This window comes from Mustela erminea, chromosome 16 (assembly GCF_009829155.1).
Source record: "Mustela erminea isolate mMusErm1 chromosome 16, mMusErm1.Pri, whole genome shotgun sequence".
NCBI classification, from domain to species: Eukaryota; Metazoa; Chordata; class Mammalia; order Carnivora; family Mustelidae; genus Mustela; species Mustela erminea.
Genome location: NC_045629.1, coordinates 66714411 through 67002768, shown reverse-complemented (window position 1 = coordinate 67002768; position 288358 = coordinate 66714411).

Here is a 288358-nt window from a genome sequence, read left to right as displayed (position 1 = left end):
TTGCATTCCCACCAACAGTGTAAGAGGTTTCCCCTTTCTCTACATCCTCTCCAACACTTATTGTTTACAGTCCTGTTAATTTTGGCCATTCTAACTGGTGTAAGGTGGTATCTCAATGTGGTTTTGATTTGAATCTCCCTGATGGCTAATGATGATGAACATTTTTCATGTGTCTGTTAGCCATTTGTATGTCTTCTTTGGAGAAGTGTCTGCTCCTGTGTTCTGCCCATTTTTTGATGGGATTATCTGTTTTTTGAGTGTTGTGTTTATATTTATATTATATATTGTGTTTATGAGTGTTGTGTATATCTTTATAGATCTTGGATATCAGCTCTTTGTCTGATTTGTGAATATCTTCTCCCATTCCATGGGTTGCCTCTTTGTTTTGTTGACTGTTTCCTTTGCTGTGTAGAAACTTTTGATCTTGATGAAGTCCTGAAAGTTCATTTTCGCTTTTGTTTCCTTTGCCTTTGGAGACATTTCTTGAAAGAAGTTGCTGTGGCCGATATCAAAGAGGTTACTTCCTATATTCTTCTCTAGGATTTTGATAGATTTATGCCTCACACTGAGGTCTTTAATCCATTTCAAGTTTATCTTTGTGTGTAGTGTAAAGGAATGGTCAAGTTTCATTCTTCTAAACATAGCTGTCCAATTTTCCCAGCACGATTTATTGAAGAGACTTTCTTTTTTCCACTGTATGTTTTTGTTGAAGATTATTTGACCATAGAGTTGAGGGTCCATATCTGGGCTCTCTACTCTGTTCCACTGGTCTATGTGTCTGTTTTTGTGCCAGTACCATGGTGATCACAGCTTTGTAGTAAAGCTTGAAATCAGGCAATGTGATGCCTGCAGTTTTGTTTTTCTTTTTCAACATTTCCTTAGCAATTCAGGGTCTCTTCTGGTTCCACACAAATTTTAGGATTATTTGTTCCAGCTCTTTGGAAAATGCTGGTGGAATTTTGATCAGGATGACATTGAAAGTATAGATTGCTCTAGGCAGTATAGACATTTTAACAATATTTATTCTTCTGATCCACTTGGAAGCTAAAATCCACCCTGCTTAAGAATATTTGGATCAACCAGGAAATCAAAGAAGAACTTAAACAATTCATGGAAACCAGTGAGAATGAAGACACATGGATCCAAAACCTATGCGGGATGACAAAGGCGGCCCTAATTGGGAAATACATAGCCATCCAAGCCTCACTCACAAAAATTTAAAAATTCAGAATACACTAGTTTTCTTCACACCTTAAAGAACTGGAAAATCAGCAACAGATTAAGCCAACCCCACATACAAGAAGGGAAATAATCAAGATTAGAGCAGAGATCAGTGAGATAGAAACTAGAGATACAGTAGAACACATCAATGAAACTAGAAGCTGGTTTTTTGAAAGAATCAATAAGATTGATAAACAACTGTCCAAAGTAATAAAAAAATAAAGAGAGAGGACCCAAATTAATAAAATTATGAATGAAAAGGGAGAGATCATGACTAACACTAAGGAAATAGAAACAATCATCAGAAATTATTATCAACAGTTATATGCCAATAAGTTAAGCAACCAAACAAAATGGATGCATTCCTGGAAACCTATAAACCTCCAAAACTGAATTAGGAAGAAATTGACAACCTGAATAGATTAATATCTAGTAACGAGATTGAAGCAGTGATCAAAAACCTCCCAAAAAACAAGAGCTCAGGACCTGACAGATTCCCTCTAGAATTCTACCAAATATTCAAAGAAGAAATAATACCCACCTGCCTGAAGCTCTTTCAAAAGATAGAAACAGAAGGAAAACTTCCAGACTCTTTCTATGAAGCCAGCATTACCTGATCCCCAAACCAGGCAAAGACCCCACCAAAAAGGAGAATTTCAGACCAATATCCCTGATGAATATGGATGCCAAGATTCTCAACAAGATCCTAGCTAATAGGATCCAACAGAACATTAAAAAGATTATCCACCATGACCAGGTGGGATTTATCCATGGGATGCAAGGGTGGTTCAACAGTTGCAAATCAATCAGTGTGATAGAACGAATCAGTAAGAGAAGAGAGAAGAACCACATGGTCCTCTCAATTGATGCAGAAAAAGCAGTTAACAAGATATAGTATCCGTTCCTGACTAAAACAATTCAAAGTATAGGGATAGAGGGAACGTTCCTCAACTTTATAAAATCTGTCCATGAAAAACTCACAGAGAATGTCATCCTCAATGGGTAAAAGCTGACAGCCTTCCCTTTGAGATCAGGAAAAATCCTCAACTCTTAATGGTAAGAACAACTACTATTGTCTGAAAAACCACTTAAAGGGTTCGTGAAGATTAACGTGACCCCCAACACCCCCATTCTGGATTCGGTAATTCTCTTTGGTTCTCCCTACAAAAGTTTTATCCCTGTCACTGCTTTCTTCAAAATTGTCTCAGCTAATTCCCTCAGACTGTTTCCCCATGCTCCTGTAGGTTTCTGCTGGTTGGCTACCTTCCTACCATCCTGTTCTTCCCCATTCTCCTCCCTGAATGAAACCTAGATTGTCTTACTGTGACCCATCCTGTCCATCCTTCCCTAGGAATGCAAAGCAGTGCAACTTGCTTTCGATCTACTGTTCTGTTGTTCTTCATTCATCTCCTGTTTGATAGGCCAACAGTCACATTTGCCAATGTATACATTTACCTCAAACACTCGAGAAAGAAGGAAACCTCACAAGCCTGAAATCCAAAGATAGATACTATTGTGGAGGAGGCCATTTTTCAAAACATGGCTTGGTCCAACCAAAGTGCATGCAGGAGCTCACATGCGGGGACTAATTATCTATAGATAGGCTTATCAACCCTGTCCAAATGGGAATAGGCATTTAAGGGTATTCAGAGCTAGGAGACTTACTGGCTTCCACTCCAGATACATTGGATAAACAAATTCTGCTCCAACCAGTTCCAACTCAATTCCAGCCACAAGATTAAAGCCTAAATGGCTCATGGGTACCTCTGTCTGAATCACTAGTGGACAGACTCTCCTTGGAGTATATGTATATTTAAGTTGGTTTTGAAGGGTATTTTCTGTACTTTCATATTGGACGCGCACCATTTGACCCAACTGCAGACTGATATATTTCCTGATAAACTGGTTGGTTTCTACATGTAGGCTTTAATATAGATATGCATAGGGCATTGGAAAATCGATGTAGTTCTTCTTCTTTTTTTTTTGTTTCCATATTTGATATGGATTTGTTTTAAAATGTTTTCAGTGAGGCAATGTAGATATTAATAGAGCTTCACTTTATTGGCCTTCCTTGAAAAAAGGATGAACATTTATGTAATTTATACACCACGTGATTCAGATAAATATACAGAACATATTTGTATTTGTATTATTTTGAATTTTATATATAATGTTGTTTTTGGAAAAATATCCCCTTCAGAATGTATGATGATGGCTGTGTGTGTGTGTGTGTGTGTGTGTGTGTGTGTGTTTTCAAAGAAAGTCTTTATCTACTACTGAAAAGCAAAATGAGAATTTTAAAAATATTTTTCATAGTACTAATTAAGGTCTCCACTGAATAGGGAAGAAAAGAGAAATAACGATTATATAAATGCAGCCGAACACACTAGTAGAAATTTCCTTCCATTCCATATTAATACACATATATATTTTCATGATAAAATGCCTGTTCTGCTTCTAAAACCTGAAGGTTAGCAATACCTGAACACTTGCCAAATGACGAAAAATTATAGGCTCTTTTCTGGTAATAAGCATCAGTACCTAACGGGATGTTTTTATGTGTTGGAAATATGAAGATCAGACTTTGAGAAACTCAAGCTCTTTTGTCTCTACCTGTGGTGATTAGTTTGAGCAGCCTTTCAGAAGACACGTGGCTTGTGAGAAGACAGATGTAATTTCACTCTTCACTCTGGGCAGTTTACCTGTGTGTGGATGGCTGGATATGTCATAGTTTATAGATTGCTACATGTCACACACAATTAAGCAAGGAAGGGGTGCCTGGGTAGCTTAGTCGTTAAGCGTCTGCCTTCGGCTCAGGTCATGATCCCAGGGTCCTGGGATCGAGCCCCGTATCAGGCTCTCCCTGCTTCAAGGGAAGCCTGTTCCTCTTCTACTACTCCCCCTGTTTGTGTTCCTTCTTTCACTGTCTCTCTCTCTGTCAAATAAATAAATAAAATATTTAAAAATTAAAAAAATAAATAAATAAACAAGGAAATTGGCTTCTGCTGTGTTTAAAAAGAGATTGTGGCTGCCTACCCCTGATCTCTAGACTGTCCCTTCTCTTAGCATGGGAAGAGTATGGGTCCTTATATATTGAGAACTCTATCTTAGATTTGAAGATGAAAAACTGGTGGGGTGCCTGGGTGGCTCAGTGGGTTAAGCTTCTGTATTAAGTGTCTGACTTCAGCTCAGGTCATGATCTCAGGGTCCTGGGATGGAGCCCAGTGTCTCGGGTTTCCCTGCTCAGTGGGGAGTCTGCTTCTCCCTCTCCCCCTGCTCCCTGTCCCCTTGCCTGTGCTCTCTCTCTCACTGAAATAAATAAATAAAATCTTAAAAAAATAAGTAAAGATGAAAACCTAGCAAAGCTATTCTGATAAAATAAAGGCAGTGTGATGCAGGTATTAAATGTGTGGACTTCAGTACTGCATATGTTTTGTGTTCACCCCTGATTCTGTCCCTTGTAACTATGGGACAAGGAAAGTGAGTTTTCTATGCTTTGGTTTCCTCAACAGTAAAGTGGGGATAATAATAATACTGCCTCACAGGGATCTTGTTAGTGTTCAGAGGACAGGGCCTGGCAAATGGTAAGAATAGCCAACAGCAAGCACAGTTGTTAATGTTGTTCCCTCTTTTCCTTTTAATCTGATCTTGATTGAGCATACCTCCTCTCAAAAGAGTGAGTGAGGAAAGTCACTTCAGTTGCTGGTCTATTGTTCTTACTCTTAGTTCTTAATGGCCCAGAATAATCTTTAGGTGCAACTTTACATAAACTTCCCCCCTTTTTTTTCTAAATGCTTCCTGCATTTCACTTCTAAATGCTTTTTTTCACTTCTAAATGTTTCCTGCAACTGGCAGCCAGTACCAAGCAGAAATGAACAAATATTTTACAAAGGGAAGAAACAGTGGCACTTCAGAATACTGTTTCCAGTTGTAGGTGCAGAAGTGCAAATCACAACTTTCATGTGGATTTCATGAAAATTTAAAAGACCAAATATACGAGGGAAAAAAACCTACATTTTCTTTCCTTATTAATCCTGAAGAGTACTGCACTTGCCTTTATTCTCATTGCTTATTTCCTTATTATTTCCTGTGTATTTCAGGGCTTGAAGAAATAGATTCTGCAAGTATTCAAATGTAGTTCATTGGCCATCAAAATCATATTCATCTTCGAGACTATGAACCTTGTAACTAAATATGCAGTTCATCCAGAGTTGTGCAACTGATGACAAACTTGAATCCTCCTTGTAACAATCAGGATTCAGATGCGGGAAGAAGGAAACACTTTCACTGTTGTAAGTAGTAAAGGATTTAATCGCAGTCACAACTAATACGTATGGAGTACATCCTGTGTCCCAGGCTCTGCAAGGAGTGTGTTGTGTACGCCCACCGATTCAGTCCTCACTACAGCCCTGGTAGTAAGTGACTTCCCCATTTTTCAGAGGAAAACCCCAAAGTTCAGAGAGTGGCCCAAAGTAAGAGGGCTACTGATTAGCTAAGTCAGGATTACAACCCGACTATTCTGGTCCTGGCGTGTACCTGCCAATGACTGTGCTCTACTCTACAAAGAATAAGGTATTTTCCAAATTCCTGAAAGGACCGGAAACGCTGTGCCTCCAGCACTGATTTCTAGGATAACACCGCAGAACTGACTTGCCAAGGAGATGGCTAGCTCTAGTCCAGGCAGGAGCTGCAGAGTTGGAAATGATGCCTTCTTCTGGGATAACCATACCCTTTGTCAAGATACAAGTAACCACCTCTAGAATTAGCTCCAGGGTGATGCTGGGTCTACTCCATTGCACAAGCGAAATGAGTGCCTTGCATCCTGCCGCCTCTCTCCGTACTTAATCCCGTTTGGAATTCAGTTTCACTGCCAATCACTGCACCCAACTGGCAGAAATGAAATCACATCTGGAAGCCAGCTTTGCAGCCTCTGAGCCTGGAAAACACACCCAATGAGGATGGAAAAGATGTTAAGCAAGCCAATCTCAAGTATCATGCAAACCCTTTAATGGAAGAATCTCTCCTTTGCTTCAGCATTTTCTCCCTGTTTAGTTGATGTGTTAGTTCAAGTCAAACAAAGTGAATGCTTATCAAACAGAAAGAGGGAAATTTTAGGGACGATGGAAATAAGATGTTTTGTTTCCAGCTACCTTTTTTTCATGTTTCCGTGGCACATAACAGATGAAGATCCTCCAGTCCTGCTAAAAGGGACAGTTTATATTTTCCGTGAAGAAAAAAACAGGTGGTGGTAGTGGGGAGAAGGATATCACACTGATGCACTTTAATTTTTTTTCTCCAAGTGGGTGGGAGAATTAATACGGTAAGTAACAATAGAACGTGAGTGAGTGGGAAATGAGCTTATCTAGCAATTAGATGTGATGTGTCTCTAACTTCGGTCAAAAATGGCACTCTCAAATAATGTTTTTCCATTTGTTCTTTCTCCTCACATCAGGATGAAGTCATTTCCTATATATGGAAGAAGAATTACCTTTCCTAGACTCCCTCTTCCGCATATGTTCCTTTCAGCAAGCCACTTATATCTTATTTCCCTCTCACCGTCAAAGAGCCCTGTGTTTCGTGATGAGTTCTGAATGGCAAGGACACCTTTCGAATCAGAGACATCCTTTCTGGAGCAAAGTGGGACTCTCTTCTTGGCTCTCCTTGCACACGGCCCTCCCCCTGGTGCCCTAGGCACACACAGTCTCAGGGAACAGGCAGCTAGAATTGTGACTCCAGAAGAAAGCCGGAGGGATGACACAAGAAATGGGAGTGGTTGTCCCGGAAAATGCCCAGACCGTCCAAGCCTCTTCATGAGGCTCAGCACTCAGCTCCTTACTCATTCCTGGAGTTCGAGCTGGCTGGCTGGAAACCAGTACCCATTTCTCATCCACATACCTCCGACCGGTACCATGGTTCACTTTCTCCAGTGTAGTGATACAGAAGAAACCTTTACTTTTGCTTGGTCTCATCTCCAGAATCCTTATGGGTTATTGTATTTATTTATTTATTTATTTATTTATTTATTTATTTACGTAATCTCTACACCCAACATGGAGCTTGAACTCAGAACCCCGAGACTGAGAGTTGCACACTATACTAACTGAACCAGCCAGGCATCCTTCCAGAATCCTTATGAATATCTCCTCCAAACACTTCCTAAACTTAACATGTCCAAAACGTAATTTATGGTTTTCTAATACTCTTGAGCCTGTTCCTTATCTCATACCCTTGTGGCGACAGAGGGTCTGCTCTAGATCTGGCTGTGGAACCAGAAGCACGAGACTCATCCTCAACCTCTTTGACTTCGCCCACAGTCACAGTCAGTCCACAGCATGTCCTGTGGATTTCACCTCTTCTTTATCTCTCCTATATTTGCATTTTCCTTCTTGACCTCAAACAAAACAGCCTTCCGAACTGTGATTCTTTTCCGCGTAAACTTCAGTAGATTCTCAGTGGTTCTCTGCATGTTCTCACCTCGACCCCCTCTACAATCTATTCGTCACCCACCAGCTCGAGCAGCCTTTCCACGCAGCATAAATCTGATCAATCATGTCCTTTGCCTTAAAGTCGTCATCAGTGTCTTCCCATTGCTTGTCGGGAAATGGGGAGGCTTTGGCTCCTGCTAAAACTGGAACAGTCCTATGTGACTGAATTACACTGGCCACCACCTAGTGTCATCTACTGTCCAGACCTACTGCCACGGTCTCCCTGTCACTGACCCTCTCTAGCCACAGAAATTTCCTTCCATTTTATATGCTTCCTATACTCACCCATAACACAGGGTCTGAACTCATCCTGTTTCTTCTGCCTGGAATCTTCTTTGCTCCCACCGGACTCAATCTTCTTTTACCTTTCCCCAGATGTGAGTCTTATTTTCTCAGAGAAGCTATCAGGAAGGTCAGTCCTTCTGATGTGTGCTCACGGCCCCGTAGCTTTCTTGATAAAATATGCTATCATAGCTGGACTCTGGGGTTTGCTTGTTTGCTTACTTAATTTATAGCTCTGTCCCCTAGACAATCACCCTTCTAAGGGCAAGGACTAGGCTTTCTCTAGCGCTGTCACTGTTTTTGGCATATGGCGGGAATTCAATAAATTGTTTTGAATGAATGAATGAATGTTAAATGGAGTCTTGGAAATGTGCAGGGTTAGATTTTATACTTCTCATACCTCCCAGCCTGTGCCAGATCTAAAGCTGTCCATGGAAAACAGAGTAGATTCAGGTGCTTTTGGCCATCATTATCCCAATTGTCGGAGAGAATTTAGAAGAATCAGTGCAATGACCGATTACAAAGACCACGTTATAATAAGAGCAAACACTGGCGCTGTTCTTTGGTTATATCTGTTCAATGCCAGACATCTGCAAGGAAACATTAAAATTTAGCTCCCCATAAAGTTCTAAGTTTTGAAGTATTTGGCATTATGGAGACAGTTATTTCCTGGGTTTTGCAAATTACATAAACCTAATATTCTCCAATATCTGTGAACATTTCTCCTGCCTAAAACGTTCAGTGCCCATTTTGTTATTGGCTTTACATTTGTCCTGTGGTTCTGAGACAATTGGTTTAGTACCCATTTTACACGCCAGGTACTGGCTTGAAATCTGATTCTCACAAGAGCCCAGCAAAATGCTGTTCCTATTTTGCATATGAGAAAATGGAGGATTGGGATTATACAGATAGCAAGAGTCATGGTCGTAACGCTTTGAAATTCCAAGACATTTTTTAAAAAAGATTTTGTTTGTTTGTTTGTTTGTTTGTTTAAGAAAGAGCACGAGCAGGGAGAGAGGCTGAGGGAAGCCCAGATGGGGAGGGAGAAGCAAAATCCCCGGTGAGTGGGGAGCCAGACATAGGACTCAATCCCAGGATACCAGGATCAAGACCTGAGGTGAAGGCAGACACTTAACTGAATGAGCCATCCAGGCACTCCTAGTTTATTCCAAGACTTATGTCACTGTCTTCTGTTTCAGACCACCTCTCATTTCCAACTTACTTTTTGGGAAGAGAGGAAAATAAAATAGAGAAAAATAATTCTAATTCAAGAAAAGGAGGTATTCTCAACCCCAATCATTGCATTCTCTGGCTCAGAGGGTTCACATGGGACCTGGAGTTTGTTGTCCAGTATTTTCTTAATTACCAAGCTGTAAGTTCCAAAAGGGCAAGGAACCATCACTATCTTGAACAAAAAGGAGTTCTCAGCACCGAGAATATAAAAATATTTCCTCTGAAGCTCTCAGGAGTAAGTGATGAAAATATCTCAGTTACAACTAGAAAGCCATTTCACTTGCTCTCAAGACATCTCCATTGAATTATTGGTATCCAAGAACAAATCTGTGAGACCTGAAATATAAGAGCTGAAAAAATAAGAGCTGAAACTTCTTTCCTGATGATGATTTACTGAGAACTCCACTTTCTTTCAAGAGAAGGACCAGTCAGGAAACCCAGGTTTTAGCCATAGCACTGACAATAACTTTTTAAAAATAGATATTTATTTATTTTGGGGAGGCACAGAGAGAGAGCGAGCATGGGAGGGAGGGGCAGAGGGAGAGAATCTCAAGCGATTCTATGCTAAGTGGGGAGCCAAGATGCGAGGCTCCATCTCACGTCCCTGAGGTCATCACCTGATCCAAAACCAAGAGTTGGGCACTTGATCGACTGAGCCACCCAGTCACCCCAGTGCTGATAACTCTTTGATTAGCAGGACATCAGACATGGTCTAGTCAGACTCTTTTAAGTTACAAGGGAGGAGAATGAGTTTCAGAAGAGAAGTCATTCTTAAGCTCACACAGCAAGTCCTACCATTACCACCAAGCCTTTTTTAGCATTAAAATAGTTTCTCCAGCAAATAGTTGGTGGGATGCACACCCTTAGCTTCCTCACTCACTCTGACCCCCATTCCCCAAGAAGCAGACCATGTAGGCCACCAGATGTGCTTCCTGTATTCTCAGTTCCCACAAGTTCTTCCTTCACAAAGGACTAAATCTATGAAGGAGAATAAACTGCCCCAGGCTTGGAGGCCACAAATATTTGTTAAAAAACCAAGGGTCCAACTGGATGTGCCTATGGAACAGAATCCATTCAACAAGGGCCAAGTGAACCCACTGGTAATTTTTATGACCTATGTCTCACTTTTCATCTTCTTCTAGACCCCAGAAAATATGTCTTAGTAACATTTGCAAGTGTTGCCACCCCTGAAACCAGGAGAAGCCACAGTTTTAACTCCTTTGGCAAAAAGCTCCCACCAAGACCCAGGGACCTACTTCCAGCTCTCTGGAAGGCTCTCTTCCCCTGAATTGAATGTACTGGCCTCCTGCACACAAAAGCTTGAAACATTACAGATGTGCCTAGCCAGGAAGGTGTCCCAAAGACAAGTTCCAGCTTTTGATGACAGTGACGGAGGATCCGGAATGCATCACAGTGACAACCACTTTCAAAACTCCACTTCTTAAGTGGGAGTCAAAGTTCAGGCCCCCCTGCATTACCTGAGCATTTTGTAATCTGACAACCTCACAAGTCAGGCACATGATTTGGAGATTGTATTAACTGCCCAGGGTGATGTTTTGCTATGAACTCATTTACCTATAGTCCCAAACTCTATCTACTTACAGAGTGGCTGTTTCATTTATTGAAGTGGTTCTCGACAGGGGGGATGGTATCTTGTTGGGGACATTCAGTAAAGCCCACAGATATTTCTGGTTATCACACTTTGGTCGGGGGGGACAGTAAAGGTGCTTCTGACATTCAGTGACTAGAAGCCAGGGATGCTGCTGTACCTAACACAGGGACAGCACTGCCTCCTACAGCAAAGAACTATCTGGCTCAGAATGTCCACACTGATAGTACTGAGAAACCCTGACATAGAATTCACCAGACAGACAATAAGTAGACCAGATAACTTGAGGGATTTCATCCCATTCAAAAGGCCTATGGGAAAGTCCTTGTTCCAGATATAATCATATGAACAAGGTTTTTTTTTTTTTTTTTTTTTCTTAATCTGTCTCCCTCAGTTTTCTCATGTGTGAAATAGAAATAAGAGTGATATACCCCTGGCACATGGAAAGCTCTCTATAAATATTATCAGGTATTATTATTGATCCAAACAACTTTTTCCTGTTCTCCTTTTATTGTTTATAGACAACAACAATGAAAAAGTATCATTTGATCTCATGTTATATAAGTTTTAGATATATTATCTCCTACCCATTCTTTGAGTGAGAATAGGAAATTGAGGTACAAAGATACTAAATGACTTACCCTAATTTGCAGAATTAAAGTGTGGCCCAGTCAGGGTTTGAACCTGTTTGTACATGAAAGCCTGCTCTCTCATTCAGTCTATGGGGTAAGCAGATCCATGTTTCTTAGGTCTCCTTCTACAGAGACACCTGGGCTGGTTTGTATGTTTCTCTTGTGGGTCGGTGGGTGCTGTGTGTTGTCACATGTACCTTCCCATGCTCTGTGTATTATAAATTCTGAAGTGTCACACCATTCTGGGAGGTGGTGAAGAGCTTGAGCCTTCAGAATCCTGGCTGTTTCTTGTTTGATCAGAGATAGTTAAAACAGCAATGAAACTGGATTTACATGTTTGAAAGGGTGCTCTGGTAGCATTCAATGATTAACTGTATGAAGGATAAGTAAGGCAGATTGGATAGTAAAAAGGAGAGGAGTGTCAAAGACAAAGGGTACCTCTGCCACCAAGGCCATTAGGTAAGCAAGGTGCCACCAAACCTTGTGGAAATCATATGTGAATAAACATGGACTGCTTTAGCAGCACAACTGACAGTTTATTTTGTTAACAACTGACTTAAGGCCAGTGTCCTGTTTTCTTAAAAGACTGATGTTAACGCTTCTGCCCCACTGTGAAGAAGAGAAAGAAAAGCCACAAACTAGAAGAAAATATTTGCAAATCATATATCGCAAAAAGGATCTATATCCAGGATGTTTTAAAAAAAAAGTAAAGCGAGAGAGAGCACAAGCAGGAGGAGGGAGAGGGATGAGCAGACTCCCTGCTGAACACAGAACCCAATGTGGGGCTTGATCCCATAACCCTGAGTTCATGACCCGAGCCAAAATCAAGAGTCAGACACCCAACAGACCGAGCCACCCAGGCATCCCCTATATCCAGGATTTTAAAGAAACTTTTGAAATCCTATATTAAAAATACGCGCCCCCCCACCATGGGCAGAAGGATTGAACAGGAACTTTGCCACAAATATTCAAATGGAAATAAGCACCTGTGAAGACATTCACCTACATTAGTTATTAGAGAAATGCACACTTAAAACACAACACTGCACACCTACTAGAATGGCTAAAATAAAAGCACTGACCATACTAAGTGCTGATGAGGCTACGGGAGAACTTGAAATCGTATGCACTGCATGTGGGAATGTAAAATGGTACAACCACTTTGGAAAAGAGTTTGACAGTTTCTTAAAAACTCAATGTACACCTCCCACATGATCCAGCTGTTCCATTCCTAGGAATTTATCAAAAAGGAATAAAAGCATATGTCTATACAAAGATACTTACATGAATATATGTAACAGTTTATTTTGTAATAACCCAAACCTGGAAACAATCCAAATGCCCCTGAGTGAATGGGAAAACAAATTGTGGTAGATGTATAAAATGTAATAGTGCTCAACTATAAAAATGAATGGGTTGTTTACATATGCAACAACATGGGTAAATCTCCAAATAAGGAAGCCAAGAAAGAAGCCAAACAGAGAGTACATACTATAGAATTCCATTTCTATAAAATTCTAGAAAATGCCAACCAATCTGTAGTGACTAAAAGCAGATCAGTGATTCCTAGAGAGAAGAAAGAGGGAGGAATTCTCAAAGGTCACAGGAAATTTTGGCGGGTGATCAATAGATTTGTCGTCTTGATTGTGATGATAAGCTCATGGGGGCAGACATTTGTCAAAATATATCAGATGGTACATTTGAAACATGTGTAGTTTAGCGGATGTTATTTATACCTCCATAAAGCAGTTAAAAAGAAATCTGTTCTTGTCAACTCTTAAATTATAACTTTTCACATACACACGTTTTTAATGTAATATGTATCAACATATAGATTGCCTATCTCTGATATGCAAAATGAGTCATTTTTTCTCCTTTTAATTTATTAAAAGATGAAACTTCTCTGAGTCAAAATTTTCGTAAGAGAGACTTCAGTGTCTCTTGGAATACTATTGGCAAAGATTGTGGGTACACATTTGTTGGATTTAACTTGACATCTTGTTGAAATCTGTTTAGATCTCAGGAGTAACACAAAATTCAGACATTTTCTTATTAATTTTAACCAGATACAAAAAGCCTGGAGAACAGATCATGGCATAACTTCATGAAGTAGAAACCAACAACATAAAACATCCCTGTGCAGCTATGGGACAGTGGCTGGTACCCTCACTCCTCACAGTGTCTCAGTAGGGTCACATATTTGCTAAAGTAAGAGACACTAATTATTTACAAAAAATGCTATCAAACAACCTTGTGGATTAACTAAGAATATTTTCAACTTAATTAGAATTATAACATCAATATCCAGTGCAAGGGATACAAACTGGATTTGTAAAACTGAAAATATGATCAAGAAAAAAAATATATGTAAGTCGTTTCCAATTTTACTAAGCAATTTTCCAATTACTAATAATGTATATTTACTAATATGTATTACTAATATTAATATATTGTTATATATAAATACTGAACTAATATTTATATATAACACATGAACATCAATATTATTATTGATGTTTAATAGTAATACAATAGGTTTATTATATCTTATAACTACATTATTATTATATACTTTATACATTATGAATGTTAGTAAAAATAAAAATTATCACATTAACTATATGCTAATGATGATGATGATGATGATTACAGTCATAATCGTTACCATCCATCATTACCAGTTATAGGATGATATTATCCCTTTCATTTTATAAATGAGAAACCATGGCTCAGAAAGATTACACATCTCTTCCCAAATATCAATTAGTAAGTGGTGGAGTTGGGATGAGGACCCAAGTAGTCTGATTCTAGAGCCCATGCCTTGATCTTCCATATGGAGCTAATGTGTTTCTTTGTCATCTCCATATTTAAATATGAATTTAAATATGCTGAATACAAAGGAAAATTTTTAAAGTAATTCAGCATGTTAATGCCAAGTACCCCGTTTTTTGTTTGTTTGTTTGTTTACCTTGATCAGAGGGGAAAACTGAGTTTCGCATTTGTCAGGGAAGGTGATATTAACTGTTGAGCACACAATCTTGGTGGCTTAGCACAACAAATGTTTCGTTTTTACTCACATTATAGACCAGATCATGTTGGATCCAGGGGAGCTGCTTACGCAGTTAGAGATGTGAGATCCTTCCATTCAGTGGTTCCTCTCATCTCCTGTGTCTTTAGATTGGCCCTTGTATGCTCTACATCTGATTGGTCAATGACAGAAGGAAGAAAACAAAAAAAAATCCCCTGGGCCTTTATTATGGACCTCTCCCAAATGTGACATGTATCTCTCCTGCCCAGAAATCAGTCCCATGGCTTCGCCTGACTTCAAGGTAGGTGGGAGCTGTGGCTTGTGTTTCTAGAAAGAAAATGAAGCAGGGTTTGGTGACCCTGTAACAATGTCTCTGCCACAAGTTCCTGTTGTATTTTCACATGATTGAAGGACACACAGCTGACATTAAGAAGGACCAGAGCAATTAGTTTCAAACTGTGCTCTGAGGATCACTGAATCAGAACTTTTGGGGTAAGAGATGGTAATCCACGTTTTTAAATTAGCATCCTGTAGGATTCACCATGCACACAAACATGGAGAACCACCAGGCTATGAGTTATCAAGATCTGTGCCAGCGAGAACATGGCTAAGGAGTGAAATCGTCCATGCCAATCATGAACATGGGGTGTGTTCCCACCCCAAATGACAGTCAGTTAAGGCAAGCAGAAGACAACTGTCCCGGTTTGAAGTCTCTGCCAGATCACTACTTCAGGGTTCGGAGTAGGATGAGATAAGAGAAAGGGCTAGAGCTAAAAATTTAAGGAGGCTCTCTATTAAGTTCACGGAAGTGTAGAATCAGCATATGAAACATTATAAGAACCTTTCAGGAACCAAGGATGTTAGTCTTCTTAAATTTTGTGGCCTAGGTCATACACGCCTATGCCATTCACCTGACTCTTATCTTCAGTTAATGAATCACTCATTCATGCATGTACCATGTATTAATTCAGCACATATCCATTTGTCTATCTACCTGTCATTTATCATCTGTCTATCATCTCTATCATCTATCTGACTGTCAATCCATCTATCCATCTATCTATCAACAGGCAGTGTGATCTGAAACTGTACACATGTTTAAAGTATCACATACATCATTATCAGTTCCTGTGGTTCTATTTATAATGCCACTTGAAGATAATATGCAAATATCTTTGGAGAATCTTCTAAGTACCTTTAATTTCTAGTGAGGCGATGAGTCAGACAAAAATACAAGTAAGTATATAGATTAATATATATAGATTAATCAATATAGTATATAGATATATAGATTAATCAATAATTAATAGATTTTATTGTATATAGATTAATCAATAATTATAGGAAGTGCTAAATACTGAGTGTTTGGTGCTGAGATAGAAAGTAAGGGTTGGGATCTCGTTTAGATAGTGTGGTCATGAAAGTCTTTTTTGAGAAGTTTGAGACATATAAGTGAAGACCCAAAGCATGAGAAAATTAAAACTGGATGAAAAGCATGGACGAGAATGTCTAGAAGGTAAGATGTGGGTAATTGAAGGCACAGAGGTAGAAATCTGGACAAGTCAGATGGGCAGAGCTTGGTGAATAAAACTCAAAGTCACAACAGATGTGGTTAGAAAGTTTGGAGGGAAGGGCAAATTATGAAGGACTTTGAAGACCATTGCCAGGTCTTTCAGTTTTATTTCAGATGCAAAGGAAAGTTACAGGAAGGCGTTAGGCCAGAGAGTGGTGTGGTGCAATTCATTGTTCAAAGAAGAGCATTTCTCTTGCCCATCATCAAGTTAGTGACTCAGCTTCCCTAAACTTGTTCCTAGGAATTTTTTAAGGACTTTGGTGCTCACACCCACATGGTTGTTTTTTCTTTTCGTTACCTTGGTTAGACTACACTCTGTCGCAGGAGTCTTGCACGAGTCATTCCTGAGAGTTCCACACATCTATGTGAGAAGTCAGGTTCCCCTGTTATCTATGTGTTGATTGCTTGGGACAGGAGCAGCCTGAAAGGATGTGGTCTGGGGGTGTGGGGGTCAGTGATTCAGATTAGAGATAGTCGATGAGGTCACTGGATTTGGAAGAGATCAGAATGATTCCTATTACCTGGCTTAACCCATGCACGTTGGTGGAAACAGTAGGGAGCAGGGATAGTGGGAGCTGAGTGAATGGTTTAAAGGGAGCTCACCATACCACACAGAGACACGATCAAGGCACAGTCGTCCTAGAACTGGATGACAGAAGGTACAGTGGTGCCCGTACCTCTGTATGGTGATATATCACCTGTATAGCAATAATCACTATAAACATTCCCCAACGAGCCACAAAAATGATATTTTTGTTAACTCCCTGACACTCCTATAATTCTTTTTTTCTACATTTCTTGGCTACATGGTCCTTGATCACCACCTAGTCATAGGACATTTTTGTGATTTTTACAGTAGAATAGAAAGATAGCTCAGCCTTTGCTCTATTATAACAGATTAAAATTTCCTTTTTATTATCAATAGCATGTATAAAACATGAAACTTTAGTAATAAACATACCCGTTCTTTGTAGTATCTTTTGGAATTATGTCCTTATAAACACAGAATTAATGATAAATTCCATTATGGGTGATTTACATGTACAAGACAAAAAGCATATGGAACATTTATAATTATCTATGTTACATCATCATGTATGTTTCTGACAGTGGAGGGCTTCCATTTTCTCTAGGCTTTGATGAAACCCAAGTTCTCTGCTTGCAATTTTGCATTAAAAAAAAATGGTAGGGGTGCCTGATTGGCTCAGTGCGTTAAAGCCTCTGCCTTCGGCTGGGGTCATGATCCCAGGGTTCTGGGATAGAGCTCCGCATCGGGCTCTCTGCTCAGTGGGGAGCCTACTTCCCCCCTCTCTCTGCCTGCCTCTCTGCCTACTTGTGATCTCTGTCTGACTTGTGATCTTTGTCTGTGAAATAAATAAATAAAATCTTTTAAAAATATGGTAGAATTTTCCAGAATTGACTCTTGGGTCCTACATTTCAAACTTGTTTCTTTTTTCCCTCTAGCCATATAATTCTAGTTCTGCATGCCAGACGAACCATTAATATCACATCAAATCATCTGGCCTGGAACTCCATATCACAATGTTGTGCCAGCAGTTGGGGGAGCAGAAGTATTTCTAGAAGCCATTTCTATACTGGGTGCTAGAAATATATTAATCATAACACAAAAATACCTATAAACCACATACTAAATCCAAGCTAAAGAATCCTCCAATTCAACTTTCCCTCAGCTGGATCCTCCAAATACCCTTAGCCATTCCAACACCATTAGACACAGGGCTAAATATGACAGAGGGGTAGAAGAAAGAGACAGTGGTCTTGACTGATTGCAGTTTAAATATATGCTGTGAATATTATAAAATATAGAACAATGGGAACACATTGCCAGGACCCCTTATAATGTCCTGGAGTACATCTGCCTCCGGGTAAGAGGGGAAGGTTATTTGCTCTCATTCTGTATTTAAAAAAAAAAAAAAAAAAAAAATTTCCAGTCCTAGGAAGTCTTCAGCAAAACATCATTTTGGAATCTCCAGAATGTCACAACATTGGGTGAGTTGGGAAATAGAACTCTTGATACAGTTAGCAACATTTCTCAGAAGTCACAATGAACAGCCTGATGTACCAGTCTAAAGTGGTGACGTCATTGACAGGGCACCTTAGTGTGGATGAGGGTTGCAGACTGGAGGAAGGTGGGCGACTACCATGGAAAAGCATGAGTCATGAGAAGTTTATAGGCAAGGATAAGACTTCCCCATCTGGGAGGGGATGCTGCCCCAGAAATTATTGAGGAGCGTGCCTTTGTCTTGAACCATGAAATATATATTATGTCTATTAATATATACTATCACTAAATTTACATGAGAAATTGAGTAATGCCAACTTCATTTCTAAATCCCAGAGCCAATCTACATCATGTACTAAATGGATTTGGATAACGATGAGTACTAGGATATTTTATGCACAATATCCGCGATGTGATCTTTGCTGTAACCCAGATGCTATGCTCTGAATCCAGCCACCTCCTGGGAGGCAACTATGCACCTGTCCAATGTTGGCTTTGGCCAAATATCAAACTAAAACCTAAACAGAAGATGAGCAGTTTTATATATGACCCAGCCCTCATGCTCAGACCTCAGAACTACAAGAACGACTGCTCAACCAATTTTGTAGTTATGGTGCCCAAGAAGAAATGTGTGGCCAAAAGTGTCCCATTTGAATCTCTGGAAAACAGACTAAGTACAGCCCTTACCCCAAAACTCCTCTCTTTTCTATTCTCTTATCACCTACCAATAAGACTTGGTTCTGGCCCACCCTCTGTTTTTTGTTTTTGTTTTTGTTTTTGTTTTTGTTTTTAAGATTTTGTTTATTTATTTGACAGACATCCCAAGTAGGCAGAGAGGCAGCCTGCCACGGGACTCAATCCCAGGACCCTGAGATCATGACCTGAGAGAAGGCAGAGGCTCACACTGAGCTACCCAGATGCCCCCACCCTCTGTTCTTAAAATGCAATGTACTACATGCTTTGAAAGTGATTCTTTCAAAATTGCATCCCAATTAAATTTGCATGGATTGCTCCTTTATTATTTACCAATCTTTCCACTCCAACCCTATGCATTTTGTCACAGACTAGCCCTGTTTTCTTTAGCCACTGGCCATTTCACTAGGCTAATAAACAAAGATCAACTTATATATACACAGAAGGCACCTCCCCCTGACCCTAGAAATACTAATAGAGAATAAAGAGGAAAATAAAGGTGGAAAAAAATCAAAGCAAGGATTTTTTTTCCCCTTGGGCAGGATTTGGACTCATATGTTCTTTCCTACCAGTCTTGGGAATGTAGTATGGGTCAGTTACTTTATCTGTTTTATATTATTTGATCGTTAGGCCAACCTGCTAAATAAGCATTATTATTATATCCAATTCAAATATACAAAAACTAATGCTCAGTGACATTAAGAAAAAAAAAATTACCGAGCAGGTTAGTAATGATGGAGCTGGGCTTCTAACTCAGAACCCCTCCCTCTAGGACGCCATACATGCTGCAGACTCTGGGTTGTTCTTCAGAGAGAACTCAGTCCTGTTCAGTGTTAGGATTGTTTGTTTTTTGTGTTAGCCAAGGGCAGGAAAAATATTTTGAAGGAATTTCAACTAAAAGGCAGGTATATAAATAAATAATGTGCCTATCTCCTTCTGAGCCATATACTGCCAGCACCAAGGTTTGTTCATTCCCATTTCTTTCAAAAGCAGAAGAGACATGTGACATAATAAAATTTCTCTAAAATACACAATTTTAAGCTACCGTTTATTTCTTAAGGACTTACTGAGTACACTCTGCATTTTAGAGTTGCTTGCTTCTCCTAACGACCCTATGAAATAAATACGGTCCTTTATCCAGAGGAAAGAATTGAGGTCTAAAAGTTAAATGGTTTGTGCAAGGTAGCCAGGGGAAGGATGATAAAGTGAATTAATGCCGGGGCGCCTGGGTGGTTCAGTGGGTTAAGCCTCTGCCTTCGGCTCAGGTCATGATCTCAGGGTTCTGGGATTGAGCCCCACATCGGGCTCTCTGCTTGGTGGGGAGCCTGCTGCTCCTTTCCCCTCTGCTTGCCTCTCTGCCTACTTGTGATATCTCTCCCTGTCAAATAAATAAATAAAATCTTTTTTAAAAAAGTGAATTAATGTCTGTCTGACCTCAAAATTCATTCTCTGAAGTATTACATTAAATTTTCTTACAATCATTAGAGGGACTCAGGCGTGTTTTTCATTACTCATTTTATACCAGCTTAGAAATCAAACATTTCTCTTCTGTACTCACCTCAGAAGCATTGCCTCATGCCCTATAGCCCGAGCATGGTCTTTGGAGCCAGAATGCCCACGTTGAACTCCCAGTGATACCGCTTGGTAATGTGTGAATCTGGGCAACTTAATCTCTCTGCCTCAGTTTCGTCATCTGCAAAATGGATATAGTCCTGCTGCCTACATTCTAAGTTATCATGAGGATTACATGACTTTAATATGTGGAAAGCAGTCCAAAGAGTGTAGGATGCTTATTAAAAACTCTGCTCATGTTTGTATGGAGGAATATATGATGCGTAGTAAGTACTAGGTCAATATTTGCACAGGAGAATATATGAGACACAGTGTTTGCCCTCACCGATTCTTGGCATGCTGCACTCCAGCAGGGGCCTCAGTGATGGCTCAGGTTTTGTGTAGGTACCTGCTACAGTTGCAGCGTCCATCTCTCATTTTCTGTTCTGGATTCTTCCCTGACACTAGCGTGTAACTCTCCAGTGGCACCCCCCAGGCATCGTATGTAGAGGTGTGAGTGAATTGTCTCCCTGTGTGCCAGCCTCTGACCAATATGAAATGAGAGGTGCTGAATAAATGCCTAGCTCTCCCATCTCTCAGGAGACCATTCAGAGGATCTTCGGTGTGTGTGTGTGTGGTGGGTGGAAGATTTGGAGATGGAAATCGATGGAGTCCTGAGGAATAAGTGATTGGAGCTTCTGGGACTTCATAACAGGAGACAAATTTCCAAGCCTGCCCTCTGGGAGTCCATTATTCTTGGTGCCAACATGTTTCCCTCTCCATCTCATGTATAACATGGTGCTAAGTAAAGCAGAACAGCAGAGAAATAAAATCCATTGGATTGCATATCCCACAGATGGGATCTTGTTTTCCTTGGCCTAATACGACCTAAGTAATTTGCCTCCAGTAAGAAATTGACTCAATTCAAGAAGTACAGTTCAATGCATGAGAAACCTGCAGGCATGAGTTCCATATTCATGTCTACGTTTAATCAGTTTTATGACCCTAGGAAAGATACTAAACCACTGTAAGTCTCAACTCTCTTTTTGAGAGCTATCACTTGATGATTTCTAGAATCTTTCCTATAAAATTAAAATTCTGATTCCCAATGCCTTTGACAGTTACTAACATTGTACGAATTACTTGGAACATATGATGAAAATAGATTCAAGATTGTTAAACATCTTATAATCTATCTTACTTGAAATAGATGTGATAAGACTTTTATTCATGTATTTGCAAATAATTTAAACATTTAAAATAAATCTATCATACTTAAAATGTAAAAATAATCTAACCAGGGGCTCCTGGGTGGCTCAGTCAGTTAAGCACCTGACTCTTAGTTTTGGCTCAGGTCGTGATCTTCAGATCGTGGGTTGGAGTCCCATGTGGGGCTCCACACTCGGTGGGGAATTTGTTTCTCTCCCTCTGCCCCCTCCTCCTGCTCATGCTTCTCTCTCTCAAATAAATAAATAAATGTTAAAAAAATCATGTAACCATTACTCACATGGTGGGGAGGCCACAGTATGAAAAATACTTTCTAAAATTGCATCCCTGCAATTTGATGGTCACAACATTCTTATTGTATTAATACTATTAGTAAATCCCATTTGGGGCAAAAGAAGTTAAGTTCAAAAAGGTTATTCAAGGGGCGCTTGGGTGGCTCAGTGGGTTAAGCCGCTGCCTTCGGCTCAGGTCATGATCTCAGAGTCCTGGGATCGAGTCCCGCATCGGGCTCTCTGCTCAGCGGAGAGCCTGCTTCCCTCTCTCTCTCTCTCTGCCTGCCTCTCCATCTACTTGTGATTTCTCTCTGTCAAATAAATAAATAAAATCTTAAAAAAAAAAAAAAGGTTATTCAATTTCTTTTCAGCTATATGGCAACTAGTTAGTGGACACAAAGTTTTCCATTAAGGATCTAATCTTTTTGAAAACTAGTTTCCCACTAGGATCAAAAATAAACAAAACCAAAAATAAGCAATGAATGTGAGAGATAAAATTTGTTCAATCAGATAAATAAAAGAAGACAAATATTAACACGATGAGGATTTCTTCTGGTTTTGTAGAAATACCCCTTATTCCTGCCTATATAGTAAAATCCTTGAGGTAACAGATAAGTGGCTTATGTAATGCTTTGTGTTCTCCTTCCGGGCTTGAATACTGTAAGTGCTAAATAATAAATCACCCGATAGATGAATGATTGAGTGATTAATTAGGACTGAGAATTAGGGAAAAAATTTATTCCTCCAGGGTTTCCTTCTTGACTTGCCAGTCTCAGGTAAGGCAAAATGTTTCTCTGCTCTACTAATACCAGATTATTACAACATTTGTTATGGAATACTGGAATTCTCTGTACGTGGCTCTCTTGCTCACCCATGACCTATATGAAAGGAAGGTCTGATGTTTAACCATTCATTTGTCATGTGCCCCTAGGATGTGGTAAGTAAAGGAAACATGTGTTGAATCAACAAATGAATAAAAGACAGAAGGAATTAGGAAGAGAGAGAACAATTTGGTAATTTGGGATTTATTAATCTGTGGTGTTATTTGAAGGTGGACAGAGTAATGGGATCAGAAACACAGGAATCAGACACTCGGGGATGTTCACAGTTGGGACAGGAATGGAGAAAGGAGGCATAACAGAAATGTCACTGTAGATCAAGTGGAAGAACCAGAAAAATGTGAGATCACGCAAATAAAGAAAGTGGCAAACCACTCTCATGGTCTTTCCATTACGATGTATTTATTGGGCCTTATATAAAGTTTATATTTAGCCAGGATACTCAGAGTACCACTAAAAGTTGGTATTCAACATCAGTTTGAGCTTGTATACACATGGCCGCAACCTCACAGAACATAAAGCAAGTGAGGCTCTGGTAACATGTTACCTTTGAGTCTGGAATTTCTAATCCTTGCTGTGTGGGCTGAAGCAAATTAGTCTGAATGTGTCTCAGTTTTGTTTGTATGGCAAAAACATCACCATCTCCCATCATTGGGCTGCTTTATGCAATCACTAATAAAACATTATGATAAAGCCCTCTGCAAATATGAAGTGCTATTGAAATGTCGAGTAATACACTGGACATCTTTGTATTCCATCAGACACATCCCGAGAGACATTTCCTTCCTTCCAGAACATGTACACTCAATGAAGTGTCCATCTGGCAAGTTAGACTCTGCCAAGAGTGGAAAGGCAAATTATTATAAGGTAAACAGCTGAGTGCTGGTGTGTAAAGGTGGTAAAGACTTGTAGCCCTGCTTGCACATGGGTTAAGAATAGGGATTAAGATGCCCCAGAATGTGCAATGTACTTGATATTTTCCCTAGGGAGAATGAAGGCAGGGAAAATTTCTGGCTACCTGGGCCCCTTTGCCTTCCCTCTGAAAACATTACACTTGGCTAATGGAGCTGTAACTTTGTTTTGATTTCCTGAGTGGTCTTGAGTTACCTAATATCTGGCTGGCTTCCCTAAATGGTTGCTTCTTAGATCTCTCCAGTAAAATCATACTTAAACCATTTTCATTAGGAACCGAGTACTACATGATCATAAAGTACCTCATGAAATGCCTTGATTAGCAGAGATCAAAGGCTGAGCTTCATTAGTTTTGCTTTCTTTCCCCTCCTACTTTGCCTTTGCGCTCAACTGTATTAACCTGACTAGCTTCACTCTCCAGAGTTTTGCACAATCTGGAAAAGATAACTTCTCCTGAGAAGTCTGGCTTTTCATTGGAGCACATGGCTTGCAGGTTTTCTTGGCCCAAGGCACAGTCAACAAACTGTCTATTCAGCCAATTCTGTGGAGAGAACCAGCCCATACTCAGCAAGTAGCACCACTGTGGTTGTTGCTGCCTTACTCCCAGAGTTGAGAAGGACTGGGATTAACACCATGGCCAGAGGTGAGGAGCCTATGAGCCTGGCTTTCCTCACCAACCCGAGTCCTTTCAAACACACTCAAGAGTCATATAGTTAACAAAACTATCCGCCATAATGTGGTGGTGGGGGGTACTCCTCATTAGGAATCAACTCTTCGAGTTTCAAGTTTCTCACATGTAAATTGGGGGTGTTGACTTCACAGCCCCGTTGTTAAGATGAAAATGAGATAATGTTTACAGAACACCTACCAGAGCCTAGCACACAGAAAGCCCGCCATAAGTGATGACATCGACGCATGCCAAGTCAATGCAGCCTTGCAGTTCTATAAAGGAGAAGGACTAATGCAGAATTGTAACATGCTAACTATTTCTGGGAAGTGTTTCCAACTGTTCAGCCACAGCAGCCTCCAATTTTCTTTTGGATTAATATCCCAGTAAAGAATGGAAGATGTTTCCTTGGATTAGCTCTTTGGAGCCAGGCAAACCTCAAACCTTCCCACAAGCACATGGAAGAGGATGTCTACTCTTGGTCTAAGAACAAGAGACACACTGAACAATCTGGTTTTCTGTTTTATGAGGTTGAGTGATGAACTAAAGACAAGGTAAGCTTTTTTTCTGTGTAGAAAACCTGTGGTAAAATTCGGCCATTTTCAAGACGGAAAATGCAGACTCGTCCTGAGATTTTGGTTGAAGTCTCATTTGACAATGTCAATTTGTTTTTCCTCCATCTCTTCCTTTCTTAATGAATTTTCTGTATTATGATAGTGTAATTTAAAAATGCAGTTATAATTTTTACATTACCAACAATTATCACTAGCAATTAGCAATTCTCAGAGTGTTTACATTGTGCTGATCACTACAAAAAGAAAGAATCAATGAAACAAGATGGGATTGGGAGGGAGACAAGCCATAAGTGACTCTTAATCTCACAAAACAAACTGAGGGTTGCTGGGGGGAGGGGGGTTGTGAGAAGGGGGGTGGGGTTATGGACATTGGGGAGGGTATGTGCTTTGGTGAGTGCTGTGAAGTGTGTAAACCTGGCAATTCACAGACCTGTACCCCTGGGGATAAAAATATATGTTTATAAAAAATAAAAAATTTTAAAAAAAGGAAAGATATCTATTTAGACTTAGTTTTATTCAAGTAATAAAAGCTAACTACTCAAGTGCTGTTCTCTGGTTCAATCCCCCTCCAGGTTTTTCCCACATTTATGTTTGCATCATCCCTAAAAATTAGGTCTGATCCTCAACTCCCATATTATAGATGAAGAAATTAACCTCAGGGAATTAAATATCTCCCCCAAGGTGTTACACCTACTTGATAGCAAAAGCGGGTTTTAGCTTGTATCTGTCTGAATCCAGAGCTCAAGTTCTTGCCTGCTCTACCTAATTACCTCTCAACTACATTTTTTTCATAATCCCAGAGTTTTTCTTTCCAACAGTCACGCTAAGAACTGAGAAGGGGTGAGAGTACATAAAGCAAAGTATTAGTCTGAGCTCCCCTCCTAAGAAAAGTTCACTTCTCGAGAAAGACCTGGTAAGTGGTGTATCCCATCCTTTGCCTCTAACCCCTCCCTACCTTACACTAGATTTTAATTCTAATTTACTGCTAAATGTGATTTAAGTGATCCCTGTTGTGCTTGATACCCTGTAGATGAGGGGATGATTTTCATTTTACTGGTTGGCTGGATGAATGAATCCTTTCTGTACTGCTTTCACCTCCCATCCCCACTGTGTCAAAGATGCTTGTAGATTTATGAGGCCAGCATCACCTTGATCCCAAAACCAGACAAGGATCCCATCAAAAAAGAGAGCTATAGACCAATATCCTTGATGAACACAGATGCGAAAATTCTCACCAAAATACTAGCCAATAGGATTCAACAGTACATTAAAAGGATTATTCACCACGACCAAGTGGGATTTATTCCAGGGCTGCAAGGTTGGTTCAACATCTGCAAATCAGTCAATGTGATACAACACATCAATAAAAGAAAGAACAAGAACCATATGATACTCTCAAGAGATGCTGAAATGCATTTGACAAAGTATAGCATCCCTTCCTGATCAAAACTCTTCAAAATGTGGGGATAGAGGGCACATACCTCAATATCATCAAAGCCATCTATGAAAAACCCACCGCAAATATCATTCTCAATGGAGAAAAACTGAAAGCTTTTCTGCCAAGGTCAGGAACACGGCAGGGATGTCCATTATCACCACTGCTATTCAACATAGTACTAGAGGTCCTAGCCTCCGCAATCAGACAACAAAAGGAAATTAAAGGCATCCAAATCGGCAAAGAAGAAGTCAAATTATCACTCTTCACAGATGATATGATACTATATGTGGAAAACCCAAAATACTCCACTCCAAAACTGCTAGAACTTGTACAGGAATTCAGTAAAGTGTCAGGATATAAAATCAATGCACAGAAATCAGTTGCATTTCTCTACACCAACAACAAGACAGAAGAAAGAGAAATTAAGAAGTCAATCCCATTTACCATTGCACCCCAAACCATAACATACCTAGGAATAAACCTAACCAAAGAGGCACAGAATCTATACTCAGAAAACTATAAAGTACTCATGAAAGAAATTGAGGAAGACACAAAGAAATGGAAAAATGTTCCATGCTCCTGGATTGGAAGAATAAATATTGTGAAAATGTCTATGCTACCTAAAGCAATCTACACATTTAATGCAATTCCTATCAAAGTACCATCCATCTTTTTCAAAGAAATGGAACAAATAATTCTAAAATTTACATGGAACCAGAAAAGATCTCGAATAGCCAAAGAGATATTGAAAAAGAAAGCCAAAGTTGGTGGCATCACAATTCTGGACTTCAAGCTCTATTACAAAGCTGTCATCATCAAGACAGCATGGTACTGGCACAAAAACAGACACATAGATCAATGGAACAGAGTAGAGAGCCCAGAAATAGACCCTCAACTCTATGGTCAGCTAATCTTCGACAAAGCAGGAAAGAATGTCCAATGGAAAAAAGACAGCCTCTTCAATTAATGGTGTTGGGAATATTGGACAGCCACATGCAGAAAAATGAAATTGGACCATTTCCTTACACCACACACAAAAATAGACTCAAAATGGATGAAGGACCTCAATGTGAGAAAGGAATCCATCAAAATCCTTGAGGAGAACACAGGCAGCAATCTCTTCGACCTCAGCTGCAGCAACATCTTCCTAGGAACATCGCCAAAGGCAAGGGAAGCAAGGGCAAAAATGAACTATTGGGATTTCATCAAGATCAAAAGCTTTTGCACAGCAAAGGAAACAATTAACAAAATCAAAAGACAACTGACAGAATGGGAGAAGATATTTGTAAATGACATATCAGATAAAGGACTAGCGTCCAAAATCTATAAAGAACTTAGCAAACTCAACACCTAAAGAACAAATAATCCAATCAAGAAATGGGCAGAGGACATGAACAGATATTTCTGCAAAGAAGACATCCAGATGGCCAACAGACACATGAAAAAGTGCTCCATATCACTCGGCATCAGGGAAATACAAATCAAAACTACAATGAGATATCACCTCACACCAGTCAGAGTGGCTAAAATCAACAAGTCAGGAAATGACAGATGCTGGCGAGGATGCGGAGAAAGGGGAACCCTCCTACACTGTTGGTGGGAATGCAAGCTGGTGCAACCACTCTGGAAAACAGCATGGAGGTTCCTCAAAATGTTGAAAATAGAACTGCCCTATGACCCAGCAATTGCACTACTGGGTGTTTACTCTAAAGATACAAACATAGTGATCCAAAGGGGCACGTGCACCTGAATGTTTATAACAGCAATGTCAACAATAGCCAAACTATGGAAAGAACCTAGATGTCCATCAATAGATGAATGGATAAAGAAGATGTATATATACACAATGGAATACTATGCAGCCATCAAAAGAAATGAAATCTTGCCATTTGCGACAACATGGATGGAACTAGAGCGTATCATGTTCAGCGAAATAAGTCAAGTGGAGGAAGACAACTATCATATGATCGCCCTGATATGAGGAAGTGGTGATGCAACATGGGGGCTTAAGTGGGTAGGAGAAGAATCAATGAAACAAGATGGGACTGGGAGGGAGACAAACCATAAGTGACTCTTAATCTCACAAAACAAACTGAGGGTTGCTGGGGGGTGGGGGGTTGTGAGAAGGGGGGTGGGGTTATGGACATTGGGGAGGGTATATGCTTTGGTGAGTGCTGTGAAGTGTGTAAACCTGGCAATTCACAGACCTGTACCCCTGGGGATAAAAATATTTGTTTAAAAAAATAAAAAATTTAAAAAAAAAAAGATGCTTGTAGAGAAGCTGAATAGGAATCTTACCCCCACTCCTCCAATTTTCACTTCCTCAGAACATACCCAGTGGGGCATCATTGAAGATCCATACTTTCTGGAACACACCCTATGAGAAACTCCAATGGAGAGAACTAAAGTTCACAGATGTCAATTGATGCTTTTACCCTTGGATTTCAAGACTTTCCATATGAAGATGTGGCTTGAGCTTGGATCCCATTTATAAAGTGTAAAACCTGTATATTTAAAACATACTGACAAAACACTAAATGTTGCAATTATTAAGGATCATAGAATATTTTCTGAGGACAATTTTTATATTATATCATATGAAATAGTTATTTATCAATGTGGCCAATAGATTCTGCAGTCTTGAGGACAGGATGAGATTCATAATTACCTTTGAATATTCAGCTTTGTGTAGTGGCCAGCACAGGGAGGCCCGTCAGATACCAGATGATTCCCTAGTTGAATGAGTACATGAATGAAGTTCATCAATGAATGAATCACCCATCTTAAGGATTACTGTGCTATTTTTATGTGTCGATTCAACTGGGCCATGAAGCGCCCAGATATTTGTTTAAAAACTCTTTTGTATTTCAGAGTCCATAGTCTCTCATGATTGTACGTGTTTGTGAAGGTGTTTCTGGAGGAGATTAGCATTTGAGTCATTTTTATTCCCCAAACAAATGGGCCTCATCCAATTCACTGAAGTCTGAATTGAAGAATAAATGTTGAGTAGAACATTTTCTCTCTCTGCTGGACTGTGTTCAAGCTGAGAACATGAGTCTTCTCTTGTAGTTCAAGTAATAAAAGCTAACACTCATACTCAAACTCAGACTAGAATTTAAACATTGGCCTTCTTGGTTCTTGGGCTCTTGAAACTATACTCACACATATGAACAGCTAGCCTGGGTCTGGACATACCAGTCTCCATAATCACATGAGCAATCCCTAGAAATAAATCTTCCTCTGTCTCTCTTGGTCTCTCTTGGTCTCTCTGTCTCTGTCTCTGTCTCTCTCTATATATATATTTTACACACATATACATACATAAACATATGCAGTTGACCTTTGAATAACATGGATTTGAACTTCACAGATTCACTTATATGTGGGTTTCTTTCAGAGTTGACAGCAAAAGCCACAAGGCATTTATTTACAACTGCCTGCCCAAGTTTTCACAGGTTCGAATTAAAGGCAACTGGCCCAGAGACTCACCTGCTGTTCTCTGAGTATCCACGGAGGCCAGCCAAAGTTTCTAGCAGCCTTCAGGGCCAGGACTAGGCTGGGCTGCACGTCATTCTCTGTGCAGGATGGAGTGGGCCAGTGAGCAACCCAAGAGCATCTGAATTCTCAGAGTTCCAGGGTCGCTGGCTTTGGGCCCTTCCTGGGCTGGCAAGGACCCTCCTCCCAGCATGAGGCTTCCAGAGGCCAGGTAGCCATGTAAGTCAGCGGCTGCTGCTAGCCACTAGCCACTGGCCAGGGGCACACCTCCACATAAGAGGCTGCTTTATGTACTATGCCTCCCAGCCACTACTACCTCCTGTGGGCCTGCTTGTGCCTGCTGCTGAAGATCCAGGCCCCCAGGCAGCAGAACATCACAATCCTAGGGCCAGGCCAGCTGCCTCCACAGTCCCTGGTCTGCTGGGGCACTCTAAGCAGACTTATTTTTCAAAAAAAAGAAAAAAATACACACACGGAGTATTATAAGTATATTTTTCCTTTCCACTGTGATTTTCTTAATAACATTTGTCTAGCTTACTTTATTGTCAGAATACAGTCTAATACATATAACATAAACGAAATGTGTTTATATATTGTTTATGTTATTTTTAAGGCTCCCAGGCAATGGAAATTTACTAATAGTTGAGCTTTTAAGGAGTCAAAAGTTATACACAGATTTGCAATTGCAGGAGAGTGAGTGTTGGTACCCCTGACCCCCGCATTGTTCAAGGGTCAGCTATATAAGCATAGGATAGTTACCTATAACACCATGCTGTGCGTTAGATTTCCAGAACTCATTCATCTTGCATAACTGAAATCTTGTACTCTTTGACCAACATCTTTTCACTTCCTCTTCCTCACAGCCCCTGGCTACCACCATTCTACTCTCTGCTTCTGTGAGTTTGACTATTTTAGATTTTCCAGGTAAGAGGTATCATATAGCATTTGTCTTTCTGTGTCTAGCTGATTTCACTTAGCCTTATGACATCCACGTTCCTCCATGTAGCTACAAATGGCAGGATTTTCATATGGTCTATCGATCTCACTTCTGACTGTATATCTGAAGGATCTGATATCAGGATCCTGAGAGATATCTGAGCTCCCATATTTGCTGCAGCACTATTCATATTTGCCAAGACACAGAATCAACCTAAATGTCTATTTGTGAATGAGGGCATTAAAGAATGTGGTATATACATTAAATGGAATATTACTCAGCACTAAACAAGTTTCCTTTTTAAATGAAATCATTTTGTTAAATGTGTTGCTTCCTGTTTGAATAAGGTCACCATGTAAATTGTTAGGCACAGTGTCTGACATGCAGTAGACATTGAGAAAGAGTGACTTAGCCTTCCTTGTGACACTAGTAGAGATTGTCTTTGGAACTGTTCCCAGCTTTTCCCCAAATGTGCTTCTAGCAGTTTGGGGGAGGGACAGTCATGGAACTTGGATTGTGTCAGGAGAGAGCTCAGAAACTAATTCTGGAAAGCTGCATATGAATATATATAACACAATTTTTTAAAAGATTTTATTTATTCATTTGACAGAAAGAGATCACAAGTAGGCAGAGAGGTGGGGGGTGGGGTGCAGGGGGCAGGCTCCCCGCTGAGCAGAGAGCCTGATGTGGGGCTCGATCCAGGACCCCGAGATCATGACCTGAGCTGAAAGCAGAGGCTTAACCCACTGAGCCACCCAGGTGCCCCATATGTAACACACAAATTTCTGTAAGAAACCGTGGTGGCTGTTCTAATGGCACTGTAACAAGTGGCTTAGCTTCAGCTCTAGAGCCAGATGACCTAGATCCATGTTCTGATAACCATGTGATTTTGTACAAATTGCTTGATTTTTCTATGTCCATTTTCCTTGCCTGTGAAAACAAATAATATTGGCCTATACTTCACAGGACTGTTTTAGCAGTAAGAGTTAATATAGGCTCAGAACTTAAAGCATTTCTTTTTTTTTTTTTTAATAATTTTATTTATTTATTTGACAGACAGAGATCACAAGTAGACAGAGAGGCAGGCAGAGAGAGAGAGGAGGAAGCAGGCTCCCTGCTGAGCAGAGAGCCCGATGCGGGGCTCAATCCCAGGACCCTGAGATCCTGACTTGAGCCGAAGGCAGAGGCTTAACCCACTGAGCCACCCAGGCGCCCCGACTTTCAGCATTTCTGACACATAGAAAGAACTGAATTTGCATTTGTGATAATTATAACGAATACCTTTTAGAAAGAAAGAAGTTAAGGCTTAGAAAAGTCAAGCAAGTTACCTAAGATGACACAGCCATGGAGCAGAAGAACTGAGGCTTGAACCCAATTCTATCTAATATAAAACCTGTATTCTTTCCCATTATTTTGGTGTTTCTCAAATTTGAGTGATGGATAGACCGTCTTCAAAAGAAACAGAAGTTCTGCATAATGTCATTGTTGATTTAGATTATTTTTGTTATAATGTTGCTAAAATATTTCTAATTTGAAACCTGGATGTAACTTCTTGAGCCTATAAATCATTTAAACTATGAAATTTAAACACATTTACTAATTAAATGCAAACAAAAGTTGCAACCCAGTAAAATTCAATTTAGTAACATTTATTTAATGTGATGGCTGTTGTTGTTTTCTTGAAATTAAAACCACTCACAAAGGAACATGGTACTCACTGCTAAGGTTCAAGTTATTTTGCGGTCATCATGCCCATACATCTGTGTGCTGTGAGATCAGTCATTTTTTCCACCACTGTTCTCTGTTCCAACTACTGTGAAACCATAACATGATGTCATTTGGCCTTCACTTGGCAGAAATGCACCATTTACATAGTAATTCTGCCTCCATTTTTTTTCACTCTAGTCCAGGATGAAGTAGAACAACGTGGGTACAACAAACTAAAAAAAACCATTATCGAATATGCGGACAATTCTTGGTTGTGAGGTTGCCATCAGATGTCAAAAATATGTTTATGTACATATTTGTAGATTGCCATTGATGTGAAATTCCCAAGTCAAAATAAATCTCATGGACTTTTGGGAATATGCTCTAGGATCCCCAGAGGACAAAAGATCTTAGTTTAGGAAGTTCTGAGCTGTTCTCTTTTGGTCTTCTTCCTCTCTCCTCCCGTCTAGAAGGAGCATTCATTTATGCCACAAATGATTTAGAATAATGTTTGAATCATGCTAACGTAGTGATGACTAGAAGGTAGGAAGAAGCAACAGTGAATTACTTTGTCAAGTTTGTGTACAATTGAAAGTGACAAAGATATTTTTTCTGAAGATGTAGAATTAATGATATCAGAGAGGGATGACTTTTATTTATGGCTGGTTTTGGTGCTTGAGAAAAGGAGTCACGATCATGGCTGACTATTATTTTACTCCTTTTAAAGGGACAATCAGTGACTAATGCTTATCTGGCATGTTATCATCTAAAAAGGGCTTTCTCCAGCTCGATTATCTTCCATCTCCAACCACACCCAGATGAAGAAATTTCTCAAAGCAATAATCATGAACCAGGGAGTTGATATTTAAACCAGGTGTCCTAAATTTGAACTTCCCTACTTGCTGCGGTACCACGCCACCTCCTACAAAGAATACTGCTGCAACCATTCTCTTCTGGACACAAAGGGGAGAGACGACATCATATATTGTACATTATGCATGAGTTTCTCCCTTTTCAGAGGAAAGGAAGCTTGAACTTTCACTGAAGTCATAACAAAATGTTAAGGGCATGGATCTCTGGACTTACATTGAATCTTTAACACTTACAGGCTCTGAGACTATGGAAAAGTTATGTAAATCCTCTGAGCCACAGTATCCTCATCTGAAAAATAAGAAGGCCATTCCCTTTTCATGGGTTTATTTTAAAGATTAACCAAGAAAATAGATATTAAGAGCTGGACGCAATACCTGTGCATAGCACTAATAATACATAATGTATAATCCTTACCCTTGGCCAGACACTCCTTACATGCTTCATATATTAACTCAGTCCTCATATAACAACCCTTTGAGTTAGATTATTTTATTCCCATTAGACAGATGGAGAAATTAAGGGACAGACAGATTAAGTGAGTTGTCTAAGCTCACCTATTTGGTGAGTGTTGGAGGTGGGATTTGAACCTAGACTTCCGAACCCAAAATCTGGGTCCCAGAGTTTGTGCTAATTGGAAGGCTATCCGTGACTTCTCCAAGTTTGCTAGCTTTTAGTATTTTAACTAGAGAAAAGGATGCCCTTTTTCTACTCTCCCATCCTGTCGTCTATCCCTATTTCCATGGCCACTGTTGAGATCTTTTCAAGATCCTTCCTGAAATACTGCAACATTACTTTTAATGAAAAAAAAAATCTTTTTCCCAGTTATAGTCTTAGCTCTGTGTAATCCATTTTCCACATTGCAGCTAAGCACCAGGTTTAATGCGACCGTTCCTCTTCCTCATTATAACCTCTCTAAAGTTAATCATTACCCTTAAAATATTGTCATGCTCTGAGCCCTAATTTCCTTTCCAATCTCATCCCCTTCCATCTCCTCCCATTTGACATTCTAGGAATCCAAACAGTTTGCAGTTTCATGAAAATGCCTTTCGCTTTTAGCGTATCTGAAACATTTTTCCTATAAACTTGACCACATTTCTACGAATGGCTAAATTCTTTATATCCCTTGAAACTCATTTTAAGTATCGTCTTGTATCTTCTGATATCCTTACTTGTACTTCCTGTATTCTAGATGTGATTATATTCACATTCACTAAGCAAGGGAGTATTCTAATTCTCAAAAAATAGGGCACCCCCAAATAGTACTATCAATTACTATGCAGAATTGTGACATCATGAAGAGTTTTATTTCAGAGTCACTTTGGGAAGATACTAAATAGCAACTGAACCAAATATTATCACCAGATTTCCTGCTGGAACAATCACAAGGTTGAGTGAATCCAGCTCTGGTCATGTTCATGTATCAAGAAATCTTTGTATGACACTTTGTGATCCTCAAAGCTCAGAACATGTTTTCCCAAGACCTTCCCACCTTTTCTTTCTTCTTCCCAATTCTCATTCCCTTGTTGTTAAGTTCATGTTTGTCAAGAAAAAATTGGCCTCAATCTATCTCATTTGTTTACACTTGACTCACCAAAAATGTTTGTAAAGATGTCTGACGTCCAAGAAGCTTCTTGAGCCTCTTGGTGGTTCTTTAAGACCTTATTTTTCTGAGAACTGAGACTGTTTCTGGCCAAATCCCAAAAAATGGGAACTTCAAGTAACTCAAGACTATTAAAGGGATCAAAATATATGCATGAACATGCTGGCATGTGCTCTCTTGTCCTTAAGTTATATATCCAAGCACAAGGAAGGTTTTCAATTTCTCCCTGAAGGTAAATTTCAGGAAACAGGTTGTTGCACAACATGACCTAAGGAACCCTTCTTAAACTATTACACAGTTCCCTGGGCCCTACTGGGATTTCTTTGTCCTTGATGTCTCTAAATTTCAAAAATCAGAAGGTACCAGCTCCCAGACAACAGCTAATCTAAGGATTTCTTTCAGAATGACCTTTGGCTTACTGCCAGCTAAGGTAGAGCAGGGTCCTTCCTGCCAAATCACCTGGACTCTTGTTTCCTGGCTATACCAGGTAGTCTCGCCCAGTCTGTGGAAGAGCAAGCAAGCCTAAGAAAAGATAATGCAATCCATGTGTACCAGCATAAATGTCTCTGTTTTTTGCCACATGGCCGTAAGTCATTTACTCAAAGGTTCCAAATTATATTTCAAAAGTTCAACAAATAGTTCATTGTACAACAGACTTAGGCACTTAATTAGAAACCGCAATACTTTGCTCATTGTATGTAATATTAAATGGCCCTTTCCTTCCATTATCCAAATGTTGTAGGTAATTTATCATGGAAGTTGTCTTGTGCAGCACACTATGAAAGTATTGCAACTATATACAAGTTTCACAATTATAGCCTCATTTGAGAAAAGGGTTTTCAAAAACCCTTTCTTAATAGTTCTTTCTGGTCGCTTTTTCTAATCCCTCCTAAACCACAGGATGTCCCAACTTTAAAACTTACCACAACAGCAACAAAGCTCCCATCTAGTTACTAAACACTCTTGGAGGCTTCCTTTTTGGAATTCATTTTCGGTTCTTTGCCATTGCAAGTCACCAGAGGAAAATCATCTTATTGTTTCAAAGCCAGAGAGCAGAAATTGAATTCAATCACCTCCTTGGATGTGTTGACACCATGACATCCTGATTTATCATTCCTAAACCTTATGACCCTCTTGCACCAGTCAGTAACCCTTAGAGGAAGGATGATACGGCCATCAAGTCCTTGCCTCTATGTATCTGAATGAGAACTAGAAACTTACTTACCTAATGCCAAACAGCTGGATATGTGAATGCATCCTAATGTTTCCCTTCTTTAGTCCATTTTCAGCCAGATGTTCGGCATCACAGAGACAACACCTAATGTTTCTAAAAAGAGTTTCAAAAATATTATGACTCTTCAGATTGGGAAGATGGGAAAACAAAGACCAAGCAAGATATAATTGAAATCTATACAATTACGAAGGATTTAAATAAGTTCGCTGTAACTCATTCATGAGATCTCAGAATACTAGAAACATCCTTTGAAATCTGAGAGACTTTAAGCAACAAACAAAAGGACAACTGAGTTGAGAATAAACATATGGAACTTGTTACCCCAGAGGTAGGTAATGAAGATACACATACTAATTCAAAAATATTTACATACATTCGCAGACGATCAACAAAGTTATTACGTCAACAAAAATATTTGGGGTACATCATGAACTTTTGGATATTGGTGTTATGGAGGATAATTCTGACTTTTAGCATGTATTCCTTGGAGTAACTCTCTGTATCCATACACTGGATTGGTTGAAAGCCAGTCTGGCAATTGTTACTTCCATGGTGGCTGCTTATAATTATTTGTTGAATGAATATTAATATGTATAGTGCTTGAAAGCACTAAGCTTGAAAGTACATAAACTCTTACATATGCATTCTCATTTTGTCCTTATTTTAATGCTTTCATATTGAAAAGGAGCAAAATTCCCAAGAGAACTGAGATGGAGGTAGCTGGGTGGGGGGTGTGTGTGGAAAATGATTATGGTGGAATAATTATAGCTTTGAGCTCTGGAGTCAGAACCGTCTAGAACCCCAGCTCTACAAAAAACAGTTTTTATCACTTCAGACAAATTATTTAAACTTAAAACTTTAATTTCCTTGTAGGTAAAATGAAAATAATGAAAAGTCTACCTCCTACGGTTTATGTGAGAATTAACGAGATATCCCATATAATGTGTATTGTCTAGTAAATATTCAATAAATAAAAGCTATTTTAGAGATAAGAAAGTTTATTTGCGAAGATATTAAGTAGTCTAATTATCCTGCAAAACATGGCTTTTTAATTATAATGCTAAAAATCAAACAGAATTTTTTGGAATCTGAACCCTGTTTTCCTCCCATGTGCCTGGCATAAGCTATTTGGCCCAAGACAAAAGACTGGCCTGGGTTGTCCAAGAGGAACCCTGGCATCTTGTGTCTAGATGAGCTTTCCATACAATGACAAACATGAACTCTATAACTCATTTAGTATTGTATATTTTAAATGGATTCCTGTTTGCTTTCTGATAAAAAATATCCAACTTATTTTTGATTGATGACAGTCAACCATATGTTTGAATTTGTGAGCTTACCACAATCACCCTGGCAACGTTTGCTGTATATTAAATAGATGCTATCTGTAGTTTTAAGTAACATCAAATATTTGCATTTATAGAAGATGTCTTATGGTTAGAAGAGGATTAGACAAAATGATCTGAAGGAGACATTGCAGAAGTGATCCCTAACATCCATTCCTCCATGGAGGCCAACATTGCAGAACGAGTTTAGCATGAAAATCAATTAATGCTCTTTCCAAGATGCCTTGCAAAATAAGCCAGCTAGTGTGTTTGGATAGTAGAAAAAAAAAGATCCTTTATAATATCCTTTTTAGTAAAATACAATCACCAAAAATATTTCATCGACACCATGTTTATTTGTACTTAAGGGTAGAATGCGTTTAGCCACCGTTGAATTCGTATTTCTCTTACTCTACATAAAATGAATCAGGATATTGTACAGTATGGGGCACACTGATCTATTGATCACACAATCAGTTGAGATGCTTATCTTATTTTCAGTAGCCAACTCCTTCTCCAGCACCACAAACACCACGTGGAACATGTGCCTAGTGACGCATACCCAAAGAGTACATAACATGTAGACCAGAGGTGGGAATTGTGTCCGTTAATCCTTGATTGGTAACTATCACCCCCAAAACATTTTGGCTTACACAACAAAATGTATTATTCCTGACAGTTCTGTGAGTTGGCTGAGCAGTTCCAGTCCAGGCCCACTTAGCTCGGCTGGGGCTGGGTGGTCAGGATGGCATTACTCACAAGTCTGGTTGTTGGTTCAGTGTCAGTGGGGTGACAGGCCACATGTCTCTCATTATCCCACAGCCTCGCCCAGATTTATTCACATGGTGATGGCTGCAGGATTCCCAAGAGCAGGAGGCAGAAAGTCCCGATAAACAAGTGATTTTCAAGCCTTTATTTGTGTCATATTGTTGATTGTCTCATTGGACAAACAGGTCATGAAGGCAAGCTCAGCCCGAGGTGTGGTTAAACAGACTTTGACTCAGTGGAAAGAGTTGCAAAGTCTCATGGCAAAGACTGTCATATGAAGAGGCAGGAGGAGCTGAGGTGGAACCTCCCCATGAGCGCAGACTATAGATGACACCATCCTGTGAGAATTCTCTACTAGAAGTTGCTCTGCGTTTTACAACCACTCTTTGTTACATCCTCTCAAAAACGTTGGAGGCAAGTTCAATGATAAAGATAGACATTTAAACAAATTAGTCGTGGGACTTGGGTCCAGCCACTTACTATTACATCATTAGATAGGATTACAACAGCGTCTATGTCATGACATTGCTCAGAGAAATAAATGCGATGGTTTTGTGTAAATTATTTAGCGCAAGCTCAAATTATTAGCTTTTAAACTTTTAATATACATTTAAAAATGCTCTCTGGGAGCTTTCCATATTCCTATGAATCACCATAGAATATTCCTAAGAATTTGTTCAGGTAACATTATTGAGCCAAATTGCCTATACTTTATTCTAGTTTTTATCTCTTTAATTTTTTTTTTATTATTTTAGTATAGTTGACGCAGAATGTTACATTTCTAGTTTTAACTTGAGGTAAATTACTTAGTGTTTTGGGTCCTATGTTGCTTTTCTCACTTGTGAGATAAGCATAAAAATAGTCATATCTGCCTCATAAGATTGCTATGAAAATTGCATATAAATACCTAGAGAAATGTCTGTCACATCATAAATACACAACAAATGATGATTATTAGTATGTCAGGGCATTGGACTAGGCACTATATGTGTGTGTGCATACACACACAGATAAAAATATTTATTAAAAATGTCATTATGTATATTACAGCCTATTTGAAGAGCCAGACATTTAAAAAGTTAACACATCAATAAATTATAGTTGCAAATCATGATTAGTACCATGATAGATAATATTATGAAAAGTAACCTAAAGATGAACTCCTATCATGGAATGGTGACAGGTCTCCCCAGTAAAGTACTATTTCAGCTAAGAATTCAACAATCCAAGAAGTTTGAGATTTTCCAGAAAAGAAAAATTAAAGGCAGGGAGATAAAGAAATTTGCTCAAGGTGGTACAGGGAGACGTGGATAACCCAGAAAATCTCCCTACAGTAACACCACCACTCTAAATGTTATTGGCCCTGGGGACGAATGTTGCTGAACTCTCAGTGAGCTTGATAGCATCTTAAAATATTAAACTCTACTCATCTGTGGGTTGCCCTCCTATTTACCTTATTCAGCTTATGGAAAATTTAACCTGAATGCTGAAAAAAGCTAACCTGTGGCCTTTGAAATTAAAAGGTAGGAATTCTGTGCTTTGTTGTGGTCCATCCTTCTGCCACGTAAAATCTTAAAATACTCTTCATCTTAAAAGTCAAGGCTTGTCACACTGCATACAACTGTAAGCCGCAGCTATATACTGTCTGTTCTATCAGAGATACAATTTACATAGAAAGGCACAAATAGGAATTAAGAAAGTAAGTGGAGATAAATATATCATGCAAAGAGTAAGCGTAAGAAAGCAGAGTTCTTTTTATCAGGTACATTTTAAGGCAAGGAGTATCACCAAATTAAAATACAGACATCCCACAATGATAACAAAGTCAGTTAATCAGAGACTATAAATATGTGCATTTAATACCAAAGTTCCAATGCTGACAGAAAGAAAAGGAGAATAGACAATCCTATAATCACAGTTAAAGGTTCTATTACCTCTTTATCAGTCATTGAGAGAGTAACAGAACAAAAAAAGGAATCGGAAAAGATAGAGATAAGATAAATGACATTAATTGTGGCCCTAACTGATAATTAGGCAAGAATAAACTCAGTAACTGTCAAATACAGGTTTTTTTTTTTTTCACTTGTTCTTGGTATACTCACCAAGATCTAGAAAAAGATGTTTCAAAATGATACTTCAAAAATGGTACCGTGCACTTTGACCTTTGAGTCCCGATTAAAAAAACAAAAGCATGATTTCTTTACACATGAAATTAAATAAGAAGTTATTAATAATAATACATCCAGGAAATAATCCCAAACATGTGGATAGCATAAGCACATTTATCAAGAGCCCATTGTGAAAAAAGAAATCACATATAACTCCCGTCTAATTACGAGGAAAATATCAGCCAAATCCCAGCTGAAAGAAATTCTATAAAATGCTGAACCTGTCTTTCTCAGAGCTGTCAAGGTTATCAAAATAAGGAAAGTCTGAGAAACTGTCGCAGCCAATAGGATCCCTAAATGTATTGTGATATCCTTTGGGGTCCTAGAACAGAAAAACTGTGCTACGTAAAATCTAAGGAGATGTGAATAAAGTTTGGACTTTAGCTAATCATAACTGTACTAAATGGTTCCTTAATTGTACATAACTTACCAACTAATGTAGATGTTGATAATGGGGAAGCAAACTGTGGGGTACATGGGAACTCTCTGTATTAGCTTCTCAATTTTTTTGTAAGTCAAAAATCTTTCTGGATAATCTTTGCCATTCTAACTGGAATAAGGTGGTATCTCAATGTGTTTAATGTTTTTTTTTTTTTAATTTTATTTATTCATTTCACAGAGAGAGAGAGATCACAAGTAGGCAAAGCAGCAGGCAGAGAGAGAGGAGGAAGCAGGCTCCCTGCTGAGCAGAGAGCTCAATGCGGGGCTGGATCCCAGGACCCTGAGATGATGACCTGAGCCAAAGGCAGAGGCCTAACCCACTGAGCCACCCAGGCACCCCTCGATGCGGTTTTGATTTGAATTTCCCTGATGGCTAATAATGATGAGTACTTTCTCATGTGTCTGCTAACCATTTGTATGTCTTCATTGTAGAAGTGTCTGTTCATGTCTTCTGCCCATTTTTTGGCGTGATTATATGTTCTTTGGGTGTTGAGTTTGAGGAGCTCTTTATAGATCTCAGATATTAGTCCTTTGTCTATAGTGTCATTTGCATGAAGCACTGGGTGTAGTACATAAACAAAGAATCTTGGAACACTGAAAATATAAAATAAAATAAAAAAAATAAAACAAAACTCTTCTGGAATGTCAGTTTATTAAAAAGAGAAATGAGAAAATAGTTTTAACACAATGATGCAAACAGGTATCAAAATTTGTGGGATACAGCTAAAGCAGTGCTCAGCAAGAAATGGATAGTCTTACATGCTTCTGGTAAAAACGAAAAAAGAACTCAACCAGAAGACCTAAGATTACACCTTAAAAAAGTCGGAAACAACAGGAAGAGTAACCCCAAAATAAGAAGAATGAAGGAAGTTATAAAGACAATAGCAGAAATCAGTGGAAAAGAAAACATGTGTAATAGAGAAAATGAACAAAGCCAACTCGACTCTCACACCTTGTTGTTGGGAATATAAAGTGGTACAACCACTTCGGGGGAAAATCTGGCTCTTTCTATTGGTGTAAAGAACACATCTACCCCATGACCCAGACACTATACTCCGAAGTAGTTGATCAAGAAAAATAAAAATAAGTATTCACAAAAAGACTTGTACAAAAATGCTCATAGTGGGGGTGCCTGGGTGGTTCAGTGGGTTAAGCCTCTGCCTTCAGCTCGGGTCATGATCCTAGGGTCCTGGGATCAAGCCCCACATTGGGCTCTCTGCTCCGTGGGGAGCCTGCTTCCCTCTCCTTCTCTGCCTGGTCTCTGCTTACTTGTGATCTCCCTCTCTGTCAAATAAATAAATAAGATATTTTTAAAAAATATTCATAGCAACTTGACTTATTATAGCCCCAAGTTGGAAACAGCTCAACTGCCCATCAATAGAATAAATAAATGTGATCAATAACAAAAAAAGAATGAATTCCCAATATACTCAATGTGTATTTCCATATACTACCTCTTTTGATGTCCATAACTCTGTGACGTATCGTTATTCCCCCTTACTCTAGATTTGAGAAATCTGAGGCACAGAGATGATAGTTTTCCTAAAGGCAGATCACTAGTGAGGGACAGACCTAGGACTCAAACCCTGACGGGATCCCAAATGCTTAGCTCTTATGCAATGTATTATGCTTCCCTGTGTTCATCTAAAACAATCAGGTCCTTGGAGTGATGTGTAGTACAAAACGGTTTTCTTGGAAAACTGTGTAAAATACATGTATGCACACCATGCTCTTAAGCAAGAATAGATGTAGGGGGAAGATGATTCTGTAGAATAGAGTCTTACCAGCTACCAGATGCCTAGACCTAGTCAGACAAGAGAAGGTTGAAGAAAGATTGAAATATTGCCAGTTCTAACATGGCTGCTACAACTAGTAGAATGACTGGGGGAAGCATCCTTGTTGACAGATGGTTAGATGAGGTCTCAGGAGATGTAGATTCTTACCCCTGCTTTTCAACAAGGTAGCTGAGAACTAGGGTAGGTTAGAACTAGGGTAGGTTACATCACCCTCTCTGAACTTCATCAATCAATGAAGGAGGGAGAACCTGAGCCTAAGCCTTCTGTTAAATTAGGAGATTCTATGTCTCTCTTCCTAACAGATGAAATCCTAGTTCTACTTTCTCTTTATTATTGCTCATTTCTAGTAATTGATCCATAATAACTTAGCATCTCTAAGAACATAATTTACATAGAATAAAAATTATTTGCAATTCAATGTCCAAAAAGACATTCTCCTATTGGGAGGATTGTAATCATGGCAAGGAGATGCTTATGATAGAGTAGAAATAAGAAGTGGCTTCTTGGGGTTAAGATCAACAGAGTACAAATCCCAGTTTAGAGTTTTCTAGCCACATGAACCTGAGAAATGCATTTCCTGTCTCTGTTTTCTCATCTGTACAGTGGGAATGTAAGCTCACATATCTCAATGACTTGCTGCCTGCTCTGTCTGGGCAGCCATTGCTGGAACCTGTCCCTAACACATCCTTTCCCAAAATAAGTCTGACTTGCTGCCAAGAAGAACCCCTTAGTAGCCACCCCTCCCTGCTTTAAGTTGCAAGGGCTAGGGGAAACTAGATGAACTCTGGCTTTATTAATACCCTGGATATAATGAGGTAGGTTTGTTTAAAGCAGTGAGATATACTATAAACTCAGCAAGGAAAACCAGTCTCCACTTGTAGCATCACATCTTTGGGAATTAAAAAAATAATTTTAATTTTAAAATATAAAAGGAATAAGAAATGGAAAGCTGGATATCCCTCTCCAATTTCAAGATCAAGTAGGAAATTCAGTTTATAGGTAGGTTCAAAAAAGGACTCCTATCTTCTTCGGACTACTGATACAATTTAGCTCACAGCCCCTCTTCTACTACAATTTGTTTGTTCTTCTGTTTAGTGCTTATCTTTGTGGAAGTCCTCAGGGACATCCCTCCCGGTTTCCCTTCCTCCTTCTTTCCCTCCCTCTCTGCCTCTCCTCTTCCTCTTTCTTCAACTGTAGTTTGAACCTTTGAAAGGCAGACCTAGTATTTGGTTCCCTGTTTTGTGTCGTGCCACTTAGCATGGATTCTGTCATAGGATAGGTGTTCCATTACTGTTTGCTTGTTTAAATTGATCATTATAAACAAACTCCTTGCAGCTGGTATGGACCAGTGCCTTTTCCGTTGGAAGCTCTTCCTGAAAAACACAAGGAGCATGGGGAAATGAGAACACAGTAAGTCATCTAACCTAAAAGGTTGTGAAGCCCCATGACACACCCAGAATGCAACAGTCCAAATATGAATTCAGTCCTTGGCTTATTTTTCTTTTCTTTGTTGGCTTTAATACTGACTTTGAGTCATGGGGCCAGACTGTGATACAAACAGGACAATTTTTTATTGTTCTTGCATTTACTTTCATATTCCACACTGAAATCCAGAAATGCTTTATCAATAGATCAATAACAACAACAACAGTGGGGTAGTATGATAAAAAATTAAAACAAATATATAAATACATAAATAAACAATAGTACTTAAAAAATAAAATGCTCCAGGCACATCAGAGTCTTCTAATAGATTCACTGAGACCCACATCCTGACATCCGTTCTCTTACCCTTAAGTTTATATAGCACAAAAGGGAGAATGGTCATGATGAAAGTTGGATAGAGGGTTTTAGTATTAGTGGCCTAAGGATGAATCAAGAAACTTAAACATTTTAAAATAGAATTAAATTTTGCAACGGATACATACATACACACGTGTGTACGTATTTATCCCTACAGGGGATAGTGGCAGTGGTCATAGATATTAGTAATATCTATTAGTATAATAATAAAACTACATATTGGACATATATTGTCTGTTGAGCATTACATACAAGATTGTGTATTATTTATACTTCAAATGAATTTATGAGATAGAAAATTGAGGACGTTAAATAAATTGTCAAAGCTGTACATGTATTAAATAGCATGGCTAGTATTCACACCCAGATAACTCCAACTTCAGAGCCCCATCTTAATCACCACAATGTGTTTGGTATATTTAGTAGCTATAATAACGCTTTACCCAAAGTATTGTAAAATCTGATACAAAATTTAGGAAATTCCATATATACGTGAATTATAATTACTTCTTATTTTTTTAAAGATTTGTTTATTTGAGAGAGAGAGAGAGGGCACTTGAGCAGAGGGAAGGGGCAAAGGGAGAGAATCTCAAGCAGACTCCCAGCTGAGCTGAAGGTAGAGCCCAATGCAGGGCTGGATCCTGGGAACCTGGGATCCTGACTTGAACTAAAATCAAGAGTCCAATGCTTAATTGACTGAGTCACCCTGGCATTCTAATTACATATTTTTTTAACTTATTTTTTAATTAAATTCAATTAGCAACGTATAGCACATCATTAGTTTCAGATGTAGAGTTCAGTAATTCATCAGTTGCATATAACACCCAGTGCTCATCACATCGCATGCCCTCCTTAATGCCCATCACCCACTTGCCCCATCCCCCCACCTGCCTCCCCTCTAGCAACCCTCATTTTTCCTACAGTTAAGTCTCTCATGGATTGTCTCTCTCTCTCTCATTCCTTCCCATTCTGTTTCCCCTCCCTTCCTCTACAATCCTCTGTGCTTTTCCTTTTATTTCACATATGAGTGAAACCATGTGATAATTTCTCTGCTTGATTTATTTCGCTCAGCATAATACCCTTCAGTTCCATTCATGTTGATGCAAGTGGTAAGTATTCATCCTTTCTGATGGCTGAGTAATATTCCGGTGTGTGTGTGTGTGTATCTTCTTTACCCATCTTTTGATGGACATCTCAGCTCTTTAGCTCTTTCCATAGATTGGCTATTTTGGACATTGCTGCTATAAACATTGGGGTACATGTGCCCCTTTGGATCATTACATTTGTATCTTTGGGGTAAAAGAGGAGAGATTATAACCAACAACAAAGAAATACAAACAATTTTAAGAACATATCATGAGCAACTATATGCCAACAAATTAGGCAATCTGGAGGAAATGGATGCATTCCCGGAAACTTACAAACTATCAAAACTGAAACAGGAAGAAACAGAAAACCTGTACAGACCCATAACCAGCAAGGAAATTGAAGCAGTAATCAAAAATCTCCCACAAACAAGAGTCCAAGGCTGGAAGGCTTCCCAGAAGAGTTCTACCAAATATTTAAAGAACTAATACTTATCTTCTGAAGCTGTTTCAAAAAAAATAAAAATGAAAGGAAAACTTCCAAACTTGTTCTATGAGGCCAACATTATCTTGATCCCAAAAGCAGACAAAGACCCCACCAAAAAGGAGGACTACAGACCACTATCCCTGATGAACATGAAATTCTCACCAAGACACTAGCCAATAGGATCCAACAGTACATTGAAAGTATTACTCACTACGACCAAGTGGGATTTATTCCTGGGCTGCAAGGGTGGTTTGACATTTGCAAATCAATTAACATGAAAGATCACATTAGTAAAAGAAAGGACAGGAACCATACGATCCTCTCAATAGATGCAGAAAAAGCCTCTGACACAATACAGCATCCTTTCTCGATTAAAACTCTCCACAGTGTAGGAATAGAGGGAAGATACCTCAATATCATAAAAGCCATATACAAAAAGCCCACAGCAAATATCATTCTCAGTGGGGAAAAACTGAGAGCTTTTCCCCTAAGGTCAGGAACATGACAGCGATGCCCAGCCTCACCACTGTTGTTCACCGCAGTACTAGAAGTCCTGGCCTCAGCGATCAGACAACAAAAAGAAATAAAAGGCATTGAAATTGGCAAAGAAGTCAAGCTCTCACTCTTCATAGAGGGCATGATACTTTGTGTAGAAAACTCAAAAGATGCCACCCCAAAATTGCTAGAACTCATACAGGCATTCAGCAATGTGGCAAGATATAAAATCAATGCACAGAAGCCAGTTGTATTTCTATACACTAACAATGGGACAGAAGAAAGAGAAATTAAGGAGTTAATCTCATTTACAATTGCCCTCCAAACCATAAGACCCCCTAGGAATAAACCTAACCAAAGAGGTAAAGGATCTGTACCCTAAAAACTACAGAACACTTATGAAAGAAATTGAGGGAGACACAAAGAAATGGAACAACATTCCATGCTCATGGATGGGAAGAACAAATATTGTTAAAATGTCCATCTATAAACATTGGGGTACAGATGGCCCTTCTTTTCACTACATCTGTATAATAAGTCAAGCAGAGAGAGTCAATATCATATGGTTTCACTTATTTGTGGAGCATAACAAATAGCATGGAGGACAAGGGGAGTTAGAGAGGAGAGGGGAGTTGGGGGAAATTGGAGGGGGAGGTGAATCATGAGAGACTATGGACTCTGAAAAACAATCTGAGGGGTTTGAAGGGGCGGGGGATGGGAGATTGGGGTACCAGGTGGTGGGTATTATAGAGGGCACAGATTGCATGGAGCACTGGGTGTGGTGAAAATATAATGATTACTGTTATGCTGAAAATAAAAAAATTTAATTAAAAAAAATGTCTATCTACACGTTCAATGCAATCCCTATCAAAATATTGCCGAGATTTTTCACAGTGCTGGAACAAACAATCCTAAAATTTTTATGGAAACAGAAGGACCTGAATAGCCAGAGGAATGTTGAAAAAGAAAGCCTTTACTTACTTATTTTTTAATGACACACTGCGTAGACATTAAAACATGGGGCATCTTCTTTTTCTTACATAAATTTGCCAATGGATGGTAGTCAAAAACTGAAGCAACCTTGATTTTAGTACGTGGGCAGAAGTGGTCTTGCTGGCCCATGCTGAAATCCCCATGCTTCCCTGCACTCCCACCCCTGAACTTTTCACATAAAAATAATTCACCTACACTAATAGGCAGAGCCAGATTAAGACTTCAGAAAATGTAAGCACTGAGAGATTATGATAAACAATAAAAAGAAAATAGTAGTAACCTAGAAAACTAAAACATGCAGGCAAAACCATGCAGTTCTATCTTCTGTCTAAAACTTTAAAGATGAACCTATCCTAAAAACTCTTATCATCTGTAGGTTCCTGAAGAGTGGCTTCGGGGAATGCCCAAGATGTTCCATTAGTTTGAACTAAGAAAATAACTTCTGCTTGTATTTATTTGTGAACATAAGTCAAATTTTTTTTACAAATATTTAACACATAGATGGACAAAGGAGGCTCTATTCAGGCCACCTAGCAGATGGTCACCTACTACTCAAGAGATGTCCAGAGGGAAGAGTGGAAGTCTCAAAATATGGAGGGATTGGCTGTGGAACTTTCATTTTCTTGTGTATATATATATACATATATACATATATATGTATGTATATACAAAATATAAATTTAAATATATATATACATATTTATATATAGATATAGATATTTATATCTATATATAAATATAGATATATATAAATTTATATTTTTTATATATTGAAATAATTTATAGTTTACCTTTACCGCTTAAGTGAATTTATAAATTATATCAAATAGTGTTTAAAAATCTAATACTAATGAAATGAGCAAATGGCTTAAAATATTCCTATTAAGACATTGAAATTGAAGCTGGTATTAATAAGGTATGCACAGTAGCATGTGACATGGACAAAGAGACTAACCCATTCTCCCAGAACAGGCTTTTTAATCCCCGTGCTTTGAAATAAAAATAAGATGTTAACCTGAATATTTAACATTATTTGGGAGACTATGCCAACTACGGATTTGTATCCATTTCAATTAATTTTGAAGCACCTCTTGAGGGCGTGTTGTGCCCTGAGAGTGTGTAAGTCAGTACCAGCATGACGCCATCATTAGCAAGATGTAGGCCTTTGATTTTTCTAACAAAGCTTTAAGATACTTGGAATGAAAGCAGGCATTTTTCAAAATTTCTCTCAAGGTGAAATAAACGCTTAGGGAACACTATTGAGATTCTTTATTAGCAAAAAGCTGAAATCATTAAAGTACCAGCTATTTGCTTGCTGCAGATAAACGCCTGCAGGATGTGATAGACAACAGGGTTAGAAGGAGAAATGCAGTCCTTTTTCAGGCAAGAGTTTTAAGGCTCATAAAACAAAAACATCATTTTCAAATTCTCTTCTCCTATTCAAATCTATATGTCTTTATGAAGCAACTTTTTTAGTAATTATAAGCCCTGAAAGCCAGTTATGAAATAAATTCAATTTAGAACGAGATCTTTGGATTTCTGTAATATGGTGTATTAAACCAATGTTTTATAAACTATTAAGCTTGTTAATTTGTTTTGCTCTTACTAAATTAATCAACTGCATTAATAGTAACAATAAGGCATACTGTTATCACAGAAACAATGCTAGGTGTTCAGTCCATCATTCTTTTTCTGGACACAGGTAAAGACTTCATTTCCCAGCCTTGCTCACTGTAAGATCAGGTCATTGGACTGAATTCTAGCCAAAGATATATAAGTTGAAGGGTCGAGCACTAACTTCTGAGCCTGGCCCTTAAAACTTCTAGTGCAATCCTTTAGATCTTATTTCCCATTTTCGAAGTGATTGTGGGCTGCATATTTCAGTGTTGTAATAAGAACTTAGCCTGAAGTCACATGAGAGAAAATTATCCCAGAAAGCATACTGACATTGGACTCTAATATAAGCCAGAAGTAAAATGTATTATGAGAAGCCAGTGAAAGGTCACTGCCCTTACTACAGGGAAGACAGTACTAATCAGATTAATGTAATTGCTAATAATATTTTAATGACAGCAAAATGTTTTTGTACTCTTATTAAACATAATAAAAATTGTAAAATTTTGTTTCATCTTGATGTAATAGTTTTAAATGCCCATTTTTGTACATCTTGTACTATATAGGTTGTATTTCCAAATGTGTACATGTACTTGGGTTGCGTGATGTTTTTTCTTGATGAAGAAGCAATCACAGCCATTTAGAGGTAGTTCGCCTGAGATACATGGTTAGTTAATAAATTGTCATCATGAGCTACTTAACTATTTAATTTATGCCCCATGCTCTAACAGGATACCCTCAGACTTGTTATTTTCATGAATCTAACCCATATATCTAGGTCCTAAAAGACAAAAAATGAATGTTCGTTGCATCATATTTCCATCCATCTCTTCTAATCTTCACCCAATTGTAGTTGATAGAGATTGCCATTCCCAAGAAATGATTTCATAAACTACAGAGTGTCAGTACCAAGGGATTAAACCAGCTGGTATGCATGGCTGAAGATAGAACACTCTAAAACACTCCTGTCCTTGAAGTTGTGTAGTGTATAAAAGTGTTATATCTGAGAAATAAAAACAGAAGAAATAATTCAATTTTACATGGAAATTTTTTTTAAAAAAGTAAATGTGAATTTTCATCCGGGAGACAGGTGTTTCTCTCCACATCCATTCATGAACAGATGTACACACACACATATGGATGCACACCCTCACACACGTATTGGGTGTTTATTTTATTGAATCAGAGCTGTTTTTATCCAAGAGACTCGTTTATTACTTGAACTGATTGAGGTAAAATTGAAATGAACCTTAGCTGCAAGGAAAAAATGAGGGTCTTGGGTCTCATTTTCCTGAGTTAAATCAAGATCACATGCTTCTTCTTTCCACGGTTTGATAGAAAATTTTTGTCCTTTTCCAGGTACCAAAGCCAAAGAGTCAAATTTCTAGCTCTTAACATCTATGCATCTTTCAAGAAGAGCTGCTAAGCTCACAGAGAGTGCCCGAGGTCTCGCTTCAGAATGTATCCATTTTGAAAAGTTGGTGGCTCTTAAAAGTCTAGGATTAAAAACAGTAGGAAGACTGGCCTTTGAAATCTTTGAAACTGTTGACAGCTATAAGCTCCCTGGGACTTTCTGGTCACAATAACATCTACTGAGTGCACTTTGGCCACGTCTCACTAGAAGTTCTCACCCTATCATCTGATCAAAAGTTCGACCTTTTAGGTCAGTTTGTGAGAGTTTCAAATATTCTTTTAAAAAGGCAAGGCCAACATTTCAACAGAACTAAAGCTAGATGAAAGTGTTCAGGGCAAGTGATGGCTCCCTGTCAATTTCAAGGAAAGTCTTCCAACAGTAGTGCTTTGCCTCATTATGTTTTCAAAACAGTGCTATGGTCTGAGTATTTGTGTTTCCCCCAGATTCCTAGGTGTAAGCCCTCATTCCCAGTGAGATAATATTTGGAAGTGGACCCTTTGGGAGGCAATTAGGTTGTTAGGATGGAAAGCTCATGAATGGGACGAGTACCCTTGTAAGAAGAGCCATGAGAGATGGAGATGGTTTGTCATGTAAGGACGTAGCAAGAAGGCAGCCATCTGCAAACCGGGAAGAGGGCTCTCACCAGACATATTGAATCTACTAGCTCCTGGATCTTGAACTCCCCAGGCTCCAGAAATAAATGATTATTGTTTAAGTCACCCAATCTATGGTATTTTGTTATAGCAGCTAAGACAAATGACAGCCAATCAACCAAGCACTCTTAATATAGCAAGCTACTTAGATACAAAATTTGTGTTAGAAATGTTGGAAGTTGATATCACAGGGCTATGAAAGCAATTTTGCAACTGTCTGTCATCTTTAGTTCTTAGGGATGACTCAGTTTGTATCAATAATTATGGCAAGAGGAACTGTATATTTCCTCTCATCTCTCTTGGTCAGTGGAGTTGACGATTCATTAAAGAGATGACATTTTGGGGGATGTCATCTATTATTAGTCAATGTAGAAATCTTTGTTATGTTTAATGTAACTCAAGGCAGAGAAGGGGCAAATGCTCTCCTGGCATAATAAGGTCATGGTTATTCATTCATAAGAATTAGTAACAAGATTTTCACGGCAGAGTGCATATGACTTTTTTATGTCCCTGGATTATTTGGGAGAATTTATGTTGCTTCAGAAGGAAGTGGCAAGATGTGTTTGATTTTAGGTACTCAATAAAATACTAGACATAACCCCAAGTGCATGTTCTTGCCATCTCATCTTTGCTCCTATATAAGTAAGCAGGAGCAGAAAACCACTAAAAAGAGTCCATTCCTGAACCTTATGGAACAGCTTTTATTAGACCAGGGAGGGAGAGCCAAGAAAGCCACTGACGTCTAAGTCTGCAGCATTTACAAGAATGAGAATGGGTTAACATGGATGAGATTTTATTTTTTGAATCAATAAACCCCCCCTGTCCCCCTGACCCACACAACAGATAAAAAAGAGGAAGATGTGGTTAAAGGAGAGGGTACTTCTGCATATCAGGTGGAATGGTACAAGTGAATGTCCCTGAAGTACACCATAGTCACAGTAACCACTCTGAGAGGGTTGTAGAAACAGAACAGTATCTCTGAAAAGACAGGCAAAGAAAGGATGGCTACATGGATTCCATCGTGCAATTTCACTTTTCTACCTTGAAGGTTTGTTTGACTGGTTAAAAAAAAGAAAAAAAAATTATGGTAGGGATTTTCGTTTCTTTGAGATTCCATAACAGAATACCAGACATTGGGTGAATTAAACAATGGGAATTTATTTTCATACAGTTCTAGAGGCTAGAGTCCAAGATCAAGGTGCCTGCAAGGTTAATTTCTTTCTTTTTTTTTTTAAGCTTGTATTTTATTTTATTTATTTATTTCTTATAAACATACAATGTATTATTAACCCCAGGGGTACAGGTCTGTGAATCACCAGGTTTACACACTTCACAGTACTCACCTTAGCACATACCCTCCCCAATATCCATAATCCTACCATCCTCTCCTACCCCTCTCCCCCTGGCAACCCTCAGTTTGTTTTCTGAGATTAAGAGTCTCTTATGGTTTGTCCCCCTCCCAATCCCATCTTGTTTCATTTAATCTTTTCCTACTCCCCAAACCCCCACACTGCATCTCAACTTCCTCATATCAGGGAGATCATAGGATAGTTGTCTTTCTCCAATTGACTTATTTCGCTAAGCATAATACCCTCTAGTTCCATCCACGTCGTCGCAAATGGCAAGATTTCATTTCTTTTGATGGCTGCATAGTATTCCATTGTATATATATATCACAAGGTTAATTTCTGGCGAGACATTTCTTCCAGTCTTGTAGAAGCTTGCCTTCCTACGGGGTGCTCACCTGCACGTGCCCAGAGAGAGCAGTCCTGGGTTTCACTTCCTCTTCTTACAAGGACACCAGTCCTATGGGATTAGAGTCCCACCCTCGTGACTTCCCTTGATTACCTCTTTAGATGCTCCAGACTCTAAAGTGTTAGGGTGTCCACATAGGAATTTTGATGGTTAGGGTGTCAATATACGAAATTTGAGGGGATACAATTCACTCCATAACAGTATGTTTAAAAAAAAGTGTTGGGCGCCTGGGTGGCTCAGTGGGTTAAGCCGCTGCCTTCGGCTCAGGTCATGATCTCAGGGTCCTGGGATCGAGTCCCGCATCGGGCTCTCTGCTCAGCAGGGAGCCTGCTTCCCTCTCTCTCTCTCTCTCTCTCTCTGCCTGCCTCTCTGTCTACTTGTGATTTCTCTCTGTCAAATAAATAAATAAATAAAATCTTTAAAAAAATAAAAAAATAAAAAAAAATTTAAAAAAGTGTTTAAAAAAATTATGTCATGTTTAAAAAAAATAATTAAAACCTTATGGGATAAAAGAGAAGACTAACAAATGAAGCCAGAGGTTAATTTGCTATAAATAAATGTATCTGGGAAGGTCCTAACCAATTACATTGACTCAAGTTAACTCTGCACCTCCCAATGGCCAAGGCAGAGAAGTCAACAATATCAGTCAGGGAGCCCGCAATAAATCCATACTTGCTACTCAAGGGAAACCAAGCTTTTCTTTTCTTTTCTTTTCTTTTTTAAAGATTTATTTATTTATTTGACAGACAGAGATCACAAGTAGGCAGAGAGGCAGACAGAGAGAGAGGAGGAAGCAGGCTCCCTGCTGAGCAGAGAGCCTGATGTGCGGCTGGATCCCAGGAGCCTGGGATCATGACCTGAGCCGAAAGCAGAGGCTTTAACTCACTGAGCAACCCAGGCGCCCCAAACCAAGCTTTTCTTAGACTTAACTCCTGAAAGATATTTCCCCCATTTCAATTATACCTGAAGCGTTCAAGCAAAAGCTAGTTTAATAACATTGTGTCTTACTCCATCCCTCACTGCGGGCTATGGGAATAAAAGCAAATCAAACATCTGGTAGAAGTATTTCTATGAAAGTTCCACACAGTATGTGTCAAACCCATAGCTATTAGGTGACACTCTTAATAAGCTAACAGCTTGCCAATTGTTATTTATGTATCTAAAACAAGCACTAGTGAGTAGTATAAAATTAATTTCCATTTTCTGCCCTTTGTTTGTTAAAAAGGTACACTCTGTAACTATAGTTTTAACCAAAAGGAAAAAAAAGAATTCAAACAATATAGATACAATGAAGCTTTTTCCTTCTATGTCTTTTCTCCATCCAAAGGATCAACATAGTTTTTATTTTACAAATTTGGGAGGGCAGTGTGAAAACTTCAGGGCATCCTGTGATTGACTTAAACTGCATCCAAGTTGCTTGGGGCGGCATAGAAGGGTGAAAAAGTAAACACGTGGGTAAAATAATTTATCACAAAAAGACTTCAGCATCGGAAGGCATGACTATATGGCTCAGCAGCCCCGTTGATAAATTAGAAGTTCCAAGTTCCTGAGCTTAACACGGATGAATCTTATAATTGAAGGGAGATTATTCAGGTAGCTTCTCTAATTATTTTTATATATTGCATATTTATTTTGTACAGGTCTACTAATATAACTCCCCTAATTAAAGTTTTTGCTTGTGGAAAAAAAAAAAAAAAAAAAAAAAAAAGTTCCTGAGCTTAAAGATTGGTTTCTAAAAAGGAAATAACTATTCTGTGTCAGTTTAATACACCTCAAGTGAAAATGTTATGTTAATCACCACGTGTTGTTCGAACTTCGGTACCTAGTAGTTACTGACCTAGATGGTGATGTTATGCTCAAAGGAGTCTTGTGGATGTAACCCAGGGACCCCAGGACGCTCTTTCTAACTTGAGCATTCCACCACCTCACTTGCAAAAGCGTTCCCTTTCCCTGCCCATGAATCACCAACAGGGGAAAAAATAATCTGGGGGCACTAGCTCCAAGAGGCAAGATTCAAATATACGTTTTTGTTAGTGACCTTGTGCTTCTGAGCCCTTTAAAAAAGTTGCCCTCTTTTTATTCAGTTAGTAACTATCACTTCAAAATGCAGAGAAAACCTCCTCCATAGACAGATCATGGGAAATGTACACAGGGTGTTGGGAGGAGAGTGTGTGTTTTTCAAGGTAGCGGAAGGCCCTGATCCTAGATCTCGGACTCCAGGCTTTCAGGCTCTCCTCAGTCCAGTTCCCCACTGTCTCCGCTCTTCTCTGCTCTACCTAAGTGAAAAACCAGTTAGGAGTTGGCCTGTTCAACTTATTATCTCTAGAACACACGGTAAGTGCTTTTTATAGTTGTAACCTTCTCTGAAATGTTGGTATTAAAAATGCTTTTGCCACCACTTTCTGGACCATTTCAATATTTTATTATTTAATTGATGCATGTTTTCATCTTATTGGAGGAGAATGAAGCTCCTTTGGGACAGTCCTTTATCTCACACTTGTCGAAACTCGCTATAGAGACTAGACACGGGCTCCTGCCCATGAAGATCGGAAGTCAGGGATGGGATATATTCTAATACATTCTAATCCTCACTCTGTTAGTCCAATCATTAGCTATGAGGTTTCTGGCCCTTTATTTAACCCTCCCAAGATATCATTCTATTCCAAGAAGACGCGGGTGTGTGTGAAAGAGTGGAGTTAGCTGACTAGTGAGTAAGAGATTTAGAACAAACAGCTGAGCCCATCCACATAGATTTGAGGTTTTAGGGTTCTTGGCCTTGTTTGCAGACACCTTTCTTCAGAGGTGTTCAGCTTTCAATACCTTTAAGAAAATGCACAGAGAGGATCAAGGGAAGAATCACCTTTAAGCTGAGTGCAAAACCCAAAGCTCACTTTGATATCCCTGGCTTATTCCGCTATTGGGTAGACTTATGTTCTTGGGCAAAGATGACTGTTTTTCCTGGCTCTCCTCCTCAAATATGCAGACAAATCCTCGATGGCAGCAACACCTAGAGAAGAGTTTATAGCCAACTCTGTTAAAGGGAAGTTGGTAATAAGAGTGTGGTTCGCTGATGCCAGATGGCATGGTTGTTCTAATATTGGGGGGAGAAAGTTCAGCAATCTGCGTTGCTGTTGATGACCATGAGTGATTTCATTCTTTCTTGACTCCTAGTTGTTTGTTGCAATGGTTAGCTTGGGTTTTGACCAGGGTAATTTTGAAAAAAAAAAAAAAATAATGAATAGTAGTGTTTGTTTATTTGTTTGTATGCTTAAGACCTGCCTCTATAGACCTGGCATTACCCAGCTTCCAACACACAAAAGAGGGAGCCTGTTAAATACGCCGAAGGGGCCACTGGAAAAGATGCAAAAATATTAAAATGAAAAATAAAAAGATGGAGAAAAGGGCAAAAGGGTGTCTCTCTCTCTCTCTTTTTTTTTTAAGATTTTATTTATTTATTTGACAGAGATCACAAGTAGGCAGAGAGGCAGGCAGAGAGAGAGAGAGAAGAGGAAGCAGGCTCCCTGCTGAACAGAGAGCCCGATGCGGGCCTCGATCCTAGGACCTTGAGATCATGACCTGAGTTGAAGGCAGAGCCTTTAACCCACTGAGCCACCCAGGCACCCCAAAAGTTTTATTTATTTGTTTGTCAGAGAGAGAGAGAGAGAGAGCAAGCATAAGCACGGGAGCAGCAGGCTGAACAGACAGAACAGGCAGAGGGAAAAGCAGGCTCCCCACTGAGCAAGAAGCCCAGTATGGGGTTTGACCCCAGGACTCCCGGGATCATGACCTGAGTCAAAGGCAGACACTTAACCAATTGAGCCACCCAGGTACCCCAAAAGTGTGTATTTTATGTTTGAACTGGCACAACTAACTGATTATTAGTGATCACTGTGTGAAAAACCTTGGTTTGTATTTTTGGGGGCCAGTCCTGGTCTTCTAGTCTTGGTCTTGAAGATCCTCCCCTCCCCCACTATCATCACAGCTGTTGTTGCCTGTTGTAACTGTGAGGGTTCTGCAATAGGAGGTTTAATGTCTTATGGTAGCTTAAGATTGAATTTGTTTCTTTCTGTGACTATTACGTTGTCATGGCAAAACTCTTGTGTAATACGAGAACCATAATTTCCATTTCACAAAGAAAATAATGATTCTTCAAGCTGACTTAAAGAGCTCAACAATCAAAATGAACAGCAAAGAAACCACACATATCTCTCGAATGTATTTGATTCATGTAAGACCCAAGGAAGGGGCCATTAATCAGTGTCCTAGGTTAGAACATGCTCCTATCACGGAAGCATTTGTTCATTATTCCATATCGCTGGTTCTTTTCACAACATGGAGATCTTGCCATTAAGAAATTCAGAACTTTCACCAGGATTAATGGAAAGACAGATTCCTTTAGGCCCTGGTTTGGAAACTCCTTAGTGAACCTGAATTTTTGGAATTTCCACAGCTTAAAGCAACTGTTATAAGACACTTAGTGCACTCCTTGATATTCAACCTGCTTTGCTTCCTGGATTATAGCGAAATTAATGTTTTAGGTGACAAATTACCTTATTTGGAATTAACAGATATTTTTGCCAAAAGGACTGATTACAGATGTAAAACAAACCAAAACAATAAAAGGAAAACATTGCTTTTTATTATGTGCCGAATAACATGGTTCAAATGGACTTTATACTCCCTTTTGGCATATACAGGCTCAAAAAGATAGATCTGTTTTCTGAACAACAATTAATTTTTTCCTCTACAATTCTGTGGGTGGAAGGATGATTCTACTGGTCTTACCTGGACTTTCTTGGGCCATGGCAATCAGATGACGGTGGATTGACTGGCTGGGTTCCAAGCTGGTTCCATTCATGTATCTGGGAGATGGTGCCGTCGGTCGGTCAGCCGGGGCATGCTGGTTCTTCTCATCTGGAGGACCTCACAGATGGCTGAGGACCTCACAGATGGCTGCTCTCCTCCTTTTCGTCCTTTGCCTCACTTCCTTTCCTTTTCCATTTTGCAGACCTTAGTCCTCAGGGTGCTTGTGATATGTTTAGCTTCTCTAGTCCATTTGTCACATGAAGGATGTGGACACCTCATGCCTTTGCGTTCTTCTGTCACACTTACTAGAGTCTTGCTGGTTTCTTAGCTAGTTGTTTTTTTGTGTTTTTGTTTTGTTTTGTTTTTGTTTTTGTTTTTTTCTCTTGCCACTTATTTTTACAGCTTCAATCACCTCTGGGACAAGTTTGTATTTCTGGTCTGTGTCTATTCATTCTTTGGAGTGAATCTGCAAAACAGAAAATCACGGCAAATTTTCCGTAACTCAGTACTGAATTTGCACAGTCCTGATTTATGTACTAGGATTCTCTGTGAAGGACTTTTTTTTACTTCTATGCCTTTTAAAGTCTTCTCTTTTATTTTATTTTTTTTAAAGATTTTATTTATTTATTTGACAGACAGAGATCACAAGTAGGCAGAGAAGCAGGCAGAGAGAGAGGAGGAAGCAGGCTTCCCTCTGAGCAGAGAGCCGGTTGCGATGCGGGGTTCGACCCTAGGACTCTGGGATCATGACCTGAGCTGAAGGCAGAGGCTTTAACCCACTGAGCCACCCAGGTGCCCCTTCTCTTTTATTTTCTATTCTCCCTTCTTTTTTAAATATCAAATATGTCTCTCTACTTCGTTTTAAGATATGTACTACTGGAAGTCAACTAAAAACATCCTACAGTTTCACTGTCCTTTTTCTATATTTTTCCTCTCTCAATAGGGAAATTAGATGCAATGGTTCCCTCCAAAAAAAGCACAACTGGATCCAAGTGAGCACAGCCTCTTAAATCTCCTGGCAAGGAATCACACTCTCTGCTGCTGGTCATTTAAGCACTTTGACACCCACCTGGGACTATTGTCACAGGTATTTATTCTATACTCGGCTCAACGTCTGGGGGTCTATACATGGTGTCCAGTACACATGTAATCAACATACTGAGAAACAAATGGGAAGCACCAAGCAGAAACAATCTGAAAGTGTATTATGTCTATCATCATGAAAGCCACATTCCTAATTATTTTGGCTTAGGAAGAGTAAGCGTTGCAGAGCTCTTAAAAAAAGATCATGTCCCAGAATAGCAAATATTATGAAAACCTCAAATCATCAAATAATGAATAGAACTTTTAAGCACTGTACAAAGGTCTTCTTATTTTGAGTAGGATTGTTCCTAACCATAATAAAGACAATATGAATGAATATTGCCTCTTCGAATTTACTGTAGTTCGATGTGACTCATGTGATTATTTTACCTTGAAGACCTTTACTGCTGTTTATTTTAAATTTTTTTATTGGATGAGCTCTATTCATTATCTCTTGAATAAAATTTATTTTCCAGTTCTCAGTGCAAAATTTTATTTGCCTTAGGGGCGCCTGGGTGGTTCAGTGAGTTAAAGCCTCTGCCTTCAGCTCAGGGCATGATCCTAGGGTCCTGGGTCTGCTCATCAGGAAGCCTGCTTCTTCCTCTCTCTCTCTCTCTCTCTGCCTGTCTCTCTGCCTACTTGTGATCTCTGTCAAATAAATAGATAAATAAATAGATAAATAAATAAATAAATAAATAAATAAATAAATTTTTACTTGCCTTAATTCATGGTTAAAATGACATGGGGAATTAAATATAGTATCCTTTCCTTCAAGGTCAGACTAAATTGAGGACCAATAGAAGGGAGGAATTAAGAAACCTGATATCATTTTGGTCTATTCCTTGAAAATAGCAAAAGGATTTCATCTGTTTGTAGAACACTCCAGGTAGTTACTGCTACTTATGTTTTTAGCATTTCCATTAGCTTTTCCCAAGAAGAACTCTGCGATCTTAGAACGATTTTCATATTTTACAAGACAAAAAATAGATAAATAAATCAAATGTGTTGGAAAAAGAAAATGGATAATTGCTCAGAGTATAAGAGAAAAAATTGAAATAAGCAAGACTAAAGAGTTTGAAACCCAGTTGAGTAGTGATTGAGGTTGGACACTGCCTTGTGGGGGCAGGCTTGCGGCTCTAAGAGCAGATTCAGTCTTGAGGGTCATTTAGCCTCTGAATTGAAAACAAAACCCTTTGGTCTCCTGGTGGGTTCACTGAAACTTTCCACACTGGACTACACTGCCTCTCTGGAATTTATGGGACACTACCATCCTCAGCACTGGCACACTCCTGTCCGAAGCTGTTTCTATGTCCTTAGGTTTGGTGGGTGGTCAGTATTATGCATAGAGAGAAACAGAAGTTCCACTGGCGTCAAGTAACCTGTAGAGTGTCAAACTATATTTCGGGGGGCTGATCTAGAAACTCAGGGCCCATCTCCTTACCCAGATATTCCTGAGAAAAAGTGATTCTTATTTATTTTGGAATTAATTTTGAGAGTAAATAGATGTAAAAGAACTATGTTCAACATTTACAAGGGATTACAAAACACAGCAGTGATGACTTTGCAAATTATTTCTCTAATTTAAAACGTGTGGGGATTTCACATTTGAAAAGGCCATTATTAATATTTTTCTCCAAGTTTTTGAAAGTTCTGGAGGACCGATACACTCACATGGGTTAATTTCCCTATGATGATCATCATTTCTCTGATATCTGCTCTGGTCTATAGAGGGTAGAGTTAAGGAGAAGACATGCTTCTTATCCTACAAGAAAATTGGAAAGATCTTAGCTTTGAGATGTAATGTTTCCAGATGGTTGAAATCGAAAGCAGACTTCCTCTCCTTGCCTGTTCAGCCAAAGTTTTATGCAGCAGTAAATAAGCTCTTATTTGCTTGTGGCGCATTTTATGGCAGGATACAGAAGGATTGAGGTGACTGATTTTGGGTGGAATGATGCCCTTCACCATACATTCAGAAGGGTAGTTACTGCTTCAGACTTAAACCAGGAGTACATAGCTCACAATTTTAACTTCAAGAGTACTACAGAATTCTGTTGATTCTTTTATTTTTATTGGCTTTTCCCATAAGACTTTTCTAGAACTTGCAGAATACTTTTAATTTCTATTTTCTCAGGCCAAGGCAGAAAAGCACAATGATGTTTCTTGCCCTTAAGCTTTAAATATTAAACGTATTTTCGTGTACATAAAAGGTCAGTACATTAATTTTTATTTCATATACAACAATAAACAATTTTAGAAAAAATAATATCCTTAGAAATCTACATTAGACTTTGTAAATGTCAATTTTCTCATTGATGGGTGTGTGACCATAAAGGGAACAGTTGACAGATAGGTTGGAAAGTTGGTTATTTAGTTTACAAATGTAATTTCAACTTGTTTTCTGACTCATAATCTCTATTCCCCTTTTTCGGTAGAAAATTGTGGTAGAAATGGTAGAAACCATTTCAGCCATGATCTTTGCTGGATGTTTCTGGGCCTTCCCCCAATATATTGAGCAAAGGGAATATGTACTGATTATGTAAAGAAATTAATAGAACCAGCTTGTCAAACACCTGTACTGTCTGTGAAGTCTGGTTCTAGAATATGACAAAATTTAATTATTATGTGATATATTATATGTTCAACCCCACCCATTCTATCTATAAGTTTAAAAAAAAAAAAGAATCCAATGTTGTTGCAGAATCATCTTGATACTTTTTAAAAAAATCTCTATGCCTGCTGAAAGTGAGTAATTGTTTTCCTCATCTTCAAATGTGTGGATGATGGGGATATCTGGGCTGTGAATTTCCCAAGATCTGCAGAATTCAGGTGCTTAATTTAGCAAGAACTTAGCATGTGCTGAGAATGGTGGTTGGAAAGAATATTGATTATACGCACTATGATATAGTTATAAATATGCTCTTCCGCAGGCAAGTGTGGGGGAAACAAGCCTGGGACTACCCACTTGGGAGAGAGGGTAGAACATGTGAGCCTCTCTGGTTCATTTCTGTGCACACGTGCTGAATGTTAAAGGTGGACCGGACACTGCCCTTGGCACCTGCTATGGTCTACATGTTTGTGTCTCCCCAAAATCACATGTCCCTAGCCCCTAAGCTAATGATATTTAGGAGTAGGACCTTCAAGAGCTGATCAGTTTGTCAGGGTGGAGCCCTCATAAATGGGATTAGGTTCCTTGGAAAGGAAGCCCCAGAGAGTTTCTCTCCTCTTCCACTACACGAGGACGCAGTGAAAAAATGCCATGGATGAACAAGGAAGTGGATCCTCATCAGATACCGAATCTGCTGGGGCCTTGATCTTGGGCTTCTCAGCCTCCAGAATTGTGAGACGTAAATTTCTGTCATTTACTGTTTTTGTTTGTTTGTTTGTTTGTTTGTTTGTTTAAGGAAGCTCTAGGCCCAAAATGGGGCTTGAACTCAACCTGGAGACCGAGATTCACATACTCTACAATTGGAGCCAGCCCAGTGCCCCCTAAATTTCTTTCATTTAAGTGGATGGTATGGTATTTTCTTATAACAGCCCGAACAGACCGAGACAGCATTTTTATTCAGTGATGAAAACAAAAAAAATGGAAAAACACAGTACCTGATCAAGGAATGAACGCTTTCCTTGATTTGTTTGTAGATCATCTTAACTTGTGTCTGGGTAGGGTTTCTTGAAAGTAGTACGAACCAGGAGAGAAAAGATGGAACACAGGCATAGAATGACTAAACACAGGGCATGCATAAGCGACTAGAGACTGGAAACAATTTTAATTACTGCAGAAATCTGGAGGCAAAGAATATAAGAAGGAACTGGTATCATCATAAATAATCTCTTTTTCTCTTTCCTTGTGAGACAATATGTATGATTATGGCAACAAATGTGGCTGGTTCACTCTGATAGCCCCAGCATTTAGCAAATGCCTGAGACTATGTTATTAACAATCATTTATTGATGTGTGAGTACATGACCTGAATAAAAACAGTGTGATCAGTTCAGAGCAAGGGATAGATTTTTAAAATATTCAATACGTAAAAATACTGGGACTTGCCAGTCAAAATGAAAAACAACATCTGGGTGCCTGTATTAATTAGAGCATACGCTCTCCAGGACAAGGCATAGTAGAGTGTTAAGGATGTAAACTCAGGAATGATCTTAGCTCAAATCCTGGCACCCTGACTTCCCAGACACGTGCTCCCGGGCAAGTGATTTAATCCATGTGTGCCTTGGTTTGCTTATATGCAGAATATAGTACATACTTCATCATGCGGTCATGAGACTTACAGGAGTTAATTCCCATAACGTACTTAGAACAAAGCCTGGCAGACAGCATATGTTCAATGAAAAGCTCAGATGAAAATCTCATTAGGTCATTAGCAAGGACTGTTTCATTGCAGAGAGGTGACTTGGCTTTTCAATTTCAGCAATACCTCTTTCAATCCTCGCTCTTTCTCTGATGGGTGTCATTGTCTTTATTTAACAAATGGCAAGTCAGAGGCCCCGAATTAAGTGAGGTGCTAAAATCACACAGATTGTTGGCACCAGAGCTGGGTTCCGAGCTGGGGCGCAATTCCGCCATAGGGCTTTCTATTGAATCTCTCTAAGGGAGAGCTCACAGCTGGTTGTATATGGTGGCAGAGAGCTTAAAAGTCCAATTTCAACTACTTAAAAGAAAATATGTTTGGGCAAACAGCATCAGACTCTTTCGGTCAGTACAGATGTGCCTAGTCTTAGCAGATGCCAACACCAAAAGCTTTAGGGAAGTTCTTCAACCATGTGATTTTTGTTATAGTCCATTAAAGATCTGTCTTCTGTAAATTGAGCTAAAATATTTTTATGCCTAAAATGAATTTTCTTTGACTATGAGCTCTACCTTGACCTGAGATTCTGGCAGAAGTCTTTTGCATCTACTTCTATCTTCCTCAACTAGGAGAGTTTTGTGTTCATCACGTACTCCTCTTTACGTGGCTTCTTTTGTGGAGCCTTCGCAAAAGCATAAGTAAGATACTGGAGAAATAAAAATGGAGGTAAAGAGAGTGGGGGCTGTAGGGGTCATCACAATTGAGTTTTGGGAGAGATGAAAAACATTTAATAAAACAAGGACCCCGAAACTTAGGAATGCCTTGGAGGACCTGCCCGCGCGCAGGGAAGAGTGGAGTCAGAGTGGAGAGAGCCCTATAGGGATGGGGCCCCGCGCACTGTGGCCCAGTAAGGAAGTGAAATTGCTAACAGGAATTTGCGGGCTCAGCCCTGGCCACTGGATTAAATCCAGGTCCTCCAAATCCTTTTCTGTCAAAAGTTACTTTGAATTTCCAGGAGGAATAAAGAAAGGATTTAAATAGGGTGCCAAGGATGAGTCAAAACTTCATAAAATGTCTGAAATGAATTGAATATATGGACAAGGAATCTAGTCCTAGAAAATAAATAGGTCCCTTGGGAGAGTCCTCTCTTGTGGTCTATGGACAGGGCCAATCCCTGAGGGTTTATTATCTGTCTGCTGGAGAAGGATAGACACGGAGAACAAGTTTTAAGCAACTTGTCCAGTAGTTTGGAAATAATGTTATGTTTCTTTCATGTGATCGTAAAAAATGGCTGTAACATATGCCTTTGGTTTCTTGTGTTGCTTTTATTTTGTTTCATCTTATATATTTACATGCCTTTTTATTTTACATTTCTAGTGATTCATTCTTTATTTTATTTTACAAAAAGATCAGTCAAGGATGGATTGGGAAAGGAAAAAAAAATTGACATCTACCATAGATAGTGGGAAGTACTTTCTTAGATTTAATATTTTTTTCCAATAAAGTAGAGCAAATTTACAATCACCACATTAAAACTGTGGGGGAAGATAATAAAAAAAGTTTCTGACAAGCAAGAGAAGGTAATTTTACATTGTCCAGTATTCCTATTTTAAGATATACAAAATATCGTTGATAATCATATTAGGTAATCTGTTGAATTTATCCTTTTTATATAAAATTTGTACTATAAGTGCTTTGATAAATGAATTTGTACCTATATTTCCTAATAATAGCTTAATATCACCTAAGTTTTATTTTATTTTTATTTTTTAAAGATTTTATTTATATATTTGACACAGAGAAAAAAGCAGCAGAGGGAGGGGGAGAAGCAAACTCCCAGCTGAGCAGGGAGACCCATATGGGACTCAATCCCAGGACCCTGGGATCATGACCTGAGCTGAAGGCAGAGGCTTTAACCCAGGTGCCCTCACAGAAGTTTTAACAGCAATTTCTTTGCAAGAAAACTTTTTTGAAGCTATAGTCTTCAGCTGAGAGGACTATACAACATTTTATATTTCCAGTCTGCACATCTTCTTGAGGTTAGAATTCCCGTATATTAATGACCTACAAGGTTCACACTAAATCCTTTTGTTTTTCCTGAATTTTCTTGCTTCAAAGATACAATAGGTAATGTTGACACTGGAGTGCAATTTTTTCCATCTTTTCCAATGTTCTCCGTTCCTATAGACATTTCTATTTTGCTTCTTGCTAGAAGCTATGAGGGAAGGAAGCATGGTGTTCAGGGATTTATTTTTTAGAAAAAGACATCCCTGTGCTGGTACACCTAGGGGATGTGTCCGCCAACACACGTCCCTGTAGATCATGCTCCTGGAAAGGGGAAGCCTGGGTTGAGCCTGATTCCTGTGTGACCATCTTCCCTGAGTCTGTAGCCCTCAGGTGACTGCCACAGAAGTCTGAGCAACCAAAGACCAAAGGCCCAAGTGAGGCCCGAGGGCGTCTGTGGGGGAAGTGGTGGACAGAGTGGTCTGGGGTGTTCATAAACCCACAGGTCATTGAGGTAAGGGACTGAGCTCAGTAGGGGTGGTGGTGCACGAAAAAGGGCCATGCCCTTATAACTTTAGGTACAGAGCTGATTGTCCAGAATTGATTGGAGATGTCTGAAAACAAGACTTCAGAATTCTTGACAGACTAAACATTGCTACAACCTCTTCTAGAGGACAGCTGGAAATACCAATAAATGTCTTAAACTCACATCTCCACTTTGAGGACTTTGTCCCACACATCTACGTTAAATCACGTACAAGAAGGCATCTTTCTTCAGTGAGTCATTTATTTAAAGAATGATTGGATATTTCCTTTGTTTCAGATACTAATTTAGGTGTTAGGGATAAAGAGTGAACAAAATACATACACACCTACATAAAGTCCTTGGGCTTAGATCAAGCAAAGTATAAATAAATAAACTGAGAGGCACTTGGGTGGGTCAGTCATTAAGCAGCTGCCATCAGCTCAGGTCATGATCCCGGGGTCCTGGGATTGAGCCCATTGGGCTCCCTGCTCATCGGGAAGCCTACTTCTCCCTCTCCCACTCCCCCTGCTTGTGTTCCCTCCCTCTGTGTGTCTGTCTCTGTCAAATAAATAAATAAAATCTTTATAAGTAAATTAAACAAACAAATAAATAAACTGAGATAGATAAAATTAGATAAATTTATAATAATATAAGGAGGATAAGAGTGGGAATTGGTAGACTAAATGGAGACATATGTGTATAACCTATACATTCACATAGACATATAGTTACATTATGATAATGCTATCCATATGTGTTCCTTAAAATAATGCTATAATAGCAAAATAACGGAAACAACTAAAATGTCTGTTAATATGGAATTCATTGAAAAAACTGTAGTATGGATAGGTAAATAATGTTTACACATAGCTGTTAAAAAGTGAAGTAAGGCTTTAAAAAAAAGATTTTATTTATTTATTTGACAGAGAGAAGAGAAAAAGCACAGCAAGAAGGGGGAGCTGCAGAGGAAGATGGAGAAACAGACTCCCCACTGAGCAGGGACCCTGAGGTGGGGCTCGATCCCAGGATCCTGGGATCATGACCTGAGCAGAAGGCAAATGCTTAACTGACTGAGCACTCAGGTGCCCCATAAAATGAAGTAAGGTTTTATGCATGTGCTGATGAGGTAATATCTCCCATAGGAATAGCCCCCACAAAATATAATATATTATATATTACAATAATATAATTCATTTATTTAAAATAAACAAAAGAATATATTGGTATATGTATAAATGTAGACACACACGAGTGTGTACCTGTGTTTGTGTATCTGCATGAAAAATTTCTAGATAGCTAGAGCAAGAAGAGCCAATAGTGGCTTCTCTGGCCAAATGGAGAAGGAAGTATGTTACTCATTAAATATCTTTTTATCCTGTTTTCTCTTTTTACCATGTGTATTTTGTATTTATTACTTTTCAAATGGTTGTTTTAAAACGCCCAGATTGGGTTAAAAAGGAAGTGTTGTGGTGTAGACCGAGAGCAGTGGAATTCCAGCTGGTATAGGCGCTATGTCTACGGGAAAAAAACCGCTCCTTCTGGGTGAGGGAAGTGTGAACAAGGGAGGAGAAAAATCCAGGCTGTTGGTGCAGATGAAACTCCAGTGAATACATTTCCAGAGACACACCTAAAGTGGGGAGACGCAGCTGAATTAGTTTTGAAATAGGAGCTGCATCCAACTGAGAATAAATTAAAAGCATCCAAGGTTCCAGGTTGGGAAGCAGAATCATGGCAATGAGAAGCTATGGCTTGATGATAGCCATGTTTGATGGATTGAAGGGGTGTGACGTTGCCTTCTCAAAGAATAGAGACAGAAGTTCAGGGTCCGAGGTGCTAGGGGCTAGACTGGGTGAAGCACTGGTGGAAGGAAGGTGTGTGGTCAAAGAGCTTCTAGAGTCAAGAGTCCTGCTACAGGCAGCATCCAGAGAGACCCTCTGAGTAGACAACAAGCAGGAGGAAAGGCAGAGAGAATGAGATTCCAGGACAGAGCTCCACTTTTGGAAGAGAGGCTAGAAGGCAGATCTGGAGAGGTCTTGGGAACCTCTAAGACCTTTGCTCCAGGCCCTCTGCTGGTACTCAGGACCACCTCTCCCCAATTTCCGATTCAGCACCAGCAGAGGAGCTCAAGGCACCTTCCACCTCCTGCATCACAGTTGTGCTATGTCCTCTTCTTGGAGCTCATCAGGTCAAAAGCAGACCAGCCCTTAGGTGCCACTTTAGAGGAATCGAGGCACCTCTACTAGGAGAAAATTTGGTATGAGATAAAGAATTCGGTATGATAAAGAAATTTGGTATGAGATGAAGAAGTCAGACTTCTAGGGGTCAATAGTCACTTCCTGGTTTGAGACGTAGGGCAAGTAATCTATCCTCTCTAAACCTCAGTTTCTTCATCTGCAAAATGGAATAATAATAGTACCTACTTCATAGGGTATTATTGTTAACATTAAATGAGATAATGTAGATCACGTGCCTGGCATGTGGTAAGTGCTCAGTACAGGATGATTGATGATAATGATGGTGAGGATATAACAGCATTGCACAGGCCAGGCCATGAACGTGTGCATGACATTACTGCATTCGACCTCAGCTTCAAGGTGAAGTTTATTCGTTTCTACCCCTTAGTGATCTGGCAGGAGCAGAAAGTGCTAGAAGTATGGATGAGGGTCAAGAAGAGGAAGCCAGCTGGACTTCTTGCAACTTAGCCATCTAGCTAGTGCAATGAGCCATAGAACTATTATTCTTAGCTCTTCCCTCTCCACCCCTCCCTGCATGCTCTTGTATCCCCAGGCTGGGAAACATCTGTTAAATAATCATTCTCATGAATATGGGGACTTATCTGTAGTTTCATGCATTGTATCCTTATCATCCACAGCTATACAGAGCCCCAAACTTGCTGTGGGTCTTATCATAATTAATCTTACTAATTAGGTTTTCTACTTCCTTTGTTTCCTGCTTCCCATTCCTTCAGAACTGACACTGGGAATTTAATACTAGAAAGTTGCAGCTGTGTTCATAAGCCATAGATCTCCAGTTACGGAAGGGACTTCCACAGCCCCATGAGTTCAGTAATCTAACTTTCATGTACATTAATCCTTACTCTGTACTGGAGGTGACTCAAATTTTCTGTCCATTTGAGTGTTCAGTGAATGCTCTCTTGGTTTGGTGTGAAGGTTTTGGGGTTGGGGTATTTTCTCATGGTGCTTGGGAGTTAGGACAAATTTCCTAGAAAGTTTCAATTAATAGTACATTAATTTTCTATTGCTATTTTAAGAAATTGCCATGCACTTAGAGGCTTAAAACATTGTAAATTTATTATTTCAGTTTCTGAAGGTCAAATTCTGGGCAAAGCAAGGAAGGGTTGGCTAATTCTCTGCCTAGAGTCTCACAAGACTGATACTGAGATATCAGCAGGACTCTGCTACTTTCTGGAAGGTTTGAGGTAAACCCACTTCAAACCCATTTAGGGAGTTGGAAGCACTCAGCTTCATGTGGTTGTAGGACTGAAGTCCCCATTTTCTTGTTAACTGCCAGCAAAGGGATTCATTCTTGTCTCCGAGAAGCTACTTACATTCTTTGACTTCTGGCCCTTTATCACCGTCTTCAAAGCCCCCAGTGGTAAATGAAGTCAAACTTCAAACCTCTCTGACCTCCTCTTCTGCCACATCTCTCTGCCTGGTCTTCAGTTTCACAGCTCAAAAACTTGACTTTTGCCAGTTCTTAGTATAATTCAGGTCCAACAAGCTAGCAAGACCAAAACAGGGACATAAGCAGGTTTCAACTCCAACTTAGTACTAATGGCTGCCACGCATGCTATCCAGGGAAAAATACTGAGTCTCTAATGAAGTTGGGCAAGACCTCAGCTGTAACAAACCTTGGTGACACCATCTAAGTGTACTTGCGTAGATCTACAGGTGGTGCACAGAGAAAGTCTTGGCGTGCGTGTCATATGCAGTACTAATAAAGCAGCTAACATAAATGTTTGTTTTCTGAGTTTCTTTCAGTATTAGAGCTCCTCAGAAAGTGAAATCACAGTAGGAAGTTTGCTCCAGTGATGTTGGTCAACTCTAACTGTTCTCTTCTATCTGACGTTGGACCGTTGACCTTGACACACTCAGTCTCGTTGTTTATGCTATGGTGCTAGAAGGCTAATACAACCAACTCAGCAAAGCTGTATGTTGATGTCTTGACTGAACTTTGGTGTTCCCAGGCCCCATTCTTGAAGTTAGACCTGCATTGTAGGCTCTCCATTTCTCTCATTTCTCCCGAATTGTACGCCCTTCTCTAAAAGACCTGGCTCCTGTTCTTTGAATTCTCTGGGTCTTCAGATATGTTGTTCAGTCATTTATAATGCCACATTTCCATTTGTTAAAATTCCTTCAAGAACCAATCTCAAATGTCATCTGTTCAGGAAAACTGGTATAAATCATCATAATAATAGTTAATATATTTAAGATAAAAAGTAGGTCAGACACCAATACCTTTACATAGGCTATAGAAATTAATTCTTCCAATTAGTCTATAAGATATTATTATCCCCACTTTTAAAATGAAAAAACAGACTCATAATGATTAACTCATTTCCTAAAGTGAGTCCATTTATTAAGAGCAAAGCCACATTGCAAACCCGTCTGGGTTCAAATGTGAGTCCCTTGTTCTTAGTTTGTGTTGTGATGCTAAAATGCTCTACGTCTGCGAATCCTTATGTTTAAATTGAGTCTTTCCTTCGTGACCTGTTCCAAGATCACTGTCTGCACAAACTTTTCATAATTTCCCTAAGTAGATCACCCTGAGATTTGAAACATCCTCTTTTTTTCTCTACTCCTGAGACCCTTGTCATTTTTCTTCTTGTATTACCTTGTATTATCTTCCCTTACTCTCTATTTTTTTGACAGGCTGCCTGTGACCTAACCACCCCCCCAAAGGCTGTGCCCAGGTCTCCTTAACTCTGTCTCATTTAAAGGACCCAGCATTCTGCCCCATAAATGTCTGATAAATAACCAAAGAATTGATCAACACTCCTCTGAGTGGAATTTTAGAGAGCCTGACATAAGAATGATTCTGCTGATATTAGGGCAGTGTAAGAAAAGATGACTAAGTAAAGCATGTGTTAGTTACCTTTAATCCCCTTAATTGAGGCTTTAGCTTCAAGTTAAATTCCAAAATGATTAAAAGTGCATTACTGATCTCACACACCATTCCGGCTGTACGTCAATGCTTACCCACTGGGAGTATCAACCTTCCAAGGGGTAGAGCTAATGTTTGAGGGAGGAGCACCACCAGTCAGCAGTGCCAGAAGACTTAGGCCTTGGGGATCTGCATAAAACAACCCGCCCCTTTCTTCACACAGCGATGTTACCACTTGTTAATCAGTCAACAACTACTCTCTGTGATAGAATTTCTTCTCTGGATTTACACAGCTCATAAAGACAGAACTGTCAGTGGACTTTTCCTTTGCTAAACACTGTCTATTTCCATGAAAGTATTTATTTATTTATTTATTAAAAGATTTTATTTATTTATTTGACAGACAGAGATCACAAGTAGACAGAGAGGTAGGCAGAGAGAGAGAGGAGGAAACAGGATCCCTGCTGAGCAGAGAGTCTGATGCGGGGCTTGATCCAAGGACCCTGGGATCGTGACCTGAGCCAAAGGCAGAGGCTTCAACCCACTGAGCCATCCAGGTGCCCCAAAAGTGTTTATTTAGCTTTGGGGACAGGAAATTACTGCAATCCTAAAGATGGGGAGATAGGGTGTCACTGCGAATTACTTTTCATTATTTGAGGCAAGATTGAGAAAACAATATGCTTCTATATATTATTTCAAAACCTTTTGATACTAAATATCTAGATATATCTTTCTCTCTCTATCATCTAAATCTCCAATGGTCTGTATAATTCTTTCTATATATGCATGGTAATTTATGAGATCTTCCTAAACCCTGTCCAAATAAGAGAAGACTCAGCTGAAAGTGACTGAAGAAACTGTGATCTCACATAGCAACACAGTCAATATGTAGAGTCAGTTAATTCAGCAGTTTCATAGAATGACGAAGGACCCAGGCTGCTAATATCTCTGTGCTTTGCCATTCTTATCATGGAAAGACTTGGTCCTCAGCTTGTCCACTCAAGATCTCAAAGTGAATGCTACAGCTTCTAGTTTCTTATTATCATACAATCAAGTCAGGAGGAAGGGAGGAAGAGGGTGGTGTTGCATCACTGTTAGTTGGTGGAGCAATTTGTCTGGTTAATTTCAATAAAGAATGAAATCTGGCATGCTAACTAGTTATGCAACCCAAGAGCCAGCGGTGTCCTCCAACTTTTTAGAGGGACAAGTGGCATTCAGCCACCCAAGATTGAGCAATATCAGGTCTGTGATGCCCTTAGATGTCCAGGGCTGCACGCAACAGTGACTGGTCAACATGTGCCTACCCTCCCCTGGCAGGCCCAGGTAATCCAGTAAACCTCATGTGTGACGGGGATCCCGGATTGACTGAATGAATATAAAATATTATCAAAATTTTTTACTAGTGTCTAATATATTACAAATAATACAAATGTAGTCATGCTTAGAAGGGAAGGAAGTCTCTGGTTTAACATGCATGCCTGAGGGCAAATCAGTACTTTCAACACACTGATGGAGAGTGTATTTATTTAGTTACGGTTCCAATGTTTTAGAAAACACTAAATTGCCAAAGCCAGTTACTATATTTTCTAAACATTTTAATTCTAGATAGAAGTCTTCACTCCTAAGCAGGCTGTTTTGACAGGTACTTTTTAAGGTCTTAGTACTCATGGTAATAATATTTTGCTAGGTTGGTTTATAAAAATGAGTACACATTTAACTTGCTTTAAGTTTATAATACATTAAAGTCAAATAAATGCTATGTCACTTTAAATAAATATTGCAGATTCATTTTATTTTGTTTTAAAAAACTCATGTTGTTTTTTAATGGCCATGAATATTTTCTAGCAATCTGTGGCTAGAGACTTTCACTACTTATTAGCCAAGACAAATAATTGCTGTGATTGGAAGATTAATCAAGATTCACCTCCAGGAGCAAAGAGGATTTCTGTCTCCCCTAAAGTAAATAAGTCCTGCTTCTTTTAACATAAAAACTGGGGGAGTAAGCTGCAACCTCTGCCATATATACATCATTCATTGATTTTTTTTATAAACTCTACCCCCAGCATGGGGCTTGAACTCACAACCCCGAGATGAAGGGTCACAGGCTTTGCTGACACAGTCAGCCAGGTCCCCCATAGACATCATTCATTTTTATTCCTCACAATGGCACAGTATGGAAAGTCTTTCTGATAGGCACTGTTGATGCCCACCAACACGTGTGCTCCTCCTCTGGTTAGCCAGAGATAAGCATGAAATTCCATGCCTACCGAGACCAGGTCATGTGACTAATTTTGCACAGTGAAATTTGTTTATGATGGATGTTACTTCTGAGCAAAGAGCATTTAATTACTACACTAATTGCTAATGCTCCCAGCCTTCCTTGGCCATGTGTAGTAGCTGTTGTGAGTCAGTGAGAGATAAACCTTCAATGTTTAAAGCCAATGAAGCTGTGCTTTTACAGCATATCAGCTAAATTCAAATGCTAGAACTAGTCAAGTAAGGTTACCTCCATTTTTCTTCTTTTTCTGAGGGTGCTAGAAATGGTGTAACTTACTCATTTCTAATGGTGTAACTTACTCATTTCTACCATCTAGTCCATCCCTCTTTTTAACTTAGAACTACTTACCTTTCTTTTCAGTAATGACAGTAAAAGTAATCATATTCATTTAAGGGGCAAGTGACAGCTACAGACACCAGATTCCATAAATATTTGTTAAATGCCTATTATGTTGTAAGAACATTATGTCTCCATACACGTTGTTACATTTTAACCTCACACACACAAAAAAATCTGTGGAGAGGGAAATATTGAAAAAAAAATCATTGCACAAAAGAAGACTTTAATCCATTGGGTGGTTGAATAAATTCTTCAAGACTGCTCAGCTAGCAAATGGTAGAAACGAAACACAAATGCAGCTTGTTTGGCTGTAATCTGGTATTCTTTTCACAACGTTATACTACAGGCTTAGAGATTTAGTTCAAACAAGGACAGCAGGTCCAAACTATATACTATTTTAAAAGACATGATGGATGAGAGTAAATGATATTAAAGTGTTCAGATGAGTATATTCAAAGCTGCAATGCAGGTACTAGTGGTACTTGAAATAATTTTCAGTGGTATCCAGCAAGGTGTTCACTAGTATTGAATTGGACTTGTGCTTCATCTCACTAAGTATAACCAAAATTCCTGGACATTCTATAAAACAAAGACAAGAAGGTTATGAGAGGTGGAGAGATGACAACCTGACTTGCAACTTGATACTCAAGGAATGGCACAATGGTGAGTTCCCTGGGTCTTCTTTTTGCCTCATAGATCCTACACTTGGCACCAAAGAAGCTGGTACTATAGACAATGTTTATGTCCTCCCAAAACCCTATGGTGAAATCTTCACTCCCAATATGATGATATCAGGAGGTGGGGTCTTTGAGAAATGGTAAGGTTGAAAGGGTGGAGCCCTCACAATGGCAAGAGCTCCCCTATCCCTTCCACAGGTGAGGACACAGTGAGAAGATGGCCATCTATCAACCCAGAAGCGGGTTCTCATCAGATACCTTGTCTGGTAGCACTTTGACCTTGGATTTCCCAACCTCCAGAATGATGAGAAGTAAGTTTATGTTGTTTATAAACCCACTCAGGCTGTGGTGTTCTTTCATGATAGCCTGACCAGACTAAAATAGTTGTAACCTGGAAATGTCCATGGATACAGACATACACACACAAAAGTTCCTCCAAAGACTTGCTCTCTCTCTCTTTTTTTTTAAAGATTTTATTTATTTATTTGACAGACAGAGATCACAAGTAGGCAGAGAGGCAGGCAGAGAGAGAGAGAGAAGAGGAAGCAGGCTCCCTGCAGAGCAGAGAGCCCGGCGTGGGGCTCGATCCCAGGACTCAGGGATCATGACCTGAGTCGAAGGCAGAGGCCTTAACCCATTGAGCCACCCAGGCGCCCTAAGACTTGCTCTCTTTAGTCAAAGAACCAGTAGAGAGACAGATGAACAAGACAGAAAAAGCTTTAAGACCATAATCCCTCTATGCTAGGCAAACACTACAGAAAAAATTCTCTAGTTCTTCCTTCACCCACATCAGCAAAGGCAAAATGAAGCACCTAGACTTTTACCCTCATGAGGCTGTGATGAGGCATCCCAGCACCTCCACCTGTGTGGTGGTAGAGATGCTGAGAAGGTAGTGTCGGTGACTGCTAGGGAACCTGACTTTTCACCCTCACGAATACTAATTAGGTTCACCTTTGCTTAGCCATCAACATGGTGTCAAATGAAGCTAGTAAACCGTCAGGACTTTCACCATCCCCCAGTGTTAATGAGGCAGCCACTACTGTGATGTCAGTCGAGTGTGTGTGCATATCTGGAATTAACATTCCCAACCAGTAATAAGGAATCCTCCTCCTTATGTGTGAAGCAGAGTGAGGAATCGGGATTTCTGACTCCACCAGGATGTAATGATGTGGCATGCCTTCTGCCTTCTGCAGTTGGGGCACCATCATGACTTGCCAGGTAAAACAGAAGATTGCAGGAGATCCAGAGGAGCACCTGGATGGCTCAGTCAGTTAACTAACTGCCTTCAGCTCATGTCAGGATCCAGAAGTCCTGGGATGGAGCCCACATCGGACTCCCTGCCCAGCAAGGAGTCTGCTTCTCCCTCTCCCCCTGCTTATGCTCTCTTTCTCTCTCTCACTCTCTCTCTTTCAAAGAAATAAATCTTTAAAGAGATCCAGACTCTCATAATATAATATAAAAATTTCCAAATTTCAATTAAAAGTTATTTAGCATACTAAGAACTAGGAAGAACTCAAGCTGACTGAAAAAAGACAATTTAGAGGTAACACAGATTATCAGAATGATGTGGCAAAGATTTGAAAGCAGCATCGTAACATTTTAATAAGCAATTATAAATATGCTTGAGATAAATTTCTAAAATTGAAATCCAAAGGAATAGACTAAATAAAGAAGAATCAAAGGTAAATATTAGAACTAAAATATACAACAACCAAAATAAGAACATCAGTGGGTGGGTTCAGCCACCAAATAGAGAGGACAGAGGAAAACAATCGAGGAACTAGAAGATAGAACAATAGAAACCACCCAACCTGAACAAAAGAGAGAAAACAGTGAAAAGAAAATGAACAGAGCCTCAGCGACCTCTGGGACTATAACAAAGAGATGCAGTATTTGCGTCACTGACGTCTCAGAAGGAAAGACTGACAGAGCACAGCTGACAAAGTACTCAGAGAAATAATGGCTGAAAGTTTTGAATTTGGCAGGAGACAAACCTATAGACTCAAGAAACAAGCTCTAAACAGGATGGGCCCAAAGAAATCATTCCTAGACACATAACGGACCCTCTGAAAACCAAATACAAAGACTTGTGAAAACAGCCAGAGAAAAATGGTACCTTTCTTCAGGGGAAAAATCAGAATGACAGCCCATTGCTCATCAGAAAACATAAAGGTCAGGAAAATGTGGCTCCATATTTTTCCAAGTGCTGAAGTATCCTAGATTCAGGGAAAATATCCTTCAGAAATGAAGGGGAAATCAAGACATTCTCAGATGAATGGGAAGTAAGGGACTTTGTCGCCAACAGACCTGCCCAAAAAGAATGATGAAGGGAAGGGGTACACGCACGTTGTTTTCTGACAATTAAAAACAAAACAAAAAACGAAATGAAACTAAAAACTTTGGAAGGAAGAAGCAACACAGTAAGCAAAAATATGTGTGAATACAATAGACTTTTTTTTTTCCCTTCTGAATTCCTAAATCATGTTTTCTAAATGACACCATTTGAAGCAAACATTATACCACTGCCTGAAGTGGTTCTGAATGTTTGCAGAGGAAATATTTAATAAAATTATCTTATGAGTGGGAGAGAGTTAAGGGAAGTAAAGCGTGCTAAGCTTTCCATACGTCACAGAAATTGGTAAAATGAGGACACAAACAGACTGTGATCCATTGTATAGCATGTAATGTGACGAAACCTAACACTCAGAGCACCCACAGAAAGGTTACTATTTTGAGAATAAAATAGGTACTCAAAAACGCTACAGATAAGTCAAAATGAAATTCTAGAAAATGTTCAAGTGACTTACAGGAAGACAGGGAAAAGAAAAGAGAGACCAAAAAAAAAAAAATAAATAAAAAAAATAAAGAAAGAAAAAAGGCAAAACAGAGAGAACAAACCAAAAACCAACGTAGTGTTGAATTACATAGTGAGAAAATCTCTCCCTTTTTAGTGCCTCTCGAACTTCTGATCAAATCAGGCAGAAGTCCCAGTCCAATGACAGGAATCTTTTCTTTTCCTTTTTTTAAATTTTATTATTTACTGGAGAGAGAGAGAGAGCATGAGAAGGGAGAGAGTCAGAGGGAGAAGCAGACTCCCTGCTGACCATGCCACCTGATGTGGGACTCGATACCAGGACTCCAGGATCATGACCTGAGCTGAAGGCAGTTGCTTAGCCAACTGAGCCACCCAGGTGCACCAGCCCTAACAGAAACCTATAGCACATCTCTGATGTTGCTTACCTTTCTTTTTCTAAAGTAGAGAGAGCCGTCTCAGACTCGATGTGGCTGGTGATGGTATTTGGGGATAGTATTTTGGCCATAACTGTATAATACTGCATTTGTTTTTGAGGAGCTTTCTTTGTGGCAAAAGATGTAAGTTTCCATATACAAGTCTTATGAAAATGTTTCTTTTCCAATTATCAGGGAGAAATGATAGATCAACCTATGGAAAAATAATAAATACATGAGGATCATATATGCAAAAAGAGCAAATATCAGGAAGATGGTATTCAAGTGAACAAAGTTTGTGAACTCATTTTGGTAAAGTGGCAAAGCCATTTCCTTGCATGTATACATTAATCAAACATTTCTGTACTAAATATTTATTATTTGTGTATATGTGTGTATGTCTGCATACACACACACACTTAAAGAAGTCCCTTTTTGTTTATTTTTTGTCGAAGTGTAGTTGACATGCTGCTTACATATTTTTGTTTTGTTTGTTTTGTTTTTTTGTTTTTTTAAATTTTTTTATTTTTTATAAACATATATTTTTATCCCCAGGGGTACAGGTCTGTGAATCACCAGGTATACACACTTCACAGCACTCACCAAAGCACATACCCTCCCCAGTGTCCATAATCCCACTCCCTTCTCCCAACCCCCTCCCCCCAGCAACCCTCAGTTTGTTTTGTGAGATTAAGAGTCACTTATGGTTTGTCTTCCTCCCAATTCCATCTTGTCTCATTGATTCTTCTTTAAGCCCGCTATAATATGAGCTCCTTTAAATCAGAAAAGATGTCAATATTGTTTCTTTAGCGCTTAACATTGTATTTGCCACGTAATGTTCTCAATAAATGTCTGGTGAATATCTGATGTAATAGATCTAAAGCGAAGTATAGAAAAATAAGAGTAAACTCGACTTCTTTGCTACACTTTGCCTAGGGGGAGCCAGGAGGATAGAAGTTGTAAATAACTTACATGCTTGAATTTCGTCTAAGCATGGGTTTCTGTATGCAGTGGGGTAGTGGGTCTAAAACAAAGGAAGATGGGAATGGGGGTATGATGGCACTTTACCAACATCAGCAGGAACAAAGATGTAAGAGAGTGCTTCCTGAATTTACAAATCTAGCTTTATTAAGCCACATGATTAACTGATAAATATCATAAATATGTGTCCATTTTTGTTATAATTTTAATCAAGCATTATATATCAGGATCTCACCAGTTTTTAAATTTGGGGGTTTTGGGCTACTTGAATGGCTGTCGGTTGAATGTCCAACTCCTGGTTTCAGTTCGGGTCATGGTCTCAGGGTTGTGGGATCAAGCCCCGTGTGGAGTCTGCTGGTCCCTCTCCCTCTGTTCCTCCCCTGCTCACACTCTCCTCTGTCTCTGTCTTTCTCTCTCTCTCAAATAAAGTCTTTAAAAAAATGGGGGGGGTGTTGAGTAGGGGGTCTCTTCTTGTAGAACACAGTTAATATTTTATGAAAAGTATTATTAGCTAGGTTGATGAAAAAGAAATTCCGTGTGTGTGTGTGTTTCTGTATATATGTGTGAATATATTGTTTATTTAAAACATTAAAGCTCCTCTTTTAATCAGGTCCTTTCTACTTATCTAATGAACTTAAAAAGTGGAGAAAAAATCTCTCAGAAGCTGAACTCTCCTTATTTCTGGAAATAACACATTTTCTCTCGTAATGTTAAATTATCTGAGGATATGAACAGTCATTCTTCACAAAGAAAACAATTATTTTGTGAGTGTGCTCTAGTGCACATGTGTGTGTAAACAGCGAAGTTGAATTTATGGCTTACGTTGTATGGCAGTACTTTCTTAACCTAACTTTGTTAATACTCTCAGACACAAACAATAACAGAGATTAATTACAAATTTTCCAGATGTGGCCTGAGCAGATACGCACTGGAAAAAGGCAAACATCTTGGAAGTTAGCATATTATCATGCTGTACAAATTACTATTAAATGTGTGAAATCAGTTGTTTTTCAAAACCTCCTGTTTGAAATAATCTTGGCAGTATTACATGATTAGCAAACTGTTTTTCGTAGATAAATTGAAAGGTGGATTTTGATCTGTTCTTGTCCAAATGATCAGCGATTTGGAAACTGGTCTCTCTTACTGAAGTGTATTCTATTGTTTGAAGATTTTGTGATTTCTTAGGGAGACAAAAGGAATAATATACTTTGGAAGAATAAAAGCTGTACTTTTGAAGAATAAAGCAAGAAGTTAACAACTTTTACATTTTACTCATTTGAGCTTACAAAGAAAAATTCCGGTTAATCTTTAAGGAGGAGATTTTGTGGTATACTATACATATTATGCAGAAAACATCACACAATGTCCTCCATAGCATATTCTGATAATTTCATATTCCCTTACTTCTAGGAACAATGACTTGTTTCATGTTTTACTCTAATGACCGTTTCAGAAGAATGAAAGACTATGTTTGTGGGAAATGACATTTCAAAACTGGGATAAAGGGAAGAGCATATTCATGAGGAAAGAATGATTCATTTTAAAGGCAGAGTTGTTTCTGATGCCCAATAAGTTAGAGATAAATGTATAGATTATTTATTCATTCAGTTAATAACTATTGAGAGCTTACCAGGTGCAAAGCTCTGTTTTATCAAAGTTACTTTGAGGAGCAACACAGAAAAAAATTCCTCCTCTAAACTTATGTTTTATAGAGAGGTGTCCCATTATGAATAGGGAAAACTATAAGATCATGTAAGGTGATAACTATAAGGTAATAAGGTAAATCACGAGATGTACTAGAAAGAAGATAAAACATAATAGCAAGTGATTAGTAGGGAAAGGAAGTTACAATTATGCTGGAAGTCAAGGAAGGATTTATGTTCCTGTGGTAGGAATTTAGATTAAGACTTGGTACCTTAGCACTCTGAATATCACAACACACACACACACACACACACACACACACACACACACTTGTTTAAAACATACATGCAAACACACAAGTCATGTTGTATCTATTATTGTAGGCACATTGTTGCCTTTGACCTTAAACACCTACCTTTGTGACTAGTGGGATTCAGGTCCCTGGAAAAGGCTTCAACTCTCTTTGTCTTTTGTCCTCCAAACAAATACAGAGGAGGTTTGGCATTGTCCACTGCTGATATTGAAGTGGACACTGTTTTGGAGTTCATTGAGAATTTGAGCAACTGACTCACTTAGGTAAGGAAAAATGCAAATTCTTCTCAGTTAAATGCATAGAGTCTCTCATAGAAAGAATCATTTCTTAGTGCAACAATAGGTTTGTTATTTTCTTGTTATTTGTTTTTAAATTTTTATTTCTGGAGGTGTTTGCAAATCAGGATAGTATTTGCAGTATATGCATATACACATGCATACATCTGTGCCTATGTAAATATACATCTATTTCATCTGTATCTATATGTCTACTTATATCTGGTAGATCTAATGTAATATGCATGATGTCTTACCTAAAATCTTTACATTGAGATATAGTCTGTAAACTTTAGAATTGAAAAAAATTGTAATTTTATTATTTACTATTTATTTAAATATATAAATTTAATATTTACTATATAAAAATTTTTATTAAAATATATTTCACTTATATTACATAAATTTAATAATTATATATTAAATTTAATGTAATAAATTTAATATTTACTTAAAACACCCAAATTTAAATATATAAATGTTTATATGAAATATATTAAAATGTTATATAATTTTTATTTCAAAACAATAGCCATACATTATCATTTGTCTTTTATCTTTCTAATTCTAATGATTTTAGTTAAAAATAACCATTTAAAAACATGACAAATAATATATTGTTTCTGATATTTATATTACAATGTTTATAACTCTGACAAAAGCATATTCAAATATTATATATTTTAAGTATGCTCAAATATGGTATACTTCAAATCAATTAAATTTTACTTTTGGTCCTTTTAATCATTATTGTGAATTCATTCCAAATTGTACAAACACACTGAGTACAACAATACAATAAATGATATTGCTAAGTAAAAGCAAGAAAATTAGATTCGTGTAATTATTATATAGTAGTTTATAAAATATGTATGCCTTTATTCTATTACTAATCTAAATAATCACCAGCCCTTCAATCAGAACACTGAGGCATGCAATAATAATGACATTATATTCAATTATCTGATATTTTGCTGACCTGCTATCACATAAACCCTATTTTTCTATCTATGTACAATATAATTTCTGTGTTATAAGGACATATTTGGAGGATATAAGATAACATAACATACTCTTGTTAGCTTGTTAGTTCAAGCTCATTTAGACGTGAAGTCTGTGGGATACCTTCAACCCAACAAATGTTAGGGTAGAACTGCCTGAAAACAGTATGTCAGCTGCACGCTGGCCTGAGAGCAATGAGAGAAAGATGCTTGGGGTGCTAGAAAAATGGCAAGAGGAGCAGTGTGACTAAAGCCTGGATTCCTGGGAAGAATAAAGAAGAGATCATATGGGAAGCTTAAACAGTGATCCAGAGCAGATATGGTCATGGTAATTGTGTAAGTGGAGGAAGATGGAATTCACATATACTTTGGAAGCATTGTTGACAGGATTGCCAAGAGATTCCACACAGGTTATGAATAAAAGAATCAAGATAATTCTTGGGTTGTTTCTTGAGTAAACAGATGATAAACTCGAATAATGCATCCATTTACTGATAGGCAATCAATAATTACTCTGAAGATTGTATTACTACAAATATGGCCAGCAACGTAAAAGTGATGACAGTAACAAGACAATGATGCCTAATGTCTGCACTTATAAAGGATTTACTTAATTGTTTCCTGTTTGATACCCATCACAATCTCGTGAGGCTACTTATTTTCTGAATTTTACAGATAAAATTATTGAAAAGGTACATTGTTTAAGTTCCTTATCCAAGAGCCCACAGGTAGGGACCTAAGAAAGGAGGAGAGAGAAAAAAGAAAGACCTAGAGCAGAGTCCTGACTCAGAATTTCCTACTAATGCCAACTTGAGCATTTATTAATCTTGAGTCTAGAAATTCTGACTTCAAGTACTATCCTTTCTACTATACTGCAGACTGCATTCCCAGGCATAAGGAGGTGACTCTCTGGTCTTTTAATTCTAAATGTCTGTGATTTGTGTGCTTTAACTTGGGTCCAAAAGGTAACAATCTCACAATCCATAAGCATGGTACATTCCTTCATTTATTTAGGTCTTTGTAGATTTCTTTCAACATTTTTTTTATAGTTTCCAGGGCTCTAATCTTGCACAAATTCTTGAAATTTTATCTCTAAGTATTTTATGCTTTTTGATGCAATTGTGAATGGCATTTTTAAAAAATTTGTTGGCTACTGCTGTTATATAGACATACATTTGACTTTGAGGGATATTTACCTTGTAAGCTGTGATATTGATAAATTTGCTTGTTTGTTACCTTTTTTGTATATTTCCAAGGGTTTTCTTCAAGACACAACAATCATTTCATCTGTGAACAAAGACAGTTGTAATTCTGTCTTTCAATCCATGTGCCTTTTATTTCTTATTCTTGTGTTGTTACACTGGTTAGGACCTATAGAATAGTTAAGTAGAAGTAGTGCAAATAGATGCCTTGCTTTTTCTCAGTCTTATAGGGGAAACCATCCCATCTCTTCTCTATTAAGTATGATATTAACTTAAGGTTTGTTTTTTTTTTTGTAGATCCTCTTTATATGATTGATAAAGCTTGTTTTTATTGACCTTTGCTCTGATATTTTATAATAAGTAGAAGAGTTTTAAAAATGCTTTTCCTTCATCCATTGAAATGGTCATCTGGTATCTTTGAGAGTCAAGTTACATTAATGGAATTTTGAATATTTAACATACTTTGCATTCCTGGAATAATTCCAATTTAACTGTGATATATTATCCTTTTAAATTATTGCTGTATTTTATATTTTTAAATATTTAGTTAAGAACATTTTCATCTATGTTCATAGGAGATATTGGTCTTAGTTTTCCTTGCTTGTAATATGCTTGTCAGATTTGGCTATCCAAATTTTTCTGGACTTATAAAATTAGTTCAAAATTGTTCCCCAGTACTCTATTTGTTGAAATAATTTATTGAATTATTGAATTTATAGAATTGGTGTTAATCCTCCTTAGGTGTTTGATAGAAAAACCAGTGAATCTCCCTGGGACCAAAGTTTTCTTTGGGGAGGAGGTTTTATTTAATAATTCAATTTTAAAAAATTGATATAGGACTACTTACATTTCCCATTTTTTTACTGTGCAGTTTAATTAGTGGTATTTTTCAAAGAATTTGTCTATTTCATCTAAGTTCTCAAATGGATCAGCATAAAGTTTCTTATACAATTCCCTTATCTTTTAATATCTATGGGATCTGTGGTGATGTCTCCTCTTTCATTGCCAACCAAGGAAATATGTGGATTGTCTCTGTTTTTTAATGCCTTATTTATTATGACTTAAGAAATTTTATTAATATTTTCAAAAAAGTAACTTTTGTCTTTCAAATTTTTCTTTATTTTTTTACTTTCTATTTTATCAATTTCTGCTACTTTTAAAAATCATATTTCTCTCTATTCTTTAGTTTGTATAATCCTATTATGTCTCTTTAAATTCAATGGGCTTTTCTTCCACAGTGTTCAATTTGCTGTAAGCTCATCCAGTGAATTATTGATTACTGACATTCTGCATTTTTTTCAGTAGATTTTTTGTAGTCAATCCTTTAATTTTTTTCAACTACATTACAGCTAAACCTAGAATATACTGTATGCCTTGTCCAAAAGAGCTAATAGATAGTTCATATTTATTTAAGCCAGAGGTAGAAATTCTGCCTGATCTCATCAATGTGTATTAGATATCAAACAAGCCATAGCTCTTTTCTAATATCACATCTTATACTCAGCTAAGGAAAAAGGCTGGGGGAATGACATTTTACCATATTTACATACTTTTGGTGTTGAGTATACACCAAAATATACTATAAAGTGAAAAGCTGAATCATTTTTTTAAAAAAAAGAACCCAAATGAAATGAAAGGATTATGTAAGGTGTTAAAATGTCCTTAGGCAGTGGTTTTTTACAAACATCTGTTTCCAATATAAGACATAGTTTAAGAAATCATTCACATGAGAACTAAGAACATTTTTTAAAGCTTTTTGTAAAAAAAATAAATAAATAAAAACTTATATATGACTCAAACATATGTAACAAACACTGCAAGTCAGTCAGACCTCAACATAAAGGGTGAGTATTCCTTAAGGAGGAGATGATCACTTTTACCACAGGGTAAAAAATGAATAATGAAATAGAAATCTATTTAGCTTGCATTCAGTGAGTATATCTCAAACTTTAATCCATTTAAGAGCCATTTAGAGTATTAATCATGCAGATTCTTGGGCATGATTGAGTGGTTCTCTAGAGACATCCAGGAACATTCACCTTTTTTTTCTTTAAATTCAATTAGCCAACACATAGTACATAGTACATTAGTTTCAGATGTAGTGCTCAATGATTCATCAGTTGCATATAACACCCAGTACTCATCACATCGTGTGCCCTCCTTAATGCCCATCACCCGCGTATCACCCCCATCCCCGAAACATTCACTTTTAATTAGCCTTCCAGGTTATTGTGTCTTCAACTTCAATCACATGTCCTCAAACCATTAATAGCAGGCAATTAATACTAGATCTCATTTCATAGTTAGAAAGACCAATGAGATAAGTAGCACCATCTTGAATTTAAAATGGATCAAACTGATGCAAGGGCCATTAAAAGATTAAAAAAAAATGTTAGCTCAAGTTTTTTTTTGTCTGTAATGACCATGGCCTTTTAGTGAACCACATACCTTGCTTTCCAGTTAGATATACAGTGTAGCTACATTTTCTTAATTTACCAGAAGTCTGGAAGTTTATCAGACCAACTTAGACCCTTACAAACTATTATTTCCTCAAAATACAATATGAGGAGTCATTCAAGTCAAACTTGACAACATCTGCTTTCACAGTGTTCCCATCATTTTCCATTATCAAGTGGAAATTTAGACTTTACATCCTAAGTATGTCTTGAGTCCTTCCACTTCTTTCCATCTGCAACACCATTATTCTGATGCAAGCTACCATCTTTTCTCTCAATAGTACTTCTAAAGTGATAATTTCAGAATGCAAATCTGATCATGCTTAAAATATTTCAATGCTTTCCCATTATTTGGGGGATAAAGAATGCAATTTTTTTTTAAGTTTTTTTTTTTTTTTTGGTTTATTTGACAGGCAGAGATCACAAGTAGGCAGAGAGGCAGGCAGAGAGAGAGAGGGAAGCAGGCTCCCCGCTGAGCAGGGAGCCCAGTATAGGGCTCGACCCTAGGACCCTGGGATCATGACCTGAGCCAAAGGCAGAGGCTTTAACCCACTGAGACACCCAGGCGTCCCAAAGAACGCAATTCTTAATGTGGCCAGCATAGCCCTGAATAGTTTGGTCTCTATTGTTTCTCTAGTTTCAACTGTATCAAGATTTCCCTCTCTCTCTACTATAGATCCTCTGGACTTTTACAGCTCCAAAATATGCCATATTCCTTTCCATCCCAGGGCCTTTGCACATACTGTCCCCACAAGCTGCAATTCTCCTCACCTTATCTTTATCTAATAATCTTTCATTTTGGGGGTCTGAACTTAGTTATTACCTCCTCTTGGAAATCTTGTGGATCTCCAAGAATAAGTCACATTACCCAGTTATAAATTTATAACACACCCCATATCTATTCTTATTAATGTCTTCATTTTATATTTATATCTGCTATCGTGCATAATATCTATCTCCCAATTAGGTTGTAGACTTTATAAAAATAGACAAAATTTAATTCTGTTTCCCATTTTCAACATTTATTCAAGTTCCTAGAACACATGAAATATTTTATGAAAAATCATGCAAATTAATTAATTAGCTTAACAGTGAATTTCTTGGCAAGAAGAACAATGTAGTTAAAGAAGTATGGTTTTGAAATGCTTATTTCTAAAAGAAATTTAAGGATTGCCTAGAAAAGTAGTATTATAAAGCCTTAATTTTTTTCATAGGAAATCACAACTAAGTCAGAATAATAGAACAAGAATTGTAAATTATAAAACATTTGTGCTAACAACATTTAAGAATTAATATATAATCTAATTTAAAATACATTTATAAGATGCTAAAGCTATCTCTAAGAATAAAATTCCTATTATTTCCTAGAAAATATCATGGTGACACACGGGAATTAGATGGAAACCAAACAAAATCATCTTTTTGTGATTCAATATTGGATGGGTTATTGGAATCTGTGACCAAAATACATCTGTGGATACAAACACAAGCTCAGCCTTATTCTTTTCTTTGAGCCAGCCAAGAACTGCTTATAAATCACTCAGAAGCACGAATAATAGGGTATGTCTTTTCTGAGGACTCACTGTTCATAATGAATTTTCCCTAGTTAGCACTTAAATATCCATGAAGCAGATTTCTGAATTTTTCTATTTTAAAAATGAAGTAACTGTCACTTTAGTTATTCTGCAGTTGACACACAGTCCAAATAAAGTATGTAAAGCATCATTTACCAAAATATCTTCTGTAGGACATGAGTAACAGGTAAGATGTTAACTGCTTTTCTTTATTTAAATAAATTAGATTTTGATTCCTGATATAATAAGTTTAAAAAGTTAACTCAGTTTTTTTATTGTGAGAATTCTCAGAAATGAGTTTAATGTTTTCATATGTATTGTGATCCTCCAAAAAAGAGTTAAATAGAACACAGAATTTCCTATATTTATTTGGCCTCTTAAAATGTTAATACAGTTCAAGAAATATTTCAAGAAACTCCCATGGTTTGTAGAGCACAGTTAGGTAAATTGTGATATTATAATGTGTGTGGTTTAAAACCATATAAACAAAGTGTCAGTATTTTCTCTCACCTCAAGTTTCACCTCCTTTTGGCATGTTTGGGAAAGGCACTGGGGGAGAAGGGATTGTTTAAATACTCAGTTTTTAAGTTGACTGTAATGTGCTAAGTTCCATAATTTTCTAAATAATTTTCTAACTTATTTTCCTTGTTTGAAGATCAGGGAGATTAAAAATACCCTGAGCTTATTGACTATTAACTAATGGTCATAAAGTTTTAGTTAAGCAAGATGAATAAATTCTGGAGACGTGCTGTCCAATACTGTTCCCATAGTCAACAATACTGTATAGTATACTTAAAATGTTAAGAGGGTAGACTCATATTATGTTCCTACTCTGATGAAATAAAATAAACAAAATAAAATAAAATAGTAAAATAAAATAAAAATTTGTGAGATCAAGATACATTTAATTTGGTATCAAAACAAGGCTTACATGACTCCAAACCCTGTGTTCTTTCTACTAAATTTAGATCTATTCATGTCAGTACCTTTCCCTGAGAAGCAATTCCACATAATGGTTAAGAACATGGGCTTTGGGTTGAGACTGCTCAGGAATAGCTATACCAACACCAACAAGATGTGTAAACTTGTTATTTACATAAACTATCCAAAAAATCAGTATTTTCATCTACACGAGGAGATGAATAATAGGCTTACCATGAAAATTAAACCAAATAACAAATATAAAAAGGTACAGTGAGCATCCCCAAATAGTCACTACTACTTGTGGTTGGAGAAATTTTCTTATGAATAGTTTTGGTACATAAACAAAATACAGAGAATTGAGAGATTTATTCCAAAAAGTCGAACAATAAATACTTAGGGGGAAAAAAGTTAAAGTATTTTATTTGCAGTTTACTTTGATCATTGTCTTTCACTAGTTGTTACCAGGGTTTTTTAACCTGAGTTAAAGAAGTTTTTATGATCAGATATGTTTTATAAAGTTCATGACTACTGAATCATAAGCAAATTTTTAACTGTTATACACAGCTGTAGACCTTGTCCCTCTGAAAGAGGTTTCAAGACTGTTTCCAGATTTTTCACTCCTGAAATTTAGTAATCTCTTGTATTTCTGTCCACATTGTTTGTTTTGATACAGGTTACATGGCAAGACCTTTTGTCCTATATAAATGAAATCATTTCATGGAGATTTTCAAGTGTTGAAATTCCCAGTTCTCTTTGTATAGCCATATAATAAACCTCAGGGACCACCTTTTGATAATTATCAGCTATACAGAAAAACATAGATGGCATTTTGCAAGTACTTTAAATGTCAGGCTGATGATCAGCCTACCCAGGCACACACACCTGTGTTCGAGAGTGATTCGATAATGCCACCATCTACCTGATCTTTGCTGAAAAAATACTAAAACTACAGAGTGAAATGCATAAATACAAGAAAGAGCTTAAGAGGAATCGTTTTTATTAAATAGTTAACAATATAATAAGACCATTTACTCTTACTGTTCATCTCCAAAGTGCATTAGCAAAGTACATTAAGAAAAAAGGGTGTGATACTCATTTTGAACTCTAATTAATGCCAGATATTGTGTTTGCCCAGAAATATCCTACACTCTTCCTTGTACCTCATGGTAAGACGAAGACTCTCAGAACCTATTCAACAGTCCCTTTGGCCAGCAGTGTTCTATTTGCTCAGCCAATGGGAGGCATTCATTTGAGATCGGGATGGCGGAAGAGAAGTAAGCCATACTTCATGGTAGGAGCTATCAGTAACCAACTGGTCCATGACAGACAGTGAATGTGGGGTTTGTTCCCTGGTTCCCTGGCTCCTTTAAAGAATCTGTTATCCCAGTGCTTCCGAAGAAAGAGACCATTGGGGGTCACTTTCACACTATCCTTGGACTTCCAGAATTCCTAAAAGTGCTCTAACCATCTGCTCTAGGAGTCTAATGCCATATACTGAGTTACATTTTTCAAAGATATCTAGAATGACTTCTATTTTCCAGAACAAATCTTGATGATTATAGATAGCATAATGAAAGTCACAACTGAAGTGAGAATAAGAGTGAGTATAGTACCACACTGGAAACCTAGAAACCTGGGTTCTTGTGTTAATTTTCCTGTTAACTTGCTGGGTGACTCATAACTATACCTTCCAGGGCTCAATTTATTCATTCATGGTTTCAGATGATGTCATGGGTGAATTTTTCCAAAATATTTAAGGAAAAGACAACATTAATCTTATACACTTATACCAGATAATTAAAAAAAAGAAGGAACATTTCCCATTGAATCTTAAAATAACATTACAAGAGATAAAAATTACAAGCTAATTTCAAGCCAATCATTATTAATCTTTACATAATTTTTGCATAAACTTAAGTCAAAGTGCTCTTAATTTTATAGTTTTAAATAAAAACTCTCAGATTGTTAATCCAAAAAGCAATAGATCATAGTCTGGGAGAAAGGCCATTTATGGAACATTATCACCTAGCTGACACTGTCATTCAGTTAATATTGTCACTCCAAAGTAAGAGTTTAAGATGGCTTGGGGGTGGGAATTTTAGGCTGTTTTGGAGACTTGATTTAACAGAGCAGGACAAATTTCAGAGGAGAGGTAGGTAAAGGAAGCCTCAACTATTGAAAATTTGTTAATCATACTTTCGCTTTAAAGAAGAATGCATCTAGGATGACTTGTATCAAACCAAAGATAATATAGAAAAACCTAGATAGTGACACTGTTTATAAACACTAAGCATTTTAAAGCTTGAAATAGATAAAACTTTGGTTTAAAACAGCATGTATAGGGGCTCCTGGGTGGCTCAGTGGGCTAAAGCCTCTGCCTTCGGCTCAGGTCATGATCCCAGGGTCCTGAGATCGAGCCCCGAGTCGGGCTCTCTGCTTGGCTGGGAGCCTACTTCCCTTCCTCTCTCTGCCTGCCTCTCTGCCTACTTGTGATCTCGTCTGTCAAATAAATAAATAAAGTCTTAAAAAAAAAAAAAAAACCAACCCAGCATGTATATTTGAATAATAGAGGAGCAAACTAAAAAATGGAAAATTCACCTATAAATCTATTCTCTCGAACAACTCTTGTTACCACCATTTCCCTGTGATATTTTTCAAACATAGTCAGGATTATTGTGCGTTATTGTAAGTGAGTAAAAAAAAAAAAAGGAAATGAGTTCAGATGTGACTTCTTCCTCTTACTATGAGTTCACAAAGTGAAGAAAGAGGTACTCACTGGTGTAAACTAGGCGAAGTCCATAGGATCAGACAGCAAAGTGAAGACAACCTAAATGCAGGGAAGGAGCGTGCACCTGTTGAATGAAAGTCAGTATGATTTTCAAGTGAGAATGAATATATTTTATTTCAGCTTTTTCAGTGTTTCAATATTCAGCTCAAACACAGCCTCCTTTAGAAAGCTCCGTAGTTCTCTTCTCCCGGGTAGAATTCCCCTTTCTTTGCACCTTCATGGTATCCTAAACAGACTTCACCATAAATTCTGTAATACTTCATTGTACTTTCTCACCCTTTCTGTATCAGTTTCAATACCATTCCAAATGCAATGACACCTGTGAAGAGGTTAAGCCTTCAGTGTACACTCCTATGATGCCCGCAATTTTGCTTCCTAGCAGTTTAACGGTGGATTTATGTACATAATTATCTATTTTATGTCCTCTCCCAGCCAGCTGATAAACTATAAGGGAAGAAACTATGTCATTACTTTTGATGGTTTTGTTCCTTTGAACGGAGCCCAGTGCCTGTCATCTAACACACATTCAAAAATGTTTGAAAAAGAGAAGAGGGAGAGAAGGAAGGAAGGAGGCTCGAAATGGAGTTTTCCACCAAAGAAGATAGTTGCGTGACAAGGTGGATGGGGGGGTGTAGAACAGAGGGGGCACATTCTTGTAAACTGTCTCTACATGGAAAAAACAAACCAACAGACAACAAAAGTAAGGAGTGACCTTATCAAAGGTATGAAATAATCCTGCATTCCTCTCCCATTCAAAACAACAACAACAAAACTGCCCTGTAGCTGCTTCTTTTTTTTTTTTAATTTTTTATTTTTTATAAACATATATTTTTATCCCCAGGGGTACAGGTCTGTGAATCGCCAGGTTTACACACTTCACAGCACTCACCAAAGCACATACCCTCCCCAATGTCCATAATCCCACCCCCTTCTCCCAAACCCCCTCCCCCCAGCAACCCTCAGTTTGTTTTGTGAGATTAAGAGTCACTTATGGTTTGTCTCCCTCCCAATCCCATCTTGTTTCATTGATTCTTCTCCTACCCACTTAAGCCCCCATGTTGCATCACCACTTCCTCATATCAGGGATGTAGCTGCTTCTTGAAGTCATCGACAGTCCTTCTATCCCATACATCCGGCCCCTGCTGACTTTGGCAGTTTTGCCCCCCACACACACATCCATCTGTCTCTGTGCAAAAAGGCTTGTTCTTTTTCTTTCAGAATAGGTCATTCATCTTTACAAAAGTTGGCCGTGCTTTTTATTTTTTAATTTTTTTTCCTTTAATTTTAATGTCTGGGATCTAATCTGCTTACTTGGACATCCACCGAGGCTGGCTCGTGGGCCGACCGAGCTGAACAATAGCTCCTGGGGTTTCCAAGCCCCACGCGCAAAGACGCGAGGCAGTCTGGGGAAGGCTGAAGCACGGATTTCATTTACCCTCAGGAAACAACACCGATATTCGCGTCTCTTTTTGCTTATAAAAGGGAGGATATAAAGGTGGTGAAAAATAGTTTTGCCAGTCTATCTTCAAATGGGTCGCTGGGAGGCTGGTAGGAATTTTCAAACATAATATAACAAAATCAAGAAACAAAAACGTTCCTTTTCATCTGCACAGAGGCTCTGTTGAAGCTGGAAATACTTGTGGGATATCAGGAATGAAAAATGTCAGCATGCACACTGCCCAGCCTGGCCTGGTTTATGGCTCCCACCTCGTGGCCGTCATTACTGTCCAGTAAAAGAGCCTCTTTGTCCCTGGAGCATTGCTTTTCAAAGACAAGAACCATCCCCAAGCATCCTCTCTCTTTCACATATAGGTCATGGCATTCCGAGAATAATGCGAGGGATGGCCCAAGGGCCAGTTCTCTCAGCCACTGGGACACAGAGATATTTAGGACTGGTTCAGCTAAGCCTTTTTGCTCCTACAAATTTCCTTCCCAAATGGAAAGTCATTTTTCAAGGAAAAAGACCTGAGTTTTTCAGTGGCTTGAAATACAAGGCTTGTAAACAAATAAGAGGCCAAAGCAGGGGGAAGGGGAAGGTAGGAGGGACACACAGGAGACCTAGAAAGAGGGACATGTCATTTAAAAGCCCTAACCTAAAGCCTGCATTAGTGGTGGGGGCGGGGCGGAGAGGTTGTGGGTGTGGGTGTGTGCTTTGAAATCCACAAGAGGAATGCCAATCCCACAATTCGGAGCTGAAATGATCCAGATCTTGAAATGAGCACATTTCCTGATGTTTTGGTAGATTGAGAAACTTGGTTTATGGAGGGAGACAAGATGGACAGGACTTTTCTACCCTCCGCCAGAAAGCTCCCTACACCTCCAGCCTCAAGTCACATCCTAGAGGGGAAAGATGAGATTCTGGCACAGCCGCAGAATGCAGTGGTCTGTTTCTTAGAGGTAAGAGCGCTGAACCCTGGCTCTCTCGAAGCGAGTCATCTTCAAGTCCAACTTAGTGGTTCACGTTTGTTAACACTGTGGCACCAAAGGGGGACAATTGCTTCTCTTTCTGGATGTCGGCTATGAACGCCAGCCAAGCCGTCTTGCTGAAGTCAGATCTAACCAGTCTTCCTGCGCCTCAAACCCACTGAAAATAAGAGTAGGTGATTTTTGCATGAGATCAGTCATGACTGAAGTGGTTGAGGTGGCATGGATATGTGATATGTAATAGAGGATATGGTCACAGCCCAAAGCGAAAACTTAAAAAATAAATTGAAGAGCCAATAAAGAGACCGTATCAGAACAAATACATACCTCCTAGACACAAGCACTAGACAGCACTGGGCTTCATTTTCATCCTGGTACCTTTAGACAGATATGTAACTTCTCTGTAACTGAATTTATATGCTTCACCTCTCCAAATATCTTGTTTTCTACTAGAAAACAGAGGCTGTCTTATATTCTTTAGTCCCTCACAATGCTTAACAAGTGAGCAAAGCTATGCACCAGCTATTGCTCTAAAATAATAGTCCCCAAACCTCATAAGCCAAGGTTTGTATCTATTTATTTATATCTAACATGTTCACATAACTTACCAATGGTAGAGCAAGTACTCGGTACTCCAGTCTAAGCACTCTTGTCTTCACAGCTTGCTCTAACCAGGAAGTCGTAATAAAACTTGGCATTTTCTTGTACTTTATTTTCCCCTATTATTTCTCTATGATGACTCTTGAAATTACAACTCACCTTCATGTGTGTAGGCGAAGGATAGAGATGTAGAAACAACTTAAGTCACATTTTCTACCTCTCACCCTAACTTTGAAAAGAACTCACTCATTCATGCATATGTGCATCGATTTATGGATGGATATGCCAAATATCTCTGTGAAGAAAGTGTGACTTATGTGTTTTTCAAGTTCAGGTGTTATAGGCTTGGGAAGAGGGGCCATGCAGGCTTATGTTAAAATGACCCTATATGGGGTTAAATGTTAACCCCATCCTTTGAATGGAGGAGCGGACTGGATCGGTAGATCTAAGATGGTGGAAGGCATTCTGGGTTTGGATGAACAGACCTGTTCTCTCGAATACCAATGAGTTTTCCCAGCAGAAGATTGCATAGATCCACTGAGAGTGGAAGAAACTAGACCATGGTTGGAGAAAGGATGTGATTCTTAGGCCCACAGGCAGGCAGAGGGTGTGTCTTGCTCTCAGAAATAGTCTCTTCCATCAAAGCACTAAACAGGGTAACTGGGGGGGGGGGTCTGGTTTGGTTCAGTGTGACTGGAAGTTCTTCTAGTTGTTGGAAGAAGTATATAGAGGCTGCTTTTAGGCAACAAGCTTGAGCAATGAAAACTTGAACAAGGCTAAAGGGCTCACAGTGACCACTGAGCTAACACAAACAGTCTCATTAAAAGAGCCACCTGTAAATAGCCATAGGTCCTAAATGACCAAAGGGCTACTTGCCACCAGCCATGGACGATTCCTAAGATTAGTGAAGAGAGAATATTCCATACGTTCCATGCTTCACCACTCCAACCTCGTGGCAGACACTCTGACCTCGTGGCAGACACTCTGACCTCTGCTGTCCTGCCTGTCCCTCCCTCACATGTATTCAGTAAAGACATGCTTATATTTATCAATTTCTAAATTTTGTGAAAAGGAATAATGAAGATAGTATCCTTTTCCTATTCCTTGAAAATAGTCAACAAATACTGTTCCATTACCATATTCCAGGTACTTTGCAAGGCCCTGGGAAGAACATATGGGACAGGTAGATATAATCCCAGTTGACAGGAAGCTTAAAGATTAATGTGTTTGATCACTAACATTATCTGGTTACTAGCAACACTTTTTTGATTATGCTATGTTTTGTTTTGTTTTACTTGCAAGGCTTTTAAATGATTTTTTGAGGAGTGCCTGGGTGGCTCAGTGGGTTAACGCCTCTGCCTTCGGCTCAGGTCATAATCTCGGGGTCGTGGGATCGAGTCCCGCATCAGGCTCTCTGCTCAGTGGGTTCCTGCTTCCCCCTCTCTTTGCCTGCCTCTCTGCCTACTTGTGATCTCTCTCTCTGTGGCAAGTAAGTAAATAAGTATTTTTTTGAAAGGGTTTTATCAAGGGTTGCTGCTATGTAAATGGAAGTAAATCTAATAATATAAAACTTATAGCATCTTTTATTTCTTCTGTCATTATAGAAAAAATGTCGTAAAACTCTTGCAAGTCTTTAGACTCTCAAACTGACCTATGACGTTCTCCTTCCCTCGGCCTATCAGTGCCTTACATTAAAGTGTTCTCAAAATTGCTTAACGAAATGTTTCTATTTATACTTGGTTTAGTAAAGTTTAATTTTAACCAAATCTAATTTTGTAAACCAAACTGAATTCTAGTTACTTTGGGCTTATTAAGTTTATTTCTAACATAATAGCACAGCTATGGTATTTGCTAAAGTAGCATAAAAAATAGAAACCTACCAGGGCACTTGAGCGGCCCAGTGGGTTAAGCCTTTGCCTTCAGCTCAGGTCGTGATCTCAGTGTCCTGGGATGGAGCCCTGCATCGGGCTCTCTGCTCTGTGGGGAGCCTGCTTCCCCCTCCTGCTCTGCCTGCCTCTCTACCTACTTGTGATCTCTCCCTCTCTCTCTGTCCAAGAAATAAATAAATAAATAAATAAATAAATAAATAAATAAAAATAAATAGAAACCTACCTAGATTTACCCTGTAAACTGTTTGTTTTACCTTGGATAATGTCTTGAAAAGAAACAGATACATAAAATGTAGGTCGTGAGATGTAAAATGTTTAATTCCTTAACATTAGCGGTGTTTTCCAGTTTTGAAAAATCTATGGTTATCATATAGGTTTAATGAGATTAGTCTAAAGTTTCTTAGACATTCTCAGTAAATCTAGTTTTTCTGTTAGTGAGACGTATGGGACACCCCGGTGTCAATACCTGGTTAATTGACGTTTTTTGTTTTTTTGTTTAATTTTTTGATTTTTATAAACATATTTGTATTCCCAGGGGTACAGGTCTGTGAATCGCCAAGTTTACACACTTCACAGTACTCACCATAGTACATACCCTCCCCAATGTCCATAACCCCACCCCCCTCCCCCCAGCAACCCTCAGTTTGTTTTGTGAGATTAAGAGTCACTTATGATTTGTCTCCCTCCCAATACCATCTTGTTTCATTTATTCTTCTCCTACCCCCTTAACCCCCCATATTGCATCTCCACTTCCTCATATCAGGGAGATCATATGATAGTTGTCTTTCTCCGATTGACTTATTTCACTAAGCATGATACCCTCTAGTTCCATCCACGTCATCACAAATGGCAAGATTTCATTTCTTTTGATGGCTGCATACTATTCCATTGTGTATATATACCACATCTTCTCTATTGATTCATCTGTTGATGGACGTCTAGGTCCTTTCCGTAGTTTGGCTATTGTAGACTTTGCTGCTATAAACATTTGGGTGCAAGTGCCCCTTTGGATCACTATGTTTGTATCTTTAGGGTAAACACCCAGTAGTGCAATTGCTGGGTCATAGGGTAGTTCTATTTTCAACATTTTGAGGAACCTCCATGCTCTTTTCCAGAGTGGTTGCACCAGCTTGCATTTCCACCAACAGTGTAGGAGGGTTCCCCTTTCTCCGCATCCTCGCCAGCATCTGTCATTTCCTGACTTGTTAATTTTAGCCATTCTGACTGGTGTGAGGTGATATCCCATTGTGGTTTTGATTTGTATTTCCCTGATGCCAAGTGATGTGGAGCACTTTTTCATGTGTCTGTTGGCCATTTGGATGTCTTCTTTGCAGAAATGTCTGTTCATGTAATTGACGTTTTTTATTGCTTTATCTCAAGCATGGAGCAGGGTGCCATGCATGACACATCTGTAACAGGTATACCATGGGTGCCCACTCCCTTCTTCATCTTCTGGTTAAAATAGAATTTGGTGATGTTATACCTGCATATATCACAATACTGTATTAAACACATTTTATTAATATTGGTACTTTAAAAATATTTTTTTGATTTTCTTTATTCTCTTTTTTTGTTTTTTCAGCTATTTTTATTTTTTTAATTTAATTTAATTTCTTTTCAGTACAACAGAATTCATTGTTTATGCACCACACCCAGTGCTCCATGCAATACGTGCTCTCCATAATAATGCCAGTTGTTTGAATATCACAAGGAACCCTGTTTTATTGGCCTGGAATAAAAAATTGGACTGGATGGGGGCACAGTCGGGGAGTGGGGGACAAGGAAGGACAGGTATTCTGTCACCTCCTCATCCGTCTCCTCTGGGTTCCACAGGAGAAGCTGACAGCCTTACTATGACGTGGGTGAATACATAATCTCCTACCCTGCCCTGGGATGTTTAGAGCTTTCGTTATGGACCGTATTACTTATTCTTTGACCTCTTCCAATCTTTCCTTCCATATTCCTACTTTGGTTCTTCTGTTCCTTCCTAAATTTCACCCTGGAGTTTGTTTCTCATTAAACTGGAGGATCTTCTCACTCAATGTGACCTTATAGCAATGCTAAAACACCAGCTATGCTCTTTCCAGAATCTGATGCTCATAGCAATTATCTCTTGACAATTATGGTTCCTAGGGAAAAATCATATTGTATGCTTTTGTATTTCCTCAATTCCATATTTTGGGGAAGGAATATGTCCTACAGGAGAGATAAGAGAAGAAGACTGAATCCAAATTTGGTTCTATCCTGAGTTAACTGGACAAAGGTTAGGCAAGTTACCTAAGTTTCTTGCATAATTTTCTCAGTGATGCTGTTTTTTTGTTTTGTTTTGTTTTGTTTTTTGTCTTCCATAATAAGATTATAAGAATTTAAGATGACATATGGCAGTGGTATTTAAAGCGTGGTCTAGGCATACATATGCATCTCTGGGACACTTTCATGAGATCCACAAGGGAAAACTATTCTATCAAGACATGATTTGTTTTCCCCTCACATTGTCATGTGAGTATACCAAGTATAAAAGGTTCATTAATCTTGTTTTAGATTACACATTGCAATTAATTGTTAAGGAAATAACGCCTGTAGAATTTTGAAATAGTATCAAAGAAGAACATCCACAATTATCTAACTAGACTAGGAAAATACTCTTCCCTTTTCCAACTATATATCTGTGTGGGACCAGATTGTTTTCATACACCAAACAAAATAACACATTGTATCAGACTGACTGTGGAAACAGATATGAGGACCCAAATCTCTTCTTTTAAACTTGGAATTTAAAAGATTTGCAAAAATGTAAAACAGTGCTACTGTTCACTGAACCTTTTTGTTGCTGTTGTTTATTTTGGAAAACACAGTAATTATTATTTAAAAGTAGACTATTTATGTTCCCATATAATGGATTTATTGCTATTTAAAAGAAATTAAGAGATAATATTCTTTAAAATCTCTTTAAAATTTTGAATGCAGTAAATATCAATCAATATAACACACATAAAAAGAAGATCTTTGGTGTCTTTAATTTTTTAAAGAATGTAAAGGAGCCCTGAACTAAAAATTATGAGAACTACTGATACAGGGAAAGAAGACATGTAATTTATCTCATACCCACATACTTATTAAACAAATATGGAAAACCTGAGCTCAGAGTTTGCTTTGGAAAGCAAGAGGAAAGTTATTTTCATTTCTTTTTTCCTTTCTTTCTTCCTTCCTTCCTCCCTCCCTCCCTCTCTCCCTTTTTCTCTTCCTTCCTTTCTTTGTTCCCTACTTTCTTGATCTTTCTATTATCTTTCTAGATCATTCTAATATCTTTCTGATATTACTTTAAGATCTAATGTCTTTATTATCTAAAGTCTTTCCATTCTTTCTAATATCTTCTCTAATGTCACCCATCTCAATTAAGAAATCGTTAAATGTAACCAAACATAGTATTTGCCTTATTGAAATCTTTTTGTGTAAAAAAGAATCCAGTATAAAAATCCATATTTAATGTCAGTAGGTCACTTGGTTGTATTTAGGAAGAAAGTAGAGACAAATCAGGATACTCTCTATTTGTCCATCTGATGTATAGTATATATCAGTAATGAGATGAAATTGCAAAACATCTGGAGGAGGAGGAAAAATGATTCATCATCGCTGTGATTTGGCCAAACTGGCCAATTTGCTGGGAGAAATAATACAGGAGGCAAAAGATTAAGGCATATTCCATTTGCTTCTCTGCTGTGAGCGCTAATCAAGTGAGTTCTGAAATAGCACGGTCCATTTGCCGAAGTCTACATCTGCGTGGGACACAGGAGTGGGTGACACCAGGGACCCGCCCTCAAGGGGCTCACAGTCTCTCGGACTAGCCAAGTAACCAAACAACTCATTCAACTCAGGCTGTTACCAGTCTTATAATCAAATTGTAAATTATGAACTAAAGACATAAAAGACTAAATAATTCTCTAAAGTAGTCTCTGTGTAGTTCTAGGATCCAGTGTCCATACTGACTAGATGCCAAGGCTACTGGAGAATATGCCCAGAAGTAGACATCTGAATGTGGCCCTTATGAGTGAGTACCATTTCTCCAGAGAGGAAATGGGGGAGACCATTTCATGCGGACACTGCGTAGTATAATAAAAAATGCACATCACTACTATTAATAACAAAAAGTAGTATTCACTGAGTCCTTGCTCTACGTCCAGGGGTATACTACGCACATCATTTGTGATTTTGCATCTAATACTCATGATGAGATAGATGGCTGCTATCATTGCCCTTCCTTCATAGACCGGAAAACAGACCTGGCAATCTAGGGAGTTCATCACAGCTAATAATTGTTTCCAGCCTAGGCTGCCCAAATCTGGCATCTGGGTCTTTCACTTCAGTGGTATACATTCTTCTAAACATGTCATTTTTTCCTATGGTCTTTTTTTCCCCTGTCCCCATTCTGACCCCCAGACCTCATCTCCCGGGTCTCACCACCAGGTCAACACCACTTCCCGGGAGCCCTCCCCAGAAAGCACCAGTTCCCTCTTCTGTTCACTGCACTTGATTGGTACATGCTGGTTGTACTTTATCCTGGCTCCCTGCGATCCTCCCACAGCCAGAGCCAGAACCAGAATGGAAGCAAAGACTGGGGAGCCCCGGTGGCAGGAGCCCGGCTGTTTGTAACTGGAAGCCAAACAAGCCACTTGGCTTTGAAGGCACAAGAAAGCCTTCATTTAGATACTAGGCGAGAAAGATCAAAGCCGAGAAGGACAAACACTCCTGTTGTCTGCGGCGGGCAGCACGTTACCAGAAGGGAGCCCCACATCCTTTACTGCAAAGCAGATGCACTACAGCTGAGAGGTTACCATAAACCAAATAAATACTGTCGCACAACCTCCCTTGAAGTCTCGTGGAAACAAAAGCATCGGGGCTTTCACCTGAAACAGAGACGGCCTTGCTCTCTCTGCAGCTGGCGCATGGCCTTCTGCCCCATACTTGCTTATCATGTCTTAGATGAACACCGAACATCTTCTAATAAAATCACCAGAAAGCCCAAAACCATTTGAGATACGTCTGAGAGAACAGAAACATGATTTCAATGAAAGTGGTCTCTGGGAAGTGACATACAATGATTTCTTTGCAAATCATGGAGGTTTCAGGTTCAGAGTAGGCAAGGAAGAGAAGCCAACCATGGCTCTCATAAATGAACACAGGAAACAGAAGGTCCTTTTCACAATTCTAGTTGAGGAACTCCCTAACTGAAAAGGGACACATAAATGCAAGGGGCTTCTACTCTATGGCAAGTAGAATTTTAGATTTTTAAAAATTATGTTAATTGCAGGATAGTTAACATCCAGTATTATATTAGTTTCATGTATACAATGCGGTAATTCAACAATTCTATACATTACTCAGTGCTCATCACGACGAGTGTGCTCTTAATCTCATTCACCTATTTCACTCGTTTCCCCCCCCACCCCGGTAGCCATCAGTAATATACATGATTGTATCAGATTGCTATCATAATCCTGTGAATTTGGAATGATTAGTTTTATAGATGGAAGAACATACTGAGTTTTTTTCCTTAAGGTCGTAGAGTAAGTGGCAGGACTACGTTGCGAACTCTTTCCTTCAAAAATACTAGATTTTAAAGTTACTTTGTAATGAATTTTTACCAGCTAGGAAGCTGAAACTCTGGCAAGGAAAATTTAGGAACATGACACAAAGCAATTAACTTTAGGAAGAAAATATTTCATCTGTTAATTTGAAGGAAAAAGAGATAGATTTAAGATCTTAGTAACTAAGCATTTGTAACAAACACAGCATATTCAACCAAAGGATTTTAATCCTCAAACTTCATTTCTAAACACAATTTTGAATGCATGCATGCTAGAGTAAAAAACTCATCCTGACTTGTCTAGGAGTGTCCCAATCAGACCTTCTGTTTTGTGCTGGAGATTTGTGGTAAGTAGGAATAGTCTAATTGCTAGTCTGTAATTGTTAGAGGTGACAGAAATTAATGAAATGAAATCCAACCATGATCGGAGTTACTAAATTAGTTATGTAGTGCATTAACAAGGGGACTTGTGTTTACAAAGTTTCCAGTGTGAGTGACATACATGACAATGTGAAGGTTGAATAGATATTAGCCAGATATTAAGGGGTGTGGGATGAGGGAGATTCCAGGCAGAGGGAGAAGCATGTGCAAAGACAGGATGGCAGAAGGAAAGGGACCTTGGTACGTAGGAACAATTAAGGAAGGTGAGGATTACGTGAGGATTACGTCAGGATAGAGCAAGGAAGAACAAAGGGCAAGAGACATTCATATGTAGGTGGAGTGACCAATTCAAAGGTTAGTAAAGTGAATTAAAGTTTGGCGTTTTACTCCAAGAATAAAGAGAAACCTTTACGAGGATTGTGAAGAGTGAAAGGAAGGAGTGGAGGTTAGGGTTGACATATTCCCATGTCTACAGTGAAAAAAAAAATCACTGCACTAATTGCAGAGTGGATGAGAAGAGAACATTCAGCAGACAATGCTGCGGACCAGAGGGGAGACAATAATGGCAGGCGGTAGGTGGTCACAGCAGAGGTTGAAAAAAAAGGGAGATAGAAGCAGGTGATTATGTACATTTCTCGATGGAAAAATTGACTGACCTTGATAATAAATTTGATGCTGAAATGAAGTAGAAAAGAATGTTGAAGGTGATGCCTATTCTTACGGCTCCTGCAAATGGATGGATGGTAGAAACTTATGTAAGGTTCAGTTTTAATGTTGGTTAAATTCTGTTAGTGTTGACATAAAGATGGTCTTTTAATAATAATATCAGAAAATGCATAGATCTTTCCCTGACAAATTTTCTGTAGTCCTCTGCTGCCACTTGTTGACATTGTGCCTTCATGGTGGAGAGATGGCCTAGGAGGCAGAAAGAGCTTACGTGCTTGAACATCAAGTATAGAACTTACAGCACAAATCACACATGGATGAAAATAAGTAAATTATAAGGGATAACTTCAAAGTTCCCTCAGGCTGAAGAGGAATCAAGAGGCAGGTCCACATGAATTAAAATTTTTTAGAACTAATTAATTTTAACCTGTTTTCTTGACTTTATGAGTAATAGGAATTATTCAAGAACAGACTAGTGGTGGCCAGGGGAGTGGGGGATGGGCAAAATAAGTGAAGGGGATTAAGGGGTACAAAGTTCCAGTGACAAAGTGAATCAATCACAGGGATAAAAAGTACAGCATTGGGAGAACAGCCCATAATATTGTAATAACACTGTATGATGACAGATGGTAACTGCACTTATCCTGATGAGAATTGTGTAATGTATAGAAATAGCTAATCACAATGTTGCACACCTGAAACTAATACAGCATTGTATGTCCACTATACTTTAATAATAAAAAAATTTTCTTTTATTAAAAGCTACTTTAAAATTATTTTTGCATCATCCCATGGTCAGATCGTCTGGAACACTTAGCTTATAATAATATTGAATTAAAAATAAGAAGCAATTATACATAAATAATACACCCTAATATATAAAATTATATATAGCATATTATATGCTTATTATATGCTAATATAATAAAATACATAATGACATATATCAAAATAATATATGTATTAATGTTTCATATATAAATGTATAATACATAGTACATGGTAATATACCATATATATTATATAAAAGAATATATAACTTTATATTATGCTTATATTAAAGTAATAAGTCATACTCCGATGTATTTTATAGTTTCACATATATTTTCACATATATTTTCTCACTGAGTCTTCACTGTGGTATAAATGTCACTGCATTTCTAATAGAAAAGAGGAAATTGCGGCTGGGATTAGGTGGTCGCGGTGAGTCTGAGAGTACAGGATGGATGATGTAATATTTCTATAACGTAGAGAGTACCGTATAGGATACAGAATATATCACCTACAATAGATTACATAATATATATTCCCATCGATTCTCTCCTGGAGTCTGCCGTGGTACAGAAGCATCGCTGTGCCCTTCTCCCAGAGGAGGAAATGAGGTGATCTCATAACGTGCCTCAGTTCACTCAGCTCAGTTACGGGGAAGATGTAGGTCTGAACCAGCTTTTTAGAAAGGCAATTCCAGGATGGTTCCAACCACATCACAGCCGCTTTAGAGAACAGGTTGACTTTTGTTGTACCTTTTTAAACCAGCTCCTGAGTTCCTGAATGGCAGAGTCTCTTATAAGAATATGCATGACATTATCTGATTAAAAATGACTCAACTGATGACATCCAGAGACAATCAAGCAAACTGACTGTGGCTCACATGTCAGGTTCTGCATGGGAATATTAAAGAGTCCAGTAAGCGTTTGTGTGGGGTATGTCCTTGGCAAGAGTCACACTCTCAGGGCTGACCTACAGCGTGTGCGCCTGGATTTCTCATGCGAGGAGCAGCCTAGCACTCTGGGCTCACAGAACTGGGACCGTCTTTGCAGAGGGAGAGCGAGGGAGCCAGTGTCCTGGCCTGAGGACAAGGCACGGCATTACTGTCCTCGGCAAGCGCAGGTCATTAAGGCTTTAATGACCTCCCAAGAGCCCACCCACCCAGAAGAACAAAGAGTCCTCCAGGTTCCCGGGACAGAGAGCAGAGGACTGGTGTGAGTGTGTGCAGGGGGTTCCTATGTGGGGGGTGGGGCTGACATCATTCTCTGACTTCATGGTTTAAGCACAGTTAACCCTGAGAGAGCTAAGATGTAAGTCAAAACATTTAGGGAATTCAGGGCCATTGCAGGGGGAAAAAATAAAAAATAAAAAATTTAACCCTGCTGCTGCTTTTTCCCATCGATGCTCACTCTTTATAGGACCAAAAAGCAAGAAAACAAAGAACAAAGGAAATACGCGCACACACACATATACACACACATATACACACACATACACACACATATATACACACATATATACACACATATTTCACACATATTTATATTTTTATGTATGGTTTTCTGCATATTTTCCTGACCTCCAAGAATGTAGATAATGCATTTCTTTGGAAAAAGAACTATCACCTAAGTAAGTTTCACTGACGGCAAAGAGGTGCTGGGGAGATGGGGTAAAAATTATCCATAAAAAAGAGAAATGACATGGAATTATTAACCTGCCTCTACTTCTGTTGGCTTCAGTCTATCTTCTCCTCTAGTGTGTACACACACACACACACTCACATACATGCATGCGCGTATATACACACGCTTACACATAGGCACAGACACTTAAATTTTTCTTTAATTAATTTCCTTTAATTTTCCTCTTCCTAAAGAGGAGAGGAGTCATTATAATCTGCCGGCCTAGTCTGTATCTGCATTTAATTTATGTGGTCTCCTTTACTGCCCCACTGAGTTTGAGGGGACAAGTTTCCCTGATACATGACAGACGTGGAGGCTGACCCGGAGGCAGATTAGTGATCTGCTCAGAGTTTCACGTGCACAAATGATCATCTGCCTCCAAAGCCATCGTACACACTGCCATCCTTCATGACACAGCTCAGGCTGGACATTTCCCCAAAGAGCAGAAGATGCCTCACTTTAAAAGAATTGTTTTGAACCACAATATGTTTTTCCTTATTTATCCCTTTCTTTTCCCTGCCTCGTGAGACTGTAGAAAGTGCATCTCTTTGGAAAATGGACTACAACCTAAAGAACGTTCACTGATGGAAAGAGCAAAAATTAACTTTTCAAAAATGTTGTTGAGAGGATTAAACAAAAAAAAAAAAAAATTTTTTTTTTTTTTTAAGAGAGAGAGAGAGCATGCAACCTGGGGTGGAAGGGGAGAGACAGAGGGAGAGGGAGAGAGAGAATCTTAAGCAGGCTCCATGCCCAGCACAGAGCCTGACGTGGGGCTCGATCCCGAGACCCTGAGATCATGACCTGGAGCCAAATTAAGAGTCAGATGCTTGGGGCGCCTGGGTGGCTCAGTGAGTTAAAGCCTCTGCCTTCGGCTCAGGTCATGATCCCAGGGTTCTGGGATCGAGCCCCACATCAGGCTCTCTGCTCAGCAGGGCTACTTGTGATCTCACTCTCTGTCAAATAAATAAATAAAATCTTATTAAAAAAAAATTTAAAAATAAAAGAGTCAGACGCTTAACCGATCCACCCAGGTGCCCTGAGGGAACAACTGTTTATAAGAAAGAGACATGACATTAGTTATCGCACCATCCTTGGTCCTTCTTCCTTCTGGGCTCTACTCAGTAGTTTGGAGGTACCGTCCTGAGACAGGCCATACCAGGATCCCCTGCGAACTTGTGATAAGAACAAATTATGAATCTTCCCAAATATGCGGAACCAGAAACCCGGGAGGTGGGGGCCAGCAATCTGTTTTAACCAGCCCTCTAGGTGATTGAGATGCGCACTAACTTTGAGAAGAACTGAACTACTCAATTCTCTGAGTGATCTTTCTAAAATACGTATCTATATTACCTCCCTGCTCAAAGTTCACGTTTGGCGCTTCAGTACTTTTGGAAAATTCTAAACTCTTTAAGTGACCTCTCTTCTGTTTCAGACACAAACCCTCATCCTAACCTCTTTGTGATTCCAGAGCTACTTACAGGCCCCTGTGTCTATACAAAGTCCAACCCTCCTGTTCCGAATGCCATTCACTCTTGGATCTGTCAGCTAGAAAACTACTTTGAGCTCATGTTAGAACATAATTGTCGCCACCTCTATGAAGATTGCTCTGAATTCACTAGGCAAACAGTGCTACCGAGTGACCTTGTTCCATATCTCCATTATATTTATTATTTTGGTAATTTTGTAGGTCTTCTTGTTGATTGAGCTCTTTGAGGGTAGAGAGCATGCCTTATACATCATTATGTCACCAGAGCCTTGCACCATCCTTACCACATAGTAGGGGATCAACAAAAAGTTACTGCATAGATCAGTTGGTAGTTGAGTCAAAGCCAAGTGCAACGCACTGAAAATTCTACCCTGGCATTTATGTTCCCGGTGACATGAAGTGCATCTAATACGATGATCAAAGGCTTTATTTCCTCAGGTATTATGGATCCTCTGTTTTCTTGTATTTCTGATTCTCTCTTATTCCTACCTTTTAAAATAAGAACTCCCTTTTTAAACAATAGCTTGGGTTTGTTATTTGCAGACAAAGGATTTGGTAACTTCCATATAAAGAGCTTGTTTCTTTCTTTCTTTTTTTTTTTCTTAAGATTTTATTTATTTATTTGACAGACAGAAAGATCACAAGTAGGCAGAGAGGCAGGCAGAGAGAGAGAGGAGGAAGCAGGTTCCCTTCTGAACAGAGAGACTGATGCAGGGCTCAATCCCAGGACCCTGAGATCATCACCTGAGTTGAGGGCAGAGGCTTAACCTACTGAGCCACCCAGGCACCCCAGAAGAGATTGTTTCTTTGAAAGAATATATATTTCCAAATATCAAATTTCTATTTTTGATGCCCCCAAGCCACACGTGATGTTCTGTTTTCTTGTTACCTACCACCAAAGTGGAACCACGAGGTTAATTACGTGAGGAATGGGAAGGGCAGGTACTGTCTGGACCACAGTTTCCTTTGTCAGCTTTGAGTTTTAAATTCTCTAGACTCTAGATTATATGAGAAGAATGACTTCATTTGTTGTTGTTGTTCTTACTGCTCTGTCTTAGCAAGTAGAAGAGTGCCTAGCACATGGTGTTTATCTAATAAATACTTGTGGAATTTATGGAATGAATAAGTGAATGAACCCTAATATTTTCGATCTCTTTAGTATGACAAAAGTAGTAATCACTGAGTAAGAAAGGATTTTCTAACACTTCTTAAAATTTCTTTTGAATCTAGCAGAAGGCAGGCTCACTCTCCACATTATGGTGCTAGGGAGAGGGGGAAGTAGATTATGAAAAGTAGGAAATAGAGAGCCCAAACCCCACCCTTTCTGATCCCAATACAGTGGGAAGTAGAAGGGGAAGAGAACAAAGGGCATCAGGTGATGAGACGTGTATCATCCTAAGCTCCCTTGCGCAGGCCAAAATTGGAGAGAGAGAAAGTAGGCTAGATAGGTTGGGGGTCTTGCCAGCAGGGGTGAGTTTTAGCTCTACTTCCTTTTGGACCCGGAAAGTCTATCTTCTCCCTTCTCCCAGCCTGGAAGGAGCTGCACTAGGCAAGATGATTCACTGTGATTATGTAAGGGGAGAATATGAGTTTAAATAAACAGAGGTATGTGAAATGTTGGGCTCCTGGTGGCATTGGGAGTTTTGGATCAATGAGTGAATTTTCATTCATTAATTTGGGTTTGGTTTTTTTGTTTTGTTTTTGTTTGTTGGTTGGTTAATTCAAATTCCCATTCGCCATGGCATTGTGTTTTAAATGACAACTCTCCCGCTGCCAATTTTTGTGTGTCATGTAGTCAGGGATTCCCGGGGGCCCCAAATGAGGGCATGCAGAATCTTGGGAATCTTGCCTGACGTATGACAGTGTACTGAAAATCAAGGTGTGGCCAAGTTTCCATGAAAGGTCGGTGAGTCCTCATCAAGGCAGAGAAAAAAAGACCCCACGTTATGGCAGCCTTATGAGAAGAAAAGTGACAGACTCCCCCAGGAATGGCACCAGTGACCCCTTGTCAGTGTCATCTGTCAGGAGAGAAGAGGGTAGTCAGCTGTCAACTCCCTTAAGGGCGTCAGTATCATTGCCTTTTGAGACAAGAGAACTTTCTTCCGGGGTAGCCCCTTGTCATGACGGCACACAGCAGGGGTACTAAGGCCTGGCTATTTCTGCCCACATGAGACCCCACTAACAGTGCATCTCTCCCTGAGAAGATGCTGTGGGACTGGCATGTGGTCTTTCTACCCGGTCTACTTCCTCCCTACTTCCCTTCTACCGGTACCACACCTGCCGTCCGAAAGCTTTCCCCCTCCAGTCCAGCTTCCTCCCCCTTTCAGTTGTCACTTGAAATCAGTCCCTTGAACTCCACTCATTTCCGCATCTGCTTCCCAAAGGTTCCAGAGAACACAACCGGGTTAGTTTGCTGTGACACTGTGTAAATCACACTCCTCCCTTAATCTCAGCTCTTTTCTTGGACAAAAAGAGAAGATGTGCCAGAACTCTGATGTATTTTGTGTTACTGAGACCACCCTAGCAGAAAAACGTTCACATTTTTAAATCAGAGTGAGAATACCTAGCTGGAATAAATTTATCTCTCTAAGTCGCCTACTTAATAAGATGGGAGCTCGCAAAGGAGATCAAACTCATCATGGAGAAGGAAAGAGGTCACTTTGTCTTTGCACGTTTGAATGGAACATGGCAGAATTTGCAACCTTGCCCATCAACTTCTGGTTGAATCAGATTTTCTGATAAATGAGGTAGGAAAACAGAGATTAGGGAGAGGAGGTAGAAGGTGATGGGTTACAGGGAGGAGGTGAGCCTCGCAAACATTTGAAATTTCAGTATCTGCCAGGGGAGGATGTCTTTGAGTTCTGAGTTCTGCCCTCTAACCTTTCATTAACTTCAGGGCTAGCTTCCTATCTTGGGAAAACACTGGCCAGGTTCATTTCAAAATCTCAGCCTTTCCTTTGTCCTGGGAAAATGACCGCACTTTATCTCCTAGCAAGTACCTGAAGAGTGGGAGTAGGAGGCGAACTTCCTGTCAGCTTCTGGAGTGTGAAGACTCTTCTTCCTCATCTACTACATCTCACAGAAGTGTAATACACCTTCCAGGAATGCTTTGCCAGGGCAGGGTTTCTGTACTCTCAAAAAGTATTAGGTTGCATCCCTCCCAGGACAAAAGGGATTCATGGCAGAAAGATCTACCAAACATACTTTAGAATCTGAGTTCTTTAACTTGCATTTCAGGGAAATTCACAAGTTTGACCTAAACTGTCTTTGTTCCCAGAGGTCATTAGGGTAAGTTCCTGCCTGTATTAAGCCCTGTCTAAATCTCACACAGACGGTAGATCTGCTTCACTACTCATCTTTCTTCGTCACAATTGTCACAGGTCTCTCTCTCTTTTTGAATTATTATTGTATTTATTTCCTCATCATTCATTTTTTCTTTCACTATATACCTCTTTATATTTTATGAGTAATTTTTCTATGTATCTTATCTCACCAATAAGACACTAAAGTTGTTAAAGAAAAAGATCACATTTTTTTCCTTTTGGAGTAAATAGCATCCATTAAATGCTTCAAAAGTAGCCGTCAGCTGATTTTGACAGTTCTCTTGGCCGCCAAACAAGTTATTTCAGGAAAATCACAGGCATCAATGATTAAGTCAGGGTCAAAGGTATATAATATTATTTGAGGTGGTATATAAATATTTTCCCATTATCCTCTTATTCTTCAAATCAAAGACATTTCCAGCTATAAGGGACAATGTATATGGAGTTGAGACAACCTGGTTATGGTTATGAATGACCATTTTGTCTCCTAGTGACTGACAATGAACTCTGAGGTGAGTCAGAGCCATCTTCTTGACCTATAGCCTTGCTACTGGTTGTAATGAAATGAGGTCTCAGTCTAAATACTGCTCTGTGTACAAGCAAAACTCATACCAAACAATGCTTAGAAAGCCAAAACACAACTATTCATGCAATTTACTCTGTTGGCTTGAGGGTATCTTAGCTTACGGTCCTTTTAGATACTGTTTTCACCAATTGCAAGAAAAGTTCACTTGAGGCAGACAGAGCAATATTCTAGAAGCAGACATAACAACATTCCAGAGCCAGGATTGTCACCGTCACAGCTGAATCAAACAACCAGAATCCCCCAGAATCCAAGGCTGGACACAGGAATCTCAGGGGATTTAGATTAGGACATCGTTTGCAAGGGTGGAGGCTACAAACCCTCCTTAAGTTCTTCTTGTCCATCCATGTGTGGGAAGTGTCTTCTGAATATTTTAGCCAAGACACACATGTTGAATATTTACATTTCTGTAATACAAATTCACTTTCACATGAGCTATTCTGGTCAACAATCTATTTTCGCCTATAAATGCCCCATTTCTGACATCCAGTATAGTCATTATCAAAGTAGCAGTGATCGATCCAAATACAAGTAAAAGAACAGAGTCGCTGCTTCGGGAGGATAAGCCTCCCGATGTCCAGGGTCCCGTTCTAGACTGTGCATCCTGGGTTAGAACATTGATTGATGATGTCCAGACTGGACATTCTGGCTGAAATACTAGAAGCATAGGGGTTACAAGCTAACCAAATAATATATATGTTTTCCTACATAGTTTCCTACATAGTGTTGACGTATTTGAACATAATTTATAGATACCATAGTCAAAATTTTAACATTTCTGCTGGAGTTTTGGGAGTTTTGTTTTGTTTTAACTGGGTAATCCAGAGACCTGATCTCAGCACCCTACTTCTACCTGCTAGGGAGACACTGTGTCTTTAAAACAATGCAACTTTAAGAAAATATTTAATTTTCCTCAATGAGCTTCCATGTAAAATTTCATCTGAAGAATAGAAATAGTTGCTGAAATCAACGTCAGGATGAATTAGTCTGCTACTCCTGTCCTGCTCTTTCTTGATGGTAAAACTGCTATCCAGAGGGCATAGAGAGAGGATCTGAGGTCTACTATTCAGTGGCAGAGATAGGCCCAGAAAAGCATTTATAGTAGGAAAAATGTTGCATAAAGACCCGTGACTTCAATCTAGTAAGAAAGTGGCCTGAGATTACACACCCATGAAGAATTCAGATGTAGGTGTTCAAGTCAGTTCATTGTGCGAATTAAAATTAGAGGTAGTAATTGAACAAAAATACAGGTGGTGGGTATTATAGAGGGCACGGATTGCATGGAGCACGGGGTGTGGTGCAAAAATAATGAATACTGTTATGCTGGAAATAAAAATAAAATAAAATAAAATTAAATTTAAAAAAAAAAAAAAAAAGAAATACGATGGTCAAGCCCCTGGAGTCTCTCTTAGGAGATGCTCTCTCCCACTTCCCACTGCGTTCTTCCATGAAGCTACAAAAGCTAAGAGCAAACCCGACTGCACTCAGTTATTATTTCCTTGAGTTAGTATTTTGAGTGCGTATTTTGGTGTAAGCAATGCTATTCTGATAATGTAACAATAAAACAAATGCAAGTAAAGTTATAGAGCTCTTTGAACCATTCACGTAACTTATTTATTTCTAGACTTCATTTTGAGTTTATCACAAGCTTTCTCAAAGTATTTTTAAACAAGTTCCTAAAAAAAGAATTGCAATGTACTCCTTTACAAGGATTATAGCATTTTTGTATGAGTGTGTGACGTTGGTAAATTTTAGCGACTCTGAGTCAGCATATTTTCATGCTGCCTGTTTGGGTTTTTTAGAAAGTATTGAAGGTGGGTATTTTGGGGACCCCTAACACATAACTGACTGTATTGTTTTGCATTTCCACCTCTGATGAAATGAATGCACAAGGGAGGTGGCGGAAGTGGGAAAAGGTCATGGGAATAACGTGGGTCCTTCTCATCACTAAATTACATCCATGTCGTAAAGAGCCTTGTTCCAAAGTGGATTGGGTTTCCTCCGAGCTACAAAGAAAGAATAAACAAACAGGAATGTTTTTTCAAAGAGAAGGAAAATAATTGCCAATCTGGACACATTTAATTGCAGCACAAATAACACAAATGAATTTACCTCAAGTCAAAAGCATATTTTAGTGATTAAAAAAAAAAAAATCAAACCTGGGCAACTGCCCAAAGTTTCCCTCTAAAGAAAGTATTCCACCAAAGTCTAAATTGTGCAAACACACCCTGTCATTATCACCAGTTGGGAACCATGGACAATTCTTAATGCCAAAGCATGACAAGGCATTTTAGCATTACACACCACCGACATGTTCCAAGCTATTTGACGAATTCAAAAAGGCCAATTTACAAAAAGTGTAGTCCATACAGTTCTTGTTTTGTTGCCATCTATTTCTTTAGGTATTTCTTGGAGCTAAATCCTGCCATTTGGGGGTGGCAGAACAAGGCAAGGTACAGACAAGTCAGAGCTCTGTCAGGGACACATATTTTGCTTTTCAAGGCTTTTGTTTGGTCAGGTCTCCCAAACCATCACCTCCTATAAATCCAGTTGATTTGAATGGTTTTACCAATTTAAAATAAATTAATATAATTCCAGGACCCCAAAAATCTGCTTTAGCTAACTAACACTCGTCCAATAAGGGGATATCTTATGTACCACTTTGCCCTGTTCTGTGAAGTTTCATCCCTCGTCGTGATGGCTAGTCTTTTGTAAGAACAAATAAAGATTCTAGTTCTTATTTCCCAGAGGTAAATATTTGGGCTATGCATCATCAAGCTTGCCTGTAGTTATAAAGAAGATGAAAATACAACAGTCTGTAGTATGTAGACTACAAAACCCCAAACTCTTCAGATTTTACTCAACTGTCCTCATAATTAGGCTCAGATATTATTATTATTATTATTATTAATATTGACTAAGTTAGATAAACAGTCCTGTCCTTGGCTTCATGTAGTCATCATTGACCTGGAATAAAGGAAAAAAGAAATTGTTCTGGGAATTTATATAAAAATCTGACTTGTTAAATAAGCTTTTCAGTTTGTCTAAATCTTGACTTTTTTCCCTTTGTCTATGCATTTTCTTTTGTGATGAGATAAAGTAATACACTTACCATCTTTTATAGAAGAAGACTCTGAAGACGAGGAAGGTTAAGCGAATTATCTGAGGTTACAGTTTTAGTTAGTGGAACCACCAAGGTCAGGATCTAGATCTGCTGATTCCCAGTCTAGGATTCTTGCTACACAACCGGATACTAAACTATACCTCATACTCCTAATCACTTCAATTTTCCATTTCATGAGAACTCTCAAAGACATGACCACATTCAACACCAGCATCATTACACAGAGAAGAAATGTCTTCTTGGATACCTAAGGTCTTTCATCCCTGCAACTCAAATAATTGCCAAGCTAAAAACACGATCATGACAGAGTCCCAGAAACATCACGTGAGACGGTCTAAAACCCGAATGCATTAGATTAGGTCTATAAAAGGGAGGAACGAGGCATGTGTGCGTTTAATGAAGACCAAAAAATGTTTCTTACCCTCAAGAAGTTCCAAGCTCGCACATTCTAATGATTGGAGTGTGGGAATCCTGGGAAGGGATGGAAAAGTGGAGAGAAAGGACAACTCATTTCCAAATCACCTCCTCCTCTTTCGTGCAACTGGGTGACTTCAGTCAATAAAGAATATCCATCTGCGGTCACTGCTTTGTCTAATAAGGTCCCTCACCTCTACGACGGGAATTACAGTGTCTATTTCAAGCACCTCATCCTTCTGTTTTGCTAAACTCTCCCTCCTATGTTTAAATGATTAACTTAATGGAGGGCAGGGTCTCTTCCGAAGACTCATCCATAACCAGAGAAGTTGTAAGAGAGAGGGCTGTCTACATCTTATGCCTTCTTTTTTGGCCTAACAAAGGAAAGGAGAAGAGGCAGGGCCCAGCTTGCTTCTTAAAGTGTGGTTTCATAGAATTGGCCTTTCCATAACAATGTGAGCTGTTCATTGAGCCTATAAAAATGCCTCGTATTAGACAGCTGTTTTGTTTTTGCTGAGCTTTGGAATTGGGGGCATGGTATTTACACTGTGTCCTATTATAAGCTAAATAGGCTCACACCCTGGAAACGGTTACTGCTTAATGAAAATAATATGCCATAACCCAGTTATATTAACATCTGACAAGAAGACCTCCCTTGTACTAAAATGTGTCTGTTCTAATAAAAGTATATGCAGATTTAAACCTATTTCTCTGGTTTTACTCCTGGGCAGTAATATGTAATTTTTCTTTATATGTTTTATCTGAACTTAAGAGGAAAAAATTCTGATTATCTTTGAAAATGTCTCCTAGTTTGGTAAGATGCATAGACCTGAGACTTTTTTTTTTTTCCTCCTGTGAAAGTGAAGAAAACTGTAAGGCAGTGAGGTCATTGCTCAGAGACAAGAACCCTTTGCTCTTCTTTGGTCCCGCTTTTATAGGTTCTTCAGGATCATCACAAATCCTTCTCACTCTTTTTCTAGTAGGGGATGTGTGACAAGGGGTCTTTCTGGAACTGAAAGGATCTGTTTACGGGAAAGATAGCAAATGCTAATGGATGTGTTCTAGGAGTTCTGCTAAACATAGCAAACATAGCCTAAGGGACAATGCGTGCAATTCTTAGATCACAGGGCAGCTGTTTAGGCTCTGAAAGCCTTGGGGAAGGCATCTCCCTGTGGCATTCCTACCTCAGAGTGGTCACGCAGGTCTCGCCATTCCAAAGGCCGACACCCTTCTCCAAAACTTTCCCTTGCCACCCCTGCTTCCCCGCCCCACCCCGTTGGCTCTGTGTTACATTTTAGCAAGCCAGGTATTATCGCTGATTTCTCGCTCCCCATTAACCCCAACATCTCCCCCTTTTTGTTTCTTTAAAGCAGAAGCAAGTAGTTCTTGAGACAGCTGGGTGATATAGATCTGCCTCACATCTCAGGCAGTGGACAGGGTTCTGAGTCCAATTTTGCAGACTATGACGAGAAGAAAAAGAGGTTTATTACAATAGCAGCTCCGAAGACTCCCCATTTTGGGGAAGAGAACCATGTTGATTGGCTTAAGCCACTGCAGATTGTTGGAAAGAGATGGCGAAGTTTCTGTATGAAGCTTACGCTTCCCCCCCTCCCGCCCTCAGTGAGGTCAGGATCTATCTGATCCTTCAGCTGCTGAAGGCAAGAGGTAAATTAGCCTGGAGTGATCCCTGAGTTTGTTTCTTTGTCTTTTCCCAATCATGTAGGGTCTGGTTCCAGGGCTTGGGGGAACACACATGGATCTGTGAGCCTGGACACACAAGTCTATCTTGCCAACAGGTTAGGGCTTCCTGTTTCTTCCCAAGATATTCAACAATAGCTTCCGCTAGTTGAAGACATCCTAATAGTTGGTTTTTTTGTTTTTTTAAAGATTTTATTTATTTATTTGACAGAGATCACAAGTAGGCAGGGAAGCAGGCAGAGAGAGAGAGGAGGAAGCGGGCTCCCCGCTGAGCAGAGACCCCGATGCGGGGCTCCATCCCAGGACTCTGGGATCATGACCTGAGCCAAAGGCAGAGGCTTTAACCCACTGAGCCATCCAGGTGTTCTTGTCCTAATAATTTTTGATCGATAATTTGTTGTAGGTGAACTTTCCTTGTGTCATTAACAGCCCGCTGACCCACAAAGGCAGCCGTCTGAGCTAAGTGAGAGAGAGAGGCAACTGCCAGATAAAGCCTGATTCAGAAAGCCAATGGATTTGGACGCTTCCCAACCTCCGGTAAGATTAACAGGGATAGTGGCGTGGTTGAAAATGGGCAAAGGGGCATCCGCCCAAGTAACGGGTTTCCAGAGCAGGGAGTTTACAACATAGACCCAACAAAAGGACACGAAGCCCCTAGGCAGCAGCAGAAGAAAGACAAGAGCATACACCATGGTAGAACTAGGGTTAGGAAGAGACCATAGCCAAGAACAAGTTTTTGGGAGAGGACGGTTTACTGGTCTATTGTAGACTGTCCTCAGCTTTCTGGGTCATCTCCTTGAGGGTGCCCCAGGTCATGAATTTGGCCTTGTGGGTACTAGGGAGGTGCACAATGGGCAGCTGCTTTTCTTCTATTTTTCAGGTGATTCCTCTGAGGGACTGGATTCTGGCCATGGTCATGTTTAAGGTTTCTAGCGGGGGAAAACTTGCCTCCACGTAAAGAGTTCTACTGGTTCCTGCTGAATGCCTGTATTTGGGTTCTTCCAAAGTACTTGGGCTCCCGTTTTTGATGGGGAGTGAAGTTTAAAATGTTTTCTTTGGCAGGAGTTTCAAAAAATCACAATTTAAATTATAAAGATTTAGAGTAAGCAATGCTTTCTGTAATTTTGTTATGGGACCCATATCTCCCCCTTTTTGCTTTGTACCATGTGTTTAAGGGTAGAACATGCTCTCAAAAATAGCCTGATTATGACTTATTTGTCTCTGAATAGCTTGCTGTAATTCATTGACAAATTCGATAAGGGGTTCTTGGGGGCCCTGATTAAAAGAGGCAAAAGAGCGTGGAGGAGAGCCCTGATGAGGAATTGGTTCCCAAGCCCATTTTGCACAAAGAGAGGATTGTTCAAAGACTTGAGGGTCCATAGGAAGTTGTCCTACATCTACGGATGGACCTCTCCCCTGAAACATATTAGTGACAACAGGAACACCTGCCAAGAGACTAAGCAGCTTGTTGTTCACATAAATCGTTATATTCCGTACTCCAGACTGAGTATGGAGGGTCCCCAAGTACTGCTTTACAGAAATGTTTTGTTTGCAAATGAGTATTTTATCACATTTCTGTAAGTCATTGCTATCTTTAGAGGAAATTTCCTTAGTCCGGAACAGCAAATATTAGAGAATCTGCAATGTTTTATTTTATTTATTCATTTATTTATTTGTTTGTTTGTTTTAAAGATTTTTAATTTATTTATTTGCCAGAGAGAGAGAGAGCACGCATAAGCAGGACAGGCAGAGGCAGAGAGAGAAGCAGGCTCCCTGCGGGGCAAGGAGCCCGATGCGGGACTTGATCCCATGACCCTGGGATCATGACCTGAGCCAAAGGCAGAGGCTTAACCGACTGAGCCACCCAGGCATCCCTGCAATGTTTTAAATAAGGTCACAAAACTGTAATAATCTTTTAGTTCATTTAGTCCCATGTTACTAATTCTTGTTTAATTTGAATTAAAGCAGCTTTAGTTAGTTCTGGGAGCTTTTACCCATTTCTGTTTTTTAGGTTTTTAAAGATGTCTTAAGTTCTTTTATCAGTTTCCTTGAAGATGAACCTCATTTTCTAAGAGAGTAAGAACAATTATAAATGATGAAAACCCAGAAATGGACATTGTTAATGATCTGATATGAGAATTCTTTATGATGTTATTGACAAGGAAACTCAGTTATTTCCCTGATGCATGAAACACTTCTACAGCCAGAATAGTGAGTATTGGTGACCTTATACCAGAAGGTAACATAACAAACAAGCTAATTATTCAACAAGACTTCGTTCATGACTTAAATCTTGGGGAAGTTTGTTAAAACCTTAAAGAGGTTTAAAGGACATGTTTGAATAGGATTAGAGATCATCAACATACTTGATAAAGTCAAAACTGGTTTTTTTGGAGATAGCTGACTTAAAATCTTGTAATACACTTACCAAATCCCTTTATTTTAATCTTAGTCTGTCCTGACTACACCTAAAATTCCTTTGCAAAGAATTTCCTTCACAAACTTTCTATGACTTTCTTTTGCATTCAGATTTTGTCCCAAGCCATCTCTTTCCAAACAACCATCTTTTTTAAAGCAAAATTAACTTCTTTCACCTTCAACAAAAATGTATTTCCATTCCTTATCTTTATCACATCTCCTACTTGTCTACATACAGTGTTCCCTTATTTCCACCAATCTTAATTACATTTAGCAGAATTTTATATTCTTAGAAATCGTAGTTTCCAGTGAAAACTAAGTAGCAACCAATTGTGAACTATTAAATGCCAGAATTCTTTAGATGGCAAATTCGTGATTCACAAATTTCACGTTTACCAACAGACTTAAACATCCTTAATTTATTTGCCATAAGTAGTCAAAAGCAGCAACTTATGTCCAATAATCAATGATTTAGCACCTTATCCTATTTGGAAAAGACCTAGATGTCCAATGAATTTAATCCCATTTGTCATCCTAACAAAATTTTAAAGTTCCAGGTTTCTAGAGACTTTGAAAGCTAGCTTAACAATTACCATGAAAACTTTGGGACAGACAATTTAACTATCATTTTATGTCATCTTTTTGTTAACCTATTGCCATAGAGAAAAAGTAAACTTATTTGGCCTTTAATAAATTTTGGTGGAATAGAAGATTCATATTCAATGCTGATAACTTCAAAGACTTGGTTGGCTACCTTAATTAAACTTGACAAGCTTAACTTAACTTTAAATGCAGAATTATGTTCCACCAAGATCCTCCCCATTGTCAATTTTTACCTGAGACACTGGTGGGGAATTCTAGAGTGAGTGATGTTGCTTCCTGATAGTGAAGGGAAAAGGAGCAATGGTGCCTAGGGCACCAAGGATGGTCTAGAAGCCAGTTAGGCAGTTATGCACCCAAGGTGGTGCAGAAAGAGAAAGGGGAGGTGAAAACAGAAGAGGCAAAGTGCTGCCAGAAGGCAGAGAAAGGGTTTTTGGTTCTAGAATTCATCACCTCCAAAAGAGGAGCAAATGTTATGTTTTCTGGCTAACAAGGGGGAATAGGCAGTCCATGTCAGGCCAGAGAAGATAGGGAATTTCTCCAAAATAAAGGGAGTTTCCGCCGCTCCTTTGGAATGTTTGTTAAAGTTCCAGTCCCAAGGTAGACTACCCACAGTTGGCTCCAATTATAGCCATTGACCCGGGACATGAGTGAGGGAGAAGCCCCCACATCTATTAAAAACAGTGAAAGAGAGAGAGAGAGTCAAGAGTCCCCTTTGTCTGGGATGGCCTGTGTTTCCTCCAGTAACTTGGAGGAGGAGGCCTGTTCAGATCATTATCCATCCAGTATGTCAGGAGGGAGTTAACTAGCCAAACATGTTTGGGCAAACCCTTAGTTTGGGGTCCTGGTATAGAGCAATGAAGGCCTAGGTATGAGAAATGAGTACCCTGGTTCATTTACCTTTTCCTACTACAGAGATCTAACTGATAGATCTCACTAAGGCCATTCAGTGTTACAGATCAGTCCTTTCCTAAATTTTGCAATCTTAATTGTTTCCAGTGGGTTAAAAGGCCCCCCAAGTGTTCGGGGGGTTGTCCCACATGGCATATATCAGAGGTTCCTGGTGTCAAAGCAAGCTGAGGCACCCCTGAACAAAATCGCTATGACCACCACCACTAGTATAGGCCCCTGTAGGAGGGAAGCCTGCCTTCCCCTCTGCTTCCCCGTGAAAATCTAGGCTACAGTGGGTGCCAGTGTATGGACTGAAATACCATGCCTTGAAGGTTGTGCCATGAAGATCATAGCTTATTTTACTTTGCCTTGAAGGACCCACCATTTTTAACCCATGGAAGACACTAGATGTTTTACAAGGAGAAATTACCCAATTTTGTAGCTTAAGTAGTTAGTAGAGGACAATGATGGAAAACAATAAATGTAGAAATCTATCATGGTCTAAGCAACATTCCAACCACGTAGTTGTTACAGTCAGCTTCCCTAGGAAATGGTCCTCTGTTAAGAATTGCTTTCCAGATGTAGCCCCCAATAAGGATCAGCTAAGTACAGGGTGAAGAGGGGGAAGGTGGTGGAATGTCCTCGTTAGCGGGAGGAGGGACCTCTTCCTCTTTATTGAGACTAACTTGAGAAGTTAAAGAGCTAATCTGGGGAGTCGAAGGAGTCCTAGGTTCCTTTTCTTTTTCTTTAAAGACGTCTGAACTGTCCTCAGTATGTAAAGGGAATAGGGCAGACCTGACTTGACCCCACACGGTAGGGGAGGCAAGGGACACCTTTTTACCTTGTTTATGGCAATGTTTCAAGTTCTTTCGCATACTTCTAAATCTGAAGTTCCTTGGTCAGGGAACCATGGGTCTGTTCAAGAACAACTTGTAACAAACCCTGAACTCTGTTACAGAGGCTCCGCTCATCTTAAGGAATGGTTTCTCATTTATAGTAGCACTATGAGCCTTTAAAAGTTGCTTTGCAACCGTAATATATTTTCTCTGTTTGAGAGAGAGGCTTTCCCCATATCTGGAGTTCTTAGAGAAATTTTGATTCTGTAAAAATACCCAAGCCTGACATTTTCCCAAACTTTGCCAACTTACTGCGCACAGACTTATCATTTTTCAAGAGGTTCTATATGGTGTCCGTTGCAGGAGGATCATGTCGGGGTCACCACTTCCTGGGAATGGCCAGCAATCCCTGTATGGATGGATGAAAAATCACTCCTAAGCTTGCTGTGAAAGAGAGGAGAAGGCAAGGGGGTCAGTGCTCAGAGACAAAGACCAGCCGTGAGACTTGAGAGGCAGACAGACCCAAGAGGATTTGAGCTGTGTCAGTAAGTTTCTGTATCGTCTTGTAAAATCTGCTTAACTTCTTTAAGGCTCAATTTTCTCATTTTAGAAGTAGAATAAATGCACCTAACACATGGTGTCCTTATGAAATTCCAAGACAATATGGAGGACGTAGTCCCATGCCCGAAAAAGAGCAGGTATTCATTCAGTGCAGTATCATGGTTAACAGTATAGGTTTGGGAGTCAGTCTGAGTTCACACCTTTGGTCCATCACTTTGGTGGCGAGGTCTTTGCTCTTATAAATTAGGCATAATAGTAATAGCCATTGGATAGGTTTATTTAGAAAGATTAAGTAAGATAATATACATATGGCATTTAGAATAAAATCTGGTACATAATAAGCGTTCCACTCATTAATTCAACAGTATCTTTTTTTTAAGGTTTTATTTATTTATTTGAGAGAGTGTGTGAGCATGGGGTAGGGGTGGGAGAAGTAGACTCCCTGCTGAGCACGGAGCTCTATGTGATGTGAGACTTGATCCCAGGATCCCTGGATCATAACCTGAGCCAAAAGCAGATGCTTAACCATCAGACACTTAACCCACTGAGCCACCCAAGTTCCCCAACAAGTATTTTTATTGAGCACCTACTACATGCCAGATAATTTTCTTTTTTAAGGGCTGAAGGGTCAAATGGTGAGAGATAAGTGGTCAAGAATACATAGCCTTGTGAGCCAAATTTCCCAGAAGGAAATATGATAAACAAAATAAATAAGATCACTATTATTTTTTAAAAGTGAAAAAAAATTTCAAGGAGATTTTCAAAGAGCAGGGAAATGGGAATAGGGTTGTAATTTCAGATAGTCAGGAGACACTCTTAAAAAGAGTAAAGACCTAAATGTTAACAGTTGTTATTATTATTTTATTTCTTATTCAGTAATCTCAAAAAATTTAGTCAGAAATTAGACAAGAAAAAAAAAGAAATTAGACAAGAAACTAGACAAGAAAACATTCAAAGTGGAAGGCAATTAATTTAGAAAATCAGGTGCTTACAAAACCTTTAAAGGATATGAATAAGTGAAATTTAAGCAAAGCTACTGCTTTCTTGCAAGAAATTAAGATATTGCTGAAATTCCTGGAGACACTGTCAATGATCTGTGCTACTTGTGGCATTAAAATGGTAATTCTTTGGGGACATCATTAAAGCCACCGGCAAAACCTCAGCTTTGTCTATTAGTAAAGCTCACATGCCACCTGTCTCTGGGGAAGGAGTTATTTAATTTCTATAGATTTTCTGCCTTCAAAATCTCACATATATGTATCTCATGAAAGGGCTGAAGCCAGAATATTGATGGCAATGAATTCTGGGAAATGTAGCTCCTGGACTTCAGCTTGTGATGACAAAGGATGGCATACAATGGAGTCTGGGTAGTTATCTCTCAAAAAGAAAGAAAAGAAAAGAAAGAAGCAAGGATATTTACCATGAAGCACATATGCTAAATTCTTTACATTCATTTATTCCCCACAAACTATTTATTATTATTATTTTTTAAAGATTTTATTTATGTATTTGAGAAAGAAAGAGCATGTGAGCAGAGGGAGAGAGAATTTCAAGCAGACTCTGTACTAGCGCAGAGCCAGATGCTGTGCTGGATCCCACGACCCCGAGACCATGACCTGAGCCATCCAGATTAAGAGTTGGATGCTGAGGGGCACCTGCGTGGCTCAGTGGGTTAAGCCGCTGCCTTCGGCTCAGGTCATGATCTCAGGGTCCTGGGTTCGAGTCCCGCATCAGGCTCTCTGCTCGGCGGGGAGCCTGCTTCCTCCTCTTTCTCTCTGCCTGCCTCTCTGCCTACTTGTGATCTCTCTCTGTCAAATAAATAAATAAAATCTTTAAAAAAAAAAAAAGAGTTGGATGCTGAAATGACTGAGCCACCCAGGTGCCTCTGTTTATTATCATAAATGGTGGTACGTTATCTACCCCTTTTCAGAGATGAAGAAACTGGAACTCAGTTCGATTCAAGAGATTCTCCGGTCACACCCCAATTAAATTGCAGAACTGTGATTTACTCCTACTAAGTATGATTCCAGAACCCGCATTTTATGTACCTATGTGCTTCGTGCCTGGAGAAAAAGACAAAGAGTGAGGCTGATTGTGTAATGATCTAGAGAATATCATAGCTGACTTTGCTTGTAACTGATTTTATTGGAAAGAAGTTATGGAAACAGCGATTTGAAAACAAGAGCTAATTCTGAGGCAGAATTCAGGAAATACTGCTAAGAAGGAGAATGAAGAGATGCACAGAACGTCTCGCTGTTCCATTTGCACAAGTATTTTAAACCATTCTATTTTCAGGCAGAATGTCTTCTCCAGAGTGAGGTCTGCAGAGAATCAGAATATCAGTTTTAGAAGAAGTCTTAGAAATCAGTTCATCCCAGATGACCACCAAGACCATCAAAATCTAGAGATTTGTTCAGAGTCACACACAGGTAGACCTGGAGTAAAAAAAAAAAAAATTCCCCTTCTAGACCATGTTTTAGTCTGTTGTTTTAATTATTTAATACCAACAATTTTTGTGTGTGTCTGGTGGCTAAAACAGTTAAGTAGAAATCTTGTTTGCTATTCTTGGCTCATCTGCAAACTTGCTGGCAGCTATGTCATGTCTCATTCACTTCATCCAAGGTTTCCAGAAACTCCGTGTTACCATATGTGGAATAGAAGTCTCATTAATCTTCATTCAAAATATTAAAAGGATTGGACTGTGAGTTAATTTGTATAAAGTACTTCGAGATTTTTGGATAAAACCCATTGTATAAGCAAAGAAAGGGAACTATGTGCTCTTTCTGAATCATCAACCCAATATTTTGAAGAATGACAGATTCTAAATTCAATAAGGAATGTAAATGTTGCTCTTTGAAACCTTACAGTCAATTCTGGAACGATTTCAATATCCATGAAATTTCAAAAGTAATCATAAAGTGAGCTTGCCTCCCAAATCTTCCTGTGTAAAAGTAGAAGCATTTTTAAATTACTTCTGGGATATTTCTATCCTGAGGAAACAGCTGGCCATACTCTCCATTTAACTACATATTCCCACGCCATCTTTGGAAAACTAAATACTGTAATTTACTTCAACCATATTGTTTTAATATTTATGATTCAAAGAAGAAGAACAAATAACCACTGAATATTCATTATTCTTTAAGAAAACCTATGTTCCTTAAGATTTATAGGTGGAGATCTATTTGTGTGTTTTACTTTGTTTACCAATCTTTGTCATTTTCCGATGACTGATTATATTTGTTCTGTCACAGTAAACTCACATGATTCACTGTACTTTATTTTTTTAAGATTTATTTATTTATTTGTCAGGGTTGGGGGCACAAGCAGGGAGAGCAGCAGGCAGAAGGAGAAGCAGGGAGCCTGATACAGGATTTGATCCCAGGACCTGAGCCTAAGGGAGATGCTTAACCAACTGAACCACCCTGACATTCCTTCATTTTACTTTAGAATTAAACATTTTAGGGGCATCTGAGTGGCTCAGTCAGTTAAGCATCTGACTCTTGATTTTGGCTCAGGTCAAGTTCTCAGGGTTGTGAGATCAATCCCCTCATTGGGCACTGCACTGGGCAAGGAGCCTGCTTAGGATTCTTTCTCTTCCTCCCCCTCCACTCCTCTTTCCTGAAGTGCACTCTCTATTTCTCTCTCTAAAAAAAAGAGGGAATTAAATATTTTATTTCAGTTAGAGAACACCACTTACCTCATCCACAACAGAAAGAAAGAGTCATTTATTTTCCTTTCTTTGAAACAAATGATTTTATATAATGTGAAATTTAGCAAATGGCCACACAAAAGCACAGTAATATTCTTTTATTAAGATTTTACTTATTTATTTGAGAGACAGAAAGAGAGAGACAGAGCATGAGTAAGAGAGAAAGGGAACACAAGCAGGGGGGAGGGTCAGAGGGAGAGGGAAAAGCTGACTCCTCTCTGAACAGGGAGCTGAGGACCTCAGGACCATGATCTGAGCTGAAGGCAGACACCCAACTGACTGAGTCACCCAAGAGCCTCAGAGAAGCACAGTAAAATCCTTAATTAACTTGTCTGTTCCCTTCACTAGTCTGTATCATCAGAAATACAAAGAATTAAAATGGCCTAATTTTTAAAACCAGTAACTGAAGAGAATATTTTTGCTGTCAAGTGCAAATGGCATTTGCCACCTTCTCCCAAAACATCATAATTAAATCTCCAAAAATGCACATGAATCAACCGATGGAGATTCTACAGTTTTAGGCTGCTTGGTTCTCAACGTCTCACCATCTGGGTCCTATTTCCACTATACTGCTGAAACGGACTTTGACAAAGTCATCAACAACCTCTTGAACACTAATGTCTTCTTGAAATGAATTTTTTCCTTGGTGTTTCTCTGGATTCTCTCCTAGGCTCTCCATTTATTTTCTTCCCCTTGGGTGATTCCATATATTCCTTTCACATGTTCCATGACTTCAGTCACGTTTAGGTTTTGAACCATATGTTTATAGTCCAGATATCTGTGCTGAACATCAGACCTTATACTCAATTTCATATTAGGTATCTCCATTTGGATATCTGATCAAAATCTCATGCCCAACATTCTCAAAACTGAACTCATATTCCCACCCACCGCAGACTACATTTTCATCTGTTCTCTAAATTTCAATGAATGCCATCCATCAATCTTTCAGTTGCTTAAGCCATAACCTTCACGGTCTTTGTGACTGCTCTTTCTCCTTTCCCCAACACCTACAATCAATTACCAGGTCCTCATGAGTCTGTCTTTTAAATACTTTTTAAATTATCCATGATATGTACTACCTCTATTGCTTAAACTGGGGTCATCTCTTCCTTTAGTTCTCACAAAGGAATCCCGAATGGACTTTCTGTATTCAATTTTATCTTTATCCCAACTCATTTTTTACACTGAACTAAAATTACAATATGGCTCTATCCTTTTCCTCCCTATCTCTTATATTCCTACCATCCGGCTCTTTGGCAAGGCATATAATAGGAGTTCATTAGTATGTGATTGAAAAAAGGAAGAGAAGGAAAAATGGTAATTGGGAAAGTCAAATTGGATGTTGTGTTTTCAAGACAAGCTATGTTCTTTCATCTTTAAAGTTCCAAGAAAAGAAAACAATTGTTTCTGAAATGAGTAGATACAAAATAGGTGGGCAAAGACAAACTCTGTATACGAGACACCCACAATAGCAGGGAGGGAAAGAGAAAGGCAGGATCATAAAGAAAGGGAAAACTAATTTTCCACTCCACTGCACTTGTCCTTCCCTATGCCAACAGATACCATTTCCTGAGTGGTACTGAACCCTTCCAGCCTGGACAGAGAACCATTTTACTCCAAAACAAACAAACAAACAAAACAAACAACAAACAAACAAACCATTAAGAGAATGAAAAAACAAACCAGCAACCTGAAAGCTTAACTAAGCCAATAATTCTTACTAATATAAAACTGCTGCTCTAAGCCTTCTCTTTATTTTTTTAAGTTTAGTTGGTCTAAATTATGGTATTTCAGTTGCAAGGAAGTGCCCAGTTCTAGGTTTTAGCACTCAAATAAGTCAGGAAACTTTCAGAGAAATTGAGATGAAGCTAGTGAGGTGAGTTCACCTGACCAACCTGATAGATACTACGGGTAGGAAGGAAGGCTAACATCACCTCCACGGAGGGCTGGCTGAACAGAGCATGCAGAGGAATACCATGTCGGGCTGCAGTGCTACCTTCCCATGAGTGGAGAAACAACATTTGCTGTGTTTTTGTTTTTGTTTGTTTTTGTTTTGTTTTTCCAAACATGGCAGGAAGGAAGGAAGAGAAGAAGGAAGGGAGAAAGGAAGGAAGACAGAAATCTGAGATTTGATGGCAAAGCCATGTCCATTGTCTTTTAATGTCTACATTTCCTGCTGCATTCCTCGTCCCAGGGCAGGAGGACCAGATGTGCAGTGATTCACAAGCAATGTGAGGGGACAGTTCCTCCTTGTCTGGAAATACTAAACACATTTCAAAGGCACATTTTCAGTTGTGCCAAACCCATTTGAAACCACCCTTTTTAAAAAATGACATCTTTTCTTATTAAAAATTTTTTCCCCTTAGACTCAGTGTACCTCAGACTGAGCTCTCCGGGTATTTGAAACTGAAAGTATTTTGTAAAAGCAGTTTTGCAATTAATGAAAGAAAAGAATGATTTCAATTCTGGAAGAGTCAACCCAAATTACTCCAATATTTTATAGCCCTTTAAGTTCTTAGTTTTCTCTGCTGTGTCTCTCCACACATATTTCAGGTTGCCTTTTCAGATGAGCGCTAAGTACCCTTTTTTTAAAAAATTTTCTAAGTACCCTTTTTAAAAAATTACCTTCATTTTTCTGATTATACACTCCATGGAGAATGGTAAAGAAATACTCAAATAAAAATGACTCATTTTCCCATTAGCTAGAAATAACTTCATTCTCAGATATTTTCTTCACGGGTTTGAATATAGCTAAAGTCATAAAGCTCCTACGTAATTTTCACCCTATTGTTTTACCCTTATAGTGATTTATATGCCATAAAAATACCCTCAAAAACATAACCTTTATTAGTAAGTTATGTTGGATTTTCAGAAAGTTTTAAATTTTTTTAGGATTATTAATTTTGTAATCATGTATTTCTGCACATTTCCGGAGCACAGTGTCACAGATAAGAAATTAAAGAATGCATATTAAATATATTTTGGGGTGTCTGGCTGGCTTAGTCTGTTAAGGGTCCGCCTTTGGCTTGGGTCACGACCCCAGTGTCCTGGGCTCGAGCCCCACATCAGGCTCCTCGCTCAGCGGGAAGCCTGCTATCCCTGCTTATGCACACTCATGCTCTCTCAAATGAATAATAAAAAAAAAAACCCACAAAACTTAAAAAAAAGAATATTATTACATATATTTTGAGGTGTTTCTTTCCTTTTTTGATATACCCTTTTAAAAGATGGTAGGAGTTTACTTTCTCATGTGCAATATAAGGACAGTCACTCTCACTACAATTTTAAGGGCATCGGGCATTATTTGTTTTACCTTTCAAGTCTGATGAGCAAAATGGAATATCCTGATTATCCTACTTGGCAATTTCAATGACCAGAATTGTTGAAATTTTATATTCATATTTCTCAATATCCACCAACTTGCATATGCACAAGGGTGTGTCCCTTATATGGTAATTTTATTTATCTTTCTGGGTCTGTCCCTAGGGTTTATATTTCTATGAATGTAATCATGATGTCTGATTTGGTTGAGAACTCCACCCTGGGTTTGAACTTAGGCTCAGACGTTCTAGAAAAATGCTTCACCAAGAATCAGATTTCCCAACACCACTCAATAGAACCAGATCTATTTAGGCTTCTCTGATCTCAGATAAGAGTAGCATTAATTCTGAATGTGTTTTAAAAAGCTATCCTTGTGTTATATAAAACCGCTGAAAGGGACAGCCTGAGTTTACTAAGTAATAATTCCCCAAGGAGGTGGCAGCCAATGCCGAACGAGAAGATGAGATCACTCTTATTTACTATCTGGCCTTTTGGATCAGCTCACGCTGTTCCTTTAAGGGGCAACAGAATAAGGAACTGGAGCATCCTGAAAGACTTCATTTTATAACCATATGTCCTTGTGTTTATTACTAAGTATGAGATCAGAAGGCCATATGGACTGACTTGGGGTGGTATTTTAAGGAATTATTAAAATGATTCCTAGTAAGTGCACTGGACAAACACAAAAACATGAAAAGGAGATCATTAATAATTTGATAATGTTTTAGACTGAGCTACAGTTGACAGCACACATTGAGGTACTACAGAAGAAGCAAAAAGTGTTCTAAAATTCCAAGAGACACGGTTTCAGCAAATAAGCAAGTGACAAGGACAAAAAATCAAGAGCTTTGAGTAGATGCCTCCAAAGAACACAGTTGTCCTAATTCAATACCACTAGACTAGAAAGAATAATTATTAGCCTTGCCAGCTCATCCAGTGCTAGCCTAACACCTCTACCCTACACTTGTTACACCTCCTAAGCCCGTGTTGGCGATGTCTAACCCTTTTCCAGCTGCAGGAACCCTACTGGACACTCCCCTTCCAGAAAAGATTCTCACATTCCACCCCCTCCATCATAGTAGCAAGAGATTAAAACACAACAGTCTTTCTTTGCAACAACATTTTTGAGCTCTGGATTCTGGACTGTTCTCTGACCTCCATCCTGACCCACCAAACCATTCTCAGTGGTAAATTGAGAGTAAACATAAATGTATTTATATTCATGGCAAAATGTTCATTTACATTCATGGTAAATGTCCATCATTTATTTTTATTTTATTTTTATTACATAGTACTTTCCATTAATAGTATATATAATGCACTAAGCGATATGATAAACATTTTTCAAAAAAAGTTTAAATATAACCCCACAACCCATAAAGCAGATTCTATTGTAAGAATTATTATTGCTTTCATTTTTTGCATGCCTAATTTTTCTACACACTGAGTTGAATGTGTTGTAATAATACTTACAATTTTCTCAATAACTACATGATAGATATTGAAGTCGTTTCATAAATAATGAAAATAAGATTCAAAGAAGTTAATTCAATTGTATGTGAAGCACTTACTATAATGGTTGATGCCTAGAAAATGCCCAATAATAGCACCTATTTTATTAACATTTTATATTTTATTGTTGATTTTAATTTTGATGTCATAGAACATGTTTCCTTCCCTTGGAAGGAATATCAAATACAAAAAAAGTTTGTGTCTGTGTTCTCATCTTACTAATAATGCTGATATTATTAATGTTCATATTAAATAATATCATTAATAAATGACAATAATAATGCCAATACTGTTACTATGTATTTGTAATATATTAGATAGTACATTAATACTATATACTATTTTTTTTTTAATTTTTTTTTTAAGATTTTATTTATTTATTTGACAGAGAGAGAGAGATCACAAGTAGGCAGAGAGTCAGACAGAGAGAGAGAGAGAGAGAGAGAAGCAGGCTCCCTGCTGAGCAAAGAGCCCGATGCGGGGCTCGATCCCAGGACACTGAGATCATGACCCGAGCCGAAGGCAGCGGCTTAATCCACTGAGCCACCCAGGCGCCCCATACTATATACTATATTAATACTATATGGTACACTGAAAATACTACCACTGTTAATACCATCATATACTATAATAATACTACTACTGTTAATAAAGCAGCTTAGCTTTATTGAGCAACTACAGTGTGCCAAAAAGTGAGCTTAGACCTTATTATGATATACCTTGTTTTAACCTTAAAAAATTCTATGCAACAAATTCTTGTGTTACTTCCTGACTTTCAGATGAAGAAATCAAGGGTAAGAAAGATGAATTAAGTTGTCCAAATTTGCACAACTTGTATAATGTGGACCAGAATCTGAACTGAGTCTATCTGACTTAAAAGCTCTAGTTCTTAATCAGTGTGTATTTGGGAATTAAAAAGCATTTGTAAATCATTTTATATTTAAATCCCAGTTTTATATATAAATAAATGATGAGGAAATAAATTGCCCCTGATCACACAGCATTTATTGGCCTAGCTGAAACTTGGTATTAATAATCTTATCATTTGCTTACTATGCACAACCACTGTGCAAACATTATCTTATATAAAGCCACAATCTGCATGTAAGTTAGGTTCCATATAATCCCCTTTTTAACTTAAAGGAAACTGAAATTCAGCGAGGTTAAGCTACTTGTCCAAGTCCAAGGCCACAGAGAAGCTGGGGTCTGGACACAGGTAGCCAGTTTCCTGAACCTTTGCCTGTAACCACTATTAACTTCCTGGGTCAGCCATCTGTCTATGCAGCACTCTTTCCAAGTCACCTTGATGGTGGAAACACCTGTTTCCACTCCAGAAGCAATAGCATGTGTGCTGGAGCCCCACCAGACCAACTTCCAAGGGCCAATTGTTAAATTTTCAGGATTTTTGTGAGCTGGTGGTCAAACACAGTCAGTAATAAAGGTAAAACATAGTCCAGTTAAATAAATTATCTTAAAAATTATACCTTTATTTTGTACTTTGTTATCCATTTCATTTGTAATACTATTAATATTAGTGGTAAAATATTAATAATAAAAATTAAAAAATCTAATAATACTAAAAACATTACTATTGTTAATACTATATACTTTACTGTACTATATCAGTACATTTCCAGCTCCTGATTATTTTACCACTTTTTACTATTAGGCTCTTAAGGTTATGTGTCCATTCTGTCTGCCTATGAGAATACTGTATACTGGTTTGCTACAACCCATCTTTTCCCAACTCTACCTTTAGTGATTTCATGTAGGTGGCTTGAAACTGGTCATTTTCAATGGCTTGAAACTGGCCCTGGTCAGACTATTTGCACCACAGAAATGGGCGAATGCTTCAAATAGGAGTATTTATTTCCCCCACATATTTGATCATTAGACCTTTACCAGTAGCACTGCCAAAGGTCATGAGTATTAAAAGTCACCAAAAATGTTTCCTAAGTAACTTGGGTTACATGAAGAAACCTCAAATTTATGTTACACTCATTCAAAAGGTGTAATATGGAATTAGCTGGATTAAGAGAAATTAATTGTCTTGGTGGTACAAGCGATACCTTGTGAGTGTAAACAAAGTGACAGTTTCTAAGGATTTTAGTGGATATTCAAGCTAAGACTTACACATATCTCCATGAAATAAGTCTCTCTATGTCTCTTTCTCATCATGTAAATAATTTAGTGTGAGACAAAGGGCAGAAGGAAGATAATGTTCTAAATTTATATAATATACTACATTGTGGACCATCTGATCAAAACCATTAGTTTCTGGTGGTAGACCCCCACCTTGGAGAGGGGCGAAAATATACTGAAAGAGGATGCCGAGCCCACAGTCAGAGGAAAAATCCAGTCAAAGGTGAGAGTTGCATAACCTAAGAGGTGCAATCAGTCCATATAATCCCAGATGCCTGGCTTAGTAGTGGGATGCTTGATAATTTTGCCTCATGGGTCACTGGTTCATCGTGCTCCTGTCCATAAGCAGATGAAAGCTGCTGGCAGCAGACGATTTAATGCTCTGAATGAAATGAAGCGGTCAGTTCAGCTCAGGTCTGCATGCACTTTGTTTCTCCCTGTAGCAGTAAGCAGTCATTAGCACCCTCGTTGACAGTCCTTGCAGAAAGGCCAAGATCACAGTTTCCGGAGACAAAAGTCACATCTCACCTTGGTGGTCCCTCCAGCACAGAGCTGGAGAGGTGAGAAATCTTGTTCTTCCATTTGGTCTCATTAGAGAACTTTAATTTCCAGTAATTTGCTTCTTTCTCTAGGACCCCGGAGTCAAGAGTTCAAAGGAGCACTAGAAGGAAACAAAAAAAATATTTGTAAAGTCTCTTTGCTCGGTCATTTTTCTTTCGCAACATTTCTAAGGACATAGTCTTAAATTCTTTTGGGGAGATTTTCAGTAGAGGAAAATTTTGAACAGCTGAATTCTGTTTGAATTTGTAGGATTTATTTTTGAAATCGTTAAGTTGGAAAGACAATAAATTACAGTGTGGAATTTTAGAAGACCTCATAATGGCAGAAAAGTAGAGCTGAGCAAAGTGACCTCTCCCTGCTATTTTAAATATTTAGATCTCTGGAGAAAAGACCAGGTGGTGTCACAGAATCAGAGACTGGAAACTGCAGAGGACAACGGTGCAAAAGGGTAGGAGGTATGTACCTTAGTCCCAACTCTGTCATTTACAAGTATTATGAGCTTCAAAAAAATACTCATGTTGAGCTAGATGGACATCCTCCGACATCCTATGGTGCAGATTCTTCTTAAACAAATAAAATATTTCCATACAAATTTTAACAGTGCAATATCTACATGGGTTAATATATATAAAGCACTGGCACAAGGTCTGGAATATAAGGGCCATGTAATTTTCTGTTCTCAGAGAATATTATTTTTGTTATTATTGTTATTAAAAATGCTAAATCATGTTGATATAAAAGTTGGGTATTAATCCTTTCTGATGGAGGCATAATACTCCATAGTGTATATGGACCACATCTTCTTTATCCATTCATCCGTTGAAGGGCATCTTGGTTCTTTCCACAGACTGTGGCCATTGCTGCTATGAACATTGGGGTACAGATGGCCCTTCTTTTTACTACATCTGTATCTTTGGGGTAAATACCCAGTAGTGCAGTTCCAGGGTCATAGGGTAGCTCTATTTTTAATTTCTTAAGGAATCTGGAGGAGATTATGCTGAGTGAAATAAGTCAAGCAGAGAGAGTCAATTATCATATGGTTTTATTTACTTGTGGAGCATTAGGAATAACAGAGAGGACATTGGGAGATGGAGAGGAGAAGTGAGTTGGGGGAAATCAGAGGAGGAGATAAACCATGAGAGACTGTGGACTCTGAGAAACAAACTGAGGGTTTTGGAGGGGAGGAAAGTGGGGGTTTGGGTGAGCCTGGTGGTGAGTATTAAGGAGGGCACGTATTGCATGGAGCACTGGGTGTGGTGCATAAACAATGAATTTTGGAACACACACACACACAAAATTAAACTAAATTAAATTTTTTAAAAAATGCTAAATCACCCAAAACACATTACAAAGGAGTTTTAAGAAACTAAAACCCCATCCCTGGCCTGGACACTTTTTTTTCCATTAAAATATAAAGATTGAAATGTCATACCTAATAGGTGATCATTTCCCAAACTGTGGTTCATGGGAACAATAATCTTTCAAGATGCTTTTCTGTAAAATCATTTCTTGTATGAAAAGAAAATTGGGTAGATGCTGCTTTCTTCTTCTTAGAAAGTAGCCCTGCATATTAGCTTATTAAAGTCTAAGAGCATTCTTGAGGAAAGAAATCGATTCAATTTGGCATAATTTAGCATTCCCAAACTTATTTGGTGATAAAAGCTCATTAGTGCATAATATCTACATAGTTCTCCCACTGAACTACACCTTTTCCAACTGTAGAAGAATTAAGTCTTGGTCTCAGTATTTGAATATTCCCACCACCTTAGACACTCACTTACTCTGTGCCAGATCCGGCACTAAGATATTTACAGTAATGATCCTAACCAATCCTTAAAACTCTGGAGGTCAGTGGCTTCCTGATGGCTTTATCTATAAGCAAGGGGAAGCTCAGAGGTGTTTAGTCACTCTCATAAGATTATACAACCAGGATAGAATTGTCAGTTTTCAGGACTCTACGACATTCTGAATGGCTACAAATAAATGAAAGAAGGAGCAAATGCTTCTTGACTTGGGCTGGAGTGAGGGCTGAGCTTGGACATGGTGCCCACGGAGGGAACTTTGAGCCTTCAAAATGATCCCAGAAGGTGGAGCGAAGGAGTTGAGACACGGGAGGGGAAGCCAAGCAACAGAATCCCAGAGTCACAGAGTTGCCTAGGTGGCTCAGAATCCCAGAGTCACAGAGTTGCCTAGGTGGCTCAGAATCCCAGAGTCACAGAGTTGCCTAGGTGGCTCAGAATCCCAGAGTCACAGCCCGAACCAGTGAGGGAGGGAATGAGTTCTCCGTTTGCAGAATGTATAAACAAAAACTGAAGCTACCATCACTTTCCTACATTCCTTCCTGTCTTCACATATGTGATCTATGCATGTTTGCCCGAAGTAGAAGTATAGACTCCACTAGCTCTTAGCCCAAAGGCACTATATTATATTTAGCTAATGGGACACTTGATAGAATGGGAATACCATCCATATCACAAAGTCTGGGTCCCACCCTTTTGTGGTCTCAGCAGGTCAGGTCTTGCTGATATGGACTCCTTCTTGTCACAGGGGTTGATAAGTTCTTCCTACAACTCCTGGTTTGCATCCAGGCACAGAAACTTCTGTGACCAGAATGGGAGGTGGCATGGGGGGACCTCAGCTCTGAAGTCATTGACAGCTTCCAGTTGCTTAGCTGGAGTCAGGTTTATAGTTTTTATAGCATTGGACACTGTTGCTAATGACCAAAGGCCACTTACCCATGGTGAATCCAGTCACATAACACAGTTAATTTTCCAGTAGTTAAAAACAAAGGAGGAAGTGGAAAGTTTCAACGTTAGATTTCATTAGCAGATGAATTTTGAAATTTCCAAATAATCCTCAGATATGTCCATTAATTACTGTGGAAGAAAGTAAATCCAGTTTCTCCAGATATTCTGATTGCTCAAACGTAATTCGAAAAGGATCCTGACTTGCAAATATACTGTCAATTATTTTAAATTTTATAACAATTTCCTTCAGAGGAAGAAAGCCATTTGCTTCATCTGGCTCATCAGCTAACAGATAGCAACTCTTACTATATATGGTTTTCTTTATTTGTGTGTGGAGTTTAGTCATGCAGAAAGAATCTTCTGTGGTCATTATAAGTTCTTAAGAAAAAGAACTCCGTAAGTATTTTAAATGTTGAAATTGTGAGTCCTAGTAACTTGCAGAGCCTGTCAAGGAATACCACCTAAAGTTTTGTTTATAAAGCTTATTTATGTCTAGGTACATTGCTTGTTACACTTGGCCAATATATTTAACATTTTACATACTTCATCTGTACATTGGGAAACTCAGTCTGTAAGATACCTGAATACACATTGATTTTTTTTGTTTGTTTTTTTAAAGATTTTATTTATTTATTTATTTGTTAGAGATGGAGAGAGAGCGCATGTAGGCAGAGCGGCAGGCAGAGGGAAAGGGAGAAGCAGGCTCTGCTGAACAGGGAGCCCGATGTGGAGCTCAATCCCAGGACCCTGGGATCATGATCGGAGCCTAAGGCAGCTGCTTAACCGACCCACCCAGGTGCCCCAGATACCTGAATATACTTTGATCTAGAATTATATGCTACTTGAGATTCATACACGGATTAAAAGAAACGGGTTGTGGATTGCATGCTATGGGAGACAGTTGGGTAAATTACCTTGTGATGAGTGTTTCTCTACCAAATACAGATTCTGTAAAGTGTAAAAATATAAGAAGGTCAAAGGGGATTTAACTGTTGTTTCCTATTCTTTACTTTTTTGAATATAGGAAGAATCCATTTCTCTAATTTAATTTTAGGCATTTGAATGTTTTAGTTACATAAGTAATACTTGAATGAGGGGATCTAAATCATCTAAAGTAAAATTATTAGTCTCCATGGAAAAAAAGCTCACATACCTGAAAGCCCTTACTAAGAATATTGTTTCATTCCATAGTTGCTTTTGTTTTTGTTTTTGTTTTCCATTTGCTCATTCAGGTACATATGTACTTATGTAGGGATTGATTTGTTTTTCTTTCAAATAAAGAAATACATTAGGTAGTTTATCTTTTGATCTCCTATATTCATTTTACCCTTCTTAACATATGTATGTATTGACTTCTGTGTACATTTGGTCTATGACATTCTTTTTTTTTTTTTTTTAAGATTTTATTTATTTATTTGACAGACAGAGATCACAAGTAGGCAGAGACACAGGCAGAGAGGAGGCAGAGAGAAGGAAGCAGGCCCCCTGCTGAGCAGAGAGCCCGATGTGGGCTCGATTCCAGGACCATGAGGTCATGACCTGAGCCGAAGACAGAGGATTAACCCACTGAGCCACCCAGGCACCCATATGACATTCTTTTTGATAGCCACATAGTATTCCATAATTCAGTGATCCAAATTTATTCCATAATTTGGAAGCACTAAATTTTGGGCTGTTTTCCTATTTATAGACATTTATATTGTTTCTAACTTCTTAAAATAAAAAGCATGCTGCAATTATTTTTAGAATTTGATAAGATGATTCTGAAGTCCATGTTGAAGAAAAACATGAAAGAATTGTTTAAAGTCTTTTTTTTTAAAACTATTTTATTTATTTATTTGACAGAGAGAGAGCACGAGGAGCAGAGGCAAAGGAGGAAGTAGACACCCCGTGGAAACAAGGAGCCCAATGCAGGACTCAATCCCAGGACCTTGGGATCATGATCTGAGCCAAAGGCAGACACTTCACTGACTGAGCCACCCAGGCATCCCAGAATTGTCTGAAAGTCTTAAAACACAGTAATGGTGACATGGTGAGAGGACTTATTGTTTACTGAAACTTAATATCAAGGAACTGAATTCAAAAGCCAGAAAATAATCCACTTGCTAAGAAGGACTTAGTCAATGAAACAACTTGCCTACAGGACAGTGGAGATGTTTTGGATTTACCAGTCAGTGGGGATGTTTTGGATTTACCAGCAATTAATATTAAGGTAATCATGGGAAGAAAATAAATGAAGCCCCCTTTGTGTGTCCCTAGACAAATATAAATTCAATAGAGAAGAAATAAATGTATTCAAAGAAAAAAGTCATTTTTGAATAGGGAAGCTTTGTAAGGAAGATGGAAACAAAAATGCATAAAGGAAAAATAAAATACTGGATAAAATCATAAAATAATAAAACAAAAAAAAACTTTGAATAAGAACAGGCATCTTAATCAAAAGAACAATTACAGACTGGAAGAAAAAATTCGCTATGCACACAAAAGTGGTTAATCTTGTTAAGATACAAGTAGTTCTTCAAGTTAGTAATAACAATGTATATAACATGCGGAGAATTGATGTTCAGGGAAATGAAAATAAAAGCAACAATGAATAAAACTTTTGGCCCTTCGGATTGGCAAAAACGTAAGATCATGTTGGTGCCCAGTGCTCATGAGATTACAAGGAAAACAATACTCTCATATACCATTTCTCAAGAGCAGTGATGAGTCTGGAAATTTCTGTAAATTTTGGAAAAGAAATCTGGCTCTATAACAGAAGTGTGCATATCATTGGATCTAACACCCCATTTCTGGGAAATTGTCTCAGAAAATACTTAAAAGTGTATAATTATTCTTTTCAAACAGGAATTTGGTTTATTGTCTCCTGGATGAAATAAACAAGCATTCAAAAAACTAGGGTTCCTGCACACAACTCTGATTTCCTTTTGATGTTACTCTTTCTCTGTACCAGGAAACCATAGAAGAAAAAAAAGTCACAAAGTGAGCCTTTGCTCTTGTTATTCAATAGAGATGTTAGTAAGAAAGAGGGGAAAAGCTAAGCGAAGAAAAATGGTGATGTCAGGGATAGGACAGGAAGGGTTTGCCATGCAGCCAGGATCATTGACTCAAGCAGGTACTGGACACGTGAGTAAAACAATTCCCGCCCCCGGCCCCCGCAGTTGGCACTTGCATGGAGAAAGATAGACGTGTGTACATATGAGGCAAGGTACTAACAAAATATCATAATGAATTGGTGTTTGTCTGAATGGAGTTGATCAAATACGAGTAACTACTGTTTTTTATGCATTTTGTTAGATGTCAAGATAGAAGGATGAAGAGAGACATGGCACATTTTATCACAAGAGAATCAATACCTTTAAAAAAAATTTTTTTTTAAGTTTTTTTTATTTATTTGACAGATCACAATTAGGCAGAGAAGCAGGCAGAGGCGGGGTGGGGGGAAGCAGGCTCCCTGCCGAGCAGAGAGCCCGATGCAGCTTGATCCCAGGACCCTGGAAGGATCATGACCTGAGCTGAAGGCAGAGGCTTTAGCCACTGAGCCACGCAGGCGCCCCAATACCTTTTATCATGAGAGAACTGTATCAAAATAGATTCATATATCTAATCTGCGGATGTCTTAAAAGGCGAAACGGATGGCTGATTCAGTGTGATAAAGAAAAGGTCTAATCTCTACTCTGTTATCCTTAATATGTCTGATTCAGCATTTTTGCCCCCTAGATTCTCCTTAGAGATGTAAGACAGGGTCGCGTTTTTTGTCAAGAGGCCCGCTTTCTGCACTTCTCCTCAGTCTTTTACTGGTTTTACTGGTCACAAGTACCGGGAACAAAGTGTCTGCTCTCTACGGAGTGTTTAGCAGGTCAAGGACTGTGCCAAGCACTTTAGGTAAGTGACCTCCTCTCGTCTTCACTACTGAGGTTTGTGTTTTCTGTATGTTACAGATTTAGGAAACCTAGAATACCACTATCCCATGACAGAAATGGTCCTCAGACCCATGGGTGTGCAGCTGCAAAACCTATGATGTATTATTTAAGCATGTGGATAGTCTACTGTCTCAAGAAAGACTGTAGACCACTATGATTTTACCTGCATACTCACTTTTCTACTTCGTGACTTCTTGGCTTATTTTCTTTTCTCCCCCTCATGACCAGATCTACAAATTAGGGTTAGTTTGCATGACTATTTAAATCGGGAACTAATGAACTAAATATTCTCCACGGCTCTTGGCTTTTAGAGGATCTAATGTCAAAAACGTTATTTTAGGTTCAGGAAGGTAAAATAAAAATGAAAATATTTAGAAGTTGGTAAATTACAGGTCCTTGGTTAAAGGAAGATTTGATTTGCCTGTTTCTGCTAAAGAAACACCAAAGACACACAATGCCTGACTGGTTTTGATGTCTATTAGATGGATGTCTCTTGAGAAGTTCAGATAATCTCTGATATTTATATAGTGGCAATCATATCCCTGGCACTTAGCAATAGCCAGGGAGAGATTAGATAAAAGACCCTTAAGAGATTAGTGTAATATAACCCAGACTTTGATGCATCTGTTCTCTGTTGGCCTTCGAAGTCAGACCCCACATTCCATTTTTCATAGTAAATCCAAGGCACAGTTTTAGGATCCTATACTATGATTATTTTTTCTAATCAGTTGGTCTTAATACTCTTGTCTTGGTGCCTGGATCTTCCTTGACATAAAGTTTTTAAACATTTAATTCTATTTTATTTTATTAATTCAATATCATAAGGTGAAGGCTCTTTAATTATGTACCAAACTATTGAGAAGGACCTCTGTCTTAGCCACTTACTTAAAGAAAAAAAAGATTAATTAATTTCATCTCCTTATGCTCTGACTCGATCCACATTTTTCCAGAACACTCCATTTCTCTTCAACCCACTTCGTTTCTCTTCGGTCCACAGTAATTGGAGCAAAAGGGATGGTTGGTGATTGGCTCAAAGTGTTGGGATAAAAAGCAAGCCTTTCCACAGCCCTTTGATTATTTTTACAGATTGCCCAATGTTCCTTTTTAAAGACCACTACATTGCTTAAAAGCCCCAGACTGATTGCTTGTACTAATCCTAATGTATATCTAAGCATTTTGGCCTCTTGGCCCAGTTTCTGAGTTTGAAATTGAATGCATATTGAACCTTCCCAGGTTTCTTATTCTCCCACTCCTTCTTACACCCATTAACACACATACACACAGGTTTTTTTGGTCAGTGTACGTTCCCTAAGGTTCAAAGCACCCCATTAAAACCCCCACGCGCTTTCCTAACCACTACCACTCTTCTTGGTATCAAAAGGAATGCACTCTTTCCATAGGTTTTTCTTACATATATTGTGTGTGTGTGTGTAATATGTATGTATAATTATGTGATTACATATACATCATCATCTTACAACCAGATTCTCTTATATAATATTTTTAGTTTTATGTCCAATTCATTATAATCTCAATCCATGTAGCACTTCCTATGTGAAACAATGTCTTTGATGAAAGATTCGACCTGAGTTTTGGCATCCAGTTATATAATGGTAACTTTCAATTGGCCTGTTTTTTGCCATGGCCCACCTCTTTATTTTCAGTGTAACTATTAACTAATATTAGTCCAAAAAAAGTGAAGTTGCTAAGAGGAATGTGAAATCACTAATAGGAGGTTATTCTGAAAATTCTCTTTTTTTTCTTCTTTTGACAAAGAAGGCGAAAAGCTAAGTTGCCTCCTCTGAGGTTTGAACTCAGGACCCAGATTATGCCTCAGATTATGAGGCTGACACGCTGCCTACTGTATTGAGGAGGCTAGCTAGAAGCTCCTTTATCCGTGTACATATCTCTGCTGACAGACAATAACAGTATTTTCTTTCAAAGACTGAAAACTGGTAGAACACTAGAATCATCAAGTTTCTTTTATTGTCTTCAAAGTACATTTCAGTGATGGCTCGAACTGTAGTTCAAAATCAAAGTTGTTTTAATTATATACATGCAAATTTCTTATGTGGAGATGCAGTACACCAAGGGAAAATTAACCACTGTTAATACATCATCATCTTTTCTCTTACATGACCTTTCTCTTACATTAAGCTTCTTGTTCTTAAAGATCCAGGAAAGGACTGAGACCATAGTGGGAACATTTTTGGAAGGGGATGGGTTACAACATGTTTTTTGTCCTGATACTTAATATTACTTCATTGTAAAGAATATAGTTCCCTTTTGTTCCTTATCCAGAGACAAATGATTAGCATTCTCTTGAAGACCAGTAGTTTGTGACTTGCTAATAGGGTCTGAGTTGAGCAACAATGCCATGCCAGGCAGGTTAGGTAAGGTCATTTCTGCAGCCTTCTAAACCTACTAGTAGTTTAGGATGATTTTTTCCCTGCACATCTTCTCTGCTTTCCTTACTACCTAGTTAATGAAGATGTTTCCAGTCCTGGCAGGCAGAAGAATCACTAGGTGCCAATCACGGAAGCCAGAACAAAGAAAATCAGACTGGCGGATCTGGGTTAAATGAGGGAGGGAGATTTCTTTTTAACTTCTCTGCAGGGCCACATGGGTGTTAGATGGAATCTCAATGTGAAGTTGACTTCATGGATGAAGGACATTGATTTGAAAAAGACCATCTATTCTTTAGTTTTCATACTTACACATGCTCAAGATTCCTCTTTTACTTTATAAAACAGGCGCCAATGACTTGCCTTTTTTTTTTTTAACTGTTTCTTTATTTTTTATTTTATTTTATTTTTTTTAAATTTTTTTTATTACTTTTTTATTTTTTATAAACATATGTTTTTATCCCCAGGGGTACAGGTCTGTGAATCACCTTTTAACCCACAGCTGCCTGAAATGTCATTTTGCAGTTACCAGTTTCATATTGTCCTGTGCTGTATGCTCAGCATTGTTTTTTTTTTTTCATTTTTAATTTTTTATTAACATATAATGTCTTATTAGCCCCAGGGGTACAGGTCTGTGAATCGCCAAGTTTACACACTTCACAGCACTCACCATAGCGCATACCCTCCCCAGCGTCCATAACCGCCCCCCCACCCCCACCCCCCCGGCCCCGCAACCCTCAGTTTGTTTCATGAGATTAAGAGTCTCTTATGGTTTGTCTCCCTCCCGATCCCATCTTGTTTTATTTATTCCCTTCCTACCCCCCAAACCCCCCACATTGCCTCTCAACTTCCTCATATCAGGGAGATCATATGATAATTGTCTTTCTCTGATTGACTTATTTTGCTAACTCAGCATTGTTTTTTTAAGAGTTCCAAATTTAAAGTTAGTTTGGCAGTAAGTTGTCCTATCAAAACCTATGCTATCCGGAAGGCGGGGAAGACTTAATTGTTCTGTTTGCAGAAAGAAAAAAAAAAAAAAAAGAAGCATATGAGCATATTATTGTAGAGAATTCATACCTGCTCCCGAATGCCAAAAACAGAACACCAGGAATGGACCAAAGAGAGGAAAAAGAAGTTCGGGGCAAGTTGCTCAGGTTTTTTCTACTGAACTAGAGTGTAAGCTCCTGTAGGTCAGGAATTAGAATAATTTTTTTTTTTTCTGTGTGTCTCTTTTAGAAGCTACTTAAAAGATGCTCTCTGTTTCACAGACCTGTAAAATGGCCCTGCCCAAATCTGCCCTCACTCAAGTCCCTAGACATGCTCCTGACCGGGGGCAGAGGGCACACTGGACATCAAAGAGTTGCCAAAGGCTTTTCTGCTATGCAAGACAGAGGAGTTTTTGGTTCTTTGATCTCTGCTTCCATCCCCTCCTCCACCCTGCCCCCACACGTACCTCAGGGTCGCTCTTCCTTGGACCCACCCTGTGTCTCTGCTGTCCTCAGCGTCTCTCACAGAAGACCCCTGACATCCTGGTCTCCATTAAGGAACAAAACACAACAAGAGTGAAAACAATCAACCTTCTAATCCAGACAAGCTGCTATCCTTGGCCTTTGGCTCCCTTATCTGAATAGAGAAAACATTTGGGGAAATCTTTCCAATCTCAGGAAAAAGTCAGAAGATGTTTCCCCCTCTCTTCATTTAATATAGAACCCAGACTCTATCGCTAGAGCGATCTTTGGCTCACCTGCAAAAAAACCAAGAGTGAACAATTCTGGGGAACCAGATCTAAAGTTTATATTCCTCCACCTATGTAAGTCTTGAAAATCAAATTTTAAAAATTAAGATGTAAGTCAATTGTCAATAAGTCTGTCCTGAAAGTGCAGCATTTAATTAACCACAATGTAGACGCAAATGATGATTTCTTTTGAGAACAATGTAATAAAGTAATAGTCAAAAAGTACTCTAAATGTCAGAATCTCTAACACATTCAAATATGCAGTAAGGGTAGCGGGAAATAAACTTCACTTCCATCAGGAAAGGTTTGGTCCAATATGAAATATTGTCTTCAATGTATGAGATGTTTTAGAATCTACTTTAATGAAAGAAAATAGATAATCACTGGCTTTGATGTTAAAGATTTCAAAAGCCCAGAGGAAGAGAACTAACCCTCCTGACCTTCTGGGGACTCTGCTCTGTATGGGAAGGTCAGTTGGGTCCTGGAATCAGCAGATGGTATCCACACTGGATTGATCCCTTAAGTCAAGGCTACCATATCACATCACTCAAGTCTGTTTTTGCTACATAGTAGTTGAATAACCTCATCATCAATACACTTCTCTAAAGGTAGGGCATCGATTAGCTTCATTTTTATTCAACTGATGTGCACTTCTATGTACCAAGTTCTGTGGTAGGTGTGAAGAATAATAGAGCAAAATTGAAGCATTTACACTAAATTGTATTTACAACTGCAGTTGCATCCTGTGGGGGTTTTCCCTATTATTATATGAGAATTAAAAGTTTCATAGAAGTCTCGTCATGTGGGACAATCAGTTCTTCCTCTTAAGGAGAAAATGAAAAGTTTTCAATGGAGCTTTAAATACCCAGGCCTGACTTCTAAGCAGGGAGGTGTTTCAAATCAGATAAAATAGTAGAGTATACTGCCTACTTGTGATCTCTGTCTGTCAAATAAGTAAATAAAATCTTTAAAAAAAAAAAAAAGAGTGCACTTATAAAAAAAATAGTAGAGTATATTCATCTCTAAATGAGTGTAAAGCTCTCTTCTTTGTCTCTTCATAACTACTCTAGCACCTTTCAGCCTTTAGATGTTGGTGTTCCCCAGAGTTTTACCCTTAGTTTTTCAGGTAGAGGATAGGGAAATGTTCTTTCTTCTTATCCACCTATACCCCATCTGTTGGAACCTCAAAGCAAATGGCTCAGACCTCAATGTGTACCTCTCATGTCCAGTTTGTCCCACAAATAGCAGCTCAACCCAATGCCTACCCTCACTACCCTGTTTAAAATGACACCTATTCACTGCCACTGCACAAATCCCATTACCATTGCTCTATTTTCTCATAACACTTAAATATAAAAAAAAATCCCAATGATTGCTTATTTTTCATGTTCTACCTCCCCCCCCCCCCCCCCGTTAAATAATATAAGCTCAAGTAGAGCAGGGATTTTATCTGGCTTATGTCTGGTGTATAGCAAACATCTCAGAAAAATTCCTGGTACACAGTAGTCCCTCAAAAATATTCTCTGAATATATGAACAAAGCAACTCCAACTCCTGAATCGACTATTTTTAAGTATCTTACTTCTTCATTAGGCTCAATGCTTAGGTTCCATATCTGACTCCTTTTTCATTTTTCCCCACTATCTCTTGTGAGTCAACAGGTGTTGACTGTGCTGCATTAATGATGACTCCCATATCCTTCTTTTGAATTCTGTTCCCACTGCCAGAACCTCGTTGGAACTCTCAGTTTTGCTTTCCTGGTTTCCTTTACTTCAGTTTTTCCCCTTTATAACTCATTTTATACATTGCTGCCTTCCTAAACATAGCCTTACTATGTGATAACAGATCATAGATTCCTTCATCAAATATTTAGCAAGAGCAAATATGTGCCAGGCAAGGACTGAAAAGACAGAATATCTCTTCATTTGAAGAGTTTATTTTCCCAGCTCATTACCCTTCATTAACTCCTCATGGTCTGCAGAGCAAAGTCTGGCTATTATGTTGACATGAAAACTCTCTGCATTGATCTCATCAAATCTTCCCAACTTCGTTCCCATTACAACCCTGTATGTATTCATGCACTAGTCAAATAATACCATATATGAGCAATCTTGTTCCATATCTCTGAGCTCACACTGATTTATCCCTGTGTAATAAACTCTGATTCCCTCTATCCTGTAAGAATCCTACACATGTCCGATTCCACCACTTCCATGAAGTCTTCTCTGATTAATTTGGAAATTATTTTTCTCTGTTTTTCTTCTTGTCCATTTCTGCCCCTTTGAAAATACATATTATATAGTGCTTTGTATGCTATGTATTAGTCTACATGTCTTACCTACCACAATGATTAGAAGAACCTCCTTGAGGTCAGAGACCCTGCTTCAGTCTTCTTGAACTTCCCACAGTACTTGGTCCCCTGCCTTGTACTTAGGCACTCAATAATGTTTATTGAATAGAAGAAATGTAAGATATCCTTTTTTTCTTCCAACCTATATTATACTGAATTTAAACTCAGTATTACTGATAACTACCTTCAAGTACATATTGCAATATCCCTACCCAGATATCCTGACAAAAACTGTATTAGATTATGAATCCAAGTTTGTAAGTCAAACGATTTCAGTTTCATTCTAGCTTTATCACTTATTGTGTACTTTTTAAAAAGATAGATAGATTGATCGCTTGATTGATTTTAGAGAGAAAGAAAGCAAATCGTGGGGAGGGGCAGAGGGAAAGAATCTTTTTTTTTTTTTTTTAAGATTTTATTTATTTATTTGTCAGAGAGAGAGAGAGAGTGAGAGCGAGCACAGGCAGACAGAGTGGAAGGCAGAGGCAGAGGGAGAAGCAGGCTCCCTGCGGAGCAAGGAGCCCGATGTAGGACTCGATCCCAGGACGCCGGGATCATGACCCGAGCCGAAGGCAGCTGCCCAACCAACTGAGCCACCCAGGCGTCCCAGAGGGAAAGAATCTTAAGCAGACTCCCCATGTAGCTCAGAGCCCAATGACATGGGACTCGATTCCATGACCCTAAGATCATGACTTGAGCCAAAATCAAGTCAGATATTTAACCAACTGAGCCACCCAGGTGCCCCACTTACTGTGTACTTTGAACATTACTTTTACCTCCATGTACCCAGTTTTCCTCAGTAGTAAAGATAGGCAAACAATTAAGACCAAACTCCCAGACTTATTTAATACTCAAAAGAGATTTATGAATATATGACAATTAGCACAATATCTGACACTTCTTTAATGAGAGCTGTTATTATCACTGCATAAATAGTGTCAAAGTCATCTCTGTACTCCTCGCCTCCCTCCTTCCTCCAGAGTTGTTACTCTTGATTCCATGATTATGTCATGCTCTATCTTATCCCTTCCTGCTTCCTGCCTTTCCCCCACCCAAACAAATAACCCTCCTTTTGTTCCTATTCCAGACATACGCATCTAGTAGAAGCCAGCTCAAAGTTACCTTCTTCATGGAACCATCTTGGTACTTTAGTCTGTATTGAGTTTACTCCTTTATAAACTATCAGAAAATTTAGGAGGAAATACCATATGCCCATTCCTTCCATAAACACATTTTGAGTTACTTATTTTGGCAAATTTATTTTTGTCTCCTCAAATTTATTACATGATATGTGATAGTAAGGCAATATGTATATTTTTATATACACATATATATATATATGAATATAACTTCTATTATTTATATCATATTTTTATAAATATATTTTTGAAATAATATATGTCTTGAGTTCTCCATGGTATCTAGCACAATTCTTTATAATCATAGTAGAAATTATGTATGAGACTTAGAAGCATGGGTTTGTTAGTTACAAAGACCTGGGACCTGGATTTAAATATTGTCACTTAAAAAAATAAGCAATCTTGAACAAGCTGTGTAATCATTTTGAGACTCACATGTTTTTCATATGGACAATGGAATAATAATGCTTACATTGCTGGATAGATGTTATGATTGAAGTAGAAGATACATGTAAGTATTTAACACAAGGTCTGAAACCCAGTAGACATTTCATAAACAGAAGTCGTGATCATCACTGTTATTACCATTGTCAGTTAATTAATTCCTAGACACACTAGCATGAAGCAGAGATTAATCCATGATATCACAAAACCCATTTTAACTAAAAACTAAATTTCTTGTATGCTATATAAAATTTCCTTAGATACATATTTACGTATTGCCCTCTCTAAATTTTTTCCATACCCCATGAGGTTTTCTTTCTTTCTGTTCTTTCTATCTTTCTTTCTTTTTTTAAAGATTATCCTTATTTACTTGACAGAGAGAGAGATCACAAGTAGGCAGAGAGGCAGGCAGAGAGATGGGGAGGAAGTAGGCTCCCTGCTGAGCAGAGACCCCCATGCGGGGCTCAATCCCAGAACCCTGAGATCATGACCTGAGCCGAAGGCAGAGGCTTAACCCACTGAGCCACCCAGGTGCCCTAGCCCATGAGGTTTTCTATCTGCATTGTAATGAAAATAGAAGCAAATCAGAAAGAAAAAAAATTGTTATCTTGTGTCTGGCTTTAATTTAAAAATCATTTTGTCAGACTAGAAGTGTTCAGAAGGACACAGCAATTTTTTCCCATCATTAGGGTGCAGTAAATCTGTCCTGAAAAATGAAACCTTTTAAATGAGCATTTCCCAAAGCTCTCTAAAGTTCATTATTGGTTTAGAATCTTTCTGCTATGTTGACTAAGAACCTTGGAGACCGGACTTAGAAACTCTTAAATGCCCAGATCTTATGTGGAACAATAGTAACATCTTAGCCTCTAAAAATTCCACAATGGTGGTTTTTCACTGTTGAATTGAATGAATGCTAAGATGTCTACTTGCCTTGTAAATGTCTGAAGCAGAACAAAGGATATGGAAGAAAAACCGGTGTCTTTGATTGTCAAGGGTTGGTTCATCTGTAACGCAGTAATGAATTTTCTCATTCAAAACTTCTGAATTTCACCCTTACATCCCTGGCCACTTCATCACAGAAGGCAAAAGAAATTCTTTGCAGGGCTGGAAAACTGAAGACCAATTCAAATAGCCCCCAGTGAAGACCCTGTGATTCCCAACTTTTAGATAATAAGATGTAGAAAGTGTTAGCCAAACAGGGACAGAGCTTCACATATTTCTTGACTGACAAGTGCAAAGGTGTCCTGATTTGAGATATAGTCTAAATTGTGTCATATTTCCTTTCACATTATTCTATTTGTCACAAACTTTAAGAGTGATCTTGAGAGTTAATTTCTTAATTCTTCTATAACTCATTCAAAAAATAGGTGGCTCAGTGAGTTAAGCCTCTGCCTTTGGCTCAGGTCATGGTCTCAGGGTCATGGGATAGAGCCCCGCATAGGGCTCTCTGCTCAGCAGGGAGCCTGCTTCCCCCTTTCTCTCTCTGCCTGCCTCTCTGCCTACTTGTGATCTCTGTCAAATAAATAAATAAAAGTTTTAAAAAATGGCTTGGATCCTTTTACATATCCGATAACAGGTAAAATATTACCAGAATACCTCTACGATTATACTTGTAACGTGAAAACATTTCTGATTTTGATAAATTAAGAAGAGCTTGGGGGACCTGGCTGGTTCAGTCAATTGAGCATCTGACTCTTGGTTTCAGCTCACATAATAATCTCAGGGTCATGAGATCAAGCCTCAAGTTGGGCTCCATGCTCAGTGCAGAATCTGCTTGAGAGTCTCTCCCTCTGCTCCTCCCCCATCTTTCAAATAAATGAAAGAATAAAATCTTTTTTTTAAGATTTTATTTATTTATTTATAGACAGAGGTCACAAGTAGGCAGAGAGAGAGAGGGGGAAGCAGGCTCCCACTAAGCAGAGAGCCCAATTCAGGGCTTGATCCCAGGACCCTGGGATCATGACCTGAACCGAAGGCAGAGGCTTTAACCCACTGAGCCACCCAGGCGCCCCTGAATGAATAAAATCTTAAAAAAAAAAAAAAAAAGAAGAAGAAGAGCTTGTGTTGAAATCAATCTATATCAATCTATCTCCATCTTCTACTAGGTACATTATCATGATCAATGTATTTTCCCTATGTGAGTTGTATTTTCCTTTTTTGTTGGTGAGCCATCAAATCAGTAACATTACAAGGCAGTATTACATTGAGGGAAATTATATTAAAAAAAAAAACAATAGAACTGAGATGTATTTGCTTATGCTAAGTCCCATGTCACTAAGCCTAGACTTAACTTAATTACAATTTCAGCTCTCCCATAAAGGGAACCTTAAGCCAGTCAGTGAGGAATGACGTGATCAGCTCTATTAGACAATCTGCCTGATAGACCCTGCATTCCCTAAAGGAGGGTAACTGCAATAACCAGCCCACTTCTTTGCCTACTATAGTTTCCTTGTTCCCACTCCCTTCCGCCTGTAGAAGTCTCATTTTGTACAGCTCCTTGCAGCTCCTTTCTATCTGCTGGATTGGATGCTACTCAATTTAAATCAATTTTGTTCAACTAAATTCTTAAAATTTTCAATATGCCTCAATTTATCTTGTAACAGTGCTAAATGAGAAATCTAAGAGATTCAGGAATTTAGCTGAAAGATGGAATCTTATCAGCTGGTGCCCTCTGGGAAGGTTTCAAAAATAGGGTATAATTTGAGTTGGGCTTGAATAGATGGATATAAATATATTTGGTCATTGGAAATGAAAAGGCAAAACTTACTATCAGAAGTGATAATGTTGCCCAGGTGATGCTGATTCAGCCTGGCTAAGCACAAGAATTCAAGTAAGAGATTAGAAAGGCACTTGAACCCTTGAATAACAGGCCAAAAGCCATAGAGTTCTATTCATGAAGAATACAGAGTTTGAGCTCAGATACATTTCAGTTTGAATTCTAGCTTTGCCAGTTTTCAGGGGCTGGAATCTATACAATTTATTTGATCAATATGGACCTCTGTTTCTCAAACTGTAGTGTAAAAATAATAATAACTTTCAAGAATGCTGATGGAATTAGAAAAGATAAAAACATAATTTCTTAGCACATCACGCTAGATACACTAGTTATTTGGTAGGGACCTCCACTAGTCCACCCTCCAGATCCATTACTGGCCTTTCTCTGCCTTGTTCTGTGACCTGAAGGCTGACTTCTGTAGACCACATCACCTGTGGTCCCATACCCTCTGACTCCTGAGTGAGCTTGACCAATGGAAAGGCATTGGCCAGAGATTTGAAAATGGGAAGAGGTACAAGCCATGGTGTGTTTTTCCCCACTCCTTCCCTGCTGAGGCAGTGACTGTGTCCTTTCATGACAATGGCTCATGTAGGTCAGGAACTTCTCTATGGCTCCAGATATCACCAGGCTCCCATAACATAATTTCTTTCCTTTCTCAGGCAGCTTCCTTTGATGTCAGTCTTCAGTTTCCCCAACATTCCTCATTATTTCCCTAATGTTGTCCAGACTTTAAAAGAAGTCATTTCATTAAAGTCTCTTGTTCTCTTTCTTACTGGGATTCTGAAATATACTGGCTATGTCTTAGTTCCATTCTTATTATTTTAATGGCAATGGAAGCCACTAGCTACCATGAACACAAAATGGTAAGAGCCATGCTTTAGGATATTTAAGGCTGGTATATAAGATAGACTCTGAAGATAGACTCTGAGAAGGGAAGAAGAGAAAAACCAAAAATAATTTTAATATAAAAAAATAGAATTCTAGCTGATCATTTTTAAGGGTCAGAGAAAGGGTGGTGAGATATTGCAATTTGTAAGAAGTGTGCGTATATGGTCGTTGAGATGACTAAATTGTATTTCTTATGTGTATTTGGTTTTCATCCACAGTTCCGGGCTCACAGCTCCCTTGGAACTTCCTGAGTGATAAGAGAAATGGAAGCATCTTTTGTTATACTATTTGATCCCTTGTCCTCCATTCCTGCTAGTACTTCAGGGCCAGAAAGGTGAAATGGGTGTCTTGCTATTCAAAACCAACCCTCTCCACCATAATTGGGTTTATGTTAACGGAAGGTAACTTTTGGAAAGCACCTAACTGATGGGGACTGGTTGCCAGGGGGACCAACCAGGAAGAGAGGGTTGAAACTTTCTGTCCCACTTCCTTTTTTCTGGCAATGGGAGAAAGGCTAGAGGTTGAATCAATAACCCACAGCCATTGAGTTAATCAGTCATGCCTGTGTAATGAAACTTCCATAAGAACCCCAAAAGGAAGGGGTTTGGAGATACTCCATGTTGGGGAACCAGAATGCTTCCACATGCCACCACGCTGGGCCACAAGCCCACAAGAACAGAAGTTCCTTTGTTCTGAACCTTGTGTTACATGTCTCCTCATCTAGCTGTTGTCTCACATCCATTAATATCCATTGTAATAAATCAGTAATCTAGTGAGTAAATGAGTTTCTTGAGTAATGTGAGCCATTCTAAGAAATTAATCAAATCCAAGGAGGGCGTCATCGGAACTTCCAATTTGTGGCCAGTCTAACAGAAACACAGGTAAAAGCCCAGGCTTATAACTGGAGTTCAGAGAGGACAGCAATCAGAGGACTGAGCCCTTTACCTTTAGTTGGATCTGATGCTATATCCAATTAGTGTCAGAACTTAGCTGAATTAAATTGAATTCTCAAACACCTCACTGGTGTATGAGAATTGCCCGTTGATGTGAAAAGCCTACACGCACACGCGCACACACACACACACACACACGTTGGAATTGGGTCCAGTATCCTAAAACAGGTGGTAGCCACAAAAATGCAGAATAAGTGATGAGTGGTCATCATTGCCAAATATGGTGAGCAGTGGGGGCCATGAACTCACAGTGAATTCAAAGATGACGTTGAGGTATATGAGCTCTTTTACCAAATGTCTAACTTTTACCCTTTTAATTTACTAATTAAATCAAACCTAAAGAGTTTTTAGCTTCTCGTCAGAATTTCAAATTGTGCCCGCAGAGTGGGTAGATCATGGTCTTCACTGTCTTTTATTACTTGAGTAGAACCAAGGGAGAAAGAAGGAAACTAAAAAAGTAAGGACAGTCTGGTAAGCTTGGAAAATATCCAGCAATTACAAGGCTGATTAATAACCCAAAGTATAATCCCAATTCCTGGTATCCAAACACCTGTTAAATTCTCATTCTCATGTTAACAATTTCATGAAGTATGTTGTACATGTATTTGTATAAGTATTTGTATATGTATTTAAGCCTTCAAAATGACCTATAATTCTTTTCATCATTGTTAAAGGGGAGAAACAAAGGATAATGAAAGTTAAGGTGTGTGTATATGTGTATATGTGTGTGAGAGTGTTTTTTAATTCTTCTTTCATATATTTTTGTGTGTGTATATATATTTCTGTTTTTTTCCTTCTGACTATAAAAGCTTTGCTCAAAGCAAAAAATTTTGAAGCCACAGGAAAGCACAAAGGAAAAAAAAAAAATTGAAGTCAGCCATAATCTCACTCTGACTAGTTTGGTAATTTTTTTGCATTCTTGTGTCTAGAGAAATGTACAACTCAGGTAATATATATACACACATAGATATGCACATATATTTTAATGTATATGCATACATATATATTAACATACATGTATACATATATCATATGCATATATTTGCATAGTTAAAACTATACTGTAGCAAACATTTTGTCATTCTTTTTTACTGTTTTTTACTGTTATTTTACTGTTATCATACCTCAGGATATTCTTTTTTTTTTTTTTTAGTCCACAAATTTTATTCTGTGCTAGGTATTGACTTCACCACTGACTTTATTCTAATCACACAGTCCAGAATTAGTAGATCTGAGAACTGGAAATAAACTTGGGATCCATAAATCCCATATTCATTCTCATAGGTTGCAAGTGTTTTTGGTCTAATGCCTTCCATTCCCACTCCTTCAACTAGTACAGACTTAATGCCAATATGTTGAACTATGGGCTTGTTGTTGACCAGAGATGTTTCCACATTATTTAACACTGGGTAATGGTTATTATGGTCCCCTCCCCTACTCCACACACCTTACCACACTAAATATCTGATTGTCACTAATTACAAACTTTGGAGGATTTCTATCACTTTTCCCAACAACATGCTACCATTTAGCCTTCTCTAGAGGCCATGCCTATCTATGAAGCAGTTGCAAGAGATAAAAAGCAGGGTTGGGGGGGCGTCTGTGGTTTTCCCCCTTCTGACTATTTTCTGCTTAGGATAGACAATCCCAGATTTCATATTCAATGACAAAGTAATCAGAGATGGCTGGGGACATTGAATAGGAGATCTGGGACCAGCTCATGTCTGCTGCCTCAAATTCAACTAATAATTTTTTCCTCTTCTTTGGCATTTAGACTCTGGTTCTTCTTCCAAAGGTTATTGTAGGAATATATAGTAATACCATTAGGTTTTCTTATATAATTGCAATCACATATTTATAATAGGCACAGAGAAGGGGAAGTATTTGCACTGCTGGTAAGTCTAGAGAAGGATGGTAGAACAGGGGAAAGGAGGCTTTAAATAAGGATGAGAGAGCAGAAGGTAAAATGCTGGGTAGCTGTGTCATGTCAATATCATTTCTTTCAAATAAGACAAGACATTTAAAGCGCAGCACCTGGAAAACAGCAAGTACAGGGTAAGAGTCATCTATAAATTCTCTCCAACCAATAGTTATATCTACTAAAGTGAATCAATTTTTGCTGTATCAACATAGCACAATGTTAGATAAAATGTAAAACATTGAAAAAGCATATTGTTCATAATCACACCACCTGAAATTTAAAAATGATTACCATCTGTTCCCATTCCTCTTTACTATTTCTTTTTCCAAAAAATATGCACTCACTTTTGCATAACCTAAAAAAGTGTAGATGCATAATGTTCCCATCCTCTTAAATGCCTATTTTAGGTCACAAATATTGACTGTACGGGGACAGGTGACTGGGTCAGTTAATGACGTATCTTAGGGTCGAAAATACACCATAAAGGACCACAGAATGGCATGCATTGGGCAGAGAATATGACAGACCGGTTGTTTATTTGTTTAACTTCCCCATAAGAACCTCAGGTTACAGATGTGTGTCTAAGACTAAGAATATTTCCCCACATTCTAAAACTATCCCTGCCTATGTGGCCTCCTCTCAGACACAGAGTAAAAGGAGTAAAGCACTTTCACCTGCATTGAAACTCGAGCCTCAGTGGAATTGTGAAGAATTGGCAAAGAAGGAAGAGCTCTGACATGTAGTGTCACAGCCTTATTTCAGACAAAATCTTTACAAAATTTTTACAAAATCTTTACATATTTTTCTTTTTTCAGAAAATGTGCTTAGCAATCCTAATAAAAGTATATAAATGAAATTTGTCTAAGGTTAAGAATTAGGTAAATTTGCCTTTGATTGTTAGATAACTGGAGTCTTTGGTTATTTATATATCATTTAAAAGTAAGCATTGGCATATTTCTCAATGGTACCACATAGCATAATGGCCAACTTCATTCTAATATATGTTAGGCAAGTTGCTTAGCTTCATTGTGCTTAGGTTTGTTGATCTGTAAAATGGGATAATAATATTACCTAGCTTATAGAAAGGTGTGGATTAACTAAAGTAACACATGTATTATAAATACATTATATTTATATAAAGAGGGAGTACATATAGGTGTATGCACACATACATGTGTATAAAACTTGAACAGTGTGTGGCACAAGATCAGCACCATATAAATGTTAAGATATATTTTACTGCCTTCTTTATAATTATTGTTCCTTTCATTTAGCAATGACCCTTCATTCATCCTTTTATCCCGTGAACTATAAAATAAGTGGAATTCTCAGTATCATCCAGGAGTTCCCCAGTGATTTTTAGCATCAATGCCCATTTTTTCACTGGGTCATTAACCCCTTTATAAGCTTGTTTTATCCATATCCCAGTGTCAGTGTGACAGTCCCATTGGTTACCAGATAGCGTTAGACCCTGTCTTCTTCCTGGATGGAAGAAAGCCCTTACTGATTGCACAGCTATTCTCCCTTGTACTCAGAGAGTACCTTTCCCTGCCCCAGAGTTGAATAGAATCATGGTCATTCCAATTCAGTCACGGTTCATTCAGTTGATTAGATCTATAACTGGTTTGGTGAATGTCATGTGGCCCAACCCTGGCCAGTGGAAATTAAGGAGAAGCCTTAATCTGACAGTGGGGAGGAAAAGGGGTGAAGGGTGCAGGGGTGAGGGGAGGAGAGGGCTTAAAGATTTCCCTCCATAATGAAAAGGAGTTGTGGGAGACAATGTCTCTCTTCCACATTGTCTTCTGCTGTGGGGCCTAGAACTTACATGATATAGAAGTTTTGTTTTTCCAAGTTTGTCTCCTCTGCTCTACTAGAAGTTCTATGAAACGGGGAAGGGTATTCATCTTGGTAACACCATCTTACATCCCCCCACCACTATCCCAATTCAGTGGTGGGTGCACAAATGATCCAAACCCACTCTTAGAAGCACCCATTGATCCCCAGTACCATGAACTACTTCCTCCTCCCTGTTTGTAATATATTCTGTTTGATTTGAGCCATAGAACGCCAAAGCAGATCAAGTGCTGGCTCTAGAATCAAACTGCATGGGTTTGAGCATGTCCTCAGCCAACCATCTCTTCCTGTTGTACCTCAATTTCCTGGTCTGCAAAATGAGGTTATACCTAGCGACTATCTTTCAGGACTCAGGTGCAAATTGAATGTGTATATGACTACAAAACATTTTAAGTAGTGCCTGTCATATAGTAAATGCTTATTCAATTTGAGATATAATGATTTTGTTATTACACTGATGTCATTTTCTTTCTTTTTTTTTTTAAAGGTTTTATTTATTTATTTGACAGACAGAGATCACAAGTAGGCAGAGAAGCAGGCAGAGAGAGAGGAGGAAGCAGGCTCCCTGCTGAGCAGAGAGCCCGATGCGGGGCTCGATCCCAGGACCCTGAGATCATGACCTGAGCCGAAGGCAGAGGCTTTAACCCGCTGAGACACCCAGGTGCCCCACTGATGTCATTTTCAAGCAATGAGTTGTTTATACACCCGTTTTGCTCATTAGATGGTGAGGGTAGCTTGAGCTGGGATTCCGTTTTCCATTGCTCTGTTAATGTTTCCTTAAGTGAAGAAGGAAGGAAGGAAGGATGGATGGATGATGGGAAGAGGAGGGAAAGGGAAGGAGAGGAGTTGGCATTTTGTGGGGTCTCCTCACCTTGGGGTTAGGGAGAATTTACTAATTTATTAAGTGATTCTAGTTATCTAGTTCTACCCACTGTCTAGAAATCAAAATCTGTCCTGAGCATCCGAAAGCCACCAACTGCAAAAGCTGAGCGATGAAGGCCCATCATTTCTACTGTACAAATGATGCTTTCAGCAGGACAGTGCCATCATGACACAATGAACTCTATATTAGGGGTGTGCAAAGCCTGTGTACATAGAAAGCTAACTGAGACCTCTGACAACATCTCTACTGTGTGGTCACACAGCCTGGCTGGAGCCCCAGAGAAGCTGATTATATTGTAGAGACTGGTCTTCCACAGAGCACAGAACTCCCCCTGCCACGCTAGGCCACACAAAATGATCATATTCATGAGGTCCACACAATATTACTTGTTTGAGCTTCTGAGAGTTCAGCCCACACCTGGGTGCTTAAACACTGGGCTTATGCCCTCTTAGACTCTTCATAATAGAAGTTTGAGGATCGGCCAAACTCCTCTCATAGGAAGTGGTCATTGGAAAATTTCCCCAGCCCATCGAAACGGAGAGAATGGATTAAACTTGGCAGATTACAGAAAGCGATCTCTCTTTTGGTTATTGTTCAAAATCATTTGCGAAGAGCTGAAATCAGATTCTGGAGCTGTGGCCTCGTTCAGGGATGTGAGCAAGCCTGTATGCGGTCTACGACCTCCTTTTTCTGCGTGCATTCTTCCTGCGCTCCTGGCCCTATCTGGCTAATTCCAACCTTCCTGGGTGAAAATCAGTTCCCTCTTCTGATGTTCAGTCTGATCCAGTGTCTCTTGCATCCTCTTTCATAGCCTCTTGTTCTGTTCTTACAGAATACTTAACACTCACGTAATTATAATTTGTAATCTGGGGGTCTGTTTGAAGTTTCTCTTTCAATATTGCTCTGAGGACCCTCTCTACGTAAAGATCCCGGAAAGACTTATTAAAATGCAGGCTTCTGGACACCATCCCAGAATTTTAGAATCATGATCACAAGAGGTTGTCCCCAGCTATTTTTTATTGACACTAAAGTTTGAGAGTTATTTTACAAACATTTATGCTTTCTGAGGGCAGAGGTCATGTCCGTTGTCCTGAGCTCTGATATTTCAGTGTAGGACGTCTTGGCCGGCACTTAAGAGGCTCATAATAAATCCTTTTTACATGAATGAAAATTAAAATTTGAGTATCCAAAGGACAGTTATTCGTTCATCTAATTGTTCTAAATGGAGAAGCCAAAAGACAGTTCAAGTATTCAATTCTACAATTATTTAAGCGTGAAACAGAGTTGTGTTTGGTACCCTTTATCACAGGTAAAAAGGCCTTAAAACCTTCGAGGCAGGAACTCCTGCATTTCAGCCAAGAAGTTGAGACACTGGGAAAGAGATCTGGCAACCATCTAGACTTGACAGGTGCTCGCTAGCCTTGTGGCTTTTCCTGATTCACTTAAACTTTCTGAGTTTCGATTTCTTCATCTGTAAAGCAATAGCTGGGTTAAAATGTGAGCATGAGCACACAAATAAGAATATATAAACAGAGAACTTGCACTATACTTGGCCTTAAAGGACAGTCAAGGAATGATGGCCCTTGGCCGCCTGATTTCCCGGTTCAAGCAAATCGTTTTAAATACAGCCAGGAACACACTGGCCGGCAGTGAGCAGCCCCTGCCCTTTTACCATCATTCTTAGTAATGTTTAGGGAGTATGGCAGATCTTAATTGGAATTTTAAAGGGTAATGAATTCAGCCCTGAACTTGAATTAGCAGAATGTGTGGTTTTCTTGATCATGACTATTTAGGGACTATGAGTGGCTTAGGCCCAGGGAATGTGCCAGAGATCTGACTTGGAAACTGAGGCAGGGCTGGGAAGATCCAATCACAGAGATAGGTTCTCAGTGGGGAGTATGACTTCTGGCAATACTGGGATGATGTACACTTGAACACAATAAGATAACTCAGAGAGAAAAAATTAAAAAGGCAACTAAAGTCATATTGAAGACTTCCAGAAGCTACAATTGTACCTGTATTTTTAACAGTGCCCCAAACAAAGATAATATCCAGTCATGGCAAGGGAAAGAAAAGAAAAGGTCACTTCTTTCTCCCCTACTTAGTTCTTGGGGGAAGGCATTCTAATTGTTTTAGCTCTTTTACTGGGGGTGGGGGGTGGTGAGGAAGAAAAGATGAGACTTGAAAGGCTTAAGAAAGCTTTGGCAACTCCATCTTTTCCAGCTGTGTTAACAAACTTCTGTGAAACAGATGGTGGCGGGCTAAAACACTCAGGACTGCAAACTCTCTTAATCGATTGACACTTCCCAGTGCTATGAAATCCGTAATAAAATTAACCCTCCCGTCACTGCACCAGGAACATTTGGGGTTTGTTATGTCTTTTTTCACTTTCACTCCAGCTAATAAAAGGAAACCAACTATCTTTTCTCTGTGAATTTTTTTTTTCTTTGTAGATGCGAATAGCAAAGTCCGTGGTAGAACTTTTCTTAAACAACAAGGTCCTGTCACATTGGAAACAGATGATTTCCATATCCTCATATACTTTGGATGTAAATAACAGCCACGTCACTATAGATGCTTGCTAAATATCTATAGTGATATAGACACCTATATAGTGATATCACATATAGTGATATAGATATAAATATATCAGACATAGTGATATAGATATAAATACATGAGCCTATAATACAGTAGACAAGTTCCTTTGTTCTTCAGGGATATGTAAATAATATAGAATGTTTATATGGGCTTTATAGTTCTCAGGGGACTTCCCCACACAACGGTGTCTTTGAGGGTGTGGGCATTATGTGGCAATTGTCATGAATATTCAAGTACAGATGTTGTCAGGGATAAGGCAATACTTCCCGATTGCTCATTTGGCGGCATTCCTTGTCTTTCTAACGAGCCTGGGCACACGGCGGGTTGAAGGATAGAGTGTAGACAAGAGTTCACACGTTGTTGTTAGTTCCTAATTATGGCTCTAACTGTTACATTACAATCTGTGAGAGAGGCTTTAGTGTGCATAAAGTAAAAATGAAATGTGGGTGACTAATAGGATGATAAGAGTGGTTTGCCCAGGATTGTTTTGGTTTTAAATTTGAAAAATCCAGCATCCCAGGAACCCGCCTTAGTTCCAAACAAACTGGAAGAGTTGGTCACCAAAATCCATGGCAGGTAGTATCTTTACTGCTTTAAACACACAACAGACAGGTCAATTTAATGTGGTTTTTTATCCTTAAACAGAGTATCAGAAAGTTAAATGTAGAAGGAATGTTCACCTGAGTAACTCTCAAATGCCTTTTGGTTTGAGTTCATAACTAGAAGGTAAGTTCACTTTGTCTATTCTACTGGAAAAGTCTTTAACATGCCTATTTTATTTGCCTGTTGAGATTTTAATATGTAAAATGAAAAACTGAGACATAAATGTCAGGGCATTAAAAAGTGACATCGCCAATATGTCCTGAACTCCTGGCCAAGTTAAAAATAATTACTAGGGTTAACAATTATCAAAATGAATGCTGCAGTGCCCTTGTTAATAAAGATTCTACCACGGAAGATTTCCCTGGGCAGGTGTAGGGGGCACCCTATAACCTTATCTCCCATGCCTTTATCTAACACCAATAATAATACCTGGTACCTTTTCTTCTGGTACAGTAACTCCCCCTCCTTTTATCCATGCTTTGCTTTTGCATGGCTTCAGTTATGTGAGGTCAAGGTCAACTGTAGTCCAGAAACAGATGACCCTCCTTCTGAATAATTGTCAGAAGGTCCGTAGTAGCCTGTGTCACGTGGTCTACATCATCCCTTCACTTCATCTTACCACACAGGCATTTTGTCATCTCACCATCACAGAAAGAAGAGAGAGAAAGTACATTCACATAACTTTTCTCCCAGTGTCTTGTTACAATTGTTCTATTTTATTATTCGTTGTGTTAATCTCTTACTGTGCCCAATTTATGAATTAAACTTTATGTATGAGAAAAAACATGTATGTATGTATGAGAAAAAACATAGTGTGTGTTAGATATTGTATATATATGTGTGTGTGTGTATTATATATATATATAAATATAAGATTGTGTGTATATATATAAACAGCACATATATTGGATTGTGTATGTATATATACACATAGTTATGTGTATTTATAGATTGGTACTGTCTATAATTTCAGGCATCCACTGGGGGTCTTGGAACATATGCCTTGTAAATAGGGGAAACCACCTTACCTAGCTGTTTATGCTTAATATCTTTACCTAGTATTAATGATAAGAGTAGTTATTTCCTATTAAAAGCAAAGTGACTGATGTTCATGACTCCTAGATAATAATTAGAGTTTTATGTTAATAGATACTGAAAAGACTTTTTCTCATATCCTGGTAGCATACCAAAAAACTAAAGGTTATTAACCCTATTTTGTAGGTGAGAAACCTCAGAGATGATATTTAATCTTTGGTCCAGTTACACTCATCCTTAAAACAGTATATATTTGACCCTGAGGTTGCTTATGATGAACATAGTTTATCACCAAAACCCCTTTTATTCTAGAACTTTCTCTCCTCCTAGCTCTATTTTTACCTGTCAGACTTTATGAGCATTGCTGGGAGAGGAGGGACCAACATTATTTTAGCTATGAAACTTTACATGGTTTAGAAATGGCCACACTATATGAAGGACAGGAGTAAATATTTTAGTGAAACCCTTCAAAAAGGGATTCTGATTTTCTTAGGGCATGCTCGAAAACTCTCCATATTGATGTGCATTGGTTCACTCAGCCCCTCAATCTCATTTTGTAATAGTGCAGACTAGTTTGTGTGGAATTAACTCTGTCAGCACCACACCCACAAACTTCCTCATAATGAACTAGACCTTGGTCCCAACTCTGCATCAGAATGATCTGTACAAATTTCAAAACAAAATGCAAACACATTCTTAGATCCGATCCCAGAATTACAAGGCCTATTGATTTTAGAGGTGGCAGTTATAGTTCAAAAGAATCACAGGGAGTTCTGATGCAGAATTAAAACTGAGGACTGATGCATGCTTCGTCCAACATGTGGTATCTTGTCGGGATAAGATTCTGGAAGTCCAGGCTATATTTAGTTGATTACATTGAGATGTTGATCAAAGGTCATTTGGCCCAATTTGCCAGATGTTAAACATCAGCTCATGGCCTCATTTCGTTCCTATCATTTCCTTATTTCCATGTCTCTGCATCATCCTAAAATATTTTGGATGTTCTGTTATAATCTAGAGGTGTCATCTCATTTAAAAAAATATTTATTTATTTGAGGCAGAATGTGAGCAGGGGGAGGGGCAGGAGAAAATCCTCAAACAGACTCTCCACTGAGCCCAGAGCCCAAAGCAGGGCTTTACCCCAGGACCCTGAGATCATGACCTGAACCAAAATCAAGAGTCAGATGCTTAGCTGAGCCACTCAGGCACTCTTAGCTCGTTCTTGAAATAGGACTCAGCAGCTTTCCCTTTAGCAAAGACTGTAGGGAGATTTTCTTCAGTGACTGGAGGGCACTGGGAGGGAAGAATTTTCTGGAGGCAGCGATTCTGAGTCCTTGCTCAGCGGTGAGGGCTGAAGCTCAACCAGAAAAAGAAATTTGGCTAACATTCCAGGTTCATACTAGAGCCCCTGAGTAGACAGGGAGGGATACCCCCATTTAAATATGTATGCCTCCTTAAGATAGAGTATTCAGGATCTCAGCAGAGAAAGCCCACATTAGGATTTAAATTAAGAACAGAAGCTTGATCTTAACTCCTGAGTAAAAGCAGAAATTCAGTTGAGGGCTTATCATGCTCTAACTAGGGGATAGAGAAATATCTTTTGATGCTATGTAGGTATCAGGCATTAAATCACTCAGAGCAGTGCATAGATCACCAACCCAAAGGCATCACTCTGATAAGATAATGTTAAGGAGAAATAAGGAGCATAATAATGATACTAATACCAATAGTCCCCCTTAAGTCCTTACTGTGGCAGATCCTGGTCTAAATGTTTTACATGTATTATATCTGTTTTCCCAATACCCATTTGGTGTGAATATTATTTTTATCCCCATTGTACAGATGGGATTTCTGAGGTTCTGAAAGTTTGAGGCACTTACCTAAGGTTGTACAGCAGAAAGGAGTCAGAGAGAGGATTCGAATACAAATCACTTAAAACATTTGTAACTTTCATTTCTTGTTGCTTGCTTTCAAAACACCATGTTTTTTAAATCAGGGATATCAGGGAAAGAGCTCAAAAATGTGTTCAATGCTAACAAAGAATTTTTAATATAAAGGGGCCCCTAGAACCCATCCAAGAAAGACCTATTACAAAAGGATCAGAAAGATCTTTCACTGGCCGTTCTGAAACATAGAGCCAAATGAAGATATAACACGTACAGTCTTGTATGTTATGAAACTTTCAGTTAATTCTCTATTTGTCTATTTTCTAAGTGGCTTCCTATAACTACCAGCCATATTCCTCCTAGCCTTTTTTTTTCCCTCCACAAACAATAGAGAATTTGAAGAGAAGTATGTTCTTCAAGTCACGTTTTTATGTCTGTGTGAGATTACTTAAATCAGTTCAGTTCTCTAATAAACAGAATTAATAGTATTGGGATGAGCTTCTAACAAATTCTAAACAGTGTGCTCCTCTGTGCTATAACTCTTCTCTGACATCTCACCAAGATGGTGCATTTAACAGTTCCATAAATTTGTGTAATGGTAAACTAATGACTAATAAATGTCTGGATGGTCAATGAAAACATTCAAATGAACATATTGCAGAAATAAATAAATGGCCATTAAAAGCTTAACAGTGATTGCCATACATGTTAACCCATAGACTGGGGAAACATGGTGGTTTGGGAAAATGTACAAATGGACAAATTATTAATGACTGTGCTTTTAAAAATGGATGTTTATTCAGAAACATAAATAGGGCCTAATTCCAAAGAGGAAGGCTCTCAGCTTCTGGCAATAGCTATCATAATCTTATAAGAACCAAATAATAGAGCCACAAAATTCCATTGAATTTCAACAAGAGGTCTATTCTGCCCCTTTAACTCTTCCAGATTATGATTTTTTAAAGGTTCTTTATATCTCTAGGGGAGTCAATTCAAGATCTGCCCTAATAATAAGTTGCATTGTCCTAGAAGCATAATAATCGAATAATAATAATAATAATAATATCGTAATAATAATAATAATTGAATAATAAAATGCCCCTTGCCTTGCTATGATTTGGTTAGTTTTCTTACTTTGGTTCTCTTTCTGTATCTACCTCATGGCCAGTGCCCCCCGGCCAGTCCCATCCCTGCTCACCAAAGACTTTTTGACAGTCTCCTAACTGATGCATCCCTTTCTTAAATCCTTCTCTCATTAATCCTTCTCCAAGTTAGCTAGCTAGCTCCCTGGGTCTAATGTTTAATCCCAGTTCTCCCTTGCTCAGAAGTACTCAATGACCAAGGATAGACTAAGATCCTAAAGCCTTAGCCTGAAATTAAATGCCTTCAATAATACAGCTCTAAACCATTTTTTTATGTAGAAATTAGGAGTCTTCAGGTTCCCAGTGATCATCTAACTCAAAATGACTTAAGACAAAAAAAAAAAGAAGAAGAAGAAGAAGAAATAAGGAACAAGAGGAAAGGAAGGAAAGAGAGGGAGAGGGAGTAGGAGAGAAGAGAAGGGAAGAGAGGGAGAGAGAAGAAAGAAAGATAGGAAGGAGTTAACTTATTAATTTCAATTTTGGCCTCAGCCACAGCTCGATCCAAGTGCTTCAGTGATGTCACTGGATTTCCTCCTGCTCCTTCCCCTGGCTCTGCTCCATTTGCAGAAAGGCTCTCCAAAAGAGGGAAAAAATGACTCCCACCACTGCTGGCCTCAGACCCCATCCTATAGCAACCCTAGGAGTAGCAGTGCCTTTTTTAAAACCTCGCCAACAAAAGTCCAAGGCTGTTGGTAGCCTTTTTCTGAATCAATCACTGTTGCCAGGAGGAAATAAACTGAATGGTCAGGCCTAAATCACTTGCCCAATTTAGGAGACTAGGATTGGACCAGCCCCAACCCCTTCAGAAGGGTTGAGAGTGGGAGAGGCATGGTTCCCCAAAGAAATACTGTTGCTATTATGAAATGAAAGAGATACAGATCTTAGTCAGATAAGAAAAACAGATATCCGCGGGATCATTCTATCCTTTTTTCCCCTAGCTTTACCTCATACTTGTTGTGGGGTCCAGTGAAACAAAAGTACCCATTGTTCCCCCATAGGTCTTTCTCAGCATTTCTTCTCCTTATTATGTTTTCCCAGAAACCCTACCAATTCCTTGATGGTAAATCAGGGTTAAAAACAAACAAACAAAAAATTCAAATACTAACATGTGACTTGTTAATAGGGTTGTCAGACAAACTACAAGATGCGCAGTTATATTTGAATTTCAGATAAACAACAATTAATTTTTAGTATAAGTATGTCCCAAATACTAGAAGGGAATATACTTATACTAAAAAAGGTATTTTTTTCCTGAAATTTAAACATAACTGAGCGTAATAAATTATAAAAATAATTTATTTTTATTTGCTAAATCTTGGCACCCTACTTTCTAAGAAAAGACACAGAGTTTTCTAAACATATTTGACCATGGGACTCCCCCTAGGGTCCCCCCCAACCACACACACACACCACGTATCATCCTATATGTGTTGGACGAGATTTGCTTTAAGAGAAGCTATGGTAATTCATGTTTTAACAATTTAGTGAAAATTCAGTACTTCATTATACGTGGTCCTTTCCTTCCAAAGCTAGTTTTCTTGGCCGCTGCCCTATGAAGCAAAATTATTTTCATTGTGAAAAGAGCTGGAAGAAGACACTTGACTTACGAAGACATTATCCAAAAAATAGGAATCAATGACTTATGAGAAATACAAACAAAAACTGGGGGGTATTTCATATATTTGCCCCTGACTTGGTGAGCCTACTTTAGGCTGGTGAAATATACTTCCAAAACTCAGGGAAATTTTTATTCTTAAAAAATGATATCTACTGAGCAACGAAAATGTTCATAGCTCTTCAGTTTATATAACTGAAAGCAGAGACCCACCAGCCACTTCTTAGCCCCCATGATATGTCATATCAAAAGGATCCACTGCAGGCTATTTGCACATGTAATTTAAACCATCCTTTAAATTAAGAGTGTGTGTGTATGTGGGTGTACATATGAAAAAAACTCTAAGAGATATTTTTCCAAAATTATGCAAAGATACTTGTTTAAAAAAACTCCAGTGTAAAAAAAGAATACTCCAATTAAAAAAAAAAAACCACTCCAATGTGAGGTTTCTTTTCTTTGATATTTTTCCTTATGTTATTGAAGCTACCTACTATCACATCTGGAAATGGAAATGTCTGAAAGAAATGTCATTCATTGCAGAGGGCAAGAAGCAGAAACCTGAGATAAATATGCCTCTGTCAAACGGAAGCAGGGAAAATTACTCAAGGAAAGAAACCAGACATCCCCTGGTGTTCTTTCCGATAATAATTTATTAATGCCAAAGTTTTCATCAAATTAATAATAAAATAGACATTTGATCCAGTTACGCTTATAGAGTATAAATGCAAAAGGAAGAATATGAAATAATTAGATTATAAGAAAAACTATGTTCTTTCGTGTCTTAATTTCCTATTTGTATCAGTGCACGGTCCTTGATAGATAGATATTGGGGAGATCTCTATGGTTATTGCATGCTAGAGAAGTCCTTTGACTCTAAGAGAAGAACCATGTAGATAGTTAAATCCACTTATGTGATGGACGCTTAGGAAGTCCTAGTGGGTAGAAGTGCCCGTGATAAGAACTACAAATGATAGAAGACCCTGTCCCTTCCACTTCCTTCCTTGCCCGTCTCGACTCTGCATTCATTCCATCACCTGCTCCTGACATTGCCCTTCAATTACTGCTTTGGTTCCTTTTGAACTGGTTATTTTGTTGGGGTTTTTCCTCTGTTATTGCAAATGAAGACATCTCATAAGCAAGCCTTACAGGGGCCATTTTTTAAAAGATATATTCTAATTCATTATTATTTTAATGCTCCTTTACTATTCTAGAATACTTTATTAGATGACTTATACTTTCATTAATTACCACTTGAAAGAAGAAATAGTTATTTAGAAATGCAAAAATCTTGAGTAGAGGGACAGTTAATTTTTGCAGAGCTTTCAGTATCTGAAATATAAGGTATTACTTTTCCAAGAGTCATAGAAGAGGAGGAAGTCTTCTGCCCCCCGTTAATTTCCCACTTTGTGCAAATTTTCCAAGCTCCCATAGGACAGGGATTATGTCTGTACTGATCAATATTAGCACTGTTCTTGGTACAAAGTAGGCACTCAATAAAAATTTGTTACATGAGAAAATGAATGAGTAATTATGGAATCCAGAACGGCTTTTTAGAACAAAGTAGATTTAAAGAAACTGGCTTTGTATAGGAATGGTTTTAATATAGTCAAGTAATTAGTGTTGGATGGGTTTTTTAGGTTCTAAATCAGCCATGATTTATTTTTTACTTTATCACTTTCATTGGTCCCGACTCTCAGTCCATCTTCTTCTCATTGGTATTTCTAAGAGAGGAAAGACAAGCCATACATTTTCTTAATGTGGTTTTAGTACATCCCACCAACTGTGTTGCCTTGGAAATTTTTTAGCAAACAATTGCTAAAAGTACCATTCCATTCTTCAAGTATAATTCCATAAGTTATCATAATCATTATCTTTGTTCCTTTGTTTTGTTTTAAAATATTTTGCTAATATGCTTATTTATGCATTGATATATGTACATGATTTTGTCATTTGCAGGAATATTTTAATGAATGGTACTTAGTGATGAAATTAGTGCATATTGTTAATTGTTACTTTGGCTGATCCAAGTCAAGGTTTTTCCTGGTCACTGAGCACAGTTTTAACATTATCATTGTGTTTAAAAATTATTAGAGTAGCAATTTATTTGAGAGATTCCACTGCATAAATATGAGGTGGAGTACTGAGATTGCTGTCAGAGAAAATAACTTTTATGCTGTGTGGAAATCAGTAAACTTTCTTAATATAAGCATAACTGAAGGTTATTTCTAGACCATTAAAAATAGCTTTTACTGTTTCAGTGTGCCATCTATTTTCATTTGTGGGAAAAAAAATGGTAAATGTCAACATTAATTTTGGAGAATTTGAGGGAATATCAAAGTACAACACTAAGCCGTAGAGAAAGCTTTGTAAAGTCCAAATTAAATTTTATCTTCTAACAAGATTTCTGTTTCAAAAATCCAATTGGTATATATCACTTATTATATATTGACACACAATCATTATACACTGGCATATTTTATTCATTAGCAACTGAAATGTATTATTTATCAGTTTTTTGCTTCCAAGAAATGTGTACTCTCTGGCATGGATTTCCAATTACATAAAGCATGGAAGCAATGGACTGCCTAGACCATGACTTCACATTTCTTTTTAGTAAAAGAAACATTCCTGAAAATTTCCAAAGCCTAATATCTCCAAATTTGTGTAATGGAGACAAATAAAAGTGAAGCAGGAAGAAGAAAAAAAAACCACCAAAAGCAAAAACAGTTTATGCTGTTTTATAATAAGCAACACAATAGTGGAAATATTTGAGTCCCAAAGACTTGGATCCAATCTCTGCTCACTCTTTGATAGCTGTGTGGCAATGGGCACATGACTAATCTCTCTAGGATCAAGTTTTCTTACTGTAGAATAGAAATATGAATGCCTCTCTCACAGCAACTTTGAAGATGAAATTGGATAATAAATACAAAGTGTCTGAGTTTGGGATTTGCCCTTCATCTTGCCACTCAAATGACTTATTGGATTCAATTTTTAGAATGCCCACTTTGCCAAAATGAAAAATACTGTTCGACATAGAGTTTCTATGTAATCCAGGAATTTAAGTCCTAAGTATACACTCAAGATAATAGAAAATACATTTCCACACAAAAACTTACAGGTAAGGGTTAATATACCATTTAAAATAAGTAAAATGTTGGGGGGGAACCACACATTTCCATCAACTGATGAATGGATTAAAAAAATCAGTACATTTACACAATGGGATATTACACAGCAATAAAAAGAAATGCATTACTGATATATGTCACAATATGGATGAACGTTGAAACCATTGCGGTGAGTGAAGTAAGACCACATATTGTACAATTCTATTTATTTGAAATCTCCAGAATATGCAAAGCTATAGAGGCACTAAGTAGATTAGCAGTTGCTAGGGGTTTGGGTGGGTGGAGAATGGGGAGTGATACTAATGGGATCAAGGTTTCTTTTCCAGGTGATGAAAACATCAGAAATTAATCAGTGGTGATGGTTATACAATTACATGAATATACTAAAAAACCAATGAATGATATGCCTCAAAAGAAGAATTTTATGGTATGTGAATTATATCTCAATAAAGCTGTTATTTAAAAAATAAATGCCCTTCAACAGATGAATGGATAAAGAAGATATGGTCCATAGATACTATGGAGTATTATGTCTCCATCAGAAAGGATGAATACCCAACTTTTGTATTAACATGGACAGGACTGGAGGAGATTATGCTGAGTGAAATAAGTCAAGCAGAGAGAGTCAATTATCATATGGTTTCACTTACTTGTGGAGCATTAGGAATAACACAGAGGACATTGGGAGATGGAGAGGAGAAGTGAGCTGGGGTAAATCGGAGGGGGAGATGAAGCATGGGAGACTGTGGACTCTGAGAAACAAGCTGAGGGTTTTGGAGGGGAGTGGGGTCCGGGGATAGGTGAGCCTGGCGGTAGGTATTAAGGAGGGCATGTATTGCATGGAGCACTGGGTGTGGTGCATAAACAATGAATTTTGGAACGCACACAAAAAATTTAATTGAATTGAATTTTCAAAAAATAGAATGTTCAATGTCATACCTCATATCTCCCAGCAAATAATCAATAATATCTAAATCCTCATTTCAAAAAATGAAATAGCAGATTCAAAAACCATACAGCAATATGTATTTATAAAATTCTTCTTTAAAAATTTTATCAGTAAACATTGGTCAGTTTTCTTTCCAAAGATATGTTCAGCAAAGTCATAAGTCATCTCTAAAATTATACAGATGTCTAAATTCACAACAAAAATAGATATAGTTTCTTTGGGGACCAAAAGGCACTTAGTTTACTTTCCCATGAAAGTAAACTATGGAAACCATGTTTCCAAATATGAAGATGAGTAAACTTGTATCTCCTTTTATCTCCTAAAACACCTTTCTCCTTCTTAAATTTCATATATTCTTCCTTTTGCCCAAGGACCTGTGCTGTGTGAAGAACACAAATCCCAGAAATCACCGGCAAACTGTATCCAACCAGATTGCTATAGTTCCTGCTACCCTGTGGTGAAAAAGTTTGCTCACTAAAACAAAGAGGAGAAATGCACCATCTCCTACTAGATCATCTCCACAATTCTGTGGCATTGGTTCTTGTTTCACATAAAAGCTAAAAGCTCAAAGAGGGATATTATCTGCCAACAGACAACCAGTGAGGAACCATCGGCAGCAATGTTCACACTTACAGTGAACTGTGAGGAGTACTTTCTCCCTGAAGTGTTGCTTTTATGGAATTGCTTTTACGAATGTAACTGCTGACAAAGAGTCATTGTGGAGTGATAGCCAAATGGATGGAATTGAGAGTCAAACTACTTGGAGTTGAAATCATCTTTGCCACTTTCTCATTGGGTACTCAACTTCTACTGCATCAATTTTATCATCTCTAAAATGGGCCTAATGATGTACATCTCTCCTAGAATTGTTTAGGAAGTTAAAATTAGATACGTTCATTCAACAAACATTTATCAAACACCTATTATATACAGGCTCTATTTAAGATACTGGGGATGAGGTGTGGCCAAAAAAAAAAAAGTTAATTTCCACTCTCATTTTTCCTTCAGCCTGAGGGCAAGAAATAATACGTGAAATAAATAACATCATGTAGTATGTCTGATGTGAGTAAGTATTATTAATGGAGACAATTTAAGCAGGAAGGGGATAGAGCATGCTGAATATGGCAGCATATGTAATGAGCTTAACAGGATGACTACCAGAGTAAGAACAGTAAAATTAGCAAATATTATTAAAATTAAGAACAGAAATGTTTATTTCAAATTTGCCATAACATGCTTTACCTGTAAATTCACAATGCTCCTGATTCCAGGAAAAAACAATAAACAAATAAAAATTTAAAATACCCTGGGTAGAGAGTCAGCTATAAAGCATGAATGGGATTGGCCTCTGCCTTTGACTAAATTGAGAGAAAAATCCTTCCCAGTGAAGTGAACACAGGGCCATTCCTCATAAAGCTAGCTCCACTCTGATCTGAAATTATGAGCTCCTTGCCTCCAAAGTTGCCCTTGGGTATTACGAGAGTGGAAGAGAAGAAAGACTGCACATTCCCAGGGCAAAGCTCAGTCTTCCTGCGAGGAGTCCCCATTGACTCTGGACAGCACGTAAGGAGATCTTGTTGGCATTTCTCAACCTCTTATGTTTTTAAGAGGCTGTGGGTACTGCTAGGTCAACTTGTGACTTCTGCTTTGGATACTGCCTATCTGGAAAATGTCATCAGGGAATTATTCTGCAGAGCAGGGTGTGATGCAACTTTCTTCTTTCCGTCAGGCACTGAGAGGTAGAAAATAGGAAGAGGGCTGGAGCTGGAAAAAGCAAACAGCCCTCCTGAACCCTGGTTCTTAAACTTAAATGCCCATTGAAAGAACTTGGAAAGCTTAAAAATAGAGGGTTCGTCCCAAGATTCTGATTTAATTGGTCTTCGATGTGGCCTAGACACTGGAATTTTTCAGAGCTCCTTAAGTGGTTCTCTTGTATAGCCAAGATTAAAAATCACTGATCTAGAATAAAGATGAAAGCAAAAGAACACCTGTGGTAGAAGACAAGTTGAATTTTGTTAGAGGATCAATGATTCAGGCAGTAAGGATTGCACAAGAAAGCAAGGGGCTGGAGATGGGCAGAGAAGTTCTGGCAAAGTGGTGAAAGAAAAACTGAGAACGGTAATAAGAAGCCTGAACTGTAGGGAAATCTGGTGATCCTATTAATATAAATTTTGCTGTGTATATAAAATTGCAATGATTGTTGTTTTAGTAAATAACTCCTTCTTTAAAGAAAACGACAATATGGAGTGTGATATTCTCTTGACATATTCAGCCATGGGGTGGTAGACAGAATAATGCAACCTTTTCCCTCAAGATGCGGACATCCTAATCCCTAGGACCCATAAATAAACCCCTTGTGTAGCAAAAGGAGCTTTTCAGTTCAGGATCTTAAAATACAGAGATCATCCAGGATATTTTGGTGGGTCAAATGGAATCACCGGATCTTTCTAAGAAGGAGACAAGAGGGTGAAAGTCAGAAGAAGGAGATGTGACCCTGGAAGTGGAGGTTATAATATGATGCTTTCTGTAGACAGAAGGAATGCGAGCTGAGAAAGTGCTGATGGCCTCCAGAAGCTGAAAAACGTAATCTCAGCTGGAGCCCTCAGAAAGAACTTTCTGACACTTGATGTTAGCCTTGTAAGACACATGTTGGACTTCTGATTTCTAAAACTGTAAGATAATAAGTTTGTTTTGTTTTAGATTTATCTATCTATCTATCTATCTATCTATCTATGAGAGACAACACACATCAGCAGGGGGAGAGGGAGGGGCAGAGGGAGAAGTAGACTCTCCCCCAAGCTGGTAACCCTCCGTGGAGTTTGATCCCAGACCCTGGGATTATGGCCTAAACTGAAGGCAGATGCTTAACTAACTGAGCCACCCAGTCACCCCCAAGTTTGTTGTTTTAAGCCACTAAGTCTGTGGTCTTTTCTCAGAGCAGCGATAGGAAACTTGTACCCATGTCTTTAGAAAAACTGGCTCTTGAGACTACAAGCTATCTCCACACCTCCAGAAAGCATCCATCTATTAATTTGTAGCTAATTGCTGAATTGCTGGCTTAATGTTCAGGAGGAAATAGACAATGGAGTGCTAGCTTAGCCAGGCAACCCTATAAAATTCTGGCAAACCCCCAAACATCCCAGTCATTACAGAAGAACACAGGACTTGGATTCAGTGCAGCTATTTGGGATAAAAAGCACCTGGAAATAAATTCCATTACAATTAAGTCACCAGTGATGCCAAATCTCCTGCAGGTATTCAAGCCATACCAAAAGAGCTCTTCTTAGAGGCTCTCAAACTTGGCTGCACAGTAGAATCCCAGAGGAGCTTTTAAATATCCTTATGCCTCCGCCACACCCTAGACAAATTAAATCTGAAACTCTGGGGGTGGGACGTAGTAATCCTTGTTTGAACAAATCCTCCCCAGCAGTGGTTCTCAACATTAATGCACACACTTCAAGATCCTGTTGAATTACCCAAGGCTCTGCATTTCCAACAAACACACAGGTGGTGTCCAGGGCAGTATCTTTGACAATTGATGCAATGTCCTTTTTTGCTCTGTGATGAGACCTTCCCCAGCCAACCAGCATCCAAGAAGAGTTACTGAGGTTTTGTTTTTTTCTCAAGAAGAATTGAAATCGCAGGCTAAAAGATCATTTCTTGAGAGCTGTGTCAGATACCCAGGCAGCAGCTTCCCTAGCCCCTCCAATATTTGGATAACCTTTGATTTCCTGTATTATGTATTGTGACATGTAATACAATGAATGAGTTTTTTTAAGTAATAAAACTCTATCAGATATACTGAGGAATACAAAGGGATACAAAGATACAGATGTAGTGAAAAGAAGGGCCACATGCACCCCAGTGTTCATAACAATGTCCACAACAGCCAAGCTGTGGAAGGTGCTGAGATGCCCTTCAACAGATGGACGGATAAAAAAGATGTGGTTCCTATATACAATGGAATATTACTCAACCATCAGAAAGGATAAATACCCACCATTAGTATCAACATGGATGGAACTGGAGGGGATTATGCTAAGTGAAATAAGCAGAGAAAGACAATTATCATATGGTTTCACTCATATATGTGGAACATAAGGAATAGTGCAGAGGGCCACAGGGGAAGGGAGGGAAAACTGAATGGGAAGAAATCAGAGAGGGAGGCAAACCATGAGAGACTCTGGATTCTGGGAATCCAGGAATGGGGGGGGGATGGGGTAGCCGGGTGATGGGGATTAAGGAGGGCATGTGGAAAACATGGGTGATGGTCTCAGATGCTTATGGAGCCCCCAGGAGTCTGCTGAAAATCCTGTGAATTTCTGGAAGCTCAGGAGAACCCTCACCTCAGTATCAGCTGTCTGCCACACCAAAGCACCACCGCGTCACCTCAGTCTGCTCTCTGCCCACACATCTCTTGGCATTTGCAGTCAGGAATAATGGCCTTTTTTTTTTTTCTTTTTTTTTCTCATCCACATTCTAGATCCCATAAGCGCACCTCTCGACTAGCAAAGTCTAACAGAGGAAAGAGATCTTCGAAAGACATCCCCAGGTTTTCTGGTTGGAATACCCAGCAGACTAGAGATAGGTATGACAGTGGAGGCTGACAACAGCCTGCCACTTTCAGCTCTTCAGTTCGATTCAGCAACGGTTTCCTTGGATCCTACCTCAGACGACGTGGGCAAACAGAAGACGAAGAGGCGAGACCTTCCCTGCAGACTCTCTCTCAGTCTGCTACAGGAGTCAGACATGCACCAGCAGATCCGACATTCACTCCTGTTACAGACAAATTCAGCTGTTTAAGAGGCCAGGTGAAAAGGGATGTGCCTGGTATTCTTTAGGACGCCTGATCTCATTCAGATTGGAAGAAATCCAGTCAGGGAAAACCTTCTCTTTCATTAGCCTTTCACTGCCATTCTCCTATTTCTTCAGGAGGATAGGAAAAGAAGTTCATAAAACAAAACAAAACAAAAACACACAAAAAACTAACTAGATGCCCATCAATAGATGAATGGATAAAGAAGATGTGATTATATATATATATATAATTATACACACACACATACATACATACCTACATACACATATATAAATACACACACACATACACACAATGAAATACTATGCAGCCGTCAACAAACCAAAATCTTGTCATTTGCAATGACATGGATGGAACTAGAGGGTATTACGTTAAGCAAAATAAGTCAGTCAGAGAAAGACAATTATCATATGATCTCTCTGATGTGAGAAATTTGAGAAACAAGACAGAGGATCATAGGGGAAGGGAGGGAAAAAATGAAACAAGAGGAAACCAGAGAGGGAGACAAACCATAAGAGACTTATTCTCAGGAAACAAACTGAGGGTTGCTGGAGTAGATGGGGGTGGGGGGAATAGGGTGGCTGGGTCATGGACGTGGGGGAGGGGATGGGCTATGGTGAGCGCTGTGAATTGTGTAAGCCTGATGAATCACAGACCTGTACCCCTGAAACAAATAACACATTATATGTTAATTTAAAAATGCTAAAACAGAAAGACAGAAAACAAACAACGTACAAACAAACAGAAAGTATTTAGGCTCATGCCTGGCATAGAATAAAATGCATAGGAGAAAGGACACAGATGAGTCTGTGCTTACAGCCACTGAGCCACCCCGCCCCATGCCATGGAGGGAAAAACTGCAGTGCACGCTTTGTTGGCATATCATCCCTCTTAACAACAAGCATAGAACTAACAGACAACTACTCATAAATTATAATCAGGGGAATGCGTCTATCTTTCTACTCAAATTTTTATGTAAACCGTGCTGAATTTTTTCCTAAGCATTTTTTTAGGTCACCAAAATGAAATTAACCTATGTTTCTTTACTATTTAACTTGGGCCATTTTTACTTCATTAAAGAAGGGGGAAGTTATCATTTACTATTTCCTGGACTATCTAGCTCACTGTTGGCATTGGACAAATGTTAACAAGAACTCTGAAATAATCACTCGTTATTCTGTTCACACGTACAATAGGGAAAGTAGTTTCCTTTCTGCCAGTGGAACAGGGGACCCCTGAAGAATGGAGACTCAAACAGCTTCTCCTTGAGGTAAGTATGAACAACCGGTCTTTTAGGAGGTCCTTCTACAAGATACGAGGAAGTCAATCTTTTTATTTAAAAATCTCAGGGAGAAAAACAACTTCAGAAGTGGTATTAATTTTCTCCTTAGTAAAGGATCCTGGAATTTAGCATTTCAAGGGGACTTTTGTACAATGAGCTGAGAGTTCTTTAGACTGAAGTTTATTCCAGAGTCTCCATGCAGTGGGAGTGTTTTCATTTTCCCCACCTGACTGGGAACCCAAGCTGCAAAACACAGTAACAGATGTGAAGAGCCACTGGAGAGCATCTTTGGACTGACCGGAGTTAATGTGTCTCTGTGATGACTCTCCCTGTTAGCAAATTCAAGACCAGTGGTCCTAGAGCTAAAGGAGCATAAGTTGCTATTAAAAATGAGTGCTCCATGGAGGATACATTGGAAAAATATATTGCATTTAATTAAGTATTCCCAGTTATTGAAGCCTCCCATTCACACAATAAAAGTGGATTTTGGAAGCTCAGCCAATAGCTGAGCCATAGTTGGCAAAGTAAATGAACTCCAAATACTATTTAGAAAGAAGAGAGTATGCCAAGCCATTCACCACTCCAAAGAAGGTGAGGCCAGTAAGAGACGCAGGTGAGTACTGAAACAAATGGCAAATTAATGATCAAGTTGGGATAGAGAGAAGCTGAACAGAGCCTCTGTCACTTGGGTCTTCTTAATTTTTTTTTTTTCCTGAATACTTCTGAGAGGTAGATAATGGAAACCCAAACTGGATAAACAGACGTGGTATCTGAGGGCTTGCAAAATCTCAGAGCCTTCTAAAACATGGGCATTCTGAATCATATTTGGGAGCAGGGATGCCAGCTTTGCAATGAACTTTGTAACTAAACTTAGAAAAAAGATTTAATGAATAAGTACTTTCATCTTTAGTTTCCTGTTTTATTCATTTAAAAAATATGTTCTGATTTTCATGGTCTATAGACAATCCACACTTTGTAAATACCATATCATTTACCATTTGGCAGTATTTTTTTTCCTCGGCTATTGGTGTTATCTTCACGGCCAATCAACGTTTGTATAAATTTTGTATAAGGACAGGAAGACTGTATTTGTTTTCTTCTCAAAAGCAAAACGGCAGACATTTGGTACCTATCTAAATTCATCCCAACACAACTCAGAGGTTTTTACAGCGTTGAACTTCCACAATCCCGTGCAAGAAAGGACGCAGATGATGTCTGCATCTCTGTCATCTTCACTCACTCTTCTTAGCTATTTCCTTTGGTTAGACTCCCATAGCGTGATAGAGACTAGCATTCCGCAGTTCCCTGACACTGTGATGTTTAGGTAACTGGCCATAGTAATGCAACCGACTGAAGCTTTAAATTGTGTCTAATTTCCACTCTGTGAACTAACACAGTCGCCAGAAGCAGAAATCAGTGCATTATTATCAGAAAGATCTAACAGAAAATGATTTTGATCTGATAGCAAAATATATTTGTTGATGCTAACTTGTTGGGTGCCTAGAGCGGACATGTCCGTACTGTGGTTCTAAAACCTCAGTGTGTATCAGCCTCACCTGGAGGGCTGTTAAACCATAAGTTGCTCTGTCCCATCCCCAAATTTCTGAACCAGTAAATCTTGGATCAATCTTGCAAGTTTGCATTTCTAACAAGTTCCCATGTGATGCTGGTTTTGCTTATCTGGGTACCAAACTCTTGAGAGCTACTGCTTTGGGAGCTAGAGCTCCAAATCCCTTCTTCAAGGCCAATGCACCCGTCCTCCACCCCCACCCCTCAGGTGGTACTGTTGGCTACTGACCACTCACCGTTGTGATGTTTATTGGAAATTGCTGTCAGCCCCTTCCAAGTTTAGGACCTCTCCCAGGGCTTGGCATGAAGCAAGAAAGCTGGGTAAAGGAGGAAAACAAAGGCTTTACCAAGTTGCCTCAGTTTGAGATCACCTAAAGGGTCATCCCAGTTACAGAGACTCTATTGTAATAGAGTCAGCAGAAGTCTTAGTTTCAAAAATGCATTGTAAGTCAGTATTTTCTCTCTGCTTATTCTTACCGTATTCACTTCCTTATAAGTTTATCTCCCAAGATCATTCCCCAATAAATTTTTGCACAAAACTCCCTATTTCAGAATCTGTTTCAATGGAATATATTATAAGACAGTGTCAAATAAGATTTTGCACCAAAATGGGGAGCCTGGGTGGCTCAGTGGGTTAAAGCCTCTGCCTTCGGCTCAGATCATGATCCCAGGGTCCTGGGAGAGAGCCCCCCATTGGGCTCTCTGCTCAGCGGGGAGCCTGCTTCCCTTCCTCTCTCTCTGCCTGCCTCTCTACCTACCTGTGATCTCTGTCTGTCAAATAAATAAATAAAATCTTATTTAAAAAAAAAAAAGATTTTGCACCAAAGTGATTTGAACTGCTGCTCTAAACATAATCCAAGTGCTCCAGCAAACACACTGAACTCTATGCTTTCTACCATCATGAAAAATAAAGTCTTATACCATCTGGTCTAAAAAACACAGTTCAACTCTACGTTGCTTATCATGGCCTGCCCTATACCCGGAAATTTTCTTATGCATTGAAGACTAATTCCATACAAAAGTAAAATTTGCTAAAGAATTTACAGTATTTAAAGGCACAGCTTTCTCTGCTCAAGCTAGTCTTTCCATTTATGATAAACTAATGGTTAAAAAGTATTCTAGCCCAATACTTCCTACCTATAAAACTTGAGATTCAAAACTACTGGTAATTTTGAAAAAAATGCTGAATATACTATTCATCCCTATTAGTTCTTTACTGATCTTCCTCTTTCTCCTAATACTATCAAATATATTTTGTAATAACAAAGTATTTTATCTATGGGAATAGATATGGTGATGAGGAAAGTAAGATTAAGTTACAGGAAAAAGATAATACAATTTCATTTCAATAAAACATACATGTTTTATTGATACAGACAATCTATTAGGCCTCACAATCTTTCCTGGTTTACAATCTTTAAAGCTATTTTAGGTAATCCTTATGTATAACTTAAATTGACTGAAAACATACTGTTCTCAGAATGGAAAATGAAGAGACATAAAAAAAAAATAAAAATAAAAATACCTATCTTGTTGAATTAGATTACAATAGTCAAAGGTTCCCTGCTGAGCAGAGAGCCGGATGCAGGGTTCAATCCCAGGCCCCTGAGATCATGACCTGAGCTGAAGGCAGACGTTTAACCCACTGAGCCACCCAGGCGCCCACTCACTTAATTTCTTAATGAATAAATGCAGGGTAATACTCTCTTCCTTTGCAACTCGTTTGGAGTCTAAGACCTCTTTTGAAGTAGCTGCATACTGGAAACTCTCTGGTTGGCCAAAAGAATGCATGAAAGTGTTCGTGCTTTCATGTGCTTGTGGGACTTCCAAAATAGACACTTTCTTACCCAAAGATACAGCAAGAAAGGAATTTATTCTCAGAAGAAAAGAAATTGATAGAAGCAGTATCTAAAAAGAAAAGTCAAAAAGCAAGCCCATGAAACAAGAGAGTCAGCAAGCAGAGGCATAAGGTCAAGCTGCTTTGGCTTATCCCATTTTCCTTTGTGAGAACTTATATTAACTAACTATTGGGAACTGGTATCTGTTGTGAACTGAATGTCAGCAACTCATAGGATTCTGCTGTATGAAGATGTAGAACCCTCTCCATTCATCACATCTCTGGGGAAGGTGCTTTTTGTAATGGACATACCAGGAGGAAGGTCATGAACATGACAGAGGTTCAGATGTGATCCTAGATGTCATTTCAGCCATGTGGAGTGCTTTCTTTCATACTCTCTGACAGCCCTACATCTCTGCACACCCTTTGCCCTGATAATATATTTCATAATAGCTGACACTCCATAGGAAGTCCCCATCAGTGCAGACTGAAAGAGGCAAGATACTCTGTATGATTCAGAGGGTACAACTCACAGGAGGCAAATACTGGGCTAGGTCCTGCTTAGGAAGCCAGGATGACTGTCCCATTGCTGGTACTGGCACACTATGGGGAAGCAATGAAAGCTGGAATGATTCAGAATAGCTGACTACCGTGATCAGAAGTGTGCCATGTATGACTCCACTGCTTGAGTTTCTCTTCCTGCTTATGTCAGTCCAAGAGGCAAAGCACTTGAGACCCATGAGCCACTGAAACTCAAAGCAGGTGTCATGTGTCATCTGTAAAGAGATGTCATATGTGCTTGATGTATATACCCATGGAAGGACAAGTCATCTTAAAACGGAATACAGTATTTCATAGATTACTTCAATATCCAGGAGATATTTGCTGAGAAACAATTATCCACCTGGCACTGTTGAATTTCAAGGAGTTGGGTCAGGGATACAAAACAGGAGTAAAATAGTATGACAAGGCACAATTGAATGAGAAAATCATTTGAGTGCAGTTAAAATGAGAACAAACCATCTCAGGAACAGTTATATCTTAAAGGCAGTTGTAGATCTGTGGTACTAATCTTAAGTTGTAGTCTACCCGTGTCTTCATGCATTCAACACACATTCACGAGCGTGTAGTACGTACAGGACACCTTGCCTGGTCTGGGGGGGGAATGACAGAGTAAAATGAAATGGACTGGAATTAGTGTTTGTTCCCATCCGGGCAAAGTTTAATCTCAACAGTTTGTTAAAATTGTGATATACTCCCTTCAACACTTTGTTAGAATTGTGATAGATGACCCTCGAATAATATAGCATACCTAAGATGGAATGAGCAATCCTGGAAATATTCCTTACAAATTCTTTAAGACTTCCCCAGTTGTTGGGCAACAGGGAAATTTTAGTAGGTATCTGTAATCAGTACTCCTTGCCTAAATGGTTTTAATATATCAAGTAACTAAATTTCCCATCCTGCTAGTCAGAGATCGATAACAATAACAGATACCATTAGCATTTACTCTTTATGCCAGATACCACGCTAGATAACAATCTCTCTTAATTTTCCCAGGAACTCTTTGTGGTAAGCATCATTGTCTTCATTCTCCATCTAAGCTGAGACTCCGGGAAGTTAAATAACTTGTGTAAATTCATATGGTTAGAAAAAGAGCAGGTGGGACACACATCTAGGTCTGCCTGGTCCCTTGGCAGCTGGTGGCTACCCCAGTCTCCTTCCATACGCTTCATCTGGAATTTGTTGCTTTTTATTCCCCTGAATTCCGATGCAGCTAGCACTGACTTAACCCATTGTTTCTGCCTACCAACATCACTCTTTTCTGTAAATTCTAAGACTAAAGAGTGGGAATCTTAAAGACAAGTATGATTTAAAGTACTTCATATGTGTTATGGCTCAGCCCTTGGTTAATCAGAGGAATGCCTCACCAAAAGACACGAATAGTAAACAAACCGTGTAAACACCAACTGAATATCAACTCTGCCTATCACACTCAGAAACTGAGGTTACTTTTTTCCATTCAGACAAAATCTTACATGAACAACTCACCTTGTTTACTTACTTCATAGAACTATCATGAGCTATTATGATTCTCCTGCTAAACACATTTTACTATATCTTTACCTTTTACCTTCTCTTTAATGTATGGAGATATATTATTTGGGGAGAGAGGGCATAATACCTTTAATCTATCTTTAAATGGACTACCACTTGGACGTGCCACTAAGAAGTTCTTTAAATCTCACCACAACTCCATTGTTGTGAGGTGAGGAAACCAAGGCACTGGGAGACAGCAGAACCAGGATTTAAGACCAGGGACTTTTACTCGAAAGCCCATATTCTTTGCTACTTTCCATGATATGAAGACCAAGAACCCATAAAATAAACGTGGCTTCAAAATGGAGACTCTGGTCAGTAATTTTAATAGCTCTCCATACAATTAAAAAAATGCCTTCTATCTTAAATGATAGATTTTTAATCTAGCCCTATTTGTCCAGCCTCATCTGTGGCCATTCCCCTACTCTGCTTTTAGTAGTGTACCTATTTCAAATAAGCCATAGCTTCTTGTCCCTAAATTTCTTTGTAGGTGTGTTTCCCTCTTTCTGGATTGGCACCGGCACTTACCTTATTTCCAACTCTCACTCTAATAGTTATCTCAATGCCATCCTCTCCCCCAAAACACTTTCCCAATTGCCTCCATCAAGGCATATTTTAGGGTTTCTTTCACCTTGCTCTCACTAGACTTGTATCTATTTGTTTGCATCTAGCATTCACCATGCTACATAATTATTTTTCACTTCTCTCTCTGTCTTTCCAGTCTTCCCTATTCTGGAGGGAAAGAATAACCTCTGTCTTTATAACTTAGTAAACAGTATTTACAGAATAAATGACTGAATGATCAACTAATTGATTATACCAGTAAGCATTCATTTTATCAGTAGTAATAGAAAACCCAACTCAAAATAACCTAAAAGTAAAGGATATATTTCAGCTTATATAAAAAGAATATAGCAGAGGAACAGTCTTGGTTTCATCCAGGAGCTTGTTGACATTACCCAGCTTTTTTCCAGCTTCCTTTTCTTCTTGTGAACACATCCTAAGGCTGAGCTTCCCGGTTGGCTACAGTATGGCTGTCTACAGTTTCCAGAACTACATACATGTTTTTCAGTACCCGGGGGTGAGGGCGGTGGGAGGGAAATAGTATATTTCCTTTACCCATGGAACACTTGCTAGCTTCACTCTGATGGGTACGATCGAGGTTTCTTAGGACAAGGAAAATATCTTGTCCTGGATAACTTAAGCTTGGTTGTCCCAAAATGGGTAGGATTAGCTTATGCACTTAAGACTTACCTTTAGGACTGGTGCTGAGCCCATTCTACTTCAATCCAATGGCTCCTATTTTAAAAGGAAGGTGTGGAGTAGAGGGTGAGGGACCCGTGACCTGTATGAATGTATGAATGGGTTTTTCCACTCTGAACAATTACATATGCTCATTATTCAGCAATGTAGTAGCACAACATTCTTCTGCAAACATTTCAAAAGTATCCGTTAGGCAGGCAACCTTCTGATGCCAAAATCCGATTTCTTACCAGGATACTATCAGTTTCTCTGTAGTTGGGTAAGCTGCAGGAATTCTCCATCATCTCCATTTCCCTGATAGATCATCTCAAACCTGGAGCCTTAGCATCTGACCTGAGGATTTCTCTCCAAATCAGAAGAGATCCAAATTTCCCAAGGGGTGTCTGGGACTGAAAGGAAGTTGTTATTAATCAAATGACTCACATGCTGAATCACAAAACAAGAATCATTTAGGGAAAGGTCGCCCCTCTTGGCTATAACTGCTGAGTGTGTTTCCAGTTAAGTAGACACCCCGAGGCCCTTTTAGGAAGAAGCCGACACTGGCCAACATTTTCACAGTAGCATTACCAATGCTGTATGATAACGGCCCACAACCCAAGGATTCTTCCACCCTTCTTAGTTTTGTGTTCTCTGGGAAATCTTAGACTGAGATGGGAATTTCCCATGTACCAGGAACCCAAATTGCAATGGAAGTTTCAAGGAAAGGCCATCAATTCTCTACAGGAATGACATTTAGAATTTAGGACACCCCTTCTAGAAACTGGACAGCCAATTATTTCATTTTTTTTCTTTTTCTTAATTTACACATGAATTTTTACTACCCTAAAGATGGGTATTTGTGCCATGAGTTCAGTACTCCATTTAGAAAGTTTCAAGTGATCAAAGAAATCTTAGGTCACTGGAAGGTAAAACTTGGGAGAGTAAGCTAAAATTAAAGACTGAATGTGGAATATTTTTATTTTTTATCTAGGTTTGGCATTCTACAATACAATGAGCATTTAATATCTTTCCATTTTAAACATGTCCACCAAGAATCCTCGAAGTACTTCACCCATTTCATTATTTCACCCACCCACCCACACGTCCATCCATTCCTCTAGGTTCTCATTTAGTGAGCACAAATTTATTGAAAGTCTGTTATATGCCGCATACCAGCGGATCCACAAAGGGTACTTCTGTGAACCAGCTGAGTTAGTTCCTGACCTCAAGAGTTCAATCTAAAGCCCCGCTTCTCCTAGTCATTCTGGGATGAGGGGAGACCTTGCTTCACTTCGTAGGAGAAGGGGGTCCAGTGGAGAGGAGAGGTGTTAAATGTGAGTTAGGAATCTGTGTTATTGCCATAGCAACCTTAGTTTGTCCTAGGATCAGGTCCAGTTCTCAGAGAGTAAAAGATCCCTTACTTGTGAGCATCTCAAGTACACAGTCATTTCCACTAATACTTGTATCCAGAAGAGTGCATAACACCTAGTAGGTACATAGTAAATAATGAACACAACCATGGAAGTCAAGGCAAGAGATAATAAGGTAACTTGCTACCAGTAGCACAGCCCCATTCCCTGCTTAATTTACATCCTTGGCTGGGGCTCTTCCTAATGGCTTAGAGCTATCTCCTACAAAGTGGACTGTTGTTATACAATTTCAGTTATGGCCTTAACTGTTAGCCTTAATTCTATCACAAACGTCACTTCAGTAAGCCAAATTATTTAAACTATATTCCAGCCACACTGAACATCTAGAGTCCGGAAGAATGAATCTAATCCTTCTTTTTCAGTTCTTCTTTGCCCCAGATGAAATTGGCTTTCTCCATGCTTACTCATTGTGAGTGTCTACTAGGCTGATACAGACAGACTCAGGAGTTATCTACATTTGAAGATTCAGCTGCGCTTGGAAGGGGGAGCAAGCTTGGGGTGGGGGTAGGGAGGGAAAAGTGGGTGTTTTTTTTTTTTTTCCTCTCCATAGAGCAGGGACATTTACAATGCACCACAGTGTGTGAACAGAGCTACGGGCTGTGATACCATTTAGCAAGAATGGATGGCTTGTGCTGCCCAGACTTAACAGGCCAGTGAACAACATCAGGCTGCAGATGGAGTGCTCCGAGACTGCCATGCATTAAAAAAGGATGAAAAATAAAATTGTCTGTGGCTATTGTCGACATATTTACCCCTTGTTTAGAGGTTCCCATGGCAACAGAAAGCTGTGACCCGCTGGTGGAGGTGGGAAATCTGCTCTGTAGAAGCTGAGCTCCTTGCTCAGAAGTGAACCCTATCTGTGTGCAACCGCTCCCTCTAGTGATGACTTGGTGAATGGCAGGTCTTTCATCCTTTCCCTTTGGCATCCGGCTCACGCTGCCATATGTTATGGCTCTTAACTTTACAAGCATAATATTGTTCTATTAAATTAGCATGACTTATTTTTGAGGAGACTTCTAAAACTCCATTGAGTCTTTTAGTTATTGTTTTCCAAGGTTTTCCCTTTTTTTCCATATTTTAAACTAGATCTAGGAAATATCCAAGTTCCTGGGTAGTCAAACTCTTCTCCATAACCTTACCTATGTCTCCTATGTTTGGGAAACCAGATAAAGAAGAAAAATAAATGGCATGGATCTCAAAGGCCACTGTTCTTTCTTTCCTGGTAGAGGGGCTGGCATATAGTTATAATCTTAGGGGTATCTCGGCCATGCTATTGTTTCTCTGCCCTGTTCCTTATAGCTTCCCTCTCTCCAGCTGTCACCTATGACAATATTCATGCTAAGAACTCAGATCCAGACTACTAGAAACTCACTATACTTCAGGGGAAGAAACCTCTACCAAAAATGTGCACACTAAAGGGGCACACTAGGGTTAAAACAATCTCCATCATCACTCGTAAACTCTTCAAGACCCTGGCAGATTCCATGGGAAGACCATAACCTTTCAAGAATTTGCAACTCAGGTCCCACCTCCTCACTTTCTCCCTCCTATGAAGTTTTAGAGCCCGTTCTCTTTATTTCCATTCTTTCTTTGAGTATCATGAACTGCCTTGGGCTATTAAACTACTATTTATATGTGAATTTATCAAAGTGTTTTCAACTCTAATATAAGTTCCTTGGGAACAAAGACCTTGTTTTGAATGTCTGAATTCTGTATTTAGTTTTCATTGTTCAGTTAATTGTACTTTTTCTACATGCAATGTGGTAAGGTTATATTTGCAAAGACAGACATTAGCCAGTGGGGAATCCGTGTTCTGGGTGTGATCCAGATTTCTGGAGATCAGTCCAGCAAGACATAATACCCTGAGATATGCAGGAGAATGAGTAATAAAGGAGGGAATTTTTTTTATTGCACTTGTGATGTCTACATATATTATGAAAGACTTCATTGCATTGTAGATTCCTCCTATATTCCTATGATTTAGATATAATTTTTCCAAACAGATAGGGAAGCTAAGCCTAGAAATGTTAAGTAACAAGTTGGGTGTCACAACATTACCAACTTGGATGCTAACAGATTTCACATACAAGTCTTTCTATTATACCTCGTTAACTTTAAAAGAGGAATCCTCAAACTTTCACTGAAAAGAAGCTACTTTTGAAGTTCCTGGCTTTTGGATCCTTGGGAAAGAAATGAGGGATTTTCACAGAGCAAGTTTGAGAAGGGATAATGGTTGCCGTATATATCTGTCTAGTGGCAATTGCTAGTGGAAATCTGTGCTAAAAAGTAGAATGGGAAAAGGCAGCAGTAAATAGCTAGGCAAGGTTTGAAGACCAACTGATATATCTCGGTCTGTGTTTTATAGAATCTTGGTCAAGAACATTATATGTTTCATCAGACAGAGTACCATGAGCTTTTCATCTCAAAGAAGAAACGAGGATCAAAAATATTTGAGAAGATTTGCACACAAAGACTCAGAATGGACATTGAGAAGTTCCGTAACTTAATAATGAAGGAAAATATTCAAAACTGTTTAATTTTGCAAAACCTCAAGTTTCCTAAGCACAATCATAATTTCTGTGTTTTTGTGACTACATTATCAAACGACATCTGTGAATCTAAGTTTCACTGATGTGAACACTGATCTTGAAGCAAGTACATGGAAGTTTTTTTTGTTTTTTGTTTGTGTGTGTGTGTGTGTGTATACATATATATATGTATGTATATATACATACTTTAAAATTTTTTATTTATTTACTTGCCAGACAGAGATCACAAGTAGGCAGAGAGGCAGGCAGAGAGAGAGAGAGGAGGAAGCAGGCTCCCCACAGAGCAGAGAGCCCAATGCGGGGCTTGATCCCAGAACCCTGGGATCATGACCAGAGCCAAAGGCAGAGGCTTTACTTAACCCACTGAGCCATCCAGGCACCCCAAGTACATGGAAGTTAAAGGCAAGGCAGAAACATCTTAAGAATATCGCTTGGAAGCTAATCACATGAAGGAATTAAATAGGGTAACCACAATGGATTGAATATATTGAAATCATTCAGATAAGGACCCTATTTTGCTTCATAAAGTATAATGAGGTGATGTAGACGTTAGTTGGTTTTGTTGACTACACTTTATTACTTAATTTAAGTGAGTGAAACACTTTTATTCCATTTGTTCTCAAAGAGTACATTTTTAAAAATTCAGCTTTGGTAATCCCCTCAATACTTTGATTCAGAAAAGTTTCCATTATGGGACCATTCTTGTTTCTCCATCTTTCCTCTTCCTCTTCCTCTTTGTGATCTTTTCCCCACCCCCAGCCCTAATCACACAGTTTTGGTCTGTTTTATGTCTGGAACAATGGGCTTAATTTTTCTCAATGCTAATTTTTAAAAAAAATTCACTACTCCTTCCATTCTTGGTATTTTTTTTTTGTTATCTTTTTATTTCCCGCAAAATTTCCCAGTTTGATGGTGGTAAGAACTTTCACAAAATTTTTGTGAGATTAAAAAAAAAAGACTTGAATTAATCTCCCATAATGACTAGACAGAAGACACTGAACAAGTGACTTAGTATCTTTTAATTTCAGTCCCTTTTCCTGTTAAATGGACTTAATAATGCCTACCTCATAAGTGAAGGTTTTGAAACACATTATATACATTTTAATATTTATTTGATATGTATATAAAATGTAAAATTCCGAGCACAGTCCCTGGCATAGTAAGTGCATAATTTTCCTCTCAGAACATAAGAAGACTGGTAAGCACTCTACATTCTTTTGCTTTTTGTTTATAACCACTCACTCAAGAGCGTTTAAGAAAATGGAAGTTGTATTTGATGATTCAGGGGACTTCAAGGAACCCAACAAGAATTATGGCCAGTTTCAGTGTAAATAAAAGATAGTTATCAGACAGCTACTCTCTCTGTCTCTATGTCTCAAGGTTTCAGCTCAGATTACCAGCAGGGCATGTTGTATAAGGAGCTCATGCCTCTAGTTCACTTCTCTTCTTTAACTGAAGTCTACTGAGATTCCCCAAGACACAAGCCTAGGGCTTTACCTATGCAAGATTTCATCACCAGTCTGCCACGATAAACAAATAAACTCGAGAAATAATTTTGGTAGAAATAAATTTGGTAGACTGAGACTTCAGTCTACAGGGGGAAGGGAAATTCATGGGCCGTAGGTAAACATCTCCTTTGGCAGAGGCAAACGGTTAATTCCAAAAGAGAATTAGATATTTCATATCATCTTTTCTTCCTTAACAAAATTTAAAGTTCTCTTCACTCTTTTTAAAAACTCTGGGGATTTTTTTTATTTACATGGGGATTGCCAGTATCTTGAGATCTGAACAGAGTGTCTGTGTAACAAAAATAAGCATCACGAAATCTAGGGACATGTGACTCTTGTCCATCATTAATGAAGGTTATCAGGTTGAAGAGCTATAAGTGGGGCGATCAAAAGAAGAGAAGCATAGTAGAAGATGAATTGATTACTATCAATCAATAAACCTTCTGTCCTTCTTAACCTCTTCAACCCCTGACCCCCCACCATGCTGTCTTGTCATGGTCCACAAAGCATATTTAACAAGGACACGGACGCAGTGATCCAGTTAACTTAACCAAAGTCCCCTATTCTTACATTTTAATCCTTGCCCCACCATTCTATTTCCAGGTGACCTCTGGCATTTTTTGGAAACGGGATTATAGTGCTGATGTATTAAAGAACTGCTAATTCCTCTTTTAAAAGAACTTTGAAATTAGGAGGAAGATAAGTACGTGGCTGTAATAGGCTTGATGCTAATTTTTCTTCCACAGATTGACATTTGCTAATGACCTGGATTAAGTCTGTAATTAGAGAAATGTAAAAATATTATGTCAGGTTTTGTTTTAGCTCTTCACCTACTAAACTCAATACTTATTGAACATCTACTACATATATGAAGGTACTATTTTAATCTTTGGCAGTAAAAAGATAGTTTGACATCAATCAAACTGTCAAGTTACTTAGGGTCTATAAAGGGCCCCACACAGTAAAGAAGCAGTTGTGATTGAATATACAGGAGACCATATAGGTAAAACTGTCAGGGTATAGAACTTACAGAAAGGATCTGAGGCAAGAAAGGAGGGTAGAGAACAGATAAAAATTTGCCAACAAAGGTACTGTAGCCAAAGCTGTGGGTCGGGAGTGAAGATGTCTTTAGGTCCTCCAGAGGAGAGAAAAGCATATTTTAAGAAATTGTCATGGAATAAACACAGGATGGAAATCCTGGATGTATCTGGGAGTGTAGATTGTGAATGAACAAAAAGACAGGCAGGGGATAGATCACACAGTGTCTTATAAGGTACTTTTTGGAGGGTGAATTTAGATAAGAGACCAGTTGAAAGAAAGGAGTCAGTTAGAGGGGAGTTAATGCCAAAGTTTTGGCAAAAGAGTATAAGAAGAGGAGAGAGGAGCACAAGACGGAAAGGGAATGTCATTTTTTAAGACTAGGCGATACTTTGAAAATGAAGGAGTTGCAGAATTTCTTGCATTAGAGACTCTATCAGTGAAGAGTTCTTCTACTGGGGAATGAGTCTCAGTTGAAAGTATTTCTGTACTTTTGTTTCTTTCAAATGATGTTGTTTTTTAAAACTTATACTATGTTGTATTGATAAACAGCTTTTCAGCCTTTTGTCTCCAGGGAGTCTGTCCAGGAACAATTAATTACAGGTTTATTGTTGGTCGTCCTGCTCTGGAATGGTGAAGTTGATAATTATTTTATGAAATAAGACTGACAGATTGAAAAGTTTGGGGGAAAAAAATCAAAGATGCTTTCCCCTCACTCCATCATTTTCCTACTTTGAAGTAAGTGAAGTTCAAATCTAAGAATAAAGAATTTTAAATTATCATACCCAATGATCTAGTGTCACTAATGGCAGATGATACAGAAGAAAGGCTATTTTTGGTGTTTAAAGTTAGTCAGACCTTTCTTCAGAGGTTGGGAGAAGAAAGAGACTCTCCAAAGGCTTGCCATTTTACCGATAAAGCTTTCTGTCTCATCCTCCGTGATGCAATTCTGATAAGAGATGCTGTTTCAGGGTGATAAAGGAAAGAGCTTGCATTCATTACTGGTCAAGTTCTCCTGCTACAGAAGGACTTCAGAAATGCCTCAGATTCCTCCTCCCCATTTCCTGCTAAAAAAGAGGAAAGACTGTATTTCCAGGATAATTTCAACTAATTCCATTTTTTACTACAAGTGGCAACTACAAGTTGATTGATCATCATCCTTTCCCCAAAAAATATAATTTGATATTCTGACATTGATCCAATTTGTTACATATTTTTAAAAATGGCTAATTAAGGACAGCGGTTAGCATGAGAGTGAATTGTATAAAGATAGCATATCCATAAATAAAAGAGGACTTTAGGACATTCAAGATAAATAATATAATTTAAACAAAGTACTCTGTATAAGGAGACAAGGAAAACCAAATACTAACTTTATCTTCTTTCTCTGCAGACTTGTTTTTGCGTGCATGGTGGAAGTGGGGTTTCCGCCATAATTGTTCACATTCCAAATCAAGATAAGAGCAAACAAATTTGAAGTAGTGAGCAAACAACTTCCTTTTAAGTACGTGATGTGGAAGCTATAGCCCTCTCTCCTACTCATTAGCAAGAATGAAGGACATAACCACACCCAGCTGGAAGAGAGGCTAGGAAACTACCTTATCCATGGTTTTGCTTTCCATGGTTTCAGTTACCCCCAGTCAATGGTGGCCCAAAAGCAAATGATCCTCCCTCCATCAAATCATCAGAAGGTCAGTAGTGGCCTAAGGCTCTGTCACCGTGCCTACGTCATCCCCCTCCCTTCATCTCCCCATACAGGCATTTTATTATTTCACATCTTCACAAGAAGAAGGATGAGTACAGTACGGTAAGATACTTTGAGAGAGACCACATTCACATAACTTGTATACGTAGTATATTGTTAGAACTGTTCTAGTTAATTATGAATTAATGTTTGTTAATCTCTTGCTGTGTCTAATTCACAAATTAAATATCATAGGTATGTGTGCATAGGAAAAAGAACATAATATATACAGGCTTCAGTACTATCTGTGGTCTCAGGCACCCAACGAGGGTCTTGGAACATACCCCTGTGGATAAGAGGGGGACCAGTGTAGTTGCCAGACAGGATATGATGTATCCTATTAAAATCTCTAACTACTGAAGAGAAGACTTTATTTGGGGGTGGGGGAGGCTCCTAGAAATTTCTAGAACATGGAAGTCAATCTGAAGTTTAAAAAATAGAAAGGAGGGGTGCCTGGGTGGCTCAATAGGCTAAGTGATTGACTCTTGATTTGGGCTCAGGTCATGATCTCAGGGTTGAGAAATCAAGGCCCTCGTCAGGCTCAGTGCTGGGTGTGGAGCCTACTTGGGATTCCTTCTCTCTCTCTCTCGAAAAATTAGAAAAGAATAAAAAGAAATATCTGGAAGGAATATATTTTGATAAAAAGAATTGCAGAGGAAATGGAGTATGTTCAAGAAACAACAAGTGAAATATATGATCGGAGCAAAGAGATTGCAGACAAAACTTGATAAGTAAGTTTGGAGAAGAACAGAATTTTCTCCAAGGACATGGAGCAGTGTCTTACTCATTATTTTATCCCCAGGATGCAACAATATATCTGACACGAAGTGTATATTCAATACATTTGTTCTTGAATCTGCCCATTGCAACAAGATGCAGCTTCCACAAATGCTAGGAATATTGTGCTAGCCACTAGGGATGTATAAGGGAGGCAGAACAAAATACACCCTGCTGCTTTGAGCCTATAGTCTTGCCAAGGGTGAGCAGACAATAAACAAATGACAATGTAAACAAATCCATAATTACAGACTCTGTGAACAGTACCATGAAGTTAAAATAGAGGGGAATATGAAGAGTGCAAAAGGCACCTGGTCCTGTTGGTAGAATAGGAGAGGCTTCCCTAGGAGGTGACTTTGAGCTGAAATGCAGAAGATGGGATGATGAGAGATGATGGGTTGGTAGGTGCCGGATTAAAAAAGGCATGGCTAGCATCTGGAAAAGGAGTCCAGCATCTCCTACAGCTTGTAGAATGGTTATTTGGGGTTTGTTTGTTTATGTGCTTATTTTCTGCTCTTCCCTACTGGAAAGTAAGTACAATGATGATGCACAGTAGTGCAAAAATAAGAAAACCTCATTTGCAAATGGCGTTGGCACGCCAGCAGGGGGAGCTCTCACACCCTTCCCTTTGCCCTCAAATATAAATCCTACAGGAAGAGATCTACCTTGTGGGCTAATGCTACTTTACTACCACAGCAGGAGGAAGAAAGGTTTTCCTCCTTCCCCAGCAACAGCCCAGCCAGTGAGAGACAGTCACAACTCAGCCAATGGGAGGCCAGAATACTTTGAACTGCCAGTTTACTCCAGTGGACTTTTTGTTTATAACCATCTTCCCAACATCCCCCTTTTCTCTATAAAAGAGCATTTCTTTCCTTTTGTTCTCCAGACTTGCCAATGGTTTTGCCATCACTTGCTTGTCCTGAATTGCAGTTCTCTGCTGTTTCCTAATAAACCCAATTTTGCTGATACAATAACTGGTAGTTTTATTTTTAAGGTTAGTTATAGGCACTTAAGAATGGTAGTTTTATCAAATTAATGAGACTTTCTAAGGACATTGCCAATTATATAACACAATGTCTTCTTTACTTGGACATCTATGAGAAATTCCTCTGAGCTCTCAGTTGTCAGTGTCAAGGTCAGATGTGTTTCTCTTAGTAACTAAGGTGCTTTGTTTTGTTTTTAACTTGCAGACTCTATAAATGGGGTCAACTTCATGTACCTGCTACTGTTCCCCTTAGGCCCCAACCTCAGAAAGTTCCCTTGCTTTGATTTTAGTGCTCTTTGTTTGCGGATTTGGAATTTTTAATAATTCTATCTATAAATTTATATTTTATATGTGTAAATGTACATTTTGTAGCTTGGGACAATGCAGCAGGCACCAAGCTCAGAGCTTCAGGTCCTGTGACGCCCCACCTCTCTCGCGTTGTCTTCCTGCCCCCTGGGATGGGCTCCTGCTTCCCATTGTGTTGTCTCTGGTAGACTGGCCCAGCTGACCTCCTCCTCCCCAGGCGCACCCAGACACTGCTGATATACCCAGCCCCATGGCACCCCAGGCACTGCCTGGCCTCTTTCTCTCAGGCCACTGAGCACTACACACCCAGGAAGGGTTTGTTTAGAGGCATGGGCCATGGGGAGGGGAAAGCTCCAATGATGCTGACCCTGTTGTGTCTCAGGGCAGGACACAGCACTGGTGGTCTCTGCTCTGATGCTTGGTCCATGTGCTTGGTGGGCCAAGCCTCTTGGTCATATCCAATCCAGGTACGGATCACAGCTCATGTTTAAATGATTGAAAATCCTTTGGGGGTTGCCTATTCTTGGTGAGTTGGGGCAGCAGGATGCAGCAAGGGCAGACTGGCTTCCTTGCCCCCAAAGAGGTCACAGTATATAGGTCTGGTGGGTGCAGGAAGGAGAATGCAGCAGCAGGTGGGCAGGAAAGGGGGTGGAGAGGGTCGGGGGTGGAAATAAGCCATGCCTGTTGAGAGTCTGCTTTACCAGCCAGGATTCCCATGCCCGGGGGAGCGAGCCATTAAATAACAAATAAAAAACACCATGACAGGTCTAGAGTGAGAGCGTGGAAGAAAGGAAAAAGTTTCATGTTTTATTACATTTAATGGCATTTTTCCTGCTTTCTGAATAAGGGACCCCACATTTTCATTTTGCACTGGAGCCAGCAAATTATGTAGCTGGCCCTGCCTATAAATCACATCCTAAATCATATTTTACTCATTGCACTGGCTTCTAGGGAAATCAGAACAAAACTTACAACCAACTTTAGCACAGTATCAAAAAATATATGGCATATATTTTGAATGGTGAGGTAATCTTCTACCTGTCATTTTTCTTATTTTTCTTGATTTTAGTTTCTTTTATCTCTTTATGTACCTGAAGAGAAAAGATAGGATTTTTCATTTATCTTTGAAAACTCTGACCCTGTTTATGTACTCACGTAGGGTAGAAATAATCGCTAAATAACAAGCTAAATGTATACTTAACACACTCTTAGAGAACTCAATAAAAAGCCAATTTGATAGGACTTTTGATCAATTCCTTCCGGTAGTAATTTGTCATCATTGCGGTTGGTACTGTTCTCATACTTCCCCCTTGTCACACTCATCAATGACACCATGAAAAGAAAATGTCAAGCTCCAAGGTTCTCACAGTGTACATGGCTAAGAGTGGTCACTTTATAAATATTGGCTTCTTAGAATCTGATGGCTACTTTATGTGAGTAAAATGGGGGATAAGGTACTCTGTCTTTAAAAAAAAGGTATCAGGATATTGACTGCTCACTATGGAGACTGGTTTCTGACCTCATAGTCCTCCCAAGGGATACTACCCTCCATTTGGACTGCTCAGTAGAATAATCCATTCATCAGGAATTTTTCATTGCTCAGCTACTATATGGGGAAACTGATGTCCAAGTCAGGAGCTATTCCTAGCTGTAGGAGATTTCAGTCCTAGCTGACAAGCAAGTAAATATACAGGTTCACCGATATGTTGTAACGGCAATAAACAGGATTATATGTTCCAGGCAAAAACTGGGGGAGTCTGGGACCTTCAGCTCATAGAGTGATCTGGAAAGCCTCTCTGAAAAGGTGATATTTAAGCCAGAGCGATAAGGAATCTCGGAGGAGCCAGTCATTCAACATGCTGGGAACACGAGTCTAGGTAGAGGAGGAAAAAAAGCAGGGAAGAAAGGAGTGAGGATGGCTGAGGCATAGCAAGAAGAGCTGAGAATAGCCCAGGGTACCCTTGAAGAGTCATCCGGAAGTTACCCTTCCCTTCTTGCTCTGGCGTCCTTCATCACTAAGGTCATTAAGTGGCTCCCTCTGGTGGTCATCACGTGCAAACATCATCCCAGGACAAAATCACACCTACAGGAGGAATACTTAACAAAGATACCAAGAAAACAATGTTAGCGAAGTGGGCGGGGAGAAAACCTAAATAGGAAGTGGTCTCCAATTGGCCTAAGAGGGAGCAAAAGGACAAGGTAAAACGAATTAATGGTGACAAGGGACCAAAAGCATAGATGCTTTATCCAGCTGCTTCTTGATGGCCCGAAGAATTACTGCAGTCAACATTAGCCTCTGACAAACCACAGCTTGATTCCATTCTGTGATGAGACTTTAAGATTAAAGGTTGAGCGTCTCCCTTCTCTTCTCTATCGGAAATTCCCAAGAAAAAAGGGAGCTAGAATAGTTATGTCTAAAGGATCCTTAGTCAAACTTACGAGACTCAAACTTACGAGACTCTACTGGCTAGTCCCCAGGTCCCCCACTAAGGGAACCCTCCACCTGACAGCTCTAAGTAGGTTCTAAACAATTCTAAGCAGTTCTTAGCAATCTCCATGTAAGGGACAGTTATGGCTATTAAATGTGATAATTATTTTAGAAGCTGTTGTGAAACTCTCTAACCGAACACATGTTAGGTGTATGATGATAAAGATGGTGATGACGATGACGATGGTTGTATTATTCTACTCCTTTGTCCAAGTGGTGGTTTCCTCGAAAAAGCCCACCTGGTTTTTACTGGCAGAAATGATTTGCGGGATCAGGAATGTTCACTGCAGGAAGCAAAGGTTTCCGTGGATTGCAGTAGGGTGGTTAGCTTCATGATTGAACTAACATCATCACATCCTCGCCTTAATTTAACCCTGTGAAACAGAGGAAAACCATGTGAGATCCTTTAGTTAGGGGGCAGGAGGTGGTGGAATAAGGCTCCCTGAATGCCCTTTTTAACTCCAGGAACGCAAACCACTCCAGGTTTCAAGGGGCTCCAGAACCCAGCCATAGTTTGACATTAAGCAAAGTTTTGAATGATTTTAAGGGGAGGAAAGGGAGAGAGGAGGGATATATTTTAGGGTCAGATAAATCAAAGCACATTTGGCCAGACACTGCCCCCCTTCATTTCCAAGCACATGTGAATTTCCAGGGAAATTGAATCCATGTGTTCCTGATTCATTTACATTTAACTCTTCAAAATGCTTTGTAAGCCCTCCAAAAGCCTTCAGTGTACCAAGCCAGGATGTTGGGCTTTGTTAGCTACACAGGGACCTAACAGGCTGAATGAATGGGATGAGGTTTTCAAGACAGAACTAAGGAAGGTCAAAAGGCTTGCACATTTGACCCAACATATTCTTCTAAATTTTTGGTTCCCACCCACCCGCCTTCGGCAACGTGGACACAGAAATAAACATTCCCCTCTATAGTACCCATCGAGCCGAGAACTGCTGGCTCGAACACCCATTTGCACAAAGACTTAAGCCTCTTCCATGGTCAGAGACAGAAGGGTTGACATTTGAGAGGAGCGTTGTGCTTCGCAGTGTTAGTTTTGTTTTCCCGTGCTTGACCTGCTTCTCTTTCTGAAGTGGAAAGACTGTTCTGCCACCCCTGAATCCTTGATAAGAATTGACGAGCCCCGTGGGAGTGTGGTAAGAGTCTCTGACTTCAACAGCTTGGCAGAAGTTCCACGGAGACTTTCTGATCTTCCTCCACATGCTGAAAATCCCTAGAAGTCCTTTGACAGAGAGGAGGTTCAGAAGGGCAATCTTCCTGTCCTCATTTCTATTGGGGGAAAAAAAAATTATAAAAATAAAAGAAAAAAAAATGAGGGTAGCCACCAGATTACATCCCCCCAAAAAGCAGACATAATAAAAATAGTGCTTGCTTTGAGCGGGGTAGGAAACATAGATCAGTCACTGACCCCTCCCCACACATCTGAAATGCAGTCATAAGTAGACACACCCAGTCTTTAAATTGCACAAGTGTTTGGCAAAAGCCTATGTTTCCTTTTTTTTTTTTTTTTCTTATGTGATAATAGCTCAGATGCTTAACTCACAAACAAGGCAAGTTTCTACAAAAGAAATTGCTAGAGCTCACATGTGAGTATCGTTTTCAATGCACCTCCTTGCACTTTTCCCCTGGGTTGCTTCTCCATCTTCAGCGTGTTCTGCTGTGTATGCAGTATCTGAGACGTCTTAGCCACATTTCACCAAAATCTTTGGTAAGGGGTCAGACCCTGTTATAAGCCCTCAGAGCAATTGTACATGTGCTTGTGCAATTATGTCAGTAATGCCCAAGGTTCCCGCTAGTGTTTTGTCTTATGATGTAGCCCTTGGATCTGCCCGTGTAGATGCTCGAAATCAGGGAGGCTTCACTGCATGCCAGCCAGAGTGTGTTAAATTCTATTTGGTGCTCCCAATAAATGTGGGAGGTATATATGCTTCAGGATCCCCATTTCTACAGATGATGAAATGGAAATTTAGAAACATAAGCTGCCTGCCAAGGTCATGGAGTTAATAAGAAGTGGGATTAGGATCCAAGGGCAGGTTGGTTTGCCTTATTCTAGTAACCTCTGGTCTAGTAAAACCCATTCAGGATGCGCCTCATGAATACGAATGTCACTTCCAGTAAGTGAATTTCAATTTACGCCATAAGAAGGCAGGACCTACCTAAGATCTGTGAAAGTCGCCTCACTAACTGTTAGAAAAATTCCTTCTGGTCCTCTTTATCTGGCATATATTCCCTGAATTCCCTCTGGATCTGGCGCAAATTATTTTCTTACCTCTTTGAGTGTACCAATATATGTTATTTCATGCCTATGCTGACTGGGTGCATGCCCAGAGTTGGTCAAAATTTTGACCTCAGATTCTAGACTCTGAAAGCTGGACCTACACAATGAATATAAAATTTGAGCTCTCTGAACAGCAGATAGAACTTTCCTGTCTTTGATTTTAGCCTGCTTTCCTTTGCCTTGTGAAACAGCTCCTTGCCAGTTCCCTTTAAGATGCTCATCCCTGGCCAGTTTAGGCAAGGGCCAGGAAGGGGTTCATAAGCAAATCTAGGACTTCAAGGCCCCTTAAGAAATTCTATAATCCTCAGTCAATATTCCAGCTCGAGGCATTTCAACCTCAAGTTAACCAAATATATATTTTGCTCTGTGGGCGTAAAAATGGTATTGCAAACTGAAAGGCACTGTGCAAATATTCATTAACAGTTGTTTAAGGAGGAGAAAATCACATTGCTGGAGAAGTCTGCCGCGTGACTGCTGCTTTTGTTGCTTCGGACTTACTCATTCCTTGGGACGCTGAGCTTTAGAAAACACACCAGCATGGCTCTTTTCCTGAGACCCATTAGGAGTCCAGACAGGACCACCTTGAGGCAACACTTTAAAAATGGAGTGAAGAATTACGATCCCTGAAGGGATTTAAGGACACGATGACATGATCAACCTGACAAGATAAGGTTTGAAGCAGAGAATTAGATTTGAACACATCTTTAAAGCTTTTCCAAAAAAGATGGCTATCTCTCAGTAGAGACATTTCACAATCTAGTGCAAAAATATTAATGTTCTGACCTGCTCTATAGCAGTGCCTCTCAGATTTTCATGTGTTTCATGAATCCCCGTAAGATCTGGTTAAAATTCCGATTCTAGTATATCAGGTCCAAGCTGGCAACTGAGATTTTGCATTTTATCAAACTTTCAATTCCTGGGGATATTGGCCCATGGGCCACACTTTGAACAGCAGGCTCTAGAGAACAGTGCAGCACAGCTTTTAGACTTAAGGGGGCACCTAAGTGGCTCAGTCAGTTAAGCATCTGCTTTTGGCTCAGGTCATGATCCCAGAGTCCCGGGATCAAGCCCTGCTGCTCGGGGAGTCTGCTTCTCCCTCGTGCTCTCTCTTGCAAATAAATAAAATCTTTTTTTAAAAAATCACAAAGAATTAGGAATCAGACCCTGAATTTCGACTGCGTGCCTTGGAATCCGACGTCAGTCACTTACTATGTGATCTAGTCAAAGAACTGAACTTCTCTTTGTCTATTCCATATCTGAGAATAAAGAAAATATTAGTACTTCCTTTATAGGCTTTTGGGGGCCAATTATATAATGAATTTTTGCAACTAGACAGTTGGCATCATACCTTCCGCATAGGAAACATGTAATAAATGTTAGTTGTTATCACTACTCTCAATGGTGTCCGTGGAGAACTTTGCTTCTTCATAGGATCTCCTCTTCCATATTTAAAAGAAAGGTATAGTTTCTCATAGAAAATATAAAAATTGTGACAATCTTTTCCCGAATAAAAATAGAACATAGAAAAGGATTTTTAAAGTTCCCTGGGAACAAATACAGTTAAGTGACAAATTGTGTTTCCTAGACACTTTTATGATAGCTTTTGATGTCTGAGCATACCCCAAAGTCTATTTGTACCTTTGAAGCCACTTCTTTATGATCAATTTTCCTTATTCAATCCCATTTAAAAATGTAGCTCAGAGGCACCGGGGTGGCTCAGTACGTTAAGCACTCTCTCTCCCTCTCTCTCTCAAATAAATAAATAAATAATAAATAAATAATCCATAAATAAATGATTAAAAATAAAAAAATAAATAAAATGTAGCTCATTGTGTTCAAATTCTCACCAAAGCAACATACACCTTGTAGCTGTGATCGGTTCATGATCTGCCGGCAGAAATCAATTGCAAGAGCATCCTCTTACTTCACTGCGCTCTGTTTTGACCAGGTGTTTTCTCCTATTACTCAAACGGTGGAAGAGGAGTGGCATCCTTTCTTGTTTGTCTGTTTAGGATTTTATTTATTTGTCAGAGAAAAAGAGAGAGAGAGCACAAGCAGGGGGAGAGACAGGGAGAGGGAGAGAGAGAAGCAGGCTTCCCATGAGCAGGGAGCCTGATGAGGACTAGATCCCACGACGCGAGGACCATGACCTGAGGCTAAGGCAGAGGCTTACCTGACTGAGCCACCCAGGCACCTCCTCTTTTATTGTTCTAGTGATTTACTCCCACCTGGAAACAGTTCTTGGGCCTATTCATCAATATTTATTTCAAAGAGGGAGAGTCAGAACAGACATACCTCCTAGTCCTCAGCACTCACACTTTTTCAAGTACTTGCTATGTCCCAGGGACTGTTTGTTTGTTTAACTGTTATTCATATATTAAACCCGTTTCATCCTCACCATCCCCCAAGAAAAGACCATTTTTTACCCCCTTTTCAAAGACGGGAAAACTGAGAGTCCAGGTTTAAGGCGTTTTGCCCAAAGCCTGGCAGCATGAGTAGAGAGAACTACAACACAAGGAAAAGAGGGGGGATTCAATCCAGGCGCTCCAGAGCCCAAACTCTCCTTCTTCCTCGCTGCTAGATCCCGTGACTTCTTCTCTCCCAGCCAGGGCTGGGCCTCAGGTTTGCTGAGGGAGGCACTTACCTCACAAACACAAGTGGAGGGGGCACAAAAAACTCAATAATCAAGACAAATAATAGTTTCCTGCGATGTTTTTTAAATAAAAAATAATTTTCAAAATCATGATGAGTAAACATTAATTTTTTTAAATGAAGTAGTTTTGTGCTGATCCATATTGGAAACAGGAAGCAAAAGGAAAGATGGGTAATACGGGTCCTCTCTTTATTCGAAATTTTGGTGTTTTCTTCATCACAGATTTCCTCGTGTGAAGTCGGATATTTTTAAAACCTGTCATTAAAACAATATTTATTTCATTTTTTTTTTTTTTAGTTTTTTTGTGTCCCTTAAATTTTTTTACCTGAGGTGAAAGCCACGCGCATCTCCCCCCAGTCTTGGCTCTGCCCACCCCTTGGCTTCGTTTCAGACACTGCAGGTACAAGAGAGTCTTGAGGACAAAGACCAGATGTAGCCTACATTCTCCCCCTTCTATTGAATAACAACTGTACTGGCCCCCCTCTTCTCCCTTCCTCCCTTTTTTTGATTTTCTCTCTCACACTTTCCTTTTCTCTCCTCCCACTACCTTCTCCCCCCTCATTTGTCATCTCTTCTGCTCCTTCCCCTGTTTCTGAAGTCTCTTGGATTTGTGCCTTCCCGCTTACAGCCCTCCATGGTGAAGACATCCTTCCACGATTCAGCCAAGGCAAATTTTAGAATCATCAGCTGCCTTAAAGGCAAGACCATGGTTGTTATCTTTGTTTCAAGAGGTTTAAATCTGGCCTTTGGAGCATCTGAGGAAGGAGCTAACCTTTGATACAGTTACACTTCTGACTTCTTTTATACTTGATCATTTATCTATGTCACAAAGGAGAATTATCTGGACAAATAGTGACCAGCCCAGGTATGATAAGGAGGCTGTGGCAGCGCTGATCTATGCTCGCATAGTTTTGTAGGTTTTTTTCTGGTAAACTTGGGGTTGAATTCAGTAACATATACCTTTCAAATCAAGGGTAGCTCTGAGTAACAACTAATTGAGGAGTAGAAGGAAAATGATTCATTTTTATGGGTGCAAAATAGGCAGGAAGTTGTATTTGATTACAACTTATTTTGGGGTCCCTTAAAGAAATAGAGTCCCTGATCCTTCTAAATGTTTTTCCCCTCAGCCACCATGTAAACATGTCCAGCTCTGCCTGCTAGGGGGTAGGAGACCTTAAGGAACCAAGCAAGTCATCCCAACTGAGCCACGCTCCCTGTTCCCCACCAGACCAACCAGTTCCCAGATGACCTAGATAACGGACATCAAGCATGTGAGTCAGCCCAGCCAAGCCCAGCGAGCATAGCCCTGATGACGGACTCAAACCATTCACCAAATACATGGTTACCATCTTAAGCCCTGAAATTCTGAAATGATTTTTTACTACACAGCATAAGCTAACTGATGGATACAGAAACAGATTCAAGGAGATGTCAGTAGTGTCCTGTCATGCCAGAGGCAATGGAGATGTTTTCGCAGCTGTGGGAAAACCACGAGTCCCTGGCTAACCACAAGCTGGCTCTGTTGTACCTCTCCCTCGGACAGAGCAAGAGCTTTTCCTAATACACTTCTGGGAACTACTTTAATCTTCGACAATCTCCCTTTTGCAGTCACTTCCATGTGTGCGACTTCCCTGAAACTGCTTAGTCTGATAATCAGATTCTCTTTTCAAGTGGCAAGATGCCCTGTGGGCCGTAGACATCACGTTGAGGGCTAACACTTCTTTTTCACAGGCATCCCTAAGTAAAGCATTAGCCACAATCCTTGGAAAACCAAACTTTTAGATGCTCTGATCTATAGACTGGCAAAATAGAACTCCTCCCAAGTGGTTGGCTTGGCGAGTGTCATATCTTACCCTTCTATTCTTGCTGCTCCTTCAAATTGATTCTACCCTACCACACCCCCACACCCCACCACCACTACGCAGCTCCCTAAAACAAAGGGAGAGGTGAAAGATTTAATCCCAGGAAAAGAAAAGAAGAAAGGCAAATAACATCTATTGAGTTGGTTTTCCACTATACTTTCCCAGTCTTACATTAATCGTAAAATGTATGGGAAACACACGCTAAATAGGCAAGCATTCTGATTTATGCTCCTGTATATTTAACTGAAACTGGTGAGATTCTATGGGGGAAGTAATACTTTTTTCTTCTATTTTACAGATAAGGACATTGAAGCATTAAATAGATTAAGTAATTTTCTTTAAAGATTTTATTTATTTATTTGACAGAGAGCACAAGTAGGCAGAGAGGTAGACAGAGAGAGAGAGGAGAAAGCAGGCTCCCCATAGAGCAGAGAGCTGATGTGGGGCTTGATCCTAGGACCCTGAGATCATGACCTGAGCCAAAGGCAGAGGCTTTAACCCACTGAGCCACCCAGGCACCCCTAGATTAAGTAATTTTATCATTGCAACAAGACAACTTCTTGAGGAAGAGAAGTTAGTAGATACTTTTTGGGAGAGAAATGAGCTCTGGTAGGGAATTTGAATTTTAAATTGGAAGAATATTTATGTACAATGAAGGTGTTATAAAGTGGAGGAAACAACTACCTTGGGTTTGATATATTAAAGTTGGTAAAGGTTTTAAAATATGTTTTAAGGGGGGATTAAGGAAGTTTATTTTGAATATAGAGATGTTAAAAGGATAAAAAGTTTCTTTGTTTCTTTTCCTTCTTTCTTCTTCTCCCTCTTCTTCTTATTATTAAGTCCATTTTTATTCATTTTATAAATCTGCATCGCATTATATGCGTAAGAGTCATATGAAACTCTTACCCGCATCCCTATCTCTCACTCGTAACAGATGAAGAGGCCAAGGGGCCTAGTTTCACTTAACAATTACGTGCGCTTTCAAAAGAGTTATTATCTCACCACTCGAATTTTCCCTTTTTGGTCAGATTTTGTTAGAAGAAGGGCAAAGACAATAAGTAATAAGAGAGATGAAGTACCTCAGAGACATGGATAATCCACCAAAGACATCATTGGTTCCTGCTTAATCAAGGGCTGATTCTGTGGTCCCCTCCTGATGGAAAGCGTGAAGACTTGTTCTAATACGCGCTGGAATCAGCTCGAATCATTGACGTCCTCCTGCCTGCCGCTGGCTCCGTAGGTGTGCCTCCCGTGGAACTGCTGCTTCTCCCTCTCATCCGCACCCCAGCTCCCAGTTCTCTAACATCCCTTTCTGAGGTTGAAGTATGAGTTTTCAGTGCATGTTCTATCCTATTATTTAGAAGAGTGGCCTGTTTCTCCGTGTCATTAGATCCTAGTTCCTCTGTTAAATCCTTCTCCTTAAACCACAGTGCCTTTGTGCTTATCGCTGCACTTCACGTCTGTCACAGAAATGTCTCACCTCACACCGGGTCTCATTTGAAGAATGATTAGAAGGTTACCATGACAGGCTTCTATCTTCTGACTCTCTCAACTTCCTGGCTTTCATACTTTTTCATTCTTTTCTTTCGAATTCAATATCATAGCCGTTAAGTGTTTCCACGTATGAATCCCAGCAACACTACCTTTGTGACTGTTACCAATGTACCAAGTCTCAATTTATCTACCCCAAAAGTGGGCACATCGCGAGGAGTATGCCTAACTCCCAGAGTCATGGTGGGGATCAGATACATTTGAGTGCTGTGGCCCCGTGTCTGGTGCATACTAAACTCCCCATAAACACTGATTGTCACTCTTATTATCTTCATTCTAGGTTCATGAATAGGTCACCGTACATAATTTTCAAGCTTTTATCAGGACCCAGAAATTCTGACTGTTCAGCATCTGCTTTCCGTATGCTTCTGTGTTACCTTCAAATTTTTCCTCTGCCCACATCTATGAAATGATTCATAATAAATGAGGCTTGTAATTATTGACATATTCATATAGATGTCCACAACTCAAATATAGGACTTTTGTATGGGAAAGGGGTTTCTGCACCATATGTTCAATTTTTCTTCCAAATGTTTGCATCCTGAGAGAAAGATGTTACCCTCAAGAGGTTAGGGAAGATTTAAGATCTGAGATGTGAAAGAAAGTGGGCAGCAGGTCAAGTGCCACTGCAGCCTGGTTGGTCTCAAAGGGTGATTGCTAGAAGTATCCAGCCTGGCTCTTTACCAGAAGGCCATCTCGCAGATGAGCTAGATTTAATAACGACTAGCAATGAAAACATCAATATTACAGGTGATGAGCTGATTCTTTGTATTATAGTCTTTATACACCTGTTTGTACAAGAGCCGGGAAGGAGGGGGTGGGTAGAAGGAAAGTATCCATGTGCACACAGTCATGAGTGGAACTTGACCAAACATGGCAAGCGGTAATACTGTCTTTATCTGGCCATATTTCAGACAAGACTCAAAGACCTGCTTTACACAAGAGATGGCTAAGAATAACTTCCGCACACAGAAACATTTCTTTCAACCTTCTGCAACAGCTGGGAACTTAGGCTGTCTAAGAGAATCAAGGCTAAAATTTCCTGGTGACTGAAGAGGAAACTGAGGCTTAATAAATGGCTGATGACCATCCAATGAGTGTCAGAGCAGGGGATTAAGTCCAGATATGCTTGGAACCAGAATTCTGGCCTTTGTAATCACAACACAAAGAAAAGTGATAGAGGGGAAGTGGCGTGAAGGCAGGATGAATCGTTTGAGAGAACGGTTTGTAAGGAGCATGTTTATCGAATTGTCAGGCAAACTTGGTATTTCACATCTGATTGCTGGCTGATTGTTGGGCTGAGGATCAGTCCATTTTCAGCAAACAAGATTATACAAAGAGATACATTTTTCATGGGTCCATCCTATCCCCTGGTATGCAACAAACTGTTTTCTGAGATCTTTTTTAAAAGTTGAAATACGAGTTAGGGTGCCTGGGTGGCGCAGCTGGTTGTGTGTCTGACTCTTGGTTTCAGTTCAAGTCCTGGTCATGAGACGAGGGTCGTGAGATCGAGGCCCATGCTGAGCCCCATATCAGGCTCCGTGCTCAACGTGGAGTCTGCTTTGGGATCCTCTCTCCCTCGCCGTCCAGCCCTCCCTGCTGTGCACATACTCTCTCTAAAATAAATAAATAAATCTTTTTAAAAAAAAGTTGAAATATGTAAGAGGCTTTTGATGCAGAATAAATTCACTTAGCTTTCTTCATTTATATGGGCTTTATACTACTTTTTACTCTATGGTGCTTGTTACATTTATCCAGTAGAGATTATAGTTCTACAGATATTTTCAAGGAATCATCTGACAAAATAATTCATCATAAAATAGATCATTATAAAATTGAGAATTATATGGCTAATGCCCAAATAGAAGGAAAAAGTAGAGGCCATATCTGATTCTCTACTAGATACTCACTGATAATAAAATATGGTTGGTAAAAATAACAAAGATACATTGATAATAGAGAAATAAGAAGGCAGGGAGACAAAGAAAGAAAGAAGAGAGGTTGAAAGAGGAAGAAATGTGCAAAAGACAAGGAAACTGTAGGAAAGTTAAGCCTGTGGGAGCCAAGATGTACTACAAAATTGTTGTGAACGCTTCAAAAGTATGAATGCAGGGGCGCCTGGGTGGCTCAGTGGGTTAAGCCTCTGCCTTCAGCTCAGGTCATGATCCTGGGGTCCTGTGATCGAGCCCCGCATCGGGCTTTCTGCTCAGCAGGGAGCCTGCTTCCCTTCCTCTCTCTCTGCCTGCCTCTCTGCCTGCTTGTGATCTCTCTCTCTGTCAAATAAATAAATAAAAATCTTAAAAAAAAAAAAGTATGAATGCACACGTGTACTCACATACATTCCCAGGATCAAAAGTCTTCAATGTTTAGGTTCTTCAACATTTTGTTCTACTTTTAAAAAGAACTTAATTGTCATTTGGTGGGGAAGCCCCAATTTAGAGCAATTTGCGATCCTTAAAGAAGGATCAAACCTGGGTTTAGCCACTTCACCAGATATAATGTTGGTGAAATTATCTGTATTTTCCTAGGCAGCATCTTCATCTTTAAAAGCCCTGGAGGAACACCTGGGTGGCTCAGTCAGGTAAGCCTCTGCCTTCAGCTCAGGTCATGATGCCAGAGTCCTCGGATCAAGTCCCACATTGGGCTCTGTGCTAAGCAGGGAGCCTGCTTCTCCCTCTGCCTGCTGCTCCCCCTGCTGTGCTCGCTCTCTCTGACAAATAAATAAATAAAATCTTAAAAACAAACAAACAAACAAATAAATAAATGCCTTATAGGCTTATTAAAAGAATTAAATAATATCATAGGTAATGTTTATAGTATATTATTATATGTACAACATACATATGGTAACAGGATGTCAGTCATATTATATACGTGTGTGAAGTGTCTGACATAGCACGTTATGAGTAGTTTGATCAAATAGCCCATCATATGAAATCTTGGGATGACCAAGTTTACCCTCTGCAGTTGGTCCAGCCATCACTCCCAGGACTGTGATCATGCTAGCCACCAAGCTGTACTTTTTCTGACTATTCTTTGTATTTCCCAGCAACAAGAAAAGAAAATTCACTGAAACCAGTCAGGCGCAGTCCAAAACCACTTAAATTCTTAATAAATATTGCCATCTTGCACATCCAAACATCTAAATCCGTATCTAATAGTTTTTCCTTGATTATAGTTGCACAAATTCCCAATGACACAAAATGTTCAATAGCAAATATATTTTGCTAATCATTTGAAAAATTGAAAGCAACCTAAATGATCATCAACAGGAAAATTGTTTAGTAAAGATTTGTTGTATCCATATTATGGAATAATATGCAATCCTTAATAGGAATAAGACAGCCTGGGGGGTCTCAGTCGGTTAAGTGTCTGACTCTTGATTTTGGTTCATTCAAGTCATGATCTCAGGGTCATGAGATTGAGCCCAGCTAAGTATGAAGGCTGCTTAAGATTCCCTTTCTCCCTCTCCCTTTGCCCCTCCCCCTTGCTTACACTTTTGCTCTCTCTCTCTGTCAAAAAAAAAAAAAAAAACAAAGATTAGGATAGCTCAATGTGTTACAGACATGGGAAAAAAAATATCCGCAATATATTCTGAAGCTAAAAAAAATTGTGAATCACTATAAATGATCTGATACCATTTGTGTCATACATATTTTACAAAATATGTATACATGTGTGTCAGTATATTGTATTTTCGGCATTTGCTATAATCTCTGGAGAGTGATAGTAATAGGTCAAAATGGGAATAGATTTTTTTTCATGAGACAGATCAATTTCCATAGATTATATGTTATATTAGTTTCCTATTACTCTGGCACCACAGATTTTGTGACCCAGGACAACACAGATTTATTTCTCATAGTTCTAGAGATCAGAAGTCTTGAAAGGGGTTTTTAGTCTAAAATCCAGGTACTGGGCGCCTGGGTGGCTCAGTGGGTTAAAGCCTCTGCCTTCGGCTCAGGTCATGATCACAGGGTTCTGGGATCAAGTTCCTCATTGGGCTCTCTGTTCAGCAGGGAGCCTGCTTCCCTCTCTCTCTCTCTCTGCCTGCCTCCTTCCCTACTTGTGATCTATCTGTCCAATAAATAAATAAAATCTTTTAAAAAATAAAATGAAATAAAATCCAGGTACTGGTTGAATTTCTCCAGAAAGAATGCAGCGTCCCCTCCACAGAAGAATCCATTCCTTACCTTCTCCAGCCTTCAGAGGCTGCCTGCATTCTTTAGGTCTTGGGCCTGCCTAAGACTCCAGTTTCAGAACTGTCATCCCCACCTTTTTTCTTACTGACTCTCCTGCCTTCCTCTTAGAAGGGCCTTGTGATAAAGAAGATGTGGTGTATATAAACACACCCAATGGAATACTATGCAGCCATCAAAAAATGAAATCCTGCCATTTGCAACAGCATGGATGGAACTAGAGGGTGTTATGCTAAACGAAATAAGTCAATCAGAGAAAGACAATGATCATATGATCTCTCTGATATGAGGCATTTGAGAGGCAGGGTGGGGGCTCATGGGGGATAGGGAGGAAAAAATGAAACAAGATGGGACTAGGGAGGGAGACCAGCCATAAGAGACTCTTAACGTCAGGAAACAAACTGAGGGTTGCTGGGGCCTGGGGGAGGGAGGATAGGGTGGCTGGGTGGTGGACATCAGGGAGGGTATGTGTTATGGTAAGTGCTGTGAATTGTATAAGACTGATGATTCACAGACCTGTACCCCAAAGCAAATAATACATTATGTGTTAATTTTTTAAAAAGGGGCCTTGTGATTACATTGGGCCCACACAGATAATCCAGGATGATCTCGAGATTCTTCAGTGTACTCATGCAAAGCTTATTTTTCTGTGGAAGGGAGACTATTTATAGATGAGGATGTGGATGTCTTTGGGGGACCATTTATCTGCCTACCAGGCATGTCTTTCTGGTTTTGTCAAATCTGTCTTCTTGGTAATTACTGAGTTAGCCACTCACTTGCTACTGATTCTCTTCCCAAGCTCCACATAAAAAGAAACACATGTTCTTTCATTAGCATAAGATATTAGCACAATGTGGAAGGGGAAAAGGAAGGAAGGAATAAATAAAGGGAGAGAGGAAGGAAAAGCAGACCCTGTATTTTCCCTGACTGAAATAACGGGTGCTCAAAACTATTATATATGATACATTCAGTTATTCCCTAAGGAATAAGTTCTTATGAGGAGTGGAATAGTGTCCAAGGCATTGTTCACATCACCAAAAAAAGGACACAGTGGAGAAGGGGAAAAAAAAAAAAATGATTGCTGTGCCTTTTAAGAATTTATCATTCATTTGGAGAGACAAAGCAGGCATATGAAAATATTTCAGAACACTGCAACACACCATTCCCATCAGTGAATCAAAATAGTTTACAATGAGTTTTTGGAGATGGGTGACAAGAGTTTGATAGTAGAGTGATAGTTAAAGGATTTAATTCAGTGATAGTTTCATGAATGGAAGATTTGATTTGGACTTTATATGAAGAAAATGAGCATGAAATGGTAAGTTATAGAGGTTATTTACAATAAAAGAAATCAGAGTGAAAGCACATAAAGAAGGAAGAATTCATGGAAAATTTTGATAAACATTCCAACTTTGTGAGGGAAGGGCAGATGAGCTTGGAGGAATATAGAATGTGTGTCTAACTGAGAAAGTGATGAGTTAAGTAGGCAGAGAATAGGACTAAGGAGGCAAACTTGGTAGTGTATGAATGGCCATTGTGCTTTCCTAGCCGACAAGTGAAATAAAGTGATTTTTTGTCCTCATCATCTATCTAGACCTCTTCCAATATCTGATAAAGATATAGTACTACTATGTATTCTGTAATTAGGCAAAATCGATAGTTTCTAAGTTCTTTTAAAGAACATTTTAGTCAAAGTTAGAGAGTTAAATGATCTTATCTCTCTTGAGACTGATAACAATAATCAAAAGGAAAGGAAAATGACAGCAAAGAAAAGCCAATGGGGGAGGGGCGGTTAACTGATGTGTAGATCGTTAGCACCTCCTGGTGGTTAAAGGGAAAATCCATCATCGATAGAAACCGTGGACCATCTCAACAAAAAGTCATTCATAACCAATGTAAAAAACAAGGGCATGTTTGATTTAAAAACAAAAACAAAAACACCTCAACTTACCATGGAGGAATATATTGTAGGTGGGGAAGAAATGGTCTTCTTCTCCCTTACCTATAATATACCCAGTCCATAGTTTTAGATAGTTCATAAATGATTGGGCAATTACTTAACTAAGGTTGTGTGTTAGATTCTGGAAAAAAAATAATTGGATTCAAAAGAAATTTTAGAGTAAAAATAAGCAAGAATACTTCAATTTTATAAGTGAGGAAATTCAAGCTTATAGAGAGAGAAGAAAATGCCCAAAGTCATACAACTAGTGAAGATCCAGGATTTAACTCTAGCGTATCTGTTTCCAAAACCTTAATCTTATCCACTATAGAACTACAACTCCGTAATAAGGTATGAAGGACAAGAAAGTCCACACTGACTCACATGCTCTGTCTAGGGCCTGAAATTAACAAAGAAAAAAAAGTCTTCAAGTATTCAACAATTTTTAAAGAACAAAACAAAATTTTTATAAAAATAGAGTTTCTCAGAAGATTTACAGCATGCCCATTTCTTTGAGATCTTTCTATGTAAAAAGATACCTGTTAATTTGTAGTTGGTTTTGAGTGCAAAACACCCCATTTACTTCTTTAGAGACACATGCAGCCAATTTTCAGTAAAGTAACAGAGAGAACCCACTCTGGGCAGAAAATTAAACTTGATATCATTAGAATATCATTACATATTATAGCCAATGTATGTACTGGGGGTTTATCATCAAACAGAATGAGGAGCCATAGGGAAGGTGCTGTAAAAACCTAAGTTAGAAACACACACACACACACCTGCACAGGAAATATCAGCTGTAGAAATCAGTCTAGAAACCTGCTTGTCCAAATGGTAGTCACTAGCTTCAAGTAGCTATTGAGCCCTTATAGCATGCTGTCCAAACCGAGATGTGCCAAAATTATAACAGATTTTAAAGACTTAGTGTGGCGAAAAGGTAAAGTATTTCATTAATAATTTTGATAGTCATTACAAGCCAAAATGATAATGTTTTAAATGTAGTGGGTGAAATAAAATGTTATTAAAATTAATTTTACCCATTTTTCTTCTTTTTTCTTCTTCTTCTTTTTTTTTTTTTTTTTTTTTTTATTGAGAGTATGTATGTGTGGGCACATGGGTGAGCAGGGGCGGGGGAAGGAGCAGAGGGAGATGGAGATAGAGAATCTGAAGTAGGCTCCATGCCCAGTGTAGAGCCCGATGTGGGGCTCAGTCTCACACCCTGATATCATGACCTCAGCTGAAATCAAAAGTCAGGTGTTTAGCTGACTGAACCACCCTGGCATCCCTCTTTTTACTTTTTTGTGGGTAATAGAAAAATTTGAAATTACTTATGTTAATTTCATGTGTAGGCTCACATTGTATTTCAGCTGGAAGCACTATTCTCAACATACTTACCAGAGACATTTTAGAGACTGCTGCCTTGAAGGGCATGACAACAGGCCAGTGGAATGTGTCTGGATGTCCCCAAGTTTGTTATATATCTCGCCCCTAAACATAGTGGTCTCTAGCTACTGTCAGATTTCTGAATTCAAATTTCACTGTCCCCCAAAACACTGTTGCACAAGATTATTTGTCTACAAGTCTGCATATTTGCCTTGATATTGTTTATTTTTCAGTAAAGCCCGCCTGTTAGCTTCAAAGGTGAGGATTCAGATGTCAACTTTGCATTCATAGCAGATGCCATCTTATTCTTTCTATGGTACTTCAATGTGAAAAAGGTCGTTACCAAAAAATACTACAAAAATACAAAATATTACAAAGCACCAGATGGTGCCTTGCCTTATCTTAAGTTATAGAAAGTCATGACATTATAGTTCTTGATTTCAAGAAGCTGAAGAGAAAATACAAAGACAAATATAGAAGATGAAAATGCACATTATCATACTCTGTGAGAAATGAACAGTTCCCAGTGTGGCATACGAATGAGAGATTGAAGAGATAGTTGATTCAAAGGGCTTACCTGGAAGGATTTGAGTAGAAGATTGAGTTGGGTTTGGAGGCAGGAAAACCTTACTGAGTTCACTTCTGTTCTACTTACTATGAGGTCCTTAGCAAAAGACAACCTCCTTAGGGATTAATTTCCTTACCGGTTACTATAACCCAATACAGCGTTTGGCTGAAGGTCAGTAAGCTTTGTTGAGCAAATACATGAATATGTCTAAAAAAATGGAGTTCCTAACTCATATGTGTTAGAGATTTTGTGGGGATTAAATTCAATGACTTTGTAAATTTTAGATCACAATAAATATGCTAGCTGTTTATTCAGTATTGAATACCTACAGAGTGCCAGGCACTATTCTAGGCTATGCCTCCTACTTGGGTTTTGAAGTAAAGGTAGAACTTAGCAGTGAGGAGAGAAAAGTGTTCCAGGTAGAGAAGGGTTAGAAAGACACAAAGGGATACACCTTTAATTGCTTTAATATTCTAACTGGTCTCCTTGCTTCCAATCCTAAACAACTTTGGTACATCTAGCGTGTACCTTTGGGGCCCCCATGCCATGGCCCTTTGGACACCCTTGGTTGCTGCTCCCTTCTATGGGAGGTCAGACTTGCCTTGTGACGACATCATTCATCAAGCACATTCCTCCCTTCTCCATCCTTTCTGCACAGCGCCTTCTCTAATAGCACACGAGCCCAGTGGTTGTTTCCGCAACTTAAGAACCCAGGGACATTCCCCAACCAGTGAGGCACTGGAATCAGTGGATAAATTCTTCTGCTTCCCATCCTTTGATGGGACAATTCAGGGTTATTCTGTCCACTTCTCAGTGGTTCGGGTAGAATCAAACCCTTGTTACCTACAGCGGCAACCTTAATAATACGCTCTCATTTTAGTTTTTTTCTTCCCCCTGTTGCTCTTCCCCTACTCCTTTATTCCTGCTTCCTGGAATCGCCAACCAAATAAACAAATTTACCCAGCTCTGTGTCTCAGGAACTGCTTGGGAGGAACTGTAAGGGAACAATGCCGAAACATCACAATTACAATATGAAGCATCGCCAACTTAAAGCCCAATTCTAATCTCCCCCCAAGTCCCAAGTGAAATATCACCCTTCAGTGAAGTGTTTATAGCCTGTAGCTTACCAAACGTAATGGCTCCCCAGCATCTCTGTTTCCTCATACTTGGACATGGAATCCTTGCATAATGAGAATCAACTGTGTATATATGGTACATATATATGTTAAAACCTAGAACATAAAGCAAGAGGATTATAAACACAAAGGCTATTTGTGTTCCTTCTCAGACATGTCAAAGCCACTCCGCTATCAGCTTCCATTAGAAATCTAATCACTACAAAATTTTAGGAATTTTAGGTTTTTGTGGAAAAACCCAGGAAGTCCTATAGATCCACCATGGCTGTACCACAGTCTTTCATCAACTTGCAAACGGTCCTTACGTCTTCTTAGCTTTTTAAATTCTATTCCCTCTTATTTCAGAGAAGTTAAGCAATTTCTCTCCTTCCTGGAGCCAGGATCTTTCTGATGCACTCGGTCCTGCTCAGAGTCTCCAGATTTCTGACTACCCAGAGGGCTATGTGAACAATTTCTTTCTCCCCAAATATAGTGATCTCTTCTTGAAAGAAATCATTTCTCTCTGCCTCATTAAATTTGTGTCATTTATTACAATATTTAAAGCTGCTTTTCATCACGATTATAACGCATTTATCCACGGGATTTTAGCATCCCACATTTCTGAGACTTGCTGATCTTAGGGCATGTATCCTTGTATCACAAGAGATTATATTACCAATTCAGCAGCTGTTGAGCATCTACAAGGTCCAAAACTTGGTACTAGTTATTGACGGGGTTGTAAAATCTGATTATGACACAAGTCTTGTCCTTGAGCTTACCATCTATTGGGGGAGACACATAGAATAAAGCAATTCTACTAACAAAGCAGATTTTGACCTAGGAGTAATGGTTCGGTAGTCACTAATCATATTTTTATAACTATAAGTATATTTGTATGTGTGTGTATGTATGTGTGTGTGTGTGTGTGTGTGTGTGTGTATAACATAACCTTGGTACAAGTGCAAGGAATTTCTTTCTCTTAGGCTTAAAAATTAAAGTAGAATTGTCAGGTCAGAAGGTATGTGAAAATTTGACTTTATAAGATAAAGTCAAATTGATATTCCAAGTGGTTATATTAATTTATAGACCCATAGTAGTTTGTCTAGCTTTGATTTTGAAATACATTTTTCAAAAAATATTTATATTTTTTTACTTTCAAACAAATACTTGCCTCCTTCAAAATTTCTGGCTATGTTACAAAGAAATGTGAAAGAGTTTATAATACTATCTTTAGTAAATTCAGAAAGTGAATAACATTTTCCTACACAATAGGAAAAATTACAATTATAATTAATTTAATAAAAATTATATTCAGAAAAATAAGAGAACATATAGAACCCAATATTCCAAGGAATAATGTCAGAAGTTCCTCAGTTAAGTGTCAAATTTCTGTTCATATGTGCTTTGTTCTAGGAAAACACAACCCTCTTTAAATTTTCAAACAAGTCTGTGCCCCCAGAAAAATGTTAAGAATCATGGCTCAATATAAAACAAATAATGATTGTACCAGAATTCTGGAATAAAGTATTCAAAAAAGAAAAAAATAGTCATAAACTTCCTAGAAATTACAGCAAAGGAAATGTTTGTTATGTTTTCATAGGACAAAAGGAAATACACCCGTCTTTATCTTAATAATTATTCTTTGCTTGATCATCTGGAAATCACATGAGTTTTTTATGGCTCATACTGAAGTTGAACCTTGAAGGAGAGTGCAAATTTTAAAAATTAGAGGTTGATAATGCACCAAAGTAAAACCCTTGAGTCAGTAGAATGGAAAATTACGCATAAAAAGAAGAGAGAAGCTGGAGCGAGCGAGACACAGAAATCATAAAATATTTCTAGCTAAGGAGCATGAAGCAAGAATTAATACACAGCACATGGGAGAGTTTTCTCACCCAGGGTTAGCAATAGGCAACTGCCAAAGGAGAGCCTCCTTCCGCAGGGACGGCATGCTTCACTAGGAAAAACAGTCACATTTGACCACCCTGGGAGAGGCTTATAAAACGCTTCCAAGCTAGTAAAGGAAAAGACCCAGACAATTAAAACAGGAAGTACCAGCTGAGGAAAATCTCCACCAGGGTTCCTGAGTACACAGCCACATAATGAACAGAAGGGTGGATGTAGCGAACCTCTCAAGAAATCCTTCTTGGGAAGGGGTGAGCAGGTGGCCCTCATCAGGACGTATTTGCTGGTTTGGGTTCATGAAAACCCATCAAACCACTGAAAGGCTATATTCTCTTAAAATAAAAACAAAAGTAAAACAAGAGTTTGGTTTTATGCCTTCGTCAACAGGATAGTGGGTATTTTTCTCTGCGATATATATATATATATATATATATATACACACATATATATATATATATATATATTCTACTTGTGATATATGGTTGTTAAAACTTCATACAGGAGATTTTTCTCAAGTGTTCATATATCCTTACACATGTGCTTGAGGAAGGAGTCTCCCTTAAAATATTTTCTGTTACGGAGTCATAAATATAGAGAACAGACTGGTGGTTGCCAGAGGGGAGGCGGTTGTGGGAGTGGGAGAAATAGATGAGGGGGGTTATGATGTACAAAATTCCAGTTATAAAATAAGTAAGTCATGGAGACAAAAAGTATAGCATAGGATATAGTCGATCATATTGTAATAACACTGTGTGGTGACAGTTGGTAACTACGCATCGCGGTGAGCATGGTGTAATATACAGAATTGTTGAATCACTATGTTGTATACCTGAAAGGAATATAATATTGCATCCAGATATCCTTCATATATATATATACATATGTATGTGTGTGTGTGTGTATACATATATATATGTGTGTGTCTGTATATATATATTCTATTTCCTGGAAAGCTTTAGTAGAATGTAAGTTAGGTAAAACTTTAATAAATGTGATTGTGGAATGCCTTAATTGCTATGGAGGTATAAAGATAAAAATAATATCGAGAAGCCATAGCTCAACCTATCCACTCTCATTTTAGAAAAAAATTAAAGTCCACCTGAGGAAGAACAAAAATGTCCACAATTGTATGTCTCTTAACATTGCTAAGATGCTTTGTCGCTTGGGTTTTAACCTCGCTCTCTGGATCTTAGACCCTCAATCTTGTTATAAATTCTGTGGTCATTTTGATGAGCAATTTTCAGTCTTACGGTGCACTGTGGTATTTAAACTCCCACCATTAGAAAAGAATGTTTCTGGGACGCCTGGGTGGCTCAGCTGGTTAAGCGGCTGCCTTCGGCTCAGGTCATGATCCCAGCGTCCTGGGATCGAGTCCCGCATCGGGCTCCTTGCTCAGCCGGGAGCCTGCTTCTCCCTCTGCCTACCACTCTGCCTGCTTGTGCTCACTCTCGCTCCTCTCTCTCTCTCTCTGACAAATAAATAAATAAAATCTTTAAAAAAAAAATTAAAAAAAAAAAAAAGAAAAGAATGTTTCTGCACACAAAAAGAGAGAAGGCATTAAGTTTAGTCAGAGAAGTAAGGTGAAAAACCACGTCCACACTCTAGGCAATCCTTATGCTAGATTCTTCAAGGATAGATCCCTAAATGCCAGCAAGAGCAAACGTGTTTTCCGGGATGCCTGGGTGGCTCAGTCGGGTAAGCCGCTGCCTTTGGCTCAGGTCATGATCCCAGGGTTCTGGTATTGAGTTCCTCATGGGGCTCCTTGCTCGGCAGGGAGACTGCTTCTCTCTCAACCTCTGCCTGCCACTCTGCCTGCTTGTGCACTTGTGCTCTCTCTCTCTCTCTGACAAATAAATAAAACCTTTTTTTTTTTTTAAAAGATTTTATTTATTTGACAGAGATCACAAGTAGGCAGAGAGACAGGCAGGTGGGGGGGGGCGGGGAAGCAGGCTCCCTGCTCAGCAGAGAGCCCAATGTGGGGCTCGATCCCAGGACCCTGGGATCATGACCTGAGCTGAAGGCAGAGGCTTTAACCCACTGAGCCACCCAGGCGCCCCCAAATAAATAAAATCTTAAAAAAAAATTTTTTTTAAGTGGTTTTCCATTAGTTGTCAACTGTTTATTTGAGATATAATCAAGAAAGAAGGGCTAAGGTAAGAATAACTCCTCATTAGAAGTCAGAAATTAGTTTTAGTTCTGGACTTTTCACAGACTAGAGGTGTCATCTTAGGTTCTGTTGCCTCAACAGCAAAACGAAGGGGATGGGCTTAGACGAAATAGGTGTTAGAAAAAAAAATCAGGATGCCCCCTCTCTCAAGCCTCAATCTGATTTATAGTTACTTAAAAATAAGCAATATGAGAGTCAACTTTCAGTCTTCCAAGAGATGCTTATGTTGTTGTTTTTTATTTTCTACTTTAAAATATTATAGAAAATTCTATAATTGTTGAACCCCTCTACAGTTAGAATTATTTTCTAAAATATTTTAATTATTTATTTTGAAAGAGAGAGAGAGTGAGAGAGAGAGCACAAGCAGGGAAACAGCAGGCAAAGTGGGAGGGAGAAGCAGGCTCTCCACAGAGGAGGAACCCTGACGTAGGGTTCCATTTCAGGACCCTGGGATGGTGACCTGAGTGAAAGGCAGACTGACTGAACCATCCAGACACCCCTAGATTTCTGATATTAAATAATTTTAAATATATGTTTCAAAAAAGAATCTCCAGCTTCTTTTTTGGGGGAGGAACAAACAAAGAAGCTTCACCCATAGTCAAGTTTGGTGAACATAACATAACATAACATTATCACCTTCACTGGGGTGATGGGGTAGCTAATTTTATTGTATTCAAAATGACTGATAATATGATATCCAATGACTTTTTTTTTTTTCTTCACAGAGGCTGGCTTCCTCTATTCTCTAAACACAGACATTTCAGAGAAACAAGTATGCCAGAATTCTTACGACAGAGCTAGCATAAAGACTGCAGAATGCAGAACATAGCATGCTCTTTTATTCCCCTTTCTCCTTTATAATTTATATAAATTATCTTGGGAAACAAATGGTTCAGACTTTTGATGCACTATATTCTTTAGTTACATTCTTAAATGATTGCTATGATAAACGAACAAAACACTAGGCCAGCAGGAAGAATAGTCCTAGGGCCCCCAGCCCACTGAAACATGTTTATTAGATGATCTTAAAGAACACTCTGGTTGCCTACTTTCATATGTAGAGCTAGAAGAGAAAAAAAGAATATATAATTTCAAAAGATAATTTGGTACATAAATTACGGTAAGATGATTTACCACCTGCCACTAATCAAAGCTACAACAATCTCTAATTTAAGCTTGTATATCAATTTACCCATTATCATTAGATTAAATCCAAGAGTGTGGTGAAAAAAAGGTTCCATGATACGTGTTCGACAACGATCTCATGGTAGGGAGGGATTTCCTCCCTAAAATCATAAAAGAAATCATAAAAGAAAATCATAAAAGAAAATTTGATAAAGTAAGATACACTGAACTTAAAATCTTTCGTTCACCAACACACCATGTAAAGGACACCAAAAAGCATGGAAAAGGAAGGAAATCCAAAAATCTGCTCCTCTATAAAAGCAATGAGAGCACAGGCAGAAATTTTCAAAATCGACTTTCTTAGAACTCCGGAAATTCATTAAAGATGTACAACAATTTGTGGAGTTCTTCTTCAATAAAAACACCCATGTCTTGGTAAGCATAGAAAGCCCGGTGGTATTTTAACGTGTCCTATTCTAATACTCATTATCCAGTTCCACAAAAATCTTAAAACAAAACAAAACAAAAAACCAAAAACCAGAAACCAGCAGTTCAGCAATCACTAGAGTGAAAAGAACAGGTTTGAGGCTCTCCAACACCAGCATTCTCAGAGAACTGTTCTTTTCACTCTTGCCAGATTGTTTAGCACGGCAGCTGTATGCCTGCCCTGTGCTCATAGAACGGACCCGAGAAAGCTCTGACTCTCACTCCTAACAGGCTCTGCAAACACAAGAAGGACAGGCTAAGCCAGAATGATGGACTGCCTGCTTCAGAATTGAAGGCTTGTCCCTAGGTGCACACAAAGCCTCTTGGTAAAGGTTGGAAGATTTACTGGTTCCAGGCATTTAAAGACATTCCTGTCCAGTCATTAGCTGACCACTTGCTAAACCAAGCAGAGACCTCATTGTCCACTTATGACAAAAAAATAAAGACAATATTTGCAATATTAGTTCAGGAAAGTCACTAAACTAACAGTAACAGCAACAGTAAATAGCAACAACAACAGACCCCAAGGAGTAGACTTATTTTTAGAATTGCAACATTATATTACTTAAAATGTCCAGTTTTCAACAAAAATCATAAGACATACAAAGAACAATAGTATGTTCTATACATGGTAGAAACTCTTACTGAGGAAGCCCAGAACTACATGTACTAGACAAAGATTTTTAAACCTTCTATTTTAAATATATTTAAAGAACTTAAGGAAAGCACATCTAAAGAAATAAAAGAACAAATGGAAAGTATGTCTATTAAATAGAGAATACCAATAAGGAGATATAAATTGTAGAAAAAAAAGAAATTATGGAGTTGAAAAATACAATAAGTATAATGGAAAATTCTCTAGAGGTGTTCAACAGATTATCTGAGCTATCAGAATAAAGAATCAGAGAAACAAAAGATTAGTCATTGGAGATCATCCAGTTTGAGGAACAGAAAGAAGAAGGAGCTATGGAACACCATCAAGCACACCAACGTAGTTGTATGTGACTCCCAGAAGGAGATGAGAGAAATAAATAGGCAGAAAGAATATTTGCAGAAATAATGGTCAGAATTTCCTGAGCTTAAAGAAAAACATTAATCTACTCAAAAATCTTACAAACTTTAAATAGGGCAAACTCTTTGGATCTCTTTGATCCAAACATAGACACAGTAAAATCAAGCTGTAAAAAGACAAATCCGGAGAGAGAATCTTAAAAGCAGCAAGAGAAAAGCAAATCATACAGCCGATCCTCAGTAAGATGGGTGCCCTTGTCTTAAAGTTGCAAGAAACTGGATTCTGAAAGAAATGACATAAGCTTGAAAGGGCATCCTGAACCCCAAAATAAAACACAACTCAGTGGACACACTGATTTCGGTCTTGTGAGACCCTGACCAGAGGGCACAGATAACCCCTGCCCAGACTCTTGACTCATGGAAACTGTAAGACAATAATTATATTGTTTTAAGCTGCTATGTTTGCAGTAATTTACTACCAGCATTAGAAAATGAAGATAGTGTAGAAGTTTGAGATAGAAGAGGAAAAGAGTAATGTTGGGAAGGAATGCCTAGGGAGAATGGATTGGCTTCTAGGGTATGGACAGTATTGTTTGACTCTGGTGATTTCTACATTGGTTTTCATTTTATAACTAAGTGTTAAATATATTTTGTGTAACTAATGTAAGTAGGTCATCCTTAATTAAAAAATAAATTTGAGAATTTTTAAAATGCATTAAGTCACAGCTAAGATAATGGATCAATAATTTTTGGTCAACTAATCAGAACGCTTATACTTGCTAAGCCAAGTAGAAACTGGTAGTAGGTTGAAATTGACACATCACTCAGAAGAAATTTAAGAATATATACACCCAATCATCCTTGGGGAGGGGGGGAGGAGACTGATAAAGACAACGTTCCAAAAAAAAGGGTAAGGGAAAAAATTAAGGTGAGTGCCCAACTAAAGACAATCCCCTTCCAGGAACTGGCAGAGATTTTCAATATTGGTTCTTTTTCAGGACTGATATTGCATCACACAATACCATTCATTCAGAAGAATGCATGTTGAAATGCATGTTGGAGCAGAACATTTTTATCTCAAGAACAAAAAAAAAGGTTCTAGCCTGCTGTCATGTAAAGACAGCAGGCTGAATCTTGAGTAGTTGCGCCACCAAAATAAAATTGAATGGCAGGTGTGTACTTCTTCCCTATTTCTAGGTCTCCACCTGTGCATAGATCCCCTACCTCCCCCCTCCCCTGCTTCCTCTTGCATCTCATTACTAGAACTAGACCCTCTCCCACTCCATACCACCATGTCAAAAGAGTCAGCACATCAGAATAGTTGGTGACTTGGTACCCAAGTCTGGGTCAGTCGAACAAACATACTACGTGTCAGGCTAGTAGTGTGCTCAAAGATGAAACTGATACAACCTGTTCTCTGAGGTGCTGCTATTCCAGAGGAGAAAAGAGGCAAAGTGACAGATAATTTCAATACTTACATGAGGAGCTGGAGAGATTTAGTGACGTACTAAGTCACAATTTGTTTTAATTATTAACTTGATATTTGAACATGAAGGATTTTAGAATGAAATATTTACTGACACCCACTCATGCACCAGGGTGCTTTTCTGATATTGTATCATTCCAATTCCAAATTCCAAATTTCTGATATTGTATCATTCAAATTCCAAATTTAGAAATCTAAAAACAAGCAGTGTGTCCTTAGGGTCATATACTTGTCTTCTCGATGATTTTTGTTTCCCTCAGTTAATGTCCCTGCTCCTGAATCGCCTAACCTTTACAAAGTGTCCTGTTAAAGTGCTGTTGGAAATTAAGGATCTAAGGAGTCACCCCTAGCTAAGGATTTATGCATATTAATAGGAAATGATTAAAGCCTAAAAAATGTTTTGAGGAAATAAAATACAGCAATCGGTTGACACAGTTGGGGTTGATGTCTCTACAATTCAACGAATTGTTACGTAAGAGCTACTGTTTACTTGGCACCATTCCTGGATTTAGATACCCCATCTAAGTAAGACACACTACTGGCTTTTAAAACGTTACAAATGGGTACCTCAGTGTTCGGATCAAAGTGAATATAAAGTGTTACAAGAGCTCAGAATGAGAGCCCTGTGGGTCAGCTTGTGGACACAGAATGGAAAAAGAATGGAAAGCAGGAAGCATTTGAGGCAAAAGACAGTAAAGACAGATATCAGCTAAAAAATCACTAGGCATGAATGAAGTTTCTGAATTAGGAGTGGCAGTGAGGACAGAAGGCACAGCATGGAAGAGAGAGGTCTCGTGATCTCTGGAGTATAGCTGTAGTCTCACGTGGGACCAGACTCTTTCACTATGGAGGATTCACACCTCTCGTGTTGATCTCACCAGGAGGTAGAGAAAGGGGGAAAGACCTTCAACTCGATTTTACTAGTTGAGCAAAGTCCTTCTCACCTCATTCATTCATTCACACATTTCTCAGCCATTAAGGACAAACTTTATGACAGGTGCTTTCCAGATACAGAGCTTTTGAATCTCACCGTACCGAGGTATCATTTTTCTAGGTAATCTATGTCAATTTCAATGTATTTCTCTCATTACAAATTACTAGCAATCTAAAATCTAGCAGCTTTGGGAATTTCAAATGTTATTTAGCTGTCATGTGAGGTCACTCTCACCCTTGCAATTTAAATTAAATAGGTTTCATCCCTTAGCCTAAGCCCAGTGCCCTTCCCTGGACCTATCTGACCTTAGATTTGTTATCCCATTGATCTCTTCCTCTCTCTTTTCCTTGCACTTTCCAAGGACATTTTCCTCTCCAATCTATCCAGAAGCAATTAAAATGTTGACTATAGCCCATTTGAATGATTTCTCCGTAACACCTTTAAAGGTAAGAGTGGGGCAGACTTTGCTGAGTATTTTGACCAACAGAGAAGGGTTACACCACAAAACAAAAAATGTGAAATACTAGGCTTGTTTTGATTATTCCTTGGAAAGTAATCATGTATTCCAAATTTATTCCAAATTTAGTGGGTTAAGGCAAACTTTTTTTTTTTTCTTCTTTTTTTGCTGATGCTATTTTAGGCCAGGAACTGAGAAAGGGCTTAACTGAGATGCTTCCTGTCTGGTCAGCACGGAGTCAAATGGCAGCTAGAGAGGGAAGAGCTTCTTCCAAGATGGCTGCTCGAGGCAGACATCTGGCTCCTTGAGGCTCCTTGGCCTTTCCAGCCAGTGGAAGCCCCATCCTCCAGGGCCTCTTCACAAGGCTTGAGTTTCCCACAGCAAAGCAAGGGTGGTTGTATTTCTTACATGCGGATGTCTTCTGTGGGGAAGTAAAACTTAATATACCCTTCCAGAAGAACACCGAGGTAATTGACTACTGAGAGGTGCTTCGTACACCATGAGGGGCAACCATCGGAGGGACTGACAGAGAACTATGGAGAACACAACACTGAAATAAGTCTGATAAAGAGGAAAAACTGGATGTCAGGATAAGCTCCATGTAACTAGTGATGCAAATGGAGTACCTGCTGACTGTTTACAAAAAGTAGATGAGGTGTAGCAACTGTAGCTCTGAGTCCATATAAATAGAACTGAAAATCCACTAAAGTTTTGCAGCTACTTGTTAGTTACCTGCTTGCTTTGGGGGTATATATTTTGTCCCGTTATAAAATCACTTAATTCTGTATTTATGAATTGGTATGTCCTTTTAGTCCCGACTTCTGGGGTTTCTTCCCCCCTCAATACTTCCGAGAGACAGGAAACAGACACTGCTCGGCCACGTAGGACTGTGCAGGAATTGGCACGTTAGTCACAGGTCAACAGGTCACCTTGCTAAAGAGCACGTAAGGGAAGAGAGATCATTGCCGCCATCTTAGGAGAAGTCAATCTGCCACAGGGGCATCCATTCTTACAAATGTGCAAGTCACACTTGTCTCTGAAATTCCTCATTGCTCGATATTTCTGCGGAAGGTCTCACCTTTGCTGTTCCCGCCCCTCACTTTCCTCTTTCCTTCGCTGCAACCTCCAGTCTCAAAATTCTCATAGCTTCTTGGACAGGCATGGTTTATTGGCTAATTAATGATTATGTCTTCATCTTTATCACTGAATCATCTCTACCACCCCCAGAGGCCTTATCTTTATTAACACTTCTATACACTGCATTCTTTTTTTTTTTTTTAATGAGAGAGAAAGAGAGTGAGCAAGAGAGAGGGAGTGGGTAGAGGGAGAAAGAGAGAATCTTTTTTTTTTTAAAGATTTATTTATTTGACAGACAGAGATCATAAATAGGCAGAGAGGCAGGCAGAGAGAGGGGAAAGCAGGCTCCCTGCTGAGCAGAGAGCCCGATGCAGGGCTCGATCCCAGGACCCTGGGATCATGACCTGAGCCCAAGGCAGAGGCTTTAACCCACTGAGCCACCCAGGCACCCTGAGAGGGAGAGAATCTTAAGTGGACTCCACCCTGAGCAGTGAGCCAGACACAGGGCTTGATGTCACCACCCTGAGATCATGACCTGAGTTAAAACCAAGAGCCCAATGCTTAACCAATGGAGCCACCCAGGTGCCCCCATTACACTGCAGTCTTTTTTTCCCCCTTTAATATTTTATTTATTTATTTATTTATTTGAGAGAGAGAGGGGGATCATGAGTTGCATGGGGAGGGGCAGAAGAAGATGGAGAAGCAGACTCTACGCTGAACAGGAAGCCATACATGGGGCTCTACCCCAGGACCCCGAGATCATGACCTGAGCCGGAAGTATTCACTTAAACAACTGAGCCACACAGGCGCCCCTGCACTGCATTCTTAGGGACAACTGTCTTTCTGAAAGGAATTCCGTGCTAGATAGTAAAATAATAATTTTCACTCTCACATCATTTGAATCTCTTACAGTACCCACAAATGCAAATTACAAAGTTTGGTTTTTGGGGTTTTATCATTTGCTTTTGATTAATATGTAACATTTATTTAATAATATTTACTGTATTCTTCAAGTATATGGAAAACTATATTTGATTCCTGAGAATGCAAAACCAGTTCCAAATTGTCTTTGTCCCTTTTTTTCTCATCTATCCCCAAGCCTATTTTACTCAGTTTCTTCGTGTGTAGGTAAAAGCCAAATTCCATGGGGAGAACAGGCAGACTTGAAGTTTGTATATTTGGGGCAAAGCTGTTTGTTATCAGCTTCTGCTGCTTTCAATCTATAAAGCAGTTAAGAATGGGGCAATTATGCATAGTCCGTTTTCCTTTCAAAGCTAAAACACAAAAGAAGCCCTTGTCAAGAATTATTAATGTCTTAAGTAAAGTTCATCATAGCCAAAGCCATTCAAAGGAATAAATCTAGCCCAGATAGGAAAGTGTGTGTGTACTTGTGTGGAAGCGGTGGGGGAGGTGAGGGGGAGAAGAAGGTGAAGGACTCGCTTTCTTACAAGGTAGAGAAAAAAATGGATATTTCATTGGATGAAAGAAAACACAACCCCAATAATAAATAAATCCTCTTTTAAGAAAATAAGCTTAAGTAAAAAGGGAAACCGGAGGTCAAACTGGAAATCCAAGTTTAATTCAGAGAAGAATGCCATGGAATGTTACAGAAGGGGCAACTGGGTTTGGATCAGAGCGTGGAGGTTAATGCAGCAGTGGCAGGAGGGTAGAGCATAAGGAGGCTATCTGACCAGGACCACTATGCTTAAAAGGTGCTACAAGTACACAATTTGTGTGTTACCTGAAAATAAGTTAATACAGTGAAAATATCTCCAAATTAATTTATATATTATTTGGTGTTAAAATTTCCTTTTTGCTTTGGCATGGAGAATACCTATCTGTTCAATGTAAACATTCAGAATGTAGCAGCACCGTTTTCTAACACTGATTTGGCTTTTCCTTTCTTTTGGTTTTTAATGAGGTGGTGTCTACAAGCATCAAAAGGAGGTCAGATCATTTCAGATCGCTGAGACGCCTTGCTGCCGCTTATTAGCTGCATAAATTTGGGAAACGTACTTAGTTCCTCTGCAGCCCAGTTTTATCATGAGGCAAGGAGAATGATCATACCTGCTTCACCTACTTCGGTTGTTGGGAGATCTTATGTGTAAATCGCAAACCACATCAGAGAGGTGACAGGACCTTCTCGCTTTTCACGCTGCTGGAAGATGTCATTTACAGAGAGCCACAGTCAGGGTTTAAGGGTAATTTTGTAATAATTCAAGTTGTTTGTTAAGGGAATTTTGAAGCCAGAAGGTAGATCTGAGTTTTCTCTCATTGTCGGAGGGCTCACATTTCATAAACTCTTGGCCTCGACGTCATCACCAGATTCAGTGCTGATCATGGCTCTCTAGATATTTCTTTCCAACAGGACTTTGAAGGAAGTTTTGCTGGAAATTTAATTTCTACCTAATAATCTTGTTTCCCAAGTGACGCTGAAATAAAATTAAAGATACATTCTACTTAAGGGAAGAAATCTCCTAAGACTTAAAAATACACATGCATGTCTGTAAACACATATACTCATACACAAAGACAATTAAAATGCATAAGAAGAAAACATCAAGAGACACAACCAGATCTATTAACCGCTAGATCATCCTAAATCTTAAAGAGGACATTTCAAGGCTTAGCTCCCCAGGAAGTAGAGTCTTAGGGACAGGTTTACTGGCAAGATTATTTCAGGTGCTCTTGGGATTAACACCTGCAGAGAAGTGAAGGAATCAGGACTGGGCAGAGGAGAGAGTTGAACTGGGGAGGAACTTGAAGCAAAAGCCTTATCAGATCCTATTGGGAGCTCTGGAGCTGGCATAACCCTTCAGAGTTGTCTCCAAATATCACAAGGGAGCAGGTCTTTTAGACCCCCATATGGACTGGTCCCAGGTTGTCCCAGTAAAGGGGTGACCTTGAATAAGGTGACTTTCCTTAGCTGAGGACAAGTACCAGAGAGGGATTCAGCTTAGAACTATCAGTGGCAAACATTCCCAGGACTGGAGGAGCTTAGTTCTTCAGTCTTGGAGTGTGATCCGGGTAAACACACAGTCTACTCTTGTCCTTTCCCCAAGCCATTCAGATCGACATGTGTCCTAGAATCAGTTGTAGGAGTAATCACTCTGCTCCTGAAGGAAGCTTACAAGGAGGTGGTTTGTGGGATCAACTACAGGCACAACCAAGGAAGAAACTATGTTGAAACCATGCCTAATATTCATCATACCCCCTCTCCCTCACCCCAGTCAAGATTCCCCTCACTCTTGGCTGACACTTCTGTTAGCCTCAAAGGCTTACTGGTAGAAGGACCCAGACCCTCATTCCTGAGGGGTTGCCAGGTCCTTCTCAAGCTTTGGTCACTGAACTTGTTCATTTACTACCAAAATTGGGCAAAGGAAAGCCAGAAGGTACCTAAGTGGATCACCTGAGTCCCAACTGTATTAGTTCCTGTCTATGTAAGAGCAGTTCTACCTCCTCTGAATAATCAGAATCACTTGCCAGGTTGGTGACTCCCTTCCTTGCATGCTCTTCTCATAATGCAAGAAGGTTAAGTGACTAGAACAGTGCTCAAAGCTTGAGCTTTAATGGGATCCTTACTGTGTTCCCTGGTGGAGACTTTCTCCCTCTGATAACTAAGACCCAGAGTGGTAGGAATAAGGAACACAAATTGGGTCACTTAGAGTAATAAACAGTCTTCTCCTACCTTCACTACTTGGCTTTAGAACCCATGTGTTCTATATCTGGGGGACATAGAACCATATATAGTTCTTGTCATAGGGTCTATACAACCATTTCCCAAAGTGTCCTCTCTAAACTGGTGGCTCTGCTATTTGTTCAGCAGACTGCAGGATTGCTAAAATGACTGACAGGCCCTTGGGGGAAGGTGATATGTAGCAAGACCAGTGAAAACCATGAGGATAAGCTAATACTAAACCCACCTTGCTGTGAGATGTGATCCGATGTTACCTTATAAGGCATCATCTATCAATGGATAAAATATTCTCTAAGTTCTCTAATTGTGGTGCTGGCTGATCCCTATTGGCAGAAAATTCAAACCAATACTCCCAAAGAGTGTGGATTTCAATTACTATGACTGTCAACCTCTCCCAGGATAGAAGGGGTCCTTTATAATCAATTTGCTACCAAGGTGCTGGTTGGTCTCCTCTTGGGATGATGTCATATTTAGGATTCAGCATTTCTCTCTGTTGTCAGCAGACCCTGAAGAAGCTAGATCTGCTATGGTGAATGGAAAACCATGCAGTTTGGCCAATGCACAGTCTCTAGCCCCACCACCAAGCATCACCAGTTCATGTGCCCAGTGTGCCAGCTTTAGGGTAGTTGACATCAGTTGACATCCTTGGTTGTTTGGTGTCTCTTCCATGGTAGATGAGGTCTCATGGGTATTGATAATCAGTAGAAAGTCCATCACACTTCATACCAAACCCAGTAGCTTCTCCATATGCTTATTCCATAGAACTCCTTGTCCCCAGTCTTCTTTCTTCTACCAGGTCCCTGACTAACCAGCCAAGCCACTTTCCACTTCCCACGTGTCTGTATATAACCTCAGACCATGTCTCTCTCTGCACAAAGTAGATGGTCAGGTATACTGCCCAGAGTTTTGGCCGTTGGGATGATTTTCCCCCACAGTATCTTTCAATGCCAGTCCTCAGTGGGCTACAGTGCATTTCAGTCCAGTTTCACTTTGTACCTTTATATTGAACTGACCCACCCATGACATAGGTTTGATTTATCCCCTCCTCTGTCAGTGGGTCATAAGGAAATCCCCCATGGCCACACCTCTGAGCTAAGGGAACAGGCTGATAACAGAGTGGTGGGTGGCATGAGGGTCTGGGCCACCTGCTAGTGAACTCCATCTGGGACTTCTGGTCTTGTCTGACCCCAACGGTACCACTTCCTTCTTACTCTGGATTACTGCTAGCCTTGGCCAACATTATGATGTGGCAATGCCCAAATTCTGCTCGTGATAGGTGTTTCTGATTGTATGGCCCCCTGCTATCCCATGGTCAAGTGTTATCTTTACCAGAGCAGTCACACAATGGGAGGTGTTTATCAGAAAGTTAATAATAATTCTTTGGGATAGATGGCATGGTCTTACTACCTAACTAGATAAGTAGTAACTACCTAACTACCATTCTTTTAGGATGAAGAGTTATCTAATACCTAGGGTATATTTCTCAGCCTTTAGGGCCTCTATAAACACTCCTAAACAAAACAAAACAAAAAGATGAACCGACATCTTGTTCCACATGTATATTCTTGACCTCATTAAGGTGGAGGGATAGATCCTAGGGACACTCATGGTGTAGCTAACAGTGCCAAGGCTTACAGGAGTATGGACTGAAAGCAACAGAGAAACTTTTACAGGTTTCAATGGCCATTCTAATAATCTAAAAGGAAATGTCTACATAGTATTATCAGTGCCCTCTATGACTCTTTCATATCCTAAAATTATAGGAAATGTTTATTTCAACTAAGTCTTTACACTTGAAGCAGGTACACATGTGCAAATCATTCAAGTGATTCTGTTCAACATAAGAAAAGGTGAATAACAACAAAAATCAGCTCAAAAAGAGAACTTGTTTACCAAAGGTACAGCCTATCTAAAAAAACATAAAGTAGCAGAAGCCTAAACGAATACTTGGAGGAAAAGTAAGGCATTATTTAAACAGGAATTACATATGATATTGTATTATGGAACCCAAGACGGGGGAGCAAAACCTTTAAGGGAAAGGGATTTTCCTGTTCTTAAAGAAACATGTATGTTATTAGAGAAGTCTGAGCCCTGCAGACTTTAGTTCTCTGTAGCAAAAAGGCTCCGCGAAAGATGAAATCATCTGTATTATATTATAAGCAGTCAGGCCAGTTGAAAAGGGACATTGAGTTTGCAATGTGGTAGATATTAGCAAACACTTAAGAGAAACCACAAAAAAACCTCGTGCATTGGCCTGAAGTAAGCCTTCAACATCTGCTCAGACCTTCAGAATCTACACTGCTGAGAACATAAGTCAGTTTGTTGGTCATTCCTCTGAACTTGAAGCCAGATGAGCAAATCCAAGCCATTTTATGGTACAATCATTCAAATCATTCCAGTATGTTACAAGATTTTTTGCCTTTGCCTTGAGCTTCAAAAAGAATTAGGCGGCATTTGTAACACTTCACACATTCCAAGGAAACTATTGGATCCAATTGTGAAAGTTTTCAAGTTCTGATGAATTTTTAATGTATAATTTTCGTTGGGTATCCAACTTAAAATGATACTTTGCTATAGAATCACAGGGCTAAAGTACAGCAAGGCGGTTGTTGCTATTTTTATTATTTTATCACATTTATACTATTTATTTGTATTTATTATTATTGTTTAATAAATGCTTATTTAGAACTGGTGATGATGCTTTCACAGTTTCTCCATAGGCTTCATAAAAAAATATATTCATTGATCAGGTTTAAAATTGAGAAAAGGGTATGTAGACATGCCACACAAAAGGAGAAATTCAGTTTCATCATAATTTTTAACAAATGCTTTAAGAATATATATATGTATATATATACACATATATATATATAAATTTATAAAGCCAAAAAACAATGGAGCAGATATTTGAGTTATCCCACTGCAGTCACATAACATTTTCTTGTCAACCATAAAGTGGCTCAGATGGCATAATCTATACTTGGGAACCCTTACGGGTGTAATAACACAGAGACGGTGAAGAGCATCCTTTACTGCAGAATTCTTCTCATCCTCAGAAGCCAGCTACTTTACTTCACATGTGCCCAAGAGCCTCAGTGCTTCCCCGGGAGATCGGAGGTTCTGCGGGGTTTCATCTATGAGATTGTTCCTGCCTGGGAAGGAGTGTGAGAGAGAGGATGGGGCAAAGGACTTCGCAGAAATTTTAAGCTGACTCCCCAAATACTCTTTTCTATTTTTCCTGAAACTCTGAGATATAGAATCTAAAAGCAACAGCAATGTATGGACCCATTTCTATGTGCCAGGAACTGTGCTTAATCCCTTACATGCACTGTCTTTTTTTAAGACCCACAACAGCCCCATGGAAACTCCGCTGCTCTTACTCTCCCTCTTTTCTTATGGAGGAAACTGAGAATTCAGGAAACGGAGATCAAATAACAATCTTGAACTCAATAGGTATCTTAAGATCCAAAGGTTAAAGTCTACTCAATTCTAAATATCCTTAAATAAACAGCTAAAAAGAATCGAATCTCTAGTACAATTCTGAAAGCATTAAAATTCACATTCTGAGGGATGCCTCAGCCCTCAGTGGCTCAGTAGGGTAAGTGTCTGCTCTCAGCTCAGGTCATGATCTAGCTCCCTGGTCAGCCACTCCCCCTTGCTTGTGCTCTCTGTCTGAAAAATAAATAAATAAAATCTTTTAAAAAAATACATAAAATTCACATTCTGTGAGTGCCTGGATGGCTTGGTCAATTAGGCTCAGGTTATTTTCTCGGGATCCTGGAATCCAGCCCTTCTTGGGGCTCCTGGCTCAGCAGGGAACCTGCTTCTCCCTCTCTCCCTACTCCTTTCCCTGCTCATGTGCTCTCTCTCTCTCTCTCCCTCTCTCTCTAAGTAAATAAGTAAAATCTTTAGTAAATAAATAAATAAATAAATAAGCAAACAAACAAATAAATAAATAAGTGTCACATTTTGGGAGTCAGGACACAAGATCCCAATGATACATCCCTTGGATAATTAACTTGGTTAACTCCCAGATATAGTTTTTCTTTTTCTGGGGAAGTTTTTATTTTGTTTTGTTTTAAGAAAAGAAAAGGTAGGGGCACCTGGGTGGCTCAGTGGGTTAAGCCGCTGCCTTTGGCTCAGGTCATGATCTCAGGGTCCTGAGATCGAGTCCCGTATCGGGCTCTCTGCTCAGCGGGAGCCTGCTTCCCTCTCTCTCTCTCTCTGCCTGCCTCGCCGACTACTTGTGATTTCTCTCTGTCAAATAAATAAATAAAATCTTAAAAAAAAAAAGAAAAGAAAAGAAAAGGTAAAGGTAGGCCTTAGTAGTTTGGAGTTGACTTAAGGGGTTCTTGAATCCTGTTCATGCAGCTGTAACTGTTGGATGATTAGTTAGATCCGTAGAAATCACAAAGGACTTGGCGTTTCCTGCTCCCAGAGAAGCAGCAGAGGAATTGCTGCTCTGCTCCTCTGCTCACGGTTGAGCATTTTAGGATGCCAGCATTTTCCTATGAGCATTGCTGAGAGAGTGACTCACTTACATTTACAAACCTAAGAGAATTTTATGATAACACACTAATATCTGCAACCTAAATTCTTGATGCGTTTCCACAACACCCAGGAAATTAAGGGTCCTCAGAAAAATGTTTCATCCCTTTCATCATCAAGCTCTGTACTTGAGCTTCGAGGCAGTTCCTAAGGCTGTAGAATGTCATAGCTCTGAGGCACCTCAGACAGCATCCAGCTCAACGTCTCCTTACTGGAGCCACTGGGGAATGTACCAAGACTTCCTAAGGAAGATAATGGAAAGGCTGGTTTTAATGGAATCACATTTGAATCTATCACCTGTGCTCCTTCCTAAGGTGTACCTGGCCCAGACCAAGGAGATTTCCAAGATCTGGGAGCTTATCTGTCCACTTCTCTTTCTTTCATAATCAGCCTTTGCTTAGCTTACAAAATAAAGGGATATCTTTCCTGGGTGCACTCCCCAAGGATACGAAACCCTCTGGGAAGCTAAACAGAAATGCAAGTTGAGGATGCAGAGCTCCTGAGGGCAGAGTTCCAGGAGAGCAAAGTGTTAAGAATGTTCCTAAGTGTGTCTTGTTCTCATATAAGGATGAAAAAAGTGAATGTCAGAGAACTTAAGTAACCTACTAATGATTACAGAGCTGCAAAGCACAGGGTTTGAGGTCTGCTGGCTGCAAAGCCTTCCCTCTTCCTTCCTCACCACTTGCTTTACAACAGATGAAGACTGGGAGGTGTCTGGTATGCAGTCATCAAAGTTCAGTATTTTTTTTTTCATTATCTTACCTACAGTATTTAGGTCTCCAATAGAAGAGGTCACAAAGAAGTCAGAAACTCTGGTGGAATTAAAACTATAGCCACCCTCCTTCAATACAGCTGATGTATGGCATTACCCTCTAGATTAAGACTTCTTTCCTTCTTAGAAGTATAAAAGATAGAATTACAAAGAGTCGTATTACACACGCTCTAAGCATTAACTGCAAGCGGGAGTTTAATAGCTAGTTTTTGAGCCAATTTTTGCAATGGCAATTTTCCCTCCTTTCTGTGCTCTCTGCCCATTTCTCCAACCGAATTTGGTTCACAAGCAAATTGTACTTTTAATTGCCTTCAGTTAACCTGAGCAGGTAGGTCGATGAGAGTCTTTTTCCATTTATTTCCTGTTGTTTGCCTTTTGAGAGGACTACCCAGAGCTGTGTCATGGGCCTTCCATCTCCCAAAATTACATTCCTTCAAGAGAGCCCTGCCAAAACTGGGTAGTGAGAGATCTCCCTTCAAAACCTGGATACCGAGCTGGATACCGAGTTTTCTGACCCAAAAGAAGTATATCAACCACGTCCTTCTTTAGTGAGTTATCCCATATGTGGTATGATTTTAAAATGGAGGAAAGAAAGGAAAGGTGGAAGGGAGGAATAAAAGGAGGCAGAGAGTGGGGTAGGGAAAGAGGAAGAAATGGGGACCCAGTGGTCTGAGTTGCCATTTAAGTTTTTCCATCACCCCTCTGTGTGAATTCTCTTTACCTCTCTTGTTTTCTGTTTATATGATTTGTACAATTGGGTTAATCACTCTATCTATAAGTTGGTTGATATGAGCTAAATGATATAAATTGTTGCATAGTTCAATTTCTTGGACAGAAAAAATTCTCAATAAATTGGGACTTACTGATGAGAAGTGAATGCAGGGAAATTCTCATTTACTCAGCAAAACTGACATAGAGAACACATTTGGCTTCCACTGGGATCGACCAGGTGATGGGGTAATTCTTCATCCAAGAAAGAGATGAACCTTCCCTTCTCTCCAGCTTGTACATAATTATTCCTGCAAGAATTATTATTTAGTAAAACTAGCTCAAGATTCCATCTCCCAATGGGGGGATACTGAGAGAAGAGTGAGAACAGGAGAAACATGAGTGGAGCCCTAGCTAAATTATCATCAGTTTTGTAAATAAATATCAACTAAAGGGCTACTGAACAAAGCCAACCCAATAAAATGCAAAGTATATCTATCTATCTATCTATGATAGATATGTTTGAGTTGGGTTTTAAGGAATTTCTCAAGCTGCCAATCTTTTATTTTAAATAGGTGATAATAATGTAAGGGCCTATTTAGCCAGAGTGATTCTATCCAGTTAAACAGTGATTTTGTTGTTTATGCAGTAAAACTTGAACTGACCCTGCCTTCCCCGTCAGGGAACTTACTTAAAAGCAAGTCCGGGAAACCAGTCCCAGGTAACAAAGCCCAAATACAAGGGCAGGTCAGGCCAGGTGGAGACATCCAATCATTGGGTGGGGGGTGGGGGGGTGCATACTGTCTCCCTAGCTACCAAGGAGTGTGGGTCCTGCCTTTTGGGCTCCAATTCTGACCAAGGTGATAGGCTAGTTCAAATATCTACTAGGGTAAATTGTAATTCAATTAGCCACCAGTGTGTGACCTAGCATGACTGTGCAGCTTTCTCTGTGTGTTGCAATCTCATTGGCCACCTGTGTGTGGCTAGGCCCAACCACATGGCCTTTGCTCTATAAAAGTTAGTCTGTAAGGCAGGGAGGGGTCATCCTCTCTGTAAGATGCGGCCCTGACCAGTCAATTTGATTCTCGATGCTTGGCGCGAAAAAAAGCTTTGCTTGATCTTCGCTTTGTATCAGTCTCTTTGATTATGGACCTAACAATAATAGTGATACTTATCAAAAACTCATTCTTTTCTATACTTATTAGGTACGTTATTTGTGTGAATTCATTTGATCTGTACAACAACTCTTTGAGATGGGTAATAACATTATTCCCAGTTACAGAGGAAAGTTGATGGTCCAGGAAGGTCGTGTGACTGACTTATTTCATATTTCTCATAAGTAGTGAAGCCAAAATTTGGATTGGGTGTTCTGGCACCAGAGCAGCTGCCTTAACAGTAGGACATTCTGCCTAAAGTTTTCAAGATAATTAGAGCTAAAAGTACAAAAAAATAAAAGAATAGCATATCTCTGAGTGAGATTACCTGTGGCTTTTCATTAAGATCCTAAGTGACTATTACAGTGAATAAAATATTTCATGAAGGTAAGAATTTACAGGATGCCTGGGTGGCTCAGATGGTTAAGTGTATGTCTTTGGTTCAGGTCATGATCTCCAGGTCCTGGGATTGAGTCCTATGTCGGGCTCCCAGCTCAGCAGGGAGTCTGCTTCTCCTCCCTCTGCCTCTCCTCCTGCTTGTTCGCTCTCTGTCTCTGATTCTCTCTCAAATGAATAAATTTTTAAAAAATATTAAAAAAAATTTACTGCTGTAGGAACTTTTCTAATCATTCCATCAAAACAGATCACCTTAAAGATAAGGAAGAGTCAGCTTTCAACTTGTAGTCCCCCCCAAGCTGTCTGGTACTCCTTCAAAGGAATTAACATACCTGGAAGGTAAATGCAGAATTCCATTGTGTGTAAATAGTAATATGAATAACAATAGTAATGACTGACTCGGGATATTGAAGAAGTCACGGTGTTCCTGTTCTATTTATGAGGTTTCCAATTTCTTACCGAGTATCAAGGATGTGAGAAAAAGACTACTCTGGTTAGGTCACCTTGTACTTGGCCAAGATGGAATTGCTCTCTATAGAATATTCTTGGAAAGTATTGAAGAGCAGTTATCATAGCAGAATCATCTTCTAAGGAAATGTACCTAGATCCAGAGATTGGATCGGGGCCACTGTTATATACAGACTGAGCCTGAGTCTACTAAAATAGCAACGTCCTCCCCGTCAGGGACTCAAATTAGAGTGTCAGACTTTGTCCACACATTGGGGAATAAACTGAACATGCAGCGCAGCTGTTCTCGTGGCATGGGTAGAGAGTGTTCTACAGAACTGTGCTTTCACCAGACCGTACAAAAGAGGCAACAGATTCAGCAGTTAAGAAATGAAGCCCTTACAGATCTTTCTTCTAGATTATTGACTATGTTTGCCCATCATTTTATTTATTTTTAAGAATTTTCCAACAGTGGACTATCACTGTGGGATATAATAAATTTGAGTTGAATTAAATGGAGAGAGAAATTCCTGTGGCTTGGAATCATTGCCTCCTTGTTTCAGGATTTCCTAATACCTTCAGGCCAAATTTGGTGGTGAATTTGTAAAATAAATTAATTTCCAGAAAGTTCCAACCAACAAGAGCCAAGAGTCTCCTACCCATGGATAGAATATGAATTCAGTTTAACCCCTTATCAGCTGAGATATCTGGACAAAGACACCCACCTTCTCCATGCCTGTTTCCTCAACTGTAAAAGAGTAATAAATTTACACCTAACTTCAGGGTTCTTGAAGATTCAGTGGAATAATGATGTAAGTAGTCAGGCTACTGCCTGACACAGAGGAAGCACTCAATATACACACTAGATTATATCTGCTGAGAAGCTGCCCCAGTTGATAATGTGCTTTCTCTGGACCTAAAACCCATTGCATTTTAGGCACAAAACAATCCTAACTTCCTTTTACGATATTTTGTGATTTCTTTTGATTTTTTTTTAAGAGGCGATATGCTAATGTGAGAGTATTTCTGGTTAAGGTCAAATACCCAGGCTCTAGCCACAGAGCTGTTGCAGAACAGGAAATTTGAATGATTCCTTCTGTTTCTCTGTGTCACTGTTTTTCTCCCATCTAGAATGAAAATCATGCCCTTGCAAATATCTTTTGGAAAGAGACTATCTAAATAAGAAAATCAAGCCCATAGTAAAATCTCTAACCTGTCCAATGCACTAATGATCCTGACCCAGTAATGAGAGAGAATTCAGTAACCTAATTCATACCTTCTAATCGCTTTTGCCAGTGGTCATGGACTCGTGGTCAGGTGAAGTTCAGTAGGCAACAAGTGGACATGGGATTTAGTAATGCTAACTGAACTATATGGGAACTTAATTACAACTCCTGAAAACTTTCTTAGGAGTTTTCTAAACCAACGGAAGCTAGATAAGATGTATAGGAATAGACAACCTGAGAATTATTTTGGCACCTCTATCACTCAGAAAAGAAAGGAGCATGTGTCCCGCTCCAGCTTAATTATTAAAACTAGTTCACACAATGGAGTGGAGTGAGCATGATACCTGAAATTCCAGAGTCAGGATTCAGGTGCCACCTCTGTGATTTTCAAGTGAGTTAAGTGCTCAATTTCCACATTCTAGAATAGAGGAAGTAAATGATACTTCTTCAAGGTGTTGCTATGAAGATTAATTGGCCAAGAACATGTAAAGAGCTTAATCTAATTCTAGCTCTTAAAAGATAGTTAATATTAGTCTCTTTCTTTATTTAAGCAAGTCTTCTTCTTTGAGAACAGCTGAGTCTTATCATCCAAGTTTATGGGATAGGGAAAAAAATAACTTTGGGATCAAAATAATTTTTTAAATCAACTTAATTTTGTTTGTGTCAGACTTTTTGCCCGAGAATCATACATCTTTGACCCCTACCTTCTTTGTGGTGGTTTACATGAACAGAGAGGTTGCTGGTTAATTATAAAAATGGTTAAATTTATAAGGGATGTTACCCAAGATCCAGATATCAGATAATTTGGCTAGATGATCTATATGTCCAGAGGCTCTATTATCTCGTTTTTCCATCCTTGACCTCTACTAATAAATAACTTCTTTCCCATCCTTGAGACCCATTCTAACAACTCAAGACAGGTCAAAGTTACACAAGAACATCACAACTCACACACAAACACACACACACACACACACACACACACACACACACACTGTCCTCAGGTATTGCTTGTTCTGTGCATGAGTGGAGGGGTGAGATACCCTTTCATCTCCATCCATAATGAATGTTACCCTGTTGTCTCTGCTGAGGAGACTCTTCCAAGGTCACCCATCTATTTCTTTTGAATGGCTCCTTTTACGCATACCAGTCTTTCCCAGTTGGCCAAAATTTTAATAATCTCGTTTTCTCGTCCAATGATCTTTTATTCCTCTTTAAATTCCATCAAAAAGCTTAGCATAATACCTGGCGTATAACCGATTTAGAATAGATACCTATTGAATTAATTTAATCATAGACTCAGGATTGGAGGGGAATTTAGGGACCATTTAAATCTCCCACTCCTAACACTTGTATTTCCGAGCTGTGTGACCCAGTGTGAAAGCCACTGGTTACATGTAGCTCCTGAGCACTTGAAATGTGACTGGTGGGATTGAAGAAAATAATTTTTAATATTATTGAATTTTAATTAATTTTAATTTAAATGTAAAAGCTACTGCTTCTATTACTGTAAAAGTTTTAAGCCTGTTTGGAATAATATAGGTAGGAGAATCTACTTTTGCAACTGTGAATATTATAGCATCTAAATACAGATCAGGTATTTACAATGAAAGTGTAGCATCTTAATTGAGTGATGGAAATGTAAAATACACGTTGAATTTTAAAAAGTACAAAAAAGGGGCGCCTGGGCGGCTCAGTGGGTTAAAGCCTCTGCCTTCGGTTCAGGTCATGATCCCAGGGTCCTGGGACCGAGTCCCACATTAGGCTCTCTGCTTGGCAGAAAGCCTGCTTCCCCCCCCCCCCACCTGCCTCTCTGCCTACTTGTGATCTCTGTCTGTGAAATAAATAAATAAAATCTTTTAAAAATTTAAAATTAAAAGTACAAAAAAGTTCAAAATATATGATTAAAATATATTGATGTGTTGAAATTCATTTGATAAATTAATAATGTACTATTAAAATTAGTTTCACCTGCTTTTATTTATAGCTACTGGAAAATTTAAAATTATACAGGGGCTCACATGATATTGCCTCTTGGACAGTGCTATTTTAGAGCATTCCAAGCAGAAATTCACTCCTCCTGGCTTCCCCTAGTGAGTAGCTCGGTGATAATGCAGATAGCTTATCCCCATATAATGGCTCTCTCACTTTTTTTAAAAAAAGATTTTATTTATGTATTGACAGAGAAAGGCAAAGCGAGAGAGGGAACATAAGTAGGGGAAGTAGGAGAGGGAGAAGCAGGCTCCCCGCTGAGCAGAGAGCCCGATGTGGGGCTTGATTCCAGGACCCTGGGATCATGAACTGAGCCATAGGCGATGCTAAACAACTGAGCTGCCCAGGTGTCCCAAGATAGCATAGTATATTCCTTTTCCTGGTGGCAACCCTTCAAAAACTGAAGAGAGTTACAGCAGCAATAATAAAAGTAATATTAGCCAAGTATTTATCATGTGCTAGGCATTGGGCCATATACTTGACATAAGCTACCTCATTCACTCTTTGAGATAAGCAATGCTATCATCTCCATTTTATGGATGAGAAAACTGAGGCTGAGGGCATGTAAACAATAGCATATGAGAAGCGCTTAGCATGCTACCTGGCACACAGTAGACACTTAAATGTGAGTTGTCATCACTGCCATTGCTAATACTTTTGCTGCTTTTTACAATGATTCCAGCTGTTGAAGAACTGATAGAGCTTTCCACTCTGTTATCAATCAGTAGGTGAATTCCCCTTGCATTTCCGGGTTGCCCATATGAGCATAAGAAGGTATAATAGAATCTCATAACTTACTGCCCCAGGGAGGAAGCTTGAGAGGCATATTATGGACACTAGCCAAGGTGCTGTCAAGTTTGGGCTGCGAGAGTTTGGTCCAAGTCCATGCCAGGTCAGTTGTTCTAGAAGGAACCAAGGGGCGGGGGATGGGGGGGGTTTGAAGAAGTGGCTAAAAGATCTGAGGTGGTTATGGAATGGGTGACTGATTTGAGTAAGTGGGGATGTGTTCCACAACCCCCAGTGGATGTCTGAAATGGCAGGTAATACAAACTGTGTCTATACTATATTTTCTCCTATACATACATCCTTATGCTAAAGTTTAATTTATGAATTGGGCCCAGTAAGAGATTAGCAACAGTAACTAATAATAAAATAGAACAACTCTAACAATATAGTGTAACAGAATCCTGTGAATGTGGTCTCTCTCTCTCTCTCACAATAACCTTCCTGTCCTGTACTCGCCCTTCTTGTGAAGAGGATAGAATGCTTCCATGTGAGAGGCAGTCAGGGGTAGGCACAGGCATCGTGACACAGTGTTAGGCTACTACAGACCTGATGATTTTTCAGAAGGAGACTCATGTGCTTCTGGCCCACGGTCAGCTGCAGGTGACTGAAAGTGCAGAACAGAAAACTGTGGGTAAGAGGAGTACTAGATCATCAAGGACAAAGTACGATAAATAGAAACATCCTTTTGAGGCAGCGATTGCCAATACTTTATTGATCATGTCACTAGGTCCCCACTGTTACTGTTAAGCCACTATGTGACTTTATGTTCTCACAACTATGACTCATTTTCTGTTTTGTAGATCAGAAACTACATTTCAAATACAGGCTGATTGGGTTTCGGTCATTTGGCCCTCAAAATGAAAGCCGATCCTCTTGAAGAGATAGTGGTTGTGGATGGGCTCGAGAACCATCATTTGAAAAAACAAAACAAAACAGAATAAAAGATCTCAGCACTTAATAATTTAACAGATATATGGAGGAATCTAATTATTCTTTTAGTGAAGGTCCAACAGGGGTCATTCAGCATATAAGTATGTGAGCTTCATTACACTAAATGAGCTGGCTAAAATGGGAGCACTAATTTATCAGAACAGATGTGATTCGATCACAAATAAAGAAAAAAAAAATAGCATGACATACCATCAGGCATTATTAGAAGAAAGCACTGAATGTGAGAAGAATTATTGACAAAATAGGGACCTGAGTAAGCAATGTAACTTTGAGGAAAACTGAGTGACTGATTAAGTGGAGAGAGGGGTGCGTGTGTGTGTATAATATATAAATAGAGAGTTACTACATATTGAACCTTTACTACGTACCAGAAACTGTGCTAAAGCACTCGATTTTCTTAAAAAAAAAAAAGTACTTAATTTCATGACAACCCATTATGTTGGTCATATTATTGTGCTCTGCTTACAGACAAGAAAACCGAGTCACAGAAAAAGAAGTATTTTGTGTAAGACCCATGGCTAATAAGAGCCAAAGTTTGAAATGAGTCCAGAATCCTCTCTCTGAAATGGACTTAAATTCCATGATGCACTGACTCTTTGAAAAACTAAATGATGCTAGCTACCATTTACAGAGCACGTAATAACCACGCAGGCTGGGAAGTGTTTTCTATATCAGTTCTAAGTCTTGGCAATGGGTTTCATGTCTCCACTTTACACTCAGAGGAACTACGGCTCAAAAAACTAAGAAAATAAAAGAATGGTGGAAATAAATCTTCTGTCTGAAAAACTTCACAGACAGAATAAACACTGCAAACATTTACAGAGGGTATGCAAAACTGGTGAGATATTTATAGATGTCTGCTGCTGTTGGCAGGGTAAGGCCAAGAACTGCACATTACTCATCACTAGGAACCTACATTGGAGTGCATAATTCTAGTTGTAAAATATTTATATCTATATGTGCAATTACAGTTGACAACTGAACTTCTAAGAATATTTAATCCTTCTGATGTAAAAAGAAAGAAATAAATAAAGGCCCTAAAATATTTTCCATAACTTAAGGGTCATAAAATGGTTGTGTAATCACACATGAAAACTGAAGGAAGGTTTTTTGTTCAGAGTTGATTTCTCTGAAAGTCTGATAGGATAGGTAACACATTAATAATAGACGTGGGCTGGTACCTTTAAATACTTTTGAAAGTGAAAAGGGAATTTCTACTTCTTCAGACATTTAGCAAGTACTTAGGCCATGAAAATTAGAGTTCTGGAAACAATGGAACACCTCAGATTTGAAACTCTGGTATGTTGTACTCTATTTGATTCAAGCATCAGAGGCAGCATCACACAGATGCATACAAAAACGCAGCAAAATCACGTTGTAGAGCCTTTCCCGGTTCCATGGTCGTGACTATAAAATCAAATCAAATCACACTTTCCATGTATACCATGACATTGCTGCAATCACTACTGCCCAGCATTGGCAGGCTTCCAGTAGTAGAAAGCCTTGACCATGAATTGCTTTTCACAAATCCCAGATGAGTGCTGCATGGTCCCCAGCTTGAAGGACAGAATACATTTATAGATGGTAAGTCCCCTGATAGTGCCAAGTGTACTAGTTGAGGTGGACTGACAAAATAGGCCCCCAAATATATAATGGTTCAACAATGAAGGTTTCTTTCTTGCTCATGATCAGTACTAGCTAGTGAACAGATCAGAGAGATTTCCCTTCTCTATACAGTAATTCAGGGACAAAGGCTAATGAGATCTGCTGTCTTGAACAAATGGCTTCCAAATTCACCTTGAATATTTAATCCACTGCAGCAGGCCAGAAGGGAAAGAGAGCACGGAGGAGTGTACCACTGAGGTGCAGGCTCAGGAGAGACACTTTGCTCTTCCACTCCTACTCCATTGGCCGGAACTCTATCACAGGGCTGCATGGAGCTACAAGGAGGGTGAAGGACATAGACTCTGTGTGGCCAGGAATGGATGTGGTTCCTCATGGCCCAATTACAAACTAAAAAGTCAGTGTTAGTTGTACCACCTCAAATATACACATCCAACAGACAATAGTGGAACAAAGGGAAAACTGTAATATGAATTCTTATTTGGGAAATGGTTCATATGAGAGACTCAGATATCATTGGTTTATGTCAATGATGGAATGCTGGGAAGGCATTATGAAGCACCTCTATTCCAGGAGCAGGGAAAGTTCTTTGATTAGGCCCACGTTCCTTTCTTTGGGAGGAACTCCCAGGACTACTGATCCCCAGGACCTTGACTCCCCTCATTGAGAGGTGCTTCCAGAGGGTGAATTTTGAGTGTAAACAAGTCTTGGGGAAGCATAGCTTTGAGAGCCTACCTTTTACTTTTGTGGGTTAGAGGTCTAAACTGGTTTGTTTGTTTGTCAAGGGAACAGAAAACTTTGTTTAACTGAAGCTTTAATGGACTTTTGCTGCTCAAAACCATTTCATTTCTGTATATAAAGTGGGAAATTCTGAACTCAACACTGACACTAAAATTCTGATTTATTTTAATAATTTCACTTTGAAATCACTTTTCAAGTGATTTTTTATTTTTCAGCAATCAGATTTACCAAATGTCTTCCCTAGTGTGACAGATAATACTACTAATCAAATACTCACTCTGTCTCCTCCAACTCTGTGGAGGGAGGCTATTTTTCCAGCCAACTGATGTTAAGGATGGACATGTGACTTGTGTTAGCCAGGAGGCTGTTAGCAGGTATGACATAAGCAGATACTTGTCATGTGCTTTGCTATTGGGCTCACCCTCTTAAACCACTACCAGCACCATATTAAGAGCTACTCCTGAATGGTGGTTGTCTTTCTGGCCAGGCCCCAGAATGAAAGTATGTGGAATATACTCAAGCACTACCTGAAACGGAGGTCCAAAGCCAGCTAGGCCTCCAGACTAAGATAGAGTTGCTCACCCACAGCCAGTCTTGAACAGCTGTCTCTCAGGTGTGTGGCCCACAGACAAGTGAGTGAGAATCAGCTGTGTTGAAGCCACTGAGTTTCAGAGTGGTTTGTTATGCACCAACAGCTAACTGGTACACTCTGCATAAAATGGGTATTCACCTTTATAGTCTCCAGGATCTGTTTTCTTGCTATCAGTTATCTACTGCCCTACCATTGAGCCAATGCACACAGTTTTGATATGGCACATAAAAATAAAGATACAATTTCAGTACTACTAAGTAGGGGTTAGCTGCTTTAACGACAGCAACAACAAAGCAACATGTATGATAGCTCAAACTTATTCAATAGGATTTGGTAGGTGAACAAGTGGAAGGTTAACATGGTTTTAAAAAAGTTGTTCTTAGGGTCTTCTTTATTAGATCAAGCCCAGAAGTTAGGGTGGAAAATGTATCAGAAGTTTTCCAATCCACGTCTAGATGTGGTATACAAAATTTCTGCTCATATTTTATTGGCCAGAACTTATCTGTCCAGCCACACCTAACTGCAATGAAGAATGGTAAGTAAATTCTAGTTGCGTGCCCAGGAAGAAGAGTATAACATGTACTTTTGGTGATTGGCTCATAATCTCTGCCATGTCACAAACAGCCCCTCTCTGGGAGGAGGAAAAGACCTGACAAGGGCATCCTTTGCTGTGTCACTCAAAGGTTTTGTTCTACTAAGATTGTTACTATTCCCATACTTCCCATATAATTCTGCTTCTATACGGGCTCCTATTTCATGCGACCTTTTGTTAAGCTCTTACTATATTCTAAGCATTTCATATGCTTATTTCAGTTAGCCCTCATATTACAAATGAAAAGAAAAACTCATAAATAAGTAGGGAGTCAGGAAAAAACTTATGTCAAAATCCAGCACATTATACTCTATCTCTATATATAATCAGGTTCATCTTAGATGATCTCAAGTGTTTAAGTAAATGAACTACAGTTCTTCACACCCATACACACATGCATACACACACACTTACCTATCTATACCAAGATAAAGGATAAAGAAGCAGGGTGTGATTAGGCTATGAGGGTTTAATAATTCAACCCAAATGGATATTCTTATTGCACAGTGAAACTGAGAGCCAGTTAGGCTCTTTGCAAGAGAATGTTTTAAGGAAGACTAGCACAAAGAATTAATTAGAGCAGGTAGAAGGCTAAATAATGTAAGTAGGCAAAAAACGTTGTAGGATGCTATTAGTACATGGCTTGTCACCTATTCCTGCCTGGCTCATTCTGGCTTCCAAACTGATAAAAAAGGAAACAAGTTAATTTAAGAATGAAATGGTCCCTAGATGTTCTCTTCAAAAATACCTTTTATTGTACTTGGATGACACTAAAGGCCAAATATGTAAGCATGTCATTTTACTTTGGCTTGGAGATCTAGCCAAGAGAATGGAAGAGTGACCTTTTTTTCTCTGGCCTTCAGACCTTTTAAATTTAGAAATTCATAACAATTTCTGTACCATATGTCCTGACCACCTCTAAGTTTCTTATTATTCCTCTGGATCTAGTTCAAGCCAATACAATTTGGAGGGTGGTTTTTTTTTTTTTTGGTTTTTTGTTTTGTTTTGTTTTGTTTTTTTCAATAAAAAAGTGAAGACACCTAAGCAAAATATTCATGCAATGTCCAATAATCAGTTTTATGTCCAAGCCCAATTATAGTATAAGGGCAGTAGTTGATATCATTTCTTTTGGGAAAATGTTTTCTATCCTATCGAGGAGATGAGCCCAATGATATAATTATGTTTTCACATTTTAAATTACTGGAATAATTAAGAAAAGTAAGCCAAGAAAATAAAGTTTTACTTGGAATGCTATAATTTGGGATGTTTACTTTTATGAGAGTTGATGTCACTGGCCTCACTTTAAAAATGAAGACTATTGAATAACATTTGGAGAGTTAACAAAAAAATCTTGAGTCAAATTCCAATCCATGAGCAGTAAAGAAAGAAGGAGGAAGGGTTTTAAGACAAAGGATTGGGCCTTTCTTCTACCACTTCCTCTCTGAAACTTGTGAGGGATCCAACCACAGAGGCATCAGATGCCTCACCTTTAAAACAATGATAGTCACACCTTATCCGTCCAAAGACAGAAGGCTAAACCATTCTCTGAGGCCTCCTCTAGTTCTAAAATCTAAATCTAAACTCTAGTAAAAACTTAAAGGATGTGGGTGACTAATAACCTAGGTCTCCATGACAAGTGGAAGTTAGTGCTCTGAAGGCTTTCCCATGCTTCCTCTATTCCCTCCAGGGTAGATCATTAGAAGTACTACTAATTACCAGTCATGGTGGATTGCAATACTCTTGGCCAAATAGTCTAATTTTGCTCCTCCCAGTAGAATGATTTTCTTATCTCTACTTTATTGAACCCAGAAGTATCCATGGGATATGAGTTGGCCAAGGAAATGTAGGCAGAAGTGGCTATGATTACTTCACAAAAGCACTGCTCTTCAAATAGTGAATAATGTAGGATTTCACTGTAGGGTGACCAACCATCCCTGTTGACCCAGGTCTGAGGATTTTCTGGGATGCGGGACTTTCAATGCTAAAACCCAAATGTTCCATACAAACCAGGATGAGTTGGTCACATTTGGTTTTATTGATGAAAGCTGTCCAATTTGCTTGGATAAAATGTTGTTCCATGGCTGCTCAGGATCTCCTAATTCCTTTTTAATCTGTTTTCATGCAAACTTAACAATCCTGTATACCATTTACTTCTGTAGAAGTTTTCTAGAAAACAAATCTGACCAATTAACGACCCATACAAGGTTTCCCCTCTCTGACAGCATTGTCAATTTAGTAAAAGCCTTCACGGGGTAAACTCAAGGAAACAGAAATGCAACAGTGAGAGATTTTGGAAACAGCAGGAAAATGCTTAGCCACCCTCAGTTCATACCATATACACCAATATTTATGGTAGACATAGGTTTGGATTTGCATATATGAGATAATTTTTAGGGTCTCACTCTTCCCCATAGATGTTCTGTGACTTTGCAGTTGCCACTTAATCTCTTAAGTGAGTTTGGTTTCTTGTGTTTTAGAAATGGGGCAAAAACAATATGAATAGTGTTTTATAAACTCTACAAAGCTATAAAATTATGCTATTACTGTACAGTGCATTCATAAAGACTGACCATATTTTACATCACATGCTATCCATTCACAAAGTAATTTTTTCTTTAATGATCATTTCCCCTTACACCAAATCACACTTACACATAGCAAAAGAAGAATGGGCAGGTGGCATCTACTTTACACTCAGAAATATGGACCTGATGTCAACTTACACCAGGGAGGAATTCCAACTTGGTCAACTAAGCACAGGTCATAACTATTGGAAATACACATTTGGCAGTGTAAGGGGTGGGTATAGTATGGGTGAGGGATAGGAGTTAGGGTAGTAGAAGGAAAAGGAACTTGTTATTATTCTGAATCTCTGTACTAGGAGGCAAAGGAAAGAAAATACACCAGAGCTCCTAATAAGTTTACTTCCATTTTAAAGAGGGGCAGTTAACGCCCCTGTCTTTACCTGTTCATGCTGCTATTATTAAATTCCATAAAATAGGTGGCTTATGATCAACAAACATCCATTTCTCATAGTTGTCAAGGCTGGGAACTTCCAGATGAAGGCTCTGGCAGATTGACTGTCTAGTGAGAGCCTGCTTCCTGGTTCATAAATAGCCATCTTCTCTCTGTCCTCCCATGGTAGAAGGGGCAAGGAAGTTCTCTGGGGTCTCTTCTATAAGGACACTAATCCTCAAGTGACCTGATCACCTCCCAAAGGCCTCACTCCAAATACTATCACGTTGGAGGTTAGGTTTCAACATATGAATTTTGGGGGGATGCAAACATTCAGTCTATAGCATTCCCTCAAGCCACTGTGTTCATTCAAAGTAAGACCAGTTTGAAAGGTGATTCAATTAGTTTGCCCCTCCAAGCCTACACCCCATTTCCTCCTCCCTACTTCGAGCCCTTGTATAGATAGATTACCTCAATGGGTTATCTTTGCCATCTGGCTCCAAATGGGAACACTGGCAGAAATTAGAAGGAGGGAAGTGAGATTAGGGAATTCCCCTCTGATTGAACCATTTTCTTGAATGGTTGTTGAGAGGTTGACTATATCCCTCAGCTGAAACTCACAGCTCTGGTCACAGTATCCCTCTCCACATGACTCATTCCAGCTTCCCATTACCACTGGCTTAAGGTGATAACAGCACTCTGATGTTACTATCCCAGGGACATTATGCTATCAACTTGTGGTTTTCCTACACTCTGCTAAACCCTCTTCAGATAATCCATTTTGAGAACACCATTTGTTTCCTACCAGCCCTAAGGTATTCAAAGACTTAACTCTTTATCAGTCTTAATATACTTTTTTAGATATATATGTCCTGTTTATTTTTTAAAAATCTGTAACAATATTTATTTTCATCGATTTATAGTAATACTTTGTAGTGATTATTATTTCAATGGAAGAGAGTATTTTTTTTGACTCTGCCTTTTTTTATTCATGATAAAAAATAAATCAGACTTACAAGAAGAACCAGTTGCTCTACAGAACAGAATCTTGACCAGCCTCTCTGGACACTGGTTTTAATGAAGGCTACCGAAAATCTCAGAAACAGAGTCTCCTTCCTTGTGCTTTTCTGCAAGATAAGTGAAGCTGATTTCTGGATCGTTTCCAAAGTGCTGTTTTTAAAGGCCTGGCTTCTCTCTCCTCTTAGACCATTTCCAACTAACACATGTGAACAATCTGAGCCTTGCCAGTGTATTTCCTGGCAGACACAGCATGTGTCAGTTTTATTGCTCATTCAGACTTGGGAATTGAATTGAATGCAACAAATGCTTATTGAACCACAATTTTGTGCAAAAGCACTTTCTTAGGTGCTGTTGAGAATACAGAACTAAATTATTATGATCCAGGAATGAAAAACTTGGAATTTAGGAAACATGTTTAAATTGAAACAGTAACAATTGTTATACAACTGTAATGTTCCAAAATTTTCCTAGCTACTTATTCATCATTTTACTCCATTTAAATTTCAAAAAAATGTTGGAAAGGAGTGATATCTTCTGTTTTTATGAATGAAAAAACACAAAGACTCAGATGCTAAGTATGTTACTCATAATCATACAGTTTATAATGGGGGAAATTAGGATTTGGAAGATCCAGGATTTAGATCCACTAATGCAAGCATTCCTGTTGCCAAAGCCCATGTTGATCACTGTAACCCTTAAAAACGGCACTAACCTTATTCTGTATTCAGAACAGCCTAAGGAAATCATCTTCCAAAATGTCAGCTGTCCATTTAGTATTAATGCTTCTCCCTCTGAGCAGCTGTCAGAGCACGGGCAAAATTAAAGCATGAAATGTATATTGCCTCCTGCAAGGGGAGTCAGGAAGAAGAGATAGAGATGCGCATGCAAGTCTACTCCTTAGTTAGGTCAGAAATGGTTTTTACAGTCTGGCTCTCTCAGACACAGTGAAGTGAAGAGACCTGGAGAAAATTCAGTATGTTTGCATCCAAGCAGAAAAGCATAGAAATCTCCCTATTGTTTTGTTTTGCTAGATACATAATTGTTTGTAAATAGGAAAATAGAATATTAACGTCTCTTTTTAATGCACTAGGAGAGCTTATGAATTAAGGAAAAAGGCAGTGATTTCTTCATTTAGACAAAAAATTATTTTTAAAAGATTAGTCATCTTCTTCATTAATCTTATTTCACATTGTTACAAAGAAATGTTTCTTTGTCGTTATTAGACATTACTAGTGTGTCTTTTCTTGGTTACATACTATATTGGAAGCAATTATATCCCAGAAATTTCCTGTTTAAGAAAAAAGGAGCCTAAAATAGAAGAATTAAATAGTTGACACTCTGATAAAGCTAGAGCTCTCTCTGCTCCAGGACAAAAGACTGCTCCTGGGAAACACCAATTGCTAGTCCCTTCCTGCCACAGGAATCTGGTTGTGTCTGCATCATGATTCATGTGATAAGTGATCTAAAGTCTTCATAGAGGAAAAATATCTCAAAGGACTCTCTCTTATGCTCCACTTTTTAAAAACAGGAAACATATTTTGCTTCTTAGCCTAAATGACCACATCATTTGCATCTTGGGAAGCAAATGAAGTTTCTTCCCAAAACTAAATATTATTTCTTAAAGGAGCTCTCCATAATTAATGAATAGAGCCAGATGTCTTTTCTATGGGTCATCCTTTTTCAAGATGAAATTTGGTTTGAATGGCAGTAGGTGGATGCTAGTGCTGGCCAAATGTGCACATGATTCAGAAACAGCAGACTAGTAAATCTTTCACTTCTGTATGCTCTTGTTTTTGTCCACTTCTGTTGGAACCAGGTAGTTGTCCCTGTGTTTTAACAGTACCAAGCATGAACCAGACACAGTGGTTGCATACGTACTATGGACCACAGGATCACGTGAGCCAGGAAAGTCTGCTGATTGTGGTTCCATCCAAGTCTTACCATAATGCACATTCCAATACCCCTTCGTTGGTTCTGATCTTGCCTGACATGATGTGAAATGAAAGTTGGATGCAGGACATGAGCATCTGTGTGGCTCTGGGTAAGTCATTGCCCTGAGTTTCAGGTGTTTCATTTGTAAACTGGATGAACTGAGACTAGACAAAACTTGTTTTTCTCAAGCTCTAATATTCCACGCACTAAAAAGCAATAGCCTTCATAGAATTCTTCCTCATGTCAAAGTCATGTCTTCAGAGGAAGTTTCTGAGCTGCCAATGTAAACTTCAGAGTTTCTCAGTATGGAATACAATTGCTATCAATATGATGATGTCTGGACCACTGCTGTTCTGGTCCCTGATCTCCTATCTCGTTCCATGTGGGCAATGGCCAGAGTTCATACTTCAGAAGAGATGAGCCATTGACGACCACCCATGGTACATGCTGGCCATTGTGTCTAAAACAAAATAAGATATGCCACTGTACTTGGAACACAGGAGTCTAATATGGGTTCACTTCACCAAAGGGCAGAGAACATTGTTCGGAAGATATTGTAACAGTTTGGCCTGGAGTAAACAGTCTTCAAAATTAGAACTGGCATGGTGATATATATTCTCCAGGCTTTTGTCCTATGGTTGTGATGTGTCATCATTTGACCAAAGAGTTAAGCCACAGTTTCGTGTTTCCCAAATAACAGACATTCGTACGCCACCCACAGGGATTTTGTGAACCCACATTTTTATTTAAATAGATTCATCATTTTAATGTCACTCATTTATTTAAAACAATTTTTCCCTATCATAAAGAGAAAACCATAAGTAGAAGTAAACCATACAATAAAGAATAAATAAGACTGATGAATCACAGAACTGTACCCCTGAAACAAATAATACATTATATGTTAATTTAAGAAAAGAACAAGTAAAGTGGACTCTTAATCTCACAAAACAAACTGAGAGTTGCTGGGGGGAGGGGGTTTGGGAGAGGGGGGTGGGGTTATGGGAGGGTATGTGCTATGGTGAGTGCTGTGAAGTGTATAAACCTGGTGATTCACAGACCTGTACCCCTGGGGATAAAAATATATTATATGTTTATAAAAAATTAAAAAATTTTAAAAAAAGTGAAAGAGGAAAAAAAAAGAAAAGAACAAGTAAAACAGTTGCTACTAAGTTTTAAAAATCAAAACTAACAAAAAGTTAATTTTAAAAATGAGCAGTTGAAAACCCTTAACATAGTCTTTAATCCCTGTGCAGGTATGTTCTACCCATCTACCTCTTCAGTTTTGCCAATACACGCTCTTGCTTGTTCCACTCCAAACACAGTGATCATCTTCTAGCTTTTAATTATCCTGGCTCTTCTTCATCAGGGCTTTTTCTGGCTATTTTCCCTACAAGTAAGGCTCTTCCAGACCCCCTTCCCACATTTCTGTTCAAACCTCAGCTTTCAGACCTCAGTTCAAGGTCACTTCCTCAAGAAAGATTCCTTGTCTCTATGACTGAGACAATTTTTCATATACCTTTAAATCACCGTGTACCATTCCCTGGCATGTCTTATTTTGTGGCCATATTACATTTCTTCTGCATTTCTTTGTTTAATGCACATCTCCCCCAAGAGACTGTAAGTTCCACGAAGGCATGCCAAACCACAAGAAGGGGTGGGATCTGAGGGAAAATCGTGTATTTTTCGGGAAAGAGAGAAGTCATTTTCCTTTGCAAGAAAGAAAGTATTTCTTCAGGTAAGGGGACACCAAGGGGAGTGGTTCTGTGTGGTGGAAGGCAGACATGTTGAATTTCAGGATTCTTTGCATCCAAAATCTTTAGAGTTTAGCCATTTGGTCGTGGAGATCTCATTTTTCTCAATTCTTATTTTTACATATGAATACCCTGATAACTCTGTGGGCTTACATTAAAATAGATATGGTTCTATTAAATAAATGCTCATGAATCAGCTGAGATCATCTTGTATACCACTTACAACAATGGCACTTACAACACACTTTGGGAAACTGTATTAGAGTAAGTAAGCATGGGATTAATAGTCCCAAAGTCCAGCCTCTCTTGTGTCACTTTTCTGGAGAATGTAATTTAAGGGTTTCTCTATGTCTGCAAAATCAAAAAATCTGAGTAGACTTTAGGGCCCCACTCTATCTTTGCAACTTATTTCCTAATACTATTCACCAATTCCCCTTGTCAGTTCCTGACAAGCTGAACATTCCCCAAACATTCCCTCCTCTAACCTTATGCTTATGCTCCTCTTTGTATCGGGAATGCTGTTACTCACAGTATATCTTCTCACAGTATTCCTAATTCTTTTTCAAAGCCTATCTTAAATATCTCCTCTTACTGAAAGCTTTCCCTAATTCTCCTAAATAAATTTAATCTCTCCCTCCACTGAGAGGCACAGGACTAGAAGTTTATCTAGTTTCCATCATACAATGTATCACTTCTTACCTTGTATTGTACTACTTTATTCCCATATCACACTGTCACTGATAAACAATCAAATACTTAAACTGTATGCTCCTCGTGAAGCAGGGCTTTTCTCTTATGCATATTTTAATTTCTTACAGTGCCTGGCACAGTGTAAACACTCAATAAGATCTAAAATTGTATAAAGGAATCTGACCTGTTCCCTTTTAAAGAAATGCTTAAACTATCTGGGCCTGACTTTAAAATCTCATCTTATCCATGTGTGCGATACTTTCCTGTAGGCACTCTTTCTTCTTTCTTGTATTTCAGTTTTGCACAGAGAGTGCGAAGTAGAGAGAATGGACCTCTCCCTGATCAATATTCACATCTGGCTGGGGTAATAATGTCAAGATGTGGCTTGAGAGGAGTGCCCAACTGTGAAAGTACATCTGTGAAGCCAGAGGAAGATGAGGAGGTAGAACATGCATCACAGGACTTTGGAGATCTAGGGCTTCTATGTTCTTTGATAAGCCATGTTTACATTTAGGAAAGATCCCTCAAAGTGTGATGTCCCTTCCTTAGGTAAGTTTCTTCTTTTTTACTTTTCTTTCTTTCTTTTTTTGTTTTTTGTTTTTTGTTTTACTAATGTACTCTGACCAATAGAATTAGTCAATAATGCTGATAGGAAACTGTCATTTGACAAATCACAGTTACTTATGTTTCAATTTCATTCAGCTACCCTAATGACTGTGATCTCTGCAAACCTGGCTATCTTGATGGCTCTGTCTCTGATCCATAAACCATTTGTGGGCTGCTGTCAAGTCAATAATTTTCCAACAGCACCCTTCACACCCCTCCTGCTGAAAAGCCCACAGGTGCTGCTTCTCCGTACCTCACAACGTAAGATCAGTCTTTATCTTGGCATTCAGTGTCCTCTACCATCTGGACCAACTGACTTTTCAGTTTCCTATACTCAAGTTCAGAAAATCAAGCTGACAGTCTCTGTACTAAGTTGCTTCTAAAATATTTTGACTGAGTTAATACTATTGAAAATGTTGCATGAGTTGTCAACACTTAAAAATCAGAAGGAAGCACATAAAAATCCAGATTTCTGCCCTTCTTGAAAAATTTAGAACTCCTGGCAACACTAGGTTTTCATTCTTGAGTGACAGTGCTCTCAGGTATCACCAAACAGCTTCTGTCCCCTTTGGGTAGCCACATCTTCTCCAGGTCTCTGCACACTCCATCATTCCCTATGATTCCTGCATGCACCGGACTTATTCATTTCCATTCTTTGTCAAACCTCTGCACGCAGCTGCATTTAAAGCCCCAAGTCTAGTCACAACAGATAATTTGCTGTCAGTCTAACTGTCTTGCCCCCACTAATTGTTTGAATCGTCCCCTCTATTTAGGCGACTCTGCCTCATTCTGCCTCCCATCAATGGCCAATGTTTTCATCAATACTTTTCTAATGCGCCCTACCAAACATGCCCTATCCTTTTTTCTCCATCTCCACAATATCTTGTAATTTATTTTGTGGAATTACCTTTGTCTATTTTGCAGTCAAATGCTCTACTACTGAGCTATACCCCCTATCTTTGTCTATTTTGAATTATGGTTGATTACAAAATGGGATTAGAAAATTTTTTTTTTCAACCTTCTTGAGTTAGCATTGGACAGATGACTTTGTTCTTAAACCAACTTGTTCAACTCTGCACTCAGCCACCCACTAGCTCTGTACTACAAAGTTAGACCTTTCATGCTTTAAAATGCGAGTTTCTTTATCTGCAACTAAGACTCCTATTCATTCTGGAGGATTTTGTGAGGATTAGAGAAGACAGTACATGAAGAGGGCTTACTACTGCTCCTGGTACCTAAAAATCTCTCTCTAAATGTTAACTGTGCTAACTCTTATTATGAATATGACAGCATTCCTGGCAGTCATTTAAAGCAAAGAAACTTTGCAGCTGAATAATCAAGAGGACAATGACCCAGTCTTATTTGCAGCCTATGAAACAAGCAGTAACAAAAATCTTATTTCATCTCTTTTACTAGATAGTAAAAGATTAATATTTGACATTTACATAGCACCTGCAGAATATAAAACAGCTGGAGCTGGAGTTGGTGTTTCATAAAGGAGCCCTCAAAGGGTTCTACCTTCAGGACAGATCTCATTAAAATCAAAGCAACATGACATTATCACCTTCCTTAAAGGAATGGCAGAGTCATGCATTTTAACAGAGAAGCTGACCATAATAGAGCATAAAAAATTATCTACTCCTTATATAAAATTCCCTCATCCTATTAGTCCTTGGAATACCACATGTAGGCTAGACCAACTTCCCTTAAGAAATAAATAATCAGAAATTAAAGTATGTGAAACATAAAGAACCCACTGTATGGGTCAAAATAAATATGAAGCCCTTACTATTTGGAAAGATGACTGAAGAAGAAGGAAAGGGAGAAGGAGGAGTCATACTTAATATTCCCAAGCATGTGCTTAGTGCGTGATCTCACATCATCCTAACAACCCTAAGAAGTAGACATTAGTACACTCTTGAATTCACAGATAAAAAACTAAAATTTGGGGGCACCTGGGTGGCTCAGTGGGTTAAGGCTCTGCTTCAGCTCAGGTCATGATCTCAGGGTCCCGGATAGAGCCCAGCATCGGGCTCTCTGCTCAGCAGAGATTCTGCTTCCCTCTCTCTCTCTCTGCCTGCCTCTCTGTCTACTTGTGATCTCTGTCTGTCAAATAAATAAATAAAATCTTAAAAAAAACCCCAAAAAACCTAAAGCCTGGAAAGGCTATATAACTGGTTTACTGTTACATAGCCAGGGAGTAGTAGAGATGAGATGCCAACACGATTCTCTTTGTTCCAAGAACTCTATTCTGGTTCATTATATTCTAATACCAAGGGCACTCTGTGAAAGTGTCTAAACAAAAAAAAAAAAATTCATTCATTCATTCAATAACCATTTATGATCTCCAGAACTTTTGCTAAATTTCGCATTAGAATTAAAGAAAACCTTTGGATACAAAGGAATACACATGGAATTTCTACTGAAAACTCCAGTGAATGATCGTTACCTGCAATATAGGACATTTCTTCTAAACGTTACTGATGTCAAAGCATAGCAAACCACCCTTAAGTAGTTAACGTGAATATTCTTGAATATCCTTAATATTTCAGTCTTGAAATCCTATGTCAAATGTTCAAAAATCTAACTTGGATGAATCTTGGATCTGATTCCCTGACGTATTTCTCTTTTTAAGATGTTCTTGATAGAATGAATGATCATAGTGTTGACTGGGCACAATCACACCTACTGCGACTGTAATTTAAATCTGAGACAAATCCAAGTATGATCCATTAACATGTAGATTTGGGAGAGGGGCAGAAAATAAAACTAATTCTTCTTTTTGGGAGAGAAGGAAGACTAACATGAGTATCTTCTACATATTATACATATATTATATTATTTAATTTACATATTATTTACACATATTATATAATTTACACATACTGTATTATTTAATTATCAAAACAAATCAGTAAAGTAAGAATTATTACTACCAAAAGCAGAAACTGAGTCAGGAGGAAGGGATTTGTACCAAAATACATGACTCATCCATAACTGAGCCAGTTATGCAAATTCTGGTCTTTTTTTTTTTAAGATTTTATTTATTTATTTGAGAGACAGAGATCACAAGTAGGCAGAGAGGCAGGCAGAGAGAGAGGAGGAAGCAGGCTCCCCGCCGAGCAGACAGATGGATGTGGGGCTCCCTCCCAGGACCCTGGATCATGACCTGAGCCCAAGGCAGAGGCTTGAACCCACTGAGCCACCCAGGCACCCCAAATTCTGGTCTTTTAAACTATAAAGCTCATAATAATCTCAAAAGCCCAAGAAAATATGGATAGTTTCCTCTCCACATTTTGAAGAATTATCTTCATAGTAATAAAAAAGTTCATTTTTTCACTTTCTTATATTTTCCAACTTTCAAAGAAAGAAAAGATCAAACATTGGTTTCTTTTTTCTTTTTTTTTTAATCACCACCTATGATCAAGGGTAGTAACAGTATTCACCCCAGGTAATAAACTCGTACTTAGTTTGGAAAAATGTTCCAATGAGCCTTTCAGTGATGGAAACCTCATTTGTGCTGGAAAAGCACAAGCTTACCTTCTCTACCTATTGTTGAAACATGTTGGTGTTTTATGTACATGGAGATGTTCTTCTAATGTTAATTGGGTTTTTAAATTTTGTTTTGTTTTGTTTTGTCTGCATTGAAAATGGGGACGGTAGAGGGAGAGGGAGGTGACTTAGGGATCACAGATTTGACACCTGGAGAGAGAAAGGATTCTGAGATGAGAAGATCTACCACCATGATGACAAGCAGTGACTACTTACATGGGAATAGGACCTGGGGAGAAATGATGCTATAATATGGTATATATACATACTGTATAACATATGGGTTTTTACTATCTTATTAATTTCTTATGCTATCCTCAAATTCACAAGAAAGTCTAACACACATAGGAACTTCCTATCAGACATGCTTCAGAAGCTCGTTCTCACATGGAACAGGGCAGCATATACCGAATACTTACTGGATGCTTCCATATGTGATGATCACTTTCCTCATCTATTTACATGTATCACCTTCTTCCACAGTAAGCATAGGAAGGAAGTGCTTTCATTATGTTCACTTTTTCCTGTGGGAGCTGAGGGCCAGAGAGATTATATCCCTTGGCCATGGTTACATAGTGAGCAAAAGTTGGGAGCTGAGATTTGAATCCCTAAACACTTTCAGTGAGGATGATACAGTTATCTCCACACTTCCTCTTGTCAGAAGCCATCACATTGATAAAGTACCATATTAAAAAAAAAAAAAAAAGTAATATGGGAGGAGTTTTCCACAATGCACATCAGTGTCAGAGTCTGAGGAACTAGTGGTAAGTAGCAACAACTGAGAGTGGAGAAGCTGTTTGTAGATTGGATCTTACATTTTAAAAAAACTTACGTCCTCAAATAATAGAGAGGAAGCAATAGGATGTTATTCAGAATATAGGAGAGAATCAAGTGACCTATGCTGGGGTTATAGAAGGATGGTTACGGTATTCTACCACTTCTCTTACTTTTCAAGCCATCTTGGTTGACCTTGCCTGGAGAACCTCAGCCATCTTTCACTGGTCATGCCACATGGAATTGCTTTCTGCATTCTGCCCATGGATGTCATCTCTATATATCCCCGTGACTAAATGAATCAGGGATATGGAAAGCAGAACCCTATTACTTGAGATAACTCCAGAAAAGTTAGATTATCTGCAATTTTGGCTTTGATATTTGCCAACTTCTTATTCAACTCATATTTTTTAACTCTTTCTACTCTGGTCTTCCTCTCCCTTTCTTACCGTTTTCTGTATAGATAGCACCCTGAATCCCACCCCTAGCCCAGGAGTTATGCACTTAAAGTATTTTAATTTGCTACAAAAATAAGATATGTTCATCTTGCTGCTAATGCTATCTGATGTTAATTTAGAATGGCTTTGAAGCCATTCCTGTAACAGTGCCCTTTTGACTCACTAGCTACAGCATTTTTCAAGTGTGGTTGCAAATCTCTGACATTCTTCTTATGGAGAAGTGAAGTCTATGTTCCCTCTCCTTGCATCTGCATGGGCTTGTGTTACATCCACCAGTGGAATATTGCAGAAATGCTATGTGACTTCCAAAGCTAGGTCTTACAAGATCATCTGACTTCCTCCTTACTCACTGGAATCCTTTCTTTGAGAGTCCTGAACTACCACGTAAGAGGTCTGACTATCCTAAAACCACAATGATGACGTCTTCCATGTACATTTCAGTAATAATTATTTCTCCTCTTCTACCAACACACCTCAAAATCATCACATGTCATGATGGGCAAGATGTTGAGTTTCAAGTGCCAGAGGCTCAACTCAAACAAATTTAAGTTTAACAGAGGGATTTTCTGAACCATATGACTAGGAAGAATATTAGATTAGCACAGAGAATCAAAGACCTACAGGGAATAGGGCATGGTGTCAAGAAACTCAGCTCATCAGGACTCTCTCCCTCAGACTTCATTTATGTTCAATTCTCCAATTTCCTCTGCTTGATTTTATTTGACTGTTATTGAAAATGATAACCAACCATCAACCTCTTAACCTCCAATCTAGCAGTATTAGCAGAACCTCACTATCAATATATGGAAAGTTTTTCCCCAGAGTCATCTAACAATCCTATGAAAGAATCCTGAGTTGGTTAACTTGTGTTACAGATTTACCCCTTGAGGTGATTACTATTAGGAAGGTTATTATGATTGGTCCAGCCTGAGGAAGGACACCCTTGTGTTGAGGCCTAGAGGAAATCATTGACAGCCCCAACTGGACCACATGCAATGTGGGAAAAAATTCCCAAAGGGGATACTTCGACTAGAATAAGAAAGACTGCATTGAAGCTGCTGTTTCACCAAGGACTGGGCAGTATTCTGTCTACCCTACCCCACTGTAGGAACTGGATAATATTCATAAGCTCCTTCTTCATCTTTCTTCCTTCTTAAATTATATTCTAAAGTGAATGGAAGGGTGCTACTATAGTCTGAATGTTTGTGCCCCCTAAAATTCATATGTTGAAACTTAACTATCAATGTCATTGTATTTGGAGTGGGGCTTTAGAAGGTGTGTAGGTCATCAGGGTGAAGCCCTCATGGGGGGAATCTGCTCTGATAAAGGATGCCCCAGAGTGACCCCTTGACCCTTTCACCCCATTCACCATGTGAGGACACAGTGAATGACAATCATCTATAAGGAAGCAGACTCTTACTAGACACTAAATCTTCAACTTCATAGCCTCCAGAACTGGGAGGTATGAATTTTTGCTTTTTATAAGCCACCTACTTCATGCTATTTTATTACAGCACCCTGAAAGGACTAAGACATGTACCAAGTTTGAGTTAACGTCATTCACGTGGGGGAAGAAAAGCTGTTAGTGATGCTGACCTGAATTTGGAATGCTGGGAAATATTTCTATGAGGATACAAGGAATCTGCTTCTAACGTTGTTGGATCATCTGAAAGAAATGGATGTGCAGATTGTTAGGAAGCTGCTCAAGAGAGTCCTTTCTTTCTATTGAATATTCAAATCAATGACCATTAAAGACAGAGTTACTAATTTCTTTCTATAAAATAATGCATGAGGTATACCAAGAACTAAAGATAACAGGGCACCATGAAGATGGCGAATTTCCTACAAAGTGACCCAGAACAAGAGACCAAAGTGACTGATCTATAAGGAAGTGACCTACAGACGGTTACATGAAGCGGACCGATCCGAGGAGACCTTTGTCAACAGGAGCACTGCAAAGGAGTTTCTACAGATGCTCTACAGGTTTGGACTTGGAGAAGTGTGGTGTGCTCCTGTGTGACCCATGCTTTTTATGGCCTGAAAGTGACATTCATAGTGAAGATATTCACTCATTTATGCTGCTAAAGCTAACCTGCGAGGACTACGACCATGGGAACCTCAGTACCAAGCATCGGTCCTAGGGGCAATATAGTTCTAACTGAAGTACTTCTTTAGAATGGCCTGGAATAAAAATATGCAGTGTGGGTTGGAGGAAGGTAAGGCACAGGTAAAAGTCAGAGAAATTCCCAGGATGAAGTCCAAGGAGTAAAGCGAGGGTATAAACAAGAAGCAAGTGTTGGAAAGATCAGATACCTATCAGGAATCAGAGTAAATTAGAATGATTGGAAGGAGGCAAACCATTAGGATAGTGACAACAGGGAAAAGGTCCAGGGCCCTGCTCTTTCTTCAATTGGCTGTGGGCCTTAAGGATTGGGGACAAGTAAACTGATCTAAAAATATAAGACTTAGTGTATACTTAGAGCATTTCAGACCATTGAATTCACTTCAACTCCTGAGAATATGATTTTATTTTGTTTTCATGAAAAGTTATTTTTTGCACATTGTGGCCAGTAGGGTTGCAGAAGGGGGATTGTTCTGAGTATCCAAGAGGTGGCTCAAGATTGCAGAAGACTCTGTAAGGTAATAGGGAACTTTTGTGACATGGGTATCTCAGAACTAAGGTTTACACCTGATTCCCCCCATAACTTGATTTATGGACTGGTTAACTTATTCTTACAGCAGGATTCTTCTCTCGTAGATCTGCTTAATCTGTTATGTTAACAGCATCTAGTTAGTTCCAGCTGTTCCCAATACTTTGCCACTTCATACCCTGTAAGCCTGTCCCTGTTATTCTTGAAACAGGTAGCAACTTTGGAAACACTGCCTTACAAAAAACAGAATTGGCTATTTAGGAACATTCTGGGAAGGCTGAACAACACATCCTTTTCCACGTGTCTAACACCATCTGGAAGCATTTTATTTTTCATGAAAAATGCAGGTCACTTGATTATTCTATGGTTCATTGCTCTAGAAAATGTTTCCTAAATAAAAATAACTAACAAAAAACCTCAAAAAATACAGAACATTTCAGTGCAGTCATTTATTAGCATGATTTCAGTGGCCAAGAATTTAGAGAGATCAGCTCCCAAAAAATCAACATAGAAATGATGTATTTGGACCAGGGGGTATTTAAATACTAATTGACAATATGGCAAAAATTAAAAAGAGTACACTTCTTTAAAAAAATCCTTGAAATGGATTTAATTCCCTAAAGCCACTACAATACCCAGATCTGATCATGTAAACCTCATGCTCAAAAATACTTAAAAGGTAGTAGTCATCCTTTGTCTCCTTCTTTATCTCTAGACTCTCAAAAATTAATACCAAAAGAACTTTTACTTGTGGATTTTGGTTTATTCTACTAAAGAGAGTAGAAGCTACTCCTTAGTTTTTCAATGACTGAAAAGGATAAACATGGAGCTAGACAGAATTTTAAAAATTGATAACCAAAGCTGCTACAGTGTGGAATTAGTTACCTTGAGAGGGAGGAGATGAGTAAAGAATTACATTCTAGATCAGATCTTCAAAACGCAAAGACTGGGAGCTGGACTTACATGTGTGAAACAGTAAGGTGTAAGCAATGTGGAGAAGTGGAGACCGTGAAACCTGGAGAGTGTATTCTCCAGCTACTGAAACTCAAACCACATCTTTTAAACAGTATGGTGGAATCAAATCAAGGTTTAGTGTACCTCGAATATCATCAGTATTTGATGAACACTGAGGACTTGCCATCTTCATTGTGCTGCAGTGGATAATCATCATTAGCACTGTGTGAAGTCCTCCAATATTTTCTATTCTTCACTCTTTATCTCTCTGAGGTAGGCCTGATTATCCCCATTTCACAGAAGAAGAAACTGAGGTGTAGTACAGGGTGATTCCTGGCACATGGTAGGCTCAAGAAACGTTTGTTGAGAGTCTAAGCAAATGACAGTCTTTTTCTACCATATCTTATGCTGTGATATGGGGCTGAGGCTGAAAACTCAACTTTCCTTTGTTTATTGAATTCCTATTTTTTCTTTTTTCTTCTTTTTTCTTTCTTTTCATCTTTCTTTCTTTCTTTTGCTGTTAGTGTCTGTAGGGGACTCTAGAGGAGACTGAAAAGCAGTAAGACGGGGGAGGGCTTCCTCCTCGGGCTTGCCATTCCATTAGGCATTACACCAGCAACAGCCCTCCTCCCAACAGCAGCAGTTGGTTCTGCTTCTCAGCTTCCCTGACATTCGCAGAACAAGCCTCACTGTAGCCCTTCAGAGCTGACAGCAGCAGCCAGACAGTGCCCCCTGCTGGGCGGTCTGAGCCCTAAGTCTGTGAGGCCTCTCTGAGCTCTTTTTTTTTTTTTTTTTTTTTTAATTTAAATTCAATTAGCCAGGGAATAGTACATCATTAGTTTTTTTTTAAGATTTTATTTATTTATTTGACAGACATCACAAGTAGGCAGAGAGGCAGGCAGAGAGAGAGGAGGAAGCAGGCTCCCTGCTGAGCAGAGAGCCTGATGTGGGATCCGTCCCAGGACCCTGGCATCATGACCTGAGCTGAAGGCAAAAGCTAGAACTAACTGAGCCACCCAGGCGCCCCCATTAGTTTTTGATATAATCAATTATCTTGAGGGATCGCCATAAACCAGATGTCACACTCTTCTCAGAAACCTGAGTCCTTTGCCTCTCAGGGACTCCTGTGAGATCAGAAGTACAATACTAACCTGTTAGCTTCTTCTCCTCAGAGGTTTAGATCTGGCTCTGTGAGGCCGCTCTTTTGAGTTTTTAGATCCTAAAAAAAAAACTAACTCCTTCCTTTTACTGCCCCAGTCTATGGATGGAAGCTGCTTCCTCTGTTAACCCACAGCTTCCTGTTTTGCTATTTCAGAATTCCAGTCCCAGATGAACCAATTCCCAATATTTTCCCATCAAAATACTTGGAGTGATTCTGGTTTCCTGAGTGAAGTATGACTGATACAGGATACCTACTTTGTAGGACTGTTTTGGAGATTAATTTATACCTGACTCACAGTAGATGCTCTTCAACCATTATTTGATTCCTCACTTAGAGCAAACAACAACATTATTTCTCTCTCCCAAGTTAGTATCTTTGACATATTTGTTAAGCAAACTTTCTATGCCTTCATTCAAGATAATGTCGATAATGTTGAATAGAGCTAGGCTAGGATGAATCTGTTTCATGTCACTAGATCCCACCTTCAAAACTGGCTTCGTTTTTTAAATCAACACTCTCTGGGTATGTTACCATCTCTATTCAATGGGCAGGTATTATTTTCATCATTAGATTATACAAGAATAAACTTACTTATATTTTCAGAAGAAAAAAAAACATTTAGTGTTTAAGACAAGTTTTGTCTGTAATGAGCACTGGCATGAGAAAATTAATCTTAGCTCTCTGGTAACTAATGTGTGATGGTGGGCAGGTCCCTGAAACTCTCTCCTTTCCAGATCCCTTAAAAGTAAAATAAGGGGGGGCGCCTGGGTGGCTCAGTGGGTTAAGCCGCTGCCTTCGGCTCAGGTCATGATCCCAGGGTCCTGGGATCGAGCCCCGCATCGGGCTCTCTGCTCAGCAGGGAGCCTGCTTCCTCCTCTCTCTCTCTGCCTGCCTCTCTGCCTGCTTGTGATCTCTCTCTGTCAAATAAATAAATAAAAATCTTTAAAAAAAAAAAAAGTAAAATAAGGAACTTGAATGAGGCAACCTTCAAAATTTATTTCTTTAAGCTTTCTTACTCTAAAATAGGAAACAGTGTTATCTCTACATATTTCAAATAATGAAGATATTTCTGACAATGACATGATTCTCAACTGACGATATTTTCAAGAGCAAGAAGCTGAAGTTGGGATGTAAATGGTTCCTTTTTTAAGCAGATGAGAAGCTAGTTATATCAAACCTGGAAAAAAAATCCCAGTGAAATTAATTTCTCAAACATGTAAGTACTTCCATGGTCAATTCACTTTTGAGTCTAAGAGGAAGGAAACTAACTCCTTCCTAGGGAGTCTAGCCAAAATTATAATTATGAGAAAGCTACTATGCCTTCTTATCATGACAAAACCCCTCTATAATAATGCCAGAGCTGGTGGTATGATGTGATCATAACACTATCCATTTATGTGGGAGTAGAATATGTGTTAAACTTGCCAACTAGAACATCAAGTTCAGCTAACAAGTCTTTGTGGCCCTCAAACTGCCACTGTGGCATCCAGCTGTCGCCTCACCAGGGACTTCAAACAGTGTCGCTGACACCACAGGCAAGCAGCTAGCTGTAGTTCCTCTCCTATGGGCTTAGAAAGAAATAACCACAACCACTAAAGCCCAAGAATTTTTGAAGCTTCACTACTATCCAAATAAATATCCTCATTCCAAAGTAGTAAAATGACAAGAGCCTAAAATATCTACAGAAAGAAAAGCCCAGATTAGAAAAGATAGAAATTTTATTCCCATGCTTACTTCCTAAATAAAACATTTTTCTACAGCTTCTGGTCATTTTCTTCCCCTCCTACCTCTCTTCCTTCCTTCTTTCCTCTTTTTCCTTCGTTCCTTTGTTCTTTCCTCCTTCTTGCATTTCCTTACTTGAAAAATGATATGGACCTATTATTTATTAGTCTATTACAGTATTAAGCACTACTTGAATAGAGATGAAAACCATCGTCCCTAACGTCATGTAGCTCTCAATCCAGAAACGTAAAAATAAAATCACATATGATAGTAGAATTGAATAACAATTACTATAATAAAGATAGATACTGGATTCTATAAGAGTACAAAGCAAATCAGGGTGGAAAGTTGGTGGCAGAAAAGGGAAGATACTTGATATGGACCATGAAAAATAAGTCAGAGCAATGTGGCTGGAAAGAGAAGAAGAAAGGGTCATTTAGATGGAAGAGCAGAACATGAACAGTGAGTCGCATGAGGAGAAGCCCACCAGCTCCACAGTCTATGAAGCAGAGCACCAGGGCTGTTCAGGTCTACATTGTACATTAAGAGAAACCTTTGAAGAGAGCTTGACATGACTGATTTTCATTTTAGAAAAATTATTTTGGGGTCTTTGAGGAGAATAGAGTAGATGAAACTGGAAAAAGAAGGAAGGACATTCAATACCACTGCAGTGTTTCAGGGATGATAGAAAAGCATTTCTTACAGGAGTAAGCAGGAGAGGAGAGACAGGAGATTGCAGAGAAATGGAGTTGAATGACTACATACTGGAGGGTGTGAATGAGAGAGGAAGAAAGGTCTAGGATGAGTTCTAAGACTACATTTTATTGCTATTTATTTTTCATCTTGGCTGAGTCTCAAGTGTACATGCTCAAGAGCAGAAATTGAGTCCTATATTTTGTGGGAAAAACAAAGACTACAGTTCTCTCTCCCATCCGTAATTATGGTACTTAAAATCTTTTCACCATGGAGACTTATTTCTGCTATTTCAAAGATGTATTATTCCCATAAGAGTGTCAAAGTATCATACATTACACTCTAGGTAAGACTAATAACTTAAGTCCATTCTTCTTTTTTTTAAGTCTATTATTATTCAGAGAAGTACTCCTAAGAAAAAGCAAATAAATATTTTTTATCAGAGGATTGTGGACATAATATTTGTCTCCTATATTAGTGTTCATATAAAAATAATATTTTAACGACAATATTTTTCACTAGTGCCTGAGAATAATGTATGCTCTTGAATATGTATCAAGATTATGATATTGCTTTCTGTAGCCTCTGTATTATCTCGTATCCACCAGGATAAGAATTTCCCATTTGATAAGCCCAGTCTCAAGTGCTTCTCAAAAGAAGCTCTCCATATTAAGGAAAATGAACTTACTTAGATAAGCTAGATATAAATGGATTGAAGGGAGGAATATTGGATATTAGTGATCCAGCACCAAAAGATAGAGAAGGGAGGGCAAGATAAAAAAATATTTACTGCAAACTTCTTCTTAAAGATCTTTTCATGTTTAGCACAATTATTAAAATTCAGGAAAGAAATTAAGGATAGAAATGCGTTTCTGGGAGTCATTAGACATTGCATGAAGAGAGGAAAAAGAAATAAGGCAAGAATGAGGTTTTGGGAAATTCCAACACTTAAGGAGGAAAAATAAAATGCTCTGAACAAAGACTTGAAGAATTTAGACAGTTAGCTGTATGAGTATCTGATAAAAAGTTATTCCAGGTCTAAGAAAGAGCCAGAGAAAAATCCCTGAGAAGTGTGAGGAACAGCAAAAACATCAGTGGAGCTGGAGCAGTGGGCAAGCAGAGGAGCAGAAAGAAACGGGGTCAAAATGTGATGATGGAAGGGTCATGCAGAGCTCAGTGACCATTGTCTTGTCTCTGGCTTTCCCTCTGAGTGAACTGGGATGCCATCACAGGGTTTTAAGCAGAGGACTGAAACAATATAGCCAGTATGTTTGGAATAGTCTATAAGTTAGGCAAAATCAGATACAGAGTTACCTGCGAAAATACTATTAGGTTAAGAGATAATGATGGCTCAGAATTATGAATGTATTTCAGAGATAGAGCCAATAGGATCTCCTTTTAAATTATATGTAGCTATACGAGAAAGAGAACAGTCAAGGATTATTCTAAGGGTTTTTTTGCCAGAGGGACTTCAAGAGTAGAAGGACCAGTATCTGAGATGGGCCAGGAGTGGAGCAGGTTTCAGAGAGAAGCACAGAATTCAGTTTTGGACATGTTAAGATTGATATAAATCTTAGCTATCCAAAAAGAGATTTCATGAAGGTGGCTGTTATATGAGTCTGGCATTTGTGAGACAGATCTCATATGGAGCTATAAACTTGGGGATCATTGGCCAACAGAGGGAACTTAGGCTGTGTGACTAGCTGAGATCAACAAGAGAGCAAGAGTAGATCAGAGGAGGACCATTGACTAAGCCTTGGAGCCAGAGAAAGACAGAGACACAAGGAGGAAATCCAAGAAAGCATAAAAGTTTGTGAGCTGACTATACAAAGTATCTGTAGAAGGAGAGATGTCCAGTACGTCAGATGCTACCAGTGTGTCAGGATTGGCCTGAAAATTGGCAACTGGATTCAACAACATGGAAATAATTAAGTGAACCTGACAAGAGAAGTTTTTGTGGAATCGTGGTGATGAGAAGCTGATTAGAAACAACTCTTTCAAGAAATGTTTGTACACATGGGTATAAAGAAATTGGGCCAGCTTGTAGGGAAAGTATGGTAAAGAGAAGTTTGTTTATATTTTAAGATTGGAGAAAAATAGCGGGTTTATATGCTGATGGGAACATATGGGGGATGAATAGGAAGTGAAATAGAGATAGTGATATTAGAAGACATGCCTAAGGACCTTAAATCTGGAGGAAATAAAGAGTCCTAGGAGGGTGTGTACAGAGGGTCTCAGAGGTAATGGCAGTTAGAACTGTTTTTTAGGGATAAGATAAACTAGAGGGTAGGAGGAAAAAGAACCAGTAGAATTAAAATGGTTTAGTATACAGAAAAATAAATCAGATATGGGACTAGTCTCCAAGGAGATGAGCGGAGAGAGGATACGAGTGTAGATGGAGACTTGATCCATACACACAGGAATAACTCTTCCTCTGATATGAAAGGAAGGATGATACAGATGGATGAAAGGTTAAATCAGGAGATAGAAGTGAGGATGTATGTAATTTTGTGGTGATGTAGAAGGTGAGGACATACGAGGAACGAAGGGTAAGTGCTAAGTGCAGGAAAAGAGTGAATTCTGGACCATTTGCTGAAGGCTGGAAATGGACCACGGCGAAGGATAAGTGAAAGATGAGTTAACTGGCTGAGATTAATGTCCCAGAAAAGGTGAAGAATCATACATTTATAGTGCCACCACTTCATATACTACTGTGATTCTTTTCCTGCAGTTTTCTTTAGGGCCTGACTATAGAAGATGAGAAGGAACACTGAGTTGACAGGTCCTAGTTTGTGAGGCCGGAACTTTGGAAAGAAAAGGGAGTATGAGTTGGTATTCAAGGAGTCACAATGATTAACCACAATGTCTAGGTTCAGTAGTGCAGTAAATGAAGCCAGGAGGTGACAGGTAGAGAAACAAAAGGAAATATAAGGAGTATATGGTTCCTGGAGGTGGAAGAGCCAGCAGCTGTGAAAGCTGGAGATTGGTGTCGATTGATTCCAAATGACAAGTTAAAGGTATGACTACATATAGTGAAATTCTGGTACAGCCAATATGTCTGAGTAAAGTTGGATGGGTCATTTGCCTTGAATCTTGAGTCACTAAGGATATTGGTAGAATACGTAGTTGGGGGGGGGGGGGTTGTGACCCAGATATTTAAGGCTTGTTTTTTGTTTTCTTTTGTTTGACAGCTCCTAAACTGGTTACTGATTCACTGCAGTATTCATGGAGTTTGTTAAATTATACTGAAGATCTACTGCTAAAAGTTTGCTGACCCCAGTTATAAATGTTCCCTTGGTGTGTTGTAATCATTTAATTACTTCCCTAAGTACTTATCATATTATAACATAAGAATTAAGAACAGGAAAGAAGAGTCTGTTACCATTAGTATTGTTCCATAACAAACTATCCCAAAACTTTTTTTCTTCAATTTTTTATTTAAATTCAATTTAGTTAACATTTACTGCATTATTGGTTTCAGGAGTAGAATTTGATGATTCATCAGTTGCATATAACACCCCGTGCTCATCACACCAGGTGCCCTCCTTAATGCCCATTAGCCAATTTCCCCATACCCCCATCTATCTCCCCTCCAGCAATTCTCAGTTTGTTTCCTATAGGTAAGAGTCTCTTACAGTTTGCTTCCCTCTCTGTTTTCATCTTATTTTATTCTTTCTTCCCTTCCCCCATATTCTATTTAGTTTCTCAAATTCCACATAGGAGTGAAATCATATGGTATTTTTCTTTCTCTGACTGACTTATTTCGCTTAGCATTATATCCTCTTGTTCCATCTTTATCATTGCAAATGACAAGGTTTCATTTTTTGATGGCTGAGTAATATTCCACTGTACATATTATGTATGTACCACACCTTTACCCATTCATCTGTCAATGGACATCAGGGCTTTTCTCATATTTTGCCTATTATAGATGTTGCTGCTATAAATATTGGGGTGCATATACCGCTTCAAATCACTCTTTGTATTCTTTGGGTAAATATCTAGTAGTACAATTGTTTGATCATAGGGTAGCTCTATTTTTAACTTTTTGAGGCATCTCCATACTGTTTTCTAGAGTACTACCCCAAAAACTTTTTGGTAATTTTATTAAGATGCTGAAGGTCAGGAACTCAGAGAGGGTTCCATGATATCTGGGGCCTCAGCTGAGGAGATCAGCAGCTGGAGATGACTGGACAGTTGGGGATGGAATTATCAAGAGGTGTCTTAATTCACACATGTGGTGGTCAATGTTGTCAGCTGGGACCTTAGCTGAGGCTGTCAGTTGAAGCATCTACGGATGGCCTCTCTTGCTTGAGCTTCCTCATATCATGGGAGACTCAGGATAGTATAATTTTGTGTATATTGTTTGGGGCTTCAAAGGTGAGTGTTCCAAAAGAACCATATAGAAACTGCATGGCTTTTCCTGACCCAGATTTGGGAGCTACATAGTGTCACTTCTTTCACATGTACTAGTGACAAGTGAGTCTTTAAATCAAGGTGAAAGAAAGGGGTCTGTACCTCAAATCTCAATCGGAGAAGTATCCCAAATTTGCAAACGTTTTAGAGCTTCTGAGTGGCATTCATGGGATTGATTAATCCTTCTTCCAAATTTAGTGCTAAATGTTTGCTGAGTCCTATTAAACTCTTCCTTGAGGCCCTGGGTAGCACAGTCGGTTAAGCATCAAACTCTTGGTTTCAGCTCAAGTTATGATTTCATGGTTGTGAGATCAGCTCAGGTTATGATCTCATAGTTGTGAGATCAAGCCCCACACAGGGCTCTATGCTCATTGTGGAGTCATCCTGAGGTTCTCTCCCCCTCTGTTCCTCCTGCTCATACACTCTCTCAAAATCAACCAATCAATCTCAAAAAGAAAAAAAAAAATCTTCTTTGAGGGATGCCTGAGTGACTTAGTTTGTTAACTGTCCAACTCTTGATTTTGGCTCAAATCTTCTGTTCGATAGGTCTTTGGCTCAGGTCATGATCTCAGGGTCCTGGGATCAAGCCCCATGTCAGGCTCCATGCTCAGTATGGTCTGCTTGAGATGCTCTTTCCCTCCCCCTTCATCTACTCCTCCCCCCTGCTCTCTCTCTCCCTCTCCCTCTCTATCTGAATGAGTAAATAAAATCTTTTAAATTTTTTCCCCTTAATTCTAACTATATGATGTTCTGGAAAAGGCAAAACAATGCAGACAGTAAAACAATCAGGTGTCGCCAGGGGTTGGGGAGGGAGGGATGAATAGCTGGAGCACAGAGGACTTTTAGGGCAGTGGAAATACGCTGTACGATGTATGGTGCATACATGTCATTGCACATTTGTTCAAACCTATACAATGTACAACATCAAGACTGAGCTCTAAGGTAAACTGTGGACTTTGGATGATTATAATGTGTTAATGTAGGTTCTTCGATCATAATAGATGTCTCACTGAAGTGGGAGACATTGATAATGAGAGAGACTGTACGTTTGAGGGAGTACGGGTATATAGGAAATCTATCTACTTTCCTCTCAATTTCGCTGTGAACCTAAAATATCTCTAAAAAAAATAAGTTCTTAAGAAAAAACCCAAGCCATGATGGAAATGGTAGGTAAGTTAAATTTTAAAAAGACAAATTCTTCCTTTAGTGTCTTTAGTAAATTTGAGATTTCCCAATTTTCTAGCCAGTGCTTGAATGTTCTCACCCTCATAAAGTATGTTTGGGTACATATTAGTAATTCTCTTCATAACTGAAAAACCATCAATTATATGCTGCACAGATTCATAAAAACCACCAGCAAAACCACAGCTGCTCACAGGAAAAATTGCTCATCCAGAGTTTATTTCAACAAAGGTGGCAGTAAACAATACAGAATAAGTTTTCCCATTCTTTTTCAATGCGTGAGTCTTCTTGGCATGTTGCAAGCTTATGTTATTTCAGTTGTCTGAGTAATTCCTTATGTTTGTTTAAGAATTGCCTTATGTTTATCACTAAGTATAGGTTACTGTGTTGAGTGGATATGCTTTATTTTTATTCTGATGTAATTTAAAAATAGAACAAGTAAGTAAGAGATAATGGTTAGAAGCAAAGGTCCTTTAAACATTGGATAATATTTTGCAGTGGTATTTGCATTTTATGGGAGAATTGAATCAACTACAAATTCATTCATTTCATAAAAATATCCAGTTAGAATGTAGAATATCCATAATATTCTCAGGTTTGCAAGTGACCAGTGAGTTCAATGAAAACAGTGGATTAAGAGTGGAACCAAAGTTCTAGGTTACAGTGCAAGATGGGTTGTAATGTTAGCTACCTCACCCTGAGTAATTAGTCTGAGCCTTAGTTGTTCTCCCTGTGAAATGGAGTTTATATCAAGCTCACCTTTCTAACATAAAACAACTACAAATTATGGATAAAATACAAAAAAAAACTATAGACATCAGAAAAATATCAAGATGGTCAATTACTTAAGGAATAAAGAGCAAGGGGAAATACATTGACATGAACCCCAGTTCTTTACTGCTTTTTTTCCCTGAGCTATTTGCTCATTTGTTGGCAGTGTAGGGACTGAAGTCTAAGGAGAAAATGGCAGCTAAACATCCCCAGTCTTCAGGGATTGATGCAAAGATTGTAGAGACAATGTACGTAAACACTTAGCAGAGTCTGGAATGTGATAAGTACTTGAAACCTACGTAAGAGGATGAAAATAAACATGACAGAGGGTCTCACGCTTTCCCATTGCCTTCTCTCTTGGCTTCCCCACCCACTTCCTTACATGTTTGCTCTCAAATGTCCTCACCCCATGGAATTTGACTATCTGGTAAAGGACAAGTTTTCCAAAAAGTGAGTTGTTGGAAATTACTCTTCAGGTGGGTACTGAGATAGTATCAAGAAGGACATACAACATGGAGCATCTTTCCTCATGCTATTTTATATCTCTGGATCTTTGGTGAGGTGTTATAGTTCAGTTTCAATCATGACTATTTGTTAAGTGGCTCTTAGCCACTGACAATATCTTTTTTCATATCTTTGGCAATATTCTAGTTAAGTACTGTTATAAGTACTATTATAACCTAATATTAAGACAGTTATAGTTCATAGATATGGGTTTGATGATACTTATGACGCTGGAAATGTTACTTAACCTAACATTTCAGCCTCCTCATCATTAAGATAAGGATAATGCTAATGCCTGCTTCAAAGGATTTCTTTTAAGATTAAATATGATGTATGTAACGTCTGCACAGGTGTTAACACATAATAAACACTCGATAAGAATTATTATTATGATTATTGTATGTGAGATACTGAGGCTTTGAGAAGTCAGTGATAACCCAATTACACAGAGCTTTTATGTGTCAGAATTGCAAATCAAACACTCACTCTCTGATTCCAGGATTTGTGAGCTTAATTACTATGCTGTGATTACTATATTGTAACAGATCCAGAATTACAGGATGCAACCAACAAGCATACCAAATTTTGCATAAGAGGTTCAATGGTGGCTTCAAAAGATATATTCATTTCATAATTCCCAGAAACGGGGAATATATTACCTTATTTGGAGGTTATATTGCTTATATTGCATACCTTATATATGCAATTATATATTGCATATATAATTAAATTAAGGATCCTGAATGAGACAATCATCCTGGGTTATCTGGGTGGTCCTCAAATCCAATGATGTGTGTCATAATAAGAATGTGGCAGAGGATCAAAAGATATGCTATTTGCAACGACATGAATGAAATTAGAGGGTATTATGCTGAGTGAAATAAGTTGATTAGAGACAGAATTATCATATGATCTCTCTGATATGAGGAATTTGAGAGGCGGGGCGGGGACTGTGGGAGTAGGGAAGTAAAAAAATGAAACAAGATAGGATTGGGAGGGAGACAAGCCATAAGAGACTCTTAATCTCAGGAATCAAACTCAGGGTTGTTGGGGGAGGGGGGTAGGGAGAGAGCGGTTGGGTTATAGACATTGGGGAGGGTATGTGCTATGGTGAGTGCTGTGAATTGTGCAAACCTGGTGATTCACAGACCTGTACCCCTGGGACTAATAATACATTTTATGTTAATAAAAAAAATGAGGCAGAGGGAGATTTCACACATGAATGTGTGCACACTCGCATGCGTGCACACACACACGTGAGAAAACCACGTGACAAGAGAGGCAAAACTGGGGTAAAGGAACCACAAGCCAAGGAATGCTGACAGCCACCAGAATCTGGAAGATACAAGGAACAGAATCGTCCCTGGAACCTCTGGTGGGAGAGTGGCCCTAGCAACATCTTGGTTTCAGATTTCTGGACCCTGGAACGGTGAAAGAATAAATTCCTGGTAATTTGTTATGATAGCCCGAGGAGACTAATATACCTTGTTTCAAGACTGATAAAGCTGCGATCACCAAGACAGCATGGTACTGGCATAAAAACAGACACATAACCAGTGGAACAGAGTAGAGAGCCCAGATATGGACCCTCAACTCTACGGTCAAATAATCTTCGACAAAACAGGAAAAAATATACAGTGGAAAAAAGGCAGTCTCTTCAATAAATGGTGCTGGGAAAACTGGACAGCTATGTAGAAGAATGAAACTCAACCATTCTCTTACACTGTACACAAAGATAAACTCAAAATGGATAAAAGACCTCAACGTGAGACAGGAATCCATCAGAATCCTAGAGGAGAACATAGGCAGTAACCTCTTTCATATCAGCCACAGCAACTTCTTTCAAGATATATCTCCAAAGGCAAAGGAAACAAAAGGAAAATGAATTTTTGGGACTTCCTCAAGATCAAAAGCTTCTGCACAGCAAAGGAAACAGTCAACAAAACAAAGAGGCAACCCATGGAATGGGAGAAGATATTTGCAAATGACAGTACAGACAAAAGGTTGATATTCAGGATCTATAAAGAACTCCTCAAACTCAACACACACAAAACAGACAATCATATAAAAAAATGGGCAGAAGATATGAACAGACACTTCTCCAATGAAGATATACAAATGGCTATCAGACACATGAAAAAATGCTTATCATCACTAGCCATCAGGGGGATTCAAATTAAAACCACATTGAGATACCACCTTACACCACTTAGAATGGCCAAAATTAGCAAGACAGGAAACAACATGTGTTGGAGAGGATGTGGAGAAAGGGGAACTCTCTTATACTGTTGGTGGGAATGCAAGTTGGTGCAGCCACTTTGGAAAACAGTGTGGAGATTCCTTAAGAAATTAAAAATAGAGCTTCCCTATGACCCTGCCATTGCACTACTGGGTATTTACCTCAAAGATACAGATGTGGTGAAAAGAAGGGCCATGTGTGCCACAATGTTTATAGCAGCAATGGCCACGGTCGCCAAACTGTGGAAAGAACCAAGATACCCTTCAACAGACAAATGGATAAGGAAGATGTGGTCCATATACACTATGGAGTATTATGCCTCCATCAGAAAGGATGAATACTCAACTTTTGTAGCAACATGGATGGGACTGGAAGAGATTATGCTGAGTGAAATCAGTCAAGTAGAGAGAGTCAATTATCATATGGTTTCACTTATTTGTGGAGCATAACAAATAGCATGGAGGACAAGGAGAGATGGAAAGGAGAAGGGAGTTGAGGGAAATTGGAAGGGGGGGTGAACCATGAGAGACTATGGACTCTGAAAAACAATCTGAGGGTTTTGAAGGGGCAGGGGGTGGGAGTTTGGGGGAACCAGGTGGTGGTATTAGAGAGGGCATGGATTGCATGGAGCATTGGGTGTGGTGCAAAAACAATGAATACTGTTATGCTGAAAAGAAATAAAAAATTTTTTAAAAAGACTGATATAAGACTGATGTCAATTTAAATTTAAAAGTCACTTATTATTTACCTCAAGTCCCACTTCCAAAATCTTGCCTAATAAAGCTACTTTACATCAGCCTCATTTTCCTTCAACTTCTTTGTCAGTGTACATAGTAGTAGCTTAATATGCATTTTCCTTGATTTTTGGCTTATATGCATCACAGAAGTTGATATTCAATTTTATTTTCTCATTTCTTCATGTTAAATTTGTTTCTCCAATTAGGACACAGGCTCCCTTGAGCTAGAGCTCTCTAGCAATTTGTTTATATTTCATTCATGTCAGATCAAGAAACTGGGTCTCAATAGCCCTCAATAAATACCTATTGATTGATTATTGTGATTGACCAAATAAATGAGAGACTAAGAACTTCCATAAATATAAGAACAATGGGCTATTCAGGAAACAGTAGAGACTTCACAGTGAAACACAGCTGAGTTTCCTTCTTGTTTCAGCCAGTTACTAACTTTGTGACCTGGTAGGAGTTACTTACACACTGAATTGCAAATTCCTTATGCATAAACAATGGTACCTGCTGTCCAACCCGGTTAAGGGCAAGTGAAACAGTATAATGCATACATATTGGTTGTTTTGTTCTTCCCAGAATACATTCACACTTTCTTGAAGTAATGACACCTAATTTTGACCCACCAGTTAAGGTCTCTGAATAATGATAGCCAAGGTGTCATCTGCTCCTGGTCAATGGATAGTCATGTGAGCCAAGACAGTCGATCAGACTTTATTCTTGTAATTTGAATCTTAAAACCCAGTGACTGAAGAGGAGGTTCAAGATGACTTCCTAATGCCTGAGCCCTAAGATAATTCATCATTTCTTATGATCTGGAAGACAGGAACATTATAAGGGACAGGAGCTTCATTGGTTCCTCTCCTTTCTGACACCTGGCTCTTTAGTGTTTTTCTTCAATCATAGGATTCATTTCATAGAACTGAGTTTCCTCTCAGTGTTCTATTTGCTTACATTTACCAGAGGATTCAGTTAACCAAAGGTTCCCAAACAACAAGTTTGTCCGGTGACTGGGGCAATATATTGAGCCAATATGTTGCAGCAATTACTACCAATGGTATTGAGCACACACTCACATGCAAAATAGACTGACTGGTATAGTTTGCAATTGGTATTTTCTTCCTCTATAACCCTCCTGCGTGTGTTCCAAGAGACATTCGGCAATGTCTGGAGACATTTTTGGTTGTCACCGCTGGGGAGCTGCTTGTAGGCCTCTGGTAGGTAGAGACCAGGAATGCTGCTAAACCTCCTACCACGTAGGTACCACAACAAATAATTACCTGGTTTAAAATGTCAGTAGGGCCAAGACTGAGAAACCCTGCTTTAGAGGAAGCAGGACAACACACCGTAATTTCCAAGGAGTAAGTGACATTATTTAGACTAATTGATCCTGGTGTTTAGAATCAGTTAATTTACTGCTGGAGGAAAAAAAAAAAATCAAGACAGTGATTGCCACAAAGTTATGAAGATTTTAAGGTCTTTCTCAGCAGTGTGCCTACCAACATCTGGTCACGGTGCTTCAGCCATTCGTAGTCCTGCATCTTTGATGATTTCTTTGAAATACTGTATTAAGTAGCAGTGTCTTTGCTCTTTTCCATAGCTCTCTCTATGTCCTCCATTTCTTTAAAGAAACCTCCATGAATGTGCTCTAATGAGTCTCTGAAATCAATTGCCTTCCCTTTGGGAATGACCTAATCAACAAAATCAGTCTATATAAAAAACCCCAAAAAAGGCGGGGGTGCATGTTTCAGGGAAAAGCAATTATAGTCTTTGCCAACCAAATGTTCTTTTACATGCAAGTAATCTGTTCCCTATTTCCCTTTCTCTGTCACTGTACTGCCCACCAGCATTACATGGTTTTAATAATGATGATGATAATGAGATGAACTTCAAGACGGGTTACAAAGTGAAGAAATAATTAGAGGAAAAAAAACAAGACTTTCCCTTTGGAAGGGAGGGATTTGGCTTGTATGATAAAGGAGCTTAAGTCATTCAGCTAGGATTGGTAAGAAAGATGAGCTTCAGACACAAATTTTGGTTCTTGTCATGGAGTCAAAAAGACTTTATATTTTGGGTCTTCTTGCTTGAGGGTTTTTTGTTTTTTTGTTTTGTTTTTTGTTTTTGTTTTTGTTTTTTTAATAATTGCTGTGTTATCAGAAAGCTGTAATGATTTAAAAAAAAAAAAAAGAAAGAAAGAATGCTATAGTAATCTATAATTTCATCAGTAAGAGGTCTTTAAGGGATGTCCCTAGGGGGTTTCACAAAATTCTGACAGTTTTAAATGTTTCACTAACGAGAGAAGCTCTAAATGAAATGGCAGGATGAAAATAGCTTCAAGTAATTTCCCAGTGCCAGGAACATCTCCCATTGAATATTTTCATTGTCAGGGTATTTACTGCTTTGACTCTAAAGTAGAACTATAAACTCTTTTTTAATCCCCTCAAAAAAAATCCATACTTGCCAAATGTTTGGTTATTTTCTGAGCTAACTATATCCAAATGAACATTTAACTAAAATGATCTTTCCCCTCACATTGCTCTGCTGCAAATGGAGGAATGTAAGAAAACAATCCCACATTTCCTGTCATTATTAATGACAATGAGAAAAGAATATTTCCTGGAGATTAGAGCTTATTAAAGCTGCTTAATCGGTGATAGTGGGGACTATCCATATAGTTCTCTATGCCTGTGTGTCAGAAGCAGCTAGATCATTTGTAGATAGTCTTTGCAGAAAGGTGTCCTGGGAAGAGGAATCATCTCTAACTGCTATTCACTAGTTGTTTGATCTTGGGTAGTGCTAAAGCTCTCTGGACCCACTTCCTCATCTATAAAATGGGAACAATAATACAAATAGTAATGCCCACCCTGTTTGCAGCCTATGGTTGCTGGCAACCATTTCAAAACAAAATGTAATGTTTGTGAAAACACTTTTAAAAGCTCTAGCAAGGTAAATTGCTATAAATACTAATAGCCATGGGTGAAAAAAGAACATATCTAGATGAATGGGTAATTCGTCTCTTGTCACTGAATCGTAGTTCAGTTACTATAGTCCAATTACTCTCTGATGAAATATATGGATTGAATCATTGTTATCTGTGTGCAGACTGAACAACGAAATTACCACAGGCATGCTATAATTTTTGGTGGTTTTTTCCTGTTATATTACGACTTCTGGGTCCAATATCCTCGGGATAATCTTAAATATGTCACCTACTAGATATAGAACATGACATAAGTCAATTAAGGGATCATGTCCTCAGATGTATATGATATATATACATATCTCTCGAGTCCTCCCATAGACATTTGAATGCTTCCCTTACGGTAAACCACCAGCATCAATGCAAGCATACCAATAATTCCACAGCCAACACTGGACCTTAGCACTCTAAAGAGAAGATGACAATGGGTCTTCAAAACATAACTTTTTCACCCATAGGGTTTTAACCAACACTGTTTTGTCTATATTGGCCATAAAAGCAGGTAGACTGAGCAAAACTGTTTTTTTTACCTCTTCACGCTGGCAATCAAATTAATATCAAAGACAAAAGAGAGTCTTTCGGGGTTGTGTTTTGTTTTGGCCACAGAATAGTAAGATGACATTGATGTTTTGGGCTTGACTACAGTGGTAACATTTGGGATTTTTAAATTTTAAATTTTAAATTTTTCCAAGGATCACAGAATGGTCATTCCCATAATGTAAAGAAACCTGGTCATGTTTACTACACCCGACACTCAGATACTTGCCAAATAAGAAAGGATCCAGATCAAAGTAAAAACCAATATTATTATCTTTATGTGCCGCTAGCAAAAATATTTTGTGCTTTTAAGGGAATTTTTAGGGATTATTTTAATTTAAAAGTAAGAATGTATCTGATTTAGTACCTTCTATCTTTTCCCATTCTTCCCTCAAGTGGGCATGGTGCACGGTTATATAATCACCATAATGTTTCTGTCACGGTTGCCAGATAAGCACTACACACACACACACACACACACACACACACACACACTCCTCTTCCTCTAAAAACCCAGCACAAGCCTGCATTTACTCAAACTTAATATCTCTAACATTTAGATATAATTTACATAAAGTGAAATAAACAGATCTTAACAGTACAGTTTCATCAGTTTTGGTAAACGCAGACACGCATGTATCCCCAACCTCTACCGAGACACGGACCGTTTCCATCATCCCAGAAGTTCTCTCCATGCCGTTCCCACCCCTCCTCCCCACTCACGCACCAAAGCAGCCGCTGTTCTGGCTTCTGTCACTGTGGATTAGTTTTACTTCTTCCAGGATTTCATGTAAATGTAATCCCCCAGTAACGGTGAAGTCAGTAGGAACTCTCGTTGTACCTCGTTGCTTTCACTCCGCCTAATGTTCTTGAAGCTCATGTTAGGTGTATCAGAAGTTCTTTTTTATTGCTAAGTAGTTTTCCACTATATGAATAGTCTACAGTTTTTGTTTTCCTAATGATGGACTGGTGAGGTGTTATCAATAAAGCTGCTAAGAACAGTCTTGTATCAGACTTAGTTGGACATATGCTTTTATTTCCCTTTGATCAATGCTTAGAAATTGATTTGATGCAGGGTGACCTGGGTGGTTCAGCTGCCTCTTAAGCATCTGACTCTTGGTTTTAACTCAGGTCATGATCTCAGGGTTCTGGGATCAGGCCCTCCCTCAGGCTCACTCAGAACAGTCTGCTTGTCCCTCTCCCTTCCCCTCAGCTCCCCTGTTCTGCCCCCAGTGCTCTTGCTCTCATGCTCTCTCTCTCAAAGAAGCAAATAAAATCTTAAAAAAAGAAATTGATTTCCTGCATCAGAATAAATGTAGGTTTAACTGCTAAAGTTGAATGCTTTTATTAAGAAACTGTCAGTTTTCCTAAAAATATATAATGTATATGAATATATAGAGAGTGACATGTCTCTTTAAGTAATATACACTATATATGCTATAAATATATACTCGTATTTATTATTAAATATATATTATTGTGTTTATATATATTTATAGCGTTTATAGTATACAAGACAATGTATAAAAATACATTTATAGTGACATGTCTCTTCTAGTCCTCAAGTCTTCTGCTAAGCTTTATATATATATAAAATAGATATATAAGATAGATATTTTTGCATACATTTTATATGTACAGTGATATATATTTATATATAAAGTAATATGTATATACATATTTATATCACTATAAGAGGTATATATAGGGGTACAAGATTAAAGAATCTTTATTTTAACAAGTACAGCTAGTGTGGGCTCCTACTTTGAGAAACAGTGTTCTCAAGGTCACAAGGGGAGGCTCAAAGTATCAGGGGCCCCACTCCACTCAGCAACCTATTCCTGCCCCAAACCTCTTTTATTCCATTACAGAGTGAAATCCTCTCTGATCTGTGTCAACTACAAATTAGAGTCCACTTGGGTGTACACTACAACCACTACTGGGGTAGGAGATGTCAGAAAGAGAATTGATGCTATGAGTATCATTAGTTAAACATTTACAATTCCTTGACACTATGCTAAACACTTCTGATGTGTAGTTATTGCTATTTTATTTAAGACTTATAACAATCCAAGTGGCTATCATTTTCACATTTTAAAGATGAAGAAATGGGCGCCTGGGTGGCTCAGTGGGTTAAGCCGCTGCCTTCGGCTCGGGTCATGATCTCAGGGTCCTGGGATCGGGTCCCGCATCGGGCTCTCTGCTCAGCAGGGAGCCTGCTTCCTCCTCTCTCTCTCTCTGCCTGCCTCTCTGCCTACTTGTGAATCTCTCTCTGTCAAATAAATAAATAAAAATCTTTAAAAAAAAAAAAAGATGAAGAAATCAAGTTGATGGAGATTAATAGTGTTGAAATAAATTTCTAGGCTCAAGGTGGAGCCACTCCTGCCCAAAGTGCCTCTTTTTTGGTTCCTGGACCCAATTCCAATGTGTGTGTGTGTGTGGCGGGGGGGGGGGTTCCTTCCACACACAACACCAAGCAAATCTCAGATACCAGCAGAGTGTCCAAGAATCCAACTCAATTCTAACACTATCTATCCCAAGATAGCATCAGATTTCCCAGGTTATAGGTTCAGCCTTACAAGACTGCCTCCCATACCCCATTTCAGATGCCAGTCCCAAGCCCCAGGCTGCTGCTCCCTGTGCTTCTGACCAAACAGCAACAGATGGGACGTTCCAATGACTCCTTGCTTAGGTTCTTTCAGTTTGCTACAGTGGGTCACAGAACTTAGAGGAACACTAACTTGTGTTTACTGGTTTAGTAAAAGATATGATAAAGGAGACAATCAACAGCCAGATAAGAGATACAGAGGGTGAGGTATGGACCCTTTCCAGGTGTCCGGCTCTCCCCACATCTTCACGTGTTCACCAACTGAAAGCTCTCAGAACTTAGTCCATTTGGGTTCTTCTGGTGGATTCATAACATAGTCATCATTGACTAAATCACTGGTCACTCACTGATTCAACCTCTAGATCCTATCCCTTCCCTAGAGTTCAGGGTCATCGGAATGACTAAGTACATATTTCTTACAAGTCATAATATCATAGTGCCACATCAACAAACCAAAACTTAGATAACTTTCCTGTTCAGGTAAATTCTCTGCTTGATCCGAAATGCAGTGTACCAAGTCAACCAACCCCCAAAGGCTAAGCCAACTCTAGACATTTTCACCCCAAACAAGGTTGACTCTGTGGCCTCAGCCAACCATACATTTTCTATTTTTCTGTTCCTCATGCTTCTTTTTTTTTTTTTTTAAGAAAGATTTTATTTATTTACTGGACAGAGAGAGAGCACAAGCAGGAGGAGTGGCAGAGGGAGAGGGAGAGCCTGGCTCCCTGCTGAGCAGGGAGCCTGATGCGGGGCTCAATCCCAGGACCCTGGGATCATGACCTGAGCCAAAGGAAGACACTTTTAACCAACTGAACCACCCAGGCACCCTTCTTTTTTTTAATTCTTTATCCTATAAAACCTTTCTAACTTCTGTCCCGTTTTGCAGTTCTCTGAAAGGAGACCATCAACTTCATAAAGTACTAAGTAAAGCTTATTTGTAATACCTAAATTGTCTTCTTTAATATTTTTTTAATAGAAGTGACTTACTTAAGTTAGTTTTACAAAGAACATGCTCTTAACCTTTGAGATAAATTGTTTCTTAAAAACCTAAAGGGTTATTTATGAAATAATCAGGTCCAATTTTCCTTTTCCGTAAGATTAAACTCACTTTTGTAAGAAAAATGCATTGATGATAATCCCTTAGCAGGAATCTACGTTTATTCTCATTGAATCTGAAAACAACTCTGAAAGATTTACAAGGAACATTACTTCTTACATTTATAAACAAGGAGACGGAGAGTTGGAAGGCTAAAGTCTCACCCGAACATTCACAGGCAGTCAACACATGACTGAACGAGATTTTCCCAGCTTGAAGTCCTGTTGTCTTTCGACTAGACCATCAGCTGTCCTGAGTTTGAGTTTCTTCTTCTCCGCCCAGTGGCTATAACTCAACCTCTCAGAATTGCTCTCAGGGTGAAAATGCATAACACATCTGAAAGCACCTCATTCAGGATGGGACAAGATAGTAAAGATGCTCTCAAAACATGACTGAAATCTGAATCTTAGTGGCAGAAGGACAACAGGATAGAGTAATAGTTAAACAAAATGCTCTCAAATGGGAAGTTCCAGCTTTCCTATCTCCTGATTAAACTAACGATTCACCAGAAAAACCTTTTTTCAATTTAGTTTGGAAACTTTTTTTTAATAATTTTTTAAATTTTTAAATTTTTTATTAACATACAATATATTATTTGCCTCAGGGGTACAGGTCTGTGAATCATCAGGTTTACACACTTCACAGCACTCACCATAGCACATACCCTCCTCAATGTCCATAACCCCACCACCCTCTCCCTACCCCTCTCCCCGCGGCAACCCTCAGTTTGTTTTGTGAGATTAAGAGTCTCTTATGGTTTGTCTCCCTCCTCATCCCATCTTGTTTCATTTTTTTCCTTCCCTACCCCCTTGGAAACTTTTTTAATTTGAGACTTATTCTTATTGATTTTAATGAGTCCTCTATCTTTCTGCCCTAAGTCATCAACTCCAGCGCATTCTTTTTTCTTCAAAGTTTGAACCTTTAGCTTGGCGTTTCTGAGGATTAATAATTCTGAATTCTGCTGTCCAAAATTATTTATGAAGAATACATAAGTAAACAGGCCCCAAGGTTCATCTTTTTTTAAAACAAATCTCTGAAATTTGTTTGTTTGCTCAGATCAACTTTCTTCAGATGCTATAAAACAAGAACAACAAAAAAATCCAAGCAATTAATGGTTTGGTTTGGCTGGCTTCATATGATTAGTCAAGGCTTTACTGTACTTAACAGATAGAGGACAAAGGGTAACATTTCAAGAAATGGTTCGCTGACATTACATGTGTTTTAACTTGGAGGATCCTGTTCTGAATTTTAACATGTTCAGATTCCCAGCCTTGAATCAAGTCGTTTCGAAAGCTCAGAGTAAATGTTTGCAGTGGCAAAACCCACCTAAGAGACTATGCAGTACTTTGACTTTGGAAAGCAAATTAATTGATTTGGGAGCTAAAACCTCAAAGTTTCACTTGGATCCATTGTCTATCTGAGTTCTAGGAATCTTCTACCGCTGGGTCCAAAGGCCAGGAATGGTAGATACCGGTTTCTTCATACCCTAACCATACATTGGCTAGACAGCAGGAAAATGTTCTATGGAGATTTAGTGAAAGAAAAGAAGGGAGGGAGGGACAGACGGAGAGAGGGAGAAAGGAAAAAAGAAAAGAAGATCTTAAAGAAAAAGGAAAGGAAAGGAAAGGAAATATTGTTTCAAAGTTTTCATGTATAACTTCTAGTACTTGAGATAAAGTTGATTTCTATTATTTTTCAAAGGGAACTTACAAACTCGAGCAGTTATTCTTTTTTTTTTTTTTTTTCAGAACATTAGCTAATCTTTATTGAGAAGTCATGATGGCAGCCACTGTTCTGAGAACTATATATTAACTTATCCAATCCTCAAACAGTGGAGCAGCTACTCTTAAAGTGGAATCCAAAGACCAGCAATGTCCTCTGGGAACTTGTTAGAGATTCAAGTTTTCACTTCCCGCTCCAGGTGTATTACCAGGTGGTGGGTATTATAGAGGGCACAGATTGCATGGAGCACTGGGTGTGGTGCAAAAATAATGAATACTGTTATGCTGAAAATAAATAAAAAATAAATTTAAAAAAAAAAAAAAGAAATTCCAGGGGCAGGCCCAAGACTCTGGTTTTACAAGCCCTCTAGAGGTGATTCTGATGCATCCAAAGGTTTGAGAATTACTGAACCAGATAAAGTTCATATACAGTCATAAGATCATAAGATCATAAGCAATGTTACATCCAAGGTGTGTTAGACCACTGCAAAATCCTGCTTCTTATGCTGGAATAACATTTTCTAGCAGAAATGTCTCCATTTACTGAGTCGCAAGCAAAACGAAATGCAGGTTCTTGGTAACTTAGAACATACCAAGTTTAAATGGGGTTAATGTCAAGAGTGCGGTGTCAGGGATCCAATTCTAATCATAAGCCAACAACAGTAGTAATCAAATGAGCAATCACCAGTGTAACAAAAACAAGTATCTGACAAAAAGGGAAGATTGGAGACTAAGGCTTCTGCAGGGTCATCACAGGTGAATTCACCTGGGCACAGACTTCTGTCCGACAGACTTCCTACAGAGACTTAACTCCCCAGTCCACGTTCTCTTACTCACCCTGGTAACAAATACAGCCCTGCAACCCAAAGTTTGATGTTGTCACAAACCTTCCTCGGAGCAGTTCTGGCTGGAGAACTCAGTGGCCTTCGTCAGAGGAGTTTAGGAGCCCTGTGCTTCAGACACAAGGTTTTCCACCTGCCCAGACTCTGAAGTCCTCCGAGGGCACTCAATTCACATATCTGTCAAAATGACTGTGTGATCTGATTTTACCTAAGCTTCACCAAATTGGATGGTCCCTATGAGAACATATTGTCAACAATATCCTAAACTTCTTACCCCAACCCACATCACAAGTTCTCCTCACCACCTGAAAATTCCATGCTGTCCCTACCCATTTTTTATTGGGTATGTCAAGAAATTCACATGCATTTGTGAAATGGGCATATCTCCTTCTGTTCTGCCATTCCCCTACCAAGACCAAAATCTATCCTGACTATGCTGGATCATGTTTATGAAAATTTTGTTCCACCAAGTCCCCAGGCTTGCAAACCCCCCAGGTGGCTTTTGGGAAGATTTGCATTTAGGGAACATAAGTCTAAATGTGACAAATGAAGTTCTGGAAGCATTAGAGATAAACCAGTGGTGGGGGGTGGGAAGAGGAAAAGGAGGTAGGAGAAGAAATTGATGGCATCACTAGAGGATGGCATCACTAGACATATAGGATGACATCATTTGAAATAAAGCTTGAAGAATAGAAGAAATTAAGTGAAGCATTTAGGAACCCTGGCAGGAATTATAAGGAACACAGAGTTCGAAAAACCACGAGAAAGTTATGTCATACAAATGGAGAGCTGGAATAGTTTTAAGACAGTTGAAATGATTGGTCAACAAAAGCATTAGAGGGGCGCCTGGGTAGCTCAGTCAGTTAAGCATCTGCCTTCCGCTCAGGTCATGATCTCAGAGTCCTGGAATTGAGTCCTGCATTGGGCTCCCAGCTGCTTCTCCCTCTCCCTCTGCCTGCCGCTCTCCCTGCTTGTGCTCTGTCCCTTTTGCTCTCTGCCAAATAAATTTTTAAAATCTTAAAAAAAAAATAAAATAAAGTCAGTGGGCTGATTTTATTTAAAAAAATTCAAGGGCTACTACTTTTGGAAAACAGGAAGACTATCAGATTTAATGATAGGTGATTAATACTGCAAAAGCAATTCTTGAGGAATGGTGGGATGGAGGAGGTAGCAGAAATCGGTGGTTAGTGTAGTGAAAGAGTAGTGGGAGAGAAGACAGTGAGTGCAGCCTACTGTCTCAAGAAGGACGGTGGTGAGGGAAAGGAAGAAAGGGAAAGAATGTAAGAGATATTTGGAAATGTTTCTAGGTAGAGAAGGAAACACTTTCAAGGAGGGTAGTTGAGGAAGCAAGACAGAGAGGAACATCTCTGCAGCTGGCACCCCAGAGAGGAGAGAGGATGGGCGTGGACCTGAGCAAAAGTTCAGAGGTGTTGAGGGTAGCTGAGAGAGTTTGTGCCTGAAAGCCGCAATTAATTTTCTCAGCATTGTAAACATTCTGGACAGTCTTGGCACCAATGCATACTGGAAGCTAGGGAGTTGGCGGAAATTATTTTTTAAGACATTAGACCAAAGAAACTAATTGCCTGGCTTAATAAAGCCACAAATATTAAAATGATTAAGAAAGATGGGAGAGAGAAGAGATCGTTAGGTCAAGGGTGAGAGGAAAGATAAGAAGAGAGAAGAAGGGGGACAGAAAGAGAGACTCCGGGAAAAGAGGGATGGGGCAGGGCTGGGAGGCAGACAAGGAGTAGAAAAAGAGGAGCTGAAGAGAGAGAAACGGATGCCCTTTCAGAACATTGAATAATTCGTTTTGTACTTAAATTCCTAGAAAGGGGAACCTAAACAAAGATTTAAACCCTTAAACGTTCTTGTTGACTAGCTGGCTTTCAACCAATGATAAATTCTAAGCCAGAGGTTTGGTGAAAGTTAATGCAAACCAGGGGAAAGATTTTGATCACAGAAGCAAATATACTTCCAGGCTGGAAAGTTGTGGAATATTTCACAGGGGAAATGAGGAAAAAATTTTGCTCGTAGCTGCAGTGCATGTTATTTATAAAGGTCAGAGGGGGGAAAAAAAGAACATGATAAGATATAATTTTCCTGTCTTCTGACTACAAATAAGGTAAATGCAGTGACTTTGTCACTCTGAGCAGATATGAGACTGGTGCTACATGCAAAGATTTGTTTTTCCTTTTGTGTGTGTTCTAGCCTAAAGCCACCCCCAGAGGTGGTCCTAAATCCATTGACAGCTGCCTTGCATTTCACACTTCATCCAAAGTGAAGATTGTTCTTGCTGTGATGGCTCTGTGCCCTAGTGGGCAACTGCTTTAATTCTCCCTTCTTCCAGATCCTTAGTGAGAGCTTCTCTGACCTTGGAGAATCCTAGGATTGGGACTCTCCCATCTCCCTGATATTTGGACTTTTGTTCAGTGACTTGTAAAAGTGTTGGGAGCAGTTACAAATGCTGTTTGTATTTGCAAGATGGCCCAGTTCCATGGTTTTAAATACAGGGTTACTAAAATAAGTACTTTCCTAACCAGCAACATATTCTGAACGTATTATTGTGGTAAGGATTGGAGTCAGCATGGTATAGTCAAAGAATCCAACTAGATGGTTGTGGAGTCAGATATATTTAGGTTTGAACCCACTTTCTAGCTTTATGGCCTTGGGCAATTTACTGATGTTCTCTGGGCCTCAGTTTCTGGTGTCCACAAAATGTCATCAATAATAGTATCTAACACAGAGAGTTGTGGTGAGGATATAAACCAAATAAAGGGTTTGAGTGTTATAGAAACTTGAAGAGTGCCTCCCCAAAATTCATGTCCACCTGGAAACTCAGAATGGGACCTTACTTGGAAACAGTCTTTGCAGATACGACTGAGTTAAGATGAGGGTGGGCCCTAAACGAAAGACTGGTGTCCCTATAAGATGAGGAGAGGATGCACAGAGGAGAAGAGAAGAAGAGCACGTGAAGACAGAGGAATTATCCCTGGGCAGGTCAAGTAATGCCTGGGCCACCGGGAGCTGGAAAAGGCAAAGAAGGATTCTTCCCAAGAGCCTTCAGAGGGAGCATGGCCCTAATGTGCTTTGATTTCAGACTACTGATTTCAGCCCTCAGAACTGTGAGAGATGTTGTTTTGAGCCTCTAAGTTTGTGGTAATTTGTTAGAACAACCCCAAGGAACTAGTACAAGTATATAGTAAGTGCTCCACACAAATCACTCAGCATCAGGAGGGTCTTATTCTATGTTCTGGTTCCGGTAATTTACCTTGTGGTCCTTGGATTGGAAACTCAGTTTGATTCTATTTTACCAGCATCGATCCCTCCAGTTCACAAATTCAGCCATTTACTCACTTTTCTTTTTCTCTAGACCTGGGCTAAGAGGCATCCTGCATATTCTCCTGTAAGCTCGGCCATTGGCTCCCCACTTAACTGGCTCAGCCAATTCAACTCATTAATCCATTCATTACAGATTAACTAAGCACTATGGACCAGTTAGTCTATTAAGAACTCAATAGAAAGTAGTGAATGAATTTAAAAAGTCCCTCTTTTCAATAAAATATACTTTCTGTTGAGAGGAGGAAAAAATGATAAACAAGTAGACAGGTGAATATATAAAATGTCAGATGATGTTGAGTGCTCTGAAAAAAAAGGAAGGATGTGGGTATGTAGAGCTGGGGACAGGATACACATCAGTGGGACAGAAACTGTCTTTCTGATGAGGTGGTACTTTAATATTGACCTAAGTCAAGAAGGAGAGGAATGAAGTCACTCTGACATCTGGGAGGTAAAATGAAAGAAGAAATAGAGACTTAACAGCCTCATAAGCCATGACTTGGGCTTGGCCTTCTGCACTGAATGATGTAAGAAACCATTGGAGTTTCCAGGATAAAGGAGAACATGATCTGCCTTATATTTTCAGAGAATTCCTTTAGCTACTGTTTTAAAAAATGGGTTTTCAGAAGGTAACTGGGAAGCAAGACCAGTCAAGTATGACTGCAGTAAGCCCAGGCTAAATGTAATTTCACATTTCGCTCTGACTCTTTCTTCAGAGCAATGATAAAAGGCAGGTGGTAGTGAAAGCATTCATAAGTTCTTGGAGTCCGTTTATATCTCGCAGATAAAGCCAAATGGATTTTTTCCCCCTTAACGAACTGGTTTGATTTTCTAAGAGAAGGAAAAACCAAGGAACACTCCAAATATATTATTGAACTAGAAAGACCAAAGGGGAGGATGTCTAGGGGAGAAGAAAGGAGGTGGATTCAATGTGTAGCAATCAGCAAGCTGTGAATGCAGAACTGGTGACTTCTCTCCCCTTCCTGGCAGTCATGCCCTAGCTCTCAGCTGCTGGAACCCAAAAGGTTTCCAGCAATGCTAAGGGGACTAACCTAGTTTATAAAAACTGGGAATTCTAACTGTGCTTTCCTAAAGTATATTGTCTTAAATATATCTTTAATGTGTTAAAATTATATGATCACGTAGCCATTTAGAACACCTCATACATGAGGTTCCTCCCCCCAAAAAGCACAATTGGCATGGGAGCCCCTGTGTTTTCATTGCTGTTTGCTTCCTGCCCACGTGCTGGAGTTTTCTCAAGTAACGCTGGCCAGGCATTTCAAATGAAGTTGGACCCCCCACCCCCAACCCACCAAGCCAGACCCAGCTCTATAAAGATGGCACTTGTGGAAGTGACAAGGCCAAGGCTGAAGATGAATCAGAGCATTTTAAATAGCCACTGAATTTTTTATCTGCTCCTTTGAAACAATGAGGCAAAGAAGGTCACTCTTGCCAGAGTTGCCAACCCCTCTTCTTGATAAGCAGTTCAGTATAAAGGGCTTAGCAATTATAAAATAAAATATTCCCCACTCTCTTGTGGGCAAGCTGGGGAGGGACTGGAGAGGGACAGGGGTGATGGAGCATGGTTTTTCACACCCGCTCTGTCTTTCATGGATGATTCTCCTTTAACCATGAGAAATTCCTTGGGGAAGCAGGGCTACCAGTACAAGGTCTGAGGTGGTAACCTTTTAAGACTCCCTTTGCAAAAAAAAAGAAGAAGAAGAAGGAAAGAAAGAAAGAAAACGGATAGAGAACTAGGGGACTG